General features: G+C 41.7%; 4 protein-coding genes across 6 annotated transcripts; 3 read left to right on the top strand and 1 right to left on the bottom strand.

Moving 5' to 3' along the window:
• Positions 1-52905: 52905 nt before the first annotated feature.
• LOC101679814 (nucleolar protein 16-like) lies at positions 52906-53358 on the bottom strand. Its single transcript, XM_045065776.1, has one exon. It carries the CDS (start codon positions 53356-53358, stop codon positions 52906-52908), a length of 453 nt encoding a protein of 150 aa, XP_044921711.1.
• Positions 53359-79726: 26368 nt separating this feature from the next.
• RAB31 (RAB31, member RAS oncogene family) lies at positions 79727-207303 on the top strand. The gene is made up of 7 exons (XM_004742704.3): positions 79727-79969; positions 135089-135168; positions 145466-145547; positions 166834-166905; positions 168021-168127; positions 191479-191588; positions 203791-207303. Exons 1-7 carry the CDS (start codon positions 79931-79933, stop codon positions 203886-203888), a joined length of 588 nt encoding a protein of 195 aa, XP_004742761.1. The 5' UTR covers positions 79727-79930; the 3' UTR covers positions 203889-207303.
• Positions 207304-224136: 16833 nt separating this feature from the next.
• TXNDC2 (thioredoxin domain containing 2) lies at positions 224137-227323 on the top strand. Of its 2 annotated transcripts, none has more exons than XR_001177887.2 (2): positions 224137-224904; positions 225416-225506. XR_001177887.2 is itself a non-coding variant. In XM_004742703.3 (2 exons), exons 1-2 carry the CDS (start codon positions 225007-225009, stop codon positions 226891-226893), a joined length of 1569 nt encoding a protein of 522 aa, XP_004742760.1. In that variant the 5' UTR covers positions 224573-225006; the 3' UTR covers positions 226894-227323. The 2 variants fall into 2 exon arrangements, 1 of the variants encoding a protein (XP_004742760.1); XM_004742703.3 differs by having other exon boundaries at positions 224573-225097; positions 225416-227323.
• A 19373-nt stretch (positions 227324-246696) lies between these two features.
• Positions 246697-286400, top strand: VAPA (VAMP associated protein A). 2 transcript variants are annotated; one of them, XM_004742701.3, is made up of 7 exons: positions 246697-246824; positions 267126-267278; positions 271306-271409; positions 271894-271974; positions 277900-278034; positions 282288-282461; positions 285633-286400. In XM_004742701.3, the coding sequence occupies exons 1-7, from the start codon at positions 246746-246748 to the stop codon at positions 285789-285791; spliced, it is 885 nt and encodes a 294-aa protein (XP_004742758.1). In that variant the 5' UTR covers positions 246697-246745; the 3' UTR covers positions 285792-286400. The 2 variants fall into 2 exon arrangements, with proteins under 2 accessions (XP_004742758.1, XP_004742759.1); XM_004742702.3 differs by lacking the exon at positions 277900-278034.
• The last annotated feature ends 1958 nt before the right edge of the window (positions 286401-288358 follow it).

Raw genomic sequence — 288358 nt, 5'->3', positions numbered from 1 at the left:
CTGGCCACGCAATCCACAGGCACAAACCGCCTCTTGTGGCCTTGTGTTTCCATGTCCAGCCCCGTGTCTGTGGGCCATTGTGTCACTAACCACACCGCCACATCCACCAGAGTCCAGAGGACCTGCACCAGGATGCGTGACCCATTTTCGTGGTGTAGTGATTTAAATTGTATTGGTTGACTAAAGAGATGACATTTATTTAAGGATTTAATGGAGTCTAAGCATCAGACTGTCATCCACGTGCTTTAGTTGACCGTGAATTCCATCGACCTGCTTGGGTTAGGGAGTTTAGCCATCTGCTGAGCATGTTGCAGAAGCCTCGGAACAGTGGTTCTCAAACTGTAGTTTGCTTGGAAATAACTCGGAAGGCTTTTCAAAGCACAGACTGCTGGGCTCCACCCAGATTTAGTAGGGCTGGGGCGGGCCTGAGAATTCGCATTTCTGACATAGCATCTCCGTACTGATGGTTTGGGGGCCACACTTAGAGGGCCCTGACACACACAAAGCTTCGCTTGTGGTGAAGGCATGGACTAATCTCAAAAATTTGCATTAAATAACGATTGCTTCTTTCAGATTTTTAAAAATTGTCAAATGTCCTCTTCTTCCTCTTTTTTTTTTAATTTTTAAGATTTTATTTATTTATTTGACAGAGAGAGAGAGGCAGTGAGAGAGGGAACACAAGCAGGGGGAGTGGGAGAGGGAGAAGCAGGCTTCCCATCAAGCAGGGAGCCCAGTGTGGGCCTCATCCCAGGACCCCGGGACCATGACCTGAGCCAAAGGCAGAGGCTTAACTGACTGGGCCACCCAGGTGCCCTTCAAATGTCCTCTTCTTAAATAGAACATCTCTCACACAGACCTGAAGAAGTTTAAAAGATCAAAAGGGTGCATCTTGAGAGAGATTTTCCAAATTTCATGTATAAGAATGTATGATTATTTTCATAGAAGACATGTTTGTATTGAATGAAAAAGGGCAATAAACCAAGGCTGGGGGTCCCAATCCCTGAAGGCCTGGCTGGGAAGCCCCGGAACAGGATGGGCTGCAGGGATGGACCAGGGTCGTGTGACCAGCTCCTTCTCTTACCCTAACTGGTAGCCGTGGTTATGGCAGTATACTAAGAATGCAAAGTAGATTAAAAAGAGCAGTAAAAAGACACCGAATTCCAGTTCTAAAAAGCATCTATGTCTTTGGGAATGCTGGGGTGACATAGAGGATACGGTTTTGTACGACTCTCCATGTTCATAAATTTCAGGAACAAGGAAATTGCTCTTTTGGATAAAGGTTCAAGTGCAAGACACACAGCACCTGAATTGAATCAATCATTTGTGGGGTATGTTCTTAAGTCAAGAGAGGAGAAAAATCCCTGGGAGGTGGGTTGTCTTGCCTTTCGTTAAAGGCCTTTCCTTGGAGTTCTATAAATCAAGGAATAGGGCTGCACTATTTGTTGTTTAAAATAAAACAAGCAGCCTACCGATCTGCCCATTAGCAATAAATACAGAACATTGGAAATGTGGGGTTGAAAGAATGGCTGGGACCTAACTTTATCTCTGCCATCTTTGAACAGTGTGACCTTGCCTTTACTCTCATTTATTTAGAATACATGTCATTATTGAAAGCTCCTTATCTGACAGGTACCTAGCTTCTAAAAAAAAGGACTCTGTTTCTTCTGTAAAATAAGGATCATGCTAAGCCACCTCTCTTTTATTGGGGACCATGTGCCTGGTACCCCCCTACCCCGGGGACTTGGGATCTGCAAGACCTCTTCTATCGGTCTCCTGATGCAAGAACCACCCCTGGGGGGCTAAGCCTATTCTATACATCGTCTGGTGAGTGTGGCCTCCCTCTGTGTGATTTTCCAAACTTGAACTGTTTTGAGAGTCAGATGAAACAAAGTAGTGGAAGTGTCTGGAAACGGCTTCCCCAGCTACAAGAGACCACCCACATGTCTCCACTTTAAAGAACCTCATGCATCTAGAACATGCTACAGGCAGTGATAGGCACGACACATCCATCAGCTTTTTCCAGCTTCACTCTTGCTTTGTGCAATGAACCAGCTGGGCATCATTACAAAACTAAAGTCCTTTTTGCAGTCCCCACAAACCCCGTAACAAAGTGCCTTACTTAGTGGAAGTACAACTGTTTACACAATCCAACCACGCACCCTTGAACTGAATGCTTTTGAGCTGTGATTGTCAGAAGGAATTTGCAACTGTTTTTAAAGAAGTATCTGAGAATGTTCTCTCCTGGGGTATATCTTCCTCCTGTTCCCCTCCCCAACATGTGAAACAACAACAAAAAAGTTTCTTGAATTAAGCATGGAATGAACATCTTCCATTTTAAGCTGATTCCATCTTTAGAAGTAAAATTACAGTTTACCTCCATAGGAATGAAAAAAAAATTTGTAGAGGTACCATTAAGAAGGAAGATGTGAAAGGCTAATCCTTAAATTGCAGAAATCGTATCTTTTCAGTAAGTTCTTTCATAATCATGGTCAACTGGGCTGATTGGAAAATAGCTATAATCAGTCATATGACAAGTTCAATCCCTGTATGGGGTCCACATGACATGCTAGCCCACAGATGCTCCTTGAACCCAAGTGGCTGTTGGCTACTGAAAGGGCCAGGCCAAAACTGCAATTGTGTAGACCACCATGAATGTTTGGAAAGAGGACCCAAATTCTGTTTTCTGGCAAATTGGTAGCACTCTCACTTCTCTTTTATTATATAAATTGATGAGGACAGGAGTTGTCTTCAACTAGTCAACTAGTCAACTAATCAACTGTTCAGCCTTAGAGATAATGCACCGAGAGGTAGAAAGTCCTTTTGGTGTGAAGGGTTGAGGCCTGCTATAGTGAGCCCAGAATTCTCATCGACAAGGTATTTCCTGGTTTCTCCACTTCCGCAAATGAAAAAGGCACTGACAAAGCTAGGGGGATAATTACAACGGGTACAAAGAAATCAGGGTGATATGGTAGAACGAAAACACATTTAACCTGAATATCGTCAAGTTTTTTTTGTTTTTTTAAAGATTTTATTTATTTATTTGACAGAGAGAGAGATCACAAGGAGGCAGAGAGGCAGGCAGAGAGAGAGGGGGAAGCAGGCTCCCTGCTGAGCAGAGAGGCCGATGCCAGGACCCTGAGACCATGACCTGAGCCAGAGGCAGAGGCTTAACCCACTGAGCCACCCAGGTGTCCCTCATCAAGTTTTAACCTCTAATTTCCAAGTTACTGGAAATACAAGAGACCTGAGACCAAGTGAAACGGCCTTTGTAGAAAACGGAGAATTCCAGAAAGTGAGAGAGAAAACAGGAGACTAGGTCACTTCATTAAGTCGATGTCAAAATTAAAAGCAGCAACGTTTTTTGAAAAGAAAACTTAAAAAAATTTTAACGGCCAAATGGGAGGTGTAATCTCAATTGGAATTTAGTTTGAATAAATCATCTGTCAAAGGTGATTTTTGGCACAATGGGGAGAATTTGAATATTGCCTGGGTATTTGTTGATGAGAAGGGAATTACTGCTCCCTGAGTTTGGTGATCATACTTCTCTAGTTCTGTAGGAAAATGTCCCCTTTTTTCAGAGGAACATTTGAAGTATTTAAAGATAAAATCACACATCTCTAAGAGACAACTTTTCAGCAAAAAATGAAGTAAAGGTGTTGAAAATTTTTCGTTAAATCTAGTTGAGTAGATTATACTGCATTCTTCTATTTTTTTTTTTGTTTTGAAAATTTTCAAAATGGTTAAAATATATTAGATCTCAAATTTATGTTTGAACAGTTTCCTGGCTTTCTCATTTACTAGCTGTATGAACCTGCACAAGCCATTTAAATTCTCTGAGCCTCTGATTCCTTATTTGTAAATTGGTGATAACAATAAACTTGCATGAATATTTAATGTATATGTGAACATCCTTCCTAAATAGGCAAATCTCACAAGTTTTGTTCCTTCTTGTTTACATGCATAGCTTGAACTCTGGCTTCCATGGCGGTTCATCATCTCTCAAAGTGATGTAGATGCTTGTATTAGTTAAGGTTCTCCAAAGAAACAAAACTAATAGGATATATTGAGAGAGATACAGAGAGACAGAGATCAACAGAAAGGAACAAAAAGACAGAGAAAGATTTAAGGAATGGATGATTATGGATGCTGGCAAGTCCAAAATCATAAGCCTGGCAGTCTGGAGACTCCGGGAAGAGATAAGGCTGCAGTTTGAGTTTGAAGGGAGCTTGCTAGTAGAATTCCCTCCTCTCCTTGTTCTATTAAGGCCTTCACCTGATTGAACAAGGCCCACCCACATTTGGAGAGCAATCTGCTTTACCCAGTCTATTGATTTGAACATCAATTCTCAACTAAAAAAAAAAAAAGAAAAAAAAAATCCTTCATGGTAACATCTGTGATGTTTGGCCAAATATCTGGGTACTGTGGCCTAACAAAGTTGACACATAAAATTAACTGTCCCCGTGTTTAATAAATAAGTGATTAATGAGATATCCAGTGTTTTGCTCTGCAGAATTCTGTGCTATTACAGAAGAACAACCTGTTCTTCTGTAGAAGAACTTCAATGTTGGTGCCATTCTGAGTCATTCAAAGTCATAGCTTTCCAACCAGCATGACATATTTAGGGTTCTTTTTTTTTCTTTTTTAAGATTTTATTTATTTATTTGAGAGAGAGTATGAGAGGGGAGAAGGTCAGAGAGAGAAGCAGACTCCCCATGGGACTGGGAGCCCGATGCAGGACATGATCCAGGGACCCTGGAATCATGACCAGAGCTGAAGGCAGTTGCTTGACCAACTGAGCCACCCAGGTATCCCCCCTCTTTTTTTCAAAGTGCATCTAAATTTAATTGGTGTCTTTCCTATAACTTCCTATCTAAAATTGTACCCTCAACCAAAATACAGTAAAGTCCTCAATTTCCATAATAAGAATGCAAGACCCATGAGAATTAGGGTCATTCTATCCCTTTACTGCTGTAGTCTTAGTAATTAGAGTGCATGCCTGACAGAGGTTGGGCACTTAGGAAATTTTAATGAATGAATCCTTAATGACAGAACTGAAAAGATATCAGAAGTGCAATTAGTAACATGTGGTCAGTATATCACGTGTCTATAGTCTATGGTAAAGTTCAGCATCACTCTACACACATAGAAGAAATTCCATTTCAGTTTTATTTGGAGCATTTTCCTTGCCTGGACATTTAGAGATCAGGTGTATTGAAGTAGCAGTTTGTTTTTTGTTTGTTTGTTTGTTTGAAAGATTTTGTTTATTTATTTGACAGAAAGAGAGATCACAAGTATGCAGAGAGGCAGATAGAGAGAGAAGGGGGAAGTAGGCTCCCTGCTCAGCAGAGAGCCTGATGCGGGGCTCGACCCCAGGACCCTGAGACCATGACGTGGGCCGAAGGCAGAGGCTTAACCCACTGAGCCACCCAGGTGCCCCTGAAGTAGCAGTTGTAAAATACAATATGAAGACCACGTCCAAATATATCTTATATCTTCCATGGAATCTTTCATATAGATGGAATGACATGTAGAACAGTGAAATGACTTAACTTTATTTATATTTTTATTTATTTATTTAACACAGGGCTTTGAACTCTTGACCCTGAGATCAAGACCTGAGCTGAGCTTGAGAGTCAAGCACATAACTGACTGAAGCAGTGCCCCAGTGATTTAACTTTTTCTAGTGAGAATTTCTAGTGATTATTCTCAGTGAAGCCATGCTCAGGGGCTTACTGGTGGGCAACTGTCTGGGAGCAGGTCTGCCTTTCCCCAAATGTCTTCCTGTTATCTCAGGGCATAAAATGGCCTGAAGTACCACAATTTGGGGTGTAGTACTTTGAATCTTGAGGGGATATTAACTTTCTGGCATTCTCCAGCAACATCAATACCTCACAAAGGTTGTGTTAAAGCTGTCGTTTTAGTACCTCAGCAAAGACCAGCTAAATCTACTAATCAACTCATCAGTAGGTAGAAGTCCCATTCCCGTATTTCTTTTCCCTCTGTGATGGCTTTTTCCAATTTTGACAATTCAGAACTATCTGAAATCAATTCTGCCCTTATAACTGTAATCAAATCCCATGAGAGCCACAGAGCTCATGTTCAGTGTTTTCCTACTTTACGCCCTGTGTACATTGAATTAGCTTTTCATTAGAAATAATCTCATTGTTTCCACACTTAGGAAAGAGAAGAGCAACGTTCCTCGCTTCCGATGTTCTGGGAAGAGTCAGGGCTGTGGAATGCTGTTGGATGACTTCCTGCTGACGTGGTCTTTGCGGTTGCTAGGGTACTGACCCATATGTTTATACACTTATATAAAATGACCTAAGAGATGAACAACGAGCCCAAGTACTTCAGGGACTTGGTGATCATTTTTACAAACCTACTAGATTCTGCTTTCCTCCATTCTTCCAGATTCAAAACCATATATTTCACAGAAAACATGACCACAAAATGTTTACATAATTTGCAGTTGTAGGGTTGGATTCTGAGAGAATATTTGCTCAACTGATACTCTTATGTGGGAAAATGTAATTTGAAAAATATGACCCAAACCTGCTGGAATTGTTTAAGGCTCCCCAGCTGAATGTTAAGGTCTATGATGAATGTATCTACTTCATTATTCCTGTCACTGAAGTTATAACCTCAAGATGCTGCACAAGAACTTGGATTTTTGACTCGAAAAATTGTTCAGTTCTCTTTCTTGGATACAATTTTACAATATGATATTAGTTTTAAGACCACTCAAGATACAAATGGATTATCAGTGATAAAGCCATGTTCTATGAGAAAAGGATTTCAATGTCCTAATTCTATTTCTTTTGTTAACAGACATATTGGAAATGAATGGACTCAAATGAATGTCTTGTCTTGATGCAACCAGAAGCCATATAATAAGGTGGTCTCTAGAGCTGCTCTTAACCACACATCTCCCAGGGCTCTGGTGGAAATTAATTGAAACAATGTATCAGAGTTCCCAACAAAATGCCTGGCATATTTTAGACACTCTCCAAGTATTAGTTTTCCTTGCTCATCCTGAGAGAGTTTAAATTTGTATATGGAAGATTTGAAAAGTAAAATGATTATATACATGGGAATTTTTATGAATCAGGCAAAGTCCTGCTATTACAGGTCAAGCAGTTTTCTTGTGTTTCTATTTTAAATCCAATCAAATAAAATCAAATCTGTTAAAACTTTTTCTTTGACAAGACTGAAAACCTTTCCTTCCCTCTTCTAAGAAGGCCAACGTCTTTTAAGAAAATACATACTCCTTTAGTGTTAAGACTGTGTGGATTGCTGTCCTTTTGTTAAAATAAAGACTTCCTATCACATTATACACTACATGTTCAAGGGCATATCTAGAAAGCAAATGTGCCTGTACTCAGTATGACCAACGTTATTTGTTAGGTGGAAATACAACTGTTTCCTCCTCTTAACGGTTCCTCGGTTGTTTGGAGAAATGATGCATTTGAGAAGTTTAATAAATCACTCACAGATTTGTGTGGTCATTGTAAGGCAACCAGATTTCCTTTAAAAATGGAAAAACAATTTTAGAGTAAAATAACAGACTTCCTTGATATATGTTCATACTTACCCAAAGCCACAGGTATTTGCGGAAATGACTTGCGGTTCTCTTCCCACACTGTGGCTCGGGTTCTGATGGATGTGTAAGCTCTTACGAACTCACTCTGTGTTCCCTAACACTGCATTTCATCAAATAAAGGTCTGAAGCCTTAGATGTGAGTTGGGTCTTGCCTCCGGTCACGGAGACATGGAGCTTTCAGCGTCCTCTCCTTCACAAATAACCACTGTTTCTCTCTGACCAGCTCGGGCCCTGTGCTTCCGGAATTCAGTGCCAACGATGTTAAAACTGTACTTGCTGGCAGTTACCTAGGTAATTTCAAGATACCCATTTTTCAGAACATTGAAAAATGGAAGATCCTAATGGGAATTCTCTCAAGGAACAGATAAAAAAAAAAAATTAGGTGCGATACCACGTCTCAGTTGTTGTAAAATAAAACCTAGACACTATCACAGATGGTAGACTGACACTGAGTGCCGTCATTCGGGACACCAACAACAAGCCATCTGTATCACACATTAAAAAAAAAAAATGACTCTTGTCCCTTTAAAACTTGTGAGACTATTTGGCATTTGCAACTATATTTGCTGCTTTGCCTTCCGTATTAAATTTTTTCTTTGACCTATTGCACTTGCTTATGCATCTTTGTCTTTTTTTAAGCCTGGTTGATAATGGTTCTCTGCTCAATTGTATCAGTTTTTTTCTGCTCCAATTGCATTAATAACCAAAGCCTGCAGAAGTCCGCCAAGCTTGGGCACCAAGGACAATTAAGTTGTTGGCTATCTCTTGTGCTTCATTTACTCCCTTCCATTGAGGAGAACATAAAGGCTTGGCACTAAGGGGGTCCAGGAAATTCCAGTCTATTAGGGGCAGTGTTGAAGACCATTAGGCGGTGCCATGTGTTGTTGTGAAGTGTCAAAGTCTAGGGCAAACAATACGAATAAGCAGCATTACTGCTCCCCCATCTCTTGTCAGAACGTCAAACAAGGCGACTCAGACTTGGCAAGGAGCAGTATGTGGGCTGGAGAAGCGGAAGGGGCTGCTGGAAATGAAGGGGAGGCCACCACGGCTGTTTCCAGCCCCCTCCTGGCTCCTGAGAGAAGCAGTTTGTACAAACGCAGAAGAAGAAGGGTGTCTGCGGCTGGTCCATCACTTCTCGATACCCCCAGGACCAAAGCTCTGTAGGCTAAAGACTCAATAACAAATATCCAGAGCTGGATGCTGTAGGAGGTAGAATCCTAGTTTGGAATATGGATAGGAAAGGATAGGAGGATTGTTGGCCAAGGGTCTGTCCTAACTCAGACTCCATAGACACTGCATTCATGATGATACTCTGAGGAAGTACCATCTCCAGCGATAGGGAAGTGGTGGGAAAATTGAAACTCTAGTGAAAGTAGCCCAAGGTTGCAGAGTTAGCACAAACTGGAAGTAAGATTCTTACCCAAATGTGTCTGATTAGAAACCTTTAACAGTTTAATCATGAGGAGCATGACCAGGGGAGTAGAAAAAAAGAGGAGACATCAGATGGGCAGGGTTGAGATGGAGCTCTAAGTCCCGCACCCTTTCCTTCACCTCTATTTGCTCTTCTCCCTGTCTTGAATTTATAAGGCTCAAAAAAAGATCTGGAGCTACCCACTCAGGTTGGCTGGGCCTGACTTTCCTCAACTGTCGATGGGCGTGATAGGATGATGGTGCCGGCCCAGGTGTAAGCCCGTCGTATTCAAAGCACGGGTTCAGTGTTCCTTGTTCTGATTTGACTTCCTAGAGATGTCCTGCAGAGCCTTCGTTATAATCCCCCAAGCACCGTATAAAACAATGTGAACTGGGTAGTTGCTTATCCTGCTCTTATCTTGTTATCAAAAATGTACGGAATTTCTCTTCTTTAACAAGTTCCATTTCATCTCAGATCACTTGAAAACAAAACCCATGCTTTGGTGACGGCTTGGAGACGAAGTGACTCAGCCCTGTGGCCAGGAGCCGTGTGGGGCTCTTATCTTGGCTTTTATATCTATCCCTCAGCCACACCTGTCCTTGTGCAAACTGTAGAAGGGGAGACCCTGGGCAAGGAGGAGGACTCCTTGTGCTGTTTATGGCTGTTAAGAAGTCAGGAGAAGGGGGGACGCCTGGGTGGCTCAGTTGGTTAAGCGGCTGCCTTCCGCTCAGGTCATGATCCCGGGGTCCTGGGATCGAGTCCCACATCGGGCTCCTTGCTCGGCAGGGAGCCTGCTTCTCCCTCTGCCTCTGCCTGCTTCTTTGTCTGCCTGTGCTCACTCGCTTGCTCTCCCTCTGTCTCTGACAAATAAATAAATTAAAAAAAAAAAAAGTCAGGAGAAGGAAATGAATTCTGCCAGCTCCCCATTGGGTCCATGGGGGTAAAAAGTCAGGGAACCCATTTCCCACAAGGAAAGTACCAATTATCTGTAGGAGAAGCTTCCAGTCTAAGATGATATCATGGAGAAAATGAGGGCTCTTTGGTTTTTCAGGTTTTTTTTTTTTTTAAGATTTTATTTTATTTCACAGAGAGAAGGAGGGAAAAAGAGAGAGAGAGAGAGAGAGAGAGAACAAGCAGGGGGAGCAGAAGAGGGAGAAGCAGGTTTGATCCCAGGACCCTGGGATCATGACCTGAGCCGAAGACAGTCACTTAACAATTAAGCCACTTAGGCTCCCCAATAAATAAGATCTTTAAGATGAATTCAAGAGAAAGATGAACCCCTAAAAAATTCTATTCACTCAATCATGAATGCATTCATTTATTCAATCAATGAGTATTTATGGACCCGTGTGTTTAGACACTAATGGGATTTCAAGATGAGTAAGAAAGGGGCCACTCCCCCACTTGGACTTGTAGTAGAGTAGACAAGCTAAGTCAGGCACAAAAATATCTATCATTCAAGAAAGAAGGTGAAAAGTGTTATTAGATGTTGGAATTTCAGAACACAAAGGAGTAACTCAGGTTAGAGCCAATCTAGGAAGGCTTGTAAAGCAGATATTCAGATTGAGGCTTGAGGAATGGGCAGGATCCGTACACGTGCAACTAACAAATTTCTGTTGGTGGTGTACAATTTCTTTTTATGTTGACCATTGGTATTTGGAACGTATTGTGCATAGAAACAATATTCTATCTGGTCTTTGGTGTCCCTGGTCTGCCCACAAAAGCTCATGTAGCCCACAATGTACTTGAGAAATATTACAAATACATTCTTTCAACTACACATAGATACAGTGTCAGGGTTCCTATGGGAAAGTTCAGGCTGTTCAAATGTTGGGAGATAGACACACAGCTTCCTGCTGCCCCGCCACGGGACGTGGGACCAGGGTTCCCTCCTCCACTTCCCCCTCCAGGTCTCAAGCCAACATCAGAAGGGTGGTCAAGGCTTTTGGGATTAGGGAGATTGGTGGTGGGTGGGGGGGCGGGTATCCAAGCTATAGGGCAGACAGCTTCCAGAACTTTGGGGCCTGTCTTTAAATAATAATAATAATATAAAAATCACTGACTTTTGCCAATTTTACAAAAACCTAAGACTGTGTGAACATATTAGTAGGGCGCCTGAAGGAGTCTCAGCAAGCAAGAGACCCTGAAGTTTCAGTTTCATTAAACCTTCCGGAAAGTGGAACTCTAGGATTTGAGGTGCTTGGAGACGAGTGATCTCTTTATTTTCCATTCTTCACTAAAACATACCGAAATATTTAGCATTGGGGGTAAAGGATCTAGAGTTCCAGCAGCCAACTCCTTTGCTGCCTTTGGGGAAGAGGGAGTGGGTGACAGTGAGGCTGCAGGAAGGCTGGGCAGGGCAGGGCTGGGGTGTGGTGTGGCCAATCACTGCCCAGTGTAGGAGCCAGACAGACCTGGGCCAGTATTCCAGAGTGTTCCAGAGTTGATCCTGAACAAGCGCCCTCACCTTCCTGATACTTGAGATTTCTTATTTGTAAAAAGGGGGAAAGTGCCATTATACTTTGTAACAGTGCCAACTCCAGAGGATGGTTTTTCAATGACACAACACATTTGAAATACTTTGCCAACTCCCTGGCTTTCCCCCAGAGTCTGATAACATGGAGGGATGAGTTATGGGGGAATTGTGATGCTACCTGTTTCAAACAGCTTTGCAAAAGCCCACTTTCCTGCCTATAATTCCAGTTTACTTGTCCCTACACTTGAAAGGCAGAAAGGACTGCGAGAGATGTTGCCAGCGTCGGCTAGAATGAGAAGCATTCTGGACAGTTGGACGTACACGTGTGTCAGTCCTTTACCGATTGCAAATTCCAATGCACCTGGGATATAGTGTTGATAGGAGTGTGGCTGTCAGCGATGGTTCCCAGATTTCCCAGCTGCTAGCCAATTACAGTATTTCCAAAGGACTGGTGGGAGGGTAGGGACCAGAGAAGCAGGTCAGGCAAGCAGGTCGAGCTAAAACAATTTAGCATGAGTATTTTTATTAAACGCTTGGCAGGTAGAGTCCTTACCTTTTAGAGACACGTGCTGAAACATTTCGAGGTGAAGCGATACGATGTCTGGGACTGGGTTCCCCAGGAGGCAAGCAGTTGGGGGTGCAGATCAAATGGGCCATCTGTCTTCTTGGGTATGCACATGAAATTTTTCATAGTACAAACTTTAAAGAATGACCAGATAAGTAAAACCACTTCTTCTATAATTGGGCACATGTCAAAATGTGTCCTTTGCTGTGTTTCCACGCTCTGTCAACAGGCATCACCTAAACACATCTCACCTGGTCTTGCCTCAGAATGGCTCTGGGCTCATCAGGAAGTGTGTATGATGTGTCTTGGCTGATGTTGATTGTCCCTTATTTTAAAGGTTTCCCCATTGGGGTGCCCTATGTATGCTGTCATTACCTTCTTTCCAGCTTCTAACCCCGCCTTGAATGTCGGCACACCTCTGGGGTCCCCAACACCTACCTAGTCTGTGGTCCTGCTGAGATCTCTGCTATCCAGGGTTCCAACATTCTGACTTTTCTTTTGAATCTGAAACCTGGTGTTTGAGCACCTTCCAGGTCCAGCCCAGTTTCCTACCTCGTGCTGATTCCCCACCCTTCCTTCCCCTCAGTTCCTACTGCCATGACCAGTTGGTACTTGCAGCTCACACAATGACAATGAAAGATGGAACACGTCTATTTTTTTCAACTCAGAAGAATAATGTGCATTTCATTTCCTTGTGGTTTTATTCTGGAGTTTTTAATGGACTCTTTCTTTTGCTTTAAGTGGATCCATTTTCAGCCATCTAAATGAAATCATTATAGTACATTTCTGAAGTGTGAAGATACATACCTTCTAAGAGTTTCCCATCGTTGCTGGTATAAATTTCCACATAATTAGCGGCTTAAAAATGACATTTGTTCTCTTACACTTCTGGAGGTCAGAAGTCTGATAAGGCTCTTACTGAGTGAAAAACAAGGTGTTGGTCTGGGGGCTCTAAGGGAGAACCTGTTTCCTTGAGTTTTTCTACCTCTGGGAACTCCCTGCATTGTGGGCTCTTGTCTCCTTCTTCCATCTTCAAGGCCAGCAGCTGGTGTCCTCAAGTAGCCTCCTTGCCTCCCTCTTTTTAATTAATTAATTAATTAATTAACTTTTAAAGATTTTATTTATTTGTTTGACAGAGAGACACAGCAAGAGAGGCAACACAGCAGGGGGAGTGGGAGAGGGAGAAGCAGGCTTCCCGCTGAGCAGGGAGCCCAATGCGGGGCTTGATCCTAGGACCCTGAGATCATGACCTGAACCCAAGGCAGACACCTAACTACTGAGCCAACCAGGCGCCCCCTCTTCTGTTTTAAAATATTTGCAATTATACTGGACCTCTGGATCTGGGTGATCCAGAAAGATCTCTTTAAAACCATCTTAATTCCATCTGTAACCTTAATTCCCCCTTGCCATGTAACCTAACATACACATGGGTTCCAGGGATTAGTGTGGGAATATCTTTGCCGGGAGGGAAGAGGGAGGGCGCTTATTCTGCCTACATACCAGAGTAGAGATTGAACCTCACTTTAAGGAGATCCAGGGCAAAAGTTATCCCAAGAATGAAGAAGCTCATTTAATAAAAACCATACAGATGACCAAGATACTGTTCTGTTAAGTCTGTCTGAATAAACTGCTGATTGGAACACTTGGGTGGCTCAGTCAGACAAGCATCTGCCTTTGGCTCAGGTCATGACAGGGAACCTGCTTCTCCTTCTCCCTCTACCTGCTGTTCCTCCTTCTTGTGCTTTCTCTCGCGCTCTTTCTCCCACAAATAAATAAAATCTATTTTTAAAAAATAAATAAACTGCTGAACTCAGGCTCCCAACACCACCGGTTTCCAACTCAGCTTCCCATAAGCTCCAGAGTTCCAGAAAGGACATTCGCTGTCTTTAGGATAGCAGAATGAAGGGCGTGCAAGTGTCATTTATCTCTGTTGGCCCAGGACAGAGACCTGGACTTGGTCTCTGCTCTGCCCCAGGGCCCCCAGCTGTGCTACATGAGGGGGCGTGTCCTGGGGTCATGACCTCAGTGTCCAACACGCCTGACCCTGTCATGGGCACAGAGGCAAAGAAGAGAATCCTGACCTAAAAGGGAACCCAGAAACGGTCTGTGTTTTTCAGCTTATCTTAGGGATGGAGAAAACGAGGGGCCCAGGATGCTGGGTGACTTTAAAAAGACGTTTCGTAGTGTTGGAGACCAGAACCCGAAGCAGACTTTTGAGGGGCTAAACAGAGCCTACCGTGGTTTCCCCCTTAAATCCGCACAGGCAACCTCTATGATACTTTTAGAAGAATACTTGTTTTTAACAGGAAGCTTAATGCATGAATAGGGGAAGGGACTAGAGCGCCGTGAGAAGAATGAAAGGCCTTTGTTCCAAAAGTAAAGTGAGATGAGATTAAAGTGAGATGAGATGTGGTGGAATAAAGTGAAGAAAGGAACGCAGTGAAGATAAGCGTGGAGCTCGCGCGCAGAAGGACCTGGGAGGCGGGGTCAGAGAGAGGGTTGCGTGTTCCCACCCGAGGGGGTGGGGTGTGTGAGGGGGCCTACTGAGGCCCGCTGCACCCCAGCACTCGTGGACTGGGTGGGTCCAAGGCAACAGTGTCCCCCCAGCCCCCGCCATGAAGTACTTCTCTCCCTATGCCCTTGCTCGTGCCCTCTGGAACCACTCATTCATTCATGATCATTCATTCATTCTCAATCAACAAATCGGTAGTAGACTTGGCTCTGAGAGCCAGAGAAGCAGGGACGGAGGGAATGAAGCGACCCGCACTCCCGCGGGGGGTGACTCCACGGAGCCTCCCGTCCAGCTACGGGAAGGATGTTGGAAGGATGAAACTTTCCCACCACCACCGAGCTGAACGCACCTTCGGAGGCAGCGCAGCTAGAAGTGTGTGGGTGGGCAGAATGGGAGCCCGGAGCAAAGGCCCTCAGACGGGAACCCCGAGAGAGGCTGGGCCCCCTAGAACAGAGGCAGCTCTCTTTTCTAAAGAGGAAAGTACGTGTGTTATGTTGCTCGGGTCTATTTCATCCTTCCCTGGAAAACATGTTCAGCGTTGAACAGACCACTGACAATCTGTTCATTTCAGCCCTTCCAGTGACTAGTTTCTACCCTTCCGCAGGCGATCAATCAATCAATAGATGTTTATTGCTCTTTGGGGCCCGGAGGTTGGAATGTACAGAGTGCTTCCTTATTTGGCAGTTCAGTTCTCAAATGAAGCCAGACCTTAACAAAGGGGAAAACAGGGTACGCTTTGCGACAGTTTTGAAGGGACAACTTGTGTTAGACGGTGACTTTAATTGTGAGGTCTTTTCCCAATCACGGACTGGAGGTTTGATTCAACAGCAATTTGTCAATGGGTTCTCCCGTGATCAGACATCTGGGTAAGCTGTTTAGACGGCGAGAACTATGTTTCCTGCATCAAGGATACAGAGATGATTTATACATTTTTAATGCCTAAAATGATGTCTGGTTGAACAATGAATCCTTTTATGTATTAAATAATACAAAATGATCTCTGACAAATAGATGTCAGGTTAAAAAAAATAGGCTATTTAATTCAGTTTCACATCATTTGACCTCGATATTCTAATTCATTGCTGTATAAAATGAGCTTTCATGAGAGAGACTGATTTATTGCTAATAGTCTCCTATTTTCTTTTTTAAAAAATAGTACTCCTGAAATGGGGCTAGAGTTATTTTGAAAAACCCAGCTCTTTACGTGGGCCTGATCAACAGCAAAATAATCTAGCATTTAAAATAAAGCGAATGGGAGGGCCCTTATAAGCCTCACCATGGAGACCAGAGCGCTAACCGTTACCATGGAGACATTTTTAAGTCCACTCTGCCTGGAGTTAACGATTACCACACATTCAGATATTATCGGATATTGTATGAAAGCATTTTAAATTCCTCACTGGAACCATGACATTAATATCAAATAGACTTCAATGCGCTAGTAGTGTCCTCATCTCTGGCACATGAAGGGGAAACCCACAGCTTCCAGACTTCACCCCATTTCCTGATTTAGTCTGGAGTGGAGGCTGAGAAGTTCATATTTTACCAGGGGTCCCAGGACCAGCCTGAGACTCTCACAAACAAGGGTTTCTGGTTAGGTGGTTGTCAGGTGTCTAAGTCTGGTTTTGGTCTATAAAGAAGAGTTTTTCTTGATTGTTTAGAGGTTTATTTTAAGGTTGAAAATAAATCGCAATTACCTAAAAATAGTCAAAACTTAATTCTTTCTTAAGCATTTGTCCTCAACTCAGCTTTCTTAGTCTATTTATTAATTTGATACCTTCTGGCCATTCCTTTCAGAGGAATTTTTACAACTTAAGTTCCCTTAGATGTTTCAAACTATCATTATAATATGCTTGATATTTTTAAGCATCTCAAACTTTAAAACTTTCTCAAGTTCTTTTTTTTTTTTTTTTTTAAGATTTATTTTAATGGTGGTGGGGGACAGAGGGAGAGAGAAAGAATCAGAAACTTAAGCAGACTTTCTGCAGAGTGCAGAGCTGGAAGCAGGGCTCGAGCTCATGACCCTGCACGACCTGAGCTGAAACCAAGAGTTGGCGCTTAACCGACTGCATCACTCAGAAGACCCTCAGGTTCCTAAGTAGCTAATAAAACATGAAAACTTGAACTTTCATTCTCTTTGGCATTCTAACAGTATAAAAGCATGATGAGATTTCAATTAAATAATCACAAATCAAATAATTACACATTTTAAATTTGAATCACTGCCCTAACTTCTTGGACTCTGATAAGTCAATCATTAAAAACTTTGCAAGCATATAAATTTCAAATTCACAAATTCCACAACACAAAAATCCATTTATTAAATGCTGGAGGTTTGATTTTCTTTTCTTTCTTTCTTTTTATTTTTAAAGATATATTTATTGGGCACGTGGGTGGCTCAGTCCTTAAGCATCGGCCTTCAGCTCAGGTCATGATTTCAGGGTCCTGGGATCCAGCCCCACATTGGGCTCCCTGCTCTGTGGGAAGCCTGCTTCTCCCTTTCCCACTCCTCCTGCTTCTATTCCCTCTCTCACTGTCTCTGTCAAATAAATAAATAATCTTTAAAAAAAAAAAAGAAAGAAAGAAACTACATAAAAAGAAAAGTAAGATTTATTTATTTATTCCAGAGAGAAAGAGAGAGAGCTCGAGTGGGGAGGCACAGAGGGAGAGGAAGAAGCAGACTCCTCACTGAACAGGGAGCCAGATAAGGGGCTCCATCCCAGGATCTTGAGTTCATGACTTGAGCAGAAGTTAAGAGTCAGACACTTATTTGACTGAGCCACCTCCATGCCCCGATTTGATTTTCTTAAACATTTTGGACAATTCTAACTTGTATCAGGGAGAAAATTTTCTCCTTGCTTATCAGTCCGAGTTTTAGAAGGTGATACTAACAGATGGGATAGGCTGAAGACGAGTTTTAGTTATTATGTACCTATTAGGGTTTAGAGTTTTTACTAGAGCTCCTAGGCGGCAGCCCTCATGTGGCCTGAGATAATGACCACTGCTGAGACCAGAAGCCCACGACCTGCATACCCAGGTTCCCAGTGGGGCTGTGTTTCCCAACCACCCCATCTAGGCACCGCAGGGTAGTAAGTATGCAGGGTTTTTTAATTTTTCAAAATTATACATATTTTATCTTTTTTGGAAATAATTTAAGACATAGGGAAGTGATATTGTAATTCTAAGCCAGAGCCCTTTAACATGCTTTTCCATTTAAAGGCCTGGGGATTGAAACTGGGGGAGAGGGGCTGGACACTAGGGCTCTCACCTGATAAATGTATCTTGTAGGTGAGGATAAACATAATGGGTTTCCATTGTGGATTTCCCTGTAGGGACAATAGATGCTACATAACCAGGGTCTAAGAAGTAGTTTTCCACTTGGATTTGGTGAAAGAGGGTCATAGGTTCATGAATTCACTGAATAGGGGTGTGTATTAGTGAGGGGCAAAGGCTAAGCTGCTGTGACAAAGAGCATAGGATGACTCATCAAAAATAGAACTTTATTTGTCTTTAGCCCTATGGAAAATGGGCCAGATCATCAGAGGCTCTGTTCCACATGGCCACTGTGGGACCCCAGTACCCCCATACTGTTGCTCTGCCACCCCTCAAGGCTACTAAACTGGGGTTCTTGTACCTCCAAAGACTCCATGGATAGAGTTCAGAAGCACCATAAATTTGAAAGGAAAAAAAATTAAGTCTCTGTTTTAATTCAGCATTTCTTTCAATTACGAATATAGGCAATGAAACATAGTATTATTAGCAATATTTATAAATTTATCACTAATACAAATAAAAAATACTTTACATCAATTTCAATTGTCTTCAAATATCACATTCATCACTTTGAAATTGTGGTAGTTATTAGATTTGTTGCTACTTACTCTGTGATGAATCGCTAAAGAAACATATGTGCTACTATATACAAATCAGTTTTTCAAACATTTATGATATTTTAATAGTGTATTCTAATATGATTTCTTTAAAATTTTTAAGTTTTTTTTAAAAGTCAACTCTACCTCCAACATGAGGCTGGAACTCATGACCCCAAGATCAAGAGTTGTGTGCTCTACCAACTGAGCCAGCCAGGTGCCCCAAGAATTGTATATTCTTCTTCTTCTTCTTCTTTTTTAATATTTTATCTATTCATTTTAGAGAGAGACCATGAGCAGGGAGAGAGGCAGATGGAGAGGGAGAGGCAGAATTCCCCACTGAGCAGGGAGCCTGATGTGGAGCTCGATCCCAGGACCCTAAGCTGAAGACAGATGCTTAATTGACTGAACCACCCAGGTGCCCCAGAATTGTATATTCTTGATATAGAATACAAGAATTGTATATTTTATGTATGTATGTATTCTACTTTTTCACTGTTTTAATATATACAGTAAAGTGAATAAAATAAACACAAACCTTGTAAGAGCAGGTAAAAATATACATTTTAATGGTATGAAAATATAGAAATTTTTCATTATCCCAGATACTTCCTTGGTCCTTTTGACGTGCCTCTCTTGTGAAGGTAATGATTATTCAGACTTCCATTATCATTAATTAGTGTTATCTGTTCTTAACATTCATATAAATGAAATTATATAGTATGTTTATTTATTTATTATGTTCAAATTTATTTATTTATTTATTATGTTCAAAGTATACTTTTTTTAAGACTTAATTTTTTTTGGAGCAGTTTTTGGTTTACGACAGAACTAAGAGGGAAGTACAGAGATTTCCCATATTGGCCCTGTTCCCACACATGCACAGTCTCCCTTCATTAACAACTTTCCAGAATGGTACACTTTTTAAAAATTAGAATGAACTTACATTGACAGGTCATAATCACCCAGTCCATAGTCTACTTTTGGGTTCCCTCTTGGTGTTGGACTGTCTTGGTGTTGGATTTGGACAAATGCTCATGATGTATATCTGTTACTATAATATCATGCAGAATAGTTTCACTGCCCTAAAAACCACCTGTGCTCTGCCTATTCATCTCTCTCTGTGACTCTGGAATATTTTTTTATTGGGACATAATTGGCCCATAAAATTATATTAATTTCAACGGTGTAACATGAGGATTTGCTATTTCTATCTATTGAAAATGATAACCACAGAGTCTAGTAAGTGTGTATACACTTTTGTATTGGCTTCTTTCAACTCAACATAATGTCTTTAAATTCATCCAAGTTTTTGTGTGTATTTTAACCCATTCCCTATATTTTATGTAGCATTTCATTTTATGAATAGAAACAATTGATTTGTCTATTCTTCTGTTGATAGACATAAGTTACTTCTTTTTTTTTTGACATAAATAAAGTTACAATGAACATTCTTATATACATGTCTTTTATTTTTTTAAGATTTATTTATTTATTTTAAAGAGAAAGAGAGCACGTGCATGGTGAGAGGCAGAGGGAGAGGAAGAGAGAAATGCAAGCAGACTCTGTGCTGAATGTGGAGCCTGACTCAGGGCTCAATTACACAACCAGGAGACTTCAACCTGAGCCAAAAACAAGAGTCAGACGCTCAACTGGTGTTTACCATGCAGGCGTCCTGATATATATTTTGAGTACATATGTGCGCTCACTTCCCTTGGATATAGTCCTATGGGTGGGATTGCCGGGTCATGGGTAAACATGTGTTTAGCTTGAGGGGATACTGCCAAACTATTTTTCAAAATGGCTAAATGAGATTATACTCCTGTTAACAAGCAATGTATAACAGCTCCAGTTGTCCCATGTTCTCACAAATATAAGGGGTTATCTGTCTTTGAAACTTTAGGTACTCTTGTGGATGTTTCATGATGTATTTTTTTTTACACACTTATTTTCCTGAGAAGGTATTCCAGGTGTCACCAGCCTCTAAGGTTCCACGGCACAGAAGGTTCTAAGAACCCTATATTAGATCACAGTTGTGGTCCGACTACTGCCTGGTCAAAGGTCTGTTCAACCTTGGACACTTTGTTTCCCACTTTAGGGAAGGAAAAAAAGCAGAAGTTTAGGAGGAGCAATTTCCTTTCAAGCAATGAGGAAGTTGCTCATTGCTTAGTCACTTGCTAACTTAGTCACTGGGCCACGCCTAGCCTCCCGGGTGTCTGGGAAATGTAGTCTTCGCTGGGCAACCATGTGCTCTGTCTAAACTCTCTGAATAAGGAATACCGGACTTGGACAACTGGCAGTCTCCACCACAAGATGTTTGATGGTTCCCGCGATTTTTTGGTGGGACAGGCTTTCCCAGCCACATAAACACACTTTTCCCCAGCGTGAGGAACTGGTAAATCACCTAGCTGCCCCATCCTGACTTCCGGCAAAAGATGGCTGGGCCTGAGGAAATCTCTTCAGGTCAAATCAGGCCTTGGTTTCTAGCCCTCATGCTGAGCTTGCCCTTCAGGCAAACGCAAAGATTGATCAGGTCCAACAATGGATATATGAGACATGCTACCTGAGATGTGTCAGTGAGTAAGGGCATGACCCAAGAGTGAGTAGGGCAGTTTTATTCAGGTCTTGGGGAAGAAGGTATCCATGCAAGGTAGCCTGACTCATGCCTTTGTGAATACCTTGCGTGGCCCTTCATCTTCAACAAGATTAACAAAAAATGTGTTGAAACCTTTCCAGGAAGTTGTCACAGTGTCTCAACCAACCCTCTTGGGTCATCCCTGAGTGTGGCATTACCCACTTCTCAGATAGGGTACAGTGGTTGCCCAAAGACATCTGTGGGCTTCTGAGTCAGCTGCCCCAATTTCTGCACTCCACACATTTAAAACAGCAGTTTTAACAGAGGGGAGCAGATAATGAGGTGGGAAGAAGTGAGAACATGTCTATCAGTGGAAATACGTAGATAGTACCAAAACTTTGTGGCTGTGTTACTCAGGAATTAGGGAACTGTAGAACTGTACATTGGCCTGGTTCCTACCACAGCCATAATGATGGACGAGGCTTCTCCATGAGTGGAACCAATACTCTTTCTTTGCAGTAAATTCACACATGCCAGCAAGGCTTGGGATGGAGATTTGAGTCCATGTGAAAACCCAAAGAGGGCCATGATAAAGAGATTAAATCTGTCAGTGTGAACTATATATAATTCAAAACATGTATACTTGGAAACAGTCACCGAAAAGCAAAAACCCAACTTCCATCTGGGTGGTGGAGAATCACCCAAAGCCCCTTCCTCCCCACTCTGTGTAACCTTAGGCTCCTGTGTTTGTACCCTTCCTCTCTTTAGCAGATACAGCAGAAATGAGAATAGCTTTGATTTCCAACTCGAGGAGGGGGCTGGGAAAATCTCTAAGATGCCACAGAATGTTCGGGATCTGCTAACATCTGGGAGCAAGGGAGGAGACATAGAGTGCTGCCAAGAAAGGGGAGGAGGCAGGAATTTGGGGAGAAGAAAAGAAATCAGAAAGGCAAATGGCAATGGGAAGAAAGTGGGTTTACCCAGTGAATCCCTATTAAGGGAAGTTTGGGCAGTTCTAATGCTGGAGACCTTGAGCAGCTGGAGTCCTGTGTGATGTGTATGAATGCGTGGGACACCCACCTCCCTACTCCCCCCAACCCAAGAATGCTGAGGAGATGCTCTGTGGGTCGGTCGCACGGGTGCGCACAGCTCATCAAGGGGGCTTTGTGGGAGACCCAGCTCTCCGAATATCATGGCCCTTCCTTTCATTTCAGGGGCTGTGTTGACTGCACCTCAGCTTTGAACGTGTGAATTCCATTCAGATTTGTTCAGAAATTCTAGTTTGGGAAACGTTATAAATAGGTTTCTCATGAACGCTTATGAGGAAAAAACACACAAGTGAAAACACATCCATTGGCTGAGGCTCTGCTGACGGATCTGAATAAAAACTTCTTGGTTGGCACAAAATACACTAGGATCTTTTGAAATAAGCCTCATGCCTGTTTGGCAGAACCTGAATGTGCTGACTGTGTATTAAAAGGGCATATTATCTTCATTTGGCAATACACACAAGAAGTGTGCTTACTGGACAATAAAATTCTGACCTTAACTTAATACCCGTTCCCCCCCGCCCCATTTACAATATTTGGCTTAATTAAGAAGTGAAATTGTGAAAGTTTTTTTGGCAATTTGGCCATACACATCTGTATTGAATACAAAGTTCCGTTTGGTATTTGAGAGCAAAGTTACCAGTTCGTTAATGCATGGGCAAGTTTCTTGGAAAGTGAAAGAGGGCCAGTGTTGGGATCCAACCTTCTTCTTAAACATGGTAATGTGCTTGGCCTTGCTGAAGGGGAGCAGAGAGGGGAGGTTGGCCAGAGCACTTCATCAATAGGACCAGAATCTTTGAGAAGTCTAGGCACGGGGAGGAAGTTGTTGACAGCATTGATAATCATTTCCAAGCAGTATTTCTTCAGAACCCTTCTTGGAGCTGCAGAATATAGTAAGATCACAGCCTCCACTATGGTAAAATGGAAGCATCACAAATGAAGAAAGAGAGGCATAGTCAACAAATGGCATTTACTCGTTCGCTTCAAATCCTTTGCTAAAATTAAGTTCATTACAAGTAGAAGCTAAGAATAAAATGGCAGTGGTAGGAAGACTGAAAGAAAAAATAACGGAATAGTAATCAGCCCTTGGGCGTGTGGATGTGAGGAAGCCTTTTAAGTTTAGAAGAAATCACATAGCAAAGAAAGGATGTGAATGCATCTTTTGAAATTCGGTATCTGCAAGTAACAAAAAAGGTGAAAAAATTAAAAGATGGGGAAATATCACAGGTCAATAAGAAACAAGTGATTAATTGTTGCCTTAGATCAGGTTCCCTGGCAACAGGCTCAGATGCAGCTTCGGTATACAACCTTTTTTTTTTTTTTTTGGCTCTAAGTTTCTGTCAACAGATGATTGGATCAAGAAATGTGATGGATTTATCTAGCAAAATGTTTATTATTCAGCCTTAAAAATGAAGGAAGTCCCGTCATTTGTGACAATGTGGCTGAACCTGGAGGGCATTGTGCAAACTGAAATCAGCCAGACAAAGAGACACAAATATTGCACTGTATCTCTTGTGTGTGGAATCTTTAAAAAAGTCAAACTCAGGCACCTGGGTGACTTAGTTGGTTAAGCACCTGCCTTCGGCTCAGGTCATATGATCCCAGGGTCCTGGGATTGAGTCCTGCAACAGGTTCCCTGCTCAGTGGAGAGTCTGCTTCTCTCTCTGCCACTCCCCCTGCTCGTGTTCCCTCCCTCTCTCCCTCTCTCTCTTTCAAATAAATAAATAAAATAATAATAATAAAAAAGAAATAGCTGAACTCATGGAGAGTAGAATGGTGGTTACGAGGGGCTGGGAATGGGAGAAATAAGAAGAGGTTGGTAAAAGGTGATAAACTTTCAGATATGAGGAATGAGATCTGAGAATCTGCTATATGACTTGGCGATTATAGCTGACAACACTCTACTATATAATTGAAGTTTGTTAACAGTAGAACTTGGATGTGAGAAAAAAATAAAAAGAGGTAAATATGTGAGGTGATGAATAAGTTAATTAACTCAATGGGAACATTTTTTCACAATGTATATATTTATAGATATATATCAAATCATCACAGTCATAGTTTAAATATCTTACAATTCAATTGTCAATTATACTTTAGTAAGGCTGAAAGTTCATTGGAGAGGGTTCTAGAAACAGCCTCGTGAGTGAGGGAGGGCAGCAGAGCTGGCGGAGGGAGAGGCTGAGCAGTGATTCAGCCGCAGCAAAGGCTTCAGATTGAGTCAAGGGGCCTAGTTTCTAGGGGACTCATCTATGGGTGTCCCCAGAGAGGGGGTCTAACCTTGAGCAAGGTGTTCCCTTCCCTGAAGACAATTATCAGAGAGGGAAGCGGTTTCAAAATGTCCACAGCTAGTCTGCGTGACAGTGGGGCAGTGAGAGCACCCCGTCTTCAAGGGGGTTCTAAGTGGCAACTGTGAAATAAAGGGAAATCTCATTTAAAATGGAATTGGGAAACCAGAAGGGGGAGCTCTCTCACCCTACCATTCTTTGTCCATTGCAGACCCAAACATTCTGGAAGAGATGGACCTTGCAAGTCAATGCTGTTTTACTACCCCAGCTGGAGGAAGAAAGGTTTTCTCCCCCCCCCCCCCAACAGCCCAACCAGTGAGAGAATGTCACAGCTCAGCCAAAGAAAAGCCACCACACTTTGAACTCCCAGTTTAGTCCAATGGACTTGCTTTTAACACCCCCTCCTCATGTCTCTCTTTCCTCTACAAAAGAGCAAAGAGCATTCCTCCCCTTTCTTTGTTCCCTGGGCTTGTCTGTAGTTTTGCTGTGGTTTGCAAGTTCTGAGCTGCAATTCTCTGCTATTCCTGTATAAACTTATTTTTGCTGGCAAAATGACTGGCAGTTTTATTTTTAAGGTTAGCACACCCATAGCATTCACTATAAAATAGAGCTAAACCCTAAAAAACTCACAGTGTTAATAGGAAAAACTATGATTCCAAGATAGAAATTAACAAAGGAAATGAATAGACAATCCACAGTTCATGAATGGGAAAATGTCCAACATCACTAGGAATCAAAGAAATACAAATCAAGGGTGCCAGGGTGGCTCAGTCAGTTAAGGATCTGTTTTCAGCTCGGGTCATGATCTTGGGGTCCTGGTATCGAGCCCCGCATAGGGCTCCCTGCTCAGCGGGGTGTCTGATTCTCTCTCTCCCTCTGCCTCTCCCCTCTGCTCATGGTCTCTGTCTCTCTCTCTCACTTTCAAATAAATAAGTAAAATTGCAAAGAAAAAGAAATACAAGTCAAACAAAAAATGATAAAACTATCTTTACCAAAATTAAAATATACAAAATATAATAGCCAGTTCTAGAGGAATTGTGGTGCTACCTGTAGGAATGACTGATGAGGAGTGCAGATTGTTACAGCCTTTTTGGAAAGCAGTTTGGTGTTCTATATCAACCCCCAAAATGCCCCAACTTCTTTGACACACCTCAAAGAAATTACCTTAAAGAGATAGTTCATTATTTGAAAAGACCACATGCGTGAAGGTATTTGTTACAGCATTCTTTATAAATATGAAAAAAAATGGCATAACTTTAATGTCCAATGATAAAGACAAAATTTGAGTAAATATAATTATGAAGCTGTGTAGCTATGGAGAAAAGGTTTTAGACATGTTATTTAAAAAGATAGTGGGATTCTATATAGATAGGGTTACAACTGTAACAGATTGTAAGAAAAAAAACTTGAAGGAAGAAGGAATGGAACTAAATAATTTTAAAATTCAAGGGAAGAATAAATGTATGCCAATAGTAATGACAATTTTGAAAAGTTGGCAGCACTACTCTAATACATATTTATAAACTGTTCTGGTGATCTATTGCTGTATAAGAAATCACCCCAAATTCAGTGGCTTAAATAACAATAATCATTTCATCACCATCTCTCATCAATCTGGGCATTGACAGGACTCAGCTATGGGGTTCCTACCTGGGAGTCCACGTGGCATTACTGTCAGATGGTGGTGGCTGCAGATGTCTAAACAAATGGTCACTCCCACGGGTGCCTGGGTGGTTCAGTCAGTTAAGCATCTGCCTTTGGCTCAGGTCATGATTCTGGGATCCTGGGATCGAGCCCCAGGTTGGGCTCCCTGCTTACTGGGGAGTCTGTTTCTCCCTGCGTATGCTCTCTCTCTCTCAAAGAAAAGAAAATAAACTCTCTCTTTTTTTTTTTTTAGAGGGAAGCACTCTTTTTTTTTCTTTTTCAAAGATTTTATTTATTTATTTGACAGAGATCACAAGTAGGCAGAGAGGCAGGCATAGAGGCAGGCAGAGAGAGAGAGAGAGAGAGAGGAGGAGGAGGCAGGCTCCCCACTGAGCAGAGAGCCCGATGTGGGGCTTATCCCAGAACCCTGGGATCATGACCTGAGCCGAAGGCAGAGGCTTTAACCCACTGAGTCACCCAGCACCCCGAAATAAATAAACTCTTTAAAAAAATAATAACAAAGCTGCTCACTCCCAGACCTGGTAGGTACTTGGGCAAAGAAGACTCAAATTGCTAAGGCTGGACCTATGGGGCTCCCGGTCATCTCTCTGTTCCACATGCTCTCTCCAACATGGTAGACTTGGGGTAGCAGCACTTCTTGGATATGACTCAAGACCCCCGCAGCCAGTGTCACCCATGGTCAGCTTCACTGCATCATATTCTTAGAGGCAGTTACAAGGGTCCATACAGTTTTAAGGCGAGGGAACACAGCTTCCAGATCTTATAGAGGAATGCAAAAGTTCTAGAAGACCGTGCGGGATGGGAAATATCATTGCAGCCATTTTTTCTGCAAAATGTAAGCTACAACACAAAACTGCAATAATTCCATAGGGTTGTAGCAACGTAAAATAAAACATACTCATCGATTGCACAAAATAGAAAGTCAAATGACTGGATTTATTATATTTAAATTTTAATATATGATTAAATAATCATCTCAACTTAGTAGGAATGAAAAATTATTCAATTACTTATGTTTCAAAACTGATGAGTTAAAGAATTAAGTGTAAAAAAAGAAAAAACTGAAAAAATATCAAAACACTAAGGGTAGGCAGCTTCAGAAGCTTCAAGTTGGAAGGGAAATCCCAAAGGAAAAGATTTTTAAGTGACTAAATAATTATGATAAACTTCTAAATTAACAAAAATCCCATTTTCCTGGGACACCTTGGTGGCTCAGTCAAGCTCTGGTCATGCTCCCAGGGTTATGGGATTGAGCCCTGCCTCGGTCTCCCCCTTCAGTGGGGAGCCTGCTTCTCAACTTGTGCTCTCTCTCACTCTCTCTTTTTTTCACTCTTTCTTTTTTTCTTTAAAATAATCCAATTTTCCAAATAGAAAAGGAAATAAATGACAAATTTTGAGATATATGCTAAGTAAATGCAAATGAAACAAGTTTAATATTATCTAATGCATAAAGACTTCATGCAAATAAATGGACTAATGGTAAAGAACAAAAGATAATTCCTAATAGAATACAAAAAGAAGGTAATTTACTAAGTTGTGATATAATGTATAATACATAAATTGTATAATACAAAATTTACCATTTTAACCATTCCTAAGTATACAGTCCAACAACATCAATTATATCCACATTGTGCACCCACAACCACTGTCCCTCTCCAGAACTCTCACCATCATTCAAAACTGAAATTCTTCATCTGTTAAGCAATAACTCCCCATTCCTGCCTCCCCTGACCTATGGCAACCATCAGTCTACCTTTCGTCTGTATGAATTTGACTGCTCTAGTTTCCTCATATAAGTGGAAACATATAGTATTTATTTTTTTGGTGACTGGTTTATTTCACTTAGCATGATATCCTCAAGGTTCATCCATGTTGTACCCTGTGTCAGGATGTCCCTTCTTTTTAAGGCTGACTAATAGTCCACTGTATGTATAGACCACATTTTCTTCATCCATCCACCCATCCATCCACCCGTCCATCCATCTATCCATCCACGGAGAAGCCCTTTTGTTAAATTGTAACACTAATACATATTTATGTTTAGAAATTCAAACAATTGAGAAAATCATAAAATAAAAAGCAAAAGTCTTTTACTCCTCTTTATCTTTTGCCTTCATCCCAGTACCTCCTGCTTAGCACTCAATCATGCATCTTTCTGAAAAGTTTGTGTGTTTGTAGAAACACACTAGGATGCTTACCTCATCTTTCTTTGGTTCCTAGACTGTCCTCTGGTGATGAGAATCTTGATGGTGTTAGAGATAAAACTACATGATGCGACCTATAGTTATAGTACAATATTGGGTTTTGACACTATGATTAAAATAGAGTTAAAATATATGTGGGATATTTGTCCTAATGCTGGCTTCTGAATGCTTGTCTCCTCTTGAAGAAGAGTCAGTACTAGACCCAAGAGGGCCCCACAGTGGCCATCTCTTTGGGGAAGCCTGAGACAACAGGACAATGACTCACCCAGGGTTGTTTCTGTTGTGTCTGCTCACAGCCAGTCACAGACATGCGGCAAGGACCTGGAGACCTTCAGCCAATGGAATGGACCTGCCTGAAGAGTGAGATGTTGTTCCTCTAAACTCCATTCTTGGGCTATCTTTCCCTTTGTCTCCCTCTGCATCTCGTGAGAACTGGAAGATCAAAGACAGGTTGTACCAAACCTACGCTCTGAAATCTGCAGTGAGTGAGGTTCCTCCTTTCAAAGAAAACAACCCTGGAATGAGGTTAGTTGTGAAGCTAGGCAGTAAGTCCTTAACTGTTACACCACCAGACAGTGTGCTTGGAGTTTGTGGCAAGGATGCCATGATGGTTCCTTTGAATTAGAAGATGAAATGGCCACAGGGCTTTCTGAGGCTCTTTATGACTAAGGGCATCCTAGTTTTGGCTGAAGAGCTAGATCCTGAGTAAGGTTTGGGCCGCCTCACCCAGACAAGTAACCCAGTGAGTAAGGGTGGGCCACAGCCGCCAGATAGATGACACTGTGGAAGAGGGAAGTCATGAATGCCAGCTGGGTTAGTTTTCTAGGGTTACTGGTACAAAGCACCACAGGCTGAGTTGGTTCAGAACAGCAGAGATTGATTGTCTTGAAGCTCTGGAGGCCAGAAGTCTGAAATCAATTTGTCAGCAAAACCATGCTCTCTCTGAGGATGCTAGGGGAGGATCCGTTCCAGGTCTGTCTTTTTGACTTGTAGATGGCCATCTTTTTCTGCATCTCTTCACATCATCTTGCCTCTGTACATGCCTGTCTCTGTGTGCAAATTTCCCCTTTTTATAAGGGCATCAGCCATATTCGATTAGGGCCCACCCCAATGACCCTGTTTTAACTTAACTACCTTTGTAAAGACCCTCTTTCCAAATCCAGTCACATTCTGATACATTGTATCTTTTGAAGGGGACATAATTCAACTTGTGACACCAGCCCAACCTTGAAACCAGCTATAGAAAAATAAATAAAGTGCTTCCGTCTGTATTTTATGACTGATTGCCAGTGTCAACTAATTACCACCCTTTTCCCTTTTTAAAAGAAGTTATTATAATTTGTCCTTTTTTCCCTCTCTCTCTTCTACTTGATATTGAATGTGGTATTGTCGCCAGAATGGGCCCATGTCCCTAAGGTGCAGAACATTGAAAGGGGATCTCAGCAGAACTAGAGAAGTGTGGGCCTGGCCTGAGATTTCTGACCCTGGGGAATGTGGCTCCCTGAAATGGCTTTCGCAGGCAGCTGTTGAATTTAACTTGGGTCATGTCCTCTGGGGAAAGAAGGATGCATGATAGATTAGCTCAGTTGTTTTAGACAGGAGCATCGCTAAATGGATAGGGGAAGAAGTACACACATAAAATAGAGAAGGTCTTTTTCTAGTGGCTATGTCTGAACTATGTGATTTTTGTAGAAACTGGACTAATCCATTTCTGACTCATGTGTAATTTTAAACTTGTGATGGACCCAATGTGCAGTGAAGAATTAACCTGACCCAAAAGGAAGTCTGGCCTTTGTCCTCAGCTCCTGGGAGGTGATCTCCTGGCTCTGGAATGTCCTGCCTGGTGGGAGTGTCTTTGTTTGCCCAGGAGCTTGGTCCACTGGACAGTCTTACAACGTGATTTATGATGGGACTTTGGGCTACATGGTATCAGTTCTGCTTCTGGAAGGAACTAGAGATAAAAGGTATTGGCCAGATCTTCAGGGGTTGGAGGCTAGAGTCCAGCCATGTGGGAAGTATGTGATCAAGCCCCAATAAAAACCCCGGACACCAAAGGCTCTAGTCAGCTTTCCTGGTTGGCAGGTCTCCATACATATTGTCCCATCGTGGCTGAGAGAGGTTAACATCAACCACAGCAAATCTGGAGAAGATGACCAGATAGCAGCTCCATGTCTGGGCCCTCCTGGACTCTGCCCCATGTGTCCCTGCCCTTGGCTGATTTTAATCTTTATTTTTTTCTTTGTAATAAACCCAAACTATCAGTATTATAAACACTGAAGGTGGTTTTGGGAACCTCTCCAACTTGCAATTGATATTGCAACTGATATTAGAAGGAAGGAACTTGTGGGAACTGTTCTTTCTAATTGGACAGTGGACTAAATTCCTGCATTCAGGCTCTGGAAGTCAGTGTTGCTGACTCTGAGACACACAAGGGATGACTCTCTAAAGAGAGGGTCTACAAATGCCTTCTGCCGAGGTGTTCAAAGCTTGGCCTGACTCCCTCTCCTCCTGGATTAGATCTTCCAAGGATTCTGCGATAACTAGTATCTTGCCAAGAACTTACATGTTTTTTTCTTAAGCTTTTCCAAACTGCGTTCTGTTACTAGCAACCAAAAGAGTTCTAATTGTTCTAGAAGAATAGTCCTGAAAGCCAATAGTGGAGGTATGACCACATCCCCAAGGAATTCCTCTAAAGGACGGACAAAAGCTGACTCAGGTGAAGAGGGGACTGGAGAGAACAAGACGTGAGACCACTCCAGGTTTGATAAGGCACTGATCAACTTTTTCCAAAATTGGGACATAAAGGGAAAAGGTGAAGCATTTATTCTGCTTCCTTGGCAGGGTGGGTTGCTTCACAGTAGATAATAGTTGATGGGACAAGTTCTTCTTTAGAGAGGGAGCAAAGTTAATGATCACAGGGAGAGAGATACAGTTGGAAAATCACAGTGTGTCTCTTTTAATCAAATAATGGATGCAGGCAATGAAGAATGACCTCTAAAGCCAGCAGGGAAAGAGTTGATAGGGAGTGGATGGTCAGGCTGACCACACCTGAATCATGGCTCAATCTTGGTGTGACTAAGGGTCAGACAAACGGACCTGAGTGTTCTTCCTCATGAGATGCTCCAGGAAATAGACAGCCTTACCTTGGAAGTATTTCTGCCTTCAACCTAACTGTTCTGAATATCAACAAGTTTTGGGATCTAACCATCAGTTTACAAGTAATATGGGAGTATATTAAATACTAAATGAGCAGCAAGGGTTCCATATACCAAAATCAGATGGCGAGAAATTCTATGGGGAAACTGTCCCAACATCTTCAACAGATAAATGGTAGGAATAAAATGGAGAGGGGAGGTAAATTGTTGAAGTCTAAAAGAGCCTTGAGACTTAGCAAATGTATTGTTTTTGGACCTAGTTTGAACCCTCCTTTGAGCAAACTGATTGGGAAAAGACATTGGGAAGACAGTTGTGAATTTTTTTTTTTTAAGATTTTACTTATTTCTTTTTAGAGAGAGAGAGAGAGAGAGTGCATGTGAGTGAGTACAGGGGGGAGGAGGGGCAAAGGAGAAGGGAGAGGGAGAGGAAAAGAATCTCAGGCAGGCTCTGTGCTTGAGCATGGAGACACACACAGGACTTGATCCCACGACCCTGAGATCATGACCTGAACTGAAACAAAGAACCTGATGCTTAACCAAGTGAGCCACCAAGGGGCCCCAACAGTTGGGAAAATTTAAATACTGACTTTTTATTTGATAATATTAAAGCAACTTTTTTTTTTTAAAAGAGAAGATACTAAATATGTTGTGGTTATGTTTAAAAAAAGAAAATAATTCAATTTTTAATCTCTTAAAGTAATCTGGAGTATTTCAGGCAGAAGGTTATGTTTTCCATAAAACAATAAAATGTATTGAAAGTGACAGCAGTTAAAATTATGTGGTGCTAGCACTTGGCTAGACAGATCCGTGGACTAGAACATTATGAAATCCAGACTTCACAGCTATAACATAGTTGAGTTGGAGGAGATGGGTGTGAGGGGTATTGCTAAATCAGAAGTCATCAAATATAACAGTTAAAGCTGGAGGACAGGAAGTCATTCTATCCTGCATGTAAAGTCAACTTTTGTGTATGTTTGAATATTTTGACAATAAACATGACTTTGGGGGAAATGGGTTACATTCCTCACATCCTACCCTGGGATCAATAAATCTTATCTATAAAAACTGAGACCAAAAAGCCCTGGAAGAAACCAGGGAGGATTGTTTTTGTAACCTCAAAAATGTGGCAGGATTCTCTAAGGGTAATAGATTCCTATTCGTCTTCTGATGTGACTGCATTCCATTTGTTCATATTTTATTCATGCTCTGCTTCTATCACAAAGGATGTTTGATGGCCGTTTACTTCTCTGTGCTGCTTTGTCAGCTTTTCACATCAGGCTTAGGACACCTTCATAGAGTGAACGGTGACGTCTCCCATCTTTGCAGAAACTCAGGGCTAAAGTACCAGTGTAGAGACCATTCTCCAGCCACTGGTTTATTGATGAGTTGTTGAGTGTGCACACGTGTGTTTTTCTTTTCCTCTTTCAGTATAATGATGAGTTGATGAGTTTTTGTAGATCCTATATATTTCAATCTTCCCTTGAAGTTGGTTCCTCAGTCTTTGACATTAACCTCCATGTCGCTGATTGTTTCCTTGCTCAGTTGCTGTTCCCCCCTGTACTTTCCCTGTCCCTGGGGCCTGTAAACAGCCATTTCTCCAAGAAGCCCTTGTTCCTTTTAGTGAGAAATGGTCTCTGGAGGCCACAGGTATCCTCAATGCTACTGTCTTCATTGCTTCAAGGCCTTCCCAGTTTTGAGCTAGGAAAGGCATACTAATTCCTTTTTTTTTCCAAAAAAGAGAAATACATCATGAGTTCATACTTACTTCTCAATTCAAATTAAGTACCTCATGGACTTCACGTCTAGGTTTTTATATTTGTATCTTCTCCCTCTTATATCAAACAGCTGGATTCCTAATTAACATAAATTGTGTTATATATACATATGTATACAAATACATACTTTATAGACATATACGGCTTAATAATATGGCAACGTGGCTAAACAGAACTACATTTCCCAGAATTCCCTTCCAAGTAGCTTTTAGCCCAAGGTTGGACATAGGAGAAATTTGCAAGAAAATTTGAAGTAGTCATGCTTACTCTCTGACATTCAGTATAGAACAGGCCCTGTTGGAGCTCCAGCACGTTTATTGCTATCTGCCAGCTCATCTTTAACGGGCAGAGTCCTCCGGAGCCTAGGGGAATCTGTCTGGGTACCAGGTGGGAGGGGAAGAGGGTTGGAGTGAGTCCTTAATTCCCTCCCATTTCCCATGTGTCTTTCTTGCCTGACCACAGTCCTGTGACATCAGGTTTAAAAACAGGTGCAGAATAAAGAGTTGAATTGAGGCTGGTTAATCAGCTCCCACAGTTGTGTAAGGTCCAGTTCCTAGATGTGAATTCTTTATTCTACAGCATTTCTAGGGGCTCTGCTTCTCTGATTGATTCCTTACTGGTACATATGTACACACAGCATACGTATGTAGTTACATGTATATGCATATGTGTATAAGCATCTATGTATATATATCCTACTATCTTACCCCAGGTCGGGCTCTCTGTTCAGTGGAGAGTCTGCTTGTCCCTCCGCATCTCTCCTCTGCTTGTGCTCTCAATCTCTCTCAAATGAATATATAGAATCTTTAAAAAACTTATGTATTGAATAACACATCTTTCCTCCATGATTTGAAATGCCCCTAGTGTCCTACACTAAATTTTCCTATTTCTTTAAGTCTAGTCTGGACTTCATGATGTTCCAGTCCGTTGATATCTTTATTCAAGTGTCAGTACCACACAACTTTAATTGCTATAGTTTAAAAATACATTTTAATATCTGATAGGACCACCCTCCTCTCAGTTATTTTTTTTAATTTTTCAGATTTTTCCAGCCATTATTGTTTGTCTTTCCTATGAAATTTAGAATCAGATAGTTTACTTTTAAATAATCCTGTTAGTATTTTTATTGTTTATATAAGTTTTGATCATTTATGTTTTCTAAGAAAATTATGTCATAATGTAAAAAAAATTTTTTTTCACAGAAATCTCACATATTAACCGTGGTTATATTCCCTGATTCTGTCTTAGTGAAATGATGTTCAAATGATGTTTTGTTTACATCCATCCACAAATTCCTTTCTTTTTAAGTTTTTTTTTTTTTTTTTTAATCTTTTTTTTGAGAGAGAGATAGCAGGGGGAGTGGTAGGAGAAGCAGACTCCCTGCTGAGCAGGGAGTCTGATATGGGACTTGATCCCAGGACCTGGACTTGATCATGACCCTAGTGGAAGGCAGACGTCTAACTGACTGAGCCACCCAGATGCCCCATAACTTCTTTGTTTCTTTCAGAGCTCTTGCATTTGTCTATCAAATGTATAGTTTTATGTTTTCCAAAACTCGTGTTTGCTTTTGACTATATAATTTCCTTCCTTTGTTCTCCTTAGAGAAAAAGAAATTAGAAGAAGAAGTGATCGTGTATGAGAAATATCTGTGCAATCTAAAGAAAAATTATTTTTTCATTCATTCACTAAATAAAATTTAATTTTTTGAAAGATTTTATTTATTTATTTGAGAGAGAGCGCAGGAGCAGGGAGGAGGGGTTGGTTGAAGGGGTAGAGGGAGGGTGCAAAGGGAGGGGAGACCTGCTGAGCAGGAAGACAATGCTGAACTTGATCTCAGGACTCTGGGATCATGACCTGAGTCTAAGGTGGTCGCTTAACCCACTGAGCCACCCAGGCGCCCCTAAAATTCAGTATTCTGAATTAGATGCTAGACAAGAGGAAACTGAAATAGCTTTTTTATAGTGAAATAGAAATACTCCAGCATGTAAATGCCATCAGATTCACAAGGATGCTTTTCTAGAAATTCTAAACCTGAACTGGCAGGCCCTGCCTTTTCTCTGGTTCCATTCATCATCCCCTGGGTGGGTTCCCCAGTTATGATGTCTCTACCTTTCATGGAATAACAGAGTTCTTAGAACTGGAGCTAATACTTTACAGGTATTGTTCTAAGAGGCCTTAGTCATGGCTCTCTCACACCGGTGGCTGGGGGCCCCCACCCCCTCTAAACCACGCCCTCGTGAGTGGGGCGGTCTTAGACTCCTGCAAGTCACGTGATCCTCTGGCTACGGGCAAAAGGTAGTTAGATGTCAACAAATACATACCTCTCACCCAAATGGTACTCTCTTGCCCCGTGTGAGCATCATGCGATTTAGTATATACTTCTTGAAGCAATTTAATCATTTTTCTCATGCATAGTAACTGGATGTCAACCAGAAATAAAGTTTCATGCCAGAGCAGTAAAAGATGTTCCTTTCATCTCTGACTTTCCGTAACACAGATGTTTCCCTTTCATTGCTTCCTACGAGAACAGCGGACCTGAAGGACCCGTTCAGCTTCCAGTCGCTGCCATCTAATGTCAGAGGTTAGAAACCACACAGAGGCGGGTCTAACTCTGCGGCAGAGGAAGAGTCAGGGAACTGCCCAAGGACACGGGGGAATTTGGGCAAGAGGGTGGTTCCAGCCTGCTCTTCCTGTAAGGTCTCATTCCCTCCTCGGCAAAAGCAGGGCGATCAGAGCAGTGGGCGATACTATCATTGTGAGGACTAGAGAGGGCAACGCACAGAAAGCACCGAGTGTGGTCACTGGTATATCCCACCGAATGTAGTCACTGGTGCATCCCATTCTGAAATTTTTACAGCAATCATAGACACCTGAATACCTGGGATCTTCAACACTTCACCAGTTGCGGTGTCCCTAGATTCCTAGAATTAGATGTTAGAGAAAATAGAGAAGTTTTGATTTGCAGAACTTTAAGAATTTTTAACTTATCGTGTGAAACCAATGGACTGGCCACAGCATTTCCACTTGAGAAATGTTAGAAGTTAGCCACCTGGGTGAAATCAGAGCAGTATGTCATGGTAAACTCCCACTTTTTACTTATGTATCATATCTCTGTGCACATCATTTATGGTGGCATAGATTTTATTCACTGTATATACAATTGCGACAAAGATCCATTTGAAAAATAGAACTTTGTGGGTTATCGAAGATTCTAGGAGGCTTAGTGCCTTCCCCTGCAACTGTTTTCTTCCACGACTGGACATCATCTCGGTGATTTCTCTGGAAACAATTCAAAGCAGCAAACTTATTTAAAAAAAATTTTTTTAAATAAATGTATAATGTATTATTAGCCCCAGGGGTACAGGTCTGTGAATCGCCAGGTTTACACACTTCACAGCATTCACCATAGCACATACACTCCCCAATGTCCATAACCCCACCACCCTTTCCCGAACCCCCTCCCCCCAGCAACCCTCAGTTTGCTTTGTGAAATTAAGAGTCTCTTATGGTTTGTCTCACTCCCAATCCCATCTTGTTTCATTTATTCTTTTCCTACCCCCCCAAGCCCCCCACGTTGCATCTCCACTTCTTCATATCAGGGAGATCATATGATAGTTGTCTTTCTCTGACTGACTTATTTTGCTAAGCATAATACCCTCTAGTTCCATCCACGTTGTCGCAAATGGCAAGGTTTCATTTCTTTTGATAGCTGCATGGTATTCCATTGTATATATATATATACCACATCTTCTTTATCCATTCATCTGTTGATGGACATCTAGGTTCTTTCCATAGTTTAGCTATTGTGGACATGCAGCAAACTTATTTTTAACCAAAGCTTTAAATAAATTGAGTTGTGGTCCATTAATTTTATTTCCTATGCTCCTCTCCCAGTGCCAATATTAGGTCAGCAAAAGATTTTCAATATCTGGGGGGGACAGTGTTTTTACCTTGGGGTTCCTACGATGAACTTTTAGAACATTTGAAAGCCCTGATCAAGATCAGTGGAATTTTTGGGTCTCAACTTTTCTCCTTCAAAATAATAGGTAAGATCACTGTCTACTGAAAATACGTGGGGCGAAAAATTCCAGCTGTAAAGGGGAGTTTTAGTTGCCAGAAAAGGATACAAGTCCATCTGAAATGAGAACTGGGAGTGCGGTCCGGGGGACTTGAAATAGCTTTTGACTACTAACTTTTCCTCAGATTGCTTACTCAAAGTGCTCACCTGATTCTGTTTGAGTATCTTCTTTTTCCACAGAGATGAAATTCTAAAATAATATGCGACTCATTTATGGTCTGACTGGACATTGCCTGTGCCTCCCGTTTCTATCAGATGGATAATCAGTCTCGGTTGCTGGTCTTTGCAGTAGGGATGGGGGTCGTGGGCAGTGGATTTGGCAAATATACCACCCAGTGGGAAAATCTCTACTGTGCCTCCTTGAAATTCTACCCTCAGAATACTTCTGTACTCTCAATGCTGCTTCGCTTCTGACAACTTCTGGTCACCAAACATATGGGTGTTTCTCTCACCAGCTGGGTGTCCTACAGTGTAACTGAATTCTGACTCTATCTTCTGGAGACAGCATCAGATCCCACAGGTGACGAGCTCGGTCTTGTAAGATTGTCCCAACTTTGGATGCCGACCATAAGTCCAGATTGTCACTTTGTGCTTCTGACCTATCATTTCTATATCAGAGGTGCCTATGATGACCTCTGGGGTTTGATCATTCACTAAAATGGCTCGCAAAACTCTGTCCTTAGTATTGCTGATTTATTACAAAGAATATTTCAAAGGATACAAATGAACATCCAGATGGAAGATAGGTGGAGGGTAATATATGGGGGAAGAGGCACAGAGTTTCCATGCCTTCTTCAGGCACCATGCCTTGCCGCAGAAACTCTGAGGAACCCTGGTCTTTGAGGTTTTATGGAAGTTTCATTACAAAAGCACGGTTGATTAAATCATTGGCCATCGGTGCCATTTCTTAAGTCAACCTCCGGCCCCTGAATGTTTCACCCCTCTAAGGGCATGGTTGGTTCCCCTGGCAACCAGCCCCATCCTGTGGTTGGTTATCTAGGGGCTTTCCAAAATTTGCCTCACTAACATAAACTCAGATGCGGTGGAAAGGGTCAACCAGAAGGATCTAACGGAAGATTCTTATCTTTATAGCTCTTATTACTTAAGAAATTTGAAGGGTTTTAGAAGCTCTGTGCCAAGAATAGGGACAAAGATCAAATATATATTTCTTATTATAAATCACAACATCACAACCGCAATTTGTTTATCCATTCACCTGTCGATGGACTTAGGACTATTTCCAATTTGAGGCAATTATCAATAAAGTGTTATAAGGGGCACCTGGGTGGCTCAGTCTGTTGAATATCTTGGTTTTCGCTCACGTCATGATCTCAGAGTCATGGGATCAGGCCCCAGGTGGGGCTCTGTGCTCAGTGGGAGGCTGCTTGAGATTCTTTCTACTCCCTCTCCCTCAGCAGCTCTCTACCTCTTGCACATTCTCTTTCTCTAAAATAAATTTTAAAATCTTTAAAAAAATACCAAAGTGCCATAAACGTATGTTTTCATTCCTTTTGGTGTTTAAGAATAAAATGTCTGTTTCATAAGAAACATAAATGTTTATGTTTTTAAGAAACTGCAAAACTTTTCTCCCAAAGGGCTGTAACATTCTACATTCCCACCAGTAGTGTATGAGGGGTTCACCGCCCCTTGAAATGATCAGTCTTAATTTGAGTCAGTCTATTAGGTGAGTAGAGGTATCTTACCAGGGTTTTAATTTTCACTTCCCTAACATGTAATGATGTTACATATCTTTCAGTGTGAAAATTTGCTCTTCAGATCTTCTTTGGTGAATGTTTATTCAGATCTTTTGCCCATTCTAAAATTGTTTGTTTTCTTATTATTGAGTTTTCAGAGTTCTTCATGTATGCTACATACGAGTCATTTATCAGATACATGATTTGCAAATATTTTCCCCCATTCTATGGCTTGTCTTTTCATTTGCTCCATAGTGTCTTTTGAAGAACAGAAGCTTTTAATTTTGAAAAAAAAATCAATTTTTCTTTAGTAGGCCATGCTTTTGGGGGTGGTATCACAAAACCTTCAATTAACCCAAGGGCACAAAAGTTTTCTTCTGTTTGTTTCTAGATGTTCAGTAATTTTAGCTTTTATATATAGGTCAAAGGCCTATTTTGAGTTCATTTTTGCATGTATGAACCATGTAAACATGCATGTATGTATGAAAAAAGCTCTTTTTTTCATATGAATATTCAACTGTTTCAATATCTATGACTTGTCTTGGTATCTTTGTCAAAAATCAAGTGTTCATATAAGTGTGGGTCTATTTCTGGACCCCCTCTTTTGTTCTACTGAGCTATGTGTCTATATGCCAATTCTATGCTGTTTGGATTACTGTAGCTATAAAAGAAGTCTTCAAGTCAAGTAGTGGTCAGCCTCCAACTTTCTTTTTCTTTTCCAAAGGTGTTTTGTCTATGTGGGTTCTTTGTGTTTCCATGTGAATTTTAGAATCATCTTGTCAATTTCCACAAAAAAGCCTGTTGAGATTTGGATTCAGATTATGTTAAAACTAGAAATCAATTTATGGAGGATTGACATCTTAACAATATTGAGTCAGTCAGCAAATAAAGTGTATGTCTCCTTTTATTTAGGTCTTATTTAATTTCCTTCAGCAATGTTTTATAGTTTTGTGTATAGGTCTTGCACATCTTTTGTCCAATTTATTCTTAAGAATTTCACAATTTTTGATGTTATTATAAATAATATATTTTTAAAATTATTTATTTATTTTTTTGAGAGAGAGAGAGAGAGCATAAGCAGGGGGAGTGGCAGGCAGAGAAAGAAGCAGTCTCCCCACTGAGCAAGCAGCCCAATGCGGGGGGCTAGATTTGGAGCTTGATCCCAGAAGCCTGGGATTGTGGCCTGAACCGAAGTCAGACGCTAACCAACTGAGTCACCCAGGTGCCCTTGGAATTGATTTTCTACTATTGATTTTGCATCTTGCAATCCTGATAAACATATTTACCAGTTTTAGTAGATTTCTTGTAATTTTCTAAACAGATGATCAAATCATCTGTAAAGAAAGAGTTTTACTTATTCCTTCTCAATCTGGCTATGCTTATTCTTATTTTATATTTTTCTTTTATCACACTGGCTTGAATCTCAATATGTTTGTTGAAAAAAAGTAGTAAAAGCATAAGTCCTTGTTTTGTCCTTAATCTTAGGCCAAAAGACTTCAGTCTTCCACCATTAAGTATGATGTTAGCTGTAAGTTTATGTAGATGTTTTTTTTTTCCCTTCTATTTCTAGTTTACCAAGAATTTGTTTTTTTCAGAAATGGATATGATATATTATTATTTGAAGGTGGACTATGATGAGATAAAAATATGGACTATGATTTGGCTATGTTTCTCAGGTTTTCCGTATTCTTAATGATTTTCTATTTAATTCTTCTACCACCAATTATTGAGGATTGTTGGAATCTCTGACTATAATTATAGGTTCATGTTTCCCCTTGCAATTCTGTCAGTTTCTTTTTCATGTATTTTTCAGCTCAGTTATTATGTGCCTAAACATTTAAGATTATTCTGGCCTCCTTATGAAATGACCCCTTTATCATTATGAAATGACCTTTTTTCACTGGTAATATTCTTTGCTCTAAATCTACTTTGATGTTGATATAGCCACTCTATCTTTTGATGAGCATACCATATATTTTTCCATTATTTTACTTTTAATGCTCTGTGTTTTTATATTTAAAGTGTGTTTGTGGGGGAACCTGGGTGGCTCAGTTGGTTAAGCATCTGCCTTCAGTTCAGGTCATGGTCTCAGGGTCCTGGGATTGAGTCCCATAGCGGGCTCCCTGCTCAGTGGAGAGTCTGCTTCTCTCTCACTCTCTGCCTCTCTCCCTTGTTTGTTCTCTCTCTCAAATAAGAAAATAAAATCTTTTTAAAAAAAGTGTGTTATGGGCAGCATGCAGCTGCATTTCATTTTTTTAATCCAACCTGAAAATTAGAGTGCCTTTTTAAAAAAAATTCTTTTGCCTTTCAGAGCTCTGTTTTTTCTTATTTTTTAAAATTTTTTATAAACATATAATGTATTATTAGCCCCAGGGGTACAGGTCTGTGAATTGCCAGGTTTATACACTTCACAGCTCTCACCATAGCACATACCCTCCCCAATGTCTATAACCCCACCATCCTCTCCCTACCCCCCTCCCCCCAGCAACCCTCAGTTTACTTTGTAAGATTAAAAGTCTCTTATGGTTTGTCTCCCTCCCGATCCCATCTTGTTTCATTTATTCTTTTCCTACTCCCCAATCTCCCCAAGTTGCATCTCCATTTCCTCATATCAGGGAGATCATATGATAGTTGTCTTTCTCCGAGTGACTTATTTCCCTAAGCATAATACCCTCTAGTTCCATCCACATTGTTGCAAATGGCAAGATTTCATTTCTTTTGATGGCTGCATAGTATTCCATTGTGTGTATATATACAACATCATCTTTATCCATTCATTTGTTGGTAGACATCTAGGTTCTTTCCATAGTTTGGCTGTGGTGGACATTGCTGCTATAAATATTCGGGTGCACATGCCCCTTTGGATCACTACTTTTGTATCTTTAGAGTAAATACCCAGTAGTGCAATTGCTGGGTCATAGGGTAGCTCTACTTTTAACTTTTTGAGGAACCTCCATGCTGTTTTCCAGAGTGGTTGCACCAGCTTGCATTCCCACCAACAGTGTAGGAGGGTTCCCCTTTCTCCACATCCTCGCCAGCATCCGTCATTTCCTGACTTGTTAATTTTAGCCATTCTGACTGGTGTGAAGTGGTATCTCGTTGTGGTTTTGATTTGTATTTCTCTGATGCCGAGTGATATTTTCATGTTGGCCAACTGGATGTCTTCTTTGCAGAAATGTGTGTTCATATCCTCTGCCCATTTCTTGATTGGATTATTTGTTCTTTGGGTGTTGAGTTTGCTAAACTCTTTATAGATTTTGGATACTAGCCCTTTATCTGATATGTCTTTTGCAAATATCTTCTCCCATTCTGTCAGTTGTCTTTTGGTTTTGTTAACTGTTTCCTTTAGAGTGCCTTTTAATTAGAGTGTTTAGACCATTCACATTTAGTGATTACTGAAATGCTTTAGTGAGATGTATTTTCTTGCTATTTGTTTTCTATATGACTCATTTTTCTGTGTTCCTTCCCCTTTCTCTTCTTTCCTTTGAATTAACTGAGTATTTTTTTTTTATCATTCCATCTTATACCTTTTCTTGACTTATTACCTGTAACTCTTGTATTATTTAAGTAATTGCTTTGGAGTTTATAGGATATGTTTTTAACTTATCACAATCTACCTTTAAGTGATATTATAACACTGGATGTATAGTATTATAATATTGTACTTCTATTTCTCCCTTCTCAACTTTTGTGCTGTTGTTATCACACATTTTGCTTTTATATATGTTATATTCTCTATAGCACACTGTTCCCATTTTTGTGCAGCCAATGATCTTTAAAATATATTTAAACAGTAAGAAAACATCAGAGATTTACCATATAATAAGCCATACCTGGTATTCTTCATTCCTTTATGTAGATCCAAATTTCTACTCGGCATCAGTTTGAGTTTTTTTTTTTAACCCTTAAAAAAATTATTATAAAAAATTTCAGAGTATAGAAAAATAGAGAGAACAGTATAGTGAATCCCCATATATCCATTACCCAGCTTCAGTGGTTACTAACATTTTGCTACCATTTATATTTTTAGTATGTGTAAGATATACATTAAAATAAGTAAAAAAATTATGAAAATAAAATACATATAAGCCATAATACAGAACTGTAGAGACAAGAATCTGGGTTGGGGCCTGGGAATCTGATTTTAACCAGCTTCTTGCCTAGCTGGTATCATTCACTGCCTGAATCCAGGGTCTTGAAACTTTTCTTGATCTAGCTTTTTTTGGGGGTGGGGACAAGGGGTTGTTTCAAGGCAGGAATATAAATCAGGTATCTGTTACTCCATTTTGGCCAGAAACAGAAATCTAGGACCCCCTTTTTAGTTTCTATATTTTTTTCTAAATCTAGTAAATGAAACTATATTAGATCTACATTCCAATAAGAAAATAAAAAAGCAAACATAGTGAACTTCCTTTATGTGTAAGTAGTGAAAGCATCTGGTCATACATATTATTTAAAGATATTAAAAGTCAAGTGCAAATGGCTGCCTCAGGTAAATTCTAACTTTTCCCAATAGGTTACACTCCATAGAAAGATCTGCCCAGTCAAAGTAAGAAAAGGGATGTAGTGATTAGCTAGAACATTCAGAAGAACATCCATAATTGTCCTAAATGTCCTTTTCACTTGTTATGTTCTCTCTCTTTCTCTTTCTCTTTCTCTCTCCTTCTCTCCGTCCTTCCATCCACCCCATACCCTGCCTCCCTCCCTCTAAAATTATAATATCTGGAACTGCCTTTAGAACAAAAAGGGGAACTAGTTGATGTGTTTATGTTAGTGGCTGAACATTTGGTTTTACATAAAGAGTACCTCTTTAAGTAAAATAATAAAATGAAAGAATAACATATTCAGCATTTCAAAAATGTTCCTGTTTAAAAACCCAAACAAAAGTCCCTGAACATTCAACTTTCATAGTTCTGTTTTCACCAGACACTGGAAAACATTGAAACCACACCAATCCCTCAGAAATGTGTTCCTAACCACAACTCCATGTAGGCAGACAAACAAAATTTAGGTCAGTTCCTGGAAAAGAAAGGCTTAGGAGTCCAATTTAACTATTTCATGTCTGTTCATTTGTTCTCTATCTGTTTCTCTTCTTCAGAGGTCATGAAGGCCGCATGTCACAATGTCAATTCTCTTCCTACCTCTGCTGATTGTACTTTTGAGTTCTCACTGGTCTGCCTGATTTCCTGAAGGTCTTAATCTGGCTCCTTATTCCTTCCCAACTATGTCCAGAAAAATTTGGTCTCCCTTGGTTCTTTCCACGATGACCCAATTCAAGCTGAGACAGAGCTGTTAAGTAGACAGAGTGTTCCCTTCCCTTTGTGTTGTAGTTTGGGATTCCTCTCCTATTGTCTACATGTCTTGGTGCTCTCTGCTGTAAGTGCCCTATTCTAGAGGCTGATGCCCCATCCCAGCACAGTTAGCCTGCAGTGCAGGGGCAGTTGAGGTTTGTGTGTGAATATCACTTTAGTAGGTGGAGTTCAGGGATGGTGTGTTGGTCAGGACCTGCCACGTGGGTGGACCAGGCAGAGACACCCAGCAGCCTGTAGACCAAAAGAAGAAGTTCGATGTGCTGACAGAAGCAAAATGGAAGGTCCAGATGACGTTGCTCTTCAAGTTCATTCCCTTCCTGAGTCTTACATGTGTTTTCCGTTGGCTATCCTTGAAGCTGTTCAATTGATATCTCCCTCTAATTACCATTTTTTTCAGACCTAAGTGAGCTCCAAAGCTATCTCCTGTTACATGACACAAAACAGCTTCCAGATCTGTTTCACTCCAGTGAAATTTTTAAAAAAATTATGCTAATTCATTGGGGGACATGAATGATGTAGTGATTTTTCTATTTTGAAAGTTACGTGCTAGAAAGGTATTGTCCAATAGATATATAATGTGAACCACACATGTAATTTTAAATTATCTAGTAGCTATGTTTGAAAAAGTACAAAGAAACAGGTTAAATTAATTTTAATAATATATTTATTTAACCCACTATATCCAAGATATTATCATTTAACCTGCAATTGATAAAAAAGTTAATGAGATATTTTGAACTCCTTTTCTCATACCAAGTCCTCAAAATTTTGTGGATTGAATTTCATGCTTACAGCCCATCTCCGTTTTGATCAGCCACATTTCACACGCTCAACAACTGCACGTGGCTAGTGGTAATTGGACCACTCTGTTGGCTTTACCTAATGGGAATGGCTCTATGGATGGCTCAGTCGGTTAAGCATCTGACTCTTCATTTAGGCTCAGGTCATGATCTTGGGCTCATGAGATGGAGCCCGAAGTTGTACTCTGCAGTCAGCATGGAGTTGGCTTGTCTCTCTCCTTCTGCTTCTCTACCCACTTGCATGCTCTTCTCAGGTAAAGATATAGATAAAATATTAATAAAATAAAATACCATAGTGAGCTCATAGACATTATTTCAGGGGAAGTGGGGCCCAAGGGTAACCTTCCTATGTACTACAGTGCAAAGGAATTCACCTCTACTCTTTCATAAGGTTAGCTGTCTAATGAGAGGGGACTTCCAAAACCAAGAAGGTAACAGGATAGCAAGGAGGGTGCTCCTTATTGAGTCAAAAATTTCCAATTGCATTTCTATTATTTAGGACTATGCTAAGACCTGAAGTTGTAAAAACAAACATTTTCTAGGTTCTTGGATATTACTGTCTCCTGAAGGAGAGATACATTTGTCAGAATAGTGCAGATATAAGTGCTCTGGAGGAAAGGAGGTCAGAGTGATGAGAGCAGATCCTGGGACTTGATCTAGGGTGGAGTTGGGGAAAGCTTCTTTCAGACAGGGATGTTTAAGCTGAGATCTGAAAGACGTGTAGGTGTTTACAGACCACAAAGTGAGGGAACCATCCCAGTAGAAGAGAAAGGATGTGCAAAGACAACAGGAGCATGGTATGCACTTTGGGGTAGGAGAGGACCTCTGGGATTGAAGTGTGGGATGGATGACGGTGGTGCAATGTGAGGCAGAGATTTAAGGCCAGATCTTACACGGTGTATTAGACCATGGTTACAAATATCAGTCTTTATCCTAAGAGCAATTGGAAATCATTGTTGGGTTTTAAGCAAGGGATAGGATGTAATTGAGTTTCAGTTTTGAAAAGTCATTCCAATTACGGTGTGGAAAGTATCCTGAGGAGGGCAAGAGGCGTCTGTGAGTAGATGGCTCAGGATGCTAGTGCAAGAATCCTAACAGGAGACCATGGTGGCCCACATCCCAGGAGAGACAATAGAGATGCAGAGAAGTGGACAACCTTGAAATATGTCTAGAAGGTAAAAGAGACAGATCTTTGTAGAGGGGATTAGGAAAAGCTTCCAAACATTGTGCAGGGACAAGAATAAAGGAGACCAGAGTTGGAGAGAGGATTATGTAGGGTTTAGATATCCTAAAGACATGTAAGGTAAAATCTCAGGTAGCTGGTCAGATAAAGGAATCTGGAGCTCAGAGGAAAGGTCAACACAGAAGATGATTTTTTTTTTTTAAATTACAAGTCTAGTTAGTTAACATACAGTGCAATATTAGTTTCTGGAGTAGAATTCCGTGATTCATCACTTATGTATAATACCAGGGCTTATCACAACAAGTGCCCTCCTTAATACCCATCAACTATCTAGTCCATTCCTCACTCACCTCCCTCCATCAACCCTTGATTTGTTCTCTATCATTAAGAATCTCTTATGGTTTGTTTCCCTCTCTCCTTTTTTCCCTTCCCCTCTTCCCATATGTTCATGTATTCTCTTTCTTAAATTTCACATATGAGTGAGATAGTGTGGTATTTGTCTGACTTATGTTACTTTGCATAACACTCTCTAGCTCCAACCACTTCATTGCAAATGGCAAGATTTCATTCTTTTTGATGGCTGTATAGCAATCTACACATTCAGTGCAATCCCTATGAAAATACAACCAGCATTTTTCACAGAGCTAAATATGTATGGAACCACAAAAGACCCCAAATAGCCAAAGCAATCGTGAAGACGAGAAACAAAACTGGAGGCATCAAGATTCTGGATTTGAAGCTGTCTTCATCAAGACAACATGGTACTGGCACAGCAACAGACATACAGATCAATGGAACAGAACAGAGAACCCAGAAATGGACCCACAACTATATGGTCACTTAATTCTCGACAAAGCAGGAAAGAATGTCCAATGGAAAAGACACAGTCTCTTCAACAAATGGTGTTGGGAAAACTGGACAACCACATGTAGAAGAATGAAACTGGATGGACCACTTTTTTACACCACACACAAAAATAGACTGAAAATGGGTGAAAGACCTAAATGTCAGATGCGAAACTATCAAAATCCTAGAGGAGGACACAGGCAGCAACCTCTTTGAGCTCAGCTGCAGCAACTTCTTGCTAGAAATATCGTCAAAGGCAAGGGAAACAAAGGCAAAAATGAGCTATTGGGAATTCATCAAGTTCAAAATGATTGGCACAGTGAAAAAAACAATCAACAAAACTAAAAGACAGCCCACAGAATAGAAGATATTTGCAAATGACATATCTGATAAAGGGTTACTATCCAAAATATAAAGAATTTACCAAGCTCAACACCCAAAGAACAAATAACCTAGTTAAGAAATGGGCAGAAGACACGAGTAGACACTTTTCCAAAGAAGACATCCAGATGGCCAGCAGACACATGATAAGATGCTCAACATCACTCAACATCAGGGAAATGCGAACCAAAACCAGGATGAGCTACCGCCTCACACCTGTCAGAATGGTTAAATTTACAACACAAAAAACAACAGGTGTTGGCAAGGGTGAGGAGAAAGGGGAACCTTCTTACATTGTTGGTGGGAATTCAAACTGGTGCCGCCACTCTGGAGAACAGTATGGAGGTTTCTCAAAAAGTTAAAAATAGAATGTTTTGCTACAATCCAGCAATTGCACAGGTTTTTACCCAAGGGATACGAAAGGGTACATACACTCCAAACTTATAGCAGCATAACCAAAAATAGTCAAACTTGGAGACAGCCCAAATATCCACTGATGAATGGGCAAAGAAGATGTGGTATGTGGAATTTTACTTGGCCACGAAGATGATTTTGAAATCATCTGTGCCTTCCTGGCCTTCACTTCCTCAGAGATGTCATGCTTGATGTGACATACCTTTGCATATGTTATTCCATCTGTCCCCAATACTTCTCCCCTTCCCCTTTGCATAGTGACCGCCTACTTTTTCTTGATTCCAGATTAACTGTCACTTTCTCAGGGTTAACTTTCCTGACCCCCATGCCTATAATAACCCCCTCCCCCAACAGCACCATATATCTATCTCACCTTTGTGGCACTTGGAGAAATTACCAATTGTGGTCTTACATTTATTTGCATTCTTTTTTGATTAACAACTGCTTCTGTCACTAGAATAGAAGACCAGAAAGAGGTCTTGTCGTGTCCTTTTCTTTCCTTTCCTCTCCTTCCCTTCCCTTTCCTTTTTTTTCCCTTTTCTTTTCTTCTCTTTTCTTTTTTCATTAGATTGGCTTTATTTCTTGGGGGGCAGTTTTATATTCATGGAAAAATTGAGCAGAAAGTGCAAAGAGCTCCTATACATACCTTGCTCCCCTCACCGTACACATGCTTCCCACTATCAATATCCTGCTCCTGAGTGGTGCCTTTGTTATAATCACTGAATGAACATCGTTATCCCCCAAAGTACATAGTTTGTATTAGGATTCACTCTAGGCATTGCCCATCTTTTGGGCTTAGACAATGTGTAATGACATGTATCCACGATTACAGTATCATACAGAATATCATGCAGAATAGTTTCACTGCCCTAAAAATCCTTTGTGCTCTATCTCACCCATTCATTCTTCTCTTTCCCCAACCCCTGGCAACCACTGATGTTTTCCATGTCATCATAGTTTTGTCTTTATCAGGATGTTATACAGTTGGCATTTTACAACGGGCAGACTTTTCATTTGGCTTTCTTCACTTAGCAACGTGTGTTTAAGATTCCTCCATGTTTCTTTATGGCTTGAGAGTGCATTTCTTTTTAGTGCTGAATAATATTCCATTGTCTGGATGTGCCAGAGATTACTTACATATTCACCTATTGCAGGACATCTTAGTTGCTTCCAAATTTTGACAAGTATGAATAAAATTGCTCTAAATACCCAGATTTTGTGTGGGTGTGTTTTCAGCTCCTCTGGGTAAATATTAAGGAGTGTAACTGCTGGATCATATGGTAAAAGAATGCTTTGTTTTTAAGATGTCACCAAACTGTTTTCCATAGTGGCCGTCCCATTTTCTATTTTCACCAACAATGAATGAGAGTTCATCTTGTTTCACATCCTTGCCAGCATTTGGCATTGACAGTGCTTTGAATTTTGACTGCTATTTTTAGTAATATCTAATTACTTTAATTTGCAATTCCCTGATAATATATGATGTTGAGAATCTTTCCATATGTAGTCATCTTCTTAGGTGAGGTGTGTACATTTTTTAAAAAAGATTTTATTTATTTATTTGAGAGTGAGAGAGCACAAGTTGGGGGGAAGGGTGAGAGGTGGAGAGAGAAACAGACCCCTTACAGAGCAGGGAGCCAGACACGGGACTTGATCCCAGGACCCTGAGATCATGACCTAAACCAAAAGCAGATGCTTAACTGGCTGAGCCACCCAGGAGCCCTGAGTAAATGTACGTTAAATGAATAAAGAATGAAAGAAAATGACAGGTAATTCAAGCTGCAGATAAACATTAGTTATTGAAATAGTATGAGAATGAGATGAGAAGAGAATACTTAAGACCAAGATTTTGAGGATTTCCCTCATTTAATGGCTGGTAGAAAAGACTAATCAAACCATCATAAAACCTAATGAGAGAGGCTCAATCTCATCAGTCATTGGAGAAATTCAGGTTAAAACCACTATGAAATACTACTGCATATCAGCCAGAATGGTTAAAATTCTTGAAAAAGAGAAACATCAAATATTGACAAGGATCTGGAGCAACCGGAATGCTCATACTCTGCAAGGGAACAGTAAATTCCAACAAACCACTTGGACAACTGTAGCCATCAGAATGCTCATACTCTACTGGGGAGCATGTAAATTCATGCAACCAACTCGCAAAACCAGTGGCATCAACCCAAACTGAATGTATTCATGTTTTATGATCTAGCAATTCCACAATTCCAGGGTAAGTACCCTACAGGATGATGCATAGGACTTTATGATTCTATTTACATTAAGTTCAACAGGCAAAACAAATCTATTGCATTAAAAGCCAGGATAGTCATTACCTTTGGAGAGAGGTAGTTACTTGGAGGAGGACCAAAATGGGGATGATTCTAAGGTTCTGGTATTTCCTGATCTGGGTGTTGGTTAGATGAGTGCGCTCAATGTGGGTGATTCACCAAAGTGTTCACTTTATGGTTTCTGAGCTTTTCTGTATGCACGTTTATACCTGAATACATTAAAAAATGCATTAAGAAAGAAAAAGATAAATCTGTTTGGAATCCTCCAAAAGGAAGTAGTAAAGCTCTTTTACCATCTCTTCAGTGCCTGAAAGAGTGAGTCTCTGGGCCATTATAAGAGCAAAGGAAACTGTTAATAAAAACATGTTAAACATTTAAAGTGCTGATGTTTTAACTTGGAACCTAATACTGTTATGAAGAAAAACTTAACTGATGGTCATAGGATGATAAAAATGTTTCAGAAATGGTCTAGGATATTTAATGGTCATGAGTGAAAACATTTGGTTTTCTAAGCTGGCTTCCACTGTTGGTTCTTATCAATGTAAACTTTACTAGCCAGGACAAGAACATATAAATGAGGTAATTTATTTGCCTGGACACTCACTCTGGGTTTTGTAAATTCGTTATTGTTGATGCATACTAAAGTCAGCTGAGCTTGAGGTAATTGCCCAGAAATGCTATGATGGTTTTTACCAGTTTTTAACCACTGAAACTGGGTTGAACATGGAAAGTCGTCCATTGACCTGGTTAGTTTCTCATAAACCCTCATTTACTCCCTGGAGGAGGGAGTAAAGGCCACTCAGTGATTGTTAGCACCTTGAATTGTGGAACTGGGGTAAAACAATCAAATCCTACACTATGAAGAAGGAATTTGATAGCGTTAAGAAAATCTCAGAATTCTGTTCAGAAGACATTGTACTTTAGTCCTGTTACTTACTGAATAACAGGATAATTAGTTAATGGATTAGTAAATGGATAATTACTAATTATACTTTCTGCAGCTCTGTATCCTCATCTGTCCATGGGGATGATTCACTGGTTTGCTGTGGGGGATAATGATCTCACATATTCGAAAGAATTTAGCATTGGTGCGTGCTCAATACCATTCTCCTTGTTTCTTTCATGATAACTGAGAAGTAAGGGGAAAAAACACATGTTACAATCTATATTTTTTTAACAAATAAACTTTGTGTTAATAGAGTTGTTGAACGTACAGTGTTTTCCATAATGTAATCTAGTGAAAAGTGCTTCAGCCTCAGAGGACCTTGGTTCAAATCCTACTGGCCACTTGCTAAGTATACCACCTTTGATAAGTTAATTACAGTATGTGAAATTTAGTTTTCTCATTACAAAAGTGTTCCTAGTTTCCCTACAGACCATTGTGAGGGTTAATGGTGATGTATATACTAGTCAGGGGTCTTGGTTTGCAAGTGAAACTGCACCTTGCCTAAACCACAACAGGGGATTTATTGGCTCTTGTTGCCAGGTTCAGGCAAAGCAGAGATGATCTGCTCTTGGGGATAACCACAACCTTGGACTCAGACATGCTAAATCTCTCTGTCTCTTCGGTCAATGTTGGCACTTCTAACTCTTCTAAAATACATACCAAGAAAGGGACCCAAATGATGCTCTCTAGGTTTAAAATCTTAATTGTAAATGCTCTTTCTTTTGAAAGTTTTCATGCCACCCGACTGTTTCCCAATGGTAAAGTTTGACCTCATGCAATCTCTCTTTTCCTCTACTATGGGTGTGGCATGGTCATCACAGTTCTTTCCCACCTCTCTGGAATGGGAGAAATGGAAGCAACTTTGAGCTTTCTTGGACTGACTTGGATGCAGCAGTTCTTTGTTCCCTAAGGGTGGGTTTTATGTCAAAAGATGCATTGCTGAGAGACTAAGCTAGGGGTACATTTGGGGTGTCTTGGTATTGGAGATTGGCCACAATCCCAGTGCATTCAGTCATGCTCCCCACTCTTATTCAGATAAATCCAAGTAAACCTGTTCGTTTTTCTTTATGCACATGAGAAAAATATTTACATATGTATATATTTATCTATTATTTATAAATGCATAATGAATAGTTTTTTCCACAGGCTCATTATAATCCCCAAAACTCTTATTAATCTTTATTAACTTATTTTAAAGATTTTATTTATTCGACAGAGAGAGACGCAGCAAGAGAGGGAACACAAGCAGGGGGAGTGGGAGAGGGAAAGGCAGGCTTCCCACTGAGCAGGGAGGCTGATGCAGGGCTCGATTCCAGGACCCTGAAATCATGATCTGAGCCAAAGGCAGACGCTTAACGACTGAGTCACCCAGGTGCCCCAACCTTTATTAACTCTTTATTATTCCTTATAGTATATAGCACAATATTTATTTATTTATTTATTTATGAAATGGTCTTTTTATTATGTACAGACTATATGTAAACAAACCACTCATGCTGAAAACAATAGGTTCTGGCTTTTCTCAGGGCCCTCAGAAGCCTTTTGGAGACCGTTCCTTCCCTTCAGAAAGGGGAGTATGTGTGCGTGCGTGTGCATGTGTGTGTAACCTTCTGATTCCCTGGGGTTTGACCAGCCTCATTTAGCCACATCCCCCTCCTTGCCTTAACCCATGGCTTTGAGCTTCGCTGATCCAGGAGGAGACCTCAGCCTGGGGCAGGCATAAGCCAATCCCTCAACCTCCCTCTTACTCTTCTGCAAAGAATCAATGAAGGTTTGCCACTCCGTTGGGTAAAAATGCTTATAGACGTTGATCTTATTCCGAATCTGTTTGCAGGGTATGTGGATAGTAATTCTTCTCATCCTGGGCCATAGCCTTGTAGTTGTCTCCATGCTTCTCCACCATGTAGCACACATAGTCAATGAGTTCTCGAGAAAGTGTGTTTCCTTTCTTTTCTGAAAGGCTGGGTTCTGCCTCCAGGTCGTTTAGTACATAGGGCTTCCGCACAAGCTCCATAGACCTCTCCTCTACATCCACATCCATGGCCTTCACCTTTCTCTTACAGAGAGGAACCGCCTTGTTGGGGTCCATAGCCAACCCCATCTCGATCAGGTTCTGTTGCATGGATTTGGCGTGGTTCCAGGCATGTTGGATGTGGGAGCACTTGACCCATGACGCCGCTTTCCATCGAACATTCTGGTTCAGCCGCTTCTGGTTAACATTGTAACTGAACTTCTGTCTCCTGGTCTTCCCCTTGGCTTTGGGCATTGCCTTGACCACCGAACCGGCCACTGTAAGTGGGTGGTTCTCACTCTCAGCTCCTCGTGTCACAGACTCTATAACATGATATTGAAAACACAAGCTTTGGATCTAGAAAAAGTATGGCTTTCAATCTTGGTTTTATCATTGACCAGATGATATTTCAGGCTAATCTCCCATTTAGGCTTGGTTTCCCTAAAAAATTATCTCAGACACTGTCTGATTTGTTCTAGGAGTCTTGTATTAATAACTGTAATCTACGTAGAGACATCTGAAGCATATAGACTTGCCAATTATTATTTTTTTTTCATCTGTATGTTCATTCTGGCCACAATCCTACTGTTCCAGAGAGGCAGGTGTCCCAGAGTCCTATAAGAAATCAACAGTAAGTAGAAGAACAAGGCAAAGGCTGACATCATAAAATATAATCTTGGGTGGCTGAAACAACAGAAATTTATCTTCTCACAGTTCTGGAGGCCAGAAGTGATACCAGGGTTTGGCCAATTCAGTTTCTGAGGAGGGCTCTCTTTCTGGCTTGCAGACGACCCCCTGCTTGCTCTATCCTCACCTTCAGTGCACACCCACAGAGATAGAGAGAGAGAGAGAGAGAGAGTGAGGAGGCTCTGTGGGGTCTCTCCTTCTAAGGACAATAATCCTATCAGATCAGGGCCTTACCCTTATGACTTTGTTTAACTATAATTACCCTTTCTATGGGCCCTATCTCTAAATAATAACAAATAAGTGGAATTAAGGTTTTAACATATGAACTTGGAGGGGGGCAATTCAGTCCATAACACAAAACGAAATCTACCTAAAATTGAATATAAATAGAAACAAACAAACCTAACTGTATATCAAATTACGAGACCACAGAGAAAAAAACAATGCAATTAACTTTTAAATTATGTGCTCTGGTTGTAAATCTTAGTGGATTTGAGGACAAAAGGAACTGTTGAGAAAACCTGGATTTGCTTAGTAGTTTTATTGTAGGAAGTGGTACTGGTTTACCTACATGGAACTGTTTTCTCTACATTGTAGGATAGATGTTTTGTGTTGTTCGGAACCAGGGAAGGGGAAAATAAGTCATGGTGGGGAGGTGAGAAAGAAGAGCTGTGGTTGTATTAGTATGAACTCATCTTTCTTTGTTCCTTTAATCTAATCCATTGAAAGAAACTATATGCTCTTTCCAATGTCACTGAAATACTTAGCACCAAAATCTTGATGTTTAAAAAAATCAGGGATCCTTAGAGAAATAGCTGACTTGCAGTCTGGGGCAGGAAAAGTGAAAGGTGAATCTGAAACCCTTACTGTGTCAGATTACTTACTCAGTAGAGAGGGAAAATTACCTTTACAATGAGAAATCCGGTAGACACCATCTTAATTGAATTAAGATCACCAGTAATGGGATACATTTGCAACCGAGCCCCCTGCTCTGATGTGAGGGAGAAGAATACAATACCACCTTTGTAGTATTCTTGCCAAAATGCTCAACCTGCCTCTAATTTAGGGAAAACAATCAGATAAGTCCGAATATAGAAGACATTCTACCAGACAACTAGCTTTTCAAAAATGTCAGAAATCATGAAAGGTAGAACAAGGCATGAAACTGGGTCATATATTTCATATTAATTAATGAATACAATGACAAATTATTATAATAACTATTAACATAACAATATTATTAATTGTTTCTCAAAGTTAAATATATTGAGAATGATAATGTTATTATAGTTTTATATGAGAATGTTTTTGTTTTTGTTTTGGGGAGATATATGCTGAAGTACTCAAGGGTGAAATGTGATAAGTCTCATTTACTTTCAAATGGTACAGCCAAAAAAAGTGTCTCATATATATATATAATATATATATATAAAAAATATATATACACAGCACATATATATATTTATAAACATAAATTTTATAGTTATTAATATTTTAATATTTATTTTATATTTGTATTATTACATATATAATATATAAATGAAAATATATATTGATAAATATATATAATATATATATTATATAATATATATAAACCATAAATATATATAACCATATGTATATGTATATGGTTATATATATTTATGGTTTATATATATATGGTGACAGTGAAGGATATCTGAATGATTTGTTCAATTCTTTTAACATTTTGGTAGACTCAAAAATTTTTAAAACAGAAAATTTGAGGCAAAACTCCAATGTCTCTTTCAGTGTAACACTATAAATTTCCCCATTTGGCAGCAGCTCCTTAGCTAGAAAATCCAGGCTAGAAAGTTGAGGCAAGTCAAGAGCGATTCTAGAGGGAGACATGTTGCTTTCTTCTGCTTGTCCACATTGAGTGTTAGGACAGATTGCAAGGTTTGTTACAAACAAAGTTCAATCCTAGAGTCTAGGATCCATGGTTGGATGGAGGCTTAAGGTCATATAGTTCAGACATGAATATGTCATGGCAGAAGGTGAGAAAGGAGAGTAGTTCCAGTCTCTTGGATTTCTGGAGCAGTATAAACAAACATATCAACAACACGCACACACGTGCACATAGAAGAACAAAGCAAAACATTGGGAGGAGCTGATGTAAAGTTGCTAACTCCATATTTTGTCTAGAGAAGACTGGAATAAAAAATTAAAAGTTCACCCATTATCCCATCTGTTATCACACGCGTGTCACTAAAAAATGTCATTTTAATGAAATAAAGACCTCAAAGAAAAAAGGCAGTCAGGGTGGAAAGTTTTTTTAAAAACCAGCTGCATTCAGCCACGTGAACGCACACATTGTTCTTGTTCAGGGTGGACAAGCGAAGACGTGACAGGCTGCTGGGAGTCGCTGGATAGGCACTGGGGACCGCCACGGAGTCCTACCACTTCCCAGCAGGGAGTCACACCTGCCACTTGGTTTTGCTTTGAGTCTCCAGGAGAGACAGGAGGACCGTTATATCCTTGCTCCAGATCATATGCCACCTCGAACAATTCCTTGAAGAGTAAGTCTCTCTTGTAGATGAGCAGAAATGGGCCACTCTGTGGCTTTTCCTCTTTGATGGCTGCTTTGCCATCTGGAGGACATCAGAATTTAGCCAGATAACTTTTTCCCCTCCAATGAGGTAAGGTATGAGTCCAAAAAGAAAGAAAATGGGTGCCAGTCTTTCCCCCTCTTTTTGAATATGCTTTTGTTATTTGAAGGTGGCTGTCTTGTCTTAACTCATCGCTAGTTGTAATGTACCAGTCTTTCAAATACCCCTTCTAAGCTGTTCGTTGGTTACTTGATTGATTTGTTACTTCTTGAACTTTCCCTGGTTGCTAGGATTGGTGTCGTGCCAGTGTGTCTGTGGTCCTGTGAGGCTCCCTTCTCGTCAAGGGTGCCTGGTTTGCTTTCCTGCGACACCAGAATCTGGAGTGGCATTGTTATTTGGGGTTGGGTTTGGCTGGAAGGTCCTCACTGAATTTCTTTGGGCTCTAAGAAATGGAACTTCACTTCCTGCTCACATGAGTCAAGAAGGGGACTGTGGTATGTTTCATGGGTAGTTCAGAGATCCAAGTCACGGAATGTGGATCTCTCAGGAGAAGCCTGACCCAGGAACTGGAGGGCTGACTGGAACCCTGTCCGTCATTTCCTAGACTCTCTCTTCCTCTTGAAACATGGTCAAAACCCATTTGTCTCTCTACAACCTGGCTTCACACCCTCTTCTACGTCATGCTCATGTTATATCTACGGATATCTATATACACCCTCTTCTATGTGACTCCTGTTATATCACCTGGGTTTCTAGCACCTTTGTTCCAGATGCATGTGGAGACTGAATAGAATCTCAGAGCCTCAATTCCAAATTCCTGTGAGAGAATTTCGTTGGTCTGTTTTCAGTCGGATATCCACCTATGCCTACCTGTGGTCCAGTCATCAGTCAGGAAGTTGGGTAGGTAGTAAAACAGTCACTTCTGGGCCCTCCCACCCCTAAAGCCCACTTCATTTTATTTTATTTTTTTGGTAGAAGGAGCATTCCGTAGAAGAAAGTGTCTTTCCAAACTGGGCAGAATTTCTAAAAAATAGTCTGGTAGAGGATTCTTTAATCTACTGAAGACTTTATAAATATGGCAATAATAATAAAATGAGAAGAACTGAACTCATTTCTGAGTGAGCTGGGTTGAGTTTATCACCACTCAGCTGAAACATGAATACTATCTATCACTCTCTTGCCAATTACGACTGGGAGAATGATGTCTGTCCTGTCTCATCCTGCTCATTCTGAACTTTTCTCCTGATAACTTAATATCTGCTGGGGTTTAATGTGCTGATCTCTGTTGATATGGACCATGGAGTAGGATATTAAAAAAAAAAACCAACTCAGGACTTTCATAGACATTCCATCTGCAATTCCTCAAAGTTCAGATTTTAAGTACTCATCAACTGTTTTTATAGCTCTAGTTAGTGTGTGTGTATGTGTGTGTGCACATGCATAAACCTACAAGGCTGGAATGTAGGAGGTTTGCTTTCCTTCAAACTGCTTTCCATCATGCATGTTGAAGACCCTTATCACCCAGCAGTGGGTTTCCCTCTGCCTTATCTCTTTTTTAGCTGAGCTCTGTGATCTCTGAGAGTTATGGCTCTGACACATTTACAGCAGGCACTGACTCTGTATGGGAGAGCAGTTTTGAAGCTGAATTTGGCTCAGTGAGGGCTCCTAAACTGTGTAGAAGCCTGGCATTCCCAGATGGTTCCAGAGCGGTCCTTCCAAACACCTCTCTGGTTGACTCCTCCCATGCCCAACATCTTGATAGACCATGGGTTTCCAGACAAAGCAATACAATGAGAACACCTGATATCTGATAATAGACTTGTAAGCAAATACAACAGAAACCCAGATAAGACCCCCGAAGTCCAAACATCCCCTCTATGACTGGTATTATTCATAAGAGAAAGCATTTGGGGGCATCTGGGTGGCTTAGTTGGTTAAGCATCCAACTCGTGATCTCTTGGCTTCGGTCTTGATCTTAGGATCGTGAGTTCAAACCCCGCATTGGGCTCCATGCTGGGCATGGAGCCTACTTGAAAAAAGAAAGGACATTTTAATACCCGCAAAACAGGAAAGTTATAACTTCAGGATAATATACTTGGATACATTTGGTGTAAAGGAAGCTTATTACTTTATCTTTTTTTCTCTTCTCATTTTGCTGCAGGTTGACAGAAGTCTGTCCCATACTGTGGGGGAGCCACACTTTCAGCTACAATGTGCAATGGAAGATGTATGGAAGTTCTAGACCTGCCCTTGAGAGTTCATTCCAGAAATCTCAGTGGGAGACAACCTTCAAAATCATCTTCTCCAGACCTCTTCTCAGTGTTAAGATAAACTAAATAACGCAATGCTTTCTGGTGGTGGAGATATGATTACAACGTAGTGTAAAAAGTGAAAAATCCCCTCAAACAGGTAGGAAAATGTCCAATGGGAAATAAGAGGAGGGAGAAAGCCGAGGTTTTAGGGACACAGCATATGAGCCAGACTTTGAGGGCTGTTGTGATTTAGACCCATGGCTCTCAAACTTAATATTCATCAGAATCAACCCATAGAACTGGGTCTCTCAGTTAGTATGACAGTTTCCCAAGTGGTGATGTTCCTGCGGCTGCTCTGGGGACCATACTTTGAGAACCATGGGTTTAGAGCTGCAGAGACTGGGGCTTAGGCACAGGTGCCGAGGCCAGCAAGTAGTGTAGGTTGGTGCAGGTAAGAGGGGCAGACCAGATTTTGTAGAATAGTGAGTGCCATGTGAGGGAGCTCAAGCTTGATTTGGATAGGCAATCGGGAGCCATACAAGAGTTTTGAGCCAAAGAGTAGAATTTAAAACAGTATCACATAATAAGGAATGAAGTGCTAACACATGCCACAATGTGGATGGACCTTGAAGACTATGCTAAGCCAAGGAAGTCAGTCACAAAGGACCATGAATTGTATAATTCCATTTATGTGAGTTGACAAATCCATAGAGACAGAAAGCAGATCAGTGAGTGCTGGGGGCTGGGGAGAGGGGACTGTGGACAATGACTGCTTAATGGTAGAAGGTTTCTTTTTGAGGCGATGAAAATGTTCTAGAACTGGATAGTGGTGATAGGAACATAATCTTGGGGTACACTAAATGTCACTAATGGAAAATTTTATGTCCTGTGTATTTTATTATAATAAAAAACCCCTCAACATCATATTTCTTACATAATCAGATTATGGCACATGAAACTGTTTTAGATGTAATGTTAATAGGTAAAAAATACAAAGTTACATATGTAGAATGGTCATAACCATTTCAGGATGTAACTTTACATATAGAAAAATGATCAGAAATAACTTACTATTAGTTGTGTGTATGTGTGTGTGTGTGTGTGTGTTTGAGTTTTGGATGGTAAAAATAATGTGATTTCTCCTTTGTGATAGTGTTTCTTAATTTTCAATAAATGACCAGATATTACTTACATAATTACAAAACTGCTTCAGAAAAGGAGAAAAAGGGAGTGCCTGGGTGTCTCTTCGGTTAAGCATCTGCCCTTGGCTCAGGTCATGGTCCCAGGGCCTTGGGATCAAGACCCACATTGGGTTCCCTGCTCAGTGGGGAGCCCGATTCTCCCTCTTCCTCTGCTTGCTGCTCCCCCTGCTTGTGCTGTCTCTCTCTGTCAAATAAATAAATAAATCTTAAAAAGGAGAAAAAGGAGAGTACCAGCTCTGGATAGCTTCAAGAATACCTGAGTGTTATCTGCAAATGCAGGATTGAGCCTGAGCTTTGGGACAGATGTGCGTCCCAGATGCTGGGACTGAGAAGTCAGACTGACCTGAGCAACACAGGATGGGACCAGCATGAGGAAGCAAGCAGTCCCCAGCAGAAAGTCCCCAGCAGAAGTGGTAACTTCCCACCACTCACCATCTAGAGGTCTCCTCCTTGGCATCCAGCCCTTCATTCTACTTTCTTTTGGTTTTCCTCTTTCATTCAGCTGGCCCCATATCTCAAGGATTTCACTGGTTCATCCATTCATTTTTCCCAGCAAATATTTGTTGAGCATCTACTATGTGCCCCAATACTTTACCCATGTAGCTTAGTTGCAGTCTTATTCTCACCAGCTGGCTCTGGTTTAACACCATAGAATTTTATATTGCTTGTCTCTTTCATTTTCTAAACAACTCTTCTATTCCTGGTCCAAGCTGCAACCTCCTCTCTCAATTCCCCTAGATAGTGAAGAAGTAATCATGTCTTTTCTGTTTCACTTCTCTGGATTGTGCCCTTGAGTTCAGGCTAGATATTGCAGTCCAGATGAGGTTCTGGACATCCTGGTGGCCTGGTCAGTAACATCATCCCCAAATGGTGCCTTGTCCTCCTTGGATCCAACCCTTCTATGTGATAGCCCTGATACATTATTCTGAGCTAGCCTCATCAGCTTTGACTCATCTCTGCTTCTCTACCAGCTTCTTTTCTCTACTCTTGCCACTTCTTGGTCCCTAGCTTAAATCTTATAGACTATGCTTTTTTTCTGCTTTAGACCTGAATCTATTATCTCCACTCTGCATTTATTTTATTTCATTTCATTTTATTAACATATATTATTTTATTTTATTAACACACAATGTATTATTTGCTTCAGGGGTATGAGACTGTGAATCATCAGTCTTATACAATTTACAGCACTCACCATAGCACATACCTTCCCCAGTGTCCATAACCCAGTGGCTCTATCTCTACCCCCCCCCCCAACCCCTCAAGAACTCTCAGTTTGTTTCCCAAGATTAAGAGTCTCACTCTTATGGCTTGTCTCCCTCCCCAGTCCCATCTTGTTTTATTTTTTCTCTCCATTCCCGCTCTGCCTCTCAAATTCCTCATATCAGAGAGATCATATGATAATTTTCCTTCTCTGATTGACTTACTTCACTTAGTTTAATACCCTCTAGTTCCATCCACATTATTGCAAATAGCAAGAGATCATTTTTTTGATGGCTGCATAATATTCCATTGTATATATGTACCACATCTTCTTTATCCATTCATCTGTCAATGGACATCTGGCTCTTTCCATAGTTTGACTATTGTGGACATTGCTGCTATAAACATTCAGGTGCACGTGCCCCTTCAGATCACTACATTTGTATCTCAATACAAATTGAGTAAATACCCAGTAGTGCGATTGCTGGGTCATAGGGTAGCTCTATTTTCAGCTTTTTGAGGAACCTCCATTCTGTTTTCCACAGTGGCAACACCAGCTTGCATTCCCACCAAAAGTGTAGGAGGTCTCCCCTTTCTCCACAACCTCGCCAACATTTACTGTTTCCTGACTTGTTAATTTTAGCTATTCTGACTAGTGTGAGATGGTATCTCACTGTGGTTTTGATTTGTATTTCTCTGATGCCAAGTGATGTTGAGCACTTTTTCATGTGTCTGTTGACCATATGGATGTCTTCTTTGCAGAAATGTATGTTCACGTCTTCTCCCCATTTCTTGATTAGATTATTTGTTCTTCCGCTGTTGAGTTTGATAAGTTCTTTATAGATTTTGGATACTAGCCCTTTATCTGATATGTCATTTGTGAATATCTTCTCCCATTCTGTCAATTGTCTTTTGGTTTTGTTGACTGTTTCCTTTGCTGTGCAAAAGCTTTTGATCTTGATGAAGTCCCAATAGTTCATTCTTGCCCTTGGTTCCCTTGCCTTTGGCCATGTTTCTAGGAAGAAGTTGCTGAGGATGAGGTTAAAGAGGCTGAAGCCTATGTTCTCCTCTAGGATTTTGATGGCTTCCTGTCTCACATTGAGGTCTTTCATCCATTTGAGTCTATTTTTGTGTGTGGTGTAAGTAAATGGTCCAGTTTCATTCTTCTGCATGTGGCTGTCCAATTTTCCCAACACCATTTGTTGAAGAGACTGTCTCTTTTCCATTGGACATTCTTTCCTGCTTTGTCAAAAATTAGTTGACCATAGAGATGAGGGTCCATTTCTGGGCTCTCTATTCTGTTCCATTGATCTATGTGTCTGTTTTTGTGCCAGTACCATACTGTCCTTATGGTGACAGCTTTGTAATGGAGCTTTAATTCTGGAATTGTGATGCTGCCAACTCAGGTTTTCCTTTTCAACATTCCCCTGGTTATTCAGGGTCTTTTCTGGTTCCATATAAATTTTAAGATTATTTGTTCCATTTCTTTGAAAAAAATTTATGGTGTTTTGATAGGGATTGAATTAAATGTGTAGATAGACATTTAACTAAGTAGAATAGACATTTTCACCATATTTGTTCTTCCAATACATGAGCATAGCTTGTTTTTCCATTTCTTTGTGTCTCCAATTTCTTTCATGAGTACTTTATAGTCTCCTGAGTATAGCTTCTTTGCCTCTTTAGTTAGGTTTTTTCCCTAGGTATCTTATGGTTCTGGATGCAGTTATAAATGGGATTGACTCCTTAATTTCTTTCTTCTGTCTTGTTGTTGGTGTATGGAAATGCAACTGATTTCTGTGCATTGATTTTATATCCTGACACTTTACTGAATTCCCGTATGAGTTCTGCAGATTTGGAGTGGAGTCTTTTGGGTTATCCACATAAAGTATCATATCATCTGCAAACAGTGAGAGTTTGACTTCTTTGTTGCTTATTTGGATGCCCTTTATTTCTTTTTGTTGTCTGATTGCTGAGGCTAGGACTTCTAGTACTATGTTGAATAGCAGTGGTGATAGTGGACAGCTCTGCCATGTTCCTGACCTTAGGGGAAAAGCTCACAGTTTTTTCCCATTGAGAATGATATTTGCTGTCGGTTTTTTCAGGATGGCTTTTATGATATTGAGGTATATACCCTCTATCCCTACACTCTGAAGAGTTTTAATCAAGAAAGGTGTTGTATTTTGTCAATGCTTTTTCTGCATCTCTTGAGAGGATGATATTGTTCTTGTCATTTCTTTGATTTATGTAGTGTATCACATTGATTGATTTGGGATGTTGAACCAAACCTGCAGCCCAGGAATAAATCCCACTTGGTCCTGGTGAATAATCTTTTTATTGTACTATTGGATTCTTTTTTTTTTTTTAAGATTTTATTTATTTATTTGAGAGAGAGACAGTGAGAGAGAGCATGAATGAGGAGAAGGTCAGAGAGAGAAGCAGACTCCCCATGGAGCTGGGAGCCCGATGCGGGACTCGATCCCGGGACTCCAGGATCATGACCTGAGCTGAAGGCAGTTGTCCAACCAACTGAGCCACCCAGGCGTCCCTGTACTATTGGATTCTATTGGCTAATATTTTGGTAAGAATTTTGGCATCCATCAAGGATATTGGTCTGTAATTCTCCTTTGATGGGTTCTTTGTCTGCTTTTGGAATCAAGGTAATGCTGGCCTCATAAAATGAGTTTGGAACTTTTGCTTCCATTTCTGTTTTTTGGAACAGTTTCAGGAGAATAGGTATTAATTCTTCTTTAAATGTTTGGTAGAATTACCCATCTGACCCTGGGTTCTTGTTTATTGGGAGATTTTTGAATACTGCTTCAATTTCCTTCCTGGTAAAGGGTCTGTTCAGGTTTTCTATTTCTTCTTGGTTCAGTTTTTGTAATTTGCATGTCTCTAGGAATGCATCCATTTCTTCCAGATTGTCAAATTTGCTGGTGTATAGTTGCTCATAATATGGTCTTACAATTGTTTGTATTTCTTTGGTATTGGTTGTGATCTCTCCCCTTTCATTCATGATTTTATTAATTTGGGTCCTTTCTCTTTAATTTGTTAGGTCTGGCCAGTGATTTATCAGTCTTATTAATTATTTCAAAGAACCAGCTCCTAGTTTTGTTGATTTGTTCAACTCTTCTTTTGGTTTCTATTTCATTGATTTCTGCTTTGATCTTTATTATTTCTCTTCTCCTGCTGGGTTTAGGCTTTCTTTGCTGTTCTTTCTCCAGCTCCTTTAGGTGTAGGGTTAGGTTGTGTTTTAAGACTTTCTTTTCTCTTGAGAAAGTCTTGTATTGCTACGTACTTTCCTCTCAGGATTGCCTTTGTTGTGTTCCAAAGATTTTGAACAGTTGTGTTTTAATTTTAATTTGTTTCCATGAATTTTTAAAAATTATTTAATTTCCTGGTTGACCCATTCATTCTTTAGTAGGATGCTCTTTAGCCTCCATATATTTGAGTTATTTCCAATTTTCCTCTTGTGGTTGAGTTCTAGTTTCAAAGCATTGTCTTCTGAAAATAGGCAGGGAATGATGCCAGTCTTTTGGTACTAGTTGGGACCTGATTTGTGACCCAGGACGTGATCTATTCTGCAGAATGTTCCATGTGCACTAGGGAAGTATGTGTATTCTGTCGCTTTGGGGTGGAATGTTCTGAATATATCTGTGAGGTCCATCTGGTGCAGTGTGTCATTTAAAGCCTATATTTCCTTGTTGATGTTTTGCATGGATGATCTGTCCATTTCAGTGATGGAGGTGTTAAAATTCCCTACTGTTTTTGTATTATTGTCAATGTGTTTCTTTGATTTGGTTATTAATTGATCTATATAATTGGCTGCTCCCATGTTAGGGGCATAGATAATTAAAATTGCTAGATCTTCTTGTTGGACAGACCCTTTAAGTAGGATATAATGTCCTTCCTCATCTCTTATTATAGTCTTTGGCTTAAAATCTAATTTATCTGATATAAGGATTGTCACCTCACTTTCTTTTGGTGTCCCCTAGCACAGTAAATTGTTTTTCACCCCCTCACTTTAAATCTGGAGGTGTCTTTGGGTCTAAATGAGTCTATTGCAGACAGCATATTGATGTTTGTTTGTTTTTTATCCATTCTGATACCCTGTGTCAGATAACCCATTTACATTCAGGGTAACTAACAAGAGAGAAAAATTTAGTGCCATTGTATTGCCTACAAGGTGACTGTTACTGTATATTGTCTCTGTTCCTTTCTGGTCTATTACGTTTAGGTTCTCTCTTTGCTTAGAGGACCTCTTTCAATATTTCCTGTAGGGCTGGGTTGGTGTTTGTAAATTCTTTTAGTTTTTGTTTGTCCTGGAAGCTTTTTATCTCTTTTTCTATTTTTAGTGACAGCCTAGCTGGATATAGTATTCTTGGCTGTATATTTTTCTTGTTTAGTGCTTTGACTATATCATGCTAGTCCTTTTTTGCCTGCCAGGTCTCTGTGGATAGGTCTGTTGCCAATCTAATATTTTATCTAATAATATTGTATGCTACAGACCTCTTGTCCCAAGCAGCTTTCAGGGTTTTCTCTTTGTCACTGAGACTTGTAAGTTTTACTATTAGATGATGAGGTGTGGATCTATTTTTATTGCTTTTGAGGGGGATTCTCTGTGCCTCCTGGATTTTGATGCTTGTTCCCTTCACCAAATTAAGGAAATTCTCTGCTATAATTTGCTCCAATATACCTTCTGCCCCCGCTTTCTCTTTCTTCTTCTTCTCGGATCCCAATTATTCTAATATTGCTTCATCTTATGGTGTCACTTATCTCTCAAATTCTCCTTTCATGGTTCAGTAGTTGTTTGTCTCTCTTTTTCTCAGCTTCTTTATTCTCCATCATTTCATCTCCTATATCACTAATTCTCTCTTTTATCTCATTCTGTCTTTTATCTCATTTATCCTAACAGTAAGAACCCCCAGTTTTGATTACACCTCATTAATAGTTTTGACTGCAACTTGGTTAGCTTTTAGTTCTTTTGTTTCTACAGAAAGGGATTCTCTAGTATGTGCCATGCTTTTTTTGAGTCCAGCTAGCATCTTTATAGTTATCATTCTTAATTCCAGTTCTGAAATCTTACTAATGTCTGTATTGATTAGGTCCCTAGCCATCAATACTGCCTCTTGTTTTGTTTTGTTATTTTATCCAGAAAAGAATAGGTGAATGAGAGAACAAAATACTAAAAGGGTAGCAACAACCCAGAAAAATATACAATAACCAAATCGGAATAGACCCAAAACCAGGGGGAGAAGAAAGGAGAAAGAAACATTTTAAAAATTATATTTATTAGACTGGTGAATATAACAGAACCACACACTTGATTTTTGGTCTGTTAGAAGAAACTGTCTCCCAAAATTTTAAAGAAAGAAAACTTATATATATATACAAAAATAAGGGTAAACATGATGAAGGGATGGCATATGACTGTAAAGGTGAAAATTAAAAAGGATTCTAAATCTAAAAAGGAATTGATAAGATAAGAAGTTGGTTGAAAAAAGAAAAAAAAAAAAAGAAGAGGAAGGAATGTAATCAGGCTGCATACTAGAACAAAGCCATGTGCTAAATTTAGGGTATATTTTGATCTGTTAGAAGAAACTCTATCCTAAAATTTTAAAGGAAGAAAAACCTATATGTATACAAAAAAAAAAGAAGGTTAAATACAATGAAGGGATAGGATATGACTATAACAATGAAAATTTTAAAAGATTTTTAAAAAAGGTATTGATAAGATAAAATATTTTTAAAAGGTTAAGTTAGGAAAAAGGAAAAAACTTAAAAAATAGAATAAGAAAAAAATTTAACTTTGAAAGACTAAAAAATCATGGGGAAAGAGTCATGAATTCTCTGTGCTGCATTCCTGTAGCTCTGGAGTTCCACAGCTCTCATTGATCAGCAAACTTGGTCTTGGCTGGATGTTCTTGCTGATCTTCTGGGGGAGGCACCTGTTGCTGTGATTCTCAAATGTCTTTACCTAAGGCAGACTTGCACCACCCTTGCCAGGGGCCAGGATAAGTAATCTGCTCAGGTTCACTCTCGGTATCTTTTGTTCCCTGAATGCTTTTCTTACAGCTTTGGAGGAGAATAATGAAGATGCAGCCTCCCAATCTCTGGCCCTGGAGGAGCCAAGAGCTCAAGGCCCCACTTCTCAGTGTGCCCTCAGAGAAAAGCAGTCAATCTCTCCCATCTCCCTCGTGTCTGCTGCACTCCATGCTCACCCAGCCTGTGACCAAGCGTTTCTATCTGTGGCGCACAGCCCCATCTGGAGTTTCCAAACCCAGCAGATTCCGGCTGCTCCTCCCAGAGAAGGAAGGTGAGTCTCCCCAGATCTGCCACTTGTGGGGTCCCTGTTTGAAGAGCAGTGGCCTGACTGTGCCTTGAATCACAGTTTATGGTAACCCCAAGCTGAGAGCCCCTCCTTAGCTCTGTTTCTGCACTGGCTTCCCTGCTCCAATACCTGGGAGCTCTCCCGCACTCAGACACCCCTAGTCTTTTTGTGTACCCAAGGGTCCTGAGACCATCCTGTCCCTGCAAGGATTCCACCCACTGCTTATCCTCTAGAGCGATGTCCCTCAGTGGAGCAGGCTTCTAAAAGTTCTGATTTTGTGCTCTGCTGCTCCACTGCTTGCCCCTCCCCCTGTGGTTTATCTTCCCATATATCACCTCAGATTCACTTCTCCGCATATCTTACCTTCCAGAAAATCATCATTTTTCTGTTCCTAGAATTGCTGCTCTTCTTCTTTTCAATCTCCTGTTGAGTTTGTAGGTGTTCAGAATGGTTTGATAACTAACTAACTGAAGTCTGGGGACCTGACAATATTTAGGTCTCCTACTCTTCTGCCATCTTGCTCTAGGTTGCTGGTTTATGATGAGGCTATAACCCAGAAACAGCCAACTGGAAGAGATGCACAGGGTGGGAAAGAGCTGGAGATTGCACACCATCTCTCAGTGTGCTGCCTACCAACATATGCCACCTGGAAGCTCCTCCACTTTGTATTTTTATTTTTAAGTCATCATGGTCCTCTCCTCACAACACGGAGGTGACCCAAACTTACATTTATGTTCATGAATTCTCATGGTGTGGCCATGACTATAGAGGTTTGAGAAGCAGTCTATTTCTGCAAAGGGTCATGGTCAAAGGCAAGTTCAGACTGTGGGTTTCTTGATGCCTCTTAGTTGACCTTTTGCAACTCTAGCTCCTGGCCACATAGTGGGTGTCTGGTTAATATTGGGGAAACAGAGTCACGAGTAGTGTTTATGCATAGTGGGTAGCAGATTCAGGACAAAGAAAGAACCAGGTAAATATTGTATTAGTTAGGGTTCATTGGAGAAACAAAACTGATAGGATGTGTATAATGTGTGTATATATACATATATAAAAAGAAATTTATTTTAAGGAATTGACTCATGCGATTCTGGGGGCTGGCAAGTCCAAACTCTGTAGTGAGGCCAGCTGGCTAGAGACTCAGGGTGCAGTCACAGTTCAAGTCTGAAGGCTGTCTGTTAGCAGAATTCCCTTTTCCTTTGCGGATGTCAGTCTCTTTCTACAAAGACCTTCAACTGATTGGAGGACTCCTACCCACATTATGAAGGGTAATCTGCTTTACCCAAAGTCTTGTAATTTAAATGTTCATCTTATCTAGAAATATCTTCACAGAAACATCTAGAATAATATTTGACCAAATATCTGGGTATCATGGGCAAGCCAAGTTAACACATGAAATTCACCATCACAAATACTATTGGGTTTATTGTTTGCTCTTTGGTAAGAAATTTAGGGCATCAAGAATAATACTGTGAGTGGAAAATTCCGTGTTTCATAGACACGGTCTCATGTGTTTCACAAATATTTATTATTTTTACACTCTGGGGAGACTCCTTGGCCCTGTAAAGATAACCAAAATGTTCATGATACCATCCTGGACCCCTAGAAGCTTCCAGTTAACAGGGAGGAATGGTATCTGTCCAAAAAGCAGTTTGTGTGTGTGTGTGTGTGTGTGTGTGTGTGTGTGCACATGCCAGCACCAACTCTCTCATCTTTGCAGCACACTCCAGACTCTCCATGTCTAGCTTGAATATTTTACTTTGCCTTAGCTCATCATTTTACCTGCATATCCTTGCCAACACCTAGAAACTAGAAACAAACTAGAAACCAAGTAAAGGGCTCATTGAATAGTAGCAATGTCTGGGCTTGAATCCTGGCAGTGGGCCATAAAAGCAGATCTTTCCAGAGACCTCTCTGCCTCCATTTCAAGAACAATTGCACCTTATTCTAGTCAGGAATACAGTGATAAAATTGATAAAAGATAGTTGGCAGAGTGGTACCTGGTATCCAGTTGCCATCAACACTTGGCTAGTGTTCACTCTTGTTGTTAGAGTCTTCTTCCCATCCAGGGGTTTTCATATTCAAAAGAGGAGTGTTTTCCCAGTTGTCCTGACCTAAATCCTCAAGGTCCCTTTCCCTCCCCTCCTTATCTTCTATATGCAAATATGTATTTGGCAAAGAGCAGAAAATTTTCAGATCCTTTATCTCCCTTCTCATCAGAACCCCAAAGTAAGCTTGATGAAAGTATAATTTTGCTCACTGAGAAAACAAATCGATGTTGCAACAGAGAAACGATGAGTGAAGGTATCCACATGAGAGAGTGGCTGTGAGGATATTAACATATCAATGTCGAATTGCTATGTTGTATATCTGAAACTAATATAATATCGAATATCAACTATACTTCATTTAAAAATACAAAAAGGAAGAAACAATGTGTAATTCCAAAGAGGTCAAACCAGCTTACCCTCAGGACACCCTGAATGACCATTTCACTTTCTACCCCACTCACAGCAGCATGGAGTTTTAGGTTTTATGACTGATCATTTGATAAGCAGATAATAGTTTCTGGATGGTTCATTTTAATTTTTACTTATGAAATTGAACATTTTCTTTGTCCATTCATTTCCTACTTGGGGATTTCCTGGTTGTGTCTGCTCATTTTTAAAAGATGATTTTTCTAGATGAGTTTTAGGTTCACAGCAAAGTTGTGAGGAGGATACAATAGCCTCCCCTTATCCATGGGCATGCATTCCAAGACCTGCAGTGCATGCCTGAAACCACAGATCAGACTGAACCCTGTATATATTATGTTTTCTCTTATGCACACATACCTGTGATAGAGTTTGATTTATAAATTAGGCAATAAGAGATGAATAATGACAACTAATAATGAGATAGAACAATTATAACAATACACTGTAATAAAATCATGAATGTGGTCTCCCTCTAAAGATCTTATTGTACTTACCCTTCATGATGATGAAGAGCCTACATGAGGAAATGAAATGAGGTGAATGACGTAGGCATTGTGACATAGCTTTAGGCCACTATTGACTTTCTGATGATATGTCAGAAGGATGATCATCTGCTTCTGGACCACAGTTGACCATGGGTAACTGGAATCTCAGAAAGCAAAACTGTGGTTAAGGGAGGAGCTATGGTAGAGAGATTTCCCATATTCCTCCTGGCCCCACACATGCATAGCTTCCTCTATTATAAAAATCCCTCACCAGAGGGTATGGTTTTTAAAATTGATAACCTGTGTTGGGACATTAGAATCAGAGTCCATAGTTTACATTAGGAGTTCACTCTTAGTGTTGTGTATTCTATGGGTGTGCACAAATGTATGATGATCTGTATCCTTCATTAAAGTATCATGCAAAGTATTTTCACTACCCTGGATATCCCTGTGCTCCACTCTGTCATCTCTTCCCTTGACCCCTAACCCCTGGCAATCACTGTTCTTAGTCTCCAGAATGTCATATAGTTGGAATCATACAGGGTGTAGCCTTTTCAGACTGGCTTCTTTCACCTAGTAATATGCATATAATAATCCTCCATGTCTTTTATGGCTTGATAGCTCATTTCTAATTAGGACTGAATTATATTTCATTGCCTGGATGTACCACAGTAAATCTATTCACATACTGAAGGGCATCTTGGTTGCTTCCAACTTTTGACAATTATGAATAACTGCTATAAATGTCTATGTGCAAGTTTTTGTATAGATATTACTTTTTCAACTCCTTTGAGTTAATACTAAGGAGGATGATGTTGAATTATATGGTGAGATTATTTTTAGCTTTATAAGAAACTGCCAATCTGTCTTCCAAAGTGGTCATACCATTTTGAGTTCCCCAAGAGCAATGAAAGAGAGTTCCTGTTGCTTCATCTTCACTGCATTTGGTGTGGTCAGTGTTCTGGATTTTGGTAATTCGAATAGGTAGAATTACCAGTAGGTAATTCTATCATACAACTCAGGGATTTATTGTTCTACCACTATCTGTTGAAAGACTAGTTTTGCTTCATTGTATTACCTGTGAGCCTTTGTCAAAGATCAGTTGACTATATTCATGGGGGTTTATTTCCAGCCTCTTTATTTTGTTCCATTGATCTATTTGTTTAGTGTTTCATCAATACCATACTGTTTTGATTACTATAGCTTTATAGTGAGTCTTAAGGTCAAGTAGTGTCAGTCCTCCATATTTGTTCTTCTCCTTTAATATCAGGTTAGCTGTTCTGGGTCTTTTGCCTCTCCATATAAACTTTAGAATGCTTGTCAACATCCACAAACATCCATTGTGTTGAATCTGTAGATCAATTTGGGAGAACTGATATGATTTAGTGTTCCTATCTATGAACATGTATCTTCTTTGATTTCATTCATCAGAGATTCATAGTTTTCTTCATGTAGATCTTACACTTATTTTGTTAGATTTATACCTAAGTATTTCAATTTTTGAGGTGATAATGTAAATAGTATTGTGTTTTTAATTTCAAATTCTACTTGTTCATTGCTAATTACAAGAAAGTGATTGACTTTTGTGTATGAAGCTTGTATCCTGCAACATAGGTATAATTGCTTATTAGTTTCAGGTTTGCTTTTTTTTTAAATTAATTCTTCCAGATTTTCTACATAGACGATAATGTCATCTGATAGCAAAGGAAGTTCTGCACCTTCCTTTAAAATATGTATACATTTTAATTTCCTTTTCTTGTTTTATTGCATTAGCAAGAAACTAGCAACATCCAGTTTGATGTTGAAAAGTAGTGGTGAGAGGGAATATCTTTGCCTTATATCTAATCTTAGTGTCTGTTCATTTTTTTTCCTAATGGGATCTTAGTTTCTTTCTTTTTTAACATATTAATGCTTTCTATATTATGATCACTAACTGAGTCATACTTATGCCAAATATTCTTTTAGATTGCAGTTTAAAAATTATGTTTATAATATTTCCTGCATAAAGAAGGAGTTAACTTTTATGTGTTCAACTCTATCAATCTGTCTCCTTGTGATTTCTGAAAGTAAATCTGCATTTTCCTTTCTCCATTTAGGAGAAATAGAGCCAGAACCCTCCCACTTCAGCCTCCACAGCACCCCACCGGATGACTTTTGCACACTATTTCCTAACAACCACTGATGGCAGAATCAAGAGAGGTGCCATAGCTTGAAACTCAGGAAACCACATGTGGGCTAAGGGCGTAAGTATTTGGAGGAAACTCAACTTCCCAGAATATTTACCCAAGAAAGGATTTTTTGCCTTAAAAATCCCTTCCACCAGAGCTATGATGGGTTCCGACAGAAAGTTTTAGTTCAGTAGAAGAATACAACATTTGAGATGTATGTGTGGGAAGATAGGGAGTGGGCATCAGAAATGAGAGACAGAGTAAAGTATAAACCACCGAAAGGGGGAAAGGGGCCTTACCAGGGGCCTGGAAAACTAAGCAATCTTTTCCTAGTTCCTGTTTTTAAAAACCTAGTATGTCATTCAGTGAAATAACTGTCATTTAGCTGAAGTTATAATTTGCATATTTAAGTCTTCCATGTAAACCGGGTGTAAAATGATGAAAGCTTATAGGTAATTTAGATGTTGATGGGTCTGTGTAAAGTTTTGGTGCTGCTTTCTAAACTAGAGTCCTTTCTATATTCAGAGCTGTAAAACTGAGGAAGGAAGTGGGGCTGGTTGGAAGTTCACACTTCCTTTTTAAGGATAATAGCAACCCAGAAAGTCTTACAAGCTTCAGGAAGTGAATAGGATGGCCAACCGGTCCTTTTTGCATGGGACTGAGGGTTTCCCAGGGATTCAGGATTTTCAGTATTAAAACTTGGACAGTCCCATGCAAACTGGGACAGTCAGTCATCCAGGTTTGCTAGTCATACACACACACACACATGCACACACACCTAATGTAATCTTCCCCCAAATAATGCAACAGTTCTTCTATAACCACCCTAACAGAATATGAAACTGCAGGTCTAAGAGATTCAGGAATTTCCCTAAGTTCACACAAACAGGGGATGAAGGACCCTTGATGTAAACCTCCTTCCACCTGCTGTCAGGTGCTCTTTCTGCCCCAGCACTCTGGAGATTATACGTGGAGGGGACACACAACTCACTCACTCATCGACTCACTCAAACCCCAAATATGTGCTGCTCTAAGGAGCGATTACAGACGATTATGACAGGCTCTGTCACACTGGCAAATCAAGCAAGTCAATGAATAACAATGAGAGTGATAGTTCAACAATAACCACAATAATAGAAACACAAAATGTGAGCGTTCCAATGTAATTAAACCCTGAAGACAACTCAGTTAACCATGAAACTAGGTACTTAGGTCTTCTGAGAGGCACTTGGAATTAGGGGATTGTTAGCATTAGGCTCTTCCTAGCCTAGGGCAGTGTTGAGGAATTCAGACAGCACAAAGATCTGTGTGTCTCTTGACACACACACACACACACACTCACCTTCTGAATAACTAGGTTCAAACTCTATCCTTCTTGATCATCGTCTCCCTTACCTTGGAGACTGGGTTTTATTGCATTCAAGGTTTGCTGACTCTGGAAATTATCTCATGTTCTCAATCAGAAGAGTAAGAAAAATAAAACATAAAACAGAAGTACTGAACTTCAGACATGTAACAGCGTAGGAGAATTGCCGGTTTATTTGTTTGCCTGTTTCCATTGTGGGCTCCGCGCCAGTGGATGTTCTCTGTCTCACTTGGTTCCACGCCCAGTGTCTAGCCCATAGTCAGCATCTGTCATTTGCTGAATGGCTATGTCAACAATTAAAAACAAAAATTCCTGAAGATATGAGAGTTGTTTCCAGCATCTAAAAATCGGTGTTCTAGTTTGATAACAAATGTCAAAGAACAACAACAAAAAAAGAGTCATACACAATCTCCTTTAAGAAAAAAGTATATCCTAAATTCCTAGCATTACTCTAAGCAATGACAGTGAAACTGACATGAATGGTGGGAAAGGGCAACCTACTGATGGCCTAAGAAATGAAACTGAGTTGGGTTGACTTTGGGCTGCATCATTATAATTTCATTTCTCAATTTTACAAATAAGCGAGGAGAGAAGAGGACTGACTGTGTTACATACTGTTTATGGGTTTGGAGTGGTGGTTTCCCTGCTGAATCCATTCTTTTATATTTTGTGGGAGGTGTTAATATGTATCTTGTATCTTCTTCTAACTCAACCCTCTGAGCTCAACCAGGGATTGGAAAGACTTTACGGGCCAGTGGGCAGGAGTGTCCATGAAGAGGTCATTAGGTAAAGAGGTGCTCTGTCTGGAGACCCAAGGTGGTAAGCCTGGAAAATCTAAACATTGCTACTTATTGCCAATCCTTTGTGAGAGCCCAACGGAGTCCTCCATTGTTTTAATTTTGGGTGATCTGTTCGTTCTTGAACATTTCTGAGTACTCTCATTCAGGTCGTAATGGAGACAATGAAGAAAATGGGTCTTGACCCTCCTCCATCCATTATCTCAAGAGCTGACAGCTCACTAACATCTTTAGTTGCCCTTCCTGAGCTCCTAAGAGATGCCACCATCCTTTCCACGTGAAGATGAAGACAACCAGAGTGGCTAAGGGAGAACAGTCCCTCACAGAGGAATGTGTATCCACTTACCTACCATGCCCTTCTCCATGCTGCCCTGTTCCAGGGGCATGGAGACCATCCTCCTTCCCACGATGGAGGCTCCTTCTGTTCCCAGGATTCTCAGCCACTCAGAATCTCTTTTAGGCTACTTTCTCCTTCTCTGAGTCTGTGGGTGAATCGTGGGGCCCTTTCACTTCTGCGTTCCTAAAATCCCTCACACCTCTGGCTTAACTGGTATATTCAGGAGTTGAGCTTCTCAAAGTGTATTTAAAGGGTCTGAATTGCAGATAAGAGAGAGCGGCATGTGCTTGTCAGAAAATATCTGAAACTTAAGAGAGAAAGAAAGGAGGGAAGGAAAGAAGGAAAGTAGGGAGAAACGAAGAAGGGGCTCAGAAAATGAGATATATTAAAAGGCTATTTAACCGATATCACAGACACCAAAGTTCCGAAAAGAAAAGATACAATTATTAAAAACAAGGTTCAGAAACATTTTAATTTTTCCTTAACTGGCCTTCGAGCGGGCCAGATGGCTCACCCGCGGCCCGCTGAGTTCAGCCTGCAGCCTGGGGAGTTGTAACCCATTTGCGTGGCTTCGCCTCTGTAACATGCAGGCCCAATTTTGTTTCATGTGATTCTCACAGAAACTTACCTGTAAGAAATTTCTGTGAAATTTCTATGTGTATCCCAGCATACACATAGCTTTTGCCACCTAGGTGACACGTGCCGCTGTGCACCATTAAGCATATCCCAGAGAAGCATTGTCCTTTGCTTACTAGCCCCCTAAGAGTGAAGGGAGGTCTATTGTCTCGGCCCTTCACTTGCCGTGGATGTAGCTCCACTCCCTTTAGCTCGGCAGAGCTGATTTTTCTGTTCCTCTCACATGTTTCTTTGTTTCTTGTACACATGTTTGGGTGCAAACAGGCAGGCTTTGTATTGGGTCACTATTTGTGCTTATTTGGACAGGTGACTGTCCAAAAACGGATTTGCTGGATCAAAAAACGTGACCAGTTTTATGGCTTTTATTGGCTTTTGCTAGATTTTTACTGAAAGCATGAGGCAGTTTTCCCAGTCACTTTCTGGTCACTCGGTAGAATAACTCTAAGTACTTGTCGGAGAATTCCTCTTTTCTTTGAAAGGGTATCACATGTGGAAGCTTCTGAGAAGTCATCCAAGGATGAGTATCTGTGCTCAAGCATCCATTCTGTGTGTAGCCCGGGGATCGTAGGGCCTCGTCACACATTACCCTGAAACAGTAGTCTTATTTGAATAGCCTGAGAGGTCAAAGATCCTGATGGAGAAACATCCTAGCTGAGGTGAAAAACCATTCATTCCTAGTCACTTTTCTTCTTAAGACATTATTTGTCCTTTTAAAACTCTAGTAAAACAGAGATGATCCTTGGTATAAACTATGGATACCTTTCTTTCTTTCTTTCTTTTTTTTTTTTTATGGATACCTTTCATAGAGATGGGTAATTCCATCAGCTGATCTGTTTGGAGGCTGACTTATTATAAAGGGGATTTAGTTGTTAATTCCTTTATTTGTGTTGAATAAATGCTAAGAGGTGAGGGGTGAAATCTGAAAGGGTCTCTAAACAATGACGGGTTTTACCAGGTGGGCAGAGGAGAGGCTGGCTTGGGAAGGGTATGGTAAGATGTCCCGAACAGCTTGGGAGTTCATCTCATTTGGTGCCATTGAAGGCTTCATTTGTTTATTTTTAAAGATTTTATGTATTTACTTGAGAGAGAGAGAGAGAACACGGAGGGAGAGTAAGAGGGAGAAGCAGACTCCCCGCTGAGCAGGGACCCTGACGTGGGGCTTGATCTCAGGACCCTGAGATCATGACCTGAGACGAAGGCAGATGTTCAGTGGACTCAGCCACCCAGGCGTCCCATCACTGAAGACCTTAAAGCAGCAGAAAGGCAGGAGTCTGAGTTAATACAGTGACCTTTTACTTTAACAGAGGTCTCATTAAGAAAACTTGCTTGTTCTATTTTATTTAATCTCGTAAGTTCTCAGTTATGTATCACTGAATGTTGATCCCTGCTTCAGTTATATCAGAACATCTTCCTACACAGAAAATCCTGGAGGAGTCAGGACAGGTGCTTAGCACAGTAATCAAAGAGTATAATAATAGCATTCACAGAGAACATTATATCTTTAAAAGTTGAGAGCTACCTGGGATCTTGTCATTCCCAAAATATATGTCATGGTATCATCATCACCCCTTCTTCCTGGGCGAGAAGGTTATGCATCACCTTGGGATGGTCATGCAGACCAGGTTTTTCAGGAGGCCAATTTTAAGTTTCCAAGGCTGAGGAAGGGGTATATACCCATGAAGGGGGTCCAGTTGACAGATTAGGACTGCTACTTTGTAAAGCTGACCAGAATTTGGCACAAATGAGGTGGGGTTTCTTTGTTTTTGTTTTTGTTTTTTAGAGCAGGGGCAGGGAGGGGAGGTGGAGGTGGGGGGAGGGTAAGAGGAAGAGGGAGAGAGAGAATCTTCAGCATGCTCCATGCCTAGCATGGAACCCCACAGGGCTCGATTTCTCAAAAACAGATCATGACTTGAGCCCAAATCAAGAGTGGGAATTGCTTAACCAACTGAGCCCCTCAAGTGCCCTAAATGCTGTGATTTTTTACTGGAGCTGGGGGTGGGAAGAAGGATAAACAGATCTGAGTGATTCTGGGGGCCTAGGACCAGGAGATGTGGGTAAGGGATTGTTTGGGGAGAGCCTAGAAACCAAACAAGCACCCCAAACACCTAGGCTAATGGAGAAGAGCATGGAAGAAGAATCATGAAAAAGGGTAAGGGAATAGAAGAGAAATTTTGTCAGCTCATTTTTGTCTGGGAATGGTCCTGCCCTCGGTCACCCACAGTAGTTTACAAATTCCCACTCATTCCAGAGGGTGGAAAACACAGAAAGGCTTCCATTCTGGTCTGATGGGCTTTCGGAAAATGAGAGAAAAGGCCAAAGGCAAGTGACTGTACACGGAGACTCATGTCATACTATCAGGGAGAGGGGAGGTGTTAGGGAAGGGGGCTGCAGGCATTGGCCACAGAGCTACTACACCACGATATGTCTCTGCAACTGTGTTGCCCTTGCTCTGTGCTCAGCAAATCTGAGGACAGGGAAATATTGTGACCAGGGCTGTGTAATTCTAGGCGGACCTTTTCTCACTGCTCACATAAAAGACTGTCCTTGCTTTGGATACTGAACCAAGGACAGATGCTGATACAATAATCTCCATGTTGAACAAGACTCGTGTCTTGTCCATGGCTGTCTTTTGAACCACGTAGTCCATATTTGTGTGAGTAACCCTCCAGAAGCCTGTACCTGGCCACCGAAGACCCTACTTGCTCTGGGGAATTTAAATGCCAACTGTCAGTTTGGGGGCCTGTCTTGATTCTAGAGCTCCAGGATGCTTCTCTCTGGAGGTCTTGATTCTGAAGCTCCCACTGGATGGGGGAGGCAGTGTCACGAGGGTGCGAGGTTGCTTCAACATGGCTGCAATAGAAACAAAGTCAGATGACGAAAGTGGGTGGTCCACTGGGGGAATGGAAATGTCATTGACCAAAATTGGCAAGTCAGGAGAGAGGCCTTAGAGTTCGGGATGAGGGATGAAGTTTAAGAAAAAGGATCTTATGGGGCGCCCGGGTGGCTCAGTTGTTAAATTCTGCCTTCGGCTCAGGTCATGATCCCACGGTCCGGTCCTGGGATAGAGCCCCGCATTGGGCTCCCTGCTTGGCGGGGAAGCTTGCTTCTTCTCCCTTTCCCACTCCTCCTACTTGTGTTCGCTCTCTCACTATGTCTCTGTCAAATAAATAAATAAAATCTTAAAACACAAACAGACAAAATCATGTTATTTCCCATCTGAAATGCCCATGGATTACTCAGGTGCATGTGTCCAAAAAGGTGACATGTCTGTAGTATCAAGAAGTGAAGTCATCTCAGTGGACAAGGTTTACTGGGCTGTGGATGGAGAAGAGAGGATAGTTCCACAAGACTTCCTTGACTGTCTCCAGCCTGAACCTCTTTTTTTTTTGCTGGTTAAGGAAGGATGGTCCATTCTGGGAGCTACATATTTCTAGCTATGTTTCTGAGCGTGGGTGTCCGCCCAGGCAAATTATAGCATTTTCTGTACTGAGCAAGGCAGCTTCCTCTCGGCCATGTGCATTCCCTTTTCCAGACAGGGACACATCTGTTTTGGAGGGAGTTATAGACCCCTGCTTCGAGAACCGTTTTCAAGTACACACGGAAGAATGAACTCAGGGCTGAGGGTGAAGAACTACATGGGAGTTCGTGGAAACCCTCGCATTGGGAACTGCAGGAGGAGAAGGTGGGTTGCAAAGTTCACTGTTCCTTCTCATCCTCACATTTGCGTTCTGGCTTCATTTCTGCGGCAATCCTAGAGTGTCCTATAACGATGGGACTGCTGGGGGACTTCCGAGTGCTCCCCCATAAAGGACCTCAGCTGACAGCAGCCACTCGGACATGAGGAATGGAATCCTCAGGGACGCAACCACCGCGGGGTCTCCCCCCACCCACGGGGAGATCCTGTTCTATTTACACCCCGTGGGGCACTGCGGCCGGGAGGGACTGGCGAGGCAGATGCCGGAGGGAACTCGGCAGAGCGGGGTCCGGCCGCTGAGCGGGTCTGAGGGAGGAGGCACGCTGCCAGGAACGCCGCAGGTCCCGGGGGAGGGGGTGGCTGCCCCGGGGTGGCTGACGCCGTTGGAGGGGGGGCGTTCCTGGGAGCTGGGGGCCGCCGAGGTTAGACCCGAAGCCCCGGGAGGAGCCGACCGGCGGCCACGTGACCGACCGCGGCGGGGCCGGCGGCCCAGAAATAGCAGCAGCTGCGGTCCCGCCCGCGGGCTGCCGCGAGCGAAAGGCGGAGACTGGAGGCCGCTGGCTGGGCGCGGGCGCGGCGCGGCCCCGGCCCCGGAGGATGCTGAGCCCCTGCCTGGTCCGGCCCCGAGCACATGATGGCGATACGGGAGCTCAAAGTGTGTCTTCTCGGGGTGAGTCCTGCGCCGCCATCCGCCGGGGACACCCCCGGCCGTGCGTCCCCCCGCCGTCCCCTGCGCACCCCCCGCGTCCGTGCGCCCCTCTTCCCAGCCGGGCGGCGGTCGGGTGCGAGCCTGCGCGGGAGCTGCTGGCTCGTTCACCCGCTCCCGTGTCTCCCGGGATCCGCGCTGGCCCCGCAGCGCTGGGGCCGGGCCGCGGGACCCTCGGCGGGGACAGGCGGAGCGGCGGCGGCCAGGAGCCGCAGTCCCTCCGGCCTCCGAGGGCTTTCTCCTTCGCCTTTGATAATTTCCTTCCGGCGGAAACTTTAGGTTACTCAGCCCAGGCTCCAGATCCTTTCTGCCTCTCTGGGGCAATTGGTTTATTCACTTTTCGGGGAGGTGGCGGGGAAGTGGGTGGGAAAGAAAGCCCAGCCAAAGGCGAGGGGACGCGAGGGGATGCCCTGGCTGGAAGGTGAAGGGTAAGTGTTGGAGAGCTTAGCGCCTCGGAAACTTCCGTGCTCCGGAGCAAGAAGGCAGGATGGAAAGTCTCCCCGGATCACCGCTTCGCCTCCCCAAGTGGGTCTTTCTGAGTCTGAGGAAATGGGAAAGAAGCCAAGAAACAGATAGAAACAGATACCCCAGCCCCTCGCCTCGGCCGACCCGTCAGGGGATGCAGGACAGTCTCTGGAAACTGGCCGCAGAGAGCTCAGATAATACTACGGGTCATTTCCTTTTGGGTGCCCACGTCAAATTCCAGAGTTTGTTCTTTTGAAGGAGCTGGTTTTAAGCCGTGTTTCCAGCAGCCTTTGGCAAGGACTCCAGAGGGTACTGCCTCTGGCAAATCCGGTCTCCCAAGAAAACTATTTCCTACAAAAAGGGTAGTAAAAGGGGAAACCCATTGTTATTTACAAGAAATGCTAACTGGTCAGGAGAGATGGAGAGACTCCTATAATGAGGAAATAATTCCAGGTTAGGATTGAATTGTGCCAGACCAGCCAAGTGTCTGGGCTCCATCTAGGCCCTTCTGGAATCTCTGGACAATGTTCTTGACTGTCTCCCGTCCCTGTCTTTTGCCAGAACTGTCATTTACACTAGATCGTCCTGTTCGGTTAGAATTCCAGAAGACCTGGCAAAGGCCCTCCCTTTGCTGTTAGCCTGGTCACAAACTCCCTGGTGTGCCCGCCCTCCTGGCTTGCTCAACCACAGCTGGGATCTGCAAAGGCTCCCGTCCTGGTCTTCCTCTGTTGACTTTTCTGAGTGTTGCCGGGGTGGGTTTCACTCTCAGCTAGGCTCTCCAACATAGTCCTGACATACATTTCGGGCATCTTGTGTTTTACTTGCGAGGGGTCATTTCAGCCTCATGGAAGGCTTTCAGAGACTTGGAAGGAATGTCGTGTCCCAAGGAATCAAGAGCAACTTTGACGTGTGTTGTGTGCATGGAGATTGGCCTCGGGAGTAAAAAAGTAGGAAATGTTTTGCCTCCTCTCCCCTACATAGGTGGCACAGGCCCTACACATCCCATGACTTATCTTCACACTGCTCAGGGAAGAGTCTCTGTATCCTTTTACAAGGAAACAGATCGCTCGCTGTGCATTTCTGGGCAAGGACTTCAGTTGACTCTTCTAGAAAATGGACATCATAACATCTTCCCTTTTAAGGCAGAGGATTATACCAGATGATCTGCTAAGACACGCGGTGCCATTTCCTGCTAACCTGTGATTCCAGGGTGACAATTAGCAAGGCGGGGCGATGAGATAGCTGGAGAAGTCCCTTCCCTTCTTTTCTTTGATCTCTCAGAGCGAAGCACACTCTTTTAGTGGCTTCCTGGAGACAGTGCCTCACCCTTGTTTGCTGGGTCTTAATAGTGGCTCTGTTGGTAGGGGATTGGCTTGCGAGGAAAGAACTCTGCCAGAGCAAGAATGTATTTCTGAGCAGATGGAGACTTGCCGGTTCACCCACGTAATACCGTATCCTCAGGCTTCAGTTTTTTTAGAGTGGCTCCAGGTTTTTGTCTTGTTTAGGTCAGAGGGCCAATGACCTTGTTGCCCACACTGAGTAGAATTTCTTAAGTCCTGTACTAGGGCCGGGCCTGTCCTGGGCAAGCTGTGAGTGATAGGGCTGTATTCTTAGCGGCTCATCATATAGGGGGGCTTGTGTGAGTGAGATAGCGTTTGAGGGAGGTCAAAGCCACTTTAACCACCTTGGGTTAAAGGTGGGGTTTGCTCGATTTGAGAAAGAACCTTGCGGGTCAGTGACTAAAAGAAGGGATCAAGGCCATGTCTGAATGGGCCCTCAAAATTTTACCAGAAGTCCTGAGCTCCTTTGGTTCTCTCTGTTGGGAGGTCCAGTTTTCTGGATGAAGTCTTGCATGGGGCTAGCACTCAGCTTCCTGTTTTTCAGCCACTACCACATCTGCCTGAAGTCTCAGTATGACTGAGATCCTACAAGCCATGCCCTCTGTTCCTATCACTTGTTTTCGGGCCTCTTTGAGAAGGTGATCGAAGATGCGGCCCTCCTAGCTGAAGTCTGGCTGTCTCTCTGGGGACTGTGAGGGGCTGGTGTTTTTGTGCCTAGCTGTTTGCCTTGATCGCTCCATGGTTACCCGCAGGGATGCACTTCCTGTTTGTGGCACAAGGTTGTCGTAGGTGAGGGCAGTGCAGACTTTGATCCCTCTTCACTGTAGTCTGCAATCTCTGCTGTGCGGTTGGAGGTTCCTGACAGGAGGGTCATTTGCAACAGGTGGAAACCAGAGGGAGCCAGAAGTGCTCCCAAGCGGAATCCACTGCAGTCTGTGGGACATTCTCCGAATGTTTTGTGCTCTTAGAAAACCTAAGGACTTCAGAGTTTTGGATTTATTTAGGCTACTTATTATAAATTGTTGGCTCTCATTATTTTCATGGGTGGACTTTCTCATGTCTTTTCTAGGCCTCTGTGACTGCCCTTTCCTGGGGGAAGGAAGGCCACCCGTGGAAGCCAGCCATGCAGGACAGGGTCCCACACTGGGATAGGGTCCTTATTAAACACCTGGGACCCAGGAGTCTTGTTCTTTTCAATAAAGTGCCAATCGTCCCACTTTGTAATCTGAACTAGTATTATGAAACACGTAGCTTAAAAACAACCCCCTTAAAAACAGCAAAGTATGTTAAAAAAAAAACTAACAAAAACAATATTGAGGCAGCAGCTGTTCCAACCCCAAAGGTGGAAAGCTTCCCAGTATGCATTTTTAACACACATCACCACGTGGCAAAAAGCAAGGGGAGAGAGAGAGGGAGACCAGGGAGAAGAGGAGGAGTAGGAGGAGGGGTGGGGGGCGGGGGGAGGAGGGGCAGGGGGGCGGGGGCAGGAGAGGAGCTTTCTTTTATTTTATTATTTCCTCTGGGTGTGTACACTTAACAACTGCTTCCGGATGGAATCCCAAAGACATTTATATTTGGACTTCGGTTGTCTTGACGACAGTTTAGAGATTCTGCCACTTCCTCAACAGCTGAGTGGCAAGGTTAAAAGACAACCAGGGGTGTCCTGATTTTGGTAAGGAGCTTGGGGATGCCCATCCTTCTGGCCTTTCTTAGAATCTGTGTGGTGGTTCTTCATGGAGCAGACCCCCGGGATGTGGTGTGACATCTGGACAGTGAAGACTTCAGAGGTGTACAAGGCCTTGGCAGGACGGGGCTGTGTGATCCCCAGAGGCTCTAGGACCCGAGGGTGGGACAGATTTCTGCTCCCAGTAAGCAGATCAGTCAGAGCTGTGGAACCTCAGATGGGCTGCTTTGGGTGATAGGGAATGTCCCGCTGCCAGAAGTATTCATAAGGCTGTATGAATCTGTGAGGGTCACTGTGGAAGGAAGGAGTGGGTAGGATGGGGGAGGATTGGGCCAGGAAGTCATCAGAGCTGCTTTCCCAGTCTGAGAGTCTAACATGGTTGTTTTCAGTTGTTCCCAGAAACCTGCATTTCATGGGTGGGGGCTGCTGGGGAGGGTGCAGACAGGCTAGAAACCTCATTTCTTTCTTTCTTTTTTTCCTTTTTAAGATTTTATTTATTTATTTATTTGAGAGAGAGAGAGCATGAGAGGGAGAATCAGAGTCCCTGCTGCACCCAGGACCCTGGGATCATGACCTGAGCCGGAGGCAGACGCTCCACTGACTGAGCCACCCAGGCGCCCCAACCTAATTTCTCTCTTATCAAACTTGATTCCTCTATTAAATTGGGCCCTTTGTGGGAAGTGTGGTTCAGCCTTGAAAATAAATATAAATGACACAGTGGGACGTGTTCCCAGGAGTGCACAACACACAGTAATACGGAGCACCCAGGCCAGGCGGGTAGAACCCACCAGGCTCTGTTTGTTCCTCTTTTGTTCAGGGTCAGCGTGGCTGTGTGTCTCCCTCTGCTTCCAGAGCTCAGCTCATGTCTGGGTATGCGTTGGAGTTGCTCGTAAAGCATTGTCAAACTTCTCATGGTCCCTCCCCGACCCTTTTCAGGCATGTGGCCCCCACGCCTTCCCCTGTTCTCGTGAGTGTGAGTCCTTCAGGACTGCTCCAAGTCCATGGCCATTAGAAAATACAAAACTTCGCATTTTGAGATGCTAAGACATGAAAAGATTTTGAGCTCATGAATTAGAAAAGGTCTTCAGACTTGTGTCCAACAAGAGAGGCTACTTTTAGTGCTTGAATATCTATGAAAATATTATACTTTAGTTTATCTTTTTTTTTTAAGATTTGCTTATTTATTTTAAAGAGGGAGTGTGCAAGTGCCCGGGAGCATGAAGGGGGAGGGGCAGAGGGAGAGAGAGAGAGAGACTCTCAAGCAGACTTCCTGCTGAGCCGGAGCAACTAACGGGGCTTCATCCCTTCCTCTCAACCCTGAGATCATGACCTGGGCCGAAACCAAGAGTCGGCAGCTCAGCTGCTCAACGGACTGAGCCACCCAGGTGCCCTTCATTTATCTTTGCTTTTATAATTTCTAATATGTGCTTGAACATTAAGAGGCGTTCGAATACTCAACCACTCACCGTTTATCTGGTGCTCCTTTCATGCCAGGAGCTGTGGGTGGCTGTAGGTAGACAGGACAGCCTCGATGATCCTTATCTTTGGAAGTAATCGCTGTTCCTGGGATGGGGACAGATCAGCGGTGTACTAAGTGACATCGCTTGGATTCCTGTGACACCACCTGCCACAGAGCCATGCATGGCAGAAGAGTAAGATGATGACAAATACTGACTGTCATCCGTCTTATTAGAAGTGAGGACAGGTGAGGGACAGAAAATTTTTGTTGCTGGGCTATCTCTGCCGGAGACAGAAAACAGGGAAGGCGGGGTTCTAGTATCTGCTGGTGATGGAGAGGTTCCTGGTCGGGCAGGAAAGACAGGCACATGCACAGGAACTAGCATTCCCGGCCACAGGGATGAAGGTGAGGGGCCTTGGAGGTGTCACGTGGTTTAGTGGGAGCCGCGGAAGTGAAATTGAGCACAGCAGGGCTTGGAAACGAACAATCTGGGAAAGCTTCTCCAAGAGGGAAGGGTTTGAACAGCCCCAGAGGACACCCAGGGCTTTGACAAGAATGGAGAGGTGGGTGTGGACCACCCTAGGCCCTGGGGAGAGCAGGTGGAGGGTTGAGGTGGTTGGAGGGTGTGGTAGGGGGCACAGCCCTTCCACTCCTGGGCTGACCACTGTCCTGTTGACCCCACTATTTCCCTAGCATGTGGGTCTTTTTATTTTTAACTCCCCTTTTCCCTTGTTTTATGTTGAAAAGTCTCAAACTCACAAAACGTTAGAAAGAGTAGTGCAATGAATGTGGGTCTCTCACCTATATTCAGTGGGGGTGACATTTTGCCAGTCTTGCTTTATCTCTTTTTTCTCTAATGTATTAAATAATACTATTTCTCTTTCTTAAACCATCGGAAAGTCAGTTGTGGACATTATACCATTTAAACCCCAAATACTTAAGTATGTATCTTTTCGGAGAAAAGACGTTCTCCTGCACACCTGTAATACCCCCAGCATTGAACACAGATATAATGGTATCAAGAATATCGTTCATCGTTCATATTTAGATTTCCCAATTGTCCCCCATGTCCTTTATAGCTGTTTTAAAAATCCACAGTAAGAGACCTTGAACTACATTTGTTTGTCATGTCTGTCATTTAAACTGTCCCCCTCTTTTTCTTCCCTCTTTTTCTTTCTTTTTTTCTGGATTCTACGAATCCAGACCCTTTGTCTTATAGAAAGTCCCAAGATCTCCATTTGTCTGGTTGCTACCTCCTTGCTTCTTCTGGGTTATGCATTTTGGTGAGGAGACACCCTCTCAAGGTGTTGAGATGCCTTATTTTTTAGTTGCTCATGTCCCTTGTGGAGCTTACTCCATCTTAACAGAAGGTGGGAAAGCAGATTCTATGGCTGGTTAGAAGGTGGTCAGTGTTCTCTGTGGAGAAACAGACCTGGGCCAGAGCTGGGGGAGGGACACAGGAGCTCTGGCAGGTGGGGAGCACATAGGTAGGTTGGTGGGTGAGAGTGCTCAGTCTCCCTCGGAGACCAGCCCAGCCCTCTGCTTTACCCAGGGGTTGACTTTGGTTTTGCAGCTTTGGTCGCATGGCCTGACCACTGAGCTGCAGAGAGGCATGTAGCTCCTGAGGAAATAGCTGTGCTTCTTGTTGCTTCACTTTCTCAGCAGAAATAAGGAAAAGAAAAGGAGGGATTTAATTTAACATCAGGATCACTGAATGGGTTTCTCACTGTGGAATCTTCTGTTGTGGTGAATCTTTTTCGGACCTGTTTCCTTGCTCCTGTGGCCTCAGACCTGCCTTGCCTTCTCTGGAGGTCATGAACTCAGCTTCTGCTTGCTCAAGATTTAGCCCAAAAGGCAGCCCCAGGTGGCTTTCAGTTCCCCCAGAGGCACCTGGGGGAACCTGCGGGAGAGCAAAGCAGAACCCAGGGGAAATCACTTCCCTCCTATTTTCTCAACTTTGATCAAAGTGGCAGAGAGCTGGATCCCTTTTCGTTGATAGTATTTGTTTTTCTAGAAGAAAAAGATACCTGCTTTATCCACTATCACTTCCTTTCTGCTCTCCTGGAGTGCAGGAGATCTTCTGACTGAGATCTGCTGGTAGAAAGCATAGTCCGAAAAGGGGCCTCAGTCAGAGACTTTCCTGAAAGGGGAGAGAGAGAGGGAGGGGGAGTGAGGGGAGAGAAAGGAAGACAAGAAAAGGGGAGAAGGGCTGGGGGGAAGAAAGGGAGAAAAAGAGGGGAAGAGAAGGAGAGAGAGAGGAATGTGAGTGTCCCTGTGCCTGGAGACTGTCATGTAGAAGTTACCCACTTGCCCTCTGCTGGCAAAGGGAAAGAGCCAAGTGTTTCCATGGGTTTTTGTTGGTTGGTTTGTTTTCTGGTCAAACTATTGGCCACGGCATTTACACTTATGGTAAGCTTAATTAAGAAAGTCTTTTTTTTTTTTTTTTAAAGGAAAAAAAAAAGCGCCTAGCATCAATGCTCCATACTTCATAGACTTATCTTTCATTTCAGGAGCTAAAATACTTTCTAAATTTTGTTTAAGATTTTATTTATTTATTCGACAGAGAGAGATCACAAGTAGGCAGAGAGGCAGGCAGAGACAGAGAGGAGGAAGCAGGCTCCCTGCTGAGCAGAGAGACCTGTGCGGGGCTCCATCCCAGGACCCTGGGATCATGACCTGAGCCGAAGGCAGAGGCTTAACCTGCTGAGCCACCCAGACGCCCCTTTCTAAATTTTTTCATAATGCTCTTCTGAAGCTATTTTTTTTTTGTTGTTGTTGTAAAGTAACACATGCTCATCTTAATTAAATTTTGAATCTAATTATGGGGAGGGGGCAGTGACTGAGATGCTGATTTCCATTTGAGACCACAAAGACTGAGGGATCCAGGACGATACCTTCAGCCTTGTTTCTTCATAATGACCTAGGATTGTACAAACTTGCCACAGTCTTGTTTCCTCTTGTTAGCTGAAAATCCTGCGGGTATGAAGAAATCAGCCTACCTGCCTTCCTCAACGCCCTGGTTCTCCTTTTTGTAGCCCCTCTTCTCTCCCTGTCTCTGGTGTTACATTTAGATGACCGCTCTTAATTTTCTGGTCAACATCAAGTTCACGGTCTTGCTCTACTGTTTTGTCGTTGTTGTTATTGTCGTCTCTGTTCTTTCTTGCCCCGCAGGATCATTTTCCTCCATCTGTTTAATTTGTTTTCTTATTCTCCCCACTTCTCATCCATGGATCATCAGACTGTCCTCCCTGAAAGAGGCATCGGGGCTTAGGTCTTGGAGGGTTTCTAGTCTGTTCTTCAAGGGCTTCCCCATTGCTGAGTGGGGGAGTGCGTGCTGAGCTGAGCCTGGTGACCTTCCCTCCTGATGCCAGTACAGACCAGAACCCCCAACCAGGCTTACCTTTTGGAGAGTAACGCAGGACAACAGGGGTCTGTGTAAAGTGGATGAAGGTTTAACTGAGGGCTGCGTGTGCCTTTAGCGAGGAATGGAGCTACTCACTGGGAGATGCGCTACGTGGCTGCTGGGCTGGGCTGTAGCACGTAGAACAGTTTCCCAGAGAGGAGGGGACAATGTCTTTGAGGTTTATCGTCCAGCCGTGTCCTTGGTGTGATGGGCACACATGGGAATCAACCCCTGGTGACCCTGTGGGGTGTCACGTGATACTTCATTGCCCCATGTTCCCAAGGAAGGGCCGGGGAGTTTGGCAGAGGTCAGAGAGGCCGTGTGGGTGTCTGCTGCTGAACCACGTAGGCCCAGGGCAGAGGAGGGAAGTGCGGAGGAGTGAGTGGGAGAGGCGTTGCTTACATGGGCATTCACTGACAGGAAAAAATTCTAAAAAGACTCATTTGTCCAAGTGGTGATCCCTGTGGGGGTGGGGCCTAATTTGCACTTAAATACGACTTACTCTTCTCTTCTTTGGTTTATTTAATGAGCACACATGGTTGCTTGTGTCAGTCATTTAAAACCTGTAAAAATTTGCTGCAAGGCCAAGGAGACGTTTGACAAGGAGAGATTCCCTTTGGTTGTTACTGGTAATGACTGATAATTTGACACTAAAACTGGAAAGTAATTTGGGTGAGACCTTGAGAGGTCCTTGAAACCGTGAAGGTTATGCCCACAGGCCACGGGAGGCCAGGTCTGTCCTCAGCAGGACACAAGACCGCTGGAAGGGCTCATCAGGATGCTATGTTCTTATCCCTGCGTGTCACTGTTAGGTCTCCTCGTGACTGCTCTGGCTTCCCCAGCGCTCTCAAAGCTAGTCTTTCTCAAAATGGGATTTTGGAAAGTTGTGGGTCTGGCATTCTGCCCCCCACAGGGTCCGTTGCTTTTTGTGCCTGTTTGTTTTCGAGGCTGTTCTTTAAAAAGGAAAGAAAATTACCTCCTGGATCTTCAGGGTGATCGCTGTGTGACAGAAGTGCATCAACTTCAATGCCCATAAGAACTGGCTCATGGGACAAGAGCCCAGGCAGAGTTCGGACAGAAATAACGCAGGGGGCCACGTGAAGATCCAGTGATCCTGTGGCACGTCCCGGATATTTACCAGGCACTGTGCCAGGGCGTGGGCATACAGCGGGTGACAAATCAGACCCACAGTCCTGACCTCGTGGAGCTGACATTGCAGCAAGTGATCACCGCTCTTAAATACCGAGTCCTGGGGAGGTCTGCGGCGGAGAGAAAGCTGGGGACAGGGAAGGGCAGGGAGTGGGGTGGGAGCACTGTTGGAGGTTTGGGGCAGAAGAGTAGCAATGGTCTGACCTCTCTTTTCGGCAGATGGCTCCCGCAGCTGTGGAGGGTAGATCACAGGCAGGGGAACTGGTGGAAGGCCAGGGCACGGTGATTTCCATCACAGGGTAGCAGCCTAGGCTGTGAGTGGGGTCCCACTTTGGCTGTTTGAAGGTAGAAGTGAATACTTTGCTGACAGATCACGTATGGAGTGGGAGGGAACCATACCGTCACATGGTGACAGCATGCTGACCTCTGAGTGCTCCCCAGCCCTGGGCTATTTCAGTTTAGCAGAGCAACACGATACATCACAGCAGACTGATACTCATCTGAATGTTGTTGGTTTTGTACTTCACTTTGCATTTAATTAATACATTTATGTTTATAGTTTCAGAATATCATAAGCAGTTTGTGTGTCCTTTAATCATTTGCATTTATTTACACTGCCATTAATGTCTACATTGGGATCCATGGATGGGATTGCTTTTCCCCTTAAAAAAGCCTATGGAGTCTTAAAAGAGCCTGAGAAACACTGCTCTGACCATTAAGGTTGTCCTTGGGTTAATGGCACTCTTGTCCCTCATGAAGTGTCTGATGTTGGCAGGACCGTGGGAGAGGAGGCTGTATTCTAGAAATCAGGGTCGGCTGCAATGTGGAGGTATGTTCTTGGCAATGCCAAGTGCTGGCCCAGGATGCTATTCCCAGAGGAGTAGGCCTCAACCGTACAGTCTTGCTACTTTTTCTGGTGTGATGCAGCTCATGGACAGCCTTGGAAATCCGAGACCCTCCCATAGGGATACCTAGATTCTGTTCTGTATGTGGCCAAAGAATGCATTAGGCCTTTAAAAGAATGTTCTTCTCATAAAAGCATTATTCATATAAGCTTGAGGATCACAAACTCAGATTTATAGATCTTCCAGAATAATTCAGTTTAAAAGGAACTAGTAATAAATAGGGTTTATAGATTTTTTTTTTGGTCTATAGATTAAAAAAAAAAAATCCCTGTTTAATTAATTAATTATTAATTAATTTATTTTTAAAAGATTTTATTTATTTATTTGACGCAGAGAGAGACAGAGACAGCAAGAGAGGGAACACAAGTAGTGCGAGTGGGAGAGGGAGAAGGAGGCTTCCTGCCGAGCAAAGAGCCCAACGCGGGACTCGATCCCAGCACCGGCTAAAGGCAATTGCTTAACGACTAAACCACCCAGACACCCCGAAAGATCCCTATTTAAACAGATGAGTTGTATTATTTGTAGACCTCCTCGTAGGTTAATCTTAGTAACATAACCTAATCTGTACTGTTGCACAATAAAAATGGAAATATTTAAAAAATATTGTTGTTAAAAGTTTGGCTGTATGATTTACTGATTTGAGCGCGTTGCTGCTGTTAATGTGAATCGGGTTACTGCACATTTCACTCTGTCAGCCCCGCGCTTCTGACTTGTGAATCACCACTGTTGTGTCACCGCTAACCAGATGTGCACATCCTAGTTCTTGTTTTCCAGCAACATAGTTATGGACACTCTGCCTGTGTCTTCAGACATCCTTGGCTTCTTCCTCAGAAGCACTACAATGGGTTTCTAATTGCCCCTACCCCTAACCCAGCAGGGTCCTCGATAGTTGGTTGGGAAAGATCGGTGCACAGTCTTGGAACTGAAACTAAAACATACCCCGTTCTTCCCCAATCAACAGGGTGCTTCCGAATGCCTCTGATTAAGAAGGGTGTCACTGCATAGATGAACTTGAACCCAGGCTAGTTTGTGAGTATCTCCGTAATCCTAACAGCGGACATGTGCTGAGTCTGACTCGTGCGCCAGGCACTGTCTGAGTATGTCAGTTACCACTGCTGTGTAACAAGCCATCCACCCTGAGTAGTTTCAAAGAACAAGGCATTGTTTTTTATTCTCCCAGTTCTGTGGTTTGACTGGGCTCTGAGGGTAGCTCTTGCCTGGGTTTCCTTGCCGATCGCTGGTCGGTGCTGGCTGGGGTGGGCACCCTCTGCGGGCTGTGCCACTCACACATCTGGTGCTTCTGCTGGGGTGGCCGGGCCAGCTGGGGCTAAGCAGGTGTCTCTCTCCATGTGGCCTCTCCCTGCAGTTAGCATAGGTTTCTTCGTAGCGTGGAGTCTCAGGGGAGGGAGACTTGTCATCTGGGGGCTGGCTGTTTCCAGAGTGAGTGTTCCATGAGCTTTGGGAGGAAGAGCCCAGAATGGCATATCTGTGAGGTGTGATTGATGGAGGAAATCACTGAGGCCAGCCCAGAAGCAAAGGGAGGAGATTTATGCTCCACCTCTTAATGGGAGGAATGCCAAGAATTGGTGGCCATATTTAATCTTCCCCAACTGAGTAAGTGCTTTATATACCTTATGGCATTACGGGGGTTCTGTTATTGTCTCCACCTTGCTGATGAGCAGACTGAAGCTTAGGGATTAGGGACAGGCACAAACACTGACTACTAAGAAGGGAGGCTTTGTGGATTGGAACTAGCTTTGTTTGACTCCAGGACACAATGCACTGAACTACTTTGCTGTGCCTCAAAACTTGATCCTTATTGGTCCCAGATCACTTGAGCACAGCTGGCATGCAGTAATGGTTCGATAGAATGGGATTATTAAAAAATAAAAGGTTGGGACGCCTGGGTGGCTCAGTCGGTTAAGCCACTGCCTTCGGCTCAGGTCACGATTCCAGGGTCCTGGGATCAAGTCCCACATGGGGCTCCTTGCTAAGCAGGGAGCCTGCTTCTCTCTCTGCCTCTGCTTGCCACTCTGCCTGCTTACGCTCTCTCTCTCTCTGACAAATAAATAAATAAAATCTTAAAAAAAAAAATAGAAGGTCCCGTGTTTAAAAAATAATAACCACTGAACCAGGTTTGAAGTATGTCCATGGAAGAAAGGAGGCAAAATTCCCAGCCTGTTAGGGTCACTGGCAAGTGTTTCAGGACACAAGACGGCTGGTTCTCAGTTCTGGGAATGTAGTACATATGAAGAGGCAAAGTACAGCATCAGGATCCTGACGACAGTGGGGAGGTCCTAACATGTCCCCACGGGCTCTATGACAACGACAGCAAAGCAGCAGCACTCTGTATGGTTGTAGTGCACGGTCCACCTACAGGGTGCGCTTCCTGTCCCCGATTTGCAGGTGCGAGACACTGAGCTTGGGGTGTTGACCGTTTTGCTCCAGGTCCAGAGCCTGTGTGTTGGGGGAGCGGCCCGGAGCCCCGGCTTTCTCGCCCTTCCCCATTTCCCGGCTCACGTGTGCAGGAAGCAGCATTTTACTTTGGTCCTTTCAGTCCGTTACTCTTCCCTGGGATGCCTGTTAAGCGCTATGTTAGGAATGTCAGTTTGCAAGTTGTGAACCATCCGTCAGGACCGCCAGCCTGTAAGATGGGTGGGGCCTGTGAGATGTCTGCTGGTGTGACTGTCGCCACAGCCGTGCCAGCCTGGATAAACCTCTGGGCAGGGACATGGGAGGACCTCTTCTGTCTTCACCACTTAACTAACTCACGTGACATCTACCAGGGAATCCTGCCTGGGAAATCATAGTCAGAAAATTCTCTTACTCTCCCGCCATGAACCATTGTACATCCTGATAACCTCAAAAGGCTTTAGGGGAGTTTGAATAGATGGTTCTACGAGAGGATTCCAATTTAGAAGTTTTCTTTAATCTTCTCTGCTATGGGATCTGCAAGATGTATATGCTAATAATAGCTTTTGATTTACTCCATATTGTCGAACTTCATTATTTTTACTAACTTGATCAAATTTATAACATACTCTTTAAACTTTTATGTTGAAGTATAACATTTGTATAAAAAAAAAACTGCACATATGTTAAATGTGGTGCAAAATGGATTTTCACCAAAATGAGTAGACCTGTATAACCACAAACACGCAGGTCCAGAAAGTGACCAGTCCATCAGAAGCCCACCCTGTTTCTCCTTCCTGGCACTAGCCTTCAAAAAGAAAGAAAGAAGAAAAGAAAAGCAAAAAATAAAGAAAACTAAGCTATTCTTCTGACTTCTAACACTATGCTATTATAGTGGACCCTTGAACAATGCAGGGATTAGAGGGTTGACCACCTGCACAGTTGAAAATTCATGTATAACTGTTAACACCTCTGGAAACTTAACTACTGATAGCCTATTGTTGACAGAAGCCTTACCAATAACATAAAGTTAATTAACATCTATTTTGTATATATTATATAATGCATTATTACAATAATGAAGTTTTCTCTAACTTCAGAGAAAAAATGTTATTAAGAAAATTATAAAGAAAATACATTTACAGTACTACTGTGTATTCATTGAAGAAAATCTGTGTGTGAATGGACCCCTGTGGTTCAAACCTGTTGTTCAAGGGTCAACTATATTTTTGCTAGTTTTTAACTTTTTTATTTTTAAATTAAAAAAATTTTTTTTAAATTTATTTCAGAGAGAGAGCAAATGGGGGTAAGGGGCAGAGGGAGAGGAAGAAGCAGACTCCCTTCTGAGCAGGGACGGGGCTTGATCCCAGAATCTGAGGATCATGACCTTAGCCGAAGGCAGGTGCTTAACTGACTCAGCCACCCAAGCACCCGATTTCGCTTGTTTTAAAATTATACTTACTGAAGGATCTTCATTATTTTAAAGTATATACTAAAGTGGTGGTGTTTAATAGAAGCTCCTAGAACAGGAGCCTCCCAGGTGGTGGGTGTGGGCTGCCTTCATGCCACAGGGAGTAGGGACTCAGGCGCCAGCCTTGGCTGGTGGGGGTGAGCAGGCTGCAGCCACCTGTGTCCCCTGTGTCCACTGTGTCCTGTGCTAGACAAATAGTATAGTATTTTCCGTGTTTGGTGGGATATGAGGGAGATTGGAAAGCAATGGAGGCCTATTTTCATCAATTAATTAAATAGGAAGCATTATTAGTTGTAGATAAGTAAGCTTTTTTAAAGTGTTCCAGGGTGTTTGAAAGCAATTCCATCAAGTATTAAAAATACTGTGCCTATTTTTAATGAAGAAGACCTTTCTATGAAGAAAACCATTGCGAAGACCCTTCTTCCTCAAAGTTCTTCTTCTTCTTCTTCTTTTTTTGGGGGGGTTGTAGAGAGAAGGCACGTGCACAGGTGGTGTGGGAGGGGTAAAGGGAGAGGGATAGAGAGAATCTTAAGCAGGCTCTACGCTCAGTGTGAGTCCAACGTGGGGTTTGATCTCACAATCCTGAGATCGTGACCTGAGCCAAAATCAAGAGTCAGATGCTTAACCAGCTGAGTCACCTGGACGCCCCTTTCTTAAAGTTCTTTTTAATGACTGGAGTTAATACATACTTGTAAAGAATACAAATGGTACAAAAACGTTCCAAAATGAAAAGTGCAGAGACCACCTTCATCTGGTGATGTCTTATGGTTCTTATGTAGTTTTCTAGATGTGGTCTGTACATATGCAAGTGTTCTTTCCCTGTATCTTTCCCCTAGAGGTAAACCTTGACTATCTTTTCATGTTGCTATATGATTTACTTCCTTTATTTTAAGAGTGACATAGAATTCTCTCACAACAATATACCATGATTCACTTAATTGGTGCCCTAATGACAGATATTTGGATAATTCCAATTTTGGTTTTTATAAATAATTTGCAATAAAGTGTTTGTATCCAAATTTTAATGTATGTGTGTAAAATACATCTGTAGGATAATTCCCAGAAATAGAGTTTTGGGTCAGAGATACTGAAGTTTATATCTTTAAAAAGATATTGTAAAATTAATTTCCAAAATATTGTACTAACTAACTTACTTCCTTTTAAGTGTTTAGAGTATGATTTTCCACACATTTACTCATAATGAATATCACCGGGATTTTTTTATCTCTGCTAATATTATAGGTTAAAAGTGATAATCTGTTCTTGTTTGCACTTCTTAAATAATGAATATCTTTTCATATATTTATTGACTATTTTATTCTGCAATTTTCTAAGTTGCATCATTTACCCATTTAAATTGGGTTGTTTTTCTTATTGATTTGTGAGAACTCTTTGCATATTCAGAAACCAAACCTTTGTCATTTATATTACACGTCTTTTTCCTCAGTTTGTTGGTTTCTATATTACTTTGTTTACAATATTTTTAAAAAATCATACCAAATATTTAAAAACCTTTACTTAGCCAAATATGACTGTCTTTTCTTTAATGGTTTTGGTGTTTTATGTCTTGCTTTGAAAATCCTTCCACACTCTAATATTATAAAAATCTTTACCTATATTTTTATTTTGCTCTAGTACTTTTATAGTGTGTTTTTTAAATTAAACTTTTTTTTTGATTAAATGGAATTTATTTTGGTACCAAAAGCCAGGTTGGGATTTGTTTTGTTATTTTTTATTTTTTTCTTTTTTCAAATGTCTCAGTTTACTGATTAATTCATCTTTTTTACTGATCTGATATGCTATTTGTGTTATAAACAAAACCCCCATGTGTATGTGGGTCTATTTCTATATTCCATATTGTTCTAATAAAAAATCCATTAATTTCTGAATCAATCATATTCAGGAAAATTTAGAAATAGTATAAAGTAATTGGTTTATGGTAGCTGAACAGCATAAGTCTGTTATGAACCTGAACATCCAGGGCTATAAGCTGAAACGAGTTAATTGATTTGCTCATTTAACAGATACTTATGCCGCCCCTTCTAACACTATTAGCCACTACTAACATGCAAGATTTTGCTAGGTGCTAAGTGTATGGTGAGTTTTGATTGTTTATGACACTAAACATCTCACTGAGAATAGTAATCTGGAACACTCTGTTTATTCAATTCATTTGGTGGTTACTGGAAGATACTTCAATAAGTGAAAAATTTAGGGTAGCTAAATGGAAAGAGTGCTGTTGGGAGCTGAGTCTTAGCTGGGGTGGGCCTGGCTCTGAAGTGTGGTGGCCCATGTGTTTGGATCGGTGGTAGAAAAATAAGCAAGCAGAGTGATGAGTTGCACTTTCCACCATCTACAGCCCTTGGGTATTTTCCATGGTGTAAATCTTTATTTTTTTTCCACTTCAAGTGAGCAGGATTCCTTCCATTGGAGTTAGTCCAGAAATTGCTATGTCAGTGGGAATTTTGAGTCTAAGAGTTGGGGATAAAATGAGCTTAACATGTAACGCAGTCCACTTAAAAGCGTCTTCATTCATTCTTCGTCTCCCCCAAATAGTGAGCGGTGCTGGGGTCATTGGGACACCAGGCTTCTGATGCACGTCATGTACGGACTATAGGGGACATGCTCTGGTGGATGAAACGATGACCCCACACTGCGGTGAGGTCCAGTGCTGCTTGTGGCGAGTCACACCGGGGATAGGTGGCTTCCAGGAAGATGACACTTTCTATGACCAGAGCTGTCCCATTCTTCAGTATCAATAGCCATCCTAGGGGCACAGCTTCTCCTTTATTCTGATTACTAGGTTAGCTTAGAATTTTGATTCCCACTGTATGCCTACAGTTCCAGCCAAACCCCAAGCCCTGTCCCATCTTCCTGGGCTGTCATTACCTCCAGGAGTCAGCCCGAAGTGGGTGTGGCCAGAACTCCTGGGATGGTAGACGGTGGTGGGCTCCTAGCTCCCTGCCTCTCCTTGTTGTCCTATTGGTCAGATCCAGGCGCCCGCTGGCACAACTCCCAGCCCTTCAGCAGCTGGCCTCTCCATTAGTTTTTAGACTCTGGCCCACCCTCCCTCCCAGACTGAGAGAGCCTCCGAATGGTCTTCTGGTGTTCATCCAGATAAATTAGGTCCCTGAAGTTGGAGGTGGCAGCTATCAGAAAGAAGCAACTAGAGAAGCACGCCACACTGCCGCCCCCACCCCCGCCCCAGTGGGGAAGGGTGGTTGGCAAAGTGAAGTTACTATTTTAAAAAATTATATAAATTATTTAAAGACAGGTTTCTGTTTCTTATACTTAGGCACAAAAATAGGTGAATGCTGCTGATGTGTGTCTAATTCTCCCTGAGAAGAGAGCGGTGTATGAAAATGTAGAGGGGAAAGAGTGTGCTCTATTTTACGGAGAGGATTGCTGTGTAGCAGGGGACCTGTGCCTGTTCCCTGGGAGCAAAGACGGGGGAAGGAGGAAGGGATAAGACAAGGTGAAGCACTCGGACCCCTCAGACTCGTTGTAGAAAGTAAATACAGATGACCCTCGAATAACAGGGGTTTGAACTACACACTTTTACTTATACGTGGGTTTTTTTTTTTTTTTCAGTAAATACCGTACTGTAGAAATGATTTTTTCCTTTTTTTTTTTTTTTAAGATTTTATTTATTTATTTGGCAGAGAGCACAAGTAGGCAGAGAGGCAGGCAGAGAGAGGGGGGAAGCAGGCTCCCTGCTGAGCAGAGAGACCGATGCAGGGCTCGATCCCAGGACCCTGAGATCATGACCTGAGCCGAAGGCAGAAGCTTTAACCCACTGAGCCACCCAGGTGCCCCAGAAATGATTTTCCTTACGATTTTCTTAACCTTTTCTTTTCTCTTACTTACTTTATTGTAAGAATGTAGGATGTAATATTTATAACATACAAAACACGTGTTAATCCACGGTTTGTGTCATCAGTAAGGCTTTCGGTCATTAGTAGGATATTAGTTAAGTTTGGGGGGGGGAGTCAGAAGTTATATGCAGATTTTCACCTGGGCAGGGGATCGGCACCCCTAACCTCTGATTTGTTCAAGGGTCAACTGTCAGTATCTATCCAACCACCCACGCTGGGCACTGGGCAGACGCCCTGTACCATCTTACCCCAACCCAGTAAGGTGCACCTCTTATTAGCATCACTGTGCAGATGAAATGGAAGCCCAAAGAAGTTACCAACTTGCTTCGGGCCATTTGGTCAGTTAGCAGCAGGACTGATGTTCACCTCTAGGCCACTCCAGAAACTGCTGTTGAATCACCATGCTAACTGCCTCCCGTAAAGGGGCAGGATGAGGTGACTCATGCTGGAAGTGTGATCAAAGTTTGCTACGTACATTGCGATTAAGCTCCACATTGGCTTCAAAGATGACAGTAACCAAGGTTGATCCACGGCCAGGTTTGGTTATTGACATGCTCATCCTCAGGGAGGAAGGGGGAAGCCCACGTCTCTGGACCAGTGGTTTTAGCTGAGGGGTTGTGTCTACTCCCAAGTCTGCAGTTTCGTGCAGCATGAAGCCTATCTATATGAAGGTGACTTCAGTGGTGACATTTGAAGAATGGCTGAAAGGATTTTTCTTTGTCTCAAGAGGTGTTGAAACAGAGCTGGGTGACCACACGTGGGGGCACAGACATGCTCACTAGGTATTTTCAGAGGCTCAGGATAGCATTTTTTTTTTTTTTACAAGATTTTATTTATTTATTTGCCAGAGAGAGAGAGAAAGAGAGCGAGCAAGCACAGGTAGGAAGAGTGGCAGCAGAGGCAGAGGGAAAAGCAGGCTCCCTGCCGAGCAAGGAGCCTGATGTGGGACTCGATCCCAGGATGCTGGGATCATGACCTGAGCTGAAGGCAGCCGCCTCACCGACTGAGCCACCCAGGCGTCCCTCAGGATAGCATTTTGCACAGGCACGTTTCTGGTTGCTGGTGGAAGAAGGAAGACGATGGTTCTGGGCAGGGACACGTCTGCCAGGAACCTTCGAGTGGCTGCTGAGGAAGGAGAGGCCCTGGCCCCCACTCATCCTTTTGGCCTTAAGTGGAAGTCATTGCCTGCGTTCCCCATGCTGCCCTCATAGAGGAATTAGGCCGCTACGTATTGAAATGAGACATTGCAAGTATTCTGCAGTATTCTTTTTCAAACTGCATACACTTGTTCAAGTTTGTTGAAAAGAATAGTTCGAAATAGCTGGATCTCTTATGAGAGCCAGTTTAAGTGTAAGTGTGTGAGACCAGAAAGACAAATCAGTAAGGGTCAGACCGAAATGCTTGTGTACAGCGATCCCACAGGCCCCCACCTGCTGCAGTGAGGGACTGGGGTTGGGGTCTTCGCCTTCCAGTTCTGGTTGCTGAGGATCTATTGGGAGAGTACTTTTATTTTTTGATGAGGTACTCTCTTCTGTAAAGGGGTAGGGAAACGGAGTCATAGTGAGCTGGTACGTGTGTTACTCCGCGCTAAGGTGGATCCCCACGCGGCCCCACTCAGTTTCCCATTCGCGTGTGAACTCCTGCTGGTCAGCGGTGACATTGTGCACATATGACGTGTCATTGCTCTTGGAGTCGACGGGCCTCAGCTTAGCTGGAATGTCCATGCTTTCGTTGCCTCCAGTCCTCAGGTATCATGGGACAGGAGACTTCGTTGGCTTAGTTTCCAGATCCCATGCAGAGAACATTTCTCAGAACACCTCCCTGAAAGGCGTCCGAGCCAAGAACGGCTTCTCCCTTGGCACTGAACAGTTATTTTCTGGAGGTGGGTGCCGCAGCAGGTCTGAGGTGTACAAACCACAAAATTCGACCAAAGGAATGTGGTAGACCTTGGTCTTTTACTTTAGGCAACTCCTCTTGGCATTGATTCCCCGGGGAAGCCGTTTCTGCCTTCCCAGCAGAGGCTCAGAAGGCAGGAACCTCTGCGCTCCCCCATGCCCCCACCGCCGGCACCGGCTCATGACCTCGTCCGACCAATCAGATTCATGCGTCCTGGCCTCTGCCCCGGGGGGGGGGGGGCTGGACCCAGGGAGCTGGGATGGGGGAGGATGTGTTGTCTGGGAATGGCAGTAACTCCAGCAGGCAGGCCACGGGGGAACCGTGTCCAGCAGACTTGCTTTGCCAGCCTGACATCGTGGGGTGATTTTGGCTCGCACCAAAATCTGTTCCCCAGCTGGGGTCTCCAGTTTCTGAAAACCCCATTGAGTTAACCAGCATTATGGTTTCTCACCCATACTGGTGTCCTTCAGGTGAGGAGGCTTCAACGAACCCGACTCCTCAGTTCATATCGCAGTTATCCCTGGCCCCCGCGCAGCCTTCCTTATATTTTAGCTCTCGTCAATTTGTTCTTCTTTACTCCACTCCAGGCCCTCCACGGAGCTCTGACCATTTTGTTATGTTCATTGTGTGTCTTTTCATTTCTCTGCTAGAATTTTTTTCCTGTAAATTTCCTTTCTGCTTCAAGACACCACTTCAGCCTCCAATGCTAACTTTAGGGTGTGGCGATTTTGTCAGGCCATGTGACCATGGACTTGAAGAGGTGCAACCAGCAATTCAGGTCCGCAGCGGGGAAGAGTCGAGCAGTGAGTCCTATTAAGTGAAGGAAGCTCCTGAGGAGCAGGAGGAAAGGCGAGGCAGGGTGGGGGTGGGGAAAGGATCCCAGTTAAGAAAGACCAAGGAGGTCCAGAGAATCATCTCTGTGGAAGGCTTAACCACATAACACCTCAACCTGATCTTGGTTCCCATCTGGCTCTGTAGGCCCAGCCAGCCTGTGTAGGGATAAGGGATTGGCCAGGTGAAGATGTTTAGGGCCTGGAGGTCACATAGCCCTTGCAGGGCCCTCCCAGGCTTGGGAGACTGGTGCAGAAGACATGGTGGACACGGCCAGGGGATGACAGAATCTTAAGTCAGAAGGGGCACTGGGAGGCTATCCTTGGCTCTGGCCACCAGAAGCTTCCAGGGGTGGCCACCTTTGGCTCCAGGACCAAATCACTGTGTCCATGAGCCTCAGGAAGGGAAAGACTCACCAGGTGATCAAAAGCCTGTCTCTTAAGGAGAACTCTCCTACACTGTTGGTGGGAATGCAAGCTGGTGCAACCACTCTGGAAAACAGTGTGGATGTTCCTAAGAAGTTGAATATAGAGCTACCCTATGACCCAGCAATCACACTACTGGGTATTTACCCTGAAGATACAAATGTAGTGATCTGAAGGGGCACATGCACCTGAATGTTTATAGCAGCAATGTCCACAGTAGTCAAACTATGGAAAGAACATAGATGTCCATCAACAGATGAATGGATAAAGCGGATGTGGTATGTGTGTGTGTATGTATATATATATGAATACAATGCAGCCATCAAAAAGTGAAATCTTGCCATTTGCAACAACGTGGATGAAACTAGAGGGTATTATGCTAAGCGAAATAAGTCAATTAGAGAAACACAATTATCATATGATCTCCCTGATATGAGGAATTTGAGAGACAGGGCGGGGGCTTGTCATGGGAAGGGAGGGGAAAAAAATGAAATAAGATGGGACTGGGGAGGGAGACAAACCATAAGACTCTTAATCTTGGAAAGAAACTGAGAGTTGCTGGAGGGGAGGGGTGTGGGAAGGATGGGGAGGCTGGGTGATGGACATTGGGGAGTATATGTGCTATGGTGAGTACTGTGTATTGTGTGACTGATGATTCACAGACCTGTAACCCTGAAGCAAATAATACGTTAGATATTAATTAAAAAACAAACAAATAAAAAAAGCTGATCTCTTTTACCTCAACATTGTGTGCTAGACATGTTGTATGTGATTTTATTCCATCAACATCTATTTCTTCTTTTAAAAAAGAGTGGTTTGTTTTTCTCACTCTTAACCTTCTTGATGTCGTAAATTATTAAAACATTTAATTTTTATTCTAGATTGTAAACCTAGAACTTACACTCTAGAAGTGTGCTCTCCACTGCTGTTACTGATCTTTTAACATGGGTCATTTCTCCCTGGGGGATAGTATTGGACCAGAGCTGCCCAGGGCCTCCTCATAGGAGGACATTCAGGACTCTGGAGACTGTGTGAAGGGGCTTTCTTTGTTACTGAGGGGGCATCCTACCCTCCCACTTCCCTCTTGTTCATTTGTTGACTGGTAGAACTGACATTTCCCTCTGTCCGTGAGTTTGTATTTGTTCACTTATAAATTTCTTGATAGCTCAGAACATCAGAACAGTGGCATTCATCCTGGGAATTTTTTTTTATAAATACTTGTTGTTTGTGTTAATGTGATATCCCACATCTGAAGCCAATTCGGGAAATGTTTGTTAATAATTAGATTTGCCAAAGACAGGGGATGTCTTAAGTGGGTTATGCTTTCAGCTTCTAAAAGGCTTCAGACCATGGTGGTAATTAACTTGCTTTCAAATTGTGTGTAATTTGTGTTAGAATACACTGATTTATTTTGAAAGCACAATACTTTTTTTATTATACTTAACTTTCCAAGTTTTCTCCTAATGCTAGGAAGGTTTCAGGGGCAGCATTTTGAATTACTGTTGCATGGAAGTGGGCAAGGGTTCATTATTTTTGTTTTAAATCTGTGATATCTCTAGCCCACTCTTTCAAATACCTATTGAAATTTAGTACCTTATTTTCCTTATAAATATTTTATGTCCCAGTGGTGAGAATGGATCAATGGATTTATGTGCCTAACAGGTTCAGTTAATTAGTTTTGAATAGTGTGCCAAGGTGACACTCAGTTTTATGACTTTCCATGGATGATGGATTCTGCTACTGTGACAAGGTCAAGCACATAAAAATCCCAATCAAATGCCATAGAAAGCACAGTTCCATATGTCAGTTTAATTCTGTAGTCGTCTTTTTGTCAGCGATTCCATCTGTTTCAATTTAAGATTAGCCTCAGTCATGCGTTTGAAACAGGTAATATATGTAATGTCATATAATTCCTTATACGATAGAATATGAATAGATACAAAGTGTTTCATAAAGGGAAAGCAGCAGCATCCTCTAGATACTGAATTAGAGATACTCTACCAACCCTTCAGTCTCTACTACAACCTAAGTAGCTTGGTATGGGGTGGCTACATAATGTTGTTAATTGTGTGTTACTTCTAATGAGCAGGCATATGTCATCATCTACTGTAGCTCTTCACCAGGAATGTAATGGCCAAAGTAATTTGCTTGTGTTTATTATTCTAGTCATGGGATAGTAGCAGGTGTCATAGCAAATCAGTCTTGGATTGGTAATAGGTGGTCACGAAGGCAGAAAACGGCAGGCTGGAACACATGGACCCATACCTATTATATAATCTCCAGTAACCATGGCCAGTTATACTGGGAGGGCCTGAAATACTACATTGCAGAAAGCATCCAAGCCAGGGTCTCTAAATAGGTTAGAGGGTCCTACCAGATACTCTACTCCCTTCCGCTTCTTTTTAAAACTCTTATTACTGAATGGTCTTAAGAAGAGTTTTGTCTATCCTAATGTCTTGTCTGTCCAACAAGACGGGATTACCAACAACCTGGTCCCAGCAGGCAGCCAGCCTACCAGCATTGCAGTGATGTTCACTGCCGTGGCAACAACACCTGGCCTTCTGCGGGTGTAAGCAGATGCAGCTGCTGAAGAAGGGCAGCCCAGCAGACCAGTGAACATGGCCTTGTTTCGAATGATGTCACGCTGGCCTGGGCCGTTGGGAAGCCATAGTGGTCCCCTGCCCCATGGCTAAATATGGGTGGGTGGCATTTTCCAAGTAAGGACATTGGGAGGACTATGGGTTTAAAGAAGTAGTGTAGTGTCATACTATACGAATCAATCTTCGTCTCCTAAATTAGGATTTAGAATTTGTGAGAATTGAGACCCAGGGCACAGGATGAATTTGTCTTGTATCCCTTCTAAGGAAGTGGGGTGCAAAGCAAATGAATAGGTTCAACAAGCTGTAAGGATAGTTCTTATCCTCTTCAGGCTAAGAATTTAGCCTCATCTTTTTAAGTTTCTTAGATGAGCTGCGTTGATTAGGACCTGGGCGAAGTTGCTGAAACAAGAGACTTCAATATGTAGCGACTGAGGCAGGATGGAAATCACTTCTTTCTTCTCTGTTAGTCCTGGTAGCTGGTTAAGGGTGGGTTTGGTGCTGTACAAGGTCAACATGTTGTCTCTGCTTCCATCCTGTTTGCTGGAACCGAGACCCATGGCTGCTTCTACCAACAAGGATGACCGAGTACCCAGCTGAAACTCAGGGTTCTGTGTCTAACAGATGAGGGGAGAGTGGGGGTCATGGAGTCCCGACAGGTTCCTCCTTCAACACCTATTACGTTCCTGCCAGGTCCGTGCCACATTACGAATTCAAAGAATACGAGTTCAGGCCTTGACTGGAACTTTGAATTGATTCTTCTCTCAGACTTTGGACTTGAAAGAGAGAGAAGCAAGATGGGGTCGTGGAAGAGCAGATAGTTCCAGTGAGACCCACCAACCGAATCCTGACTCTGTCACTTGCTTATGACCTTACGTTGTGCTGTTGAGCCTCTCTGGGACTCAGATCCTTCACTGTAGAATGTGGCCAACGATGTCTGCCTCACAGAGATGTTGTGATAACAGAAGTAAAATGAGAACATCCAGGAACACGTCTGTCATGTGCTGAGTTCCCGGTAAAAGTTAGTTCATCTAGAATTGTAGATGTCACCAACTTCCCGAATGCTTCTAGATGAACAAGTTGGTTTGCTCAGAAACTTAATTTAATTTGCATTATTGCACAAGGATTACATCACTTTACAGGAAAGGTATTTTTACTCTTCCAAATGCAAATTTTAAAGTTCTGTTGATGGGCTGGTGTTCACCCAGAGGCAGCTCATGGCACCAAGACACATCTTCTTCGGGTCCTGTCACACCAATGCTACAAGTGTATCAATATATAGTATAAAAGGGGTAAAGAAGAGCAGGTTTCCTTGGGGGAGTGATGTGTGACATTGCCTCACAGGGATCTGAGGGGCAGCTCGTGGCCTCAGATGAGGCTTTAAGGCCACCAGAGCACTTACCACAGAGCAGGTTATTTGTGGACTCTAGCCTGTGGTCCCGGGCAGGCCCCTGGCAGGTGCTGCTTCAAGGAGGTGAGAGTCTGTTGGAGCACTGTGCACGGTGAAGCGTGATTGGTGGTTAATGGCCCCCTTGGGATGTGGCTCCAGAACTGGGTGCCAGCGCTGTGACAGAGACCATCACAAGAACTGAAGCGGTAGAGCCCAAATTTATGAGGCTTTCCTGGTGTTAAAAAAGAGATGACAGGCCCACAATGGAGTCACTTGTGTTAAACCTAGGTCAGCAAACTAAGACCTCATACCTGATCTCCTGGAAGTTTCAGCCTCCGAAACAGGACTTTTAGCCTCTAAGCAGACAATCTGCAGGTACCTGGTCAGCGCTCTTGAGGTCATCCACTTGTGACACCCCTTTGGTCCTCAACAGGAAGGTGACCTTTCCTGAAACAACCCACACTTTTCTAGAAACTTCCTTTTTCTGCCCTCCTCTGCCTATGAAAGCCTCTCATTTTGTACAGCTTTTTGGAGTTCCTCTCTATCTGCTGTCTGCTTCATCAGTTGTTGAGTAAAGCCAGTAAGATCTTTAAAATTCACTCAGTTGAGGTTTTTCTTTTGTTTTGTTTTGTTTTGTTTGGCACTGGGAATGGCTGGTAATTTGTCCAGTGGGTTCTCCTTTCCCTGCCCTGTGAAGCAGCCCAGCAGGGATGCACGGCCTCCCAGGCAGGCCACGTGAAGCCACACTCCTCCACATCACTACTGTCCGTGTGTGTGCGGGCACCCCTCCCCAGCCGGAGTGCTCACCTGTACGTGTACAGACAGCTCTCTGGAGGGTTTTGAGGGCGCCCCGTGGGCCGTGCCTCCCGGTCTGGGAGTCTTGCAGCTGCAGGGCAGGCAGGCTCTCGTGGTCTGCCTCACAGAGCGCTGGCAGCCCCTGCTGGGAAGTGGTAGGAGCCTCTTAGCTCCCTCTGTGTGGCAGCTTTCCATAGGAACCCCGAGATCGCCATCTTGGGGGATGCGGATTGTATTCAGAAGCACTCACCTTGCTCTTCCCCATGGCTCCTTTGTTTTTTATGAAGGGAACCTATCCCTCGGTCAGTGCCCGCAGGCCTCCTGATGCTCCAGGGGTCCTTGGGACAGGCCAGGAAAGGGAATCAGTGGCTTCCAGGCCTGGGGTGTCCTGGGGCCTCCAGCTCGCCACCCTCTTTCCCGTCCAGAGCTGACCTCAGAACTCACCCAACAGCCTGTTGGTCACAGAGTTGACCCCCTTGTTGAGCACCTGGCGAAGCCAGAGCGTCAGCAGGCTCTCGGAGCGGGGAGACACAGGCCGACGATGGGGAATTAGAAGTTCGAGTTAAGGTGGTCTTTCCGAAAGAGGAATTAGGATAGGATTGGGAAGAATCACGATATCATGATATCACACTGCAGGATTGGTAGCAAAGGCAAGACCAAGACAGCGTTTTTGAGGGGTTCAAAGAATCCCGAGGAGGGGGTTTGCGAACTCTCTGTTGCTGTGTCCCACTGAAGAGTCCACAGGCCTTCTGGGAAGTTCCTGTGGGAACAATCATCCCATTTGTTTGGGCAGGAAGGGTAAAGAAATGCTAATGTAGCGGAGTGACAGCCAAGTCCTGTTGAAGTAGCCTGGAGGGGGCAAGTGTACCCGGTGAGGACATTCATTCTCAGTGTTTTCTTCACAGTCTTTTGTCTTCTAATAAAAGATATGTTTTTATTCATAAACGTAGATGGGATAAATGACTATTTCTAAAGTTCTTGCAAACACGCCCTGGCACGCTTACCAGCACAATGAGGACCTATGATAGCGCCCAGACCTCCTTTTGGTACAGTTTTGTTTGAAATCATTATTTTCCTTGATTTTGTGATTTTTTTTTTTTTTTCAGTTGTGTCTGGTAAGTTTCCCTATGCAGGCATTACTGGCATTTGAGGAGAAGGCCGAACAGATGGGCAAATAACGTATGTGCTTGAAAATAGGTTTGAAAGCTATAAAACAATTGTTACTGAAAATCAACAGGATATACCTAAACATCCGAATTATCCATCTTGCTTACCTGACCATGAAGTATTGCCTTCTGTTACCATAAAACCTGAATGCTTACTCAGTGCGTATCTGAAAAGTATTTGAAACTTAGGGATTATTTTCTTGACATCTAGGAGTGCTGGTTCATCCAGGGGCCGATGATTGGTTTAAGGATTGACACCCACCCGATCTTTACCCCAACTTACAGATGGTTGGTTGTGGAGTTGGATCCTGGGTGGGAAAAGTCCCAGGTCTTCACCGCCCACGTGTGTGCCCTGCCCCTGGGCTCCAGGGCACCTCCCTTCCGGGCGCCCATGCAGGACCTGTTTGGTTAGTCATCCCTGACACGCTCTGAGTCCCCACAGCGCCCCAGGAAGCAGTGTCAGCCACTGTGTCACCGACCCAACGTGAGCCCGTTCTCAATGAGTCAGAAACCGCACCAGGCTGAGTGTCACACAAAGAAAAACTTTCTTTGCAGCATATAAGGAGATCACAGGGAATGGTGTCTAAAGGCGTGACTCCCTGAGAGAGGGCACATGGGTTCCTTCGGTTTAGGGTTCGGATGAATATTTAGATAAGGAAGCCTTGGATGGTCTGTAGAGGTGGGCTTTAAGGTTGCTCACGGGCTTTAAGGAAAGGTGTTTATACATATACTGTATGCACGTAAGTGAGGCTGGTGTTCCTCCTTGGGTGGAGATTTTCGTATTAGAATAAGGGAAAGGCAACTGTGGGTTGTTTCAGGGGTCACTCCAGCTGCATGGGCGGTAGTCAGGAATTTTAGCTCAAAGGGTCTGGGTGGTCTGGGCAGTCACTTGAGGGGTGTGTCGCTTTCCATTTTCCTGAGTTAAGAGGTAAGCCAGAAAGAAGAGCTTAAGAAAAAGTGTAAGACCATGAGTTGCAAGTACAGGCAGGTGGGCTGTAAAAGTCGGGTCTTGGGGCCTGGTTGGTGACAGCTGCCCCACCAGGTGTGGCCATCTTGCAGTCCAAATCAGGTTTTTTGGGCTTTTGGGGCCTCTCCCTGGGAGGTATGGGTCTTTGTTTGCAGAGGGATCGGGATGGTGGCCCACGGATTCTCCACTGTGGACTCGTGTGGCCGGGGGTGGTCAGTGCCTGCGGGGAAGCGGGCTTACTTCCCTGGCAGTGCCTGGGCCTCTCTCTGCTACCTCCCTCACTCCCAACAACACTGCAGCCGTGGGGCCTCATGGTACTTGGGCCCATTAAGCTTTTTTCAGTTCGGTTCTCATTTTTGTTCCATGGTGGAGTTGCCTCTGCTCGTTCCTTTTATCATTCACACCTTTAATTTTTCTCTTTTTATGTTCTGTGTCCTATTGTGAGGATAGTTGGCATAAGCAGAAAAGATTACTGGGTGTTTCCTCCAGTGGAAAACTGTCTTGTGTAGAGAGCACCCTTCCAAGGTATCTGATTCTGGCCTTTTCCTTGCCTTTGATATGTTTTACAGCTCTATAAGTTGTAGGTAACTGGTAGCAGGGTGAAATAGTTACTGTGTATAGACATGGAAAAAAGCTTTTTGTGTGGTTAAAATGACTATCCCTCCCCATTATAAAGAAAAAGCCAGTTTGTCATCTGTCTGTAAATTTGTTTCAACCATTAATTCAGTCATTCCTTTAATCTATATAAATTTGTGCTTCTCTGACTTCTCCTTTGAACGGATTGTAATATTTTACTAACACCCTCATTAATGATGAGCTCAATTAAATCTTTAACATATGTTTATTTTGTATCTTATGAGGGTCATGGTTTTACCTTTGGTAATTATTGTTTAACATAACATTTTATGGTCTCTATTAAAAATAACAAAGTTGCTGTGCTTCCTTTAACCAGTGACAGAAATGGACCCTAGTAAGAGGAACTTGGATCCTAAGGGGTTCAAAACATTGGAACTAATCCTAAGGGGTTCAAAACATTGGAAGGTTTTCTCTCTAATATTGTAAAAATGAGTATAGACTCATAAACAATCAATGGGTTAAAGAAGAAATGATAGTGGAATTTAGGAAACAATTTGAGATGAATTAAAATGAAAACAGCACAAATTAGGGGATGTTGTAAAAGCAGTGCTCAGAGGGAAATATATAGCTTTAAAAGCAAGCATTAAAAAGATTTTAAATCAATAACCCAACTTAAATGGAACAGAGATTAGAAAAATCAGAGGGAAAATTAATGAAACCAAAAGTTGGTTGTTTTCTTAAAAGATATTTTATTTATTTATTTATTTGAAAGAGAAAGCGAGAGAGTGAGCCTGAGTGGGCAGCAGGAGAGGGAGATGAGAAAAATCTCTAGCAGACTCTGTACCCAGTGTGGATTCCAATGTGGGGCTTGATCTCAGAACCCTGAGATCATGACCTGAGCTGAAATTAAGAGTCTTACAGTTAACCAGGTGAGCCATCCAGGCACCCCCCCAAAAGTTGGTTCTTCAAAGATCCACAAAATTGATGAACCTTTAGCTAGATTGCTAAGAAAAATAGAGGAACAAATAACTGAATTAAGAATGTGAGAGTGTTACTGCTGACCTCATAGAAATGAAAAGAAGTATGGGAAGATACCAGGAGCAGTTGTATGCCCCAAAATTAGATAATCTAGATTAAATGGAACAATTCCTAAAAATCTATCTACGTACTGCCAAAACTGTCCCACCGAAAAATAGAAAATCTGAACAGATCTATAACCAGAGATTGAATCAGTCATTAAAAAGTTCAGGACCAGATGGCCTTATTGGTGAATTCTATTAACATTTAAAGAATAGCATCAGTCTTGGGCCACCTGAGTGGCTCAGTCGTTAATCGTCTCCCTTCCACTTGGGTCATGATCTCGGGGTCCTGGGATCCAGTCCTGCATGTGGCTTCCTGCCCAGCGGGAAGCATGTTTCTCCCTCTCCCACTCTTCCTGTTTGTATTCCCTCTCTCGCTTTCTCTCTCTGTCAAATAAATAAATAAAACCTTAAAAACAAAACAAAACAAAACAGAATAGCATCAATCTCTCTCAAACTCTTCCAAAAAAATAGAAAAGAAGGGAATACTTTCTCTCTCATTTTATGAGGCTATCATTGTCCTGATACCAAGATCAAAATAAGAAAACTACTAACCAAGATTCCTTATGATACCGATGCAAAAATCCTCAACAAAATACTAGCAAATGGAATTCAGCAGCATATTAAAAGGATTATCCACCATAACCAAATGGGATTTATCCCAGGAGTGCAAGTAGTTCCACAGAAGTTCAATCAATGTACTACGCCATATGAATAGAATGAAGAAATAAAACCCACATGAGCATCTCAATCAGAAAAAGTATTTGACAAATTCCAGCACCGTTTCACAATAAAAACATTAAAAAATTGAGAAATAGAAGGAAATACCTCCACATGAGAAAAGGCATTATGAAAAACCCACCATTTTCAGTGGTGAAAGACTGAAAGCTTTCCTTTGAAGACAAGGAATAAGGCAAGGATGCCCACTTTTGTGCCTGTGCTAGAAGTTCTAGTCAGAGCAATTAGGCAAGCTGAAAAGATACCCAAATTGAAAAGGAAGAAGTAAAACTGTTTGCAGATGATCATAGATATAAAACATGTCAAAGAATACACACACACACACACACTGACTACAAGAGCTAAAAAATGAATTTGACAAAGTTAAATTCATAGGAATTCACAAAGTTTAAAATAAACACACAAAAATCAGTCATGTTTCTGTATACCAGCAGTGAACAATCTGAAAAGGAAATTAACATAATGGTTTTATTTATAGTAGGATCCAAAAGAATGAAATACATAGAAATAAATTTAATCAAAGAGGTGAAACTTATACACTGAGAATTAAAAACATTGCTGAAAGAAATCAAAGAAGACCTAAGTAAATATATATATATATATGTATATATATATATATATATATATATTTCACAATTATGGACTAGAAGACTTATTATTATTTTTTAAAGGTAAAGTGTTTCTGGTTTTTTTTATTTTTTTCATAAAGAGAAAAGTTTAACAAAGTCCATACTCAGTGGCACTTTTAAATAAATCTCTAAAAATCCATCCAATAAGATAAAAAGTTTAACAAGTCAGATTATCATAATTTTTATCTTTATTCAGAATTTTATATTTTTTCTTTAAGTTTTTTATTTTACTTATTTCTGTAAACTATTTTATTCATTTATTTGAGAGAGAGAGAGAGAAGGAGATAGAGTACATAAGCAGGGGGAGTGGCAGAGAGAGAGGGGGAAGCAGGGAACCCAATGCCGGGCTCAATCCCAGGACCCTGAGATCATGACCTGACCCAAAGGTGGTCGTTTACTGACTGTCACCCAGGTGCCCGTAAAATTTTTTATTTTAATTTATTTAATTTTATTTTAATTCCAGTTACTCAGCATATGGTGTTGTGTTTTATTAGTTTCATGTGTACAATATAGTGATTCAACACTTTCATTCTAACACCATATACTCATCAGTACCAGTGTTTCCTTTGAATTTTTGCTTTTATTTCTCTGTCTCAGGAGATATATCTAGAAAGAAGTTGCTATGGCCGATGTCAAAGAAGTTACTGCCTGTGTTCTTTTCTAGGATTTCATATCTCACATTTAGGTCTTCAATCCATTTTGAATTAATTTTTGTGTATGGTGTAAGAAAGCGATCCAGTTTCATTCTTTGGCGTTGTTGCTGTCTAATTTTCCTCTTCAACCATTTGTTGAAGAGGCCGTGGAAGACTTATTATTGTTAAGATGGCAATAATGCCCAAAGTGATGAACAGATTCAGTGCACTTCTTGTCAGAATTCCAATGGCTTTGTTTTTTGCAGAAGTGGAAAAGCCAGTCTTTAAATTCATATGGAATCACAAGGGGCTCCAAGTAGCTAAAATAATCTTGAAAAAAAAGAACAAAGTTGGAGGACTCAAACTTCTGATTTCAAAACTCACTGCAAGTCGTCAGTAAGCTAAACAGTATGGTACTGGTGTAAGGAATGTAGACCAAAGGAATAGAATTGAGATTCCAGAAATAAACTCATACATCTATGTGTTAGTGACTGTGATCAAAGGAGTGAGACCGATACAAAGCTTTATACAAGCAAATACAAGCAAAGCTTTATTTCACGCCAAGCATCGAGAATCAAACCGAACTGGTTGGGGCTGTCTCTTACAGAGAGAGCAACGACCCCCAGCCTCACAGACTAACTTATAGAGCAAAGGCCATGTGGTTGATCCTAGCCACACACAGGTGGCCAATGAGATTATAACACACAGAGAAAGTTACATAGTCATGTAGCTCACACACGGGTGGCCAATTGAATTACAGTTCACCCCATAGTAGCTATTTGAACTAGCCTATCACCTTGGTCAGAATTGGCACCCAAAAGGCCCCCAAAAGGTGGGGCCCACATTCTTTAGGGAGATAGTGATTGGATGTCTCCACCTGGCCTGACTTGTCCTTGCATTCTGGGCTCTGTTATCAGGGACTGGACGACCGTATTTTACTGGTTTTCCCGACTTGCTTTTAAGTAAGTTCCCCTGGGGGGGGGGGGCAGGGTCAGTTTTACTGCATAAACAACAAAATCACTGTTTAACCAAGATGGAATCGCTCTGGCTAAATAGGCCCTTACATATGGACAATCAATTTTTGACAAGGGTGCTGAGATCATTTAATAAGAGGACAGTAGTCTCTTCAACATATTGTGCTGGGACACCTGGATAGCCACTTGTTTCAATGGAACCCTACTTCATACCATATATAAAAATTAACTCAAATTGGATCAATGACTGAAATATAAGGTCTAAATCTATTAAGTTCCTAATGGAAAACAGGGTTAAATTTTCATGACTTTGGATTTGCCGATAGATTCTTATACATGACAACAAAAGAGTAAGCAAGAAAAGAAAAAAAAATGCATATGTTGGATTCCATTTAAAATAAAAAAATTATGTGCATCAAAGGAAAGTAAAAAGACAACTTACACAATAGGAAGAAGAGATATTTGCAAATCAGATGTCAAGTAAGAATCTAATATCCAGATATGTAAAATAGACTTACAAATCAAAAACAGACAGATAACCCAATTTAAAAACAGACAACGGGTTTGAATAGACATTTCTCCAAAGACAATATACAAATAGCCAAGAGTGCTTGAAAAGATGCTTGACATCATTAGTCATTAGGAAAATGCAAATTAAAACCGCAGTGAAATACCACTTCACACCAACTAGGATGGCTGTAATTAAAAAAAAAAAAAAAGGAAAATGATAAATGTTAAGGATGTGGGGAAATTTTGGAACCTTCATATGTAGCTGGAGGAAATGTAAAATGGTACAGCGGCTGCGGAAAACAGAAGTTTGGCCATTTCTCAAAAAGTTAAACAGATCTACCATATGACCCAAAAGTTTCCCTCTGAGGTATATACACAAACAATTGAAAACAGGTACTCAAACAAATATGTACATGAATGTTCATAACAGCATTATTCACACTAGCCAAAAGGTGGAAACGACCCACGTAGTTTGGATGGATGAATGGAGAAACAAATTGTGATTTATACATATGATGAAACATTACCTTCAAAAAGGAGTGAAGGGACACCTGGGTGGCTCAGTGGGTTAAGCCTCTGCCTTCAGCTCGGGTCATGATCCCTGGGTCCTGGAATCAAGCCCCACATCAGTCTCTCTGCTCAAAAAGGAGCCTGCTTCCCCCTATCTCTCTGCCTGCCTCTCTGCCTACTTGTGATCAGTGTCTGTCAGATAAATAAAAGAAAATCTTAGAAAAAAAAAATAAAAAGGAGTGAAATCCTGGTACACTATGGATGAACCTGGAAAACACTATGCTAATTGAAAGAAGCAGGTCACAAGAGGTCACATTTTGTATGATCCCATTTATATGAGATATCTGGAACAGGTAAATCCAGAGACAAAGATCTGTGATTGCCAGGGGCTATGCGGAGAAGACAATGGGAGAGTAATTGCTTAATGAGCATGGGGTTATTTGGGGATGAAGAAAATAACCTTGGAACTGAACAGAGGTCCTGATAGCACAATATTGTGAATTACTAATTACTACCTCAACAACAACTGCCACTGGAAAAGACGAGGGTAGATAATTTACATGCTCGATATAGTTTAAATGTGAGGAATTAGTTCCCAAGAGGAAGAGGGTTTACATTGGCAGTATTAATATCTTCCCACCCAAAACACAAAGGACACCTCTGGCCAATGGCATTGAGATAGGAAGCACCCTCCCAGGGGTTCTCAGGATTATGTGTGCAATTTCCAGTGAGTTTCCTGTAATCCCACTTTACCAGCTTCGTTACAGATTACTCATGGCATATCTCATAGAGTCAAGAATCTGCGACTTAGGTGATGATCACTTTAAGTTTTGAACATGTGAAGGTGGAGGGTGAGACAGGAAGATGGGGAGAAATGTTAGTGTAAAATGTTATGTTTATTAAGAAAATTTTAAGGAGGCCACCTGGGTGGCTCAGGTCATGATCTTGGGGTCCTGGGATTCAGTCCGCATTGCACTCCCTGCTTGGCATGGCGTCTGCTTCCCCACCCCACTTGTGCACATGAGCCCTCACGCTCTCTCTCTCCTTTGCAAAAATAAATAATTAAAACATCTTAACAACAACAAAAGCAACGTTTAAGGAAGAATACAAAATAGATACCCTAATCCCTCCACCGAGATTATATCTGTTCCTATTTAAAATATATACAAAGAATACTTTGTATAGAATTATGAAATTCAAGTGACACAGGAAGGTACAGAATGAAAAAGGAAGGTTTCTCTATGTTCTTGTGATTTTTTTTTAAGATTATATTTATTTATTTGTCAGAGAGAGAGCACCAGCAGAGGAAACAGTAGGCAGAGAGAGAGAGGCAGACTCCCTGCTGAGCAAGGAGCCTGATGTGGGATTTGATCCTAGGATCCTGGGAACTGGGTTTTATCATCATTTACAGCTTTCATGCATTCTACTCCTTGATTGTTTTCTGTTCCCCATTTGTCAGACTGTTCTCTGAAATGTGCACTGCTATCTCACCCTCCAGGCCATGACCTCTTGGGGGTCTGTGTTTTCTTTCTTTTTTTTTTTTTTGAAAGATTTTGTTTATTTATTTGACAGAGAGCAATCACAAGTAGGCAGAGAGACAGGCAGTGGGGGTGGGGTGGGGGAAGTAGGCTCCCTGCTGAGCAGAGATACCGATGTGGGACTCTATCCCAGGATCCTGAGATTGTGACCTGAGCCACCCAGGCGCCCTGGGGTCTGTGTTTTATTGGAGTTCTCGAAATGTTTTCTTTCTCCTATTAAAAGAACTGGGGAATAACCATGAAGAGTAAGCCAATTATGATAAAGATTTCCAAAATTTTTTTTCCCAAGCATGGCTACCAGGACTTGATTTCTTGGCCTGGAAAAGAGAGTGTATAATTTTTACAGTGTGATGGGCGTACTAGAAGAAATCTTTAGCGAGTGCTCTTCTCACCTGTAGGGGGCACAGGTCCTAGTTATTCATTTGGGACACCACAGGGAAACCCACCCAGATGGTATGACTAGGCCCCAGAATAAAAGGGTGGGCCGAGGAAGTGCTTGACTCTAGGGCTAGTGGGCTGTTGCCTATTTCTTTATTTTCTTCCTACAAGGCCATTGTGTCTCCAAACTGAGCTCCAGATCGAAATGTAGCCTCTAACTCATCCAACAAACTGGCTTGACTTGATCAGGTCAGAGTGGGGAGAGTAGGGGGTGCTTTATGAATTTGTGGCACATTAATACACGAGGGCACATTTTGGAGATGTATGTTGGCCCCAATACTGGGGATTTATGTTTTGGCTTTTGTGGAGAAAGAAGAAAATAGCATCGTGACGCCCGCCAGCCTTTCTGCTACTGTCTACTGTCTTACGGGAGCACGCACAGCTAGCTAGTTTGGATCAAGAATCAAGAAAAAATGTAATAGAAAAATCAAGCTCCCCATTTTTTTCCCTTGGTCAGCAAAATGACAGGATGCTCCTGCCGTCTGTGTGTCCTGGCTGACCCTACGTTCTTGGCCCCCGCAGATACAGTCTGCCATTTAGATCCATTTAACAGAAAAGGATCCTGTCTTGTGGTAGAAGTGTAGGCTTGGCAGTCTCGGGAACTCTGGGAACTCATTCTGAAGTAGATTGATCTTTTTGAGGGAGAGGGCAGGCACATGAAATAGGGACTCTGGGCAGCATTGTACATTCGGGAGAGTCTGTTTTGTACCACTGTGGGAAAGGCACCAGATTTACAGGTAGAAAACCCAGTTAGTTAGGAAGTAGCTGCTAAGGTCATATGGTTAGGTCACAGAGGAGCAGAAGTTTGTGCTCTGAGTTCAGAGAAGGTCTGAAATATCTTTCTTGATCTCCAGAGTTGTCCAAACCACTAAGTGAAGAAACATACTTCCTTTGGCTCATCTGAGCAAATTACTATCTGTAAACTTTTGGCCTGGTTGCTTCAATTCGAGCTGTAATCTTCCTGCCTGGTTGAGAGTCAATCCCATGGGGGAAGTGGGGGCAGAGTATCGTTGGTCCCCAGAGTCAAAACGTGAACGGGCACAGAGTCCAAATGGAAACCAAAGGATGACTTCACTCCTGTTTTTCCTAGCACATTTATTTTTTTTTCAAGTTTCTTTAAAAAAAAATTATTTATGTAATCTCTACTCTCAATATGGGGCTCCATCTCATGACCTTGAGATCCAGAATTGCATGCTCTTCTGACTGAAGCAACCAGGCACCCCTCTTCTCTCTTTCTCTCTCTTTTCAATAAAGTCAATCGGTTGTATTTTCATAAAGCTAGAGTATAGAAATGAACATTCACTGGCAAATTAGATGAGGCACATCACTTTTCATACTTGGATTCTGAGTACATGTGTAGCAATCATGTCTGTGGCCCACAATGTGGGTGAAATACGCTCAGGTTTAAAATGTGGCCAAGTGAGCCCTCCTGAGGCTCCGGCCAGAGACAGGTGACTTCGCTGTTGGCATGGCTGGACATCAGGCGGTGGAGGTCTTTTCCAGGCTCTGCGTGTCGACTCTTTCTGGGTAAGAGAAATCAGTATTCTGATGTATCATTCTCCAGCCACTTTGATAGAGCAGCACATTATTAAGTTATGGTTGGGTTGTAATACATAATATTTGTGCAAGAAACTGACTTGAGCGAGTGCGTGTAAAAAAGCTGTGTGTGACGATGTGACAAAGAAGTGAAGGAGTCGAGTGGAGAGGGGATTGGTGATGATGTAAGGTCACCAGGGCTTATCTGGAAAGTTCTTAGCGATGTTTCCCCGTGTGTGTGTGTGTGTGTGTGTGTGTGTGTGTGTGTAAGTAACTTCAGATGGGGTAACCCACTGCTGTACCAAGGCCTCAGGAAGATAAGGAACCTCCTGCGGTTAGTAGTAGCCCTGAGCGTGTTGTCTCGGGGTGCTTCCTTCCTTCTTCCTTCTGAGGGAGAGAAAAGATGGCCGCCCCCAGCTTCTGCCTCACGTGACACAGTTGTAGCTTCTGGAAGCTTTGTCTCTTTGTATCTCCTGGCCTCTGTGTGGAAAGACACACTGAGACTCCCTTCCCATGTGTTTGCTTGTGGTTATTAGAAATCTCTCTGTGGTGTCAGTGGGGCTTTTTTGATGAACAGCAATGTGAAATCAGTTCACCAGCTTCAGCATCCAGTAGATCTCTGGGCTTTGGTGGCATAGAATTGAGAAGATCCTGATGGACATGTCATTCTTTTAAAGTTGTGTTTCTGTATACATTTCTTATGTTGTGTAATATCTGAGTACAGTAGCACATGTACACAGGGTATAAGTAAATATACACATATTAGAGGATGCATGCAATGATTGCAGTGCTGGTATATGAAGTTCAAATACGCACTGATCGCTTAGATTATCATGAGCAGGAAGGTGGCTTGTGCTGTGAGATTATCCCACTGTCTGTTCTTATTTGTATTAAATTATTTTTTTAATATCAAAGTTGACCTAAGTTGTTGGTTTATAAGTTACAGACTGCCTGTTACTTCACTTTGAGGTTTCTCAGCTCTGGACTTGTTCTTCCCCAGCGTTTGAAGGTCCCACATGCTCAGGTTCTATAAGGTTTTATTGCCATCTTAGGGCTCAGATGTGGCCTGAAGACGGTTTAGTGATAGGGAAGGAAATTACCAGGACATAGAGGCCTGGAATTGGCCTTACTCCATTCCAGCGTGACTGTGAATTATGCCAGTCCTCAAGTTCTATATGCATAAAATGGGAATAATGACCGCAGAGTCACTATGAAGGTCAAATTCAGTAGTAAATCCCAGTCTGCTCTAAGAACCACAGAGCCTTTAGAGTGTAGGTTAAGGTAAAGAGAGGCCATTGTTTTAGCTCCTCATGAGCTGTTGACAGAGGGCATATTTTTACACATCATGCCTTTGGGGAATTGTGGGGTGCCAAGGAACTCAACACTGGCTCTGAGAAGTCATACCCTAGAGCGTTCCCATGTATGGTGCACTATTACTTGTCTCTCTGTTTCGTGAGGATGAATTCAGGACGAAAGCCCACCTCTTCTGGGCTGCTAAGGCCTTGAAGTCTGCCTCCATTTCTTGTTCCCATTGTGTAACCTGTGTGCTTATGAGATAAGAGCTGTCCCACTGAGGGACACCTGGGTGGCTCAGTTCATTGGGCATCTGCCTTTGGCTCAGGTCATGATCCCTGAGTCCTGGGCTCTAGCCCTGCCTTGGGCTCACTGCACAGTCGGGAGTCTGCTTCTCCCTCTGACCCTTACCCTGCTAGTGTTCTCTCTCTCTCTCTCTTTCTCTGTCTCTCAAATAAATAATTAAAATCTTTTTTAAAAAAGAGAGATATCCTATTGAATCTCCAGTGCCTGACACAGGGCTGGATATGACTTAGGCATGCAGGGTGCTTAGAGCAGCAGAAGAATGATCATCATACCTGTTTGCATCTCTGGGCTTGTCATAGGATTGGGAACCCAGACGGTGTTAAATCAAGAGGCAGTAGGTTGGGATGGAGGTCAAGAGCTAGGGTTTCTGAGGCATGGGCCTGTTCAGTTGCTAAGCCTGTTTCCCAACTGTGAGGGGTGATAATAGCACAGCTCTCATTGAATTGGGTTGAAGATTAAATGAGATGATGCAGGGGAACAGCACAGAGTCTAGCCTAACACAATGTCAACAACTATCTTCATTGTCATTATGAATAACAGGATCACCATTATTAAAAGCTCATTGATATTGTGATTTGGAACTTGGAAGCCCAGAAGCTCCATTTTTGCCTTGATGTCTTTAACTGTCCTCCATTTAATTTTCCCTTAGTCACCATTTTTGTTGGCGATGCCAATTTCCACTTACCTGGACCAGAGCACTGACTTTTTAGGGCAGGCTCACTTCAGTGCCCTTGATATTAATCTCTGTCGGTGGGAACTTCTTCTTCTTCTTTTTTTTTTTTTTAAAGATTTTATTTATTTATTTGACACAGAAAGAGCACAAGTAGGGGGAGTGGCAGGCACAGGGAGGGAAGAAGAAGGCTCCCTGCTGAGTAGAGAGCCCAGTGTGGGACTCCATACCAGGACCCTGTGATCGTGGCCTGAGCCGAAGGCAGACATTTCACCACCTGAGCCACCCAGGCGCCCCCCGGTGGGAACTTCTTACCCTCTGGCAAGGTTTTAGATTAGTTTTCCATGCCAGAGGGGTTGCGGGTGTTATTTTTTTTTTAAGATCACGGTTGTACCATAGCATTAAGGACTTGAGGTTGTCTCCACAATTTAATATCCAGCACAGCAGTGAAGGGCAGATCGGCAGTTACTTGCTTTCTTCATGACCTTTGGCTGGTCTTTGGCTGGGAGCAGTTGAGGACACGGTCCAGGAGAGCAAATTGCATTTGGAGTATATTTCCATGGCTTTCCTGCTTATTATCAACATCACACCCACTCAGGTTGTTCCTGGGAAATTTGTCCACATCTGAGTGTCTGTCTTTATCTGCAGACACACTCACTCTCTCTCATTTGGATGATAATAGAACAGAGGTGCCTCATCTTTGATCTTGGCAGCTTGGGCAGTGGTAGGGAGGTGGGGGTTTCTGCTGACCTCTGCTTAGAGGCTGCTATATGCGGTAGAGTCTTCAGGAAGCCGTGCTGTAGGCAGTTTCATGTTTCCTGGTCACATTCTTAAAACTAAGGATACTGTTTTAGCATTTATCTCCAAAGAGCATAGACCCAAAGTGAGGGTGGTAGTAATGCATCGATGACTTTTATTTGTATTTTGTAAAGTCTCTTAAGCACGTGTGGAAGTGAGATGAATCAAAACCAGAATCTAAGCCATGAGAAAGTCAGGCTAGCATAGTAGCTAGTGATGGGGGGTGTTTCTGCTCACACTCCAAAGGCCAACCGCCCTTCCTCTGACACACTCCCTTCCTTTCTTGCAAGTGCCTTTCCTGTCTCAAATGTGCTAATTGAGGCCTAGACTCAATATATTTGAACTTCATAAGTACAGGATGTTTCCTAATACATCGTGGGTCCAGACTGTTCTTTTCTTGGAACTATGATAGGATAAGGATGGTGGCTTGGTTGTGAGCAGGCGGTCATCTTCCCGGCTGCTGCTAATGCAGCCTGTAAGCATGTGTGCATCTTGTTTGATTAAATCATACTTGCTGTCAGCTACTATCTTGATTAAGGGATCACTACTGGTGGCTGTATTACACCAAATCTCGGCAGGGTGATCCAAGAAGCGCTGAGTGTTCATTCATATGAGTGAGGTGGCCCAGGGTGCTGACTTTTCAAGGTGACTATATTTGGGATGTATGAACTCTTTCTTCTGTCTGCCCTGCAGAATTGAACCTAGGGTGCAGGCCAAGGTCTTCTAGAGTCTTAGCATTGACATGATAGACTCTGTGAGTCATCACCTATGATGGCACATAGTAGGTTCTCAGTAAAAATGCAGCCAATGAAAGAGCAGCCTTCTAAATGGCCTTTGTTTCCTCCTTGGGTTTCCCTCCAGTCCTCATCAAGCTCCGCAACTGGGTGGCTTTTACTGGTTTTCCTCACACAAATTTTGGACTCCTTACCGAGGTTAGGACAATGTCCTTGGCCTGTGAGTATCCCGGGGTCTCTTCTCCTGGAGTGACGCTCTTTGTGCTAGTGGTTCCATCATCATGATGTTGCTCCTGCTGGCCTGACCTCTCTCCAGCCTGTGGAACATTTGCTTGCATTCTCCTGCACCTGTTTCCAGGTACTTCTTTCTGGTGGGTGTGTCAGCATTAACTTAAAGGTTAACTGAGGCATTAACTGAAGTGTTCCTTCAGGGACGCAGAGCTACTGTGTTGTGGAAAGGATTCATGGTGGTTGTCACACTTGATACCGATACCTGGAAGAAGGAGCTTGAAAATCAGAGGAAACCACTCGAAGCAGAGAAGTGACAACATGGTGATCGGGAGGGGCTGTCACAGAAACTCTGAGAAGCTGACACAGCCAACAGCAAGTGGCCCACAGCTCGCTGTCTGTGGACAGCTGCTGCCTCTCGCCTACATCTGGTGGGAGGCCTTGGGGCCACAGGCAGGAGAAGAGGTGGATACAGAAGTGAGCTCTGCTGGGAATCTTTTTCCACTTGTGTGCTGAAGACCTTCAGTGGTGCAACAGCAATTCTCCGCTTCTGGCAAATTCCCCTTTTGGCCAGTTTGAACTCACAACCCTATGGAGAAAGGGATCCTGGGAAATGTCATCCCTGCTTTAGCCAGTAGGATGGTCCAGCACTGTGCAGAGCAGACAGGTGTAACAGAGCCTGTGTGGGGTGTGGATGCATGTGCACATGCGTGTGCCGATGTGCACGTTTGTACGCACTCATGCGTGGGTGCAGGTGTACGGTGCGTTTGTCACGGGCACACATGTTCTTCAGGTCCCCTGCGTAAAAATGTGTGAGAATATCAGAAGCACAGCGCTAGAGCCTCTGGATTAGAGACCTTCTTTAAGCTTCCGACTGGGTTGTAGTCAGAGCAGGATGGGCAGGAAAGGCCAGAGGAAGGGGCAGAAGGGGCTTCTGCTAGTCCCTGGGCTCTCCATCCACATGGTCATGGGAGCTGCTGGCATCTTTGCCTTCCAGGGGGAAAAAAACCCTCAAACCTCCACTAAATTCAGCTTTTGGACAAACTTACTTTCTCCCTTCTCTGCTCCTGTTGCTAGAACTCAGCTCCCCCACCTCTCTTCCTCCGTTCTCCAATCCTACTCCCTGACTTGCCTGGCGATGCATCCTTTTGGTTTCAGACTTAATGTCCCTGCCTCCAGAAAGCCTTCCCCGAGCTCTCAAATGTGGGTTCGATGCCCCTTTGGTTCCTCATCCGAACACTTACCATGTACGGTATATGATACTCTCCAGTTTACTTGTCTCTTCTTCCGTGGACCAGGAGTTCGGGGTGGGGCCGGGTGGAGTGGGTAGGGACAGATGATCTTGTTGGGACTTACCAGCAAGCACCATTTCTTCCCTTCCTGATGTCATACAGGTGATAAGGGCTGGCCTTTCTGATTCTAGGTTCTAAGCTGTGTGTGTGAGCATGCATGCATGCTTGTGTGTGTGTGGGTGCGTGTGTGAATGGTTCATTCATTCCCCTGTGGGGTTGACCAGTTGACCACCACTCTGTGTGTGTGTGTGTGTGTGTGTGTGTGTGTGAATGGTTCATCCAGCCCCCGTGGGGCTGACCAGTTGACCCACCACTGGTAGGACCTCTGCTTTGAAAGTGGAGCGAGCATGGGGGGTGGGACCTTAGGACAGTGCACCTTACAACATCTTCAGAGATCACCAGATTGTTTGGGTGGGTGGGAACAGGAAGCAAGGTGGTAGGAGATTAAGCAGCACTGGTCTTGAAATCAAGCAGTGTGCAGATTTGAGATGGACAATCAGTGGTAGCTTTGTTCTTTCTACGTTCTGGATCCAGTGTTGCCTTGAATACAGGCATTCAGAGAAGGGGAGGGGCATAGCCTGAAACGGAGATGCTCAGTGTTCAAAATGGCAGGGAGTTGGGGGGCATCTATGGATTCAGCAGAACTTACGAATATTTAGGTCATAAGTAACAGTGAGAATCTGATGAGGGACCTTCTCACCAGAAAACGCTTACCTACCCGCAAAGGTAATGTGTGATTTTGGGGGTGTCAGATGCTTGACACTCATGACTCATGCCGCAAAAGGGTGACAGGAGTGAAGAGACAATGTGCTCAGCTGGGGTCAAGTGGCGCTGGGCAGAGAGGAGAGGCTCACTCTTTCAGATTACAGCTGTGCCCTCACCGAGCTGCAACTTGACTTTGGCCTGGTTACAGAGGTAGGGAAAATAACACGAGGCCATCAGATTCTGACAAGAACATAGTTCCTTGGCCAGTCTTCGGGTGCTGCAGCTCTGGTGTGCTCTGAAGTGTTGACGTGTCTGCTGTTAAGATAGTGTGTGTGCGTGTGTGCGTGTGTGTGTGCATGCGCGCGCGCGCGCGCGCGTGTGTGTGTGTGTGTGTGTGTGTGTGAGAAAGAGAAGCCCCCTGACTGGAGAGGGGAGGTTGTGCCTATATTTGCCTTTGCCTTTTATCTGAGACTTACCATTACACATTTTCTCCACAGAGATTTAGGATTGATTTAATGAGCCGTTCTTCAGAACAGTCATGTTCTGAAGGCCCAGAAATGAGGAAACCAGGCCCCCGGATGTGTCCTTCACACTTCCTTTTTCCCTCGGTCTTCCCACTCTTGAGCACCAACCATCGAGGCCTTGGTCTGACGGTTGGGTAGGAGAACATTCCTACACTTCCCCTCAAGTGTCTTGTTATGGCTCCTAAGGACAATAGTGAGGGCGTGTGGATGGAGGAAGAGGGGAAGAACCGAAACAGCTCCCGCCCCACCCACTGGTGCCGAGTCCCTGCTGACTCACTGTGTGGAAATGATCCTAAATGAAGGAGAACATTTCTAATGACATGAAAGGGCACTCAATAAAATAATGCAGCCCTACACAGGGAGCTGTGTGAATGGTTGCTCAAAGCAACTCTGAAATGTCTAGAATGAGATCTTAAAAGCAAATTCTGAAAGCTCCCATTCTCTGCTTTCTGATTTTCCATGCTGAGATCTTTTCCCTAGAGGTTTACCCTTGAGATTGAATTATTGCTTTACATTGTAGGTCTTTATCTCCCATAACTGTATTTGCTGACTTTGGATTTACTGTTGTGGCTTAAGTCATGCTAAAAATAGGCTTTGTCAATTAAAGTCATGTAGTATCTTTCTCTCTCTCACGGGCCTGAGACTGGGCTCCTGGAGGAGGACTCGGAATCGCTCCTTTCGGAGCAGAGCCTCGTGAGTCCCGTGTAGCTTTGCTGTCATCATGTGTCTGAGACACCCTATCATACTCCTGACCTGCCCTCAACTTTCACTTCCCACTCTGCGAAGGAGGCATAGCTCTCCTTCATCAGGGTTGCTGCTTGGATGAAATAAATTTGGTTCAGGGTCTGTGCTTAATATATGCAGTCTGCTAATTCTGTCTTAGCTGTCCACTGCCGTGTAACAAGTTGCACCAAAATTTAACAGCTTGAGACAGCATGCACTGATTATCTCATCATTTTGTGGGTCAGGAATCTGGGCTCAGTTTCATGGGTCCTCCAGCTCAGGGTCGCTTAGAAGGCTGCAGTCAGGTTTCAGCTGGGGCTGTAGTCACCTTGGAATGGGACCGGGGCAGGGTCTTCTTCCAAGCTCCGTTGGTGGTTCCTGGCACCGAGACCCCCTGCAGACCTGCTCTGAGGCTTTGGCAGCTGCTGTGGGCTCAATCCTCTTTCAGTTCCTGTGTCATGGTCCCTCCAGGCGTGGTGGCTTGCTTCCTCAGGAGTGTCAGAAAGAGGGCAATTTTTGTAACCTAACCCCAGGAATGACTGTCTTTTTTTTTTTTTTTCATATTTTGTTTTTTCAAAGCAAATCATTAGGTCCAGACCACATACAGGGAACCAAATATGGGGGCAAAAGAGGGGGGATGGAGATCATTGGGAACGATTTTAGAAGCTGGCTACTACAATTATGACCATTACTTATCTTTATTTGTGAGCTCTGCAAATCAGGAACAGCAAATATTGAGTGTTTTGTCAGAAAAATTCCAGAATATAATAAAATCTGATGTTTGGTGCTTGGTGCCTGTGTAGCCCAAGTATTTCATGAGATCAGTGTATTGTCCCTCTATGAAGAGGGGAGCCTATGTCATTGTCATTTGTCCAGTGACTGTCTTGCCCACCTGAGAGCCCACATATAGGTCGCTTATGAGGAAAGAAAGGTGGACAAGAGACAGTTGGCTCCTTGGGCAGGAAGTACAATTTAAGTAAAAGATTGTGTTAACTTTTTTTTTTTTTTTAATTTAAGTGGTTAAGGTCACACCTTCTAAGATTCATTAGATAAACTGAAATTTCTGCTTAGCTGCCCAGAGTTTGTACACGAGGACAAACTGCTCTCTGAGATATGCCAAGAAGCAGGGGGACTGTTATAAGAATAACAAAAGTAAAGGAACTAGGGAACTGCCCTTCCTCTTTGAGAGTGTGTTCCTTCTTCAGCTTATCTGCGAAGTAAGGCAGGAGGAGAGATGGTGACCGAGAGGACGGCTTTAGGAGCTGGGGAAGTAGAGGGACGGAGGCCCTGGTACTCTTCTTTCCTCATCTCCACTACGGCCATGTCTTTGGCTTCCCTGAGACTCCAACAGGCACTGCACTCCACCACTGGGACCAGAACATCCGTGCCTGAAAGATGTCTAAACTTCAGAATCCACTAGATCTGCCAACCCTGGAAGAGCGAGAGACAAATTTAACAACAGTAGAAAGGGGATGGCAGTTTTAAATATCATAAATATTTTCTTCCTAGCATTGGTTTCTTTGGGGTTGGATGATGTCCCAGAAGCATGACCATCTCTTCTTTTTAAACACTTACCTAAGGGGTGCCTGGGTGGCTCAGTGGGTTAAGCCTCTGCCGTCGGCTCAGGTCATGATCTCAGGGTCCTGGGATCGAGCCCCGTATCAGGCTTTCTGCTCGGCATGGAGCCTGCTTTCCCCTCTCTGCCTGCTGCTCTGTCTACTTGTGATCTCTCTCTCTGTCAGATAAATAAAATCTTAAAAAAAAAATTAAACACTTGCCTAAGAATCATAGAAGATCCTGGGTGGAGTCTTAGCCTCAACACCCACGTCCTTACCTTATTCTGGTTCCTGCAATTCTTTCCTATAACGGGAGGATGCTAAGGTTTAATCCAATGTGACCGGAGATAGGAGGAGAAAAGGCCGTTTAACATTTCCACAGACAATAGAAACAGACCTACAGAGGACGTAGATAAAGGAATGATCAGATGTGGACTTTAAAATATGTAAAATATAAATATGTTTAATATTTTCAAGGAAATAAAATCACAATCCCAAGATTTAGCAAGCAACTGAAAACTAAAAAAGGAAAATTTTATGACAAAAAATACAATAACTGATCAATAAATGGGATTACTATCAGGTTACATACATGGGTACAAAGAACTAGAAATTAGATCAGAAGATCTCCAAACTTATATTGAATATGGAAAATAGAGAAATATGGAAAATAGAGAAAAGAATATAAGAGGTATATAGAAAAAGGTGAAAAAGTTGAGTATGAGCATATCTAGCATCCCAGAAGGAGAGAAGAGAGAACAGAGCAGAAGCAATACTCAGAGAGATAATAACGGATACTTCCATAGGGAATGCCTACCTTGGTGCCTGGACCTTTTTATGTGCTCAGTAAATGTCAGCTTTTCTTATTGTCCATATTACTATTTTGCTCGATTCTGTTCCTATGGAAGATTTGTGCTATTGGCAATATTGCCGGAGTCCAAATCTGCTAGACCATTTGTTCAACAAAGATCTCTTTAGTCTCCCAGGGTGTTCTGCTTGCACTGAAAGCCTGAGCATCTGGTTCTCACTGGCTACAATCCCCAGTTGGAAATTAGAGTAAGTTTTCCCATGGAAACAGCAAGTTACCCTCTAGATATAAACAGAGATCAGATTCCTCCAAAGTAGAGTGCTATAGTTCAGTGGCAAGTTTGGGAAATAATCATTATTTATTCACAGAATTATTTAAACAGAAAAATGCTCTCTGAATTTCAAATGATGAGCCAGCAAATGCGTTGTTGGAAGATGGCCATTGGTCGTGCATCTGATGTATCGGCCATTTTCTGAACAATGACCTCGGTGCGATCACTCTAACCTCCTGTCTTTGATTCGGTTGTGAAGTTTAGGTCTGAGCCTAAGTGTCCTGACTGCAGGAATTGGGCTTAATTTTCTCATCTCCCATCCTTGCATATTCCTGACGGAACAGGCAGTGGATGAGGATGGAGGCATGTCTTCTGGAGAGAGTTGGTTTGGCTGGTGAATAGAGCCCTGGGTGTGAGGAAGGGGATGTCTGAACCTTGATGATGCTTTTACTAGTTTTAGGACCATAGACCATGGTTTCCTTACATGGGAACTGTGGACAATGCCTTCTGTCCTCTGCTTTACAAAGGGCTGTTGTGAGGACTCAGTGAGAGAGAGTAAGTGAATACATGTGTTTCTGTTCCCTTTGGAGCCATTTAATTATCTCCTTCTTGTGGCTTTCCCGCTCCTCATTTCTGCTTATTTCTTTCTACCCTGGGGGATATTTTTATATATTTCTTGGTCACCTTTTGCACTCCAAACAATGACCTCTTATTCTCTGTATGTGGACTTCACATTATTCTCATGTACATCTAGAGAACTGTGGATGTTTACAGGCTTTGTTCATTACTACCCAAGGGGCATTGATTTACATACATGAATTCATTTATGCTGTTGGGGCACCTGGGTGGCTCAGTCGGTTAAGTGTCTGCTTTTGGCTCAGGTCATGATCCTGGGATCCTGGGATCAAGCCCTAGTTCTGTCCAGCTCCCTGCTCAGCGGGGATCCTGCTTCTCCCTCTGCCCCTCCCCCTGCTCATGCTTCTCTCTCTCTTTCTCAAGTAAATAAATAAAATCTTTCTAAAAACGCACTTGTGCTATTTACATGCTTAAAATGTCTCTAAGCATTTTTGTCCCCATGAGGTAGATAGAGAAAAGAGTGACTGTCAGACTCGGTGCAGAACCCACCTTTTTCAATATGAGACAATTCAGTTTCCTTTTGTCACATACGTAGTTAGGTTCCCTTTGTAAATTGATTTTGAGACATTTGTTTTAATGCACACCATTGACATGTTTCAAAATAACCATGACAAAGGCACAGCAAAGTTGTCTGTGGGAATGCTCAGGGGCTTTTAATTTATATTGGATTTTCCTCAAATAATTTTGTGGCGTGCTTTCCTAAATACAGTGAGATGTCTACAGTTGGATTTTCTTGCCTTGCTAGTTCAAATTTTTCCCAGAACGGAGCGTGAAGGCTGAAATTTATTCTGTTTGGACAGTGGTCTCACCCCACCGAAGGAAATTTTGTAGAATGCGTGATAATAAAACAAACACATCATAGATTCAAATTTAATCATGTTTTTTGCTTTCACGGCACTTACTATTATTATTTTTTTTTTTTGGTAGTGGTAACTGTGATTTGTAAATATCGAACCCTTTTCATTTCAGTGCCAAAGATATTTTGGGCTCAGGGGTAAACAGGCCCATTAAGTCTGTAATTCCAATAAGCCTTTAAATGTCATCCAGGAACAAAGTACTTCAGTTCCCCTGTGGAAAGGGTGTTGCAGAGACAGAACCGAGGTGATGCTGGGAGTTCTCCACGGAGCTTACTGGCAGCTCTGGGGGGTGAGTTGCGGTGTTTTGACCTTGATTCCTTAGTCTGGCCAATTGAGGTCCCTCAGAAGCAACGGCTCGACTGTGTGATTGGAATATTCTGCCCGTTGCTTTGTCATAAATTCCAAGCCAAGGAGTGGAATGGGGGTGTATATCTTCTCCCCCTTAGCCAAAGCTTTAAAAAGAAGATACTTGGTGGGTTAATATGGAATTTGTGCCACCTTTCTGTGGGGTTTCTTCCGAATTAGGTGCAGACTGCAGAGCTTCTAGGATTGGAATATGCTTGACAGAATGTATTCATTTAGGTCACTACTGTTCTGCTTTCTCTTCTGGGTGGTTCCAGGGTTTGGGGAAGGACAGGTGGTGCCATTGAGGAGTCCTTGCCGGGGTGGCGGAGACCTGGCCAGCTGACACAGGGCGCGGTGGTGAGGCCCTGACCCAGGCACCCTATAGCCACAGGAAACAGAAATCATCTCTTCCATGACCTCATCTCTTCAACAGCAGGACGCACTTCCTCTAGACGTTTCTTCCCCATCTACTCCCAAGTGGAACTAATAAGCAGGCACACACAACACTGTCCCAAATCACTAGTCACTGCTCTTCACCTGTGCCTGCTGTTATCTCCACAAGGCCATCTCGTGCATGCGGAATGGCATGTCCAGTGTCCTTGAAGAGACCTTTACTCCACTGGGTCAGACTCTGCAGTGTTCTCAGCTTTCTGTACTTTGGGGTTCGAAGATCAAGCCATTCACCATCCCATGGTTCTGCCAGTGTCTCTCTTTATTGTTTTCCTCCATCCATAAAATCTGGCTGGTCTCCACGGTCCTCCTAAATTCCTAACTTAACTCCTTATCAATGTGTAAGCACTTAAGACTTTTCAGAAGTGCATAAGTCTAAACACTCAAATTAGTGGATGCCTGGAAAAAACCTCTTGTCATGTGGGTTGTCTCAGATTCCTAGACCAGAGACAGATGCTGAAATGATCATTTCCATAGTTCACATGATGGGCAAATCATCTTCTGCTTCTTTGACATTTTGATTGGCATGAAATTGAAGCTTAAGAGATTCCTGTCTGTGCCACAAGTTATTTAATTTATAGTGGTTTTGGGGGGCCATTTCTGATTTCTGTAAATAATACTTCCATGAACTTTTGTGCTTATTATTTTTTTTTCTTCTTTTAACTACATTCCTAGGAATGGAATTCCTGAGTCTGTGATTCTTGGTCTAGCTTGTCATTTCCTTTCCACAGGAAGCACTTTGGCTTATAATGTGCTCTGTGAGTTTTGAGAGGAGGAGATGGTAGAAGCATGTTGACTGTTGGGAAGAGTAAGGCAGTGGTAAAGGATGGTCATTTGTTCTGGGAACACACAATGCTTGAGTCATACCGACTGTCTGCAGAGCTGAATTGCAAAGGTTTATATTCTCAACTGATGAGTGATGTCTTCCATGAAAACAGGTGAGGTAGGGGTGGTATATTTGCCTAGGACCTGTCGTTCTTTATGTTGAGAGGTAGGAGCACCTCCCTGAAGCCCGTCACAGTGTCCACGAGGGAACCAAGGGATGCCTTGTGTTTGAGGATAGCAGCTGCAAGTCTGCGGTTTGTGATTTCATAATCACAGATTTACACGTGATTAATAAATGTGACCGTTCAAATAGCAGATATTGTCATGTCAGAGTAAGTGGTGGTTCTCAGAGGATTGCGTTCTTAGCCCCAGATAGTGACTTATATGGAAGGCATATCACTGAAGGCATCCATTTTCCTGTGAGTAGATGGAACCGATCGCTGGGCCTCAGCGTGGGTTTGATACCAACCACACAAATGAGAATACAATAACACATTGATTACCCCCCAGGGATGATTCTACTGAACTTTCTTCCTGGTTTGTGGAATCAGAATTTGTTTTATTCTAGTCCCTTTCCAGTAGCTGGTAGTATGTCTGCCTTTCATTACAGGCAATACCCCAGCAGATCTCTTTCAAGGACACAGGATGCTACAATGGAAGGCAGTGATCCAGGAATACAAATACTCCTTGGGAGTTCTAGAAGACGGACTTTTGGGGGGAAGAAATTTACATTTGGCAAGGAGATTGATTTAACCTGGCGAGCACCTTAAGAGGATCTCACCGGAAGTCAGAAAATTAGGTTCTGACTCGACCAGCCAGCTGTGTGACCCTGAGGAAGTCCCACAGCTTCCTCTTTTGAAAAACTAGGAGCCTGGACAAGATGGACTCTGAAAGTCTCATAATCTTGTGAAACGGAAAAATATCGGCAGAGAGGAGTTTCCTTCCGTCCCTGTAAGCCCACTAAAAATAAAATTGCCTTTTAGAGAACAGTGGGCAGCTGCGGCCTCCCCCACCTTGTCCTCTCTTTCCTCACGGTCGACTTTCTTCACTCAGTCGGGCTTTCAGCTTTTCCTGATTTAACCCTGTATGTTTTTGCGTGCTTGAGGCCTGACTCAGTGGCGCTTCCCTCTTGGGTATGTGTCACAGGGTGAACGGGGTTCCTGCAGGAAGAGGAACTCACGAACTCACAAAGGCGGGAGAGTCAGGAAAAGCGCCTTGTCTCCCCGAGGCAGGCTCCCTCACAATCCTAGAGCAGGGCCTTCCCCTGGTGGCCAGCGGGGGAACTGCAGTCGCCCCCTAAGGTCATTTCTGGAATCGCGCAAAGCCACGGGCCACAGAAGGTAATTTGAAGCAGTTCTTTGTTGAGAATATTGTTTTCTGAGACAGACTTAAATTTTGCCTTTCCTTTTTTTTTTTTTCTATTTTCTTTTTTTCCTGTCACATTGATGACAGAGAAAAAGAAACTTCGAGAAGGGAAATGTAAAAAGAAAAGAAACACGGAGCATAGTTTGGCTGAAGGGATGAATTGTTCAGTCTAAATTTGAGTAGGCTGCCTTAACTATTCAGAAAAGCTGGTATTTTAAGCCCGAGTTATCTTGGAAGATGATGAGGTGAAAGGAATCGTTTCCAGATGGCTTTTGAATTTTTCATTCTCAAGGGCATTTTGAGGGTGGGCCTTCCAGGTTGTGTTGGGTTGTTTTGGGGATCTGGAGCTGGTGTTCAGAGCAGAGTCCTTGCGTGGGATGAAAGGAGAGGCCCAGAATGTGCTTCCTAGAGCAGAGGCCTCATCATGAGTCACATGGTCTCGCCAAAGCCTGTACCCCAGGGGCCCCTCACTCACAGAGAGTTAAGAGCCATGGTGCCTACAGGGGAGGGGCCTCTGGGGGCTAGTGTGATTCCAGAGGGCTGATTTTCTCAGCTTGGAAGCAAGGGGAGCCTGGGTGCAAGCTGAAAGGACACTAAAGGGGGCCCAGAAGGGACAAAACTCGGGAGGTGTGGATTTGTCTGCCGAGCCCTGAGCAAACGACCCAGCCCGCCTGTGAGTGTGGTACCCCCTTCTCCAGGCGCCTCTCCCAGCTGTGGAAGTGGGGGGCTCTAACGTTCTGCCGGTCTGGGTTTGCCCACTCCGGGCACAGGGAGGGCAGGGCTTGCTGACCGCCTGTTGGCCCAGTGGTCAGCCTGAGAGAGAGCATTCATTCCTACACTGGGGATGAGAGGCCCCAGGGATGGACGAGACAGGCACTCGCATCCGCCCTCCCTCCCCCTCTCAGGATTGGCTTCTGGGGGTGCACAGGCGGCAAAGATGAATCGTTTAGCATTTGTTGTGGGAAAATGAACTTGAGACTTCTGTGGGAGGAGTTGCACGCTATGAGCTCAGTGACATAAAAATGTATAAAAGTACAAATGGGTCCCCGCCCTGCGCACTGGAACCGTTTGCAGAGAGCAGCTCTCGTTGCAAGAAGAGCGTGTTTTCTTTCTCTTCAAGAGTAGGGCAGCGCCGTCCTGTGGTTTCAGGGTCTCTGGGGGTTGCGTGGACTAGAGGGTGACAAGAGCCACCTATCCGTGGGGCCATGGGGCAGAGGGAGTTCAAAGCAACTGAGATTAGAAGAACCAACTTGTGGGGTTGGGGGGAAATGTGAGGCACATTAGCCGGAATCCATCCTGAAGGTTCGGCTAGGAAATAACAGCCGCATATTGATCTGGAATCCGAGAGCTGGTGTTTTAATTCTGTCGCCATCTCCTTGTACTCCTCACATCGATGTGCGCTCTGCAGATAAATGGTCTTTGGTGCTTTTGTTTCATTATGGCTCACAACCAGTGAAGGCCACTTGCCCTGGGATAGGAGACCTTCTGGAGAGTGACGTTCTGACGAATGTCACCAGCCAGGGCCCCTCTTGCTTCATGTTTGTGGGAACTGTCCTCTAAGCACAGGAGACGGGAAGGAGTAAAAATAATTCCGATTTCCAGTTGGTATTTCAAGTCTAATTTTGTATTTCAGTGTAAAGAAAAGCACATCTCTCTTCTTCAACATTTCTTCCTTGACCTTTAGGCTTTCAGACACCTTTAAAAGAAGATAACCACATCACTACTATTTTCTTCTTGGGCTAACTATGTCTTGTTTCCCGTTTACATATAGATCTCAGAACATCACCCTGATCCCTTCTGATAAACATATGTATAGGAGGACGTCTCTGTGTCTCAATTGTCTGTGAATCGTATGCCTCCTTGCCCAACCGCCCCTCTTGGAAGAGCAGTGACTGGCAACTGAGACCAGCTGCTTTGTTCTAGTAGCTTCTACTTCCTGGGAAGTCTCCTGACTTTATCTTACAGCTCTTCCTTTGAAATTTCCATTTCTACCATCATATTTTTAATTTCTAAGGTCAATCTTATTCTCTGAATAGTCTTCTAAAATAGCATCCTGCTCTTGTGTGTGTGTGGGTATAAACATGTGGCATTTCTTAGCTGAGCGTGTATTTTTGATAGATTAAAATGTGTCCTGAAAGGTCTGTTAGCACTGGGGCTTGTAGACTGGTGCACGATGGCTTTTTGTTGGGGGACTCCACATATCAGAATCTGCAGGATTTCCCCTCTACCCAGAGGGGACTCCCCACTCCTTCTGCCTGGCTTCACATGGGGCAATGGGGTCACATGGGGTTCCCTGAGCAGCATCTCAAGGCCCCAAGCCTGGCCCTGTCTGATACAGGTTTCCTGGAGGCTCAGCTTCCACCTCCTCCTGGAAGGCAGGAGAGTCCGTCCTCTGGTTTTGTGGCCAGGAACACCAAGGGTGTGTTTTTGTGCAGAATTTCAACTGTTACTGCTGCTTTCAGCCTTGTCTTCCAATTCTTAATATGTTCAGGGTAGATTCTGTGACACGACTTGTCTTCTTTCTCAGTGGCTCTCCTCCCTGGTGGCCCATAAGTTTCCAACTTCTTCTTTCTCAGTGACCACTAGACCACATGCTTTTCATTGACATCACTTGTCTGGTGTCTCGTCTCCTAAATGTCTGACCTTGTGAATTTGTGTCTTTTGTTCCTTAAGCCATTTGACAAAGATGATTGGAGGGAGTGGATAAAAATGCATGTATTCGATTTCCGACGTATAATGGACCTCTGTCCTAATCAGCTTTAAAGAATTATTTAAAAGAGAGAGCATTGAGATGAGACCTTTCTATATACGCAGACCTGGAGTTTACCATGCTCCCGTTAGATTCTGAAGAACAAATGTTAGAAATGCAGAAATTAGAACTCATATGTCTTACAGGGTGATACCTACAAAAATAGATTATGTAGTTTTGGGGAGCTATGGTTTTGCACAAAACCAGGTCTATCTCTACCAAAGCAATGCCATGCCTTACCATATTTCTCCTCTAGACCCTTTTAAAAATTTTTTTCAAATTTTTGGAGATACATATATTGTGAACATGTGAATTCTAGGTTAATTATTGTATAGATGTGGGCCATGTTTCTAAAGCTTATTTTTTCCATACTTCTTTCTTTCTACAAAAGCAAAAACAATTTCCTTTTAGAAAATACTGGTGAGAGATAGAAGAAAATATCCTCTTCTCCTACTCCCACCAATGAGAAATAACCTCTCCTGTCCTCTGGTTCTACATTTATACTAGGTCAGAACTGATACCCTTGGTCTTCATGGCTGTGTCCTTATTCTTTTCCAGGATACCGGGGTTGGGAAATCCAGCATCGTGTGCCGATTTGTTCAGGATCATTTTGACCACAACATCAGCCCGACCATTGGGTAAGTTCAGGTATCTTCTTCTTTGTCACCTTTCTACCTTCCAAAGCACTCAGAGAGGTCACTTTGTTGCCTGCACCTTCAAGCAGTCTTCACCCCAGCTTGCAAGAATCAATCCCAACTGTAAAGACTTTGACAGAAATGCAGTGACTTCTAGGCAGGATGTCTGGGCTTACTGTCCCTGCCAATAATTCTTTTTTCCTAGCTGACTGTCCTCTTGGGCTTCAGCCTAAGACCATCTCCTTGATCTCCAAGAGCATTACTCTGCAAATCACGTCAGCTTTATTTCCAGATGGAAGATAACACAGGACAAATCCCCGAAGGTCCCGCTTTGAGTTGCCTGCCAGTAAGCCTGGAAACACAGTCCACTCACACAGCACAGTTGTCCATAGTCTGGGGGGCAGATGGATTTTCCTTTCTGGATTAATCAAGTTTAGCATTTCCATTCTTAGGCTTGGGGAGGGGAGATAGATTGTTTACATCTGAGACCCCCAACCTTAGAATATAGGAGCGTTTTCCTATTCCATTTTCCCCTTTCTACAGATGCTTTTGCCAGATGTGCTTTGCTGTACCATTTTGTACGTGCTTTCTTTCTCACTCTCTTTGAAATTGGCCGCACTAAATTTTCTCCCTGAAGATATCATGCTCTTTGCAGAGGGCAAATGTTTTGTCTCCTTCAGAAGGGAAAGAATGTGTGTCTGTGTTTTTGGAACACTGTAGGATTGATGAGAACAGGGGTGATTGTCTCTGTCACTTATAACCGGAGAAGATTCATAGCAGGGTAAAAGTAGATGCTCCAGCAGTTAGTTGATAGGTCAGTAGTTGGAGTGAGGTAGGTGAGAAAATCCACTACATTTAAAATGGCTTAAGAAACATGTTTGTGAAAATATGCACCAAGACCCATGATGTCAAGCTAACAAGCCTGCACAGATGTCCGCAGAGGACACACGATTCCTGGATCAGACACAGGGGAAGCAGTAGTAATTCGCAGTGTTCTCATTTTTTATTGGTTCTTGGAACACTAATTTCCTGTCAGGTTATGTGAAGACAATCAGACGAAATGCTATATGCAGTGAGTTGGGTTCTGAGAGAGGACCCCCGAGTTTAGGGAACCCAAATCTTTTATAATGGGAAGTATGCAAGTCTGTGCTTCCCTCTAGAGTGAGACCTTGTTTTTCTCTTCCAAGACTATTTGCTATGCAAATATTCTTGAAAACACAGTCTGGGAGAAAGACTGTGTCTCTGCTTGCAAGGTATGCACAATAAGAGAGAACCGTGGATGTTGGCTCTCAATAGGCACTTCCATGGATTGGGGGCATTTTTTTTTTTTTAATTTTAAGATTTTATTTATTCATCTGAGAGAGAATGAGAGAGAGCATGAGAGGGGAAAGGGTCAGGAGCCAGATGTGGGACTCGATCCTAGGACTCCAGGATCATGACCGAGCCAAAGGCAATTGCTTAACCAACTGAGCCACCCAGGCGCTGACATTGTTTTTTAAAAGATCTTTTTTAAAAAAAAAACTTGAGCATGGGGAGGGGTAGAGGGAGAGAATCTTAAAGTATACTCCCCGTAAGTGAAAATCAAGAGTTGGGCACTGAACCAACTGAGCCCTGAGGCTCCCCCTCAGGAAAAGATTTATTATTTATTTATTTATTTACTTACTTACTTACTTACTTTTAAAGATTTTGTTTGTTTATTTGGGAGAGAGAGTAAAGCTAGAGAGCTGGGTGTGGAGGGTTGGAGGGGGAAGGGACAGAGGGAGAGGGAGAAGCAGGCTCCCTGCTTATCAGGGAGCCCAAGGTGGGCCTTGATCTCAGGATCCTGAGATCATGACCTGAGCTGAAGGCAGACCCTTAACTGAAGGAGCCACCCAGGCCCTCCAAAACAGTTTTATAGATGAAGTTCTTTTCACTCTTCTCTGTGATGTCCTTGTATTTTCCTTAATTTTCCCTTCTGTGTGTTTAGTAAAAGTGGAACCTCTAAGAGTGATTAAGTCTGAAGAGCTGAAGAGTGGTTTTTAAAAATGGTGGAGACTCTCATCTCCTTTCTAGACTTAAAAATATTTATTTTTAATAACAAATCTGTTTTCTTTTTGTAATGATTTTTCTAAATAAAAAGGCAATGCATGTTCTTACCAAAGATTTAAGTAAGCGCCATGCATGACTTTTACATATAGGTGTAAGCATCGTTGTGCTTATAAATGGTAGATCATTTGGGTCACAGTATCTTGGGTGAAGCAAGTCATAATGCCAGCTCAGATTCAAGGGAGGAGAAGTAAATCCCCCCTCATGGTGGGAGGGGCAACATTCTAATGGAGATTGGTATGGACCACTGGTATCCATTTTGGACACAAGTCAAACTCTGTTGACTCTGCTTTGTGTAACAAATTTCGGGTTTTTAAAAAAATTATGTATTATATGGAAACTCTCTGTACTTTACCCTTACTTTTTCTGTAAACCCAATACTTCATTAAAAAAGTCTATTAATTAAAACATTATGTATTCATTCCTCATAAGGCTTATTATGAAAAATTCAGATCATACATAGAAATGTAAAATAAAACTTGAAATCAGAGAATTTCACTAGCTCTCTGATCCCATTTTCTTCAATTTATATTACCAATATTTAGTCTAAAGTGTACATTTAACATACTTCTTATAAGTGTTTTCTGTGTCTATGCAGATGAACAAATACATAATTTCTAAAACCAAAAATGATATAACATACTACCTGACATGGCACAACATGCATTCTCCATCTTCTGCCTTATTTTTCTTTCATAAATACAAATTTCTTAGAAGACAAAATAAATGGAACACTTACATGCTGTCTATATAGTTCTTTGACAGAGTCAAGATTAAAGTCTAATTTTTCTGATTATAAATTTCATGTTCATTCTAAAAAAAACTACAGAATTTATAAAAATTGGAATCATAGTGATGAGGGAGCAGGAGGCTGGCTGAGGACAAAGCAAGAGCTGGCGCCTTGCACCCCCCCTTCCATCCGCTCCCCTCCATATGTGTAGCATTCCTCAGGCACCCCTGACTGCCATAAAATGATAAATAGTTAACTTGCTGAGATCACAATCCTACAAGACAGGAGTCTCCCTTGGTTTGCAAATGTCCTTGAGATTACAACAAAGAAGTTACCTTATCAATAGCCCAATTTCCAAAGACACAGAACTCAGTTCCTCAAGCCTAATGTCACCCTCCCCTCCATAAAAACCGAAGGAGGTGGAGGTAGAAGGAAAAGTAAATAAAGTTAAATTTCTTCTAAACCTAAATCTCATTAACAAGGATGCTTGATAGCAGGAATGTAACATTCCACCAGACTCCCAATTGTCTTCAAACCTAAATCTCATTAACAGGGATGCTTGATAGCAGGAATGTAACATTCCACCAGGAGACTCTCAATTGTCTTTACTTGATAGTATTCTTTGCCCCAATACCCCTTTGTCCTCACCTACCCAACTCCTGTGTATATAACCAACCACTCCTAACAACCGGGGGCGGCCGCATCTCTGCCTGCCCACGGGTCCTGTCCCCGTGCTTTAATAAACCACCATTTTGCACCAACGACGTCTTAAGAATTCCTTCTTTAGTCGTCGGCTCCGAACCTCCTCACCCCACCGAACCTGACTTAGGTTCTGGGATTTCATCAATAGTGCACATACCATTTTTTATCTTTTCTTCTTAATATATTGAGAACATTTTCCTATAATACCATGTAATCTTTAGAAACACGATGGAAATACTATTTTCTCTTATTATATATTCCTAAAAAATTGAAAATGAAGAAAACTGTGAAGAAAATATAAAAACCACCCAGAATCTGGGGCACCTGGGTGGTTCAGTTGGTTAAATGTTTACATTGGGCTCAGATCAAGATCCTGGGTGCTGGGATGGAGCTCTGTGTTGGGGAGCCTGCTTCTCCTTCTCTCTCCTGCTTGTGTTCTATCTCTCTCTCTCTCTCTCTCTCTCTTTTTTTTTTTTTTTTTTTTTTTTTTGGTGTGTGTTCTATTTCTTGCTCTCTCTCTATCTCTCAAATAAATAAACAAAATCTTGAAAAAAAATCTAACCCATAATTTGCCTTCTGGAGTAGCTACCATAAATATCTAATACATGTTCTTTTAGTGTTTTTGCTAGATGTATATAAAATCTTTAGTAATTTAACATTGTATTATGAATTCCACTTTACTAAATGGTCTTTTTTTTTTTTTTTTAAGATTTTATTTATTTATTTGTCAGAGAGAGAGAGCAAGCACAGGCAGACAGAGTGGCAGGCAGAGTCAGAGGGAGAGGCAGGCTCCCTACGGAGCAAGGAGCCCTATGCGGGACTCGATCCCAGGACGCTGGGATCACGACCTGAGCCAAAGGCAGCTGCTTAACCAACTGAGCCACCCAGGAGTCCCACTAAATGGTCTTTAAAAACAAGTTTCCCCAGTTTTATGGAGAAATAATCGACATACATCATTGTATAAAAAAGCAGTGATTTGGGGGGGCACCTGGGTGGCTCAGTCAGTTAAGCGTCTGACTCTTGGTTTCAGCTCAGGTCATGATCTCAGGGCCATGGGATCGAGCCCTGAGTTAGCCTCTGCTTTCAGCATGGAGCTGCTTGTCTCTCCCCCTCTGCTCCTCCCTGCCCTCTCTCTCTCCTCAACATCTCTCTCTCTCAAATAAATAAATACATAAAAACTTTAAAAAAATGATTTTTAATGATTGTATTTTCCATTTAAGGCATTGAGGTTATCATTTTTTTAAACATTTTTTTTTTAGATTTTATTTATTTATTCGACAGACAGAGATCACAAGTAGGCAGAGAGGCAGGCAGAGAGAGGGGGGAAGCAGGTTCCCCACCGAGCAGAGAGCCCGATGCGGGGCTCGATCCCAGGACCCTGGGATCATGACCTGAGCCAAAGGCAGAGGCTTAACCCACTGAGCCACCCAGGCACCCAACTTGTAAAATAATGTATGATGTATATCCTGGGGTATAAATATTTGCAGATACCTTTGATTATTTCATTAAGTTAAATTCATAGCAGTGGGAATAATTCGGTCAAAGAATATGAACACTCTTAAGGGTCTTGCTAGATATTCCCAAATTTATTTTCAGAAAGGTTGTCCTTATTTTCCTGTACACTTACCAGCTTAGGTCTTAAAACATTTTTTTTTTTACATCTTTTTTTTTTTTTAATATTTTATTTATTTATTTGTCTCAGAGAGAGAGAGAGCGAGCACAAGCAGTCAGAGAGGCAGGCAGAGGCAGAGGAAGAAGCCGACTCCCCGCTGAGCAAGGAGCCTGATGTGGGACTCGATCCCAGGACTCTGGGATCATGACCTGAGCCGAAGGCAGCGGCTTAACCCACTGAGCCACCCAGGTGTCCCTCTTAAAACATTTTTGTATATATGATTTTGAATTGCTGTTTTCTGCTAAACTTCAAACTGAAGCATTTTCTCATACCTTAAGATTTCTTCATAAACATAATATTAAGTGATTGTAAATTCTGGGCTGTTTTGCTTTCTATCTACATTCCTCGCTTTTCTTCTGGAGTCAAGGTTGAGATGGGCTCTACCATTCTTATCTGTTGTCCTTTCCTGACATAGTTCTATTGCCCAATTAAAAAACCCACTCAAAATTTACGTTCTCTTATGATTTTGAAAAAAGTGTTCCCACACCCCAGCTTTGGAAAACTAAAGCTAGCAGGAACAAATGCCTTTCTTGGACGGTGTTATACACAGACCGCTGTGCTCATGGTCTAGCTGCTGGGTTTGGTGCGCTGGGACTCTGGCTTAGCCCTGTGTTTTGTTTAGCCTGCCCAGTGCTTTAACATTTTTAAGTCACTAATGAAGAATTAGGAGATTTTTGCATAATAAACTGCATTTCTGGCTTATTTTAAAAAATCAGTAGCCTTGGTGTACCGGGTACCCATGCCCATGTGGCAGAAACCACTGTCCCTGAGCCTTGGGTGCTGTGTGGGTGGGCGGACTCTCCTTTCCACAGCGCTTCTGCTGTTTACTGTTACTATTATTTTTATCAGTATTAATTTTACACCTAGTCCCCTTGGTTCATTTGTATGGTTGCTGCCTGGTCCTGGAGACATTTGAGTTCAGGCCCCTGGCCCAGGGCCTTTCTCACTCTTAACGCTGCTGGCCTCAAGAATCAGGGCAGCCGGGTGACTCGTTGAGGCACACTTAGCGTGTGAGCAGTGAACTGATGACTCCGACCAAGTGAGTCCACTTTCGAAGTCTACCCTTGTCTTCCCACTGTGATCAAACTACCACTGGGGAAAGGCCGTAAAATGTCATTGTTTCAGCATCGAAAGAGTTCATTCTTATCATCTTCTGTGACTCACAATGAAAAATCTTGGCTTTGCTGTTCAAGCAGATTGTGTTGACATCTTGAACATATATGTGTGTGGATGTATGTGTGTGTGTGGATGTGTGTGTCTCCCTTTCTGTTTCGACTTTCACAAGGTAATTGTGTTACTTCTCTGCCAGATTTTGGTTCCCACAGATAATGAAGTCCATTCAGCATTGCCAAGGCTCCTTCCCACGACCAGTCTGGAAGATAATCTAACGAGAAGAAAAGATGCTTGAGCTTTTTAAGATGGAATGTGAGCAAAGCTGTTAAAAGAAAAAAAAAAAAAAACCAAAAACCAACAACCCAACCAACCAAAAGAACAAGGATTGTCAGTCATCATTTCAAATATCAGTAGTCTTTTTTTAGTGGCAGGAAATGAGGAATAGAGAAGGGTGTGTACATGAGTGTGTGTGTGTGTGTGTGTGTGTGTGTGTGTGTGAGATCAGCATGACAGCTATAACAAAGCTGTTCCTCGAAGGCTTACTGTGTGTCAAGCAGGGATTTTGCAGATGTCATTCCCTCATATCCCCCAGATATGCAAAGTAGATATTGGCTCTGTTTCTCAGATGGGGAAACTGAGGGGCTATCTAACCGCTCATTCTACCCTTCTGGAAAAGAGGGCAGGCCTCTGTGTTTTGTTCCTGACTGTGCTGGTAGACTCTTTGACCATGGGCAAGGCAGTCTCTCACGACTCGGATTTTATTCCCTGATCTGTAGACTGAAGAGGTTGGCCTGGGTATTGCATGTTTTTTCCATCTCTAAAAATCTCTGGTTCCAAGATTTTTAAAAGCATGAACTTGGTTTTCTAAGCCTGAGAACTTTTTAAGGGCCCGGTTGGTGTATTATTTATCCCAGTGCCTAGAGTTTATTGAAGAACAAATGAAAATCTGGCTTACATCAAAGTAAAAACAAAACCCAAGGTATTTATGGAAAAATTCTCTAAATAAAGTTAAAGGCCAAAGGTTAAACCAGAAAAAATATTATTTAAAACCTACTATTACAAATGTTAGTGTAAAATACTCAAGAAGTGAAGAAGAAAAGGAGGAGCCACCCCAGCGAAAAAGTAGGCAAAGGTCATGAGCTAAATATTTACTAAAGAAAAATGTAAGTGAACAGTAAACACTAAAATGATGTTCAAAGTTGTAAGAAGCACAATAAAAATGGGAATGATGTATCATTTCTCCTTATCCTACTGGAAAAGATTTGAAAGATCAGGATTGACTGGGGAGAAGGGCATCTCCAACATTGTCATCATTGGCATATAGGCTGGTCCCACCCAGTGTGGCATGTATGTTTCTAAGGAAATAGTTGCACAAGGACACAAAGATATAAGTACAAAGATATCCATTTAATCATTGTCATAACAGTGGAAAATAGGTGACCAAAATATCCATCAGTGGGGTAGTAAAGCCATAACATGGTGTAATATATTTATTCATTTTGGATGAAGATGTTGATCTATAGTTATGTAAATGGAAAGATGTCCATGATAACATCGAGTGGAGGGAAAACAAAGTGTATGCAGACTATGAGCAATTATGGGTGTAATCATTATATAAAAATAATTCAGAAGGACATACACCAACAGTGATTGTGACTCAGTGGTGACGTGATGATTAATTTCTATTTCTCCTGTGCTTTCATTTTTTGACTTTCTTTTTTGGTATGTCCGTCTATTGCTTTTGTAATGAGAAAAATAATAAAGACATTTCCATTTTTGGAATATATTTACTCTTATCAGTAGCCTGTGTATATTTTAAGCACTTTAAAAGAAATAAAGCATCATGGGACAGTTGTGGTTTTGATAATATTGGGTCGTATCACTTAGAAAAATACTTCGAATTTCCATTTAGTACAATCGTCATTTGATAAATAAAACTGTTAACTTTTGGCTTTGTGTATGTTTTGAGGAGTGTGTGAGAATTGCAGGAACATATGCTTTTCTACTTGGGACTTGTGTAGTTTGCCTCTTAGTGTTGAGGAAAAGTAGGAAAAGTTGAGGAGACATTATTGGGGTGAGTGCTGAGTGACGTAGGGCTGGACAGTGGGCTGGGTCCACTGGGTGGGTCTGCTGGGCCATAGGAAGCAGGGGAGACAGCCTGACACCTTACCCCTAAAAACTCTACTTTGCCTCTCCTGAGAATAACATAATGAGGATACCATTATCACACACAGAAAATTAATTTTTTTTAAAGATTTTATTTATTTATTTGACAGAGAGAGATCACAAATAGGCAGAGAGGCAGGCAGAGAGAGAGGAAGGGAAGCAGGGTCCCTGCTGAGCAGAGAGCCTGATGCAGGACTCTGTCCCAGGACCTTGGGATCAGGACCTGAGCTGAAGGCAGAGGCTTTAACCCACTGAGCCACCCAGGCACCCCAAAAATTAATTTTTTAAAAAATGTTTTTATTTATTTATTTGAAAGAGAGAGAGAGGAGAGAAAGGGTAGGGGAGGAGCAGAGGAAAAGGGACAAGCAGACCATGCTGAGCGTGGAGCCCAATGAGGGGCTTGATCCCATGACCCTGAGATCATGGCCTGAGCTAAAAGCAAGAGTCAGATGCTTAACTGACTGAGCCACCCATGCGCCCCTAGAAAAATTAATACTGATTCAATGATAATATCTGACATAAAATCTAAATTTAAATTTCTCTAGTTGTCTTCAAAATGTCTTTTAAAAGTTATTTCCCTCCTAATTCCAGATTCAGCCAAGGGTCATTTGGTTGTTTTATCTCTTTCTTCTCTCTTAATTTAGATTCTAGAACAATCTTCCTGCCTTTTGTCTTGTTTGCTTTTCATGACGTTGATTTACTTGAAGCATTTGGGCCAGTTGTCTTGTAGAATGCTCCACATTCTGGAGTTGCCTTACTGGTTTCTTAGGATTACATTCAGGTGAACTGGTTTTGGCCGGAATGCTGCTCAGGGGTTGTATCCGCTTCTTAATTCCATCACGTGAGGAGTCTTCTCTTGTCTGGTTGTCCCATTGTTGGGGAGACTCACTACATTTTCATGAATGGAAAGCTTTATCTCACAGAAAACAAAAAAAGTCAAGGGTATAAACTTTCCACGTGCTGTATCTTTATGTCTTTCATGAACGCAAAGAAAAGGTTTGTTAACAGGAAATATGCAAAAAAGAAACTATCAAGTGTTTCATTATCTGCTGAGGGTTTCAAATCCTTCCTTTTTTTTTTTTTTAAGGGAGAAAATGTAAATATTTGGTGAACCACCAACCTTTATCCCTGCATGTATAAAAGCAGGGTGGGGATGAGATATGGTATTGCTACTAGTGTTGGGTGCCTAGCCTGCATACTGTGAGTTGCTCAGAGACTAGCTGCCCTGTCCATTCTTCACTGTTGTAATAATACATTTTTTAATCTTAGGTTTTATTTTCTTTCCTGAGATTTGGGGCATATTATCTGAGAACTATTGAGCATACTCTCTCAGGACTGTGTTTTTGGTAGCCCGGGGCTTTGAATGCATTCTTGGCTTTCTTTCTTTTGTTTTGTTTTTTTTTTTTTTAAGATTTTAGTTATTTATTTGACAGACAAAGATCACAAGTAGGTAGAGAGACAGGCAGAGAGAGAGGGAGAAGCAGGTTCCCTTCTGAGCAGAGAGCCTGATGCAGGGCTCTATCCCAGGATCCTGAGATCATGACCTGAGCCAAAGGCAGAGGCTTAACCCACTGAGTCACACAGTCGCCCCGCATTCTTGGCTTTTTAAAAACAATTTCCTTCCTTAAGCCTCCATTTGGACTAACAGAATATGAAGAATATTTTCTTTTGGGTGACGGGATTCTAGCAGCCCTTCTTTCCTCTTAGAGGCCCCCCCTCAGGACGGACCCTGGGGAGTCTTGCTGAGGCAAGAGGAACTTGGGTGAAACAGGAGTCTTTGTGAAGATTTTAGGGGCGCCTGGTAACGTGGAGATGTTGATTCTCTTTTTCAGGGCATCTTTTATGACCAAAACCGTGCCTTGTGGAAATGAGCTTCATAAGTTCCTCATCTGGGACACTGCTGGGCAGGAACGGGTAAGTGTATGGGTTGTTGGCTTTCTAGGGAAAATACTGAGCCCGGTCTCCAAAGGAAGGTTTTTTTGTATTTGGCAAGACACTTGGTTGCAAGTGAGAGAAACCCAGCTTCAGTGATTTAATCAGAAAAGGAAGTGTGCTCTTCCACTGTGTGAAAAATGTATGGGGTCGCCCTCTTGAGTCAGGGCCAAGTTCAAGTCCTCCAAATGAATTGTCAGAGGCACCCTGCTCTGTCCCTGTTTCTCTGCTTGCTTCCTTCTAGACTGGCTTCATTTTTAGGCAGACTCACATCCTTTTCTTCCCTAAGGGTGGCAAGGATGTCTCCATCTGTGACCCCAGGCCCGCATTCTGCCTCCTGAGGAGTCCCACAGACAACAGCTCCTCTTTTCTCCAAGTTATGCCCCGTGTCTCATTGCCTGGTTTGGTCACGTGTTCCACTCCTGAACCTGACACTCTGTAGTAGTGTTCAAGGGGGATTTGGCACTCCTATTTGTATACACTACCCCTAGAGGTAGGGGCTGCCATCAGCCCCATCTGAGCCACACCAGTGGGAAGTCCCGTAGACTTAGTTACCCAAGGAAAATCTGGGTTCTTTTACTGGAAAATGGGACAATGGACGTTGGGTTACCAGAAACATCCAATGACTTGTCTCATTCCTAATTCCTTTGATTTGCCAAAAATGTTGATGGAGAAGATTATTTAAGAAGCTCGTGTTTTTAGATTTTAAAAAGTGAAATGGTTACCAACACAGTTTGTCTATAATAGGACAGTGTAAGCACTGGAGTGTGTATTATCAAAGTTGAAAGGGGTGGTCCAGATAAGTGACAGGGATAACCACTAGCTTGTCTTCCACGGGAGCTTCCATCCTGCTCAAAACTTTCATAAGAGAAGGGTGCCTGGGTGGCTCAGTGGGTTAAGCCTCTGCTTTTGGCTCAGGTCATGATCTCAGGGTCCTGGGATGGAGCCTCGCATTAGGTTCTCTGCTCAGGAGGGAGCCTGCTTCCCCATCTCTCTCTGCTTGCCTCTTTGCCTATTTGTGATCGCTCCCTCTCTCTGTCAAATAAATAAATAAATTCTTAAAAAAAAAAAACAAAACCTTTCATCAGAGCTAACAATTATGGAGTAAACTAGGTTGAGCTTGTCGGATTCAAACTCACGTGTCACCTTCTCTACCGACCTATCCTATTCAAAGGTCAATACTTCCCCTTTTCCCACCCTTGCTCCACTCACTTCCTTTTTCTCCACAGCTCTTACCACCTTGTAATATGCTACTGAATTCCATTTTTGATTATCTATCCCTCAAAGCAAGAGAACCCAGGGATAAAGCATCCTTTTCATTATCGGCTCCTAACTAGTCAAGTGTGTGTTTCTGTAACTTTAATTTTATATAACTCCCAACTCCAGCATTTGTAGATTAAGGCTACTAGAGTTTTAAAGATGTCTTTCTCCTTAATCAGGACGAATCTTCTGGCCTACAAACGCTAACCTCATTAGAACGTCTTCTATTTCACTGCTAAGTTGAGAGCACAGATTTGCACCCACGAAGTCGCTACCTAGAGCACCTCTCTGTTAGTCCGCTGTGCCTGCTGACCTCTGAAATGAAAGGATGGATGCTAGGAGAAAATATCTACTCAGGGATCTCGTCTTTACATAGCTTCCTTTTTATCTACTTTGTGTGTATATTTGTAGTATGTAGATCTGCTAGGGTTTGGGGGTTTGGGGTTTGGTTTTTTGGTTATTAATTTAAACTTAAGCAGAGAAGCTTTCTTGCTCCCATTTTTACTTTTGGCCATGAAGTAGCTGCTTTTGCAGCCACTTTTAATGAATGTCAGTCAATTTTACCAAAAGACTTAGCCATACTAATGCTTCTACTATTGATGGGTATTTCCCGAGGGCTAGCTGCATTCCTTGCACTGTTCGCATGCCTTCCATGTACTAACAAACACCCTTAGTCCTCTCGCAGCACTCTGAAGTGGGGACTATTTTATCCCTCTTTATATGTGAGGTCACAGAGGGACAGAGAGGTTAAATCACTTGCTCAAGGTCACACAGCCCATTAGGTGGAAAGCTGAAATCTGGATCCAGCAGTCTGGGTCCTGAGCTTTGCTTTGTAGTTTTGTTCTGCTTTAAAAATCACACAAGAGCCATGCAGCCAAGAGTAAAATTATCCAAAAATCCCACCACCCAGATATCTCCACTGTTTTTTAAACTTAGTTTTTACATTGAAGGATAATTGACATTAAAATACTAGCTTCAGGTGTACATCGTAGTGATCTGATATTCTTATACATTATGAAATGATCCCCGCAATAAGTCTAGTTTCCACTATTGACATTAGTGACCATTCTGCAGCTCTCACACTTTGCATGTGTTGGTAACTTCATATCAAAACGCTCAGGGTTCTTTTTTTCATTTTAAGATTTTATTTATTTGTCAGAGAGAGAGAGAGCAGGAGAGAGCGAGAGCGTGCGCACACAAGCAGGCAAGCAGGCAGAGGCAGAGAGAGAAGCAGGCTCCCCACTGAACAAGGAGCCGGACACAGGACTCGATCCCGGGACCGTGGGATCATGACCTGAGCCGAAGGCAGCGGCTTAACCCACTGAGCCATCCAGGCATCTCAAAGCGTTCAGGGTTCTTTATAACCTGCCATTTTCACTTGGTAATAATGGTGTTCCTGAAGAGAGATTTCTGTATAAGCTAAACGGAGTATTTGACATGTCTTTACCTATTTTGATATAATTCAAGTAGGTGACTGCTTTTGATGAAATTCGGTCCTCTAAAGTAACTGCTATAGTTTGTAGCTTGCTCTCTGACCATCTCAAAGCAAAACAGCAATAGAAAATCTTCCGTATGACCAGATTTCTAATTATTTTAATTGCTTTTCCTGAAATTTGACGGTTGGAGATGATAGACATCTGTGCTTATGTTGCAATGTATGTAATTTTTAAAAGCTTAGTATTATATATGTTATTATATTGTACATATTGTATCATATACTATTTATTATGTTACTGTATCAGAGTTATATAAATTCTTACTAGTATCTATTTTTGTAATTATTAGTGTTATGTGTGGAAGGCCAAGTGCACACTTGTGCTTTAGGGAGGAGGGACTGACTTTTGGGTGATAACTTCAGGGGGATGCTTTTTAGAATTTTGATTTGTGGAGAATGTGTGAGAAATGCCTGCACAGCCTTTGTGGTCATCGAACCCTCTAACCCTCGAAGGCCTGGTTTAGTTATCCTCAGGCCGTCCTTGTCTGCTATCCCTCCATGCCGTCTTGCATCTCTCCAGTGATGGCATTTTCTCTGCCGTGCTAGTGGCTTGTTGCTGGATTTAATCATGCTTGTAATGACGTTGCCTAATGTTGGAGCTAAAAATACCTTCCCGGCTGCTGCGTGTGCCTTATGCTATTTGTTCTGTCTCATTAATTGTTGGAGTCCAGCGCGCTCCATTATCCCTCCATATCCTTGTAGAAATTGGCTCCTGTACTTCTTAGTCTCCACACTTTTAAACAAACAAAATCTCCTTGGATTTATGATTTGATAAGATGAAGACATCGATGCTGTGTCCTCAAAGGGGGGTAATGTTCAGTACAGTGCTTTGCATGTGTTAATTACTCAGTATTTGTTTATTTGTGGAACTAGTGAAACACTTCTGCCTAGCGTACACGATATTAATTCTGGACTACATTTGTGGCACAAATTCATAGTCTGGAAAAATCACTCTTCCATCTGAGTACGGGAAATATAAAAGGAGCCCTCTCTCTCTTCCTCCCTCTCTCGTAGAAGAGAGTGTTCATTCTTGATGTGCTGTCTTAATTAGGCTTTTCATTCAACTATATATGGCGGACATCCTGTGATCCTTTCAATGGCAAACAGTAATCCATAAATCACCTCTGTAAAAAAGTGTTTTCAGATTCAACCATTTTCAGTTAACCAAGCGATTGTTGAATCCAGTTTTTTAGGAGCTTACCGTTTTCGAGATTTGTATATTCAGTTTTTTGCTGTCAAGACGGGTGGAGTGGGAGCAAGAGTGCCATTGGAGTGCCCATGTTGTAGTGTTGGTGTGAGCTTTTGGGGGTTTTTATCCTGTCCTCTTGTAATGAGTTGTTGTGCTGCTTTGTGATCTATGAGGAGAACTCAGCAGTAGGTCAGCAGATGACTCCTGTGAGCTCAGAGGAGCTCAAAATGGTCCCAGGGGAGAGAAAGGAATTTATCTGCTCAGCTTTGTCCTCCTGTCTCCCACTGACCAAGGTTTGTAATGGGGAGATGAGACTTCTGTCCTACTGTGTCAACACATCCATCTTTCCCTTTGGGTTTCCTTTTCACTCCCTTCTTTGCTTTTCCACATAAACTGGGGACTAGAATATTTTCATTGTTATTAAAAATGTTTGGGGGCACCCAGGTGGCTCAGTCGGTTAAGTGGCTGATTTTGGCTCCGGTCACAGTCTCGGGGTTATGAGATCAAGTCCCACATCGGGTTCCATGCTGAGCGTGGAGCCTGCTTGGGATTCTTTCTCCCCCTTGGCCCTCCCCCGGAAAAGAAAGTCTCATCAATAGGAATTGCAGTCTCCACATTCTAGATGTGTGCTTCCAAATCATTCTGTTTTTGCTTTAAAACAAAATTACAGGGGCTCCTGTGTGGTTCAGTGGGTTGAGCCTCTGCCTTTGGCTCAGGTCATGATCTCAGGGTTCTGGGATCGAGCCCCGCATTGGGCTCTCTGCTCAGCAGGGAGCCTGCTTCCCCCAGCCTTGCCTGCCTGTCTGCCTACTTGTGATCTCTGTCTGTCAAATAAGTAAATAAAATCTTAAAAAAAAAAAAACCACAATTGCAATTCATAGGATATGTCCATTAAAATGTTCATATCTTGAAAGAATTCCATGCTTCATTTTCTTGGTCTGATCTGTGAGAACAATATCATTCTAAGAATCTAACATGAACAAATATGAACATCATCTCATTACCTTGTTTCACTTGGGTTGAAGTCAGTGTTATGGCTGTCTATCTGCCCTACTGCCTCAGAAAGAATTATTGTATTTATAAAATTTGGGTTTCAAATGCACCACAGCCACAAATTCCACAAAGGTGAGTTGATGGTTCTTTGGTTAGAATAAAAGCTCTCCTCTGACTCTAACATATCTGGAGTCGACTAGATTGACTTCTGAAATCAAGTTCATCATTATACACTTTTTAAAAAAATTTTTTCAAAAAAAGATTTTATTTATTTATTTGACAGATAGAGATCACAAGTAGGCAGACAGGCAGGCCGAGAGAGAGGACGAAGCAAGCTCCCTGGTGAGCAGAGAGCCCAATGCAGGGCTCAATCCCAGGACCCTGGGATCATGACCTGAGCCGAAGGCAGAGGCTTAACCCACTGAGCCACCCAGGTGCCCCTCATCATTATATACTTTTCAAAGATGAAATTGGAGAACACATGTGCAGATTAAAAAATAGCCCCACCCCCTCCAATACTTAGTAGGAATTATGGAGTTTTGAACTTAATGGTAAAAATGACATGATGCAAAGATTTGTGTAAGAAGGTATATAATTTTTAACGACTATCTTTTTTGGGGTATTTAAAAAATTGATGGAACACTGAAAATGCAAGAAATGCTAAATAAGAACAATATTGAATACTGTAGAGGACCTGTATGATCTTATAAAAGATGGAACTGTTGTTGAATTCTGCATATGATCTTAAATAAACAAGACTATTTAGAATTTAGAATATAATTATTTAGAATTTAGAATACTATTATTAACTATTTCAGGTGTTTAGTTAATAATGGTTGTGCGTGTTAATTTTTCTTCCTTTTTATTTATTTATTTATTTATTTAAAATTTGTTTTTTAAAGATTTTATTTATTTATTTGACAGAGAGAGATCACAAGTAGGCAGAGAGGCAGGCAGAGAGAGAGGAGGAAGCGGGCTCCCTGCTGAGCAGAGAGCCCGATGCGGGACTCGATCCCAGGACCCTGAGATCATGACCTGAGCCGAAGGCAGCGGCTTAACCCACTGAGCCACCCAGGCGCCCTTTTCTTCCTTTTTAAAATCTTTTTATTTAAAAGTACTCTTATACTGGGGTGCCTGGGTGGCTCAGTCAGTTAAATGGCTGACTCTTGATCTCCACTCAGGTCTCGATCTGAGGGTTGTGAGTTCAAGTGCCATGTTGGGCTCCACAATGGGTATGGGGTCTACAGAAACAAAAACAAAGACTTTTATACCTACAGAAAATTTATAAAAATATCACAGAGCTCGGGTCGCCTGGGTGGCTCAGTGGATTAAAGCTGCTGACTTCTGCTCAGGTCATGATCTCAGGGTCCTGGGATCAAGCCCCGCATCAGGCTCTCTGATCAGCAGGGAGTCTGCTTCCCTGTCTCTCTCTGCCTGTCTCTCTGCCTACTTGTGATCTCTGTCTGTCAAATAAATAAAAGCTTTAAAAAAAATATCACAGAGCTCTCTAGTTTAAGTGGCTCTGCCTCAAGCTGTGGGTGTTTCTGTGGGGTGGCAGAGGCTTGCTTGTTCATCCTGGGGTTAGAGAGGCAGTAGTACCTGAGGAAGCTCTCCTCGGTCGATGCAGAAGCACAAGCAGCAAGGCACAGACACAAGGCCTTTTAATGCTAGGGTCCGACTGAGCCCATGACACATGGCCTATCTTCCATTGGCCGAGGCAAGGCATGTGGCTCAGCCCAAAGTCAAGTGACGACACATGGCCTTTAGAGGAAGTGAGAAACTACACTGGCATAAACAGCGGTTCACGCAGAGGTGAGCACTTAATTGTTGGTCATAATGTTGTCTGCCACAGGCTACTACTGGATTCTCTCAATCTGTGTACTTTGGAGGCTCCACTTTGTGCGTTCTTGAACTTCTTTTCAGAGCCTACCTCAGTCTTTCCCCACTGAGTTCTACTTTTACCCACTCTACAATGTTTCATCCAAAATGAATTTCTTGTGAAGAAATCTGAAACTGTAGAGATAATGTTTGCCCTCCTGTGGCTGTTGAGATACAGCGGATCCTTGAACAACGTGAGGGTTAGGGGTGCTGACCCTCTACATAGCTTAAAATCCACGTACAACTTTGGACCCTCCCCAAAACATAATTACTGGTACCTACTGTTGCCAAGAAGTCTTCCTGAGAACACATATTGTGTGCGATGCATGTCATACACTGTACTCCTACCATAAAGCCAGCTCTGGAAAAGAAAATGTTATTAGAAAATCGTAACAGAAAATGGGTTTACAGTACTGGACTTAAAAAAAAAATCTGCCTTTAAGTGGATGTGTGCAGTTCAAACCCATGTTCAAGGGTCCACTGTAGTATATTCATTACTTCCTGGTCCCTGAGATGGTCTCTCCCCATGTTTCTGAAAAGAGCCAGTGAAGGTAGCTGTGGTGTGAAATTCTCTATTTACCTGTTCCTTGACAGGGGAACTCTTTTCCTGTCCACTCCTGCACACGTTCTAGACTTGCTTGAAGCTTCGATCTCATCAGCTTTTTGTTTTCATTCCCTGTTTCACCTGCGAAGCAGCTGAGCCATGCTTTCCTCTTTTTTGGATAATCCATCCTGGAGTCTTAGTGGTTGGAAATAAAATGAACTTATAAATGCTTTTGTCTGCATTTGTTTCTGTGGGGATTATCAGCGTGTAGAGTATTACCTCTCTTTTGGAGAAACGGCTTTATTGAGGGATGCCTGGGTGTCTGAAGTGTCTGCCTTCAGCTCAGGTCATGATCCCAGGGTCCTGGGATCAAGCCTCGAGTCAGGCTCCCTGCTCAGCAGGAAGCCTGCTTCTCCCTTTCCCTGCTGCTCATGTTCTTTCTCAAATAAATAAATGAAATCTTAAAAAAAAAGGGGGGGGGCAGGGAGAAAAACAGGGGCACCTGGGTGGCTCGGTAGGTTAAACCTCTGCCTTCAGCTCAGGTCATGATCTCAGGTCCTGGGATTGAGCCCCGCATTGGACTCCTTGCTCAGCAGGAGCCTGCTTCCCACCCCGCCACCTCGCCTGCCTCTCTGCCTACTTGTGATCTCTCTCTGTCAAGTAAATAAATAAAATCTTTAAAAAAAAATACAAACCCACCTTTAATGAGATATAATTCACAGACCATACAGTTGACTCACTTAAAGGGTACAGTTCAGTGGACTCTAGTATGTTAAGATTGTACAACTGTTGCCACAATTAATTTTAAACCCATTAATAGTCATTGCCCATTTCTTCCTAAGTCCCCCAGCCCTTGGCTGCTTTCTGCCTCTAGATTCACCTCCTTTGGACATTTCATATAAATGGAATCATGCTGGGTGTTTTGAGGACTGGCTTCTTAACACTTAGCATAATGTTACCAATGTTCATCCACACTGTAACTTGAATCAGTGCTTCTTTTCTTTTTCATGGCTGACTAATACTCCATTCTATGAATGCCATACATTTTGTTTATCCATTTATCAAGTGATGGACATTTAGATCGCTTCCACATTTGGGCTCTTAAGAGTAATGCTGCTTTAAGCATTTACGTACAAGTTTTTATTTAGATAGCTTTATTTGTTCTTTAATCTCTTGGGAATATATCTGGGACTGAAATTGATGGGTCTTCTAGTAATTCTATGTTTAGTATTTTGAAGATCCACCAAACTTCTCCAAAGTCACTGCACCATTTTATATCCCTACCCACAATGTACAAGGTTCTGCATTCCCACCAACACTTGTCTTTGCCAGACTCAGGGTTATTCCTTTATGTTCTTCTAAGAACTTCATAGTTTCAGCTCTTGCCTTTAGCTCTATGATTCATTTGTTATAATTTTTGCATATCTTAGAAGGAGGGGATTCAACTTTACTCTCCTTGTCTTGCTATCATACAAAATCATTTGTCCCAACACAGTTTGTTGAAAAGATTATTCTTTGCCCAAATTGATTTTCTTGGCACCTTTGTTGATGTGATAATCAGTTGACCACGAATGTGTGGTTTAATTCTGGACTCAGTTCTCTTTCTTTGATCTAATTTTTACCCTTCTGTCAATACCACGGTGCCCTGATTGCTGCAGGCTTTGCAGCAAATTTGAAAATTAGGAAGTATGAGTCCTCTACCTTTGTCCTTTATCAAGAATGTTGCGGCTATTCTGCGTCCCTTTCATTTCACAGGAATTTTAGGATAGGAGTTTACATTTTTGCAAAAACTCCAGATGTATTTGTTAGTGATTATGTTAAATGTGTAGATGAATATGAAGTCACCTACTCCTTAAGCCTTTAAGTTATAAGTGGTAAGCAAGTTGCAAGCTGTTTTCATCTTTAATTGTGGACCGGAAGTATAGCCTTGACCTCAGAATGGTACCTTAAGAAAAAATTCTGAATACACGTTAAATCTTTGAAATATTAAAATGTGTTTCCTGTAACAAATTCATATAGAACTCTAAATAAAGTTATATTTATGAAGTGATCACTTACAATTTACCAAAATATTACTCGATTTGAACTGCATGATACTTGACTGAATTATGTTTTTTTTTAAAAATGAACCTATATTCAAAATAGTATTAATTGCCGCTGATTTAGTTTTTTTCAGCAGTATTATCTAATCCAGGGCCAGACTTTATTACTTTAATAGATACTATTCAAGACAGTGTGACAATATGCTGAAATCCATTGATTCAAAGGCTTATAGTGACTCTCCTAGTGAGTGTACAGACTTCCTCCCCCCCAATTTTAAGATGTTTCATGCACTCCAGAAAATAATATGATAAGTATATTAACACCACCAAGATTTGTTTACTCTTTGCTTGTTCCTGGTTGGGGTGCCTGGGTGACTCAGTTGGTGAAACATCTGTCTTCAGCTCAGGTCATGATCCCGGAGTCCGGGGATCGAGTCCCACATGGGGGCTCCCTGCTCAGTGGACAGCCTGCTTCTCCCTCTGCCTGCCGCTCCCCCTGCTTGTGCGTGCTCTCTGTCAAATAAATAAATAAAGTCTCGGAAAAAAAAAAAAAAGGAATTTTCCTGGGATCTGAGTACCCGAAGAAGGCAAACTCTCACTGATGCCCTCCAGAAGCCAACGGCTTAGTGGTTTGTGGAACCATGCTGGTGTTCGTCTCGTTCGTCCTTAATTTGCAGGCCCTCCCAGGCTCCTACAGGGACAGGACGACATAGGCAGAGACAGCTGAGAGGCAGCCAAGCCAGGCTGAGGCTGAAATGCCCCCGTGGGTCCCTGAGAAAGAAAAGAGAACTAAGGTAGCAGATAGCTGAGGTCAAGTTGGGGCTTGACAAACATCAAAAGAAACTTTTTTTGGCTTTCTTTCCTTCTTTCTTCGGGGCCCCAGACTCTGTGGTCAAGAGAGTGGTTCTCTTTTCATCAACTGTGACCAAAGTCAGAGGAAATTTTGACCTTTGGATGTCCTTGAAGAATGGGGCCTGTTAGAAACTCAGAATGAGCTGTTCTTTGTTTCCTTCTTGCTTGCCCCGTGGCCTCTGGCAATGCAGGCCTGGCTCCAAGCCGCAGCAGCAAAAAGCACAGGCAGACTCTGCTCCTCACCCATGGCTGGAGGGAAATTACTTCGCCCTTAAACCTTTCCCACACCCACGAGAGAATTTACCTTCAGTGGAAGAGGGTCAGTCCCTGGTTTTGCTTTCCTTCTCCGCCTATCACAAGAGAACACTGCTTTTATTGATTGATTTATTTTTAAAAGATTTTATTTATTTACTTGACAGACAGATCACAAGCAGGCAGAGAGGCAGGCAGAGAGAAAGGGGGAAGCAGGCTCCCTGCTGAGCAGAGAGCCCGGGACTCCATCCCAGGACCCCGAGGCCATGACCTGAGCTGAAGGCAGAGGCTTAACCCACTGAACCACCCAGGCGCCCGAGAACGCTGCTTTTAATCAGTACACATTGATGTCCTGATTGGGAAAATATTCCTCCTCGCCACACTCCACTCTTGTCACTCCCCCTCAAAAGGAAAACCCGACGCAGACTGTGTAGTAAGGAGACACACAGAAGCCTGCGAATCTGGTAAAAACTGTTAAAAATGAGGTAAACAGTTCCTCAGATAGGACTGTGCCCCGTCATCTCCTTTTAGAAGAAGCCTCAGGAATCCCCTACAGCCAAAGAGGTCAGTGGATCTTTAAAACTTGGTGACAGAAGCTGCGGAAGGAAAGGGTGACTGTGGCATTCGAGTTGGGGTATCCGATGGCAGCAGGGTCCAGAGTCACCACTGTGGGCAGGCCTGGTTCCCAGAGGTGTCCTGTTTGGGGGGGGGGGGTTTGGCGTCATTTAGGAAATTAGGAGATGGGGGGAGAATGCCACTGGCGGGAAAGAAAGAGGAAGGACATGGCCATGTATTGAAATGAATTTAGTAAGTCCTAAGGGAAACCCCAAGCACTAGTGCCCTCAAGCCTGTGCCATGGGAAGGCCGGAAGTGAGGGAGAGGAAATGAGGAGTGGACAGACAGGAACAGCAGAGAGGGTAGCCTCGAGCGTCAAGTCTTACACAGCAAGAATGAGCTTCTCCTGCTCACAAGTGGCCCTGGCCCCTTGGTCCCGCAGCTCCCTCTCTGTCACAGTCGACCCCACTGTGGTCCTTTAGGCCCCGGTAGGTCTCCCCTCCTCCAGGCCTGCCTGCACTGCCCCACTGGGCGGTGGGGGGAGGGTGGACGGTGGCAGGAGTGTTCTGGGAGGGAGGGTCATGCCACCAGGGGAAGATCCTTCACAAGTCAGGCAATGACATTTTCCTGGTGTGTATTTTGGTCTGGGACGGCCTAAGTAGCTTCTAATTATGAAGCATTGTCTGTGCCTCCTGGGTTGAGGCCAGTTTCCGTTCTCCTACTCTCTGCGGGCAAAGACTTGCGCTGAGGAAGAAGCAGCTAAGAAGCACTTTATCTGGTTGTGTTTTTCTCCCCTCTCCCTGCCCCCCCCATTCCCCCCTCTCCCTCCCCACTCCTCCCCACTTCGCTTTTTACCTTCCTGCATCTACTTTCCTAAGTCTGGTTCAAATACAGACCAAGCCCGGGAATGTCATTCGTGACAAGGGAATTAGGCACACGGACTTCGTTTAAGAACAAAAGAGCGTGCTCCTGAGGTGCCAAAGGACGTGTCCAAGCAGGAACAGCTGGCGTGTCCTTAGAACACAGAGCTCGCTGTTTGGAGAAGGTTATCCCCAGAGCGGCCCCTTTGAAGGCGGCCTGACTCCACTCCTCTTCTGCACCTTCTGTTTGTCTCCTGGGGCGGCTCCAACAGATCCCTCACAGCTCCCTCCCAGTTCTGAAAGTCAGGAGTCCAAGTAGGGCTCACCAGGCCAAGAGCAAGACATAGGTAGTGCTGTTTTCCTTTCTGGAGGCTTTGGGATAGAATCCGTTTCTGGCCTTTCTCAGAGGCTGCCGCATTCCCTAGTTTGTGCACGCATTCCTCCCCCCATCCTCAAGGCCAGCCGCAGAGCCATCTTCCAAGCTCTCTGACTCTCTTGCCTCCCTCCGCCGTTTATGAAGACCCTGATGCTGCTGTTGGACACTGTACGATAATCTTCTCATCTCAAGGTCAGCTGTCAGCACTCTTTTTTTTTTTTTTAAATCTTTTCTTAACTTTTTACTGGCATATACTTTTAACAGAATAAAATGCACAAATTGTAGACATTAATTATAAGTTTGTTGAGTTTCGACAATTGTATGTACCTATGCAACCACAATCCCAATCAAGATATAAGACATTTACATTATCTGAAAAAGACCCACTTGCCTCCTTTCATTTAATTTTCCCCAGAAAGAAATCACTTAAAAATTAATAAACTTTATTGTTTAAAGCAGTTTTAGGCCACAGCAAAATTGAAGGGGAAAATATAAAGATTTACCATATACCCTTGCCCCCACACATACATAGCTTTTCCCACTGTCAACATCCCACAGCTATCAGCACTCTTAATTCCATTAGCAACCTCAATGCCCCCTTGCCATGGAGCATAACATATTTACGGGTCCCAGGGATTAAGATATGGACATCTTTGGGGATTGTTGTTCTACCTTCCACCGCCCTAGAATAGTTCCCATCATGTACCGGGTGATCAAGAGATACTTATTGAATGACTGAATATGTTTAGTATAAGACCGTATCAGCATTATATCAATTTATGCAGCATTTCATTTTGGGGAAGCAACTGAGGAATGGAAACAGTATGGAATTTGGAGTCAGAAGAGCTGTGTTCAAGGGCTGGTTATAGCCTTTAAGAGCTGTGTGTCTGTGGGCAATTTACTGAACCATTTGGAGCCCAGTTTCTCATCTGTAAAATGGGGACAGTTTTACCCAGCTTACCTGCCTTCACAGGGTTATTGATTCATCACGTGTGTTCCGCCCTTACGTGTTTCTTGAGCCCCTGCTATGGCCCAGAGTGGGGGTCAGGAAGGGATCTCAGAGGACATGGCTGTTGAAAAAGGTGTGAATGAAAGGTGGGCATGAGGATGTCTAGCGGAGGTGGGTCTCGTCTGGAGAAGGCCTATGGGACAACCCTGAGGGCTCCATGTGGCTGGGTGTTCAGGGAGCCGGGAGGAGGCCAGGGGCTGGGGAGAGAGGGAGGGAGGCCGGGCCGAGTGCCCGAATGACACCATAGGACAGACTTTGGATTTTCTGCCTAGTAAGTTAGAAGGATTTTGAAAAATGACACCATTTGACTTTGTTGGAAGAAAAAAATCACTCTGCTTTACAGTTAACAGAATATGACGTCAAGTGTTTGCTTCTGAGGATTCCAGTGGCGGGGGTGGGGTGGGAGGGAGGTGGAAACATGCCAGGGACCATGTGTTCGGGCTGATCTTGAGACTAGGAGATGAGAGCATGGGCGCGCGTTGTACCGTACTCTCTTCTTGTGCGTATGGTTGAAAATTTCCACAATTAAAAAGTCAAAAATAGATTCTATGTTGTGTGTAAATAACATAACTCACAAGTTAAAAACAGGAACCTTCTGGCTGCTGTGTGGCCACTACCGTATCTAAGTACTCCAGTGGAAACTTCCAGATAGCCAGTCAAAGGAAAGATGGGTCTGTAGGCTGCTCTCGGTGAACATGGCACAGAGGCCTGGGTGCACGGCGCTTTGGGGGTGAATGAAACCACACGCCTGAGAATGTGTTTTGTGTGACTCTGATCTCTTCCCAGCAAGCTGCTTTCACAGACTCAAGGAACTCCTTGTGGGTGCCCAGGAAGGCAGGCTTTCCTGGGAGCACCATGCTGGCGGGGCTGTAGGACGGAAGGGTACCACTGCCGGGGAGCGCTGGGTCAGGCCTCTGCTTTGAGGCCCATGGGCCAACATCTGTCCTGCTCTGGGAGTAATCCCAGGCGATGTTTGTTTTGCAGTCCCATTCTGCAGGGAGACCTCTCTCGAGGACGGGATGTTTACTGTGAACAGGAGGGCTGTATGCAGATGGGAGAGATCAAACCTACCTGAGCAGAGTATGGAGAGAGGGAGACTCATGACCAACCCTCATGGCATTTCCTTCCCGTAAATGGGGACTGTGTGCGATGAGAAACGCAGAAAGCTTCTGGACGGGGTTGGGCAGAGTTCTGGACTTGGAGGCAATTCCTCTGGCTTGCTAGCAGACAGGAAGAAGAGTTGAGATTCTCTGTAGTTGGGTATTACGTGGGTGGGAAGAAATGTATTTCTACCTCATTTCAAAACCTTGACTTTTGTCTTACACATTATTCTGAGGATGAGAATACGCCAGTTCATTACCTCGTCTTTTCTCAAAACACAAATCTGTGCCCTTCCCACCAACACCTTATCTTGTGGAAGGATGTTTGGATTTGTGTTGTATCATCGTCTCCCCAAGGAGGTTTGCACTGTTCCTTGTCAAAAAGGAGTCCACTGGAGGTCAAGTTACCTCTAAAACCCAGCTTTCTCCTGGTGCTTTTGCTTCAATGCCCTGACCCCTGAATGCCAAGGAAACTCTTTGTCTTTAATTAGCAAATTGAAAGAAGAAAGAAGGGGTGTGTGTGTGTGTCAAAATCTTTTCTCACTCTAAAGTAGTGTATCCTATTAAAATGTTTTTTAAAACAATCTGGACATATTATAATAAGTGGTGCTCTGCCTATCACGGTATTATTCAGAAATAACTGTTAATAATCCCAGCCCCTTTTCTCTTCACCTCTACCTACTATTGGATTTTAGGACATCTGAGTGGGTCTATTAAATAGGACTTCTGCTTCTCCGTGGAAGGAGAGGGTCTGTGTAGACACCAGAAATGTTCTTCTGAATGGCACAGAAAGAACATTCAGTAATGGTTTTTCCATTCAGCTTTTGCCAGCTGAGAATGTTGGGAATGTCAAGAATTTTCCTCTACCACTTCCCTCTTTGTTTGAATCCTGTGGAACCACAGGATATGTTTTGGCTTCTGCCCTTGACTGCCCAGAGGCTCAGGGTTCTGCAGGATGTGAGAATTTCACTGTGTGCTGGCACTGGATACAGACCAGCCTGGGTTCTCCCAGGCTGCATACAAGCGACTCACCAGGGACAGCGCTGTCTGAAAATCGTTACATGTGACCCATTCCTACACGTTCCTGGACCTGATGCAAGAGTGGCCTGGCTTGGATAATTCTCCTGTGGGGAGGCAGAGCTCAGCTGGAGCCTGTCCTTGTTTGGAAAATTCATGAGTTTTCCACTACTGCTCCTTCTTGACATGCAGAGTTTTTGCTGCTATGGAATTTATGATGCCACAAACCTGCATTTAAGGAATTTTGCCTGAAGCAGACTGGGTGGTCTGGAGGATTCAGATATTTCCTGGAATAAGACTTTCCACTGTGAGCTGAACAGTGTGTGCATGGGATGCGAAGAAAGGAGACCTCTGTTGTAGGTAATGCACTTGGAGGAATCAAGTGCAGGGCGAAGGAAAAAGAGGTTCCATTTGAAGTCTCCCTTGCCTTGGCCATGAGTAACATCACAGAGCTGGAAAAACCTTAGTTACCACCACTCACCCCACCTCCACTGTTATCTGATCTGAAAGTATTGGGGTTTGTAGCCAATGGTCAGGAATGAATTCTTGAGGCATCTTTGATGTAAACAGGGTGGTTTTATTAAAACACGGGACAAGACCTATAGGCAGAAAGAGATGAACTGGGGTCAGGAAGAGTGGCTGTTTATATACTTTTAAGTTGGAAGTGGGTTAGGGATAGCATCAGTCTCTAAGGAATTTGGAAGCAAGGACCTTGGAGGGTTAGCTGTTCTTAGGAAAAGGTCATTTACTACTAGTGACACTTTAGTCATGGGTCCCTTCAGATGTGTATCAGTGGGCCATATGCTTGGAGGATGATTGCTAACACATACTTTGGGGGGGTGTAGACATAAAGGAAATTTCCAAAGGATTTTTATATGTGAAAGGAGACTTACAGGATCCTGGAGGTCAGGCTAATGTTAAGCTAAATTATTAACACCCAGACCGTTGAGTCCTTAGAGGAAGGTCACTCTGCCTGTCTCAAGGACGTGTGTAAATTGTAAGGAGATAGAATTTTTTTCTTTTGCTTTTGCTTTTGTTTCCCACATCACTACCTGCATTTTACCAGAATAGAGCCAGGCTCTATTAGACTCCCTAGATCTCTTCATGCTTTGCCTTTAATGTGGGTTCTGAGCATACTAGGTCTCAAGATGTTAATAAATATTACTTGAACAAAGGTTAAAAAAAAAATCAATTGAGACGTCTGAGTTAAAACCAAAACAAATAGATTTCTTCACTACAGAAATTTTCAGAGTCTTTAATACACTAATAAGACTTCACAAATCTCTAGGGGGACATTATTAGGTAAAGTGTTTCTGAAACTTATTTGGCTAAGAAATGTTTTTGTTCCAAAAAGTACCTCATGAACGTAGGGTTCAGTAGAAGACCCTTGGGAAATACCAGACTGTGCCCCTTATGTCTCATGCCGTCTCTTATTTTTTCAGAAACATGAGTTTCACTGCTGCCTGGCAGTCCGTTGCATGGCTAAGGGCAAAGGATGAAGAGACGTAGACTCAGAGGGAGTCTAGACAAATTTACTTTTCTGGTCCCTGATGGCTAGACATTGAAATAGGTTCCAGTTTTTCAGCATGACTGATGGTTCTGGAGTGAAATCTCGTTACTTTGTGACCATCTCTGACCATTCCCTTCAGAAGCGCAATCCTTGAATCGGTGTATGAACATTTTCTTGCTCTTGCTATTCATTGTTTTGTTGCTTTCCAGAAAGGTTATGCCTCTGTCTCCCAGTTCCTGTAGTGGGGACAGGGTTAGCATCCATCTGTAAAAGCTGAGAAGTCTGAGAAGGTTGAATGAAACTGTTCCCTTCTCTTTTATTCTGTAGACATGTAATCTTTGAAAATACACAGTTGTACAACACCAAGTACACGAACAGCCATTTCTTTTGAGGGTCAGATTTGCTTTTCACAATTCCCTGTGCTTTTTCTAAATAATTAAATGTCACTTGAGAGTCATCTGAGTACTCTAATTTTTAGTATTCTAGATATTTTGTTGGGTAGTTAGAGAAGAAGGAATTTTGAACTGATGTCTGTCCTGCTAAGTTTTGAAGAACTCTTCAAGGTGAGATTTAAAAATTACAGCAACCTCCTGTGATTGTAAAACTGTGTTTCTAGAAGAATCTTTTAGGTGAGTGTTTTCATCAGTCTTAATTTGGGCTCTACGGAAATTGAATTACGTCATGTTGAGTATTGAAGTCAATTGTGGTGCTTTTGTTTTTATGTTTGTGTGGGGAAGAGTATACACATTGTAAACTAGAAGTGATTTATCTTTTTGTCCTCCACAAATATTATCCTTTGGTCAGTGCATTATTGGGTTTTGGACTAGAGATGAACTTTCAACTCGTTAAAACCCCAAGTACCTGGCAATAAAGTCATTTAAGTGGCTTCACCAACAGATTTATTTCAGAATGATTCCATTTGGAGGAAGGAAGGAACAAGTAATGCATTATATACAAAGATCTATTCAATAATCCATGAGTCCTGCACACCAGTGGCCATTTCAGATTCAGCTCATGGTATTATAGCTGAAAATGACTCTGTCTTAAGAAGATGTTCACAATTTACTCTTCTCTGTGCTTGAGTCCACGAGTATCTTGATTTTTGAGATGTAAATTTTGTACCTATGTGCTGTGTTTAAGTGGACCTTTCTTATATGGAAGATATTTTGAAAAAAAAATGGGCATTTTATGTAATTGGGCTGAAGGACACTTTATATGCATTCCTTACCCTTAGCAAAGCAGGAATGTTTCAACAATACATTGCTTTTTCCTCCCTTTGGGCAAGAATTCTGATTTTATTTTCTATATGTGGAGTGGATTGCCAAAGGACGGATTAAAAATAGATTTATTGATGCCTAACAATTACAACAAACACACAGTGTTGGGTAGTGAATATGCAAGGCAAGCATGGTAAATGGCCTGCTGTCCTCCAGTGAGTCCTGGCAAGAGGCCAAGGGCCGTCAGCTGGGAACTCCTGGGTTCATCCTGAACCCCATCCAACCCATCCCCTTTTATGAAAACCACAGAGGCACCAGGAAGATTTCTGCTCAAGGCAGACAAAGGCTAGAAGTTAAGAAAGAGCCTGCTTCCTTCCACACTCTTGAGAGTGCGCCACTAGCCTTCCTCAGTGCATTAAAAGGGAAATTGTGGGAACCGATGTGCTTCACATTTCCAAATAGGATCATTTCAGTTTGCCAGGTCTTTATTCGGTGATCAGTATTCCGGGAGAAATAAACATGAATGAACGGTGGTTCTGTTGTTCGCTGGGAAAGCTTCAGGATCCATTCTTCCTTACCCCCCTGCTCCTTATCCTACTCCAATAAAAATGGCTGCTTTTGCTTTTTTAACTTGAAAACTTATTTAATTTAAAAAAAAAAACATTGTAAACATTTGTGCAATGTATAATGCTATGTATAGTGCTCTTTTAAGAAAATTGTGCATATCACTAGAAATCCCACATGAATATTTTGAGAAACATTATTGTAACTGTACACACAGGCAAACCCACTCACATTTTACCCTAAATCATAGCATACTCCATAGGCTGCTTTGAGATGTTTTTTATTCCTTCAACCTTTTCCTGTACATGAAAATCCCCACCATCGTTTTAATTATTGCAGGCTATTCCATTATACCCAGAGACCATTAATGGATTCTCTATGGTGAACCGTTAGGGGGTTTTCAAATATTTGCTCCCACGTATAACACAGGGACGAGGTTCTTGGTGTGTGTGACGATCACTTGAGTATACGTTCCTGTAAGTGGAATTGCTGGGTCAAACAATATGCACATTTAAACTTTTGATATATATTATCAACAGTGGCTTTTAAAGAAAGTCTTTTTTAAAAGAAAAAGTCATATATTTAAAGTGTACAACATGATGGCTTGATGTACATAGATATAGTGAAATTATTACTAGAGTCAAACTAGTTAACATACCTTCTCACAATTATCTTTTCCCTTTTGTAAATGACCAAAGCACCTGAAATCTACTCTTTTGGCAAATTTCCAGAATCAATACAATATGATTAACCAGTCACTGTGTGTGTTGTTTCTAGAACTTATTCACCCTTTGTAACTGCAACTTTGTACCCTTTCACCAACATTTCTGCAATTCCTTCCCTTGCCTACTCCTGTTAACCACCCTTCTACTCTCTCCTTCTGTGTATTTGACTTTTTAAGATTCCATCTGTAAGTGAGATGCAGTTTTTTTCTTTCTACACCTGGCTTCTTTCATTTGGCTTAATATATTTTAGATTCATCCATGTTGCTGCAAACGGCAGGATTCTTTTTTAAGTGCTGGGTTGTATTCCATTGTATATATAGACACACACCGCACTTTCTTCATTCATTCATTCATTAGTAGGCACTTAGGTTGTTTGCATGTCTTGTGCATTGTGAATAAGGCTGTGATGCATGTGGAAGTGCAGATATCTTGTCGAAGTACTTGATTTCATTTCTTTTAGGTATATACCCAAAAAGGGAATTTCTGGATCATATAGTTGTGTTTTTTGTGGACCCTTAGTACTCTTTTCTACAGTGGCTCCACCAATTTATATTCCCAATGGTGCATCGGGGTTTCCTTTTTTCACCAATATTTATTATCTTTTGTCTTTTTGGTAATAGCCATCCTAACAGGTATGATATCTCATTGTGATTCTGATTTGTATTTCTCTGAAGATTAGTGATGTTGAGCATCTTTTTATAAGAAAGATTTTATTTATTTGAGAGAGGCAGAGAGCTTGAGAGAGAGAGAGAACATGCACAAGTAGGGGGAGGGGCAGAGAGAAGCAGGCTCCCCACTGAGCAGGGATCCTGACCTGGGGCTTGAACCCAAGACCCTGAGATCATGACCTGAGCCAAAGGCAGACATTTAACCAACTGAGCCACCCAGGTGCCAAAGAAGGTCTTAAAACACATTCCCATGTAACATGTGGGAGTGGCCCCCTGCCCAAATCCAAACCAACAATGGATATAATAAATCTATTTGATATTTAATAAATTAATACATGCCTCTTCATTGCTTTTATTTTCATTTCTCTTAGCATAATCGAATGTTTTAAAATATTTATTGGTAATTTCCGTCTCTTTCCCGGAGATTTATCTATGTCTATCCTTTGTCTATTTGTCTGTTGGGCTATCTCTTACTTCTCAGCTTTCAAAACCTTTCCACGATATAGTCTTCAAATGCATTCAAAGAGCTATTCTTCAAAATAGACATAGAATGTCTATGTATCCTCAGCTTAATTATCTATCCTCTTTTGGGATACAGGATTCAATCCCAAAAGTGACTGGTGAGCCTTTTAGTGACCAGCGAGCCGTGCTTTGCTCACGTTCTGGAATGGAGCTTGTCTGTGTCACTGTGTGCCTTTGAGGGACAGCAGCCGTGCAGGCTGAGGGCAGGTTTCGGAGTCGCCCTTGCTCAGTGGCCCTCATTAAGGACTCAGTGAGGGTCTTGTGATCTGTGTCAGTCTCCTTTTGTCCTCCCCTTGGCAAACATCTTTTTCTTACCAGTGAATAATTCTAATGAGATTGCCCTGGGTCAGTCGTATTAGATAAGTAATGAGCAGCAGAGAAAATAAAATTCATAGAAGAGGAACATTTAAAATAAAATTTATTCTTGGCCTTTGCCCAAAAGTGAATTTCACAGTCTGTTGGCCACAAGCACATGTGTGGTGGAGGAGGAGAATTTATTGCCTAACAGGGTTCCTGGGAAAATTCTAGGGAGAATTCGGGGATCCTGTAGAGATAATGTAGCAGGAAAATCTTATATTTAATTTGGGGTTGCATAAAATGTGTTGACTTTGGCCTAAAACTATGCATTGTTCTTAAACAGTTTCATTCACTGGCTCCCATGTACTATCGTGGTTCTGCTGCCGCTGTCATAGTATATGATATTACCAAACAGGTAAGAAAATAAAAGCCCTTTAAAATTTTGATGCCCTGTATGTTGATTCTTGGTCTTAGAAAGACCGAAGCGGAGGCTTGATGGCCTGAGTCTTGCCAGTAGCCTGGAGTGGGATTTCATAGCATGGTAGGCAGAGGTAATCACCATATATTGAGTTTATCAACCTCTGTGCAGTGGAGCATTTTAGATTTATCGGCCAAATTAAATAAACAACAATGATCATTTATTTTTAAAATTGACTGTCTGTTCGTCATAGAGGCAAGGTCATGCCTGCCAGTACAGCTCTGTGAAAAGTCAGCTTTTCAGGAAGAGGGAAATTATTTTTAAGTCCTGCATGTTTTGTAATTATGGAATGCTGATTTTCTATTAGTGTTTCAATCACACTACTTAAAATGTCAGGGATAATGTTTATGTATGTGTCGTGTATTTGCATATATATAGTATACCATATTTTTAGTTATCACGTTGAGGATCTAGGATATCCATCAAGGAACTGCAGTGTTTGCTGGCTGTTTTTTTCCACTCCTGGAGTGCTGACTCAGCGCACAGGACTGCAGGTTCAATCACCCATCACCGTTACCACCTATGGGATCCTGAACTCTTCTACCTAAATGTGGTGTCTACCTTGACTGGTTTGCTGAGGGAGGGTTTTAAGTGAAGAGCAGCAAGGAAAATAGGATGAGAGGAAAAGAGAAAGAAAGGGAGGGGGAAATGGGGAGAGAGAGAGACAGAGACAGAGATAATGTATATCTGTATTCTTTCTCTTTCTTCCCTGAAATAAGCATGAACATGTCTAGTTCTATGACTTCAGTCATTTTCATGTTGAATCAAAGCTATCATCTTAAATTAATGTTATTTATAGAAGAAAATTACTGGCATGATTTTCTTAACTTTGTCAAGTCTCAATTTTAGAAAAGGAAACTTTTACAGCTATTTAAGTGTATTAATAGCTAATATTAAGTCTTATGCCAAGAGGGAGGTAGGATGTTAATGTATGTGAGTTTCCTAAAAATATTTTCCTTTGTTACATTGGGTTGGGTTTATATTTCTACTTGGTTGAAATCTTGTGTTGGTGGGTCTTTACAGTGATTGATCGATTTACATTTTGGATTTAGGATTCATTTCATACCCTGAAGAAATGGGTGAAAGAACTGAAGGAACATGGTCCAGAAAACATTGTAATGGCTATTGCTGGAAACAAGTGTGATCTCTCAGATATTAGGTAAGACGCATTAAAAATTTTTTTGGTGTCGTAAACATCTCCATCTCTGAATGTCCACATGTAAAAAGCTGTCAAGCCGGTGTTGTTAAGTCTGTTCTCAGTGTAATGATTTAATCGACGGCCATCCACTTGTGGTCTGGGTAGTACATGTTCAACCGGAGTAGACATAGGGGAAAATAATGAGATGCAAATTGGATGGATCACCTAGGAGTGCATATTAAAACCTAATCTCCTCTACTGAGCACGGTCACATCCCTGACTCTAGAGGTCTTTGGGCTAAATGCTTTTATTACTATTGTTGTCCCCTTCTTTGTTATTTATCGACATTATTACAACGATGGCCATTTTAATAACACTCTCGTATGGTAAGGAGAGCTAGGATTTGTAACATTTCCCATAGCACCCGTGTTTGTTTCAGTTCTGACTTTAACTTAAGGGTGTAGTTGGGTCTATAAAATCTCACTATTTTGTTGTAGGATCTGAAGGGGACCTATTGTATAGAAGCACTTTGGTTTCCCTCAGAGACAATGGATTGTTGATCTTTCTTTACCTGGACCAAGGTTTACAGGGAGCCAGTCCGCAGGGACTAGAGATTTTTTTTATGCAGCCTGAGAAGCTAGGTCTTTTTACTAAATGAAAATGCAATGAAAAAGGAATAGTGAATTTACATCATCTCCATCCCCCTGGTTAATTTAACTCTCTGCAATTCCAGTCGTGGGTCTTCATAAAGACAACGACGTCATGCTTCAGGCTTTGCACATCCAAGTACGATTAAGCTGAAGTTTGATAAACAATGGAAACAGATCTTGCAAAAGCTCTTAACATGGCCTTTGACAAATTGCTCTGTTTCTTTGGGATTTCAAAAGCTTTGTATCACATTGCATCAGATCGGTTTATGATAACCAGCCATAAACACCACTTAATCATTTGTTCTCCCGGGGGCTGGACACATCTTTAAACTCCCCAGACTTAGCTCAGATCTCTACGTTCTTTACTGTAACCCTGAAACAGGTTGTTTGTCTAGAATTGCAAAAGAATCACTTTAACTGTTGTCGTCAGAAGTGGGGGTGGGGGTGGGAGGGTAGGAACACTCTTGGCTGAATGCGGGCACAGTCATCTGACACCCCTGGATTGTAGTGAAGGTGTGACTGTGAAGATACTAAGCCTTCCGTATTGTGACAGAACTGATGGGCTAGAATTTAAGCAGACAATGCTGTAAAGTTGACTGGAATTGGGATTCTTGGTGACATGGAACTAAATCCCACTTCAATTATTTTTGGGAAAAAGGGAACTAAAAAGCAGGATTGCCTGACTGGCATTCGATATGTTCCATATTTAGTTTCTGGCACTCTCTCTGTTTCAGTTTAAATGGCCATGGAAGGGTTTTCTCAGACTATGACAAGGCATTTGTGGCCAAGAGAGGGGATTAGGGTGGCTTAAGAGGATTGTTCCCACCATCGACATGATTAGAGTGGGAACGTAGGTAGTCTTGAAGAGGGGGGTGTTCCTAGAAGAGTACAGCCTGGCCTGATAAAACATGTCTGTGACATGTTGGCTTGGCCACAGATAGCTGAGGACAGACGTACACGTGTTTGGGGGTGAAATTTGCCTTCCATGCACTGGTATTACATTCTTCTCGGCAGTCATTCTGCTTTGTGCCAAGCCTATATGTATAGTTTCAAGATGCCCCAGCTAACGTCGTCCATCCAACTCCGTTTCAACCGTAGATTCACACACAGCTCCTCTATCCCCAGTGGGAGACAATCTAGGTGCTGCTTCCAGTGGCCACATCATGGGGCCGCTGTCCCACTAGTTCATGTTTCTGCATCGTGCCCTTTCTTCTCTAGTTTGGCCTCAGTGAGGTCTGCACGCGACTTCTCAAGATCCTGTGGTTTAAAGTGTGGAGTGTATATCTTTTGTTACCCACAAAGTTGTGTTAGATGCCACTTGTTACTGAATCATGCGGCAAAGAAATGACTCCCTTTGCAATTCTCTTTCCAACCTCAGTGAAAAAGACCAGTTTGCTTAGGTCAAAGAGAAAGACCAGTTGGACGTTAGTAAATTTTTAAAGATTTTATTTATTTATTTGACAGAGAAAGAGAAAGAGATCACAAGTAGGCAGAAAGGCAGGCAGAAGGGGAGGGGGAAGCAGACTCCCATCTGAGCAGAGAGCCGGATGCCAGGCTTGATCCCAGGACCCTGAGATCATGACCTGAGCCAAAGGCAGAAGCTTAATCCATTGAGCCACCCAGGCACCCCTGGATGTTAGTAGATTTTTAATTTTAAAATATTTATTAATAGATCATTTAAAATTTTAAGTTATTTATAAATATATTTCACTGAACTCATTTAAAGACCATAAAATCCACCTGTTTGAAGTGTACAGGTCAATAAATTTTTGTACAGTTCTAGGGTTGTACAGTCATCATCACATCTAATTTTAGAACATTTCCATCACCCTACAAAGAACATGCCAATTTGGTCACTCCCAATGTCCAACTCCTTCCAGCCCCTGGCAACCACTAACATACTTTCTTGTCTTTATAAATTTGCTTTTGCTGCACATTTTGTAGAAAACAAATCATACACTTACGTGGTCTTTTGTGACTGGCGTCTTTCACTGAGCATAAGGTTTTTGAAATGCCTTCCTTCATTTTTATGGCAGAATAATAGCTCATCATATGAATATACCACGTTTGATTTTCCCACTCACTAGTTGAATGAAACCTCAAACTTCAGTTGTTTCCACTTTTTGGCCACTTTAAAAAGTGCTGCTGCAAACAATCATGGACAAATTTAGTGTGGACATATGTTTTCATTTCTCTTGGGTGTGTTATGAGAAATGAAATCTCTGGGTCATGCGGAAACTCTGTGTTTAACAATTTGAAGAACTGCCCAATGGTTTTCCACAGCGGCTGCACCACTTTGTATGCCTACTGGCAATGTACAAAGTTCTAATTTTCTCTATATTCTCAACCAACACCATTATTACCAGGCTTTTGCATTATTGCCATCCTAGTGGGTGTGAAGTTGTATTGATGTGATTTGGGTTTGTGTTTTTCTAATGACTAATGATGTTAAACACCTTCTCTTATGCTTATTGGTCATTCGTTTATCTTCTTTGGAGACATGTCTCTTCAAATCCTCTGCCCAATTTTTAATTGAGTTGTCTTTTTATTATTGAGTTGTAAGTATTCTTTATGTATTCTGAATACAAGTCCTTTATCAGATACATGATTTGCAGGTATTCCTTCCTTTTCATGAGCTCTCCTTAAAATCTTTATTATGTCTCTTGAAGTGCAAAATCGTATGTCCAATTTGTGATATTTCCCTTTTTATCTGTTATGCTCAAGTGACTGGCTAATTCAAATCACAGAGATTACTCGGATGTTTTCTCAGAATTTTATAATATTAGAGCTTACATTTATATTTGTATTTACATTTATATTTATATTTAGAGTTAATTATTGTGTGCGTTATGAGGTAAGGGTCCAAATTAATCTTTGCCTGTGTGGATATCTAATTCCCAGCGCCGTTTGTTGAAAAGACAACCCTTTTCCCATTGAATTTTTTTTTTGAACTTTTAGTCAAAAATTAGTTGACCATAAGTGTAAGTCTTATTTTGGGCTCTTAATTCTATTCAGTTGATCTACACATCCTTCTGTTAATGCCCCATGATTTTGATTGTTATAGTTTTATAAGTTCGAAGTTGGGAATTATAAGGCCCCCAATTTAGTTTTTCTTTTTCAAGATTGTTTGACTGTTTGACTACTGTGGGCCTTTTGCATTTCCATTTGCATTTCTGTATGAACATTCGGATCCTCTTCTCAATTTCTACCAAAAAAAAAGCTACTGAGATTTTAATAGGAAATATGTTGACTCTCTAGGACAATGTGGGGAGTATTGGCATCTTACCAATACTGTTTTCTGATCCATGAATATGAGATATGAATGGAAATATCCTTTCCATTTTATTTAGGTCTTCTTTAGTTTCTTTTGCTCATATCTTGTAGTTGTCAGTGTACAAGTTTTGCATTTCTTTTCCTATACTTGTTCCTAAGTGTTTGATCTCTCTTGATGCTATTGTGAATGGGATTGTTTTGTTAATTCTGTTGTCTGTGAAAACCATTTTACTTCTTCCTTTCCAGTCTGAGTTCCTTTTATTTCTTTTTCTTATCTAATTACCCTGTATAGAACTTCCAATACAATTGGAATAGAAATGGTGAAAGCAGACATTACGATCTTGCTGATCTTAGGGGCAAAGCATTTAGTCATTCTTCCTATGATGTTGGCAGGCGTGTTATGTAGATCTTCTTTATCAGTGTCGTGAAGTTGCCTTTTATTCCTAGTCTGCTGGGTGTTTTTTTTTTTTTTTAATCATGAATGAATGTTTAATTTTGCCAACAGCTTTTTTTCTGCATCTTCTGAGGTGATCATGTGGTTTTTGTTCTTTTTTCTTAATATAACGTATTACATTAATTGATTTTCTAATTTAAACCACCTGCATTCCCTGGACAAATCCCACTTAGCCATGATGCATACCTTTTTATATGTTTCTGAGTTCTGTTTACTCATTTTGCTGAGGGTTTATATCTGTATTCATGAGGATATTGGTCTGTAGTTTTCATTTTTGTGTGTGTGTGTGTTGTCTTTGTTTGATGTTGGTATATCAACGCAGTAAGTTTTGTAGAGTGAATTGAAAAGTGTTCCCTTCTTTTCTATTGCCCAGAAGAGTTCGTGAAAGATTGGTTTTAACTTCCTTAAGTGATAAAATCATGGGTGAAGCCATCTGGACCAAGGCTTTTCTTTTGTGGAAAGATTTTATATACTAATCCAATTCCTTTACTTACTATAGGTTTATTCAAGTTTTCTATTATTTCTTGAGTTAGAATAGTTTATACATTTTTAGGAACTTAGTCATTTCATCTAAGTTCTCTCATTTGTTTGTGTAGTGCACAGTGTTCTCTTGTCTACTCTTCCATTCCAGATTTTAGAAATTTTAACTTTCTTCTGTAGCTGAAGGTTTGTCAGTTTTGTTGATCTTTGCAAAGAACCAACATTCAGTTTCACTGATTTCTTTCCACTCTTCTTCTATTCCATTTATTTTCTCTCTGTGCACCATTTCCTTTCTTCTGTACTTTGGTTTTGCTTTGCTCCTTTTCCCCTACTTTTCAATGAATGGTACTGAAGTAATTGGACATCCATAGAAGGGAGAAGACCGCAACCTAAACCTCACACTTTATAACAATTACTCTAGAAAAAAAATCCAAAGAGCTTAATGTCAAAGGTAAAACTGTAAAACTTTTAGAAAAACTCCTATGAGAAAATCTTGAGGATTTGCAGCTAGGTAAAGAGTCGTGAGACTTGACAGCAAAAGCTCACTCCATATAAAGGAAAGATTGATAAACTGGACCTCATCAAAACTGAAAGCACTTTGCTCTGTGAAAGCCCGTGTAAAGAGCTTGAAAAGCAAGCTGCAGGCTGGGCAAAACTATTTGCAAACCATATATCTGACAAAGGATAAGCATGTAGGCTATAAAAAGAACACTTACAACTTAATGGTTAAAAAAATTCTAATTTGAAAATGAGCAAAGTATATTTCACCCTGGAGAGTATCAAGATGGTAAGCATAGGCATGAAAAGGTGTTTAAGCATCATAAGCAGACCTGTCAGAATCGCTGAAATAAAAGAGTTATAACACCTAATGCTGGCAAGGATGTGGACAGACTGGCACATTCATATGTTGCCAGTATGCGTGTAAAATAGTACATTCTGGAAAACAGTCTGGCAGTTTCTTTTAAAGATAAATATGCAATTACCATATGCCCAGCAATCATACTTTGGGCACTTATTCCAGAGAAATGAAAATTTATGTTCACATAAAACCTGCACATGAATATTCATAGAGGCTTCTTTTTTTTAAATAATAGCCCCAAACTGCAATCAGCCCAGATATCCTCTTAAAGGTGAATGACTCAGCACACTGTGGCACATCCATGCCATGGAATAGTATGCAGCAGTGAAAAGGAACAAACCATGGCTACAGGCAACCTGGATCGAACCTCCAGGGCAATTATGCTGAGCAAATAAAGCTGATCTCAGAGGGTTCATTGTATATTATTTCATTTATATGAGATTTTGAGTTGAAAATATTTTAGAAATAGAAGACTTATTTGTGGTTGCCAGGGGATCTGTTTAGGGGTGACATGGTGGGCACATGAAGGGGAGGAAAGTGGGTGTGGCTCTAAAAGGGCAACAGCAGGGATCCTTGTGATGTTGGAACTATTTGGTGTCTTCTCTGTGGTGGTGGAGACATGAACCTACACAAGGGTTAAAATTGTATAGAGCCTAACACACGTGACACACACACACAGATGAGTATCAGTAAGGCAGGAAATCTAAATAAGACAGTATACCAGTGTCAGTATCCCATTTGTGATATCATACCATGGTTTTGCAAAATGTTATAATTTGGGGAACCTGGACAAAGTGTACAACAAATCTATTTCTTATAACTGTAGGTGGGTCTACAATGATCTCAATAAAAAAATTTAATGAACAAAAGGTTGATTTAGATAATAAGTAAATATTAGAACAGTGGCATATATGTGGATATATATGTATATATTACACACAGAGACATGCACACCCCTATATCTACATGTTATATATGCATTATATATGATCAACAGAAGTTTTATAAACACACTGGGCCAGATGATGAATTTCCCCATCCCCAACAAACCCAATGTGCAAAAGAAAAACAGGATAACTATATTAAAACTCCCATCTAGGAAAGCAGGGAAGGGGAAGCCGGGTGTATTAGTCCTTGTATAAACCGCCGGCTGCTAGACTGGAACAGTCCAGTAAATGATAGGGCCTAGTGGGCATCTGCCGTTGACTCCTTTCCATGGCTGTGGAATCAAGTTCTCGGTCAGCCGATCTGTCTGCTCCAGATTGTGCCCGCTGGTATGATTTTTCTGGGGAGTTAGCCAAACCTCTTTACTCCAGACCTTATTTAGAGCTTGACCTTCTTTTACTTTAATTCTAAAACATTTTTCCCTTCTGTAGTTGCCAGAAAGCTGTATTTTATTTTTCCTTGGGGCTTGGAGAGGGTGTAGATCTGACGTGCACGTGTAACCGTGGCCACAGGTGGAGGCAGTGTCCTCTAACGAACTTTGGTTCTGGAAGCTCGTAGGTCAGTAAGAAGAGGTATGCCTGGCCTGTTTGGAGAGTGTACTGGAATTTAAATGGAATTAACTCTATGAACTTGACGCAGCCCACTTGAAGCATGCGCGTACAGAAGTGCTTCACGGAGGACACGTCCTAACATCCCATCACTGTGTTTTATATGCTTCCATGTTCTCAAAGATGGATGAAGGTCTGAGCACACGATGCAGAGTCAAAGGCATTCAAAATCTCCTGGTCGGGTGAATTCAGGACTTCTGGCTTGTTTTATTAGGCACCTGATTTTTGTGGTATTTCTCTGACTATCTTGAGTTCTCGACAAAATGTCCTTGTGCCCAAGTGACTGTGAAATCTGCGGCCTGGAGGCAAACGGGAATCGGCCCCACTGTATGTAGCTCTGTCCAAGGACATACAACACACTGTAGGTGCTCGTCATTATCACTTTTCTTCCTGGCAGTGAAGATGTGCCTTGGAGAAAAGTTCCGATGCCCGCTGCCCGGGCAGGAGAGTATGCAGTTCCTGATGGGGCCTGAGAAACAAGGTTCCATCTCCCTCCCCACTGCTCCATTGCCAAGTTGGGGACATTCTAGGGAAATACAGAATTGAAAGAAAGTAGCAGAACTTCCACTGGATTGATCGTGTAGGACCTGAGAGGCCCGTGGACTAGAAGGGAGGGGCAGCCCAGAGCACACAGGAGAAGCTGTGTGATTTGTGTCGCTTCAATGGCAGAAGACACTGGCATCAGTGCCAAGCGGTGGTGGGTCATTGGACTTTCGAACAAGTAATGTGTGGCATGGGGCTCATTCCAGGTGGCTCTAAGGAGGGCAGCTTTGGCCTGGGGTCTAGAGAGAAAAGAAACCTTCTTTTCAGGAAGTCTGGGAGCCCACAAGAGACTGCCCAGCCTTGTCCTGGGTCTGGCAGAAAATTGGAGCAGATGAGTCTTGAAAAGAAAAAGAGAAGTAGGTCACCTTGCTTCAGTAGTTTGGAAAGTTCCATGAACATGAGACTCATGCCGATTCCAGAAACCTAGGTCCCGAGATTCTGATCCAACGGGCAGTGGCAGGCTGGGGATAGGTGAATTTTGTAAAGTGGTCCTTTTGCAAACTTCCAAGGGCCATCCTTGAAAAAGCACTATGTTAGGTGATAGGAGTTGATGATGGGGAAGAATGAGGTAGTGCAGAAAACTTGGGCATAGACCCAGGCTTGTGTGGGCCAAACCTTCTGGGGCCTCCCTCCCACCCTCCTGCCCTTAGGGAGAATGGAAACAGTGGCTCTCCAGCTTTCAGGATCCAGCACCCCTGACCCATCACCCTGTTACCCCTTTAGAAGCCGTTCCCATACTCTGGCCCCCTCTCTTTTGCATCTCACACTGAGAATTGCCAGAAGGAAAGATGTGGTGGGTTTGTCTCCATCTAATTAATATCAGGTTCCTGCTTAGGCCAGCACCTTGTGCCTCCTGGAACACTGGGACTTCTTCATATCCAGCCTGTATTGGCTGCCTTTAGCTTGGGCAAGGGATTAGGGTCACATGGCTGTGGTATTTTCACAAGAAAGCCTGCTCAGGAAGAATCGTCTGTTGTAGTTGGCAATGGGGGCAAGATCCTTCAGGTGTCAGAGGAAGGAAAGGAGATCCTATCCTCTCCTGGCCAGAACCCCCACCCCCACCCCTTCAAATTTCCCCATCAGCCTAGCAAACAAGCCTTGACCTGTAGCCATCATTGTAAGTACTTTCTTGGTAGAAATTACTTCCACCCTTGTCCTACCTCGTGTAGATCCCAGGCCTGTTTCTTTGGCTTGATCTTCTTTTCCTTATTTTGAACTCTTGGCCTTGTCTACAAATCCCCTTGGACTCCCCCAAACTCTTCTTGCCTTTCTTCATCATTTGGACATTGGATTTCTTGTAATGGATTCTAATTTGACCTGCTCTTCAAGCTTAGGTGTGTCCCACTGGCTTTTTTTGGAATCCCACACCTCACTGGTAGGTTAGAGCTGTAAACAAATCAGAAAGTGTGAGGGAGGGATCGTGGAGGAGAAGTGCTGATAGGAGAACTCCCCTCAAGCTTAAGATATTTTATCTTGCAAATGGTAGCCGTAGAAAGTTACCCAACCCAACTGATGATGGAGACAAGGGCTTGGAGATTGGAAGGGAGCTTCTACTCAGGGGGGTGGTGGGCTCTTAGGAACTGGAAATGGCTCCTTTATCACTAGCTCCCTCTGCCCAAGGTTCCTCCCATCCCCTGTAGATATCACCCAGGAGTTAACCAGGGACCAAGTGTCCTCACGCCCCTCTTGGAATCAGGGTCTCCAGGCTCTGGTATCTCTTAGCACAACACTGAGAGAGATTGGAGGAGCTGCTCTCAGTGGGGCAAGACACTCCCTGAAGTAAAGAGGTGATAGTCCAAGAAAAGAAAATTCGAGGTCTAAGTGGAACTCAGTTATAGTAGAAGGAAGGAAATTGGTCCTCTCAGTGTTTAACTAAAATTAACAAGTAATTTTTGGTAGTTTTTGTGTGTGTGCAGCAACGTTCTATGGGAAGTACAAGAAAAGAGAGGAAAGTATTTTCCATAGAGCTATTTGCGTCTATTTGGAAAGCCAAGAGTAGTTTGCATGGGAGGAAACGATCTAACGAGTAAATACAAGACTATATTTAATAAAGCTCCAAATGTCATGGTGCAGAAGAGACAAAAGAATTCAGGAAAAGGGAAGTCTGTAGTCATCTGGAGTGATTTGGAAAGGCTTACGGATGAAGTGTGCCCTCAGCTGCCCTGTCAGGGATCAGTCAGGTAGGAGGAAATTCCAGGAAGGGAAGGTAATGGACAGAGGCATGGAGGTGGGAGGGAGTTCGGCATGTATTATGGAGGAGAGATCCTGAAGAACACTTACTTACCTTACCCTTTGCCTGGGGAAGGGCGGGAGATACAAGGATACTGAGGGGATAGTTTATGCCTGGCTTAAAAGAATGAAGAGTGAGTGAGTGGAGCTGGGGCTTCTTCCTCCTACGTGCCCATCTCTTGTACCCCTGACACCATTCTTTGCCTGCCAGTCATGGCCCTATTGTCTCCTGAGCCTATGTGGCCTCAGGCTCCTTTGTAACAATGCTTCCTGTGGTTATCACCAGGTAAGGAGATGAAATGTACTTGCCAGCCTCAAGGCAAGGGCTGTGGGAGCCATTCTAGATTCTTGAGCAAGCGATTGGTACAATCTCCTGTGTGAGAGCTGGAGGGAGACCTGGACTTGGCAGCCAGGATGATCCTCCTACAGCTTTCCCACAAATACACCGACCACGTCTGCAATCACCAGGCATTGGTTGTTTCAATTTTTTGGATCAACCTGAGGCCTTTAGCAGATAAAGATACATCTGGAAATAAATGTTTTTTGTGTTTGTGTGTGTGTGTGTGTGTGTGTGTGTGTGTGTGTGTTTTGCTAAGAATATATACATTGCTTTTATTTCTTATATATGCCTCCAAAACTCACTCCCATCTTGATGGTGGACCAAAAAGGAGTATAAGAGTTTGTTTAATATGATACAAAACAAGTAATGGAACTCGAGATGCTGGATCATGAAAATCCAGCTTATTCCAAATACTAAAGCCCAAAAGCCAAGGAATATCAAAAGCCACCATGGAAGGTCTGTAAATATCATGGCCAGTATTAAAATGCACACGATGTTTTCTGTATGTGAGATGAGTCAAGTGTGTGCTGCTAAGTGTGCATTTTGTGGTCCGAGATGCGCTTTTCCTTCTGATGCTGTGCCAGTGGGTGAACCCTTATCTGATGCTGGTATGGACATGGGACGGAAGGAACTGAAGGCTGAGCTCCGGGAGGGAGCCCAGCGAGGATGTCTGGAATTTTCCTTTTTTCCCCCTTGTAAACCTTTTGTTTTGGTTTTGCATTGGGGTGCCTGGGTTGCTCAGTTTTTAGGCGTCTGCCTTCAGCTCAGGTCATGATCCCGGGGTCCTGGGATCGAGTCCCACATAGGACTTGTGTTCAGCGGGGAGCCTGCTTCTCCCTCCCCCACTCCCCCTGCTTGTATTCCCTCTCTTGCTATGTCTCTCTTTGTCAAATAAATAAATAAAATAAAAATCTTAAAAAAAAAAAAACAGAATAGTTTTGCATTTATAGAAATGTTGAAAATGTAGTATGAAGAGTTCCCATATAATTTTTTAAGATTCATTTATTGATTGATTGATTGATTTTAGAGGCAGGGAGAGGCAAAAGGAGAGGGAGGGAGAGTACCAAGCAGACTCCTTGCTGAGCATGGAGCTCGACAGGGGGTCTCAATTCCACAGCCCTGAGACCCAATCTGAGCTGAAACCAAGAGTCAAATACCCAAACAACTATGCCACACAGATGCCCCAATTTTCCCCTAGTATTAGCATCTTATATTACAGTAGGACATTTGTCACAACTAAGGAGCTGATTTTGATACTTCATTATTAACTAAAGTTCATACTTTATTCAGATTTCATTAATTTTTCCCTGATGTCCTTTGTTTTAGTTCTAAGATCCCATCCAGAATATCGAGTATCATAATACACTTAGTTGACATGACTCTGCAGGCTCCTCTGGGCTGTGATAGTTTCTCAGACTTTCTTTTTTTTCTGATGACCTCAATAGTTTTACGGGTCCTGGTTGGGTATTTTGGAGAATATCTCTCAATTAGAGTTTGTCTGACATTGTTCTCATGATTAGACTGGGGCTATGGGTTTGGGTGAGGAAGACCACAGTGGTAAAGTGCTATTTTTATTACTTACTAATTACCACTGGTGATGCTGACCTTGGTTACCCAGCTGAGGTAGTGTTTGTCAGGTTTCTGCACCATACATTTACCTCCCCCTACTTTCCCTACTGCTCTCTTGGAAGGAAGTCTATGTGCACACTCAAAGGGTAGGGATTACGCTCCCCCTCCTGGAGAGACAGATCTAGGGATGCCTGGATGGCTCAGTCAGTTAAACGTCTGCCTTTGGCTCGGGTCATGATCCCAGGGTCCTGGGATCTATCCTGCATGGGGCTCCTTGCTCAGCAGGGAGCCTGCTTTTCCCTCTGGCTGCTGCTCCCCCTGCTTGTGCTCTCTCTTTCTTTCAAATAAATAAGTAAAATCTTTAAAAGAAAAGAGAGAGAGAGGAATATCCACATACATTATTCAGAATTCTTCTGCAGATGAAATTTGTCACTTCTACCCACTTAACTAGTTTATTCAGCCATTTATTTATATCAGTGTGGACTCACAGATATTTATTTTATGCGTTAGGTTATACTGCAGTACTGTGTTATCTCATCTGTTGCTCCAACGGTTCCAGCTTTGGCCACTGGGAGTTCTTTCTTTTGGCTCCTGTGTCCCTTTAACATATGCTTATCATTTGGGTTTTTAGGCACTTCCTTCCTTTCTGGCATAACAAGATGTTATGGACTCATCCTGCATATTTTGGGCTTCGGCCCTAGAATCAGCCATCTCTCCAAAGAGCTCTGGTTCTTCTTATTGAAGAATGGTATTTAAAAGCCAAAATATGGGCTGTATTGGCTCGTTGACACTAGGGTGTCACTGGTTCTAGGACCTTAGAGCAAGTGGAGCTAGGAAATGCAGTATGTCTACTTGCTCAAGTGTGCATGCATTTTTGTCAGTTGGCCCTTGGACAGCATGGGGGTCAGTGGTGCTGACCCCCCATTCCACCTGAAGTCTGGGTATAATTTTGACTTTCCAAAAATATAACTAGAAGCCTTATCGATAATAGAAACAGGTCATCAGCACATATTTCATATGTTATATGTATTATATACTGTATTCTTATAACAAAGCAAACTAGAGAAGAGAAAATGTTATTAAGGGAATCATAAGAGAAAATACATTTATGAGTACAGTATAGTATTTAGGTACAAAGACCTGTGCCCCTCAAATCATGTTGCTCAAAAGTCAACTGTAATTATTTCTACATCTATCCATCTGCATCTATAGTGAGATAAACATAAGTTCATTTTGATGCCTCTGGATTCTAAAATCAGAAGCACATAGTTCATTTTAACCTTCGTTAGGGGGCAGGGGAAGGATGTTTTCTGAAGTCATCAACAGATGTAATCGCTTTTCAGCCTTTTGGCTAAGACCAAGTGTAAAGTCATCAACAGATGTGTTATAAAGCAGAGTGGCAAGATTTTTGTTCTTAGAGATTTTCTTAGAAGATTCAATAATCTTTTTTTTTTTTTAAGATTTTATTTTTAAGTAATCTCCACACCCATCGTGGGACTCAAACTCACAACCCTGAGATCAAAAGTCATATGCTCTACCGACTGAGCCAGCCAGGCATCCCAGAGGATACAGTAATCTTTTTCCTTGCACTTTCCATGCTGCCCAAAGTTTCAGAGTTTCAAAATGTCACTTCTATTATGGATTATAGCCTCTTCAATGATTTCTTTGAAGCAGCACAATAATTACTTCTATTTTTATACTGTTCATGTAGGTAGTGGTTATTCTTCCTATGTGCCACATGCTATTATAAGTAGTTCACGATAATCTTCACAATCCTGTAAAAGAGTCTCTCTCCTTCTCCCGCCTTGATGAGGAAATTGAGACATGGAGGCTAAGGTGCTTGTGTCAGGTCTTGTACCTAAAAAGGTGTTGGTACAGCTTTACACCTGCCCATCTGTCCCGGAGCCCGTGTTCTTGACCATCATGCTCTATTGCATCTTATAAAAAGGACAAACACAATCCGTGAGGGAGAATCCTTTCCAAATGACCAAGGGAAGATGGCAGCCGATCAGCTTCTCCTCAGAGGGTTTGAAACTCTTTCCTGTGGTTCTCTCCGGCCTTCTTAGGACTAGCTTCAACTTTGGTCTGGAGAAAGGGGTCTTAAGAAGCAAAGGAATGGCCAGGTCTCCCTAAAGAACCTGTGTTTTCTTCTCCGTTCTCATTCAGTTCAAAGGCTGACATTTTCCATGAGAAACAATCCATTTAAGTCTGTGGCGAGAACCTGACACTGCTTGTTTGAACTCGACACCAGGAATGTGGCCCCAGGTGAATAGCAGTTATGGACACACATGAATAAGTAAGCCAGGTCCCATGAGAACAGAAACACTTCCCAGGGTGCACATGGTGAGGGCTTTAACTGTAAGCACTTATCTCGTTGTAAATGAAAGACCCATCAGGTCTTTGCTGCAAAGGTGGTAATTACTCTTTTTTTTTTTTTTTTTTTTTAAGTTCATTTGGTTTTAGTTCCACCTCACAGGGAAACCAATCTGGTTGTCTATAAGAACGAGCATTTTAAACATTTTAAATTTTGCTGCTTTAATTATTGCTAAACTGGTGGCCTCGTCAAATTGGTACACAGACCTCTTGCACAGTGAGAGAAAGTGTGAGCTAATGTGACACAACTTGCCCTGCTTATTCATTCAGTGGCTGCTTGAGGGAGTGGGGAGGGCTGAGGGCTGAGACCATTTCGTGGCTCACGGCAGCCTTTGCAGACAGCAGCCCTCCTCCGCTTGGTTCTGACAGAATGTTGTGAATGATTGCTACTGCTTTTGGCAAGAATACCTTAAACATGTTGGATGGTTTTGACAAAAAAGAATTCCACCAGACATTGAACAACCGCATCCTGCTCACTGTAACCTTGCCACTTCCTCCTAGCCTGCTTAGTTGGTCTTCTAAGCTTGACCTTGGAAGGGGGCCGTGGCTGGGGGAGAGAGGAACAATATAGGGCAAAAGTTGCTTTTTAAAAGATTTTCTTTATTCATTTGAAAGAGATAATGTGAGTGAGCACAAATGGCAGGAGGAGCACAGGGAGAGAGAAAAGCAGGGTCCCTGCAGATCAGGGATCCCCACTCCCACCCCTGAGGCAGGGTTCGATCCCAGGACCTGAGCCAAAGGCAGACGCTTAACTGACTGAGCCATCTAGGCATCCTGATAGGGCAAAACTTTTTAAGTGAAATGTTAACTGCTTTATTCCAGGAGTTTGGCAGAATATTAAATGCTTGGTTATTGCTGTTCTGGTGGTTTAGAAATAGAATATACATTCTAGAACAGACCCAGGCCACCAGAAAGTTTCTTTTGGGAAGAGCTCATGGGGCCACTCTTCTTTTATTTTATCACTTGTAAAATATTGCCTGAGACCTGTGTATTTGATTATGTCCTAGGTGTAGTCATCTTTTTTTTTTTTTAAGATTTCATTTATTTATTTGACAGAGAGATCACAAGTAGGCAGAGAGGCAGGCAGAGAGGTGAGGTGGAGCAGGCTCTCTGCCGAGCAGAGAGCCCGATGAGGGGCTTGATCCCAGGACACTGGGATCAGGACCGGAGCCGAAGGCAGAGGCTTTAACCCACTGAGCCACCCAGGCACCCCAGATGTAGTCATCTTAATACAGATTTCCAAACTCATGACTTCGTAGTATCAGATTGTGAATTGGATAGACTGAAGAAATAACAAACTCAGTGTTTTACAGTCCACCCCTTAGAAGAGTTATGCTCAAGCCATAGAATGCATAAGAAGCCGTTGGGAAGTTGCCCGAATACCTATTTCTGGGACTTGCCTAATGGGCCTTTCTGGTTCAGAATGGATCTTCTTTTCTAATGAGTCCAGAATAATCACGAAGACGGTGGTCTGTAGAACACACCTGAGAGATGAGTCCCTGAGAGAATTCATGGGCATCCTCTGAGGTTGTCTAGAGAAGGCTGAATTATGATTGCTCTGTGACCGACTATAGGAATCTTGAACGTTTGTCCTCATTTTGTCTTTGTTTTTAGCATCAACTTATGTGGTTGGTTTTTTTGTTTGTTTGTTTGTTTCTTTCAACTTAATGTGTTTAAGTTCTGGAAACTTCTTAGAGATTATGATTGTTCTGCATTTAAACTTCCATGAGCTCTTTGGAATACATGGTCATTCTGCCAACAGTGTGTGAGCATCACTTTTCCTCTCTCTCTGTGCTCTAACATTGCAGATACTAAACTTTTTCATCTTTGGCAATCTGATATATGAATCACGTGATCCTCATTTTCATGGGAGGTGTTTGAATTGTTAGCAGGACCAGGAAAACCAAGGTTGTCTAGTGCACAACTATTCTTCACCTATCTACAGATACTAACCAACTAGAAAATCAATCAAATCAATGTTAAAACCCACTTTATAATAGCAATACAAACCCCAAATACCTAGAAATAAGCTTTTCTGGTGTGTGTGTCCTTTTTAAATTTTGAAATATTTTAAATCCTAGGAATGAATTTAGCAAATAATGAGCAAGAACTATATAGATAAAACATACAAGCTGTGGTAGGACACAAAACATTTAAATCAATGAAAAGGTATACTTTTCCTTGGATAGGAAAACTCAGTATTGTAAAAATGTCAGTTTGCTCTAAATTAAACCACAAATTCACTGAGATTCCACTCAAATTACCAAAAAGACATTTAAAAAGCGTTTTACAAAATGATCCTAAAATTCATCTAGAAAAATAAACAGAGGGGCACCTGGGTTGGCTCATTTGGTTGAGCATCCAACTCTTCATGTCAGCTGAGGTCATGATCTTGGAGTCGTGATATCGAGACCCAGGTCAGGCTCCATACTGCGCAGAGTCTGCTTGGGATTCTTTCTCCCTGTCCCTCAGCCATTTCCCCTGTTCTTTTCTCTAAAATCAATCAATCAATCTTTTAAAAAAATAATAATAAATAGGTAGGAATAGTAATGAAGGGACAAATCCCAACAGATATTGATATCTATTTTAATGATTGAGTAAGAAAACAATATAGCATTGTCACAGAATTGCACAGAAAATCATTGAATAGATGAGACAATCAAGAAACAGGGTGAAATACATAGAGAAATTTAGTATATGATAAAGATAATTTTTAAATAAGTATAAAAAGGGATAGTTCAATAAGTGGTCTTGGGATAATTAACTAGTCACGGGGAAAATGAGAAAAAATAAATTGAAAGTGGGACGAGGATTTAAATGTAAAATAACAAAACCATAAAAGTTACAGAAAGCAGATGACTGTTAAAAATAATCTTGGAAGTTAGAATGAACTGTCTAATCATGACATAAAACTCAGAAAACATAGAGGAAAATAATAGAAAGTCTGACTACATAAAAACTTCCATGTGGCAAAGATCTGAACACAAAAGATAAGCTGAAGAAATGTGGAAAATATGTTACAAAGGACTAGGTTTCTTAATATGCAAAGAGCACTTACAAATAAATAAGAAAAAAATTCAAATCATGTGAACCAAAGTAGTTAAAGAACATGCATAAAATGTCACAAAGTAAGATATATTCATGCTTATGAAAAGTTACCATTTTTAGGGGCACCTGGGTGGCTCAGTCATTAGGCATCTGCCTTTGGGTCAGGTCATGTTCCCGGGGTCCTGGAATCAAGCCCCACATCAGGCTCCCTGTTCAGTAGAAAGCCTGCTTCTCCCTCTCCCTCTCTCTATCCCCCTGCTTGTGTTCCCTCTCTCACTGTCTCTGTCTCTCTCTGTCAAATAAAAAAAATAAAATCTTTAAAAAAAAAAAAGAAAAGAAAAGTTATTACTTTGAATACAAGTTACTCAGAATTAATGTCAGATTTTTTCATAGACAAAGACTTCAAAATACGAGGCAATTTAACTTTGGGGTAATTTATCAAAATTAATGTATTTAATGAGTTGGCTGATATAGCCTGTATTCACTCATTCTTCTGTGGAATAGCAATGACTGGCCCACAAGCCTTCTTGGACCATAAAATGAAGGGGTTGAGTCACATAAACCTGTGAAGGACCTTCAGATTCTGAAACAGTTAGTCTGAGCTTCCTGTTCACTTGTTTCCTCCATGTGCATCATTTCCTCAGTCTTTCTGGGGGCATTCTGTAAGAAAATGGTGCCATGCCACCATCCTTGTTGATATAGCTTTGCAGCAACTGATTAAAGAAACACTGATATCGCACTGATTAAGTTCTGAGGATTGTTTTGAGCACTTTATAATATCAAATTTCTTAACATGTAGAATTGCTATAAAGCATTCATCCCATCTGGTAGAATGAGGGGCATAAGACCTAGGGCAGGGGAAGTACCGTGGGAGTCACCTATCTCTATTGACTTCCAGGAGGAACCCATGGAACTGAACCTTCCTGATGAACCCCTAGGGGGGGACAGCATCATTCTGCCTTTAGTCTACCTTAAGCTTTGAATGCCCTCCCTCTCAGGTAGGGCTTCAGGAATTCCTTCTTGGGGTGGTTGCCCTCCTCTTCCTCTGCCATCAATGGGGGAGGATCACGGAGAATTAAACACCTTTGAAATTAGAATGACTCAGCTGCCATGTTACCAGGTTACCTCTTGAACAACGAAACAAGGACCCTTGCTGGGCAGTGCAGCCGTTGAAAACTCTGGAGCCCACAAGAATGCTGTTTTGTGACCTCCTCCCCTATGGAGAGCCTCCCAGCGCTGTAGCCTGCTCCGGCCTCTGCCTGGGTCTGAGACACGTGACAGGCCGCTGTGTGGGCCACGCCGAACTATAAGCTGATTAACATCAGACCTGGGTTAAAAGAAGACTCCCCTTCTGTGTGTTTCCACCCTAAGCCTGAGCCATATTGCTCTCTCTCCCCATCACTCTGCTCTTGGTCCCGACCCTGACTCTGGTCTCTTCTGATGTCCCTTGAATTTAGTGTTTTCCTGGGGAAGGGATGGTAGCCTCCCCTGATGTCCAGCTTTCCCACTTTCTCTGCCTTTAATGTCTTCCGTTGGCTCTGCATCCTGGCCACTGTGCCTGCCTGTGGCTGCTTTCCGGTGCGGGGTAGGATGTCAGACAGTTGAGAAAGAAACCCTCAGGGGCGTCTGGGTGGCTCAGTGGGTTAAAGCCTCTGCCTTCAGCTCAGGTCATGGTCTCAGGGTCCTGGGATAGAGCCCTGCATCAGGCTCTCTGCTCAGCGGGGAGCCTGCTTCCTCCTCTCTCTCTCTCTGCCTGCCTTTCTGACTACCTGTAATCTCTGTCTATCAAATAAATAAATATTTTTTTTTTAAAGAAAGAAACCCTCGGTGACGCTGATATGTAAGGTAGGGGCTAAAGGGGCAGTTGTGGGAAGGGTGCCAAGGGAGAAGGATGCCCCATCTACACTTCTTGCACTTCCTGGCTGGTTGGCAGTAAGTCTTTTTTCTTTTTTTTTTTTTTTAAGATTTTATTTATTTGAGACAGAGAGAGAACGAGCAGGGGTTGGGGCAGAGGGAGAGGGAGAAGCAGAGTCCTTGCTGAGTAGGAAGCCTGACTAGGACTTCGATCCCAGGACCCTGGTTCATGACCTGAGCCAAAGACAGAGGCTTAACCGAGTCACCCAGGTGCCCCTGGCAGTTACTCTTCTGGGTTATTTCTGGGAGTCCAGAATTCTGTACACAGGTTGGTCTAGAAAGTCAAAAAACCGTTTTTCCCATCAAAATTGATTAGCTGTGTTTACGCTCTGGCTTGGGAAAATTAGTTTCAATCTACCTGTTCCAATGCCTAGCACAATGTCCAGTATATGGCAGACACTTGGTAAATGTTTGTTGAAAAAAAAATGAACGAAAGCCATTAGATGCCATAGTCTCATGCAAGCCTAATGACAGAAGACCAGTGATGGCCTCCTTCTAGCTGTGGGTGGCGGGCCTACCCTGACATGCTGCTGGGGGCGTTCCCAGTGGTTTCTATTTTACCTGCAAGAGGTCCCAAGGAAGGAAATTCTCACCTTTTTAAGGCTCTTCCTTCAGACTAGTTGTGTGTAGTTGTGCCTGTTTGTTCCAATGATAATTTGCCGATGCCACCAGGCGTCTGGTGTTTAAATTCCAATAGTTACTACACGGAGTCAGCACAGATCCCACAGATTAAGGTCTCAGCCCTTCAGGACTGTCCCTCCCTCCACTTCAGATGCCAGATGAAGGTCTTGGGTATCCCCAAGTTAACCTCACTTCTTCCCAGCAGACTACCAGTTTGGGGGCTCTTAGGTCCCCTCCACAGAAGGTTTGATAGTTCAGTAGAACAGAGTTCTATGCACTCAGGAAAGCACTAGATTTAGGATTATAGGTTCCTCTAAAGAATACAAGTCAGGACCAGGCAAAGGGAAGAGATGCATAGAGCAAGGGGCTCCCAGCCCCTCCGTATGTTCACTGAGTCCAACCCCTCAAGCCCTGTGCTCAAGAGTTTTCACGGAGGTTTCCTTACTTAGTCATGATTAATTAAATCTCCAATTCTCCTGTCCCCAGGGTTGGAGAGTGGGGCTGAAAATTTCAACTCTCTAATCACGGGGTTGGGTCCTCTGGCAACCAATCCCTATCTGAAACTCAGGTTTGGCATATTGGAGCTCTTTACGAATAACAAAGGACACACCTATTACCTAGGTAACTTCGAATAACAAAGGACACACCTATTACCTAGGTAACTTCGTGGTTTCAGGAACTCTGTGCCAAGGAGCAAGGAGAAGGGAAATACCTATTTTTTTATACCACAGTAGAGGGAACCTGTTTTGACAGACTCAAGAGTGGTTGGTCCTTCAGATTTCAATTCATTGTTAGAGGGACTTCCACTGGCCCTCCAGGCTGAGTAAGAACCTGTTCTTCAGAGGACGGGATATGCCCTTCCGTTGCCTCCGCCCCTGACTCCGGTGCCTTACAGTTTGAGGATCTTTCGAACCCCACATTTTTTCTGTCTATAAAGATCCAAAGAATGGCCTCTGGAATGTGGGTGCCAATTGGGTGTCAAGGTCTGATGGGAGCAAAGGGGGCAGAGCCAGAGGGTCTTAGACCCTGCCTCCAGCCCAGACTCACTGTGTCATTTTGGGAAAATAATTTATTTCATAAGACCGTCTCTAAACACGGAGGAAGTGTGAGGACATGCTTTTCTTATCTGTCCATTTCCGGGTGCAGCGTGTAGACTGTGAGACGGTGAACCTCCCGCCCCCAGGCTTACAGTTATGCTAGGATGGACATTTTGGACTCTGTAGCAAAGTGACTTTGTTCTTGCCTTAATCTTGGCAAAACCTATTTCACTCCTCTTTGTCTCACAAAGGGACTAAGGAGAGGTGGGCTAGGGAAGCATGTGACTGTAATCTGCTCTCAACCTGAGGGGTCTCCAAGGCCTCCTTGATGGCCAGACGCGCCCCTACCCCCAGGCGGAGATTAGCAAGGCACACCCTGTCTTCCCTGAACCTCATTTGGGTAGAGATGAGCCCCACCCTTCTATCTGTGCTTTGATAAAGACTGCCGGGAAGAAATAAAAAGTAGGGTAACATGCCCAATTGAACGCTGAAAAACACTTTTCTAGGGTGTTTCAAATGTAAAATTCATTGCCACCAAAAAACTCAAGTTTCTTTTTTTCCTCCCTTCAATCTTTGTGAGAGGCCTGTGGTTTGTCTGTTGGAAACAGTAGAGAGGGCAGCTTAAGAAGCATAGCTTTTCCCAGTGGGTCTTTGGAAAGAAAGATGATGGCGGTACAGATTGTAACGGACAGAACTCAGGAGACTTCTTTTCTCTGGTTTGGAATCCTGGGGCCCCTGCCTTTACTATGGTAGCCTCTCCTCGAGCCCTTTTCCATCAAACTCCTGAAAAGTCCTCCTCTCATTTGATGTGGGTTCTATAATGAATTTAAATGCCAAGGATGGATTTCCCCAGTAACTTTATAATCCAGTTATAGCCTTTTTGGAGGCATTTGGAGGGCTGGAGAGAAGGGAAGGAGTTGGGAGGGGGATACAGTCTCTTTACCCCGCTCCCAGTTTTGATTTTCAGTCCGCCTTTCTGCTTTTCCTGTAGCCATCTGTCTAGGCCAGCGTTGTATTCTCCCCCGCCCACAGCCTTCCAGAGCTTCCAAATTCTTCGCCTCCCTCCCCACTCCTGTTTCTGTGGTGTACCGTTTTTCCCTAGAATGTGGGGCTGACCCTGTTGCCGTCTTGTTCTTTAGTGGCCGCTGGGCATGAGACAGGTGTCGGGGGTGTCTGTCGGCCTCTCTGCCGGCATTGCTGCTGGCGACCCCCTCCCTTCTCAGCTCCATACTGACCTTCTCTCCATTCTGACGCCGTATCATTCCGTTGTGAATCCGTATACTTCCTGTACTCTGTACACTTCCCGTACTTCTGTATACTTCCTGCACTTCTGTACACTTTCTGTACTCTGTATACTTCCTATACTTCTATAAACTACCTACATTCATATACTTCTGTACACTTTCTGTGCTACTTGTGTACACTTCCTGTACATCTGTACACTTTCTGTACTTTTGTACACTTTCTGTACTTCTGTACCTTCCTGTACTTCTGTACTTTTGGTACTTCTGTACTTCCTGTCATTCCAAGTGCTTTATTGCCTTTATTATCCGCATATTGCAAATGTTACAATGTTGTGAGTTAGAGTAACCATGGAAGTTTGTCTTTGCTCTCAAGGGTAGGTTCCAGAAGGCAGGGATTACTGTTTTCTCTAGCACCTACAAGAGAGACTGGCGTATAATAACCACTCAATAAATATTTGTTGAATAAATGACTAAACTTCTGGGGGAACAGGAACGATGTCTTTTTAATCTTCAGAGCCACCACAGCATCTTCCTATTAAAAATAGGTCAGTAAATGTCTTTCTAGGTTATTCATTTAAATAGAGTTCATGCCCTAACATCTTTGCAGGAAGAGACTTTTACAGGCAAAAGTCCGGTTCGGTCCTATTGCGTCACAGCCTTTAGCTATAACCATGGTCATTTCCAGACATTCACATCCTGTTGCATATTCTCGCTGACATGTGAAAGACAAAATGCACAAAGTTCTGCAAGAGCATGTGTGTTGCAGGACTGTGCACATGTGTGTTCATGCACATACACACAGACAAGTTAAAAAAACGATGAGTCATTTTTTATGGGAAAAGAATTGAAATCAGCCCGAACTCTGCAAGCTGAAATGGATGTGGCCATCTTCCTAACGAGTTTTTCTAATGTTCTAGAATTCTTTCCTTCAGTGGAACTGGGCACAGCATTTTACATATGGAGGGTGGGGAAGGTCTTATAATTCCATGGATACCAGTGACCAGGTTTTAAACTTTCACCATTTTCACAAATACTAGCTCTCAGTATTTGCCAAGAGACCGAGTGGTTATTCAACAGGACTTAGATAAAGGAGCTGTTTCTGCATGAGCTTCCTGTTTGATTTTTTGGGGTTTTGTATTATACAAATGAGCATTCATTTCTGTCTGGGTGTGACCTCTTTTCTAGGGAAGTTCCCTTGAAGGACGCTAAGGAATATGCTGAATCCATAGGTGCTGTTGTGGTTGAAACAAGCGCGAAAAATGCTATTAATATCGAAGAGCTCTTTCAAGGAATCAGTAAGTACCTGAACTGCGTTTTTGGCTTTGCTTACGTTTGTATGCTTCTGAGAGTCACAGGATACAATCCCGGGGTGCCACCTAAGAGCTTTCCCTCTGTGGGACTCTGTCTGGTGCCATGGATATAGAACTTGGAGTCTGCACTTGTTACTCCTGACCTATGTACGGAGATTAGGAATCTCCATAGTTCTTGTGCCTTAACCTGTCGATTCTCTGTTTTATGAATCAAAATGAAATAAGTGTGTTGCAAAAGAAGTCATCATGATTAGAAAAGTGTATGTGGGTTTTTTTTTATTTTTTTAGATTTTATTTATCTATTTGACAGAGAGAGACATAGCGAGAGAGGGAACACAAGCAGGGGGAGTGGGAGAGGGAGAAGCAGGCCTCCCACTAAGCAGGGAGCCTGATGCAGGGCTCAATCTCAGGACTCGGGGATCATGACCTGCGCTGAAGGCAGACGCTTAATGACTGAGCCACCCAGGCGCCCCATGGTGTGTGTTTTGTAGCATGTTGTGTTAATATGTTGAGGGGGAGAGAAATACAACAGACAGTGATAAGGTGTAGGAAATTCAAGTCACGTGTTAAACGGAATGATTCTAGGTAAACAAAATAAAGGAAACTTTTGGTAATTCCTTTCGCCTGGTGGTCATCAAAAAAAATGAGTCTCCATCCCACAAGAACTGAAATTGGGAATTAGGCGGACAGTCAATTCTTCTCATTTCTAATTAGCCAGTTAATGGCAGGGAAGGTGGCCCCTTCTTTTGTCTCCTGTTCTGGGTCACATTATCATTCCCTTTCTTTATGCTCTTCCCCATAAATAACCTTTATCTAGGACCTGTGCTCCAGCTGATGGCCAGATTTCCCCTTCACAACTTCTTTGGTAAAAATGTTCTGCATTGGGTCCCCTCAGAGAGCTTCTTGCTGCCCGCTGTCTTGGGAGACTGTCCTGGGATGTCCCCAGAGCATAACAGGGGACTTCACCCAAGTATCAACCTTTCCTGATGGGCTGGGACTCCGAGGCCTGGGGTACCCGCCTTAGGAAGAGTCGAATCCCTGAACAGTTGGCAGTTGTTCTCAAAGGTCTTATCTGGTTCCAGATAATTCCAGAAGGGAATTCCAGAGGGGAAACTGATGGTTTGATCTCTCTTCTGCCTGCGGTCATTGTTGGCGGGGCACTCAAAGTTAGAGGGGCTGTCACTTCCCAGAACTGATCTGATTTCCTTTTAACCGGTTTTGGTTCATTACACTAGGCTCCAAGAACACATAGCAGGGATTATTTTGTTTGTTTCTCTTGGCTTGATGGGGAATTTCACTTGGAGAGGGGGAACTCTGACATGGGCTACTTACATGATACAGAAATACACAAAAACACACACAGCCCCAGTCTTATTGTTCACTGGGGTCCACATTACCTTTTCTCCCACCCTCCTTCAGAGGCGTCGTGTTCCTGCTGTTATTGTACACTCGCAACAGAACGATGTTCTCCAAACTCATTGACCTTAGCAGTTGAACTCCAGAATGCTAGGCTGTCATTTTAGGTTGGAAACCCTGGATCCCCAGACTCCTGCTCCTTCCTGAAAATGGGCCGTGGCCACAATGCTCGACTGTGAAGGGACTGCTCAGCTGCCTGCCCTCTGTTTCTGTGGAATGCTGGGTGACATCTTAGAGCTTTTGTCCTGAACTCATTCCATTAACCTCATTTTCCCTCCTGTCAAACTCTTTTCCAGGGGCGTTCGGCTTTTCTGGTATGTTAGGCAAGTATTCAACATTTTGTTTTGATTAAAGGTTTTAATTAGTGAAGCCAGATAGCTCCTGAGGACTATGACATTGACCCCTTTCCTTCATGCAGCTCCTTATGCGTTCTGGAACCCTCTCCCCAGCACAAGCCCCTGGCAGGCAGGTGGTGCAGACGGCAGCGGCTAGGGAAGGAAGCACAGTGCTCTGCACCCTTGGAATTTGGCTTGAGGTTTCTGCCCGAGCTAGGAGACTTTCCAAGGTGTGCACAGATCATGATTAAAATAAAGGGGGAAATAGGAACCGTAAAGAAAAAAATAAGCCCAAGTGGCAAGTATTGATATCTTACCAGAAATATACCTCTTTGTATGGTGCATCTCTTCACCCACATGAGGTCTTTATGGCTCAAGGTGATGATGACATTGAGTAAGGAATTCCCAAGATCTTGGTGGTCTTCTTCACTGGAGAAAAAGCACATGTTTGCAGTGCCTGGGTGGCCCAGTTTGTTAAGGGTCTGCGTTCCGCTCCGGTAATGATCCCGGAGTCCCGGGATCGAGCCTCCCGCTCCTGGCTAAGCGGGGAATCTGCTTCTCCCTGTACACCTCCCCCAGTCATGGTCTCTCTCTCTCTCTCTCAAATAAACAGATAAAATCTTTAAAAAAAGAAAGAGAGAAAGAAAGAAAGAGCGAGCATGTGTTTTCTTTAAAGCACTGGGTAATTATGGCTTCAAATTATGGCTTCAAATAATTAATTCCTATATAAGCCATAGAGTAGATGTACCACCTCATCTTCTATGTCAAATAAACAATTATTTCTCTCGCATTATACACGGCCTGCTGCAAGACCTCTAGCCGCATGTATCCTGTAAGCGCTGGTGCCTCTTTACTCCTTCAGGTGAATTTCTTCAGAACAGTGTTGTAGCCTAATTACAGGTTAATTTAAAATGCAGTACCAAGTACACCTAAATACACTGCAGCAGACATTTCGTTTATTTTCCTTTTCCCTGTTCCTACTTGTATTACATGCGCTCCTCCCTGAGCTCAAAATAGAACGGGATATTGCTGACTTGTACACTCCCCAAAGCAATGTTCCAGAGACAAACGTGCCCAGGAGAAAAGATGCAATAAAAAAAAAAAAGTGGTGAGAATAAAGGCCCTTTGAAAAGGTATGCTTAAACAAAATTAATTCATACTGACTTGGAGGAAGAGACAGATGATTCTCTTCTATATTCCCAGAGTGTTCATAAACCAGAAAGAGACAACCATGTTTCCTAGGCATGAGTTAATGTACTTATGAACTGGAAATTGTTTAGCAACTATTATCTGTTTGTGAAGGCTGAAGCTACCTTGTAAAGGATTTGGGTACTGCCCTGTTTTGGGGGGTGGGGAGCTGGGCACAGCCTGTCCTCACGTGGTGTCCTCTGGTTGGCATTCCTCCATTTCCCAATCCTGGTTTTGGAGCTTCTTTACCCCGCTGTCTATGGCTCATTCTCCTCCATGCATTTCTCCCCACGGTTGTTCCTTTCTCTTTCTTGAGATCTTATACCTTTATTTGGAACATTGAGGCTTTCCTCCTTGAGCTGAAAGATAAAGAACTATTCTTGGCCAAGAAAATTTTGATACATTTGAGCATTTGGACTAGTGTATGAAAGCGCAAAGATACTCTGTTGCTATTTACTCTTGATGGTGTTACATATCAAAACCAAACTCCTGATGGTTTTCCTTGTGAAACTCCTCTCTCTGCTGGACTCTGGTCTTGGCAGGTGGGGTTCAGAGGTCTCGTGTCTGCTCCCCATCACGCTTCTTCTTTACCTCCTCCATCACACATCTGCTGTCTCAGACCCTGAATGTGATTCTCCTCCTTCCTCCTGGCCAATCACAATTCCTTGAAGGGTGCAGTTCCTATCTTTTTCCTTATGGAAATGTCATTGGCCCCAACTCTTTTGGGTGGTTCCCAAGGTTCCTTATGGCTTCCCCATCATTCTGACATTTGAACACATTTAAATGATGAAATTAAATGAACATGTTAAATGAATACTTTAAATGGTTCTCCAGATGCTTTAGGTGTATACCTACAACAAGGTCTCTGTGAGCAGATCTTACTGTCATATTCTCTGTAATGCTAAGATGAGTAAATAGGATAGGGCTGAATTCAGATTTTTGAGTTTGGATCTTCATCTTCCCTAATAATGTGCCAGAGGCAATATTTCAGTGTGATTGCTAGATCAAGAGAAATGCAGCTGTCCTACTATGGGAACTTAATGATGGATTATCCCAGTCCATTGGACAGGCCTGGTACCTCTTCATACATGTGTTTAATAAACACATCCTGTACTCATCTGTGGGTCAGGTGCCTTGCTAGACACCGAGGACACCAAGATGAACAAAGCTGGCCGTCAAGGCCGGAGACAGCCTATCGGCACAGAGTAGACTGTACATGTATAATTACACATTGTTATAAATGCTTTGAAGCAAAAGAACAGGACCATGGGGATAGTGACAGGTGGGGGGATGTCGCTCCCCAGGCAGGGCGCTGTTGCTCTCATGCAGAAGGAGGGAGGGTGGGATGGGGTGGAGGAACGTGGACGTGAATTTCAGAAATCTTTTGGAAGTGGAATCAGGAACACGGGAAACAGGCAGGGCGTGGGGACCGAGGGAGAAAGTGGTACAAGCCAATCCTCGTTCTCTAGGTCCCCTTTCCTGGCTCATGAAGCCTATCTTGGGGCTGCATCTGAAGGGAACCTACCAGACTGCATTCTGGAGCGTGAGAAGCACAGGTTTGGGTTTGTGGATTTTAATTTTCCAACTTAAATACCGTTTGGGTTTTTTTTAAAAAACCTCTCCCTAAGAGCAAAAAGAAATGGAGCTCCAGGCTTACCAGAAAAAAGTCTGTTTTGGGGTGGGACCTCTGCCAGACAGCTGTGCTTTTGTTCCAGTTAATTTGAATGCTGACTATGGAGAAGAGAACACAGGGCTTTCTTCTGAAAATCACATCTGGAGACACTGTGGACATTAAACTAGGTTTTTTTGTTTGTTGGTAGTTTGGGAACAAGGTGAGAGATATTTTTTCAAGTGAGTATAATTAGGTACAAGCGTATTGGTTTGGAAAAATTAGACTAGAGTGTTCCTACGACAGGCAGAAAGTTATGACTTGTGGGCAGGGATCAGCTCTTGTTTTATAATTCTTTGCACAGTGTTAGCTTTGTTAAGTGCCCTGGATTTTGACAATTCTCCAGTAGTTACTTTTTGTTTGGAGAAGATTTAGAAACAAAACGAAGTGTTTGCAAATTTTATAGTAGTGCAGTTAGCTGTCAAATGAAAGTAGGTTTAGCTAAGCCACCAAGGGACAGGAAGGACAAAGACAAAGCCTGTCTACTTTCTGACACTGAGAAAGTTAATTTAGGGACTACAATAAAAAGGATGTCCATGAAATAATGTCATTTTCAGAATAGGTACAAGTGGGATATCAAAAGCCCTAAACCTGCGTATCTTTTATCCCAATGATTCCAAAGCAGAAATTGATCAGGTGTGCAAAATGTAGCAGGAATGTTTAGCACACAGCACAGCTCTCATTCTGTCCCATTGTTGCAATTGCTTAAAGGTTTATTAACTCATTCTGTGCACCATTTTTTGCTGAGAAATAAGCACTGTTATCATCCCTATTTTACATAAGGGGAAGCTGAGGCATGAAGAGGTTTGTCTAGGTCACAGAGCTGGTAAGTGAGTAGCCTGTATTAGAAGCCTGGCAGGACGCTCTGGAATTTCTAGTCTGTCTCACTGCCCATTGCCTATGGCAGCTTATGGTAACGTTATTCATGATAGTAAAAACAAAAAACAAACAAACAAACAAACAAAAAAAAAACAAGAAAAAAACAGGAAATGACTTAATGGTCCAAAAGTTGGGAAATGGTTTTTTTAAAAAGCCATGCTCTCACCACTATAAACTAGTGTTTAAAAACAATGATGTAAATCTGTATTCCTGACGTGGAAAGGTAAATGGCTGACTGTGAAACAGGAGTTACGGACTGGTTTGTAGAGTATCTTGATTTTGTAAAAATATGCACCATATAAGATATATATTGGTAAATAATACATTCTTCTGGGCGAAGGTTGGAAGGATACATAATACACTTAGAATGTTAACAGTGGTTGTTTCGTGGTGGTGAAGTTCCAGGGAACTAAAAGACAAAAACAGGCTTTATTTTGGAAAATTTTAAAAATGCACACCAGTAAACCAAATAACCCAGTGAACCAGCACGCACACATAACCAGGCTGTTTCATCTCTACGCCGCACTCCCCCTCACCCCCCATCAGAATCATTTTGAAGGGAATTCCAGACATGATTTCATCTGTAAATGTTTTCAGAGTGTAGCTTTTTTACATTATATGTTAATAAAATACAACCCAATTAAAAAAGAATGTAATGGTTTTTATGTAGCAACAATTTCATTATTACTTTAGTAATGATAATGCTGTTATCCTATCAATATCACCAAATAGTCAGTGTTCAAATTTCTAAATGTCTCGTTTGCCCTAAATGGTTTCTCTGTTTGCATTTTACCGTTTGAATCAGGATGCAAATGAATTCCACACACAGTGATCAGTGGATACGTCTCTTAAGCCTCTCGTAAGCCAGAGAGTCCATCTCCATCTTGCTCCCTTTGTTCCCTCACGTAATTTCTTTATTCAAGAAATGAGATCAGTCCGTTGCCTAAAACAGTATGGACTTTGCTGGGTGGGTTCCCGGGTTGCTCAGTAGTATTCCATTGCATAAGGAAAAATGTGTTAATTCGTTCACTTAACATTTGGGGTGTTTTCAGCTTTTGGCAATTATAAGTAAGTTTGCTGTGAACATTCACATACGAGTCTGTGTGGATAACTACCTCGGCGTGGAATGGCTGGCTTATCTACTCGGTAATGTTTAACGTTTTAAGGGACTGCAAATAGTTTTCCAAAGTGTTTTCAGCATTTTATATTGCTGTCACAAATGTGGGAGAGCTCGTCAACACTTGTTTTGGTCAGTTGATAAAATTGCAGTCATTCAGATGGGGTTTTGGTGGTATCTCCTTATAATTTTTAATGTTCATCTTCCTGGTGACTAATGATGTCTGCTTTTCTATATGCTTATGTGCAATTCCTGTGTCTCTTTGGTGAAATGTTGTTTCAAATTTTGCCTGTTTCGTGTTGAGTTGTTTGCTTTCATATTACCAAATTTTTTATATATTCTGGATACATGTGTTTTTATCAGATATTTGGTTTTTTTTCGAGTATTTTCTCTCCGGCTGTGACTTGCCTTTTCATTTTCTTGACAATGTCTTTTGAAGAGCAGAAGTTCTTAATTTTGATGAAATCTGTCTTGTTAGATTTTCCCCTTGTGGCAAGTGTTTTTTTGTGTCTTATAATTTTTAAATGTTAAAATAGAAAAATGAAAGGGACATATCCATTCAAGGGAATATTATACAACAATAAAAAGAAATGAGCTATCAGGCCATGAAAGGACATGGTATAACGTTAAATGTGTATTGCTAAGTGAAAGAAGCCAATCAAAAAAGACTATGTTACATTATATGATCCCAACTATGAGACATTCTAGAAAAGGCAAACTTAGAGGGACGGTGGAAAAGTCAGTGGTCACCAGAGGCTCATCGTAGGAAGGAGGGAGGGATGAATCGGGGAGCACAGAGGATTTTTAGGGCAGTGAAACTCTTCTGTATGGTGTTGTAATGGAGGATGCCTAATATTATACATTTTATCAAAATCCAAACGATATACAACACCCAAGAATGAGCCCTAATATAAACTAAGGACTTCTGTTCATAATAATCGATGATGGCTTATCACTCGTAATGAATCTTCCACAGCTGTGCTAGTCATTAAAACAGGGGATGTTGGGGATGAGGATATTAGGAGCTCTCTGTACTTTGTGCTCAACTTTTTCTGTAAACCTACAACTGCTCCGTAAATAGATAAATAAATAAAGCCTATTCATTTAAAAAGAAAAATGAAAGAGATGCCCTTGAACAGTAAGGTTTAGTAATGATTTTAGAGTAACTTGAGCCCGTCCATATTGAAGACCTCTGGCATTTGGGACTAACAGCCCGTGGTGACCTCCCCATTCTTTCCTCTCCGTGGGCATCACCATGCCTTCAGCAACCTAGGCTTTGATCTTTGCTTTTCTTTGTCCCTCTCTTTGCTTTATCTGTCTTTCTGTCAGGTGTCTTCCATAGTCCTTCCCATCTTTGTTTTCTGCTTCTCTTCCTGGCGTCCAGATCAAGGCTTTCCTTGTCCCTGATGGACTTCCTGCAGGCCTTGTAGCATCATTCATTCTGTGTCTCCTAAGCCATTCTGGTCCCAAAAGGAATGCTAGCTCATTTCTCAGGTCTAGACTCTAATGTTCAAGGTCATCTACTAATTCCAGTATTATCTCCTCTACAGCAGCGAAAGGACAGTTCAGGGAATGACTCAAGTGGCATGCCCGGCCTCCTGTCCCCACTCCTGTTCTGTACTCTAAGGGCAGTGTTCCCTGATTGTGAGCCACTGCCGTGTTCCACAGAAAACCTCCCCTACCCGCAAATGAAGAAGCTTAAAGGCCATTATCAGGAGTAAATACTGCCAAGTCCTATTGGTCAGTTTACTAATTGGGATGGTTCAGAAAATTGGGATCAAGAAATAAAGTTACACAGTAACTACCACCCTTCTGATGCCCAACGGAAGGTAGCTGAGCCGAGTAAATCCAGACCTGCAGGGAAAGGGGAGAGGAGTCCGAATAGTAGAAATCTCAGGGAGGCCTCCAGGCTCACACAGGGAATGGCCCATCCTCCACACAAGGAAAAAGAACAGCTGCAGCCAAGCTCGCTGTTTTATTTTTGTTGTGTGGAAGCACGACAGCCCTCGGTCCAGAGCCATGATCAAATTTATAGGCTTGGAATTTTTTTTTTCACATATTGCATTCCCAAGGCATCATTTATAAAACCTGCTTTTTCTCAAGGCTGTCAACTTTGAGGAAAACTGAATTTCAAAAAAAAAGTCCTTTAACTTTTCCCAAGCAGAATCTTACACAATCCCAACCTTATTAAAATAAACACCCTAACCTTGGATTTCGACCCCAGGATGACTTGTTATGGAGATTGTGTACTCAAGGGATAGTTTGTAAGAGTAGAAACCTGCAGAAAATAATGCCCAGAGCCTTTCAGATGTTTGTGTGTGTGTGTGTGTGTATTTGTCCTATTCTGTGCCTCTGTAATTAATACAGATTCAATTGTGTGATCGCCTTAGTACAAAACGCCTTGGCCATTTTCCAGAACCATTCCTTTGTCTAAGTACACTTAACCTCTCTGTGAGTTCCAAATAACTCAGATCACAAGATCAGGGCTTGTTGTGTTTTCACAGCACTGTTGGCTTCCTTCTGGTTTAAAGGTGCTTGCCTCATTATTACGACCGGCCTTCCTCCACCTCTGCCTTAAAGTGGAAGAGTTTCCTTTCTCCTCACTTTGAAGTGGGGATCCCAGGTTGTGCTTTGTAGAAGAGTAGGATGGGTCCCCATCCTAGTACCTGAACCCTTGTCCCCAGGCAAACTCCACTTGAGACACTCCCAGGACCTGTTCATCATTGATGATTCCTTCCATCTTGGTGAGAGCTGCAGATGATATGGCAAAGTGGCTGTCTGGTGACTTTCTCATAGTCTTTTTATCAGTGAGGAAAGGCCATCTTAGAGATACTGAGTAGCGTGTCCAAGTTCACTAAACTGCAACACTGATTCTCAGATCTCAGAACCCTTGTACTAGAGGAGAAAAACAAAGTCTAAAGAAACTGCTGTAACTCCCTCTTTGAGAAACACATTGTTCTAATAAGTGAGATTTTGAATATTCTGAAGAGAAACAGGACTGATCTGGTGTCACCAAGAAGCCAGATTTGAAAACTGATTCAAAAACACGGCTAACAGTTTAAAACAAATAAGAAAGGAGTCTTCGCGAGGCCTGACTTGGGTCTACTGGATCTTGCAACCTAAATATGGTATTCCTTATTGTCCACAGAGGAGATACATGGGAGGCTGGAAAGAGGGAAGAGACCGCACGGCAAGGAGGGTTGCTGACATTCCCATTGTGCTTTCCATGTCCTCTTGATTTCTAGATTTTCACTTGACCTTTGTGACTTCAGTGTGTATTGTATGCAGAAGCATTTGGTGTATTTGGCATACGTTTCCTAGGAAAGATCTTACCACATGAAGCATGGAGAATGAGTCACAGATAAGAGGGAGAAAGGCATAATGTTCTTCCACAAACTCTTTTTTTAAAAATTTTATTTATTTATTTTTTGAGAGAGAGGGTGCGCACAAGCAGGTGGAGTGGCAGAGCGGAAGGGAGAAGCAGGCTTTCCGCTGAGCAGGGAGCCTGACGTGGGGCTCCATCCCAGAATCCTGGGATCATGACCTGAGCCAAAGGAAGATGCTTAACTGACTGAGCCACCCAGGCACCCCACTCTTTGGCTAACTCTAGAGCTAACACCACAATAAGAGCACAAAGTGGATGTTAGTATAGGATGTTGATTTTGAAATTGTCAAAACTACCTATCAGTGGACAGTACTTGTCTTTGTTAACTAGGGCCACATCAGAATTATAATTTTGTCCCAGAGCATTTCGGAGGCAAAAGCCAAAGACCCTGTTGGAGCAGCTAACACAGTCAGGAGACACCTGAGGTCTTACAGATTTAAATACTGATATAGTGTTACACCGTCATCCCTCCAAAACACAGCCCCTGCTCTGGAGGAGTAAGTAAAACTCGATTGGCAAGATGAAACCTAAATAAATCAGCACTGGTAGTCATTCCAAGCTCCCCTCTCTATTCATTGCTTAAGATTGACAAGAAGAGGCATTTTGTTTACTTCCTTTTAATTATGACTAATAAAAAAAATGCAGCATGTCCAAAAGAGGAAAGTACCTGTACTTCCGTTCTCATTTGATTCTGGGTCAGGACTGAACTGCTTTGAGAACGATGAGTGACAGCTCTGCTTAGCTTTTCACTTCCCAATAGTGGCCCGAATAGTGGCTTCAGAAATTGTTATAACCCTCTCATCTGCTTTATCATCAAATGAAGAGCTCTACCATTAATTTTGGATTTTGGGTAATCGCCAATGACCTTAACCTCTATGCCTGAGCTTTGATGAGTTCCTATGGCACCCAAGGTACACAGTGTACCATACCTTTGTCATTAACTATTTCTGCCCCTGGGGAAGATGTACCTCTCCCGGGATGATTTGACTATTGGTATAGTCTGGTGGTAACCTCCACCTGCACTGAAGGTCTTTGTTTTTGGAACTAATTTCCCTTCCATTTCTAATGACTGGTTACTTAGTAAACTGATACACCGATGAGCTGATTTTAACAACCTTTATATTAGAGCCAGTGTTGCATGTCTTTTTATGGGGGGTAGAAATGCAGCAGAGAGAGCAGACATGGTCCAGTGGGAAGGACATGGGCTTTGGGATCCATCAGAAAATCAAGATAATCCAAGAACCACGGGTGCCATTTTGCTGTGGACATGACCTACAGGCTATGACCTGAGCTCTCTGAGACTTAGTCAAATGACGACAGCAGAAACCATCACACCGACCTCACAGCCTTATGTGAAGAGAGTGCCCGGGAACATCTTTGAAAACTGTGAGGTCCTAAACACATATTCGTTACTTCCAGATCCCACTGCCTTTTCCAAAGAAAGCTTTTTTTGAGATAAAACTCACCTACTGTCCATTTCATCCATTTGAAGTGTCCAATTCCATGGTTTTTAGTACATTTACAGAGCTGTTCATCAACACAGTTTTAGAATATCTCTATCATCTCAGAAACCATGTACCTTTTAGCTCCCCCTTCTCTACCCCGTAGGCTTGCCTTCTTAATTTGTACTTTGTGTTTATTTACGGAGACTCTAGGACAATTTTTTAAATTACATTAAAAAAAAAATAAGCTGACTCGTGCACGGCAGGATGGGGAATGAGGAGCTACTTGTTCACAAATGGTATTACTGGGAAGATTATAGCTTTATTTGAAGAAGCAGAAAGATGAGTCCTCATGGTTACCACGGAAGCCCTGAGGCCATGAAGCAGCTCACGGCACTGGTAGCACCAGTGCCAACCCTTGGGAGGTAGTATCTGGACTGATGCTGATGAACAAAAGGTGGGTGGGGACTTCCCCTTTACTTAGGAGCGTGAGGTTCCAAATCCAGAGAAATTCGTGGTCAGGAAGCTGCTTTTACTTTACCTTCACTTTCCAAACAGAAGCTTGACTTCAGGCCTCAGAGCAAGGCAGGAAGGAGGGATGGTGGGAGGGAAGGATGAGGGAAAAGAGCCATTCCTGGCCCCTCCCACTTCCTGTATCACCCAGACTTTCAGTGGAGGTGTTGAAGCAGGGTGACAGTCTATATGTGGTGTCGACTGGAAAAAAGGAAATCAATACTGGCCTCCTCTTTGTTCCAGGTCGCCAGATCCCACCCTTGGACCCCCATGAGAATGGAAACAACGGAGCAATCAAACTTGGGAAGCAAACCACGCAAGCCGGCCGGCGGTGCTGCTGACCCAGGGGCCATGGTCCGCTGTACTTGAAGAAGCCAGAGTCGACCTCCCATTCTCAGCGGCCTGGCACCCCACGTAGGGAGAAGAGAGATGCTGGCTTGGCATCCTGGAAGACCTGCCACGATGGGGCAGGGAATGTCCCTGGAAAAGGCTTTTAGAACACTCCAGAAAAATCTGCCATACTGTCACAAAATGGCCTTTGGTACATGAAATGCACATGAGAGGGAACAGATGTTAGGTAATAAGTATAGTTGAGTTTTTTGTTGTTGTTACAAACCTTAAGCTACTTTTCAATTTGTAGAGCAGTCTCACTGGCTTATCTGTGTGTGGGATTCTGAGGTGGCCTTTCCCTCTGACTTCCTGGGTTCCTCAGCCCAGTTCTGGCAAATTACCCGGTGCCACTGCCTCTGTTACCTGGCCAGCCTTCACTGAAAGGGTCATTTCATTTCATTTACTTTTCAGTGGAGTGTAATTGAATCATCACTCAAGCTAGACACTTGAGCCATTATGAAAAGCAGAGAAAGATGTATTAGAAACTGTTGTCTACATCTTTGACTTCTACTTGATGCCTGTTTTTCTACATTTTGGTCATATATAAACAAACAAACCAGATCTGACTAAAATATTTCATGCAATTTGGGGCTTGGGAGGCCCAGTTTGAAAGAGTCATTTGAGTAGTTACTGTATAAATGGTGACAGATGTAGGGTATAAATATTTTTCCAGAAACTGCCTGGGATACATCATCTCCAGAGTTATAAATTCCCACTCTCTTACAGAAGGTTAATTCACAGAGTAGGGTTTTACTAAGACAGTATGTCATGGTGTCATATCTAGGGGCAAAATTAACCGGAGGGTGTATGAATCTAAATCATAGGGCAAACTTCTAATATTATCCATCAGTAGGTTACAGGAAAACCAGCCGGAAGAAGCAATGGCACCTTAAGATTCGAGACACCCCCATCCCACCCCCACCCCTGGCAAATTGCAAAACTGAAGAGAGTGTTTTAGAAGATGCCAAGCTTGGGCAGCTGGCGTTAGGGCTCACCAGAGGTCCAACCCTGGAATGCCTGTTAGCTGCATGTAGACTTCCAGAAAACCTTCCGTTCTAGATTCCCCATCTGCTCAATTAATTAAAGGTGTCTGAATCTAATGGAAGGAAAATGAAAGAACACACAGAAGGGGATAAAAGCTATTTCCACTAGAAATCCAAATCTTATTACCACTCTAACTTCCGTAAATACCTGGGATCAAAATGCAGTTGGTTTCCTAGTAGGGCTTATACTGGGGGGAAATTCCTAAAGGATATTTGGATCTGTGCCTCCTGTGAGGACTAGGAAACTATCAAGACTGGCTGGTCTCAGGAATGGTTAATCAGGCAGTGTGGGAACAGGGCCAGATGGTACCTTTTTTGCTAGGAACATTCAAGGCCCAGCAAACATTAATAGAAAACTTTTAACACAAAAGCCTGGGAAGAGATGGTGAGCCGACAAAAGACCTCAAGACCCCAGTAACTCAGTGTGATTCTCTCGAGGCTGTGCCCACCCTGCCCTTGATGGGTAGGAACACTGAGATGGCTATCAAGGAAAAGCTGGGGTCTTTGAGAGAGTCACAGCCAAGTTGACCCTCATTTATGGGGACTGCGATCAAGAAAACAGGTGGAAATCACAGATTTAGGGATTGTTCTTTTCTTTCTAGAAAAATTCAAGAGTATGTTGTCAATCGGATATCTCCACTGCTCCACTCAGCTTGCTAGAATAGTCTGACAATCGTAGGATGTGCGGGCCAGAAACACTTATTTTTGGTTCAAGAGTGCCTCTTAGCTCTTTAAGACACTCAAAAACTCGAACAAGTGGCATTTGGAAAGTCTTGGCAGAGTCTTTTCCGGGCTTTTTAGGGTTCTCCCCACATTGTCAACTTCACTAGCAGCCAGCATGATGCTGCTTATAGGCCAAGGGATGATCATGCCTCTTCTGAAAGTTAAAAAATTGGGGCTGCAAATAGAATGACCTCTTTGCGAGGGACATGAAGCCTCATTGTGGAAGCTTTCCTCACCCGGCTGTCCCTGAGAACCTGGGCCTCTCTCTAGATAGCCACTCAGGATGCCCAGCTAGGGCAGGCCACGTCCCCGCAAGGTTCCCAGCCCTGGGCGGGGTCCTTAGTGACTGCATCTTGCCTGCAAGAGCTGATACTAATCACATGTTGGGAGCAACCTGCGAATAAGCCCGAGGTCTTATTTCAGGATCTCATTGAGGCTGTGAAACACTCTTTTACCTTTCCATACTGCCTTAACTCTTCCAGCCAGTCAGATGACAATATGTTTATAATCACTACTCAGAGCAACTGGGGAAAAGAGAACACAGCACTTGGGCACACATGCATTCATAGAAACGTGGAGTCTCCTCTTCAGATAGACGCTTCGGTCTCATCTGCAAGGAAGCTTCCTTCCTTCCTTTATATTGCCTTGCAGTTACCTCCTGGCTGTTCTGATCGTTGTTGAACTCCAACCACATAATACCACATAAAGGCCTGGAAATGACTGTTGCTCCAGAATGTCAAGTAGTTTCATGTGATGTAAATCCTTCCCATCATTTTCCAACCTTTGCTTTTTTGCCCCTCCGTTCTCTTTCTTTCCACGCACGTGTATATGTGTAAATAGGATTTTGTATTTGTGACACCGACATGTAATGCATTTCACTGGCTGAGCCTAGCTCATGCCTATGTGATGTGCAGCGTAGGCCTGGGTTCTCCTGGGGGTCATTTCCCCGTGGGAACCCCTACGGTGGCGCTGGAGTCACACGCACGCATTTTAGGTCGGTACGTAATTGACTTGCCATTTTATACTTGAAATGGTACATTAGGGTGCTGAGATGACATTACCTTGCAGACTATAGAAGGTTGAAGACCTGAAACTATTTCAGCCAACGGAAGGGCTGTGCCCCAAGGAGAACTGAATTCATGGGCCGAGGGAGGTTTGGATGATGGGAACAATTCCTTTGCGGTCAAGGACTATGGCGTATGAGGGCTGAAGCCGAGCTCCTCTTATGGGACTCCACTCGCTGCAATGCTCGCAGCCAGCTGAATTTCAAGCTAGCTTAGAAACTAAAGGGCTCTGAGCTGTATTCAGATCCATTCAGCATCAAGTCTACTTTTTCAGCCATCCTTGTTGAAAGCAGACCCAGGGATCCAATGTCCGTGCTTTGTCACGAAAACCGTTCCTTTCTCTCATGTTTCTATAAAGGGCTTCTGGCTGGGCTGGACCCAGTTCTCACGTATAGAAGACGCTGCTGCAGACAATTAGGACCTTTCCACCTTGTATTCTATAGCAAGGCGCTGCCCTCAACATCACCCCATTGTGTATGTTATTTGGGGTTTAACACACACTGATTTGTACTAATAAATATTGTAAGTTTCACCAAGTTGGTCTTTTTCTTATAATGTTCAGAGGATCATTTTTTTTTAAATCACAGTTACTCAGAATAAAGCAAGGTGATCCCCCAGAGATATTTATACATACGGACTACATACAGAGATACGTGTGGGGCTGTTCCCTGGCGCTGTTTGCAAAAGCAAAATGCCTTCCCCTAAGGAAATCAGTAATAAAATGTGGCACAGCCACATGATGAAAACCATAAGGTAATTAAAACGAATGCAGGATCTCTCGTGCACCACCGACGTATCTCAAAACACGCAGGGGTACATACTGCCCCACTCTCAAGGGAGCTACTCTCCTAGTGGCCTGTGTGAATGGAACCTCAGGAGCTATGCAGTGCACAGCCTGAGCAACAGAGCTGTGGCCTGAATGAGCGAATAAAACAAGTTGAAGAAGTACAGAAGCACACACATTTACACAAAAACAATCATGTATGTTGTTGAACGTGAGTGTGTAAAAGGTGGAATTAGAAGGCAAAACATCAACTTCCATGATAGCGCTCACCTCTGGGGAGGCCGAGGCAGCAGCAAGTAGACAGGATCAGGGAGGGGAACAATGGGCATTTAACCGGCAGTGATTGGTATTTATTTCATGATTTAAAAATCTGAAGCCAACATGACAAAATGAGAGCATTTGATAATTTCAAGGTATATGCTTTATTAGTCAGTGCATTTTGCCATATTAAGTTATTTCAAAGAAAGGAGACAACGGAAACAAGCGATGAAGGATGAAGCTGACATCGTAAATGTGCTAGAAAGAATTCAGAAGTGTAGTTGCCAGCTTCATGCTCTCAGTAAATTTTACCAGGCTGACTTGGCGCACCCTTTCGTCATCTCTGCTACTCCCGCCTGCCCACTGACACGCGCAGACTTTCTCTCACACACCTGTGCGTCTGGTACTTCTGTGCATACTTGATGCATAGATGGACCTGGAAGAGTGTGTAGAGGGAGGAAGGCAGGGCCTCGTGTTCTCAGCATTCTAGTCACGCCCGTGCTGACAAGGCACTTGCAGTACATAATCAAACAAGAAACAAAATGAAAAACATCCTCTCCAAGAGACCCGGTATTCCGATTTTGTGAGAACACAAGCCTTTCTTTTGCATCTCCTGGGAAGTGGTAACCTATTTACGGTGAGATGGGGAAATGTTTTAGAACAGCCCAATGGATTGCTGGATTTAGCCAGCCCAGCCTTCCTTGTCAGTAGCATTCTATATAGCTGCTCCAACCTCTCCTCTCTCTCTCTATCCGGCTCCATCCCAGTTGGGGGGTTTATTTTGTAGGACCCAGGGTCTGAGGAGTTGTGCACTGAGGCACCTCACATGTTTTTACAAAACAACTCTGGTTGACTTATGGGCTCTGGAAAAACACAGCAAAAAGCCCAGAGCTTTATTCAGTTTGACCAGTGAGGACTGCCTGTGACTGTTCTAAGTAGTCATTAAACATTTCCTGCTCAGGCAAGTGCTGTCCCAAGAGCTAGGCTTGCCTGTCAGAAGATGCTAACTTCATGAGCATCCGTGTCCAGGAGCGACGTCTCTGAAGTTTCGACAACACAGCCCCGTCTGGTTCCCCTGGCTTCTGGTACACCCGTGAAGCATCCTTTCCTCCATCCCAGTGTTTATGGAGACAACAGACAGAGAATCCCAAGCATTGGTTGGCATACTGAAGATGGGCGCTCTTGTACATGCTGGTCAGAGCGCAAATCCACCATCTTTCTAGAAAGTGGCTTGATAACGTGTATCTGAGACGTTTGAAAAGACTACATCCTGTGACCCATGAATCCCGGTTTTCTATTTGTAGGAATTATTGTGTGTGCTTGTGTGTGTATATATATGGGTATATATGATATGTCATACATATAATACACATACACATTACCTATTACTGAATACATATTCAACCAGAACTTAGTGTCTTAAAACCATGAATACCTGTGTCTTACGGTTTCCAGGGGCAGAATTTGGGAACAGTTTAGCAGGGTGGCTCCGGTGTGAGGTCTTTAACAAGGTGAATTGGGGATGTCGATTGATTGCAGCAACTGAAGACTTGACCGCCTCCCTCACACGGCTCTTGACAGGACGTCCCATTTCCTTGCCCTGGTGGGGGGCTCTCTCCATACCCTGCTCAAGTGACATCATGTCATGGGAGCTGGCTAGCGTGGATTTATTAATTAGTGACACGCACATGCTAAGGTGTTTGTCCCAGTATCATTTATAATAATGAAAGCCTGGGATAATCCAAATGATCTATGATAGGAAGTTAACTAAAAATAAAATAAATAAATTAAATAAAAGATTAAATAAATAAATTATAATAGAACCACAAAATAGAATACCGTAATCATTAAAAATGACAGTATTCAAAATCAGTGGTATTGGCCATAAGGGTCCGAGGTATGAAAATTTACTCAATTCTTTTTTCTGCCATGTCTTCCTTTCTACCCTGAGCCCCCTTTCTGTGTAGTGTGGAAAGCTGGATGTGGTCTCCCAGCTGGTCTGACCTCATCAACTCAGCGGCTTCCATCACTGCAGGCTTTAGTGTACTCTCAGGTTTGAACCTTCCTTTTCTCCCAGGGGGTGGCTGAAGGGGTGACCAGAAGGCATCGAAGCTTCTGGAGGACCGCTGTAGTGTTCCTGGGTCTCATTGCCTGGCCCGCCCAGTGGTCTCTCTCCGTCTCCCTTGTCTTGGGCCTCAGCCCCCTCAAGTCTATTTCTATACCTCATATAAAACTCCTGGGAAGATTATGGATGGGAGCATGAGCTCTTCTGGGATCCTCAGAGATGGGTAGGACAGCAGCCCGGGCTGGAATGGGGGTGCTCTGTCAGCGGAGGTGTTCCTCTATTGTTGGGGTTCCCTGATGACAGCCTGGGGCGGGGTACAGTTCTCAGTCCTCTTTCTGGGAGGCTGGTGGGAGGCTAGTGCTGGGCCCACCTTACCCAGGTCGCGCCTGCATGAGAGCTTCTCAACTTCCCATAGTCCAGTGGCTACGAGTGGGGAGAGGCGGGCCATAAATTCATCCTAGCTTTGTCAGGGCTTGCCTTTTTGAGTTCCAAAATCCCTTGCATACATGCAGACTTCATTGTCCTCACTGGGGTGCCTTTGAGAGTGAAGGGGATGTGGTTACTATCAAGCTGGAACAAGAGGATTAAGTTGCATAGTCTCCGGAACACCAGGACATATGGTCATTCTGGTCCAGCTCTTACCCATGTAGCAAGGTGGAAGGTGGTGTTCGAGAGGTGGGGCGGAAAACTCTGTTCCTGCATAAGTAGCTCATCATAGCTGCCTTGGTAAAGTCAATGATCCATCCATCCATTCAAGAAGCATTTGTTGGGGCTGCCTGGGTGCCTCAGTGAGTTAAGCCTCTGCCTTCAGCTCAGATCATGATTTCAGGGTCCTGGGATTGAGTCCTGCATCGGGCTCTCTGCTAGGCAGGGAGCCTGCTTCCTCCTCTCTCTCTCTCTCTCCCTCTGCTTGCCTCTCTGTCAAATAAACAAAATCTTAAAAAAAAAAAAAGGCAGCAGTGTTGAGGGTCACTATGAGCCAGTGCTGAATGAGCCTTCTGTGCCCCAGCAGATGTATGCAATTTTCAAGCTTACAAAGGATGAAACAAACATAAGGGAAAAGACAAAAGAGCCACGAATGGCAGGAATGAGAAGGAGATGTTCCTTTAGGGGTAGACAGGTCAGCCTGACTGGGAGGGGCCCAGTGATCACATCAGTAGGAATCAGTCCACCTCTCACCCATCATAAGATCCTGAACAAGTTACCTGGTTTCTCTGAGCCTCAGTTTTCACCTGTCAAATGGGGATAGTGCCCACATCACAGGTTTGATGTCAACATTAAGCAAAATTGTTGTATGAGGCGCTTAGCCCGGACAACCTCGGGGCCACAATTATGCCATTGGCTGGACCTTTGCCCTCGATTTGTGATGTGACCTCCTAGTTGCAACTTGCTTATTTTGGTTCCTCTCCTTGGAGGAAGCCAACTCCCCGCTGGGCAAGGAGCTCCATCCCAGCATGCTGAGATCATGACCAGAGCCCAAAGCTAGACTCTGAACGGGTGAACCACCCCCCAGGATGCCTCGTTTTAGCGACTTTCAAATTCATGATCCAGCACATAAACTATAGTCACCGCGTTATACTCTGGACTTACTTCTTTTACAACTGGGATTTTTAGCTTTTGATCTCCTTCTGTCTTCTCCTTTCTCTGCTCTCATTAGAAGCACTGTAAATACAACGCACGAAGGAAAGGAGTTCTACCTTCATTGAATACATGCCATGAGCTAAATACTTCCAAGTTGTATCTCATTTCAGCCATAAAACGAATCTGGTGCAGGGGAGTGGCGGGGGTGGGGTGGTTGCTGCACTGTTGTTCTCCTCTGTGTGGAAGGAACACGGGGCGCTTTGCTGACTCTCAATCTTGTGGTTCCTGGCAAGGAACTTCTATCCCTGTGGAGGCCGGGCTCTCAGGAGGAAGTGGGGGGCTGGGCAGCTCTGGGTTAAGCAGTTCAGGCCAGAAGGGCTGAATCACTCCATTAGCGAGATGTGCTGGTTTCAAGGAACTATTATCTGGTCCCAGAGTGCACGTGGGACTCTCCTTGACCCACTGCTCCGGCAGCGTGATGGATCTTCTCCGTATCCCTGACCTCGATGTTGACACCATTTGCTCAGCCCTGACCGAAGTTCTTAACGGGCTTTTTGAAATGACTCTGGCATCAGGGTCCCGCAATTTTGCTGCGGCAGAACATGCGCCCGAGGACCCAGCGCCAAGCCTGGGTGACCCGAGGGCGACCAGCCTCCTCTGCATTCCCTCACCTTGCATTTTCTCTCGATGGGTACCTAATTCAGTCTCCTTTCCTTGTCCTTTGGAAAAGGATCCCAATTGGCTTCTAAAGCACGTCCCACAATTTTTCTTTCTCCCGTCTGAAAGTCCTCCTGTGCCGATTCCCACCCGATGTCAACTGACACATACCCATAAACCTCTTCTAGAGGTGCTCAGCGGCCCTCCATTTCCTCCCCCCTCAAACTCCTCCCTCTCTCCTCCACACTGATGAAATCCTTAAAAGAGAATCTCGATCATCTATTCATTCACTCACCTGAATTTAGAATTGGGTCTCTATCCGTCCTTCTGCACCTTCAAAGGGATAGGTATACGGAGGGGCCACCTCCCTACTTGCCTCTATCTCCTCATTCTCTCCCTGCATCCCTGCAGGAACTTGAGGCTTCGTCCCCTTGCCCCCCCTCCTGCGGTTCCCTCCTTCTCCTGCCTGGGCTCTGTGCTTCCGGTAACTTCCTTCACGCACCTGTTCATTTCCCTTTGCTCAATCCTTTTAGACTCCTAGCTGCTTAACTGCAGGTAGGTCCTGCAAACAGGCTCCCGATACCTCTCAGATCATCCCCCTTTTTATGATCTCATCCAGTCTGATGATTTTGACTACTGCTTCTAGGTGTTGGACTTTCAAACTGTGGTCTGGCCTGGCTTCTTTCCGGAGACGGGAACTTGACTCCCAGCGGCCAGGTTGGGGGCACAGGTGGGTGCCCCGCCCCAGGTCCCTCCCCCTCACCCCCATCGGGCCGCCAGGAGTGTCCTCAGCCTGGTTGCCTGTCGCTGCCCAAGCTGCAGTCCCTCGGGGGCTCAGACTTCAAATGTGAGAGTCCGTGTCAGCTTCTCCTAGGTGTTTGTCAAACGATGGAAATTCTATTTCTGGAATTTCTCGAACATTTTGAACCCTCTTTCCCCTGGGGGGGGGGGTTTGATATATTCTGTCTTAACTATTGACATGGCTCCTTAGCTGATCACTGAGGTCTTTGGCCCACAGGTCTGTTGTTGAAGATGCTGACTGAGAATTTGCTGAAGTACAGATCAGATTACGGCATCCCCTCAGAACTTTCTGTAAGTCCCTACTGCAAATACAGTGAAAATCCCGAGTGTGTGAGCTGTGCTGAAATAGTGCTCTGGTTTGAGCTGGGCCTCAGTTTCTCCCCCGCAGGGGCTGGGGTGGCTCCCTTCTGCTTCACTACATGGTTGCTGGGTGGCTCTCCTGGGGGGTGGGGGAATCCCCGTCTGCTCCTCTCTCCTGGCTTCTAGGAGCTTTCTCCCAGCTCCCCCACCAGCGAGTAACAGCCCTTCCTCTCTCTGGATTTTGGGGTACCAGGTTAGCCTGTAAGTTAAAGTCAAGCTGCGCTTGCTCTTGGTAAACACATGGCATAATGATCCCTCTGTATTATATGCAACTGATCAATCTCTGAACTCTGCCTCTGAAACTCATGATACACTGTTTGATGATTAATTGAATTTAAATAAGATTTTTAAAAATTTAAAAAAAAAAGGGAAAAGGAGAAAAACTCACAGGCGAGTTTTCCTTGAGTGTTTGGTACATTGCACACCAGGCCAAAGACAGGAGAGGCCAAGGCAATCTCTCTTATCTTTAAGAAGTTTACACTTGGATTAGGCAGGATTTATGGATTTATGCCACATGACATCATTTCACTCAATGTGTGGTGCTGACAGGAAGGGCTGGGTGGCCAGGATAAAGTGTGGGGTCTGACATTCTAAATCTTTTTTCCTTTAAACATTTATTTTCCAGGTTTTGATTTTGTATGTGGTATGGATGGTTTGGGAAAGTCTTATAGGAATAGTTCCTTTTACCACTCTCCTGTTTCTTTATTCAGAGGCCAAGGCAAGGATGATGGTCTGCCAGTTGCTAGTAAAGAATTTTAGCAAAAATCTTTTTTTTAAGTTAATGGTTTTCATGTAAAACCTTCTTCAGTGGTTTCTTACTATACATGCTGAAATCCATTCGTGCTTTTATACATCCATTCACTGAGTGCCCCTGGAATGCCACAGTCACGTATGGTGACAATGAGCTTCGGTCCTTCCCAGGAAGGTCAGCGCTGTGACCCTGAGCATCAAAGCCACAATTCATGTGCCAAGACATGTTCAATGGAAATGGTTGCTTTGCTCTGTTATGCTGGGGGTGTTATTTTTACAGCTATGCTCTGGGGTCTGCTAACCTGCTTGTCTCTAGCAGGTGGGTGTTGGGAGAGTCAAGGAACCAAGGGCAGAGAGCAAAGTTCCTGCACTCTGAGTGAGGAGCTGGGTCATGTGCATTTTTAAAATTTCTTTAGCAACCGATTGTTAAAAACACCATCAAATTGACAACTCACCTGAATCTTACCAAAACATCTCTGAACACTTTTCTAGTAAATATTAATACAGGAGAGCTTTAAATATTATACCAGAAGTATTTCTAACCACAAAAATGTTGGAGGTTAAATATTAGGACAAAGGGACTGAGTGAAGTCACTAACCCACTCTTCTGTGAGCAAAACATTAGTATCAATGTGCTTAGAGCTGATGAGGAATGAGTAGCGTACTGAACTCAGAGAACCAGGTACAAGGGCATGAGATCCACAACTTAGATAAAATACTGATTGTTCGTGACAAAACCTCTGTGTGACCAGTCATTTGGAGGTGGAAAAGAAGAGCATTCACATTGAATTTTTTTTTTAAAAAATAAAGCCTTTTCCCATTAAAAATGTCCATTCTTGGCTTTTTGGGTAATCTAGAAAAGTAGAAGGTATTGTGAGCAATTTATCAGTCTAGCCAGACCTTCAAGTCACTTAGAATTTTTTTTTTAAGATTTTATTTTTCTATGTAATCTTTACACCCAAAGTGGGTGTTGATCTCACAACCTGAGATCCAGCGTCACATACTCCACTGAGCCAGCTCATACTGGGCCAGCCAGGCGCCCCCAAAGCACTTAGTATGTTTTAGGAGTTTGTTAGTGTTTTTTATTATGTCATTGACAAGCTAGGTAAAAAATAATTTTCTAATAGATGTTCAAATGGATTTATGGCTCTATTTGTTTTACGTGAGTCCACAATAACATCTTTCAGATTTGGGGGAATTGTCTAAAGGACAGTAGGATATTGTAGGTGAACCTAATGAAACCGAAGAGAAACCGAGTCTAGCTCTGTGTAATGACTTGCCCAACTGATTGGTTTCTGATCTCCGTCGTAAAAAATACTTAAACGGCGGTCACATCAATGACCAAAAAAAAAAAAAGATAGGATGGAAATATGAAATGTAGATAACTTTACACTCAGAGCAATCCGTGCTGAAAAAAAAAAGACTTCTATGAAGATAAGCATTCTTATATTTTAGTGGTGAGCCCACAACCACACTCTGTTGATCTGATTACAAAATAATTCTTTGGGCACTTGGGTGGTTCAGTCAGTTAAGCATCTGCTTTTGGCTCAGGTCATGATCTCGGGGTCCTGGGAAGCAGCCCTGCATCAGGCTCCCTACTCAGAAGGGAGTCTGCTTTTCTCTCTCCCTCTTCCTACCATTCCCCCTACTTGGGCTCTCTCTCTTCCTTTCTCTGTCAAATAAATAAATAAAATCTTTAAAGAAATTCTTTTTGGGGGGACTGTTTGACATATTTTATTTTTCAAATTTAATTGAATTTTTATGTGTGTGTTCCAAAATTCATTGTTTGTGCACCACACCCCATGCTCCATGCAATAGGTGCCCCCCTTAATACCCACCACCGGGCTCACCCAACCCCTCACCCATCTCCCCTCCAAAACCCCCAGTTTGTTTCTCAGAGTTCACAGTCTCTCATGGTTTGTCTCTTAATGAAGAGTGACTGTGACGAACACTTCTCTCTTAAAGCGATATTCTCTATCAGTTAATAAGTACGTTATTAGAACCACATAAAACTGTAGTTGAAGCTTCCAGTTAAATCCCTGCAGAGGTGTCTGTTCTTCAGGAGCTGACATGTCAGTGCAGCATGAGACACCTGCACGAGGGACGCCATTGTCACCACCCACCGAGGCCCTCGTCCAGTCGCTGTCCCACCTCTTTTATGTAAAGTCTTACAAATATAGAAAATCTCAAAGATTTATGCAGCAAACCCATGAGTGTGTGCCCACCATCCAGAGTTAGCAAATATTAACACTTTATTTATAAGCATTGGTGATAGACACGCTCACACATATTTAATTAAGCAAAATGAAATTGAATATAACAAGAAAAGCTCAAGTCCCTTTTAATCTTTCCAGACCTATTTCCCTTCTCCTTTCACCCACTCAAAGCAATTAGTATAGTGAGTGTTGTAGATAGCCCGTGAGCCACGTTTTCCCTTTATTTTGTACATTTACACATATAAATGCATGTATACAGATATGTCTGTCTATCTAAATAAATTGTATTGCTTCCATCTTGGACTGGAAAGCCCATTTTATGGCATGTGTTTTCCTCCTTACGATAAAAGCCCTAAGGAGTTAGCCAGAGGGTCTGCTCACCTTTTTATCCCCGATGTGTAACCTCATTGTATCCTGTGTAAATATTCAACAAATGTTGTTGAACTGACTAGTATCTGCCGGTATATTATGAAATATTATGAAGTGGCATTCATTGGTATTTTCACTATGGTAGGTACACACACATGCACACACACAGGCACACACACACACACACACACACACACATGCATGCACCCAGATCCCCAGAAGAGTTCAAATAGCATTTCTCTGGCCACGGAGCTCCTTCTTCTAGCTCCTTCCTTCCTACTTCTATATGCCCTTCCCCTTTCACATGCCTATCCACTTTTCCCCTCCCTTGTCTTGTTCTAGCCCCCTCTGACCATCTGAGCCTAGGCACCTAAGACCCTTGGGAGTCTGCCAAGACTGCCTTCTACCATTATGGCCCCCAGAGGTACCATGGTAAGACCATCTAGCTGATTCTTTCTGAGTGCCCACTCTCTGGAGCTCTAAATGCTCAGAAAAGACAGCGTGAACCCCACTGTAGAGGAAAACTCCATCTCCCTACTCCTTCCTGTTGATTCCTCAGTTAAGCTGCTTTGTGCAGGGTCCCCTTCCAGCTGTACAGGAGAGTGGAAGGGGTCTTTCTTCCTGTCTCACTTCCCCAGAATACCAGTTCTTTCTTGCAAAAACAGTCACGAAGTCAGTGTAGACCAGTGCTCCTAACTCCATCCCAGAGGGGTGCCCAGGGCTACCCTGGGTTAGGGCTGAAGACTCTACAAACAAAACTTTCTTCTGCTCAAACCTATCATCTCTTGTAAGAGACACTGCTGACACCAGGCTCCACGCACAGCCTGTCAACACCCACCTCTATTCTCAAATGACCACTTCCTACAAACACCTGCTTTTCTCTCAGGTGGCTGCAGGGACAGGTGAAACAGGTGCACATGGAAAGGAGAAGGGCTGACTAAATGCCCCTGGAAAAAGTACTCAGAAGGAAGGAAGGAAGGATCGCTTGAGATATGGTCTGTGATCTCCTCCAGTCCCCAGAGGGAGTCCCCAGAGGGAGTGACCCTTAATGGTCACAGTGACAGTTGGCTTAATTCCTTCCCCACCGCCCCACCAGTGTCTCCTGAGTTCACCTTCCAAATAAGCTACCTGCACTCAAAGTCTTAGATCTGCTTCTCACAGTTTTGTCAAAATGTATTATTATCTATTCAGTGATAAAAAGGAACCTTTGACACAAAAATCAACATGGGGGATCTTACATGTATATTGCTAAGTGAAAGGAGTCAATCTGAGAAAGCTATATATGATAGGACCCCATTTATATGATATTCTGAAAAAGGCAAGACTATAGAGACAAGTCAGTGACTGCCAGGAATTTGCAGTAGGGTGGGAGTTGACTAGGTGAAGCACGGGACTTTTTTTTAGAGCTGTGAAACTATTCTGTATGGTACTGTAGGGATGAATAATAATACTACCCATTTGTCAAACCTATAGGACTTCGCAGCACAGAGCGAACTTAATGTATGCAAATTTGGGGGGGGGGAGACAATGACTCAGATGGCAGGGGATCCCAGAGTGAAATGCAGAATGTGACAAAGAATATACCTATTACCTATTACAAATGTATGGTATAATTTCACTAAAGGGGTGGGGGAACAGAGAGACTTGACCTAAATAACTTCAGAAATGACTAGAAATAATAAGCCCAAAGACAAAAAGAACTGTATGTAAGGAATGTGCTCAAGGTGATGCAGTTATTAATCGTGGAGGGACAGGTTAATTATCTGAAACCATTCTACCTATGTGCTGGAACTGAACGAACAAGTAAATGAATGACAGCCAGTAGGAACCAAGTAGCTTTTGGAAGAGAAGTTAACAGACAAGCTTGGAGGAAATGCTACAGTGGACCATGTGGGACTGAATCAAAGTCAACTCATATTTAGCTTAATACAGATACTGACGTAGAAATAACTGCATATGTGTGTGTATGTACAGGTTAGCTTTATCTGTATATAGTTCCTAGTTATGCTCACTAACTCTAAAGGTAATAGCACCCAGTATCAATGAGCACACTTGGCTCAGATTTTGTTTTCTAAATACCATTCTCCAATAAGAGGAAGCAGGGCTCATTACATAAATCGGTGATTCTAGGGATATGGCTGGGAATCTATAGAATGAGCCAGAGCATCTTGTAGTGCCCCAAAGTAAGGAAGTGCTCAACAGACCAAACCACAGGCATGTGTACAATAAAAGGACACAGGAGCCATCTGAAAGAGTTCTCAATGGCCAAAGCTGGAACGATTTGAGCAAAAAATAAATTTCATAGTACTGAGTTATGATCCAAGTATAAAATAAGTGTCCAGGGCACCTGGGTGGCTCGGTAGGTTAAGCTTCCAACTCCTGATTTCAGTTCAGGTCAGTATTTTAGGGTCGTGAAGTTGAGCCCTGCGGTGGGCTCTCGCTGGGTGTTGAGCCTGCTTAAGATTCTCTCTCTTCCTTACCTCTGTCCCTCCCCTGCCCGCTGCCTCTCAACAAAATAAATAAATAAAAATAAAATAAATGTCCATGAGTCCATACTAGTATAAATAAATGATTGAACAAATAAATAAATGGAGGATGAGAGAGACAAATCTCTCAAACAGAAAAATTCTCAATAATTTATGTAGATTCTCCTCCCTCAAGGATATGGGGCATGCCTTGAGTTTGGGCTTTACACAGTGACTTTCTTCCGAAGAGTACACTAAGGAAAGTGGAGAGAGAGTAATTTTATAGCAGAGGAACCTGACAATCACTACCTTAGCCAGGCAATCAAGATTAACATCATCAGTGATAAGTCACCCTGATAACACTTTGAAATATTATCCCTAGATATGCTTAATTAATAATAAAGTGATTAAAATGGTACTTTACCTCTGTGGTCTTCCTTGCCAAGCCAAAACATATAACCCTGGTCTGAGAAGAACTCTAGAAAAATCCCAAATTGAGGGACATTGTCCATAATACATGACCAGTACTTCCTCAAACCTTCCAAGGTCATGAAGAAAAAGAAAGTCTGAGAAACTGTTACAGCCCAGAGGAGCCCAGGGGGACATGACAACCAAATGCACTGTGGGATCCCGGAGCATAGAAAAGGAGGGAAAAGCCAATGAAATCTGATATGTTATTAGTTAACAATAACATATCAGTATTTGTTCTTAGTTGTGACAAAGGTCATGTAAGAGGTTAATAAGGGAAACTTGGTGTGGAGTATGTGAGAACCCTCTGCACAACCTTGGCAAGTTTTCTAAAGATATAAATCTATTATAAAATTTAAAATTTATATAAAAATGCATTCTTGTGTGAGAAGACTGTCTTCTCTCCTGGAATAAAAAATCAGAAAGTATATAACAGGTAAAGATGCAGAGAACTGGGGATCCTGGATGGCTCAGTAGGTTGAGCATCCGCCTTTGGGCCCTGTCATGATCCCAGGGTCCTGGGATCGAGCCCCACATCAGGTTCCCTCTCCTGTGGGGAAATTGCTTTTCCCTCTCCTTCCTGTTCCCGCTCTCTCTCGTTATCTCTGTCTGTCTCTCTGTCTTAAATAAATAAATAAATAGGATCTTTGGGGGAAAAAAAAGACACAGAGAACCCTCTCATGCTCCAGTTTTTACTGTGATTGTATAGAGAACTTGTGATTAATAGAATCTTTTACATGCAAATCTTATATTGAAAATATGATTTCTAACAGTTCTTACAAAATTGCACAAAACATCTTATTTTGTATCTTATGGTGTTTTAGTGTTGATTCATACTAAATTTCCTCACTTTCTGTCACCTATCCATTAATGATATGATAAATAACTAAAAGAGTCTGAATATAGGGAAAATGTTTTTTATTATTCCATAGTAAGTTGGTGGTCAGTTTGATACATGCAGTGTATAAAAAAATTAAAACTCTGGTACACCTGGGTGGCTCAGTCGGTTAAGCGTCTGACTCTTGATTTCAGCTCAGGTCATGATCTCAAGGCCGTGAGATTGAACTCTGCATCTGGCTCCACTGGGTGCAGAGCCTGCTTAATATTCTCTCCTTCTCCCTCCGTACCTCACTACTTTCTCAAAAAAAAAAAAAAAAAAAAAAAAAAAAAAAGGAAGGAAGAAAAATTATAGCTCTAAGTGTTTATACATGATTTTTTTTACCATCTGTCTGAGATGGCTAACTTTTCAATAAGTTAGCCAAAGGAATGACCTACAGACTGACTTCTCTCCAAATTATTGGGATTCTCATGTAATTAAATCCTGGAAAGTTTTAGCACTTTGGGTTTTATTGTTATGGGTTTTATTATTATCATCATTTGGGACTGTGGAGGAGGCAGTCTTAGAATCAGACGCTCAGTATTTTATAAACAAATATACCACGAGAAGCGAAAATCATGAAAGTCAAAACTGATGGATTTAACCACACAAAAATGGAAGCACCTGTATGTTGTTCCAAAAAAATCACAAAAAAATTTAAAAGACACACAGAGAAAGACTGTGATAACTGGCAAAATGTTAAGGGAATGGGCATGTATGGAGCCACCTCCCCATTAAGAATGATCAAGTAAGGCTGGAGGCTGTGATACCACAGTTTGCAAAGGAAGAAATGTAAGTTAATGATAAAAACGTACACAAATTCAAGGAAATGCAAATTAAGATACTAATGACATAACTTTCTTTGTCCATCAAATTGTACTTTCATACCTTGCTGATAGTTACAGATTGAAACAGAAGTCTTTAAAATGTCTACTAGTTGATTTAGGGATTCAATTTCTAGAATTTTATTCTAAGAAAATAATTAAGAATAATTGAAGACTCTGAAAAACAACCTGAGGGTTTTGAAGGGGTGGGGGGGTGGGAGGTTGGGGGAACCAGGTGGTGGGTATTAAGGAGGGCACATATTGCATGGAGCACTGGGTGTGGTGCAAAACAATGAATAGTGTTACACTGAAAAGAAATAAAAAAATAAAAAAAATAATTGAAGACATTTATCCATAAATGTTTCTTTTTTATATTGGTTATAACAGCAAATAATAAAAATAGCCTTTATGTCCATCGATAGGAAACTGTCTAAATTGTAGGTTGTCCATTTAAAGGAACATTCATCAGTCATTAAAATGATTATGTAGGTCCGGGATTGGCTAACTGTGTCCATTGGCCAGCTGCCTGTTTTTGTAAATAAAGTTTTATTAGGACATAGCCATGCCCATTTGTATGGTTGCCATATTAGCTTGCTAGAGCTGTCATACAACTGACTGGGTGACTTAAACCACAGAAATGTATTTTCTCACTGTTCTGGATGTTAAAAATCCAAAGTCAAGGTGTCCACAGAGGATGTTTTTTTCTGAACACCATGAGGAAAAGATCTGTTTCAGGCCTCTCTCCTTGCTTTGTCGATGTCCATCTTCTGCATCTTTGCGGTGTCTTATCTCTATACTTGTCTGTGTCCAAATGCCCCCTTTCTCTAAGAAGGCTAGTGAGATTTGATGAGGAGCCCATCCTAATCCAGTATGACCTCATCTTAACTAATTACATCTGCAACGACCCTATTTCCAGAAAAGGTCACATTTGGAGGTATTAGGGGTTAAGACGGCAGCATGGGAATTTTGGGAGGACATCGTTCAATCTGCAACAGCTGTTAGCAAGCTACAAATGCAGAGTTGAGTGGCTGTGACCAAGACCATGAGATCTGCAATGTCTAAAGCTGTCCCTTTTCAGCAGAAGTTTGCAAACCCCTGCTATAGGTTTTGCTGTGGAGAAGATTCAGAATATACTCCTCAGTGAAAAGGATTGCAAAAGTACCTTCTGGAAAATTATCTCATTTGAAAATATCTGTGTGTAAATATGAGAAAAGCAAAGGATATACATCACCATATTAATAGTGGTGATCCTTGAAGATGGGCACTTGGAATAATCCTTATTTTCTCTCAACTTCTGTTCCTAATGTTTCTATTATGAACATGTATTATTTTTGTAATTATAAAACCAAAAAACTTACACCAGCATAATGTGTGAAAAGACTAGACCACCATGTTGTCTTTGTAAGCTCAGGGTAGAAATGAATTTCCACACGGGATTTATTCCAACTTCTTGTGTGTTTCCCTGCATTGCAGAGTCTGGAAACCTGAAAGCCATACTTTTTGTGCACCTTTCCCCTACCCTCCAGGGGTTTTGAGTTCAAAATAGATTGTACCAGTAGATGGACCTGGATGAGAAGAAAGCCATCACCTTGCAGATTCATCCCTCTCTGCCAGAGTTCAGCTCTAGCTCTGAGCTAAGAGGGGGTTTGGGGCAGTGGCTTTCTCCCTCCTGGACTGCAGCTAGAGCAGGAAGTTCTTGGAGTCAACAACTTTCTGATTCCCTGCCTTCCTGATATCATGCAGACTGCAACCTTCTGGCAGCCCAGTTCTGTGATGCTGCTCATTGTTCTAAAAATTATTCCAGGACACCTAGCCCAAAGGTGGGCTTTCCAGCTATTTTATAATTAGATGAATCCTTCTATGCCTAAAAATTGCTGACTTATTGTCTCCATTACAGAACCACAACTGACATAAGGGTTCGTGAGCAATTTGGGGACCGGCTTGTGCTAAAAGGGGAAAAAAAGGTATTTTCAAGAGAAAATAATTTTATGACAAGTTGAATGAAGACTATTCAGAGGCATCGATATTTCAGGTTGCTTGAAATGCATCTGAATTGCAGAATGAAGAGTAGAAATGACTGGAACCATTCTGCCAAATCTAAAACATAGCTTAGATCCCCCAGATTTAAGCACAACAGGGTCATAGATCCCCTCACTTTTATGAAGATGTGCAAATAGAATGTGGCTTTAAAACTGTTCCACAGTGGGGGTGCCTGGGTGGCTCAGTGGGTTGATGCCTCTGCCTTCAGCTCGGGTCGTGATCTCGGGGTCCTGGGATCGAGCCCCGCATTGGGCTCTCTGCTCAGCCGGGAGCCTGCTTCCCCCCACCCCCCATCTGCCTCTCTGCCTCCTTGTGATTTGTCTGTCAAATAAATAAAATCTTTAAAAAAAAAATTGTTCTACAGTGGATCTACTTTCTCCATGAGCCCTAGGTCTAGGGAATTTGTGCGGGAATGTTGAGGGGTGGGATTTAATCTGCCTATTTGTTAAATTTCAGCCTGAAGAACACTTTCTCATTCTGGTAGCAGCTCAGTCTTTCCGATTCCTCCACTTTCTCCATAATATTTGGGTGCACAGGGTCATGGGGCCTGGTTGTGGCCCAGCCATCTGCCTCTTGTTTCCCATGTCAAGTGGCTAGTCTGGCCTGGTCCCTAGACTGAGGACTGCTGAAGACCACTGGTCCCATCGAGGAGGTGGGCCGCCATAATCTTACCCACTGGTTGAGCTTGCAATTCCAGTTCTTGCCTCTGGTCCAAAATCCCCTTTCATGGTGGCTTCTTTCTTCTTCCTTGAGGTCTCTGTAGGTCAGCTGGTCTTCCCAGGACTCTCACAGCCCCACTCCAGGCTGTGCAGGATTTCCAGATCTTTGGCTTGCACATAGCAGGCTATGCGGCCAGGAGCCTGCCCCAGGCCAAAGAACCCAGTCATGCCCTCTGCCAGGGGCCCATAGCTGCCATGTTGGTTTGGAGTCCACAAAGACATGAGCTCTTCCTGGCCTCCAAAATGGAACCCAGGCAAATACTCCTCTGCTGTCAGCTTTCCTCTGAACACATCTAACCTGGGTCCATGCTGAGGTTTCATTCTTGCTGAGGGGAGTCCAGGACACAGGTACCTGTTCTCTCAGATTCCCATCTATTTGGATGGAAGGTGTGATGTTTTCACTTCTTCTCAGTTAGGGAATCTCTCCATGTTATCATCTACTCCCTTCCAAATAGCTCAATAGGACACCTGACAGGCAGGCAGGACTTTGTAGAGGAGAGTAACATGATTAGGAGGAGACACTATGATGATTAGAGTGATGAGTCAGAAAGAAAGCTGGGGCTGAAGAATCCTAGAGGGAGGCTGTAGAAAAGTTGGTTTCGAGTTACCATCCTTTGGCAAACAGAAGAGTTCAGTGTAGTATGCAGAGGGCAGGCTTAGAACCCGCCCATCTACTGGCTTTGTGAGCTTGAGCAAGTTACATAACTTGCTCAAGGCTCAGCTTTCTTATTTGTAAAGTGAGGATCATAATGGTACTTACCTCAGTGGTGTGTTATAGGAAATAATGCCTGTGAACACACAGCAGGCACCGGGCAAGGCCAACACCCAGCTCGGCCTCCAGAACCAAGGCTGTCATGAAACTCTCAACTACTAGGGAAGACCAGTTGTAAGCGCCATCCGCCTGTAAGTTGTTCCTCGTTGTGTGATGTAGGCTGGCGAGGTTGGAAGAAGTTGAAGGGTACCACCTTGTCTTCACTGTGAGGCATGCGTGAAGTATGAGTGGGTATGGACAAGGAGCTGGAAGTGGAAAGTGATAGAGCGGGAGCCCCGGAAGAACCAGAAATGAGTCCGGAGAAACAAGAAGAAGCCAGTCAAGGTGATGCTAATGGTGAATGGGAGGGAGGAGGGTCACCTTAGGCATCCACATGCTTAGGGAGGAGGCAACAGGATTGAAGCAGAGAAAAGTTGTAGTGTTTAAAGAAAAACAGCTTTATATAAAGATATGTGTAATCACATACTGCTGGCCTTCTGTTGAATGTGATTATGCAAGTTGATACATCATTCATAAAACTACATTTATGAGCTCTGCGAATGACGTGAGTCTTCCTTGGAGTATGTGATAAGAATTTGTGTGTGTGTGTGTGTGTGTGTGTGTTTCTCTTCTGTATTTTTATTTATTTATTTTTTTGTTCAGAAAGTCCACTAATACAGGGTCTGTCCAGCCATGTGACTCCGTTGGTCCCAGAATTCTTGGATCCAGCACATATCCAGGAGGAGGCCTTGGCCCAAGAGGACAACAATATACAATACTTGCCTGCAGTGGAGCCCAAAGGTCCACAGCCCAAGGACATATTCCCACCTGAACGGGGCAGTAACATCTCCAATTTCTCAGCAAAAACCATACAGCCCAAGCAGGCCGACATCCCCAGTTTTTCAGCAGCAACAATGCCACCCAAGCAGGCTGATACCCCCAACTCCCCAGAAAAAATTATCCCGCTCAAGCAGACGGACATCTTCAATTCCTCAACAAAACCCGTATCACCCAAACATGTTGAAACTTCCAGTTTCTTAGCAAAAATCACCCCACCCAAGCAGGGCAATACACTCAATTCCCCAACTAAAACCACCCCATACAAACAGACTGATAGCCTCAATTCCCCAGCAAAAACTATCCCACTCAAGAAGTCTGACTCCCCTAATTTTTCAGCAAAAATCATCCCACCCAAGCAGGCTGACACCCTCCATTCTTCAGAAAAAAATATACCACCCAAGCAAGATGACCTCCCCAATTCCTCAGAAAAAATCATCCTGCCAAAGGAGGATGGCATGTCTACTTCTTCAGAACAACACATTTCACCCAAGAAGGGTGACACCAATTCCCCAGCAAAATCCTTCCTGCCTAAGCAGGCCAGTAGCCACAAGTTCTTAGCAAAATCCATTCTGCCCAAAGGGGCCAACGCCCCCAAGTTGTCAGCAAGAACTTCCCAGTCTAAGCAGGTCATCAGCCCCAAGGTCTTAGCAAAATCCATCCTGTCCAAGCACAGCCACACTTCCAAGTCCTCAGATGAAAGCATCCTGCTTAGGGATAGTGACACCAAGTCATCAGAAGATACCATCCACCCCAAGGAGGGAGACATCCTTATGTCCTTAGAGGAAAGCATCCTGCCCAGACAGGTTGACATCAAGTCCTCAGAAAACACCATCCACCCCAAGGAGGGTGACCTCGTCCAGTCCTCAAAAGAAACCATCCTGTCCAAGGAGGATGACATTCCCAAGTCCTCACAAGAAGCCATCCAGCCCACAGAAGGTAATGTCTTAGAGCTGTCACAGACAATGGAACTCCTGGAGGTGGACTTGGTGAAAGCGATCCTGAGCAAGGAGGAATTTGAGTTGGCACTCAAGGAGGCTGGGGAGAGGCTGGTAGCCGTGGACTTCTCGGCCACCTGGTGTGGGCCTTGCAGGACCATCAAGCCCCTTTTCCGGTCCCTGTCATTGAAGTATGAGGATGTGGTGTTCCTGGAAGTGGACGCTGATGAGTGTGAGGAGCTGCTGAGGGACCTGGAGATCATTTGCATCCCAACTTTCCAGTTTTATAAAAACGAAGAAAAGGTGGGAGAATTTTGTGGTGCCATTAAGGAAAAACTCGAAGCAATCATTGCAGAATTAAAGTAATTGTGGACTCTGAAAGCACTGTTAACAGTCACCTGGTTATAGTCTATGGGTTTTTTTTTTTTTTATTTATCAAAAGAGATGAGACATAAAGTGTCTGCTCATAAGTGACCAAGTATTAACTCCACCTTCTCAAAAATCAGTAAAGCACTAAAGCGTCTTGTGACCATGTTCTCCTTGATAGAAAGTGTGATATTAGAATTTCCTTTGGTGGAGTTTGGGAGCGCACCTGTCTCCTATTTTTTTTTTTTTTTTGTCTCCTATTTTTTTGATGATGATCTTTTTTGGAACTCACCCTTGAAAATTCAGTTCACTTGGTGTTAGTGGCAACGTTGGACGTTTAGACAGTTCTGTAAAAGCATAGGATTTATAGATGAGTGGAGACTTCTTTTCTTATTTGGGGTTTCTGATAAGATGTTTTGGGAAATAAAGAATTGGAAAGATTCTCATAACCTACCTAACCTTCTCTAAGTGCAGGGAATGCTCTGGAGGCCTCAGGACATACCATGGGCTCACCAAGCCCGCATGGAATTCCTTGGTGGCAGAGCCGAGATCAAGGCTGTGTTCCCAGATCTCAAGTGCAGGCCTCTTTCTACTAATCATGCCCACAAAATCTGATACAGAGCTCCCAGCTTCTGATTTCTCAGATCAAGAGCTTTATGATTCAGGTCAAAGTCAGGGTGATCTTCAATGCCATTATGACATCAGCTCCCTGGTGACAGAGTTCCTACTTTGTCTTCTGGTAATGGGGTTTCTGAAACCTGCTCCCAGATGTCTCAGATCCCAAAGGCTTAGGTCTGGGTCACAGATGGTGGCTCGGTCCAGAGCTTTTGCATTAAAAAAAAAAAAATGTATATGTGATACACGCACGTATAACAGCATGTGTCTAATGTATGCAGTTTGATGAATTTGGACATATGCATACACCCGTCATTACCACAGTCAAGGTAATAAGCCATACCCCTCATCTCCAGAGTTTCCTTGTATGTCCTCTCTTTTGTCATTGTGGTGGTGGTGGCAGTGGTAAGAGCACTTCACTGGAGATCTGACCTCTTAACATTTTAAACACACAATACTGTGTTGCCAATGACAGGCCAACTCTGTTGTACAGCAAATCTCTAAGACTTAGCCATTCCAGAGAACCGAAACCTGTACCCAATGAGCAACGACTCTTCATTTCCCGCCCGATTCCTTGGTCAGCCATCATCCTGTCTTCTGCTGGTCCAGTCTTTTAAAGAATTTGAACTGGTCAACATTTCAAAGAACAGGATTCCCTTTAAAACCTTGAATTCCAGCTTTTCTTGAAACACTGTAAAACCGGGCGATCTGGGCTTGCATCCCCTCAAGAAACCAGTCTAATCTTAGAGGCTCCGTGGCACTGCCTCCCATTGGTGGTGAGAAACCGGGCTGACCACTTATGCAGCTGAGTTGCAATGCCTCAGTTAACCGCAGGAGGGGGCTGCGCCAGGGACTCCTACTGTGTGCTCTAGCTCAATGATAGACCTCGTCTGAGCCAGGAAAAATAACCACCTAAGAATAGAAACAAAATGCCATGCATACCTGGACTTTCGTCCAAAAACAGTTGGGATGACCTACGTGAAGTATTAATGATAAGGCTAACAAATTCGTGAAAATGAGTAAGATATCAACTGAGGCTCATATAATCACTCTGTTTCAGTGGCACATTTTGTTCTGAGTTTCTCAGCAGTCTGGATGGGGCAGAGGGTGAGGGTGCTGGTGTGAGAGAAGGGGAAACCCCATAATAACCAGATGTCATTACCCTAAGAGGAGAAAACGCTGGAATTGGAAAAACGAGCCCATGATTTCTTGTAACTAAATTCTTGAAAGGAAATTTTCATCTGGACACTTCTGGATGAGGTCCTTGACAGTATTTTTTATGAGATATTCAGAAACAATTCTCATATAGCTATTTCTAGTAATAATCTCTCATAAAAACCAAAGCTACGATCATAAGCCACTCTTCAATGAGAGGATTTGGGATTCAGGGTGTACAAGTATGTAGCTTTTGATTTTCATATAAATGGACTTCCATTAATGATCCATATACCTGTTCTTTTCCTCTGTAGAGAGACCTTCCTCTGACTTTTTTCACTCTGCTGTGTTCTTGTTTTCCATATTGAACAGGCTGGCTTTAATATAACTTTATCTGCTTAGACATTTAAGAATGAACCCAACCCTTCTGGCACCAGAGCCCCATTTGGACAGCCTAGCCCCACACCACTTTAGACTCTGTAATTTGGAGGACAAGGGACCCCAAAATCTAATATTAGTGAGTTACACCAATAGCTATTTCTGGGACTGTAGTATTGTAGGTGTCTTTTTTTTTTTTTTTTTTTAATCATAGGTCTTTCTTTATGTTGAGGTTACTAAGTGATAACATGGACGATGACCTAAAGAAAACCCCTGAAAACAGTCATGATAGATTTTTCAGGTGATTTTAAGCCATTCCTGATGTAAATCAAGGGAGGAAGGCAAAGCACAGCTTTGCAAAGGTAATTCTGTAGGGCCAACACAATGCAGAGAAAATGTGGGGCTCTCTGACAATCTAATTGGATCCAGGGATTAAAATCTAAACAAGCAGAGAATTGATTCATGTCCTTCAGACTACCCACCATTTCTTTGGACTGTTTGCATAATGGTTAAACAGTAACCAGGTCAAAGTTACGTTCTCTGGCATAAAGCTTAAGTATAGGCATTCTGTTTTGCTGGTTAAGTATCATGCACTTAGGGGCACCTGGGTGGCTCAGTGGGTTAAAGCCTCTGCCTTCGGCTCAGGTCATGGTCTCAGGGTCCTGGGATCGAGCCCCACATCGGGCTCTCTGCTCGGCAGGGAGACTGCTTCCTCCTCTCTCTCTGCCTGCCTCTCTGCCTACTTGTGATCTCTCTCTCTCTCTGTCAAATAAAATAATAGATATATGAAAAAAAATGTATATTAAAAAAAAATCATGCACTTAGAAAAAATGAACCAAGCAATTGTCATCACCTCTAAGATTGAACATGAAGGAGAAATAAGAATCATGTCTAATGAGAAAGAAGATTCCAGATAATCAGATTGGCTGTGCATGATGATAATCTAACAGGAGCCCTAACCAGAATCAATAGAATACCTGTTTGCTTTGATAAGAAAACTCAACAGGGGCGCCTGGGTGGCTCAGTCAGTTAAGTGTCTGACTCTTGCTTTCGGCTCAGGTCACAATCTCAGGGTTGTGGCGTGGGGCCTGCTTAACATTCTCTCTCTTCCTTCCTCTTTGCCCCTCTCCCCCTGCACGCATGTTCTCTCTCTTAAAACCAAAATGAAAAAAAAAAAAAAACAAAAAAACACCAAACAAAGCAAAACCAGAACTTAACAAAGCAGCAGTATTCTAAGTAATCTGCAAAAAAAAAATCAATAGCTTCCTTTTGATTCATTGATAAGTGATTAAGAATCATTATGGAAAAAGGTCTCCATTTACAACAGTGACAAAAAAAAATAGAACACCTAGCAATAGTCCTAACAACAGTAAGGATTTTTAAGACTAATGCTAAACATTTTGAGACATATACAAATAGATCTGAATAGAGGTGCCTGGGTGGCTCAGTGGATTAAGCCGCTGCCTCTGGCTCAGGTCATGATCTCAGGGTCCTGGAATCGAGCCCCGCATCTGCCTCAGCATCCCTGCTGAGCAGAGAGCCTGCTTCCCCCTCTCTCTCTGCCTGACTCTCTGCCTACTTGTGATCTCTCTCTCTGTCAAATAAATAAATAAAATCTTTTAAAAACAATAACAACAACAAATAGATCTGAATAAAGTGAGACACAGTCTACTTTCCACATTGGAAAGAAAGATTGAAAAATGTTGAGTCTTTCCACCTGAGTAGACTTAATGTGATCCCAACCAATATCTCATTGAGATCATTGGGAGAATCTGACAAAATACTTAAAAATTCAAAGAAACGAAAAAGTTTTAAGAAGTAATGAAGAGATATTTGCTCTATCAGATAGTAGAATGTATAATTAGTACAGTAACTGTATAGTAAGTGTACAGTAAGTGTAGGGATACCAATAGAAGTATTGATGGAGAAAGAAGAGAGAGGAAACATAACAGTAACCAAAAATCAGACTTCAGTATGTAAATCGTAATATATCAATAAAGAAATGTTTCCCTTTGATCAAATGTGAGTGGGTAATTTTTAAAAAATTGTTAAACATTAGGTGTCTTGGGACCCCTGGGTGGTTCAGTCTTGCCTTCGGCTCAGGTCATGATCCCAGGGTCCTGGGATCCAGCCCCACATCAGGCTCCCTGCTCAGTGGGGAGCCTGCTTTTCTCTCTCCTTCTGCCGCTCCTCCTGCTTGTGTTCACGCTCTCTTTCTCTCTCTGTGTCAAATAAATAAATAAATAAATCTTTAAAAAAAAAACAAAACCCACATTAGGTTTCTAGGCCTCCATACTTGTAAAATCAGTTTCAGTAGTTGTAGGCGGGGTCCAGGAATCTCTCCCCATAGTCCAAGTTCAGTCTCGACCCCACCCCCAAGCTCCCATCCTGGGTGCACCGTAGGGTTGTCTTATCCCAGATGGGTTCCCTTCCCACAGCATTTCCTTCCTGAGACTCTGTTATTCAGTTTGGGAAACCACTGCTAGAGAGAGGCCTGCGCCCCTACCCCTGTCAGGGGGTGGGGACAGAAGGGGGATCCTTGCTGTCCAGGTTTCATACAAGAGGCTAGGCTTGAGCAGGTTCAGTCTCCTTGGAGATGTCCCCGTTGGCAGGAATCCTCACTAGCATGCCCCTTATTTTTCTGATAATCCAGAACATCACTGTTGGAACAAACACATTTCCACTACACAATCCCACCTCAGTGACTGAATTGCCTAACCCCACAAGGAACTTCCTCCCCAGAAACCTCTTCCTGTCCCCATAATTTGCAAGGCTGCTTCTTTTCCAGTGGATTAGGACTTCACATTATTAGACCAAGCATCCTTCCTTCGCACTCTCTCAGATTGGTTCCACAAGAACATAATGGGTTCTAACAGGAATAAGAAGATAGGCTCGTTGCTGAGTCATGTTTACAGGGCGTTATCAGATAAACTGAGGCATATTAAAATTTCTGTGAGTTTATTTGAGTAAAAATTGATTCCATCAGGGAGGTACCAAACCAAAAATGGCTATGTGTTCTGCCCACAAGAGTCAGGGGAAGACTTGGTGTAGACAAGGTGTGTGAGCAAAGAAAGGACATTATTTGATTGGCTAGAGCTTTAAGCCTAATGGGCTATTTGAGATCGCCTGTCCTTAGGTTTTGATTTCTTAACCTTGAGGCATTTATAGGCTTAGATTTTCGATTGTTTACATAGTTTGAGTCACCTCAGGCTAAAGGCCTTCCTATTTAATTAATTAAACAAAGGCTGGAATTCAGCCCACTGAATTCTAGAGCAGAGGTGTGAGGTCGCTCTGTTAAACGCTTCTTAATAGACTGGCCAAATTTCTGAACTTCACTTATTATAAGGATGGTCCTCCTTCTCCTGTCAATGGAAGAGCAGGTGGGAATGAGAAGACTGGTTTCCTCTTCTAGATTCACCAATCAAAAAATAAAATAAAATAAGAGTAAAATGGTCAAAATACTAAAAACAGAATGATTCCTATTTTCTGTAAAAATTGAATAAAGTATTGTTGGCTCTCTGTGTATGGATATTTTTTCTTTCATTCTATTCTTGTTTTTGTTTGTTTTTGCTGCTTACATAGACAGTGAAAAGCAAAAGCAGTTAATGAAATGTTTTGGGAGAACCCAGCTGCTAAAACAGAATCTGGGAGGACTGAAATAAGAGGGAGCAAGCATATGGCTCAAGGTCAAGGATGCTTCTGGCCAAGGCTTCAACTGTGGAACTTCACCTGAGGCTTTGTGTTCTGGTTGAGCATTCTGGGCCTTCCTGACTTTGTGTTACCCATAGTGTTAGAGACAAAATCCTCTAAGTTCTTCTGCTTGAGGATGAAGTGCCTAAGTGGTCGAAGAAGCTGTAAGGAAGGCAGTATAATTGTGTTTTGGTGGTAAGGGACAGAGGCCCAACTCAAACCTGATCCAGCAAAAATGGAGAATGTGTCGGATCTTGAGACTGGAAATTCTAAGGGGACAAAGTGTTTCAGGGGTATTTGGAGGTTCAACGAATATCACCAAGACACTGATGTTTTCCACCTCTCAACTCAGCTACCCACCACTCCCTCTTTAAAAAAAAAAAGTTGGTGGGTGGCTTGATTCTTAACTGATTCAGTCGGTTAAGCATCTGCCTTCAGCCTGGGTCATGATATCAGGGTCCTGGGATTGAGCCCCACATAGGCTCCCTTATCGAAAGGAAGTCTGCTTCTCCCTCTGCCACTCCCCTTGCTTGTGTTCTCGCTCTCATTCTCTTTCTCTCTCTCAAATAAATAAATAAATACAATCTTTAAATACATTTTTTTTTTAAATAGTGGCACTTTAATCAGGAGATCCTTCAATAGCCAAGGTTGTCACCTATTGCAACAATAGTTGCAATAGTCACCCATTGCAACAATGAAAAATAGTGGAATCCACATAGCAGGGAGCCTGAGAAAGCCCACGGCTGTAGCTTCAAGGTTTAGGAAAATCAGGATTTTCAAATTCCAGAGTGGAAAAAAAAATGATTTATTTGAAAATGAAAGGGCCAATGTTAGAAAATGATAAACATGAAGAAGTTAAGGGTGGTAAAGACAAGCAGTGATTGAAATGAAGAAAGGCAAATTGTGAGCACTGAAGAAAAACATGATCATTCTATTATATATTGATTGGAAGTGTGTTACTTTTACTCATACAAGTTGAGAGTCATCTCTTAAGATGGTGATTTCAGGGGGCGCCTGGGTGGTTCAGTGGGTTAAAGCCTCTGCCTTTGGTTTAGGTCATGATCCCAGGGTCCTGGGATGGAGCCCCTGCTCAGCAGGGAGCCTGCTTCCCCCCTCTCTCTGCCTGCCTCTCTGCCTACTTGTGATCTCTGTCTGTCAAATAAATTAAAAAAAAAAAAAAAAGATGGTGATTTCAAATAAGAGTGCTTCAAATGAAGCACTGAGAATGAGACCCAAGAAACCAGAAGGGGACCATGGCTTGGGGAGGAGCAGAGAAGGGCATGGCCGTTCTCCCACAGAACAGTTCTGCAAGTCTTCATTGCTGGTTTTCCCTAAATGTTCCTGAAGGGTCTCTGGCCTCTAAGAGCCACCTCACTAGTGCAATTTGAAGAAGGTGGGAAGGACTGCTTCTCTCTCCCATGCCCCAGGAAGGCCACAAAACCTCGGTGTTTGAAAGGCAAAGCTAGATGCAAGTGTAATGACTCATAGATCAATATCTTTTACAGACATTAGAAGATACAGAAGAAATTCACCAGTTTGCAATGATTCTTAGTTTAGAAATGGCAAATGAGGCTAGCCTCCCAGGGAAGGCTTTAAAGAAGATTTCCCTTAAATCAGGCCAGTTAACACTGGCAAGACTACAGTGTGTTATCATGCTGTCAGAAACAACGAAACGGCTAGAACAGCAACAGTGTAACAATTCAGCATTAATGTTCTTTCTTAAATCTCCCTATGTTCATTTCCCGAATAATTTTGATCTCTTTCTGTGAGTTTGAAATTGCTCATAGGATAAAGATGCTTACTTTCAAATATCTCTGCTTTGGCACCTGAGGTTTTGTTTAAAAAAGGATTTATAAGTCTAAATTATAATCCTACTTCATTTGTGATTGCAAGTTTCATGTATGTTTATTGAGAGAAAAATGCTAAAATAAATTTGGTGGCTGTATCAGTTGGATACCAACTGCCTTCCCTCATCCTCCTCAGGACCCATCCATGTACTGATTGTTTTCTGTTTGTGGTTTAAAACACACACACACACACACACACACACAAACCACACACACACACACACTCCAAGATTTATTATGTGAAGGTCAGATACTATACATGTTTATCACTGGTATTGAAGTTGAAAGCAGGAAGATAGGTTCACATGTTAGTAATGAACTCTATCCACAGCCAATAGATAAACTGCTTTCGATGCAGGGAATATTCAGAGCCCAGAGGCTGTCTTGTGAGAAGACAGTTTAGAGGTGCTTGTGAAACTGAAAATGCCTGTTTTTAATTAAAATCAACAAACTGATTTTTAATTCTTAGGATTCTTCTATCCTTTACTGACTTGCTCAAATATGAGCTTTTCATGACCCTGGTCTCTCCTCTTGGATGGAGAGGGGATGCCTTTCCCACAGTCCAAGTGAAATATGTCCAAATGGCCCCTCTCTGGGAGGAAAAGGACTTGAGCTGAACAGCAAAGCAATAGGGAGTTGGAGTTCCTTGAAAGTCAAGGGCTGAGAGTAGGGGTCTCTTGTGCAGGCAGCAGATGTGACTACACAGCTAAAAATGAAGCACTGAGAATGAGACCCAAGAAACCAGAAGGGGACCATGGAAGTTGCCTCAACCGTAGGGGTGATGGTGATCAGTGGTTATAAAAGTCAGACTCTGGTTACCCGGCAAGGGGACAAGGGGGGGCTCAGGGGAGACGATGTGTGGAAGGTGTGGGAAATGGAGGAAGAGGTCACGTGGGACACCCACTGGTGAATGGGGCTGAGGTGCAGTGCAGAGTTGGGTCCCCTTGACTTCAAGAGCCATGGCAAGTATGGACAAGATCTTAGTGTTTAAGTGCCACCCTAGCAGTACACTTACTATATCTCTGTATAGTAGTGTAGATCACTGGGCTTTAAAGCTTGAAAGGATACAGGGTCGTGGTCCCTCCTATCACATCTTCATTTGAATAGCCGTTCTGGCACTTGCAGAAAACGGATGGTAGAACGTCACAAGCTAAACTAAGCTGTAGTTCCTTTGCAATTGCTGGACAGAGCCATATGCTTGCTAAAGCAGATTAATAAGGCTTCAGGTACATATTATGGGGCCAGTGATTTGGCAAATAGTTCTTTTCCATTCTGAAAAGAAACAATTGGTCTTCGGGCGGAAGAGACAACGACAATCACTTACTGTTTTGCTCCAAAGTGTTTTGAAATTTTCCATCTTTTGTTATCACATAGTATGAAGAAAATAGGAACCGTCTGGACCTCCTGTGTAACAGTGATACATTACTTGATATCACACAATCGAGGAGGACAGCAGAAGCTAGAGTACCGCGGTTATCCTTGGCAGGATGGCGGAAATTCAGGGACCTGCCGTTCAGGAAACATGTCAGGGATCCAGTGATCAGATGTGTGCTGAGATGCTTTCTCCAAATTAAAAGATGAATTCTCGGGACACCTGGGTGGCTCAGTTGGTTAAGCAGCTGCCTTCGGCTCAGGTCATGATCCCAGCGTCCTGGGATCGAGTCCCACATCGGGCTCCTTGCTTCGCGGGGAGCCTGCTTCTCTCTCTGACTCTGCCTGCCACTCTGTCTGCCTGTGCTCGCTTGCGCTCTCTCTCTCTGACAAATAAATAAAATCTTTAAAAAAAGAAAATAAAAGATGAATTCTCGTTTTTGCATCCCACAAAGAGAGAAACAGTGCCTGGTATGTCTCCTTGGTTTCTGGTATAGATAGATAGATAGATATAGATATAGATATAGATATAGATATAGATATAGATAAACATACATATAAAATATATCTATACCCTATCTATATATCTGTATCTGCCTATCTGTATATGTATGAATGATTATTCACTGAAGCCTTGGTTGCTTATTGCAAAATATTTCTTCAGAATTATTTGGAGTACTATTCAGCTATAAAAAAGAGTGAGGAAACCAATATGGAGTAATTTCCAGGATATGTTAAGTGGAAAACAACAAAGTACAAAAAAGAATATAATATGTAACCCTTCAAGTAAAAATGAGGGTGATCTAAGAAAGTATACATACATCTGTTCATTATGCCAAGGAGGGAAAAAGAATGTTTTTGACTCTTAGAACCATATCAATGTTTCACATATGCCCCCAAATAAATAAATAAAGCAAAGAGGAGGAGCAAAATGGAAAACAGTAAAAAATGAATTTAATTGTATTCCAAGTGAACAGTATAACCATAGTGAAGGGAGTGGGAAAGGAAAGCACTTAGGTAAGTAACCTTGAAAATCAGTATTTTGACTGTATCTGTAAAGTAAAAGGAAAAATGAACTGTCACAAATATCCACCTCTGGTCAGTAAATCTGTTTTTCACAGAGGTATGGGTTAGCAATTCTGAGATTACTCTATGTGCATTGTAGGATTGAGCAAATAAGCACATTTATTGTGGGTAATGAGAGTAAGGTCTCGTACTATCCCATGAGAACGAAGTTTGAAATAAGGGAGAAGAAAGCTAGAATGAACTCTGTGATGTTAGATTGGAATGAAAGGTATCAGTATGAACTCATTGTTTTTAAGATAGTAGATAGACGGGTACATTGGTGGCTCAGTGGGTTAAAGCCTCTGCCTTCGGCTCAGGTCACTGTCCCAGGGTCCTGAGTGAGAGCTTGATTAGAAACGGCATCTGCAGTGTCTCAAAGCATCTCATAACAAGATAGTAACTTTACAGGAAGGAACCTGGCAGACACCACCTTAACCACGTGAGCAAAGCTATCAAAACCAGAAATAAATTGGCGTTGTGCACATCTGACAGAACGCATTGAGAAGAACCAGACATCACCGCTGTGGTATCCTTGCTAAAAATGCAGAAGCTCCATCCAATTGGGAGAAAACATCGGACAAACCCCAAATGTGGAGCATTGTAACATAACTGGCCAATGCCCTTCAAAAATATCAAGGTCATGAAAGACAAAAAGACTGAGAAACTGTCCCAGACGAGGGAGAGAGCACAACTAAATGCAAGCTGGGGATCTTAATTGTATCCTGGACAAGTCAGAGGACATTAGTGGGGAAACTGGAGAAATTCTAAGGTCTATGGGCTAGTTAACAATATTGAATCAATATCGTTTTCCCGTTTTGGGTAATTGTTCTAGGGTTCTGTAAGATACTAACTTCAGGGGAAGCTGGGGGAGAGCAAGGTATAAGTGGAACTCTCTGACCTCTTTTTGCAACTTTTCTGTAAGTCTAAAATTATTAAATAATTATTAATAATTACATAAGTAATTATTAATAAAGTAAACATAATTAAGCAAAATTAAGTAAAAATTAGAAAGCAATAAATGTAGATTGAGTACCTTCTGGATCCCAGGCCCTGTTCCAGATGCTGAAGATAACAGCAGTGAACAATGGTTTTGTAAAAGCGAATGTAAAATCGAGGACCAAGCGTTGTTTACCACATTGCCAAACAGTTCTGGAACTGATAAACTCCTTTCCATAATGGCATTATTACTACATCTTCTTGGTGATCACAGCCCAATTTCAGTTTAATGTATTTCTTCTGAAATTGAATCACTCTGGTAAGACTGATGTGTGATATAACACACATTATCTGGATTGTACTTCGTGTCACTATAGAAACATCAAGAACAATTCATACATGTTAAAATCCATGGCTTGCATCTGAATTTCGACTTCATTTCCATCCTTTGGCTTTACAATTTTTCGAAATCTGTCATTCTGTTGATTTTCAACCAGATTAAAAATAGGATAAATTCTATCCCAGAAGTTTTGTGCTGAATTTATTTGTCCGAATTGTGTCAAATCACCATCCCTTGGTGAGGAAACAGGACAGGGGGCAGCCCGGTGGGTCAGTTCTAATGCTGACTCTTGTTCCTGACCACAGATTGCAATTGTGGGGAGATTAGAGGAAACCCCCAAAGTGAAACTGGCCAAAAATGAGGATGAAATCAGAGCTCTGATATTTATGTGATTTATTCTTTCCCAGCACGTGCCAGTATCAGTGGGTCGGTCATGTAAAGGGAGCTGGGAGGAGAGAAATAGAATGTGAAAAGAAATTGGGCATTGTGTGTGTTTTTCCAAGGGTTCTAGCATTTTCACCACACCAGGAAGAAAGTAAAATCAGGTGAACTACCTTTAATTCTAAATAGAGCACTCAAGGTAAGGAAGGAGCTCAATGAATTTCTTCAACAAGTTTCCTCGGCCATGTAATTACAGCTAAATGAAATGAAATCTGCATACTTGGCTTCAACTTCTTTCAGACATGTTGCAAACTGACAAAGTCTCCTGAGTAAACCACTAGGATATTTACAGCATGGAACAGTTCCCCTACAGACATCCTACTGTCTGCTTGACTGACATATTTCTTGGCTCAAACTGCCTAAATGAATGAATCTGTGAAGTCCAGGCACACCTCTGAGCTGACTTGAATGAACTGTTTACTCTGTGCCTGCCACCCCCCTCTCCACCTCACGCTAGCAGCAGTTGCACTGAGTGAACACATCATAGTCGCCTTGATAACGAACCTTCCAGATTCCTGACCGGTGACCTGCGAGGTCTCGGGTTGGGTGTCTATTTAATCACTGGGTCCCCCTCCTCCCTTCAGCCCTTGGGTTTAAACTACTGGTTTTCCTTAACCTCTGCAACCAGAAAAGGGATCCCCCAATAGATTAATATTTCTATTTTGTAATATATTGATTAGGAACTTACTTAATATAATCCAGACTTATGTGACAGCACCAGCAGCAAGCTCAATGGGATGCCTCAAGAGAATTTTGAGGGGGGGGGCGGTAATTTGTCAGATTGTTCATTGAGTTTCCAGGGGGACAATTCAACTGCTCGATTCATTATTTTCTTCAAAGTATGATCCTAGTTATCCTAAGCTATATAATTTCCAAAAAAAGAGCCAAAAATGGATATTCATGCCTGCCTATGAAAAAGCCATTATGAAGGAGGGAACAGTAATGGTAAAATTTATTTATTTTTGTTAAAGATTTTATTTATTTATTTGAGAGAGTGAGTGCATGGGAGAGAAAATGAGCAGGGTAGGAGCAGAGGGAGAAGGAGAGGGAGAAGCAGATTCCCTCCTGAGCAGGGAGCCTGACACAGGCTTGACCCCAGGACTCTGAGACCATGACCCGAGCCAAAGGCAGATGCTTAACCCACTGAATCACCCAGGCGTCCCGTAATTGTAAAATTTATTGAGCACTTACATGTGTCAGATATTGTGTTCGGATATTTACAAGTATTATCTCATTTAGCTTCACTGCAGTCCTGTGAGGTAAATGGCTTTATTATCCCCATGTAAATGGTTGATACAGAAATTGAGCCCAGATTTGAGGAAGCCAGAGCTCTGATCCCTGAGCTAGTGCTTAAAATGCCCATGACAAGTAAGGTCAGAAAAGCTATTGAAATGCAAGGAGACAGCAAGAACATGGTGATGGAATGCAATGAGCAACCATCTGTGCTAAACAGAAATGTTTTTATTCTTTTATTTCATTGTGGTAAAATATACCTCCCATTAAATTTGCCATTTGAACCATTTTTAAGGGTCTAGTTCAGGGACATTAATCACATTCGCCCTGTTTTTCAGCAGTCACCGTCATCCATCCACAGAAGTTTTTCATCTTCCCAAGTGGAAACGCTGTGCTCATAGAGCACGGACTCCCTTGCTTAGGGACTAACTTCTTTAAGACTAACTTGTTTAAGTTTTTAAGTCTAAGTTTTTAATTTTTTTAAGTTTTAGACTGTTAACTTCTTCAGGGCTGAAGTTAAGTATTAGCCTTCTTTGTGTCTGCCCGAGCCTACACCACAGAGCTTGGCCCCAAAGAAGCCATCAACCAACACCTGGAAAAAGGGAAAAGAAAAAATTATTTCCAGTTTAAATTTCAAGTTTTTCATTAAGAAGATAACATTTGGCTGTGGGTTTATTTATTTATTAATTAAAATGTTTTTATTAACATTAACTAGTGTAAGATGCATATAAACAGTTGGGTCACTGGGCAAAACGTGGCATTTGGCTATGGGTTTAAATGTTTAACAACTTACATTTCTATGGTTTATATTTCAAAGGAGATGTCAAATTTTGTGAACAATCATATAATAATCAATAAATGCCAAACACTATGCTAAGCACTTTATACAGATTTATCAGTACTCAGAGACTATTAAAACTCAGTACTATCATTAGTACTATTAGTACTCAGTACTATTATTAGTACTCAGAGACAATATTAAATATAGGATGTATTGTTGCCATTCTATAGACAAGGCTATAGTGTTTAACTGCACAGTGATGGAGTCTAAATTCCAGTCAGTCTGATGTCCAAATCTGTGTTCTTCACCCCACATCTACTCTAGGTTTTGTTAGGACCATACGAAGAAGCCTGTGTGTTCAGAGACTATGAAAATCGGGCAAGGTATCAAATGTGGATTCTATGTTCACAGGCATCTTCTAATTTCTACTTGTGTGGTTGCCTTTAAGGATAACTATATCTGTGAGAGAAAACACATTCAGAACTGCTAAGAATCTGGTTGCTTACAGGTGCTCTCACCTTTGCAATCTAGAGAAGGAAAATGAAATGAGCAAGAGAAGAAAATGGTTCAGTAAGCAAGAATGGAGTTAATGAAAATGTACAATATTGGAGGCCAAATTACTGATCCAAACAGTACAAGGATACTTAGATATGCACTGTCTTCAGCAGCTGACATGGAGTGGGATCTAGCGCTTGACGACAATGAGGGAGACAGATGTCCTCAATATGTTCCTGATGGAGGTTTATTGTTACAACCTACTGGACAAGAAGTACACAAGATAGCAATGCCTGCAGGGGCTCATTTGCTTAAGCATCTGTCTTTGGCTCTGGTCATAATTCTAGGGTCCTGGGATCAAGCCTCGTGTCAGGCTCCTTGCTCATCTGGGAGTCTACTTCTCCCTCTGCCTGCTTCTTTCCCTGCTTGTACTCTCCCTCTCTTTCTCTGAGAAATAAATAAATAAATACAACCTTTAAAAATAAAATAAATAAATACCTTACAATTAAAAAAGAATGCAATATATACTGAAATAGGAAATATCTTTGATCCAGTGGTCCCAGCACTGGAAATCTCCCTTTGGAAATAAAAGCATTCTATGATAAATATACATGTGTAAGGATGTTTATTTCAGTGCTATTGGTTGAGAGAAAAGCTTAGATCAATTTACATGTTCATCAATAAGGGGACAAATGGTTCTGTAGTAGGATTATCTATTCTATGGATTTAGTTGTTAAAAAACTGAATTAGATTTTTACCAATTGACCTGGCCAGATATTGTTAATATACTGTGAATCAAGCAATGGTCTGGTAATGTGTTAGAATTCGTGTTAAAAACAACAACAACAACAAAACAACCCAAAAAGCCAACTAGCTCTGTTTTTGTAAGTATGGATAAGGTTAGAGAGTGATACATAGCTCAGGCAGTTAAACTGGTTACCCTAAGTGGAGTAGAAATTGGGAGGTGTAGGAAGAAACTTTTGGACCATCTGCTTTTTTTGGATTATGTCATCTGCTACAGATTGCTTTTACAGTATAAAAGATTAATTGAGAAAACACATATTCTTCAAATGATTCTTTGTAAACAAAGATGATTAATTTTACAGTTTTAACTGCTTTAAATGGTTATAAAAAGAAAAATCCCCAGGATAAGTCTTTTTTTTTTTTTTTTTAAACTCTTCTTCCAGCCTTGATTTTATCTGGTGAAGCTCCCATCTGCTTTCTGTTGGAATCTATATTTCTCACTGAAGTCTTACAAATGTGCTACATTCAATAAGCGCCACCTACAAATCCCCCTTTATGTGACATTGCATCCCCGTGATACCTCCTAGCCTCGTCCATTTTTTAGTGAGTTATCAGTCTCCGTTGTGTCTCTCTGTTTTAGACAGATCTCTTGGAGTGCAGTGACTCTGCTTCATTCCTGTTTGACCCCCAGCATCCTTGTTACTCGGGCAGGAGAATGGTTTGCAGTCCTTGCCTTCTAGAATAGCTCAGCAGATTTGTGCCCTATCAACTTCCTTCCTGAGCCACTCTTGGCTTCCCTGATGCCTCACTCTGCAGTACTCTGACATCATAAGCTGCAAGAACACAATGAAGGGAATGAGGTGTTTATAACATGGGGGGGGGAGGGGTGGATGAGCAGGCTCTACACTAGGCTCCCCAGGAATGACTCCAGGGCAGGACTGAACTGGCCCACCTGGGCAGCTGCCACCTTGGAGGCTGCACCTCTTGCCTCCGACCCAGGAGTCAGGAAGCTGGACCCAAGAAAGGGCCACTGCTTTCATTGGCCTCCAACAACTGACTGTCTTTTGATATCCAGGAACCTAGTAAATGGATGCTGGAATGCTGGTGCTGAAAACTTCAAGTCTTGGGGGTTTTGCCTCAACATAAAAATAGTCAGAAGGTGCAGAAAGTTGATCTCCATCTTGCGTCTAACTTTTAAGTCTCATCTGAGTGGATCTCACTACTCAAACTCTCAAGAACAGAATCCTAACTGCAAAGGAGAGAGTTCCTGTTTGTCTCTCCTGCTTTAATGTAGCCCTGTGGGAGCAGAGAACATGCCTATTGGCTCCTCACTAAACCACCTGCAGCTTCCACAGTACCAGGCACACAGCAATAATCTAACATTCAACACGTGCATGGAAACGGTGCTGGCTCTGGGCACTACCCCAAGCTCTTTATGTGCATTAACTCATTGAATTCTCCCAACAAACCTCAGATGTAGGTATTATTACTCTCCCTAGTTCACAGATGTAGAACAGGCACAGAGAGGTGAAGTAAGTTTGCTAAGACTGTACAGTGGTAAAGAGGACTTGAACCCAGCGTTCAGACTCTTACTCAATATGCTTTATTGCCTCAATGTTTATTTCAAGTATGCCCATTTCAACGTTGACTGAGTTGTATTACACAGTGGATTAATCCCCTACAAATTCATCTAAACTACAGAGTACTTTTATAGAGGAAAGCTTAACATGTTTAACTATGGAGATGGTTATACTTTGTTACCATTTGTACTGGTAGCTTTTTTTTTAAATCCTTGCCAAACCTGTGAGATAATCTGTCCAAAGGTGAATAGTATTAGTGATTCAGTGGGTTGACATAATATTCAAGGACTTCATACTTCTTAGACTCATAAAAACTTTTTAGTAACCACAAAAATATGCTTGATTATATATAGATATATATGTACATATATATGGATATATGTATATCGATACATATGTACATATATATGAGTATATATATATATAGATATATATGTACTTATATATGAATATATATGTATATATATGTATATCTATATACACACACACACTGAGTATGACTGTATATGTATATATGTACTCTGTGTATTTGTTAATACAACATAGGAAGAAGAATGAATATTTGGCTCCATGTTTCTCCATTCCTAACTTAAATGTTAAACAATACATAAGTCAATTACATTTTAGATTGTCTTAATCACTTCTAGTTATCATTTCATTGTGGCTTTGGGAAAAACAAAAATGCATGGGATGGAAAACTGGGCAACTATCCCCCAAAGTTTAGCTCTGTTCCTGCTATGAGATGCTCTCATCTGTCTTTTCTTTCTCATATTTAACAACAAAAATAAAACTTGCTGTTATTTGGTAGTCCTGAGAAGAGTGTGATGATGTTTGTAAAGATCTCTGAACTGCTAGAAGAAAGATATTAATAAATACCAAAGCATAAAATAGCATACTATTTAATGAGGAATAGATGATTCAGGAGGATTCTGAGTCATGATTAAGGCGATGTTCTAAAACAGTAATGGAGGAATTATTCCAAAGATGTTTCATGGATTCTTAGATTACCAGATATTTAAATTCTCCTATAGTTCTAAGGCAATATGATATTTGAAGCAATATTGAAAAGACAAAAAGTACATTTCAAAGGTAATGACTTAAGATGGGCAGAAGTTTCTTCATTGTATAGACTGGAAAACTGGAATACATCCAGTTCAGACTTCCCACTGAATTCATAGTGAATGGCTAGCCATTGTCCTGTTTGGGAGTGAGGGAGAACTTCCCCAGCTTCCTGTACTTGCTAATTGCTGTCCCCTCACTGGGGATTCCCAAATGCTTTCCGGTAAGAGAAATGTCCATCTAGCTGTGGAGGAGCCAATTCAGCCAAGGCTGATTAATTTGCCCATGGATAACAGTTCTTAGGCAAGTAAAAAAGCAAAAAGAAATTGCAGTTTGTGACAGCTTTTGGGCTGTCAGTTCACAGCTAAGAATGTGTGAGACACTATCCCATGGAGTGATTGTCAATCTTAACTTTTTTTTTTTTTTTTAAACCTTAAGCCGTCTCTTGACAAACATACGGTTTTTGTATTCTCCTTTGATGGTGATTGAAATTTCAAAATAAATTTTGTGGATAAAAATAAACCAAAGGAAAGACAAATTTAGAAACGACTTTTCCCGACTATTTAAGCACTCCTATCCCCCGAGGTTTTTCACGGCTTGAGATACATTCTTCCGGTGTAGTACCATCTTCCCCTGACGCTGGGTTAGCTGTTCTGGAGACCTCTCCCCAGATGGGCCCTGAGACACGCATGGACTGAGCTTGAGAACTTGGGACTTTGTGCCTACACTTAGATTACTGTTCACCTGCTCATTTATTTTCCAGACAAACCGCGCTGCTCCTTCATGGCAGCAGCCTCAGCATGTCCTTCCTTTTGTGGTGTGTCCTAGGGACTAAAATGCAAGTAGTACGGTACAGGTTTATTTACGGCACATTCATTTGTTTCATTCGATGTTCCTGTCCCCGAGTACCCTGGCACTCGGTTAAAGGTCTGTCAGCACCTTTGCTCACAGATCTTCCTCATTCGGTTCGGTTTACTACACGCTATCCATAAATGATGCAGATGGGGTTCAGGTCCGACACGGGAACGTGACAACGGTTTCGGTTTGGGTCTATCATTAATAAAGCCCAAGAACAGACGCGGTAGATTTTGGTTTCTATTTCCAGCTCGTCAGATTTCCCCAACGGCGGGTTTGCTTCCTAAACGAGGGGTGTTTCCTCATCTGCTTTTGCATCACTGGATTGAATTCAGGAAGCAGTAGACGTTGGATTGGAATACGACCGAGAATGCTGCCCTGCCAATAGAGGGATGGGTAGTTTTAGATGGAGAATAAATTAACAAATCCCGGCCACAGGGTGTATTTTATATAGGCGGGCGACCTCAGGTCAGTTTTCAAAAGTTTTTTTTTTTTGTTTCCTTTTCAGCGCAGAAAAGACGCTCTGAAAGCCAAAAAGGAGTGTCAGCGCGCCCCACCCCATTCGCCTCCAACGGACCTCATTAGCCTTCCCGCCCACAAACAGTCACTACTACAATTCCCAGCAAGCATCGCGCAGGGCCGCAAGAGGACCAGGTCCCACTGGCATGCTGGGAGTTGTAGTGAGTGAGCTCGACTACTCTTTCCTTGTTAGGCATTCCCACTCGGAAGACGGTAATGCGCTGCTACAGCCGGCTCTCCAGTTTCGTAGTCGGAGCTAAACGTGACCGAGGATTGCGCCCTTCTGCCCTGCGGTGCGTACCGCATCGGTGCCACCGAGCTTCGCTCCGCCCCCTGTGCACGCCCCTTCCCTTGACAGCTCGAGCTCCGAGGGGTCGCGAGGCCCGGAGCGCGCAGGCGCAGCAGCCGGCGCCGCGCAGGGTAGCTCTCGAGGGCGGGACGAGCGCAAGAGGCTCCCGGCCGCCGGGGCGCGCACGTAGGCACGCAGAGGCCGTCACGTGGGGTGCCGAGGATCGCAGTGCGCGTGGCCGCGGCGGCTGGTGTGAGGTTGAGTCAGTTGTGAGACCCAGAGCTGCTGACCCAGCGGGCGGCCCAGTGGCCCGGCCACAGAGCGGCAGGCGTCGGGGGGTTCGGGAGCCGTGAGCTGGCCCCATCATAGAGCTCCGCCGAGCCGGCGCCGCCGTCGTTCCCCGCCCCCAGCCAGCAAACCGCCGCCGCGGGCGCGCCCCCGCTCTGCGCTGTCTCTCCGATGGCGTCCGCCTCCGGGGCCATGGCGAAGCACGAGCAGATCCTGGTCCTCGACCCGCCCACAGACCTCAAATTCAAAGGTGGGCTGGGAGAGGGCTGCTGCCCGGGTAGGGCGGGCGGACGGCGTGATTTAGGGTGGGTGGGGGGGGTCTGAGGGAAGGTCGGCGGCGGGCCGCGAGTGAACGTCCCCTCCCCCACGCCCGGCACTTTCCATTCTGCCGCGGCTCCCGGCTCCGGCCCTCAGCCTGCCTGCCCCGCGTCCGGCCGGCTCTCTCCCTCGCCCGCTGGCGGCTCGATGCGCGCGCCGGCCGAGGCGAGGCGGAGGGGCCCGGCCCTGGCGCCGCCGCCGCCATCTTGCGGTCCCGCGGGGGCGCCTCCCGGGTGCTGCCCGCGCTGCTGCCCGCGCCTGGCTCTCGTCCTTGGCCCCCGGGGGCCGTCGGGCGTTGTCTGGGAGGGTGTGGGTGGGCGGTGACCTTAGAGCGTGTGCTCGGGTCTGCGACGGGAAGGGGGGGGTCTGGGGGTGGCGCAAGTGCGTCGGTCGCCGGAGCCGGCTGTCAGCGGCGGTGGGAGGCGAGGCGAGGTGCGGCGGCCCCGGACTGGGTTCCGAGAGCGAGCCACCCCTCCGCCTCGAGCAGGGGCTGGGTGGAGCCGGCCCCCGGCCCTTGCGGAGGGGGTTGCTGCCTACCTTTTTGCCTTGTTTTAGAATTCGGCTGTCAGGTACGAGGAGCGTTAGGGAGGCGGAGACGCCCGTGAAGTCCTCTGGTTATGACTTACCCGGTTGTGTTGGCAGAGACCCAAGCGCGTGCGGGCAGGAAAGCTATGCGTCAGCCCGGGAGTTGATAGTAGTAGGTTAATAGTAGACGTCTTCCTGGTCCTCCCGTATGACATTTCAGCTCACCTTCCGCGCCGGGCGGACCTGGTGTTTGCGCTTGTTTAGCTCTTGAGCTTAGTTAGCTCTTTGGCTGCGGAATCTTCAGTGTTGAGGACTTTTGCCTCTACGTTTGCGGTTTCGGAGAAGGTTGATGAGGTGTCACTCAGCTCTCGAGCGCCCTTAATTTACTTTGTAGCAGTGCCTCTGATAAATTATAAGTCCGATTTGGTGATCCCTCAGGAATCCTGAAGGGCTCTTTGGCCCATTTGTTTTTCAGTATGTAGGGTACCTTAGGGAAGAGAGTTAAACTGGCTTCTTTTTACGAATACCGAAAGCCTGTGGCGATACAGAATGGAAAGAATCCTTCCTGTCTTCATTTCTTCATTTCAAGTGTAAAATGATTCGCTTTTTGGAAGGTTCCTTATCTTGTATTTCATTTTCAGCAGTTAACGATGAGAGCAGTTTTTGTGAAATGTGTAACCATTTCAGTGCTTTTACAACAAAATAAATCCTTTATCGTTGTAGAAGATTGAGTCCAAAGGAGAAACCATTGCCTTCCATAGGCAACGTTTTAAATAGTTTTTAGGAATTTTAAAATACCGTTTTCTGGCATTAGAGTAATAGTGTATAGTTTATTTTGCAAGCTTTTTAGTACATTTGCAAAATTCTTTGAATGGAAATGGGACCTGCTTTTTCAGTAAGGATTTAGTTTTAAGACAACTCAGATATTTTGAGAGGCACTAAATGTATTTTATTGTAACAAGTTTGTGTGTGTGGCATTTCATTATCGTTTTAGCTGAAAGGAAAAAAAAAACACCTTTGGGGAGTCCTGAAGTTACCTTAGATAGCCGTGATCTTTGGTTGGAGGAATTTAATGTAACCCCTATAATGGGTTGTGTTCTTTTGAGAAGTTACAAGAACTTTTACTTTTTGACAGCTTGAGTTTACAGAGGAAATTTCTCTACTGGATAATCGTATGTATATTGCCGTTAGGGACTTAGAAGCCTTTAAAACCAGTTTTAGGCCAGGAAATGTCCACGGAATTTGAAGTTTTCATCCTAGAAAAGTTGTAATGTTGCCAGAGTAAGAGACTAATAGTAGTGGAGAAGCGAGCTAAAAAAACTCAGAACCCTACGCAATAACATTCATATGTTTCACTTATTTTAGGTATTGTAGAGTTATTAGTCATGATTATAGAACAGGTTTTTCCTGTGTTATGGATGAAAGTAATTCCCAAGGACCATTTTTAAAAGTTTGGACATCAATAACCACTTTTTAAAATTGACTTCAAAAAATAATAAATTGAAAATTTATAGAGATATACTCAGTTGGGCCACTTATTTAGTGAACACTTACTGAAAGCTTTATGCCATCCCTGTATTAAGATTATACAGCTGAGTAACTCAGCAATCATAGGTTTATATTTGGGGATTCAGTGCTAAAGAAGGTGGGGGAAAAGATTTACAGTTTGTAGTTTAATGGGGAAAGTACCCAGTAAAACAGTGAAACATTTTAGTTAGGTTTTATCTTTGCCCTTGAGGAGCTCTTGAGACTAGTGAGGGAGACCTAAAAGGCTTGTAGGTGCTATAACAGAGGCAGACTGGTATGAAGAGGGACTTCCCCCCCCCACCCCCCCCAGGTTTCTTGAAAGAGGCCAGTTTTCTTTTAGGGAGTAGGAGAAAAGGTTGGGCAAGGGAGTGGTAGTTTACTCAACCACTGATGTAAAAGAATGTGTGGCTTATACTTCAGTGGTTTGCTGTGTGCTTCTGTTCTAAGGGGGGGATAATGGGGAGGATTGGGAAACAGGAGGGTAGGATGAATTAGGAGAGGTGCCCTTTGGTGTCATTTGATTGCTTCCTTCCTTTATGTTATTTTTCTAGTCAAGGGTAAATAATTTGCTTTGATGGAAAGCTCTCTCTATTCCAGTGCACTGTTCAGCACTAGGTAAGGAGACTAATTTAGAATCCACAAACTCCATATGCTTAGTTTGATGATGATATAAAGTCATTTCATACTCACTTGCCCTAAATCATCTGTAATTTTTAGTTTAAGTCTGTTAAAGGATAGTTTTCAAAATTCTCTTACCTTTCAGTAGGCTTATTTTAATTCTTTTGAACTCAACATTTGACTAAGATGGTTTCTCCAAGAGAGACTCATTTAATCATTCTGAGAATAGGTTGTGAATTTTTCTGTCATATGCGTAACAGTCATCTTGATAGGAATTATCAGCACTTTGCACAACTATGGAGAAACAGATACTAGTTTAATACATTTTTATAAGTACTTTTATTAAAATTTTTTATTTTATACAGTTGTCAGCATATGAAGGTTGTTTTATAAGGGTGTAATGAATTCTAAGGTAGCTCTTTTGTTGCTTTGGTAAAGAAAAAGAGGTAGGTATTTTCAAATTCTGTTTAAATCATGGCAGTAATTTGACCTAGAATTCAGATTTGAAATTTGATATTATATCTGAGATTTTTTTTGTCCCATTATAATTTATTATAATTAAATTTTTTCCAGTTGTATTATACAGTTTATTTGTAGAGTAGTATTGTACTTTTGGAGAGTAGTTGGAAGAAAGAAATTTAGAAAATGCTAAAATAAATTGTCAGAGTATTCTTCCTCATAATAATCAGAGAAAGGACAGTAGACTAAAACCATTGTGTAGATGGTGGTCCATAGCAGTATTGAGTCAATAAAGAAAATTAAGCTCTCTTAGGAACCAAGAAACTGTTATGTGTCCGCCAGAGCATCTTTGACTAGCAGCACATTACTAAGAAGTCCAAGTGAGGATGTAGAGTTCTACTCTTGGCACACTTTTAGGTCTTTCAGATCAGCTCCTGTTTCGCAGTGGCTTCATTAGATCCCAGGGATGATTTCCCCAGCCTTTTCCTGGGCTACAGACATCTTATTACTTCATTCCTTAAAAGCTTTCGAGTAGCTCTTGATTGCCCCCTGGATAAAAGTCCATTTTTTTGTTTTGTTTTGTTTTGTTTTTTGTTTTTTAGTGTGGCATTTAATCCCTTTGGTGATATGCTGTCTCCTCTTGTAACACCTGTTCATCTGCACATATCCATACTTTTCACCCTGAGAAAGAAAAACCCTTCTCATATTCAAGCTTGTTTGTTCTCTTTTTGTTGGTTAAGGTAAAATCCCTCATGACTCATACTTAGACCGTGTTTCCTCGGATATTTTCCCTCTCATGATTTCAACCACTGGCTTCTTCCTTTAAAACATACAAATACACATAAGTCTTTCATTTTAAAAACAAATAAGCAAACAAAATAACTTCTTTGACTCCTGGCTCCTTCTGATATTTGTTCCTTTCTCTCCCTCATTTCCTTTGCAGTCAGACTTGGAAAATTGTCCCTCTTCACTGTCTACTTTCTCACCTTTCGTCCACTGTAGTACTGCTTCTGTCCTCACTGCTTATTGATTGCTGATCGCATTGAGCATTTCCAGTGCTTCTCTTTTTGGCACTTGACATTATTAACAATTTTTCTTTTTAAAAATTTAAGTCTTTTGACTTCTGTGTAATTGTCTTCTAATTTTCTTTGCTGTCTTTATTGTCTCATTTGTGGGCTTTTTCTGAATTGCTAATGTTTCTGAGATTCTGATTTGGTTTTATCTCTGAACTCCTTGTTCAGTCTCATTGTTTTGATGACTTCTCTTCCTTGCTCTCTCTTTGCCCATGTTGGTTCACACCCAGATTTATATTTTAATTGAGACTTTACAGTAGTCAGTTTTAGAATTGCTTATTGACTGTCTGGATTTGAATTTTAACTCAAGACTTTTTGCGGGGGAGGGGCAGAGGGAGAGAGAATCTTAAGTAGGCTAGGAGCCCTACACAGGGCTCATCTCACAGCCCTGAGATGAGGAGCTGAGCCAAAATCAAGAGTCGGGCTCTTAACTGACTGAGCCACCCAGGCACTCCTTAACTCAGACATATCAAAGTTTTATATCCCAAATGGATTTTTTATAACCCAAGCCTACTAGTCTTCCCATATTTTTAATATTCTGTGGTATCATGATTGCTTATACCAGACATACTCTGTATATCTTTTAATTAAAATCTGTATTTCTGCATCCCAGAGATAACTCTTGAATCTCTTTTAAAACAACTCTTTTAAATATATTCATTTTAATTCATTAAATTATACAATAAAGATTTGAGTTTTTGCTATGTGTCATAAGTGTTGAATTAGTGTTAGAACTACAGTTTTGAATAAAACAGAATCTGTTATTCATGAGGCAATTCCAGTGGGAGAGATAGACACCAATCTGTTTATCAGAACCAGGAGATGTAGCTATGAAGTAGTGTGTAGTGCTATGAAAATGTGAAATAGAAGACTTTGGTCTGGAAAGAAAATAATTGTCTAAGATTTTCTAAGAATGAGCGGTTTCCTGGGTGAAGAAGAAAGGAAAATGCAGTAGGAGTTGCATGTATTTGTAAAGATCCTGTGGCAGGAGGGAGGATGAAACATTTAATGTTACTTAACATGTTAAACTAACATTTCATGAGTGTTGTGCTGGTTTGTTGGTTGAGTAAGGAGTTTTGTTTTTATCCTAACCCACTGAGGGACTTTAAGTGGGAGGAATGGTAGAGGTAGAGGGAATGGAGTGATAATCACATACATATTTAAAAAAAAAAAAAGCCTGACATAATTCTGGCAACAACATCAGATAATATTAGAGGGGAAACAGAGATGAATTAGGCAATTGTTCCGGTCCAAGAAAGAAGTGACAGCTTGGTCTGAGGTATTGGAGATGGTGAAAAGTTAGAGGGTCAAGCCAATGAGACTTGGTGGTCTATTAGATAAGCTTATGCAGAGTAAAGGTATCTTGGATGTCTCTAAGATTTCTGACTTAATGTAACTGGAGGAATGGTGTTGCTGTGTGCTGAGCTAAAAAAAGAAACACTGGATATTTGAATGAAGACCACATGTGTTTTTCTTGGGGTGTTTGGGAGAGTGATAGGAGGAGGATCCTGATTTCATTAGGTATGTTAGATGTTTTCAGGTCCTTTCAAGATAATTAATAAAAGGTAACTTAGTAGGTTTTGGTTATATGGATATGTTACTGAGGGAGAGGTCTGGGGTTTGGATAATTACTTTATTTTGGGTGATGAGCTCTTGTCTTTTTTCTACTAGTCTGTAAATAGGCCTGCTTTTCACTAGTGTCACACTGCTGCTAGAACTACCCTTTGTAAAATGCAAACCCAGTATTATTGCTCCTTTGGTTAAAGAACCTGGCATGTTTTCCCATTATGTAGATTAAAAAGTCCAAAATCCAATGCCTACCTCTTCATTTCTCTTCGTAGCTCTGGTTACATGAAACAAACATTTTAAGCTGTTGCAAGACTTTGTAAAGGCTCTGTCCAGAGTATTGTTCTCCCTCACATTTGTCAAGCAGTCTCCAGTCCAGTCTTCACTTTTGTGAAGTCTTTGACTTTGAGGTCCATGTTGGTCATCACCTTCCTTCTTCTGCAGACCACTATTGAACCTTGTGCTTATCTGTAATATCACATTACATAGTATTTATGCTTGTGTATTTTTTCTCTTCCAAACTGTAGGGTTAACTACTTGAGGATATACTTGTTTTATTTTTATGTCCATGGTAACAAGATCTGGCATGGATGATGGCCCAATAAATGTTGATTGCGTTTATAGGACTCTGATGATTTCTCCTATAATTCCATGGTTTTCATCTTGGATCTTGGATCTCTTTTCAGTGGGGTTTTCATCTGTCTTTGCAGGTAGTTGTGTTTTCAAATTTTTTTTAGTTCCAAAAGAGATTGTAGGGTATTTTGTTAAAAGCTGACTAACCATGAATCTTTCTCATCATTGTGCTTTACCCTTTTTTGTTTGTGAAGTGTGAAGCAGGACTAGGTGATTTCCTGGATAGTTTTTCTGGCCTTAAAGGTCAGAATATGTGTGACAGCTGAGAACAAAAAGAAAACAAGATGTTTCTGTAAGTGGACAAATATATATAAGGAATTGGGAAAACTTGATTTGTTCTTGAAGTTTGGTATTTTGTGATTGTTAGTGCTGGTAATTTTTTTGTTGGCTTACTGTATTAGTTACCTTTTAATTTCCTTTAGGTAAGACCTTCCTTCACCATGCAGAGGTATTCTGTGAGGAGAGTCTGTTAGCAAGCACCCTTTTATTTTCCCAGAGGCACTTGCTGCCCTCTCTTTTTCCTGTGCTTTTGGATCTTAACCTTGACGGACTATTCATTGGAGTCCTAGTTAGCTGCCTTTCAGAGGAGAAGGTGTTTAATGTTAATACGGAATGAATCTTACTTTTCTCTTCAACTGTTAAAAGTTGTTTTAAAAGAAGATTAAATGTAAGAGGGTTGCTCTTACATGCAAAAGCTTGTTTATTTTAACTGAAATGTGACTCAAATTACTAGATAAAAAGTTTAAAACTTCTTATGAAAGCTTTCAAATATTCATAAAAATACTGTAATGAACCTTTATACTTAAATCTAATAACTTCATATCCTTAAATTTAATAATCACAGCAGTTTATCACGTTTGTTTATTTTTTGTATGTTTGCTACTGGGTTTTAAATGGATTGTGGATATCAAACATTTCAAACCTAAGTACCTGAGCTTGCTTTTTTAATAAAGGGACATTTTCTTTACATAATTATAATGTCATTATCTTAAAACCAAAAATAATTATTTAATACCATTTAATATTTAATCTGTTGAAATTTCCCTAATTGTATTTTTGTTTTTAAGCTGTTCATTCTTCCCTGTATTGCATTTGGTTGCCATGTATCCAAGTCTTACTTTTAAACACCACCTCTCCCACCTCTTTTTTTCTTTTTCTTGTCATACTATTTACTCGTTGAGAAAGATCAGGTTGTTCAGTAGAATTTCTGATATTCTAGATATGTCTGAAATGTGTTTCCTGTAAATTTGGATTTAGATTTGAAGGCTTGATTAGATTTAGGTTTCAGTATTTATTGGTAAAAATACTTCTTGGATGGAATTCTGTCACATCAGGTATAATGTCTGGTTATCCCAGTTTTAGTGATGCTCATTTGTGGTAACAGCCTTCATAGAAAAGTTGCGTAGATATGAGCCTGTTTCTGGTAATATGTGCAAAAAAAGAGGTTGGAAAGAAAATGTTAACTGTCAGTTAGCTCTGCTTTAGGATTCAGATGTCTTGTTTTTATATTTTTACTTTTCTCTGTTTTCCAGGACTTCACATTGAACATGCATTGCCCTTTAAAAAAAAAAAAAAAGATTTTATTTATTTATTTGATAAACAGAGAGAGATCACAAGTAGGTAGGGAGGCAGGCAGAGAGAGAGGGGGAAGCAGGCTCCCTGCTGAGCAGAGAGCCCAAAGCAGGGCTTGATCTCAGAAGTCTGAGGTCATGACCTGAGCCCAAAGCAGATCCTTAACAGGCTGAGCCACCCAGGTTCCCCTGTGTTGCTTTTCATAAGTGAGAAAAACTCAAAATTATTTTACCAGTCTTAATACCTTTAGAAGATTAGATCCCAAAGTCCTCATTTGTTCTTCCTGTATTACTTCCTTTTATTTTTAATTGGTAATTTAAGTCTTTTACAGTCTGAGGTCTTATTTTTTTTTAAAAATACGTTAAGTTATAGGAAGGTAAATAGGTAAACAAGTATGTTTGCAACCTTCCAGTAACATTTCACAAATGAAGTTATATAAAGACAAATAGAAAACCATGTGCATCTGAAAGTAAATCTAATTTATAGCTATCCTGTAATAATTTACAAATCATAACTGTATATTAAATGTGTTGTTTCTTTGAGTTCTTACTATTGGCATCGGTTGATATTCTCTTGTGAGAAATATGAAAAATGAGATTTGTTTGGGGATATTTATTTATCTGAGAAAGGCTCCTGCAGGTAAATTTTTAGGATTCCTTGTCCCCCAGTGTTGACTGGTCCAGTGGCAAGCACCTAACCCAACGCCAGCCAATATATGTGCTGATGACTGACCAGCCAGAATTTTGATACTACCCCTTTAAGCACACATAAAGCTAGATGATAGGCTTTAGGTCTTTAAAGTAGGCTGATTTGTGCCAAGTCTTAAGCAGAAGCAACTAGTTGAGAGAGAAGAGGGGGAGAAGAGCTGGCCAGAGATCTGGTAGTCCCAGGAATCGGTTTCTCTTGAATGAAGCCTCCTTTTTTTTTTTTTTTTTAAATATTTATTTACTTATTTTAGAGAGCGCATGAGTGGAGGGAGAGAGCATGTGCATGAGTGGGAGTAGGGTCAGAGGGAGAGACTCAAGCAGATGCCCTGCTGAGCAGGATACCTACACTGCCAGGCTCAATCCCTTGATCCATGAGATCATGACCTAAGCTGAAACCAACTGGATAGCTCAACCAAGCCACCCAGTGCCCTGCGGCCTCGTGTTTTAAGGCCAGTTATACTTCATTTCCTGTGTCATTGAGACTTCTTATATCTTTATAATAAACTCTTAAGTATGATTTTTGTTCTTCATAATCAATTCGTTGCTTAAACAAGATTGGACTTCATAATTTGTGAAAACATTTTCAACTTTGTGATGGTCACACATTTCACTTTATGAAAATAATCTAGATCAGTGTCTTAAATTTTTATGGAAAAAACATCCACATAGTTATTTTTGATGACTTACTTGTCATTAATGTACCATAGTTTGCTCAGCTGCTGTTCTATTTGGAATTTGGAATGTTCTTTAGAGTAATCATGAACATTTTGTGCTATTTTCAAAATTCAGGTTAAATGAATGAGTCTAGTTAATGTGTATTTTAAAGAGCTTTCTAAGGATTCAGTTAACATTCTTAAAAATAGAGTTGTTAATTAAAAAGAATTGTTAATATGAGAGGACTTTAAAATACTTAGCTTGCAGTGTAATTCAATAGGTTTCTTATGGCCCTACATTTTGACAGCTTTTATTTTGAAGCTGTGTGTGTGCGTGTATATATATATACACACATATATGTGTGTGAAATATTTACCCCGGTACTTGGATAATCTGATGAGTTGGAGTGACTGCCATAGCCTTAAAGGTATAGGGTATCTTTGTTTCCTCTTTAGTTGTTTTCTCTATAAAATCAGAGATACTTTTATAACACGGGGGAAGGTGAAGCACTTGGTCTTGTTTTCTGAGTACTGTTCCCACAACCAAAACGTTCACTAACAGTTGATCCTCAGAAGGTGTGTTTTTCTGAAAATTTTCAGTACCCCCCCCCGCAAATAAAAGGCTTTATGAACAAATTGAGCTAATAGGTATACATGTTAAAAAGTCCTCCTGATCATAAAATTCTGGACACTAAGTTTGGAATACTTAATGTAGTGAATTGAAAAAGGATGGAAAGGTGTAAAGCAAATAAAAATTACTGAAATGTTACCATCTAGAAATAACGACTGTTAACATTTGATGTATTTCTTATGTTTTCTGTCTATAATTGTACACACTTATTTCCTGTATTTTTGTTAATATTATTGTGATCATTTTCTTAGGAATATGATCATTTTCTTCTAATCTAACAAGTTTTAGATATGTAAATGGTGCTAAAAACTTTTATTTCCATTTCTCCCCAAATACCATTTCCTTTTTTGTTTCCTACCATCCTTTTTTTTTTTTTTTAAGATTTTATTTATTTGACAGAGATCACAAGTAGGCAGAGAGAGAGAGAAGGAAGCAGGCTCCCTGCTGAGAAGAGAGCCTGGCCCTGGGATCATGACCTGAGCCACCCAAGTGCCCCACCCCCTACCATCCTTCTTAATTAGATGTTAAAAAGTCACCTAAACTCTTAAGATATGGAGCCACCTCTGTTTTAATAAAGATGTTAAATTAAGTATCAGGCATCCTTCATGTTTAGCTTTGAATGGAAATGTTCTTCTTCAAGTAGTTTTTTAGGTGTGTGTACATCTTATTTTTCTTTAGTAGAAGGTTACACAATGGAAGGATGTAGTTTATATAAAGTTACAAATCAAAATGTTTTGTTTCTGTGAAAAGACAGTTTATTTTTTATTCTCTCCCTAATGTTTTCAAGACCGTCATGGGATTGTTTAGCAGAGTGAGTATCAGAAGTTCTAAAAAAGCACTTATAAAATGTTTACAGTAACTTAATACAGAATGTTAATAAAGCTGTGAAAATTTAGGATTGAGTTTTCTGCTATCTTGCCATAGAGTAGAAGATATTCTTTAATTAAAGCCATAAGCAGGTGAAGTTGATCATAATGTCACATAAGTTTAGAGCACAGAGGAACATTGGAGGTCATTTTGGTCTACTGATGCTAAAATGCAAGGAGTTAGACTGTCCTTGGAAAAGTCAGGTGGTTTGGTCAAGGTCACTCACCTAGCTAAATGGTTTTAGATTTGAAACCTCTAATTCAGTGTGTTACTTTATAGTTTTTACAAATGTCATATTACATCATCAATAACAGAAACTGGCCCCTCCCTCTCCAAAAGGCTTCTAAAGGAATGAAGAGAATAGATATTTTGACTTTTGACTTAGGTGCTTTTCCATGTAAAGTTAATGGATGAGTATTTAACTATATGATCAAAACCCTACTACGTTTTTTGAAACTGGTACAAAAGAAATAAGACAGGGTTACTGCCTGTTGGTAAATTCTGTTAACTATGACTTTAAGCCCCATTCTAGATGAGAAAAGTAGTTTTTTTTTTTTTTTTTTTTTTTGGTTTTGAAAGACTACACACTACTGTATTAAGTGGATTTTGGAGATTTTTTTTTTTTTAAAGATTTTATTTATTTATTTGACAGAGATCACGTTAGGCAGAGAGGCAGGCAGAGAGAGAGGAAGGGAAGCAGGCTTCCTGCCGAGCAGAGAGCCCAATGCAGGGCTTGATCCCAGGACCCTGGGATCATGACCTGAGCCGAAAGCAGAGGCTTTATTAACCCACTGAGCCACCCAGGCGCCCCTGGAGATTTTTTATCTATATTCTCATCATGTATTCATGATTCAGGATCCATATTTTTATAAGTAATGTTAGTGAAGCTTTAAAACAAGGTATGTTTAGTATTTTTGAAACCTTGAGTAGAATTGACTCATTTTTATTTTCTAGAAAGTAGTACTCTGTTTATTTGTACAGATATATTTATACAATATATGTTCACTACTTGCTTTGCCAGGGATTTTTTGTAGCTGTTGGGGATACAGTAGAAAACAGAACGAAGACCCAGTCTTCGTGAACCTTGCATTCAAGCCTGAAATTTCAGTATATTTGGAAAAAATAAAAATAAAAAACACAAATAAATTAAGGTGACTTCATTTTTAAAAATTCTAATGAAAATGTTAGGACTTTCTTGGATGTAAAACATAAGATATTATTTTACTGTTTATGATGCTTACTTAAGAAAATATTAAGTTGACCTGTGTATGGGGAAAAAGGGAAATAAAATATCCATTTAAAAATCTGTTTCAGGGGTGCCTGGGTGGCTCAGTGGGTTAAGCCTCTGCGTTCAGCTCATGATCCCAGGGTCCTGGGATTGAGCCCCGCATCGGGCTCTCTGCTCAGCGGGAGCTTGCTTTCCCCTCTCTTTCTGCCTGCCTCTCTGCCTACTTGTGATCTCTCTCTCTCTGTCAAATAAATAAATAAAATCTTTTTAAAAAAATCTGTTTCATATATTATGATTTGACTGCCATTTCATGGCTTATTAGAAATCTGCCTGGAATGCTTATGAATTAGGAAACAACTGTAGCTAGGTAGTTTGCATAAAGTATATATAGAACTTATGAGAGTTCAAGCTCTGGAGTCACACCTGATTTGACTTCCCCACCTTCCACTGCTTGGTAGTTTATGGCCTTGGGCAAGTATTTTAACCTTTCTGAGTCTGAGTTGACTTATCAGTAAAATGGGGATAATAAAGTGTCTAACTTGTAAACTTGTTATGAGGGACGTAATTTGTTCAGCGTTCTTGATACATAGTGCCCAATAAAGGCTTGCTGTTATGAACACTTGTTAGCACTATTTTTACTATTACTGCTACTGCCATGCTACTATAATTGTGGAGAATCTTAGTAGATATTCTGTATATTGTACAGTGTATATTCCACATGCGTGATTATTTTAATAGGACATGTATTCAGCCATGTAATCTTTATCTAACTAGAATACTGTATAATCTGATATAGCTGTTAATTTGCTAAAACCTATGGAAACATGGAAGTGTAGTCATCACCTGCTTTGCTACAGCTGCATTATTTATGTGTTTGAGCTAAGCATCCAGTCTTCCTCTTTAGAATTTTTACTATTCTGTTTCAATAAAGGTAGGATGAAGGAGTAAAAATGTTATTTCATACATATTTCTGATATTTTTTATTTTGTTACATGTTCATTAGAAAGAATCCAGATGATTATTCAAGCATACTTCACTGCATGTATAGCGAACAAGTAGTATTAAGCAGCTGTTATGACTTAACAGTCTGTGTTAATTACTCCATTTCATTCAGGAATGAATTGACTATTTCTTCTTAGGGAGTGTATAGTTTAGTTGGATGAGATAAAACATGTACATAATAAAGTAAGTGAGAAGTGTTCTGAGAGAGGTATAGAGTATGTGCTGTGGGAATGGTATGGTCAGCCATCTTTCTTCTCCAAGATTCATGCCACTAACTGAGTCTGTTCCCCATAGCCAAGAACTCAGAAAGACCTTGTCAAGAACTGAAGGGTCTGAAAATTGAGTGTACTATAATTTTATGAATATTGGTAGAGTATATGAGATTCCTGGGTTCAGAGACCGAGGACTTTATTATTCATGACAGTGTATGTAACATGAGCTTTGTATTTGCATTGATTTCCTTTGCCCCCTCCAGGAGCAACACATGGATTTAGTTCAGACAGATGCTTCTCATGTAGTGGGTTTGCATCATAGCTGAGAAGCTGTTGAGTGTAGGAAATCTGAGTCTTTGCTAGTGGGCTGCATGGAAACTTACCTGTCCTTTTTTTCCTAGAGGAAGACCTTATCTTTATTATAAAGGACAATAAGAAGCCTGCTTTTTCCTCAGGAGAGAGGCATTGTTTTCCAAGACTATTCACTCTTTAAATACATCCTTGACAAGATAATCTGGATGAAAGCTCCAGTGCCTCCACGTTGAAAACATGCAGAAATGCTGGAGACCTGTAGAGAAATATCTCCCATTTGGACTCGGAGTAGCTAGCCTAAATGGATGTCTCAGAGTTCATGAATTAATGTTCACGTACATTGCCTTTTTATTCTTAAAGCTGCATCTCAGAGGCCTGTTCAGTTTCTGAAATGCTCTATGCTGTAGACTACTGCTTATCGTGAATTAAAACTTGATTTTAAGAGTAAGCAAATACTGAACTCAAATTGATATGCATGTTGGGGTGTTTAGGAGTGGGTGTACTGATGTCTTCAGCTTATTTTGCATCAAAAATAAGGTGGATGGACAGAGATGGATAAATAGGTTATAGTCTCAAATACAACAAAATGTTAATTGTCCAATCTAGGTAATAGATACATGATTGTTTACAATGATTTCAATTTCTTTCTTTCTTTTTTTTTTTTTTTAAAGGATTTTATTTATTTATTTGACAGAGAGACACAATGAGAAAGGGAACACAAGCAGGGGGAGTGGGAGAGGGAGAAGTAGGAGCATTCCTGCTTCATTCAAGCTTCCCATGGAGCAGGGAGCCTGATGTGGGGCTCAATCCCAGAACCCTGGGATCATTACCCCAGCTGAGCCAAAGGCAGATGCTTAAGGGCTGAGCCACCCAGGCGCCCCAATTTCAATTTCTTTGTATGAAAATTTGCAATGAAATGTTGGGGGAAAAGCCAAGCCAACAGCTGTCTTCTATTCTCTCACCCAACTCAGTTTTTGTAACTAGACTCACCTTGGCATTTCAAGAAAACTTGAGTGTCAATTCATATAAAAATGTAGATAGATGACAACATTTCAAAAACTTGTCAGTGTGGTTCTACTTTCAGCTCTTTTAAGCGTTATGAGCTTCTTTTTAAAATTGGGGATTTGCGGGGCGCCGCTGCCTTCGGCTCGGGTCATGATCTCAGGGTCCTGGGATCGAGGCCCGCATCGGGCTCTCTGCTCAGCAGGGAGCCTGCTTCCCTCTCTCTCTCTCTGCCTGCCTCTCTGCCTACTTGTGATCTCTCTCTGTCAAATGGATAAATAAAATCTTTAAAAAAAAAATTGGGGATTTGGAGATTAAGGATCCCATTTTTAGAAGGTGAGCCAATGATTTTAGAAGGAAATCATTTTTCTGCTTGCTAGCATTTTAGGTATATAGCCTGAGTATAAAAGGCATTTCATGCAGGAAAATTTTTTAGATAAAGGAAGCAGACTAGTCCCACCTGGCACATCCTTCTAGGTAGCTGTCCTAAACTTTTACTACATTTCTGAAATTTTAGTTTGCAGGCTTTTTAAAATTTATGTCCAGATTTTTTTTTTTTTTTTTTTTCCCACAGAGACCATATTTGTGTCTGTTACATTTCTGATTTTCAGAATTTGGGGCAGGGCATAGGGATTTTGGCTTATTGGCAAAGCAGTTGTGTTGGAATTAGGACACAATACTTAGTGACAGGAAATGTTATGGCTGCCTAAAAGGCTAAAGGAAGAAACAACCCATGTAATTATAAAAGGTAGGATTAGTTTGATTATAGTTTTTTTGTTGTTGATGAGTACAGTAAGTATCATATGGAATTTTCTTCTTATGTGGAATACTATTATATACAAACAGTGAGATTTCATCTCTAACCTAGGAAGTATGTATGAAATGGTAACTGGTGACTAGTATACTATTAGGTAATCTTAAAATGGACTATTTCAGTGATTGTTTCTAAATGTTAAATTAAGCATTTGCGTTAGACAACTGGCAGGATTTTCCTCTGCTTAGAGGGATTAAGGTTTAGATGCCCTCAAAAAGTACTTGTTTTTTATATAAATTGCTTCAGATACTTACTTTCTCATCAAAACTGCTTCTCACTTTTTTTCAGGTTTTTTTTTTTTTTAAGGATACATGAAGAATCAGCTTTTCTAAAAAATTGTTGTTTTGCATAAATGAAAAATATGTATGGTTTATAGAGTTACCAAAAAGTTAAATATCGATGTAATCACTGCCTGGGACAAGAACTAGAGCTTGGCTAATCATTTTAAAAATCTTCCTTAGGGGCGCCTGGGTGGCTCAGTCGGTTAAGCTGCTGCCTTTGGCTGGGGTCATGATCCCAGAGTCCTGGGATTGAGTCCCACATCGGGCTCCTTGCTCAGTATGGAGCCTGCTTCTCCATTTCTGTCTGCCGCTCTGCCTGTTTCTGCGTGCTCTCTCTCTCTGACAAATAAATAAAATCTTTGAAAATCTTCCTTGTACCCTCCCAGTTACTCTCTCTTTCCCTGCAGAGTTGGTCCCTATACAGTTCCTTGTTTTTCTTAATGGTTTAACAACCAGAGCTTTGCAAAGGATAAGTTTTCATTAAGTCAAGCAGGAGATTACTGATATAATGCAGTGGTTTTTAACTCTATTGGACAGGATGTCCCATTTTTATATTTTACATTCTTTAATGCCCACTTTACCATGTCAAAGTTCATATATGATATTGCCTGTCAGCATATGGTTTTAAAATTTTAATATAATGTCTTAATTATAACATAAAGGAGAAATAAAAAGAAAACTGATAATGACCTAAGCATTTCAGTGTAAATATTTGGGCATCACTACTACAAGAGGGAATGAAGTAGCCAGATACTTGTAACCTTCCTAATAACAAGTAAGTTTGGATTTAGTAGAACACAACAGTTATCTGAATAGGCCTGACTGGTTTTCTTTAACATTTTGACTTAATAAGAGCAAAATAAGAAAGTTTATGCATATGGGTAGAATTGTGTGTGTCACAAATCTTGATAGAAGTGTGTTGTGATTCAAGTATCATGAGTGGCATTGCAGTTTGTACAGTAATTTTCTGTGATGGTAAACTTAACCTTTTCAAGTTTTGGAGGAAAGAAAACAGATTTTTCCTTTTTCACACAATAGATATATTTCTGGAAAGATTTTCATTAGTATGAATTCCTGGGAGGGGTTATTTGAAAATTCCATAGGATGAGGGCATGATACTTGTATGTGACTGCCCAGGCATTGCAGAATGTCTAACATCCTGTTCATCCCTGCACCCCCCCTCCAATGTCTGTTCCCCCCAACCCCCCAGGAGGGAACCTGATGTGGGATTTGATCCTGGGACTCCAGGAGCATGACCTGAGCCCAAGGCAGTCACTTAACCAACTGAGCCACCCAGGTGCCCCTTGCCAGGTCTTCTTAACCTGAGGATTCAGGGATCTATGATATATGGTAGCTTTTTTGTTGTTGTTGTTGTTAGATTTTTCTTTATTATTAATTATTCAGTAATAATAAGCGCCAGCTTTATTATATTATTCTATTAAACGTCAGCTTAATACTGCAGAAAATTTCAAACCCTTTGACAACCCATTCTTCCTTTTCCCACCCAGATTCTTGATAAAGAGCTCTTAAAGTGAAGACAGGATCTCTAGTCTCTCTCGGATGAGACTTGATCAAGTAAAGGTGAAGCTGTGTGCATCTTACTGTACAGTGCTTGCCCAGGCTCCTTTCATTGTCCAGGTCCTGGAAGACTCTTGTCATGAACGGTTTCTTCACAAAGCCTGCACTGCCTACCCGCCCCCCACACTGGCCCTAACCTCTCTATTGTACCCTTGCCCCCCCCAAAGTCCATGTAAATTTTTTGTGAGTATTTGGCTATTTTGAGGTATAGTATATAGCTTTCATCAGATTCTCAAGGGGTTCTGTGACTCACAGAAGTGGATCAGACGTTTCTTTCCATGATTTCTTATAACAGTTAAATCTGGTTATTCTTAAAGGAATGCTTTAAGTGTGAGCTAAGTTTCCATTTTAACCTGGAAAATAGACCCAGACTCTGAGCTGTTTGCTGGGATAGCAGCGCATACGATACTTTGGTAGAGGGACACAATGGAGCTGAAAATTTCAAATTCAGATGTTAGGTGGGCTACTCATTTGTTAGGTGGGTAGTTTCTTTCACATTTTACTGGTCAGGTCAATATATTCAGTTAAGAACTTTGTTTTAAATTTGTGGGCTTTTTTCTTTAGAAAAAAAGCCTTTTATATCTTCATCTTTATGTATTCACCAGAGGCTAAAAAATATCTTTTTAAGATATTTAGATATTAGATATAAAATAAAGATATTTTTACATCTTCATCGGAGGCTAAATGAAAAAGCCTCTTTTATCTTTTTCTTTAGATAGTTTGCATTTTTGTGTCACAGCCACAATCTGTTATTAAAGATTTATAAGCTCAGGCAATATAAATTTTAAGTACTACTTCAGAATTCATATGTTGTTGGAAATTGACACATGGTAATTTTCTAAATCACTTTTAAAAGTCTGTTATTTTACCTTATTTTGGAAAACTGGTATTTTCCTCAAATTGAGGTGATTTAAAAAATTGAATTTAAAAAATCTTACATAAGTATGTTATGAAAAATAGGATTGTTCAAAATTAAAGTATTGAGAAAGGTTTCTTTTGTCATGTTTCTAAGAAACTGTTTTCTTATCCATGCTTCCTGCTAATGTTGAAATAGCCCTATAAAAATTTACACGTTCTTAAATATCTCTAGTAATTTATGAATTTTGAGAATGTTAAGAAATGGAATCTGTATATCTTTTAAGACTCCTAGTTTCATCAGTAGTTTAAAATAATGTCTCGGGGCACCTGGGTGGCTCAGTGGGTTGGGCCGCTGCCTTCGGCTCAGGTCATGATCTCAGGGTCCTGGGATCGAGTCCCGCATCGGGCTTTCTGCTCAGCAGGGAGCCTGCTTCCCTCTCTCTCTCTGCCTGCCTCTCTGTCTACTGTGATCTCTGTCAAATAAACAAATAAAAAATCTATAAAAAAAAAATAATGTCTCTACCCAATGATATTGTGGGTTCGAGTGCAAAATGAACAGATTACCCTGTTCCTTTTACCTCCTATGCTGTTGTATTGGTGGAGTTGCTAATTAGCCGCTTGTGGAAAAATGCAAGCATTTGGTATTGAAGAAGTAAAGGGGGTAAAATACACAAATTGAGTCATTAAGGTTACCATATAATTAAAGCAGCCTGTTCAGAAGATCATACTTTGTATATATATTTTTAAAAAAATAGTTGATTTAAACAGCTATTTTTCGTTAATTTTTTTTGTAGCTGTTTCTCTGCCTTTGTGTTTTCTACTGTTGTTTTCTCCCTCTTAAGAGTTCCAAATCTTTGTTGGAAAATACTTCACAACTTAAATTTTGAGTGTAGAGTAAGATCATTTCATTCCTTAGGACTTGGAATAATTACCTTTTAACACCTTAACTTTGAAATCTTTTTTCCTTGGCAGATCTGTTTGTTTTCATCTCCTGCACTCTTCTGAATGTCTCTTTTCATTTGACTGTTATTTGTTTTTCCCCTTCTAAATCTTTGTCTTAGACGATTTTCCAGTATTCAGGTAAATGGGAAACTATCTGGTAGAGTTGAAGAATATTCTCAATCTGGGTTCCATGCTGTAAGGTTTGCCTATAGTCATGCTTATTTTTGTTTATTTAAATAAAGATAGTTTCTATAATGTCTTTGATTTTACCCTTTTTGCTTTTAAAAAATATAACTTGAAACTGATTGCTTTGAAAGCCATTTAAAATTGCTTTTGGGTTAGTTAGAAGTGTGTAGTCCCTGCTTCCTCTTGGTGCATACCTTTAAATTTGTATTTTGCCCAAAGTAAAAGATACTAATTTTATTGTCTAAAGTAATTTACATAATGTCTTACAGGCTTTTCTTCAGCCAAGATAAAAAGTGGCTGTAATCTTTCTTTTACCCTCTTTTAAGAAATAATGAGGTTATACTAGTTAGGACTGATTTAATTCAAGTAGGAGTAGATTACCCTTCTGGGTTTTTTGTTTTGTAATCTCATGTTTGGGTATATCACCAAAGTTTAGAAATTTTGTATCTAGAACATTTGATATAGTGCTTATAAGAAACACTTAACAAATATATTAGTGAATGAATTAGACCTAATTGAGGTGTGAAGCAAGAACACTATTGTCACTAGATGTAGTATCTTTAGATAAAGAGATTTTTGCTGTAAAATGGAATTTGCTTGGTAAAATCGATTTGAAGACCTGCACTGGTTTGCAGACCACTGGAAAAATCTCTCTTCAATAATGTCGTAAAAGCACACTCTAAGAATATAGTTGTGGGCTTACTTCATAAATCAAAACTTTTGAAAATACTTTTTATTTGATAGCAATAATACGTGTTCATATAGAAATTTTATACAATATAAGAAGGAATGAAGAAGAAAATGACAGTTATTTGTAAGTCTACCACCTGAAAAAAAATACTGTTAGTTTTTGATACAGTTAGGTGCACAGACTTCAGTATATACTTTAAATAAAATTGAGGGTATATATATTCAGTTTTGAATCCTGGTTTGTATGTGTGAATCCAATTAACATTTTTTTCTGTTTTTGTCTTTTAAACCTTACAGGCCCCTTCACAGATGTAGTCACTACAAATCTTAAGTTGCGAAATCCATCTGATAGAAAAGTGTGTTTCAAAGTGAAGACTACAGCACCTCGTCGGTACTGCGTGAGGCCCAACAGTGGAATTATTGACCCGGGGTTGACTGTGACTGTTTCAGGTAGCAAATCATGTTCTGAATTTGAACGGTATTGGATTCTGATCTTCTTATGTTTATGTTGAATTTGGTTTTAATTAACAGGGTTTCATCTGGAGGGAGGGAGGGAAATAGTTTTTAAGTTATTCTGGCTTGCCTTAGTCCTGTCCTTCGGTTTTCTTTTCCTGTATGCCAGCTGTTGCAGAACATTTCATACCCTTATCTTGTAGTTGAGGGTATCTGTGGTCAATTTGTAAACAATAGTTGTTATTTTAAATATTTTATATCCTTTATTTCTACCACTCAGTACCATATTCTCTGCCCTTATTATTTTATCTTTGAAATATGACATCATTTTTGTGATGGATCATTCTTTTCAGATCTCTAGCTATTGTTACATGTTGCATGCAGCTATACAAGTGTATTCCAAGTCTTAAAAATGTACAATGCCTATTTTTTGCTGATTGTAGCAAATTAGATGAGTGTTTCTACTTTTCATTATAAATGCCAAAGTTTAGCTTTTTGGCTCCCTTTTGGTTTACTTGTAGTCCAGGGAATATGTTTGGTTCACTCTGTGTATGGATTGCTTACCCCTGCTATGGGGTCTGTGCTGTTGCTGTAGTTAATGCCCTCTATAAACTTCTTTCTTCATCACACTTCCCAAGACAGTACTTCTTAACAATATTCTGATATAGCTGAGAAATAGCAACCACATATGAGAACATATCTTAATTATGGGAGAACTTCTTAGGCTTCCCACAGAGACCATTTACTCTTAATTTTCTAGCAGTTGTTCTTATCTCCCACTCACTGTATGTCCTGATAACAGGTGGAGCAGGAACACACGTGGACTTCTCTCAGCTCAGAATCTCTAGGGGCATGGCCCCAGCCATGTATATGTTTAAAACAACAACAGCAACAACAACAACAAAAAATGTCTGGATGGTCCTGATAAGTATTCCTAAGAAACTAATTCTTTATCAGTTTTGTGGCTTTTAAATCCACAGCAGATTAAAAACAATTATATAAAGAGTGAGAACCTATAGCAAGCCCAGGGAGAGTACTTAGAAGCAGAACTTGACTGCAAAGGTATTGAGGGACTTACTGTAGGATTCTGTGTGACCCTGAATCCTCAGGGTCAGTAGGATTAGCCAAAAACTGAGAGCTAGTTGGCCCTAGAAGAAATGTTTTTAGTGAGTAACGTGATATGGTGGCCGGGTAGGAATGTGTTTGTGTTTGTCCAAGTTCATGGGAAAGATGGATGGAGAGGAAGATAAAGCAATGAGTACATGCATTCTGGAAGTTGCCTTCTAAATCTTTAAGCCTTTTAGCTAAGTTGGAAGAAAATAGAATTATTTCTATCCATGTGGTTAAAAATAGTTTCTTGGTGCATCTAGTTTGACCCTTAGGAATCCATAAAACTATTCAGAATGACATTATCTTGGAAGTTTCTAAACTGCTGAAGTTCTGTTGTATTATTATTTCTTAAAAGTTTGAATTGTGCAGGTTCACTTAGATGTGAGTTTTTTTGGGATAAAGACTATACAGTACTGTAAGTGTATTTTCTCTTATTACGATTTTTAAAATTTATTTTCATTTTTTTATTAGCATGTACATGAGCAGGGGTAGGGGGGGCAGAGGGAGAGGGAAAAGCAGACTCCCCACTGAGCAGGGAACTCGATCCCAGGACCCCCAGGATCATGACCTGAGCCAAAGGCAGATACTTAACTGATTGAGCCACCCAGGTGCCCCTCTCTCTCTCTTTTTAAAAGATTTATTTATTAATTTGAAAGAGAGTACCTGAGCAGGGGAGGGAGAGAATCTCAAGCAGAATTCCTGCTGAGTGCAGAGCCCAATGCAGGGCTTGATCTTAAGACTCTGAGATCAGGACCTGAGCTGAAACCAAGAACCTCAGCCAACTGAGCCATCCAGGCACCCTTCTCCATTATTTTTTTGTTTTTTAAGATTTATTTATTTGAGAGCACGTGTGTGGGTAGGAAGAAGGGCAGAGGGAGAGAGAGGAGCAGAATGCATGCTGATCCTGGAGCCCAACATGGGGCTTGATCTCATGACCCTGAGAGCACATCTGAGCCCAAATCAAGAGTTGGACAGTCAACCAACTGAGGCATCCAGATGGTCTCTCTTACGATTTTCTTAACATTTTCTTTTCTCTAGCTTACTTTATTGTAAGAACACAGTATGTAATATGTACAGTATGGAAAATATGTGTTAATCTGTGGTTTGTGTTATCATTAAGGCTTCTGGTCAGCAATAGGCTATTAGTACTTAAGTTTTGGGGGAGCCAGAAGTTACATGTGGATTTTCAACTGCATGTTACATGTTAAGTCCCTGTGTTGGACAGAGGTCAACCTGTACTTTCCAAAACTGTCTTCCATAAATCCCTTTTGTTGAGCATCTGCCATATTAAAATCCCCAGACACATTAGTTACTGTTTCCATAGCCAGCCTACAGATGCTTCTCCAGTTAGCATTTAGCTCTTCAGTTTTTAGTGTATTGAGTTTCTTTATAAGTAGTCACTCAAACTGTGCTTCCTTTCTCTAGCAACTTTTCCTTGATTGACTTTGTATTACATACTCCTTTCTTTTTAACTTTCTCTCTTTAGCACTTAGTTTTGTGGGTTCTTTAAATTTGGCATATTTATATATATTTTTAAGATTGTTTAATTCTTATATGGTCTGCAATAACTTAGAATATAATTGTCCTAAAATCACAATCAGTCATGTTTTAATTTTTCTTCTTATTCAATTCCTACTGATGACCCTGCAGTGATGGCTTAGTGAAGGGCATTAATGGACATTCACTGGCCTTCATGTGGATTCCGAAGTATTTATCCTGTGCATTTTTTTCTGCTTTGTATTTGCCCCTTCAAAAATGTTTTTAGCCATGATGGGAGTTATGGACATCTCAGATACACTTAGAATAGGATTTTCTTACGTAATTGCTATTTCTCACATTTGCTTAATTGCATTTGTCTTTTTGAAAGTGTTGATGTACATGTATAAAAGATATATCTTAGAAATAATTTACGTATTAGCAGGGGAATAATTTGTACAATACCATATGTATATATATTCCGTGTAACTGTAGATTTGTTCTTACAGTTTTTGTAATATAAATTTAATAAAAGTTTTGTATCCCCTCTAGTTACAAGGAACCCCTAAAAATCCTCTTTTAAAGGCTACTGAAAATCTTGAGTGCTTAGAAGAATTTGAATATAATTGCTGGGATGCTAGAAAATTTCTGGAAATGATCAGAGTATACCTCTTCCTTGTATATATATATATATTTTTTTTTTTTTTAAAGATTTTATTTATTTATTTGACAGAGAGACACAGTGAGAGAGGGAACACAAGCAGCTGGAGTGGGAGAGAGAGAAGCAGGCTTCCCGCTGAGCAGGGAGCCTAATGTGGGGCTTGATCTCAGGATCCTGGGGTCATGACCTGAGCTGAAGGCAGACGCTTGACAGCTGGAGCCACTCAGGCGCCCCTATACTTTGTTTTCTTAGAATGAGATTTAAACAGATTGATAAGCTTCTTGAATAAATACTTAAAATCTATTTTTGAAAAATTAGTTTTATTAGAACACTAAAATGTAGTGAGTTTTGAAGTTAACTTTTAAATTCTCCTTTATGTATCCCTGTTGTCATTCTAAAAGATATTATCACTAAATACCAAATGAAGCCTTGTATTTATAACTAGTTTTAATAGATAGTTTACTAGATTTTAATCTGAGTTTATAGGTATTATAATAGTTAATGTTGGCAACATTTTGAAAATTTTCCCAAACTTTAATTTAGAGGAGGTAGTCATAGATTTATATTTATTTTTTAAGTAGCTGTTTATTTTGTGGCTTGTTAAAATAGTTGGAAACCATAAAGTTGATTCTGGATCCTTAATGTAACTAGTCCAGGATTAGGTTTCTTGAACCCATCCTGGATTTTTAATAAGTTTGCATATTAGTCAATTAAGCAGTAGGGATGATAAGCAAATGCAGAAGAAACAAAGCAATGTGTTTTTTTCTTCTTATTTAGTAATGCTACAGCCTTTTGACTATGATCCCAATGAGAAGAGTAAACACAAGTTTATGGTACAGACAATTTTTGCTCCACCAAACACTTCAGATATGGAAGCTGTGGTAAGTATAGCGGTGGAATGGAATTTATTTTGAGGGATGTTGTTGAAAATGTGGGTTTTGTACAGTCCTTATTTGAGAAAGCTAATTTTTAATTAAAAAATGTAAATCTGTTAATTATAGATAATTCTGACTTAATTTCAAGATTGAAAGAATTTTGAAATAGTATTTCTTAGAAACAGTTTAGAAATGCTACTGTGAGGAAGAAAGCCCTCAGTCTCTAGAGATGTTAGTGTGATTTTTAACAGATGGTGATAGTAGGTTTCTTGAGGATTATATACAAAGTTTTGTGGTATTGCCAGATAAGAGGGGTAGGGTTGTCAGTTCAGAGTGCTGCTCTGTGTCCTGCCTGAGCCACAGACTTCACCTCTGCTCCAAACAGCCTCAGTGTCCCCTGATTGAAACCTATTGGTTGTCCCTTGAGGTGTGAAACCTATTTGTCACAGTTAAACTTTCTCTGTCTCATGTTGGTTTTGTTTGTTTTTAGTGGAAAGAGGCAAAACCTGATGAATTAATGGATTCTAAATTGAGATGTGTATTTGAAATGCCCAATGAAAATGATAAATTGGTAAGTAGGAAAATGGGAGAAGATTGGAGCTATTAAGTTCTCATTTACTTTGAGATTAATTTTGCTTCTGTTTTTGGCCTTTTGGGAATGTGTGACAATGCTGTTCCACATTTTAAGACAGTGCTTACTTAGGTTTAAAAAAAAACTTGATGTGCTTTCTTCATTTGAGAATATTTTGTCCACTCAAGAAGAAAAATACTTTCAGATACAGTCTTCATGATGGAGAAGAACCATTTAATTCTCCCAGTTTTTTTTGCCACTTTTAAGTAAGTTCAAGTTCTTTAGAATGAGACACACACATGCATAAATATAATTAAATAATATGCATAAACCACTTTTTGACAACTGTATACCCATAGCCTGGGGACAAAAGATTTAATTTACATAGACAAGCAGTTTATTCCAAGTTTGTCTATTCCCAGGTATTTTGTTTACTGTTGATTTTGGTCAAAATCCATCTGATTTTATTTCTTAGTAAATAATTTCTATGTTGCTTTTTGATTAATGTCAGGCAAATACAATTTGGAAGACTGAGGAATATATGTGTACAGTTCAGAAAGTTGTCTGTGAATGTGTAGAATGAGTTGTGGTCACTTACCCTATTTTGCAATGCAGATTTTAATCTTTCTATGGTTTGTTGGAGGGACTTGAAAAAGCTAAGTAGGTTTTTCCTTTTGGTGACTTAATATATAAAATAATACAGGTAAATAGAAATGGTGAGTACAGTTAGGTTACACTGACATGACTGTTGCCTTGATCTGGAAGCCATTTGCCCTCTTGAAAAAGAAATTCACAGATTAGATAAATACCTGTGCTCAATTATTTTGTTATTCTTTTAGAATAAGCTGAAATGAAAGAGTCCCTGAGTGGTAATTTTTATTGTGTCTTTTAATCCCCTTTTAAAGGAATGTTGAAATATTTGCCAAAAATAAAAAATGTGAATGAATATGTTCTTACTAGAAAGTGAGAGTTCATTGGCATATTGATGCTTCCCAATTGGAGTTTACTTTCTCTTTTGCCTGTGCTGCCAGAAAGCTAATAGCTTGCTTAGTTTAGTTAAGTATGCCATTTAGATATAAAAAAGGGAAAAAATGTTTTTTTTCCTTGGCATGTGAACTCTGAGTATTTACTGTCTTAACTTTCAAATATACCATATACCTGTGTTAGGTATCATGTTGTACATTATATCCCCAGGACTTAATTTGTGTCATGATTGGAAGTATTACACCTTTTGACCACCTTCAGCCAGTTCCCCCATGTTCTTTTCCTTTGCCTCTGGTAACCACAGATCTGATCTCCTTTTCCATGGGTTTGTTTTTATTTTTTATTTTTTTTAGGTTCTGCATATAAATGAGATTGTCAGTATTTGTCTTTCTGACTTAACTTCATTTAGCATAGTGCCTTTGGGGGTTCATCCATATTGGCACAGATGGCAGGATTTCCTAACCGGAACTTCTGTATTCATTCAATTGGTCCGTGGCCACTTAGGCTGTTTCCTTGTCTTGGTTATTATAAATAGTGCTGCGGTGAATATAGGGATGCAGATAACTCTTTGATGTAGTGTTTTCATTTTCTTTGGATATATTCTGTGAAGTAAAATTGAGTAGAAATACATCTGGATGTTTTCTCACTTAGGGTTATGTCATCTTTTGCGTTTCTTTAATTAACATGGATAGAGCTGTGACTGTCTTTCATCTGGACTTCTGTTATACTCTGTATAGCAGACAGTTTGAGATTATACTCTGAAAAGGGTTCACCCAAGTATCTGATATTATTGATTAAGAGTAAAAAAACCAAACTGGAAGTCTATGGAAATGATATTGCTATGATAGTTGTGCCTGGCCATTTTAAGCACCCCATAGAGGAGAGTAGCAGGTGTGCCTACATACAGGTATGGCACCTAGTAATCCATGAAAGCGGTTTTGGGTCTGCTGAAGGGCTTGAATAAATACTGAATGGAGTTTCTGGAGTCCTATACCATGGAGCATGAGCAGAAATAGTTTGGCCCTGGAATCTTTTCAGAGAAAGTATTATTAGGAAGCCAAAGTCTGTTCAGTATAATTTCAGAGTACACCAGAGACTGATTCTGAGCCTAGATGAACGAGTTACAGAGTGTATTTCTGTTAATTGAACTACTTGGGCTTGTGGTGTAGTTACTATCTGATTAAATGGTAAGGAATAAGTGTTAAAGATAATGATTTTTAAAAAAATTTTTATTTTTTATAAACATATAATAAAAAAGATAATGATTTTTTAAAAAAATTTTCTGTTTAAACACTTAGGAAAGTACAGTGAACTCCTGTGAACCCATGACCAGTTTTAATAATGATCAGTTTATGGTTAATCTTAATTCATCTAACCAGCCCCCTCACTTTTCATCTCACTTATTGTTGTAAGGCAAAACAAGATAGAATTTTATCTGGAATTGTTTTGATATATATTGCTCAAAGATAAGAACTTTGAAAAAAGGAAAAAATTACTGACAATACTATAATTAAGCCTTTTATTTTTAATTTACATTCAATTAATTAGCATATGGTGTATCATTAGTTTGAGAGGCAGATTTCAGTGAATCATCAGTTTATATAACACCAAGTGCTCATTCCACCATGTGCTCTTCATGCCCATCACTCAGTTGCCCCGTCTGTCTATCCCTTCTTCCCTCCAGCAACCTTCAGTTTGTTGCCTGTGGTTAATAGTCTCTTTTAGTTTGTCCCTCTCTCTGATTGCATTTGGTTTTACTTTTCCTTCCCTTCCTCAGTGCTCCTCTGTTTTGTTTCTTAAATGCCACATATGAATGAAATCATATAATTGTCTTTCTCTGATTGACGTATTTTGCTCAGCATAATACCCTCTAGTTCCATCCATGTTGTTGCAAATGGCAAGATTTTATTTTATTTTATTTTTTTGATGACTGAGTAATAGTCCATTTGTGTGTGTGTGTGTGTGTGTGTGTGTGTATACACCACATCTTCTTTATCCATTCATCTATCGATAGACATCTGGGCTCTTTTTATTGTTTGGCTATTGTGGACATTGCTGCTATGAACATTGGGGTGCATGTGCCCTTTTGAATCACTACATTTGTATCTTTAGGGTAAATACCCAGTAGTGCAATTGCTGGGTCATAGGGTAGCTCTATTTTTAACTTTCTGAGGAACCTCTGTACTGTTTTCCAGAGTGGCAGTAGCACTTTGCATTCCTACCAACAGTGTAAGAGGGTTCCCCTTTCTCTGCATCCTTGCCAACAAGCTTTTAAAAGCTTATAATATTAATATCAAACTATGTAGGCAGATTCAAATTTGTCTCACAGATGTCATTGAAAGATTTTTTTTGCAGTTCGTTTGAATTGAGATCAGAATAAAGTCCACATAATCTATAGATTCCTTGTTTTTCTCTTTCAGATTTTTATTGAAGAAACTAAGTTTGTCCTGTAGACTTTCCCTGTAGACTAGATTTGCTGATTACATCCTTGTGGTGTCATTTAATTTTTCTTGTTTTGGTATATTCTAAAGTTGGATCTAGAAGTTTGATTAGATTTTGATTTATTTTCACTGGAGGCAGGGGAGAGGCAAGACTGCTTTGTAGGTGGTGATAAATTCTTTTCAATATATGATGTTCGGGTTTTTTTTGTTTTGTTTTGTTTCTTTTTGTTTTTTTGGTGAAGTTAGTGGTCATTGGTGTGCAGTGTGTGAATGAGTGGTTCTCAACCAGGGGTAATTTTGCCCTTGAGGGTACATTTGTAAACGTCTGGGGACATTTTTGGTTGTGACAACTAGGAGGGAGAGGTTCTAAAGGCATCTGGTTGGTAGAGGCCAGGGATATTGCTCAGCACTGGCAGTGGGTAAGACAACCCTCACAATAAAGAATTATCTGCCCCAAACATCAATACGGTCAAAACTGAGAAACTAGTTTAGATTCATTAATTTATTTAGGATTGAGTAATGTTATTTTGTCATTCTTACGTTTATTAGGTATAATGTTTGTGTTGAGAGAAATTGGGCTTATGTTAACCACCCCATCCCACTCTCTCACTCCTGCTCCCAGGTCCTCCTTTACCCATCTTCCCCACAAAAGGAGTAGATAGGCGTGTAATTCAATTACATTAGGTAAGTGTATCTTAACCTATTTGAGGTTCTGGATCTTTTTAGGTATGCTGTTAGTGTTGAGGTATTTACATGTTCTTAAGAACTGTAGAAAAGGATATGTTACTATTTTGTTGATTCTTCAAGTTTTCAGGACCTTGATACTGAACATATAAAGAAAACATTGAAGTTTTTGGTTGTCAGGGTAAAAAGGATGCCAGGTCTAGAAGTATAGTGGTTGAGTTCTTTTAAAATTTTTATAATTTAAAGAAATCTTTTTTTTTCAAAACAGTTCTAACATTTTGAATCGTCATTAGAGCGGGCTCTTTTTGGGAAATAATTCTTTGATTTGCATCATAGATGGAGTGATCTAGGATTCCAGGAGCCCCCCCCTTTTTAAATAAATGGAGGTACTATTAATAATTATTCCAAGACAGCAAACATTAACTAATACTGTTCTTAAGCATACTAAAATTCGCGGTCACTCTTGTCCTAGGGAAGCAGCAGATCTTTGGATATATGTCAGTAAATTAATGGCCCATAGAGTCTTCAGTTGAGTTGTGTTCAGCACTAGTAACAAGTGCCGCTCAGCGTGTTCCCTAGGCTGTTGAGAGCTGGAGGCAGATGATACTGAAGTGTTGACTGCTCTATTTTTGCAAAGTTGTATTCTTGGAATTATTAGCTCTTTTTAGTTACTATCAACTCTGTATTATGAAATCTAATGTGTATTTAGTGGTAGTGTTTTTTTCCAGGATTGAATGTGGTTTTAATTAACTTGTTATTTTATGGTGTTTTATCACCTGTTTAATTCTTTGTGTTCAATTAAAAAAAATTTTTTTTTGGGTTTATTTTGAGGCCTCTGGTTCTACTTGAAATTTTCCATATTTCTTAAAATATATTGCATTTCATTTATGCCCTCCATCCTAATGTGTGTTGATGACATATTTTCTAGGAAAAAAATACCAATTTATCTTAATTGATGGGTTGTCAACAAGGAATTTCAGTGGTCTTATGTATACAAAGAACCTTTATGATTAAATATATGCATTGTTTTGTGTTGAGACAAGGAGCAGATTGGGGACAGTGCCTTATTAAGTGAAATGGAGTTCTCATAGTTTATATACATTGACCTGAATATCACTAAGTGTTATTTTAAAGGGTGTATCAACATTTTGGTATCCAATTATTTTCACCTGTATTAAAGGAATTTGCGAAGATAGGAAGAGAACTATGGAGAAACTGATACACTAGAATGTTACATGCATCTTTAAGTTTATTGGTCCTGGGAAAGGGTGTCTGTGTGTGTGGTGTGTGTGTGGTGTGTGTGTGGGTGTGTGTCTGCATTTGGGGGTGGGTGTTGTTGAGTATAGGAGAGGCTTATAAAGTAATGTATTTGTTGAATCTCAAGAGAGAAAAATTCATTTAACTTAAAATTGTTCAGGTTGAGTATTACCAAAGGTAAGAAAATATGAAGTGCTTGCTTTTAGATATTGACAAGCATTGATTAGCAACAGAAATTAGAGCTACAGAATTAGAACATGTTCATTTTAGGACAGCATGAGGTGAGCATAAATTTAATAAGATTTATACATTAATTAGCATAATGCAAATTGACCATAGTGCATATTGTTTGGGAAATAATATAAAAAGCTATGAAAACTTTTGTACTTTTTGCTTTAACATAGTTATTATTAGTGTTATATCTTATATATAATATATTTTTATAGAATAAAATGTGAATGTCTAAGAGCCTAATGATTTCTATGTTAGTCATTCCCAGTACATGCAGGAGAAATCAGTTTGATGTGAATCTGAGAATATGTTTCCCATGCCATCTCAGGGTATAACTCCACCAGGGACTTCTCCAGCTGTCACTTCAATAAGCAGCATCAACAACACAGTTCCAACAACTGGCAGTTTTAATACGAAGAATGATCCCAGGGGACTCAGTGTGTTCAAACAGGAGAAGCAGAAGGTTTGTTTTAGGGAGCTAACAGCTATAGGAGTTTTCTAGTGTTACTGGTTATATTAATGTAGTTTACCTAGCACATATATTATGAGTATATTATATGAAGTAGATAGAATTGAAATTTTCAGCTGTGTTTAAAAAATACAGTAGAACACAGATCACTTAAAAATCAGGCACAGACACTATTCTCTGTTCTAAAAAAGCAAATTGAGCACTTAAAAATCTCAGCAGTGAGCAGGACAAATTAAGAGTGAACATTATGAAGTTGGTATGATTTTTTTCTGTCATTGGGATTTTGGGAGCATTCTTTAAAAAAGGAGTTAAGAGCTTATTTGAATAGAGTAGCAGGTATAGCAATAAAGGTAGGAGCTGGCAAACATTGATCTCCAGGCAAGTATTTGTTCATATATATTTTAAAAAAGATAAATGGAATTATTATTTTGTTATCAAACACAGATAATGGTAACCCCTCTTTAACTATAATTATTATTTACAGTGCCCCAGGGTAGGAGAATATGTGGTTAAACTCTAAAGGTCTTATGTCATAGTTGAACTTGTGAGTGCATATGCATGTGCATGCATGTGCACATGCGTGTACATGTGTGTGCTTAACATTCACTTAAGATGACAGCCTGTCAGTAATGACTTCTGGGTGGTGTAATGGGTGCTGTATGATTCCCTTTACCATTTTTTTGCTTACTATATACTTGAGGAACCCTACAGTTTGAACAGTTTGCTTATACTTTGATTTAGTGTTCCAGAGAATATGTAACTGAGGGTTAAAAAAATTTGATCTTTATCTAAATGTCTGATACTTTCATTTTAGTTACTTATTTCTGGGACTCATGATTCTACAGAAACAGTAAATTGGTTTTTTAAGAGTGAAATGAAGTCTCTAGTAACCTTGTTTTTCAAATACTATCTCTTCCCAGGTCAAGGCCTTAATTATGCCTATAACAATTTCATGCCGCAGCCCTTAGTTTTAGTCATAATTTCCTTTATAGACTTTAAAACATCTTTTTTGAAGATTTTATTTTTGAGTTACCACCCAATGTGGGGCTTGAACTCACAGACTTAAGATCAAGAGTAGTATGCTCCACTGACTGAGCTAACCAGGTGCTGCTCTGCCTTCATGTTCATTTATATCCTTTACTCATTATAGTCACAGGAATGTAGCCTCATACTTCTGTTCCTTAGCTCAAGGCTTGTCCTTCACAAGACATTATTGCAAAAACCTGTTTTGCCTTACATTTTGCTTTGTCCCTTCTGTTTTCAATCCCTTGCTCTGTTTCCTAATTACCCCCAACAGGGATAATTTAGAATATTGGAATTGAAATTCTGATGGTTGTTAAAGAAGAATAAAGAAGTAAGTTCAGTTTATGGATGGAAAAGGATTATTGCAGATAGGCTAAATAATATAAAATAGTGGAAAATGTACAAGTTGTGAAATATTTTTTTGTATTGATATTGTGGCCTTGACCTTCCCATTTACTCTAGTTGCAGTGTAAATTTAATGTAATACAGTGTTACTATTCATCACTTTCTTAAGAGTCACAGCATGTTGAATCCCTCCAGTTTGCTTATTTCATGGTTCTCAGAACAACTGCTTTCCTCTTTCTGGACCAGGCTAAAGCAGCTCTCAAGAAGGAGCTGTTTTCCTGGAGCCAAACCTCAGTAACGGAGCTCCTGAATGGAAGTATGCATTTAAAGTCCCAGCAGCCTTAGTGTTCCCTTCAGACTTTTCAGATGGTTACTATATGCATGACTCAGCCCCCTGCCGAACTCCCTCTTTTATCCCCCAGTTAAGTTAGGTTATATATGCTTATACTTTAAATATACACAAATAAATTAGATTTCATTGCATCTTCTATGTATGTTGGCTGGTTTGTAGGGAGCCTAAATAGTACTTGACAGAAGTGTACTCCCAAGTAACTTGTTTCATGTTTGCTTGACTCACTGTTGAAATGTGTTTTTAAGCTTCACTGTATCTTTTGCATTCTAGCCTTTATTTATGTTTATGCTTCACAAATTGGTTATGACATTTCCTTTTTGTTATAAAAAATATAACATTAAGAAAAATTTCAGTGAAAAAGAAAAATCTAATTCTGTCAACCATAAGAATATTTGTTGACATGTTATTTAAAATCCCAAAGAGTGGGAAGCTACCCATGAAATGTCTAAAAAGAGTGAGATTGTTAAGTAGTTTTGTTTACACACAGAATAGAATATTTAATGACATACCATGTCACTTAAAATGATAATTAAAAGATGAACATACAAATGGATAAAGAAGAAAATGTTAGTGTATGCTGATTTTATAAAATGTGCATATGAGAAAATATTGAAAGTAATACATAAATAACACTTGGGTTGGGTTGATGAGATGGGTAGTTTCCCTCTGATAATTCTGAATTTTCTGGAATTTCAAGAGTTCATTTAAAAATAAGCTAATTGTGAGGAGTTTGATTTTTCATTTTTGTTTTTTTTATCTTCACTTGTTGGCCTCATGTATCGCCTCTTGATTTTTTAGTCAGCTTTCTCGTTTTGAGTATATATTTTTTCCAATTTCATAAGCAGAACCTGAGGATTCCTTAGTTGCCATATTGTTGACTGCTGCTTTCATCTTTATAGAGAAAGACCGTGAGCTGCTCTCTTTTTACAAATTTGGCTTGTTCTAGGTCTGATTGGAGCACACTTGAAAAATCATTTTGAAATGAATTCTAATTACTGTTAAGAGAAGGATTAAGAAAGAATATTAATGGAGAGCAAAATATATTTGAAACAGATTTTTACGGATAGAGATGGAATTGCTCAGAATAGGGGAAGATAGGGTGAAGAACAAGAAAGCTAGTAAGAGGACAACTCAGAGAAAGAAATTAGAAGCAGGCTTCTTAAAACTCTTCACAGCTGAGAAGCTTCTGAAGAAAAATGAAAAAATCTGAATGTTGACAGTCAAATAGTGTAGTGTTGTACATTAGAACCTCATTATAACATTACCGTTTTTACATGGGTGTAAGCATGGTGATGAAATCACATTCCGTTCATAAGAGGTACTAGTTTTGCCCCTTGAACTAACAGTTATTTACACTTAATATAAATTTGGGACTTGAGATGGTGTGGTAGATGTGTAACCCATTATTGAGTACTGTGGAATGCCATGAGGTTGATTTTGGAAATGTTTTTGTTAGAAGTTTATATCTGAATAAAGCAGTTAAAAATAGCATTAAATTTCTAGCAAGTAAATTTTTAGTTGAAGAGATGACTTGTTGCACTAATACTATTAAGGTGTAGGTGCTGGTATAAATGACATTCAGGTAAGGACATTGAAGCACTTTAGACCACAGGCCCTGGGACACTTACTTAGGCACTGCCCTAGATATTTATCTATATTGGATGGGTATTGGTAAGAATTGCAGTTTTAGGGCTCACAATTTTAAAAGGGTCCAAGTATTACCATGATTCTCTATGGAATTTCATGAATTAAAGCAAACAGTGTTGGTGATTTGAAAGAATTATTTATGTATGAGTTGAAGAACATGTAATTAACTCCCTTACCACCTCCTTTTTTTTTTTTTTTTAAAACCATGATATGTTTATGTTTATTATTTCCCTTCTATGTTTATATCCTGGGTATTTTTCCCATTAGTAGAAGTTAGGTTTTAAGTTTTTCTTAGGTAGTCTTATAATATCATTGGAATTATTACTATAATATCCCCCTACCCCCACAGAATCTCATTTGAATTACAGAATCAGAGCACTGAAAATGACCATCATATTTGGATTTTGGTTGGCGTCATTCAGCATACTTTCATTGAATAACTACTCTTGGCCAAAGTGCTGGGTTTTGGCACTGATTTTTAGCACACCTATATCCACAAACCATAAATACAGAAAGGAATGACTGTTGCTTTCCCAGAATTTGAAATACTGTAGGAAAGAACGTCAGAAATACATTATTGTATGATATATGATAAGTGCTATGGTAGAGGTAAGTGTGAAGGGTTTTGGGAGTAGAGGGAGTGGGGTGCTTTTTTTGACTTCTCTTTCTGACCTTTATTGATTTAGTCCTGCCAAAATTGTTCACAGATGACTGTAACCTTGGGTAGTTTTAAAAAGTTCTTATTAATGAAATCACAACCTCAGAATTTCTATTTAAATGATTTTTTGGAAAAGAAGGGTATGGAGTTTCAACTTGAATTTGTTTAAAATCTAAAGGAGATTTGGTCAGTTAAAAAAGTGCCACTATCTTTGTAATACAGAATGATCTGGAACCTAGCAAAACTGTTCCACTGAATGCCTCTAAACAAGATGGACCCATGCCAAAACCACATAGTGTTTCACTCAACGATACCGAAACAAGGAAACTCATGGAAGAATGTAAAAGACTTCAGGGAGAAATGATGAAACTATCAGAAGAAAATCGACACCTGAGAGTAAGTTGTTTTTGAAGATAAGTTGATTTAAATGAAGGCATAAGATGTGTGAATATTATTAGGCCATGTTATCTATCAGTTTTTAAAATTTACCCATGGTCAGTTCTCGTTTTCCCTAATTTTATTATGTCTTAGCTGTTGCTCCCCACTGTTGCCTCTAGTTTTACAAAGGCTTCTCTTTGCCTGCAAGTTCCTTTCCTAGTAGATGCCCTAGTTTTTTGTGATCTAGCTGGTGGCATTGCTAGCTTCCTCTCTTGTTTTTTACATTTTTATAGCCTTTACATTTTGTGCCCTAGTCATATGTCTTGCCTTAAATGGTGCTATCCTATATAGCGTAGGGACATACGTGGCTGTTGAGCACTTGAAATGTAAGTTTGAAGTGACATGTATTGTGAGTGCAAAACACCCGATTGATTGCTTAGACTCAGTACAAAAAAAATACTTTTTTTTGTATTATTACATATTGAAATAATATTTTGGTTATATTGGATTGAATTTTATTATTAGAATTAATTTTACCATTTTCTTTTTACCTTTTAATGTGTTATTAGAAAATTTCAAAGTAAATGGGTGGCTCACATTGGAAGCTTATTTTTATATTGGACAGTTTTGGACTAGAGTATCCTGAAGAGGTCTCTCTGTTAATGATCTCTTTTTTTGCTTTAGTTTGAGTTCTTCCTTCTGACTGGATCGCTGTGAAATCCCATTCCTACCCTTATAAACCCATTATACATATATGATTGTCTCTTGGTTCCTTGGTTCTTGTCATCTTTTCAATATAACCTTTTCTAGGGCTCTCGCCTCCCAGAAGAAAAGAAATATGGTTTTGGAATGCTCTCTCCTTAGTTTCCATGAAACCTCTGTCATCTTAACTGCTCCTGTCTGTTCGAGGTCTTTCTCCCTCTAGTGGGCGGTAGTTCTTTAGAGGCAGGGACCTGTGCTCATTCATCTTTGCATTCATAGTACATGCGTATAGTAGTCATTCATACATTTGGGTGAATAAATGGATGAACTGGTGAATGAGGACTAATTGAATACGTGTGGGGTTTATTAATAATTTGTCTTGACAGTAATTATTTCAAGACCCGAATACCTTTAAAGTGCCGTCAAAGTAGATGATACAAAAATATACATGAGTAAATAACCTAAATTAAGGGGCTTAATCTACATTTGATTCTTCCATCTGTTAAATGTATATAGAAACTACATATACTCTGAATCACAGGTACTGTATCTTGAGTTGATCTGTGTTGAAAAAATTGTTTATCTCTTCCTATTTCACAGTACCCCTCAGAGGCCCTCAGCACCTCTTGGGATAGTGGAAAGATTATCTTCATTTCACACTAATATCCATACACCATAGATTTTTAAGGATGCTCTTTTTGTTACTTCTACTTTATCTACCATGACTTTCATGGCACAGTTCTGTTCTTTGATAAAGATGGGCTTCTTAGCATGACAAAAAACCACTGTTTGTTTCTTGGCAGGAGAGGGAGAAGTGGAAATGGTAGGAATGATGTAAGTAGGGCAGGGCTGGAATATAGGAAGAGTGGACAGGGAGAGAGGTGAGATTTGGGTGCTGGTATCTCCTTTTTATTTATTGGCTGATGTTTTGTAGGAGATATTATTTGAAAGAGTGTTTTGCTGTTTACAAGACAAAAACAAAAGAACCTTGAAGGCCATTGGCCTATAGGATCAATTTCAGGTGCTTTATTAACATTTCATGCACAAGACCCATCATAAATTCACTGTTCCTTTTTATTCCTTTAGTCCCGTGTTTCTTAATTCAGACTGTTCATCTGAATCTCCTAGTGAGCTTTTTAAAAATACGGGTCCTCTCCAGACCCAGCAAATCAGAATCACTAGGAGTATTGTTTAAAGTTCTCGATGGGATTGAGAATAATTTTTCCTTCACATAGGACTAATGGAAAATGAGACTAAAAAACCCCACCAACCCTCAGAAAATCCAGTAATTGGAAATAAAAAAATAAGACCTGAGGTGGATTCTTTAATTCATTTGGCATTAGAAGCATACTAGAGAAATCAGTGTGAGAAAATAAAAATGAGCTTGCACTAAGGAAGTAAAAATCTGTCCTGTCATTCATCTGGTTGGGATGTTGGACATAGGTAAAGCCAGTTGCCTAGGTAATAGGTATCAGTATTTCCCCCAGGATCACACTGAGACTGGTAAAGTGTCATAACAACCTTCTATTTTGAGTGACTATTGCTTTCTTACTGAGAAACTTTGTCCCGTAAAATCACATTGTCAGAAACTTTGCTGTGTGAAATCATACTGGTAAGAACTGAGCAGCAGCTCACTCTTGTCTAGAGGATCTGAGTCACTGACACAGAGAAGCAGCGTCCCTTTCCAGTCCAGGGGCATAGCCTCTGATGGGGGGTGGGGGGGTGGGGGGGCTAGTTTCTGTATACAACATTCTATAGCTGTTGTAGTTTGTTGTTTTTCTGAAGAAGTAGGATTAGGCATCTCCTTTGTAGTCAAGACCCAGTGCTGACCCTTCCACACATGGACCTCCTGCTTTGAACTCATCAATACGCTTGCTTTTTAAATTTTATCCTGAAATTCCCCTTTTTTCCAGATCCTGTAAAATTCCTGTTCTTTTCCTTCGGCCTGATACTCCCTGTGCTCGTGCTGTGTGGGCACACTGGTTGCAGTGTGTCCATAACCCTGTTGGACCACAGCTTTGCTCCTGGTGGTCTTTGGTAACAGTGTAAAGATACCACGGGCCACCACGGAAATAAGTGCATGCATAGAGCTCTTCCTTACTTAATATAGTTTAGTGACATTTACCCCTTCTGTGTCACTATATCCATATCCAATTTTTCACTTTTTTAGGAGTACATTTTTCAGCTCTCGTTTTTAGAATCGACATTATTGAGGTATAATTTATATTCCATTGAAGCACCCATTGTGAGTGTACAATTCAGTCATTTTTAGTAAATTTGTAGACTTGTGCAGCCATTACTAGACTCCAGTGTTTGAATGTTTCCATCAGCCTAGAAAGTTATCTTAATGCTGGTTAGCAGTTAATCCCTGTTCCCACTGCAGCCATGTGCATGCTGATCTGCTTTCTGGCCATAGAGCTGTAGCTTGACAGTTTGACTGTATGCATATTTGTTTTTAAAACTTTTTTGTGCATATATTTTTTTCAGGATGAAGGCTTAAGGCTCAGAAAGGTAGCACATTCGGATAAACCTGGATCAACCTCAGCTGCATCCTTCAGAGATAATGTCGCCAGTCCTCTTCCTTCCCTTCTTGTCGTAATTGCAGCCATTTTCATCGGGTTCTTTCTAGGGAAGTTCATCTTGTAGAGTGAAGCATGCAGAGTGCTATTTCTTTTTTTTTCTCTTGACCAGAAAAAGATTTGTTTACCTACCATTTCATTGGTAGTATGGCCCACGGTGACCATTTTTTTTTGTGTGTACAGCGTCATATAGGCTTTGCCTTTAATGATCTCTTACGGTTAGAAAACACAATAAAACAAACTGTTCGGCTCCTGGACAAATTGTATATTACCAGATCATCACTAGCAGATGTCAGTTGCACATTCAGTCCTTTATGAAATTCATAAATAAAGAATTGTTCTTTCTTTGTGGTTTTAATAAGAGTTCAAGAATTGTTCAGAGTCTTGTAAATGTTATTTTAATAATCCCTTTAAATTTTATCTGTTGCTGTTTCCTCTTGAAATATGATTTATTTAGATTGCTAATCCCACTCATTCAGGAAATGCCAAGAGGTATTCTGTGGGGAAATGGTGCCTCTTACAGTGTAAATTTTCTCCTTTACCTTTGCTAATATCATGGCAGAATTTTTCTTATCCCTTGTGAGGCAGTTGACTGAGTTTTTCATCCTTACAATCCTGTCCCATGGTATTTAACATAAAAAAAAAAATAAAACTGTTAACAGATTCTTGCTCGATAGCTTGTTTGTGTGTCGTGTCATTAGGCGGGGGTTCCAGGGAGTCCACTGAATGGTAATTTGAAATTTTTGATGCATAATTTTATTTTGCATTGAAACCCTTTCATATGTTACAGTATTTATAGTTAAAAATCCTCATTCTCTTAAGGAAAGGGATTGATAAAATTTTAAGCTACTTTTGATATTTTGGAAAATCACAGTTTGTCCTCAAGATAATATAAAGAAATCCCATGAGAATACAAAGACTATAATTTTAGTCCATTTATATGTATGCCTTATGGCTCTGTTGCATTTGATTCTTCTAGTATATTCTCAAGGAAGACTTACTCTCCTTGGTTCTAGTCCAGTGCTTTTTAACCAGCCTAAGAACTTTTATTTTAGAACATTTCCTAATAATAGTTTAAAAGTAGGTGTTTTTCCTGCTCAATCTGACATTCAAAGTAAATTTCTATTATGGAAATTTGGAATTAGTAAGTCTTAGGAATTTTCTTTGTGGAAAATGACTTTATCCTTTGCAGATCTACCTATTAATGTGAAACATTTTCAGTATAAATACGCATTTTGAGGTCTGATTCTTTCTGGCACTTGGTCTTATGTCTTCATTTATTTCACTTGTACTAGCATAGAAAACTTTGGAATCAGAGACAGTATATTCAGTTTTTCTACTAAGGGCAGTCCAGTGTAAGTGACTCTTGATTCCTGAAAATAGGTGTTAGTTTTGTAAAAGATGCACTTCTTTCTGAAAGGGAAACTAGACTTTGGGACTTGATGCGGTGAAGTGTGTTAGGCCCAGGTCTCTGTATACATTTTATAAACAAGTGAAATACTCCTTAAAGTTCATTTTGACTGTGTTTTGAGTTTGTCAGGCCACATGTAGTGTGTCATTGTATTCTGTGGTATCTTATAAAACCTCTTGCCTTGTGCACAAAAGTTCCTAAAAGCAAACAAGTAATGCCTATCCATGACTAGCATGCTATTACAAGTAGTGTTTTCACTGTTGTTCCAATGCTTTACAGTCGTCGTAAAATTTCCCTCCCTTTCTGATAACTGGAAAAGCATGTTGAAAAAATATCTTGCATTTTGTCCCATAAATGCAAAATCAGTAATTCCTTGGCTTAAAGCTCTCTATAAAAGTCAGCATTATTGATGATAAGTATCAAGGCTTGATATTTCATAGCTAAAATTTTTTTGAAAATTTTGAGTTTTCAAAAATTTACCAGAATCCTGTTTTATGGGAATGCTCCTTAGAACTCATTTATTTCAGCCCCCTTTTTTAATAGTTCAGGAATCTGAGGCCTTTCTGAGAATTAAGGGAACTTGTCCTGTGTTTTACAGGTAGAGGTAGAGCTGGAACAGGAAGATCTGCTCTCCTGACTCTAGCTTAGTGTCTTTTTTGGTAACTTTGTAGAAAAAAAAATAGTCTAATTTGACATGACTGAAATTATGAACACAAGATGCTATTTAATAGATGTATGTGAAATTTCTTATCCTAAGATTGTATCACAGGCTACTGTTGAATAGTCTCATGTATATTTGGTTTTAGTGTTTTGGGTTAGAACCCTCCCCCTGTATTGGTAATATTATGAAATACAATGTATTTTTAGGTAGGCATTTTACAAAATGCATTATGCAAAGGTTGGTTTTGGGGTAGCTTGTAGTCTGGGCAGTATCTGCAAAATAAAGTATACATGGGCTTTTAACTGCTTTACACATCGGGAGATGCTCTGATTGTATAGGAGACCTAATTTCTATTCTTTTAATTGCTGTATCAAATGTGGTCAGATTATTTTACTACCAGCGGTTACTTTGAAAGAGTCCAACTGTATTAATTGACTGATAATATATAGATTAAATTGTTTGTCTTCGTTCCTTACATGTTTAGAAATTTTTGCTTTGTCTGCCTGCTTACTCGTGTATGTAAGCATGAGGGAAATATACTGTTGCTAATACTGAAATCACA

Source organism: Mustela putorius, unplaced genomic scaffold (genome assembly GCF_011764305.1).
Source record: "Mustela putorius furo isolate JIRA1106 unplaced genomic scaffold, ASM1176430v1.1 tig00003858_pilon_pilon_pilon, whole genome shotgun sequence".
In the NCBI taxonomy this organism is placed as follows: Eukaryota; Metazoa; Chordata; class Mammalia; order Carnivora; family Mustelidae; genus Mustela; species Mustela putorius.
This window is presented reverse-complemented; position numbering and strand designations above follow the sequence as displayed.

What these genes read in the sequence shown, in the direction of transcription:
- LOC101679814 (XM_045065776.1), bottom strand. Translation starts at nt 53,358, where the DNA reads ATGCCCAAAGCCAAGGGGAAGACCAGGAGACAGAAGTTCAGTTACAAT.
- TXNDC2 (XM_004742703.3), top strand. Translation starts at nt 225,007, where the DNA reads ATGGACAAGGAGCTGGAAGTGGAAAGTGATAGAGCGGGAGCCCCGGAA. An exon ending in ACAAGAAGAAGCCAGTCAAG is followed by an intron (nt 225,098 to 225,415) that starts GTGATGCTAATG and finishes TTTTTTGTTCAG; the next exon opens with AAAGTCCACTAATACAGGGT.
- RAB31 (XM_004742704.3), top strand. Translation starts at nt 79,931, where the DNA reads ATGATGGCGATACGGGAGCTCAAAGTGTGTCTTCTCGGG. An exon ending in AACATCAGCCCGACCATTGG is followed by an intron (nt 135,169 to 145,465) that starts GTAAGTTCAGGT and finishes TCTCTTTTTCAG; the next exon opens with GGCATCTTTTATGACCAAAA. An exon ending in TGTGATCTCTCAGATATTAG is followed by an intron (nt 168,128 to 191,478) that starts GTAAGACGCATT and finishes CCTCTTTTCTAG; the next exon opens with GGAAGTTCCCTTGAAGGACG.
- VAPA (XM_004742701.3), top strand. Translation starts at nt 246,746, where the DNA reads ATGGCGTCCGCCTCCGGGGCCATGGCGAAGCACGAGCAGATCCTGGTC. An exon ending in CCAATGAAAATGATAAATTG is followed by an intron (nt 271,975 to 277,899) that starts GTAAGTAGGAAA and finishes ATGCCATCTCAG; the next exon opens with GGTATAACTCCACCAGGGAC. An exon ending in AAGAAAATCGACACCTGAGA is followed by an intron (nt 282,462 to 285,632) that starts GTAAGTTGTTTT and finishes TATTTTTTTCAG; the next exon opens with GATGAAGGCTTAAGGCTCAG.